This window comes from Schistocerca cancellata, chromosome 6 (assembly GCF_023864275.1).
Source record: "Schistocerca cancellata isolate TAMUIC-IGC-003103 chromosome 6, iqSchCanc2.1, whole genome shotgun sequence".
NCBI classification, from domain to species: domain Eukaryota; kingdom Metazoa; phylum Arthropoda; class Insecta; order Orthoptera; family Acrididae; genus Schistocerca; species Schistocerca cancellata.
In genome coordinates this window covers 270,234,516-270,522,873 of record NC_064631.1, presented here as the reverse complement: position 1 = coordinate 270,522,873, position 288,358 = coordinate 270,234,516, and the positions used below count along the sequence as shown (strand labels likewise).

The 288,358-nt window shown below is 42.1% G+C and overlaps 1 protein-coding gene across 1 annotated transcript; it reads right to left on the bottom strand.

The window, feature by feature from the left end:
• Positions 1–53,069: 53,069 nt before the first annotated feature.
• LOC126190964 (probable cytochrome P450 304a1) lies at positions 53,070–187,568 on the bottom strand. Its single transcript, XM_049931626.1, has 8 exons — positions 187,450–187,568; positions 178,140–178,391; positions 173,672–173,835; positions 96,846–96,963; positions 87,318–87,498; positions 70,982–71,099; positions 60,037–60,178; positions 53,070–54,496 (listed from the first exon to the last, which is right to left on the bottom strand). Exons 1-8 carry the CDS (start codon positions 187,544–187,546, stop codon positions 54,324–54,326), a joined length of 1,245 nt encoding a protein of 414 aa, XP_049787583.1. The 5' UTR covers positions 187,547–187,568; the 3' UTR covers positions 53,070–54,323.
• Between the last annotated feature and the right edge of the window lie 100,790 nt (positions 187,569–288,358).

Below are 288,358 nucleotides of genomic sequence, written 5' to 3'. Positions count from 1 at the left end.
ATTTATACTGACTTTTTGATTGCCCGGTAGTCCGAGTCCTATCGTCCTCAGTTGCATGTTTTAACTACTACTATAGAGTCGTCTAATCACAACTGAACAAAACAATTTTTTCTTTCTATGCGCGTTTCTCTGTGCTAGTTGAAAGGCATTTCCAGTGGCCTGGAAAACATACAAATTTGCGTTTAAACTGTATTGCTTTACATTTTGGTCACGGTATATTGGCTTTATAAACAGTTCAAACACTTTCTGCTTATCTATAATGTAGTGATAGAATATATTTCTAGTTACAAATTTCACAGATGCTGTTCTGCATGTGTTTGTCCTCTTTCCTGTTTTACAGCTGCTCTTCTCCTACTTTCTGCATACGAAATTTCCTTTCCACGGCTATAGGAAATGAAATATTTGTACCTGGTATTACGTTTTGGATGGTGTCGCCAACTGTTTAATGTTATTACCAACTGTTCAGTTTATCTTTGTGATATCATTGATCTGTCCCTGTGTATATATATATATATATATATATATATATATATATATATATATATATATATATGTGTGTGTGTGTATGTGTGTGTGTGTGTGTGTGTGTTTGTGTTTGTGTTTGTGTTTGTGTGCGTGTGCGTGTGTGTGTGTGAGGTTGTTGCAGTAAATTTAGGTGATTATGCAAATCTTTTTTTTTTCCATTTCAGTCGGCAAGTTATCACCCATCTTATCATGGTTTCACTGAAACTTAACAGACTATTATTCTGTCTGGTTCTAGCGACATGGACAGAATGGCAGTATGACTGGATGTGTCCTTGAGCTCCACAAGTCATTTAAAGGGCCGGGCCAGCGACTATGACGCAAAAAAAAAGTGTTCAGATTTGTGTGAATTCCTAACGACCAAACTGCTGAGGTCATCGGTCCCTAGACTTACACACTAGTTAAACTAACTTATGCTAAGAACGACATACACACACACACACCCATGCCCAATGGAGGACTCGAACCTACGGCGGGAGGGGCCTCGTAATCCGTGACATGCGCCCCTAACCGCGCGACAACTTCAAGCGACGCCTATGACGCAGTGGCTTTGTGTATATGAACGCATTTTCCCTCTTGTATCGGTCCTATCAGCGCTCTATGCCTCGTTGTGGTAATTCAATAATTATTGTGCATCACCGACCTTGTACCTTTATGCCTACTGGTGCTCTGGTGCTCAAGTTACAAAGTGTTACTTCTCACGACCTTGTTAGCACTGCGACGTTTGTGTTCCTGCTTTCCCCGTTCAGAGGTTATATAGCAATCCACGCTTGACGCCCTGACGTTCGTTGCATCAGCGATATTCCTTGTTGACTCTTCTCCTCTGTTATAAGTTCGCCTGGTAGAACTTTAAAAATTTTAAACATTAACAATAAAATTATTTTGCTGCACCACATTCCGTCCCTGTTTCAAATGATTCGTTCCGAATTTTGCCACTGATTATCCTGTGCAACAGAGTCATAGACTTACCTACATAACAGTACATCACGCCCACTGCACCAACTATTTCTGCTCGTGAGAGCCAGCTGACATGGACTTCCTCTTTGTTTCCTAACTCCGTGTCATTAATCTCAAGTTTCGGTTCGCTGAACCCTTTCCCAGTTAAACTACATTATCCTCATTTTCATCTTTACAGGTTATAATAATTTTGCTGTTTTCTCAGACAACTTTTCTTGGGTTATTTTAGTCAGCCGCTTGACAAATATCTCATTTGTTGGTTGGTCAGGAGAAGCAATACTTCTAAGCCTGAGACAAAAGTAAAGTACACACTTAGCTATCAAAAACATGGCAAGTCCGGTGGTCGTAATTCCTATGGTTACCGTATTTCTGCGCTCTTTTCTTGATACTGCTGAATATGATACAACATTTGTCTCATGGAGATTCTGCCTTGCTGAGATGTTATTAGTGTGTTTAAAGAGTGCATGAGATCAGTATTCAGGGTGTTGCTAAGGCCAGTTAGATTTTGCTTTGTCAGTATTTCCAACTATTTCTCTGCCCAACACAGTGCAGACGTGGCTAGTAGGAATACAGTCATACTCTTGACTGTAACTGGGAGGCGGATGTTCATTCCCCTTATCTCACAAGTTGCTCCGTTCACCAAAATACCACTCCACGTAATTAGACTCTTGCCATGCCTTGGGGTTTCCCAGTCTTGTAGCAATTCATACGGTACAAAAACTAAGTAGATCCTATTTGCTCCTACCTTCTGAAATAGGTGCCAATATTTATTTCTCACATTCCGTTGCCTCTGCTTTCCCCAGAAACAATTGCATTTCACAAGTCTATACGTCAGTCTACCATTCCTTCGCTAGACAATTGGTGATATTTTATCGGTTATATTTTCTTTCAAACACTCTTGTAGATATCTTAGTGACATAAGACCACTTGCTCCTCCATGCTCAGAAATTATTAAAACCTTTCGCGTTCTTACCCGTACCCACACAGTCGATAAAGGTGAACCATATAACACCGATAACGCCTACCACTGTTGGTCAGACCAGTATGTACTACTGCGGTCTATATTCACTTCCACGGTTGCTATGTGGTGAAATATTGCCAAGTTCTCTTTCGACACCTCTGCCCAACGTCTTAGCTCCATATGAAACTCTCTTCCTACTAGGTGCAGCCCTGTCATGAATTACTGTGGTGGTAGTAATACAGGACCCCACTGTCTATTTCCTGTAATGACCTCACTTCAATTCGTGCATTTTTGAGTCTATCTCCTAATGAGCGAAGTAGTCTGGTTATTACTAGGTTGCTATCCAGTAAGGTCAGTCGTTTTTGTATTCATCCGAAATCATTGTTCGCAGTTTCCATTGTACCCCAGGTGTACTGAGCTAACTCCACAATTAACTTGCATACCATTTTGCTATTATTCAGGAACTCCTTGCTCTAAATTCGACAATTCCTAAGTGTGCCATCCTATTATGGTTTTGATAGCGTGTGCCATCGTTTTGCACTTGCCTAGTCGTGTTATTTAGCTCCTGGATAGCTTAGTTATTCGTTTTTTATATAGATCCTCCTGCTACAAGCCACCCTTTCTTGCTACGAACTGGCGTCCATGGCACAATGTCAGTGACCTGCGTCACTTGAACTCTCAGTTTGTCACACGATAGCCACAATTCCTCGTATTCACTCTGCACCACGGTGAGACTGTTACGCTGCGCTTCCCAGTGCGATTCTATGAAAGCATCCTGAAATCTGTGAACTTCATGATTTTTACAAACCATCCGGTTATCTGCTCACAATCCATCCGCCACCTGATGGAAAAAGCTTTCAGCATCCCCGCCTCCCCCCCCCCTCCTTCAAAAGCGTGTCTAAAACAGCTGAGAAATAAAACGTGACCAATATACAGCTGTAATGGCCTATCCTAACTAGAACTGATTCACAATACATTTGAACTAGTAGACAATAACACATGCATTAAACAGCTCTTACAGATAACACAACTAAGCTAAAATATTATTACTTTCTGCATGATCTCAATGCATAGGATACACTATTTCCATTATGCTTGTCCACTGGTATAAGCTTTCTCACGTTTTTAATCGTTTACATATGCCGTAACTCCTTCATCAAGATTTGAGCCATTCCTCTAGATCGTTTTACACTCCTTACATGGACAATAGACATTTTATTCGTCTCAATGACCTAATAAGGACCTAAAATTTAGTCAAGAACTTCCTTGTCTTTCCCATAGGCGTATTTGGTTTGAGACTAATATCTGTTGATCTGCTCGATATTGTGGCAATTTTTCCAAACGTTGGGTCGACTTTCGTTACCATTCCAAAGCTTTAGTATCGGCTCGCTTCACTTCCTCCCAAATACCCGTACTACTCGTATTTTTTAACAGATTTGCATTTAAGTCCTAATTTAGGAATCATGGCGTCAAAGGAGGATGGAATTTTCCTGCTGTACACTACCTAAAAAGGTGGGAGACATGTACAGGTATGTGCTTCAGAGTTACGTGCGCAAACTACGTGACGTAGATATGTATCCCATTCAATATTCTGGCGATTAACATAATAACGAAACATTTTAGGGATCGTCTTATGACTACTAAAGTAGTAGGGAGCAGTTCCTTCTCTAAATCCTCGCACAAACGAAAAAATGGCTGACATCGAAATAAGTGTCCAAGGAATAGAAAAGCAACTGGAATCACTCAACAGAGGAAAGTCCACTGGACCTGACGGGATACCAATTGGATCCTACACAGAGTACGCGAAAGAACTTGCCCCCCATCTAACAGCCGTGTACCGCAAGTCTCTAGAGGAACGGAAGGTTCCAAATGATTGGAAAAGAGCACAGGTAGTCCCAGTCTTCAAGAAGGGTCGTCGAGCAGATGCGCAAAACTATAGACCTATATCTCTGACGTCGATCTGTTGTAGAATTTTAGAACATGTTTTTTGCTCGCGTATCATGTCGTTTTTGGAAACCCAGAATCTACTCTGTAGGAATCAACATGGATTCCGGAAACAGTGATCGTGTGAGACCCAACTCGCTTTATTTGTTCATGAGACCCAGAAAATATTAGATACAGGCTCCCAGGTAGATGCTATTTTCCTTGACTTCCGGAAGGCGTTCGATACAGTTCCGCACTGTCGCCTGATAAAGTAAGAGACTACGGAATATCAGACCAGCTGTGTGGCTGGATTGAAGAGTTTTTAGCAAACAGAAAACAGCATGTTGTTATCAATGGGGAGACGTCTACAGACGTTGAAGTAACCTCTGGCGTGCCACAGGGGAGTGTTATGGGACCATTGCTTTTCACAATATATATAAATGACCTAGTAGATAGTGTCGGAAGTTCCATGCGGCTTTTCGCGGATGATGCTGTAGTATACAGAGAAGTTGCAGCGTTAGAAAACTGTAGCGAAATGCAGGAAGATCTGCAGCGGATAGGCACTTGGTACAGGGAGTGGCAACTGACCCTTAACATAGACAAATGTAATGTATTGCGAATACATAGAAAGAAGGATCCTTTATTGTATGATTATATGATAGCGCAACAAACACTGGTAGCAGTTACTTCTGTAAAATATCTGGGAGTATGCGTGCGGAACGATTTGAAGTGGAATGATCATATAAAATTAATTGTTGGTAAGGCAGGTGCCAGGTTGAGATTCATTGGGAGAGTCCTTAGAAAATGTAGTCCATCAACAAAGGAGGTGGCTTACAAAACACTCGTTCGACCTATACTTGAGTATTGCTCATCAGTGTGGGATCCGTACCAGATCGGGTTGACGGAGGAGATAGAGAAGATCCAAAGAAGAGCGGCGCGTTTCGTCACAGGGTTATTTGGTAACCGTGATAGCGTTACGAAGATGTTTAGCAAACGCAAGTCGCAGACTCTGCAAGAGAGGCGCTCTGCATCGCGGTGTAGCTTGTTTGCCAGGTTTCGAGAGGGTGCGTTTCTGGATGAGGTATCGAATATATTGCGTCCTCCTACTTATACCTCCCGAGGAGATCACGAATGTAAAATTAGAGAGATTCGAGCGCGTACGGAGGCTTTCAGACAGTCGTTCTTCCCACGAACCATACGCGACTGGAACAGAAAAGGGAGGTAATGACCGTGGCACGTAAAGTGCCCTCCGCCACACACCGTTGGGCGGCTTGGGGAGTATAAATGTAGATGCAGATGTAGATGTTGGGTAGTGGTAAGGTACTCAGACCACTAAATACAGTATACTTGAAGAGCAATTTATTATCAGAAACAATTACACTCTCTACAATGGAAGAAGACTCAATTAAAAACAATCCTTGAAAGACATGGCAATAAGATGATAATTAAAAACAAACAAGTAAACAAATATCAGCCCCAAATTGTTGTACCAAATGAAATTATCAAAATAATCCAAAGTGACAAGCAGCTGCAACCAAATTATTAATTGGCATATGGCGTTGCTCGTTATTGGGCAATTATAGGTCAAGAACATCAACTGATCAGTCACATCACTATACTTGACACCTGCCCAAACGGCTTAAGACTCAATGATAAATGTCTATCACAGTGAAGACATTATAAGCAATGCAATTTTACACGCATATTTCATTAAAGAACACGATGCCTTGGATATAAAAACCAGTTTACGGCAATAATGACCAATCTCAAGTAAACAGAATTTCACTACAGGAAATTTAACAGCATTAAAGATAGATACGGAATAAGTGAATTAACGGCCGGCGGCCATGCAAACGAACATTACGACTGCAGGATGCGCTTCACGATTTGCATGCAAGAAATATATTGGCAACTACTTTGAAGAATCTTAAGCTTATGTTTGAACATGCCCACCCCCCCCCCCCCCTACTAGGCATGTTACCTTACTCATAAGCACAGAGAGCACAGTGGCTGACCAAAACATCAAGTTAAACTTATACTAGAGGACGCCTCTAGACGATGTTACTTAGATTTAATTAATCGGGATTTAGAAGAAATATAAAACATCAAAACAAGGCGAACACTTAATTCCAGAGTTTACAGGAAAGAAACAGGCGGCAATTGCCGGCCAAATACAAAGATGTAACCAGGGCAGAAACGGCAAATAAAAAATCACAAGATAATTATTAAGCAGGTGGCAAGTTCAGAAAATAGGTAATGAAAAGTGACACAGACTTACTAGAATTAGCTGGTCAGGTATCTTACCAAAAAAGTCCGAACTCCACATACACTCCTGGAAATTGAAATAAGAACACCGTGAATTCATTGTCCCAGGAAGGGGAAACTTTATTGACACTTTCCTGGGGTCAGATACATCACATGATCACAATGACAGAACCACAGGCACATAGACACAGGCAACAGAGCATGCACAATGTCGGCACTAGTACAGTGTATATCCACCTTTCGCAGCAATGCAGGCTGCTATTCTCCCATGGAGACGATCGTAGAGATGCTGGATGTAGTCCTGTGGAACGGCATGCCATGCCATTCCCACCTGGCGCCTCAGTTGGACCAGCGTTCGTGCTGGACGTGCAGACCGCGTGAGACGACGCTTCATCCAGTCCCAAACATGCTCAATGGGGGACAGATCCGGAGATCTTGCTGGCCAGGGTAGTTGACTTACACCTTCTAGAGCACGTTGGGTGGCACGGGATACATGCGGACGTGCATTGTCCTGTTGGAACAGCAAGTTCCCTTGCCGCTCTAGGAATGGTAGAACGATGGGTTCGATGACGGTTTGGATGTACCGTGCACTATTCAGTGTCCCCTCGACGATCACCAGTTGTGTACGGCCAGTGTAGGAGATCGCTCCCCACACCATGATGCCGGGTGTTGGCCCTGTGTGCCTCGGTCGTATGCAGTCCTGATTGTGGCGCTCACCTGCACGGCGCCAAACACGCATACGACCATCATTGGCACCAAGGCAGAAGCGACTCTCATCGCTGAAGACGACACGTCTCCATTCGTCCCTCCATTCACGCCTGTCGCGACACCATTGGAGGCGGGCTGCACGATGTTGGGGCGTGAGCGGAAGACGGCCTAACGGTGTGCGGGACCGTAGCCCAGCTTCATGGAGACGGTTGCGAATGGTCCTCGCCGATACCCCAGGAGCAACAGTGTCCCTAATTTGCTGGGAAGTGGCGGTGCGGTCCCCTACGGCACTGCGTAAGATCCTACGGTCTTGGCGTGCATCCGTGCGTCGCTGCGGTCCGGTCCCAGGTCGACGGGCACGTGCACCTTCCGCCGACCACTGGCGACAACATCGATGTACTGTGGAGACCTCACGCCCCACGTGTTGAGCAATTCGGCGGTACGTCCACCCGGCCTCCCGCATGCCCACTGTACGCCCTCGCTCAAAGTCCGTCAACTGCACATACGGTTCACGTCCACGCTGTCGCGGCATGCTACCAGTGTTAAAGACTGCGAAGGAGCTCCGTATGCCACGGCAAACTGGCTGACACTGACGGCGGCGGTGCACAAATGCTGCGCAGCTAGCGCCATTCGACGGCCAACACCGCGGTTCCTGGTGTGTCCGCTGTGCCGTGCGTGTGATCATTGCTTGTACAGCCCTCTCGCAGTGTCCGGAGCAAGTATGGTGGGTCTGACACACCGGTGTCAATGTGTTCTTTTTTCCATTTCCAGGAGTGTATGTATGAAGAATTTGCACTACTATTTGGTGAACGGTACAAGGCAAATCAAAGCATACAAAGAGGCCCCTCTCTGGGCTTGCCCCTGAATTTGATAAATAAGGATTTAAATAATGGCTAATTTGTCCTGTAACACACTTATGTAAGTAGAATTAAACACTATTCTAATAATATATAAAACAACAATGCCTAAAACAATGTCGACAAGCACCAAAGCGTTAAACAGTATTCCACTAAAACAGAAAAGTTTAATGAATTAAACCAGTTTGGTAAGCACTGAAAGCGTTAAGCACTATTCTAATAAGATATCAAGATCACCAATGGATTAAGAAAGGCTGTTGAGCATTGAATAAATAATATGCCAGACAGATAGCTTAGCGTTAAATTTGTGGCAGCTGTGTTAAACACTTTTCTAATAAAATGTAACACACCAATGAATTAAAGAGGGTTGGCAAATACTAAATAGGTAATGCACCAGTCAGGTAACTTACAGAATGATTTGACAGACATCATTGGCTAATGTACCCAAACAACCTAGCCACACTATTCACTAACATGGCACATAGACAAAAAAATTAAATTATAATCCACATTCGCCACAAATAGTGGATACATGTCCAGAAAATAGGCTAAAGACAGCATAGTAGCAAATAAACAAATGTGTATGTTTGGCTTGTAACAGCGAAGTGGAGGAGCGACCAAAAATACCAGTTACACCCACAGAACTATGGTTCAGTGGCTCATCACATCAATTAAGAACAAAGTTACTGCCTATTACAAAAGGCCACACCATATTGTTGACAATAAGGGAATGCAATGGTTCCCTGAGTAGACTGCTTCCTCCTATGGTCGAGTGCTGCCATTTAAACTCCAACTGTTGTGATAACACCAATAACACTTCACAGACCAGGCCACCCACACCCCTGCCAACAAGTAACCTCCCTATCGATATCAAGTATGCCCCTATATCCCCATCTACTACTCCTTACACGCCCTCTTATGGGCAGGCATCCTCTGGTATCCCAGAAATGGCCCACATGTAATCGATACTTGAGTGCTAAGGATGTTATGCAAGCACAGCACAAACTTGTTCCATTCTGTCATTAGTCTGTGGATGGAAGAGGTTTGTCTGTAATTTTCACATATGAAGTATGTGACATAACTGCTTCGTCAAATCTGATAGAAAATTGGTATCCTGGTCTGTAACTAATGTGTGAGGCACACCAAAATCCAGCTGTTAAGTAAAGCCTGGGCTGCTGTAGTAGCCTACTGATCAGGAATAGACACCATTGCAAAGAATCTTGAAAAATATTTATTTTCAGTGGGCCTCCTATTAAATGGTCCTAAGATATCAAGACCAATCATTTGAAAGGATTTAGACACCTCTTTGCAAAGGGTGTTTCTAATGACTACTTTCAGCTCTTTTTCACCAAAGTACACAGTCCTTTAGATACTGTTCAACATCATGTCTTCTTGTTCTCCATAATGAAACCATAACCTTCCTGCTACTCGCCTGTACATTTTTCAGCATCGTCCATGACTTGACAACACTTGGTCATGTATGAGAAAAAATACTGCCACAGCTGTGTCTAGAATTTTTTTTTTCCATCATACGACTAGTTTTGGGGGCATATTACTGCCATCCTCAGGCCCCACCACTGCCAAAAGAGTATTTGATTTCGTTGATGCATTTACTGTGAAAGCCTTGTTACTAGCACATGTGGGATAGCGTTCATCAGGAATGTATACTCGACGCCATGTTGTCTCCAATGCATTGGACACCATTGGACACATTTGGTATCGAATATAGACACCTGATGAAAGATAGTTCATATGTGCTAATGACAAGGATCCCACAGTAAATGTGTGAAGGAAATCAAATACTCTTTTAACAGTGGTTGGGCCTGAGGATGGTGGTAATATGCCACCGAAACTAGTTGTGTCATAAAATAAAGATATTGTCAACATACAGTTGTGTTGGTACTTTTTCTCATATATATCATCAGCATAAATTGAACATGGTCATGTGCTTGACACAATACATCATCCTTGACTACTGCCAGAACAACTATGCAAGGTCTGCATTTCATTATACTGCAGAGCAAGCCCATAAGTTTCATGAATTGTAATTGTTGCCTGACTGCCTGGCAGTCTTTGTTGGCCATTTGTGCTCTCTTCTACAGTGTTACACCTTTCCTAAATGCATTTAGCACTGCAAGTTTCTTACTCAATGTATTTATTTTGTGTTCTTCCTACCAGTCTATATATTACCTCACAATAAAACTTATGGAGTTTGAGTTTTTCCCATCTCATCAACCTACTCAATGGGCCTTTCACCTTCAATAGCTATTTTAATGATACGTGGCCAGTGACTACATTAAACTTCAATTCATATAAATAACAATTGAGTTGCCTTGGTCCATATCTTGCGGATATTCTGCTATCGACATTCTAGTTCAGGGTAAGCCCACTGCACTATTGTTGGTGTCACATGAGAGGATAAATACCTTCTGAAAATCTGACCAGTACTGTATAAGAAACCAGTGCTCCCCTTAATGCTTGAAAACTGTTTGACATTCTTCTAACCATTCCTAGACAATACATTCAAAGATACTGCAATCTGCATAAAATTCTTTATGAATCTGCAATAATAATTGCATAAACCTAGGAAGGGCTCTACTTGTTTTGTGGTTTATGGCACTGCCATGTTCTGGATTGCCTATTTAGGTGAGAATCGGTTTCAACGCCTTTCCTGCTAATCATATGCCTCAGGTAGTTCACCTGCATTTCCACAGAATGGCACTTGTCTATACTAAGAATCAAATGTGCTGATCATAACTTGCTGAACACATCTTCCAAGCATCTCACATGCTTTGGTATTTCCTTCAAGAATACAATGGTATTGTCCAAATATACCATGGAAGTTTAAGGCTTTATACCTTGTAAGATCCATTCTAATAACTTGTGGAATATAATTGGTGTACTTGTAGAGTACACATGGGATACTGAAAGCGGCCTTTGGTCTATTTCCAGGACTACCTCTTGCTAGTGACATCTGCTCCTTTCATCCATTGTCATAAAGTACTGACACTGTTCTAGATTTTCTAATGTTTCTTTAATACTGGGGATCGTGTACACATCAGTCACAGTTCTCACATTAAGGTTGCAGTCATTGCAATAGAATCTATTCCTCGTAGTACCATCTGATGACTTTTTCAGCTTGATGTCAACACTTACATACCATGAGCTGTCAGTGTACTCTATTATGCCTATCGCTAACTGTTGACTATAAACTCCTCTGATTGGGTTGGAGATCCTTCTCTATGCAGTACAGCTTTCTGCAGACTGACACGTTATTACGTGTAGATATTCAATGCTAAGCAACAGGTGTCGTCGACAAATAACCTTTCAAGTTATACTATATTGGCACTGGTGCCACCTGAGTTCATGGGTTTGCACCACCTAATGACACAACGAGGGCTCATGGAACCAGTGTGTAGTAGCGAGTTTGGTGATTGGTGGAGCGGGGAATGACAGCCAGGACGTACGTGGACAGTTACAATGTGACACAAAGTTGGTTGGACTAAGTATTGTGAAGTGTGCCCATACTGCTGGTCTTTGGAAGCATGTGCCCAAAGTGTCTATAAGTCCTGCTGACATGGCAGAACAGAACCGAGAACTGTGTGTAATGGTTGTACTCAGAGGCATGCATTAGTCCTTGCTGAACTGATATCGTTTATCTGGTGGGACACTGTACTGCCCTTCAGACTTGTAAATGGTAGACACACATCACAGTGTAAATGTAAGACATGTCAGAACTTGTGTAATTTCTGTGACACGCAACTAGTGGGGACATGTGATTGTGAGAGGGAACTTGGGCTCTTGTCACCACATGGAGAATAAGGGAAGATACGTTTTATCTTTTAAACCTTAGGCTGCTGTTTTCGTTACTGCTTGTTCTGCAAAGCCTAAGATATGAAGCATTCGAGGTGATGTATTACACAGAATATTTTTAAGCACCCATGTTATTTACCTCTCATGGATCATTGAACGCAGTACATTTCAAGGTGTTGGTCTAATGTATGATTATTTGGCTAAGACTAATTCGCTGAGTACTTGACAAGATGATTTTCCTAATGAGTCTTTCTAATGCTCTGGTTTTAATTATTAGTTTTCCTTTTTGAGAATTGCTACATTTCAAGAGGTTTCATTAAATCCATTTCTCTTGCTTATGAGATTAATGCTGATATGAGGAGTGAATAATTTTGTCGCCTGTTCGTTAGTTTCTTGTTAATCCCATTTAATGATTAATTTTCTGCTGCATGTGGGTTTCTTCAGTTATTTATACAATACTGAGAAAGATTATAATTGATACCTTGGCAGATCTTTTGGATCTGCTATATCAGTGACTATTAGTTTATGTGTTTTTCTAGCATCTCGGGTATTAATTCTGATGCATCAGTTTGAGTGTATTCTGTATTCACAAACGTGGTCTTTTAATGGCTCTTTTCTTAAGACTCTCTCACCTTGGTTTATTTTAATAGAAGCATTGCACAGTTGTATCCCAACTCATGCTGAATCAATTGCTCTGCCCCTTTATATCTACCTTCCTGCTAAAAATTTGGTAGCAGAGCAAACTCATTTGATTCAGTGCTGGTAGGGTCTGATATTAAGTTGTGGGAACTCATTATATTTATTTTTCAGAATTCCTGGCATTGTTAAGGAGCCAGCATGTCGGAGACAAATTGAGCTTGTCTACGAACTGGAACTACAACTGCTTGAACCCAAGGGTGTGATGCACAAATTGATCGAACAAGTATGTCGGTACAGTCATTCCCAGTGATACATAAAGGACCACACACAATGAGGTAAGCTTGGCTGCTGCAGCTAATTTGTAACACATTGGCAGAGTTCATAGAAATTAGCCAGGACTCAGAAGGTAATACAGCTAGTGAGATTCGTAGGCTATAGGCCCGATTCGATCGTTATCCCGATAGAATGAAGGACTTGGTTGATGTTGATCCGGGACAGGTCAAGGAGCTACAGAATTATGGTGAGAATTTTCAGGATGTGGTTGTGTGGGAATGATAGGGACATGGATGTTCCGGATGCACAATCTGTCAATAACTTGGGCAGGCACAGTGTGGACACGAAGGGAACGGTCCTGAATAGTGTGTTAACCAAGCTGCAAAATCTGTTGCAAGATATTTTAAAGCACTACACTGGTATGTCGTTAGAGTCAGTGGATTGAATTGTGAAGATTTTGTATTTGCATTAGAGTCTCAACAGAAGGGTTTGGCCAAGGAAATAAGTGACATTGATGCCTTAAGATTACTTGCCGTAACAGTGAAAGATAGGTAGGGTGCAGAGATTTTGCAAGCCATACAACATAAAGAGATTTGGCTGGAGTGAGCAAGCTGAATGATTAGGCTCATTCCTCCACAAGCTTTGAGGCAAATAGTTTATTGGCCATATGAAAAGAAGCAGGGTTGTGATGAACCATTAGTGGGATATGTTGCCCGACTGAGAAAGTGTATTGGCACTGGTTCTGGGTCACACTGAGGTACAGGTCGTAACATACTTATTAGAAGGGTTGAATACTGGAAGTAGGCAGAGAGCAGTATTCTGTCAGGTATCTTGGACACTTTTACAATTAAAGGATTTGATCAGACAGATTCAAACCAGCGAGTACCTTGGCTGCTGCAGGGAGAAACAGGAGAGAAGAATTTTGTGAGCATGAAAGTGAATGTGGAGGGGAATACCGTTCACGTTAGGATTCAATCAATAGGTGCTCAGAAACGAAATTGCTTGAGAGCGAAAACTCATAATGAAAATGTTGGAATTACAGCAGGTCAGGTCATATGAAGAAGCACTGCATAGGGAAGACTTGCAACCTGACTTACGAAAATTATTATATCACAACAGGATAAACTAATATGTATGATTAGTGATACAGCGGATAAACAGGTGCCCTCTATATGTATTTCTGTAAACAACAAGCCAGTTTGTGTGCTCCTGGATTTAGGGAATACCATTTTGACACCTGATTACACAGGCCAACGATGGAAAACTTTTTTGCTGAAAATACCTTATTCATATGTTTTTTTAGGGTGGGAAATCCAAATATGATACTTAAAAACTGTATCACCCATCATTTCTTCACGTTTTACAGTTAAATTTATTAAATTGAGCGATTTTTAAAGAATTTAACAGCTTTTATATAGTTAAAATAACTTAAAAATGAGGTGTAATGAATGTAGATGACATTGGTAGCACTGCTGAGAAACATTTGCTGGTAAAAAACGTCAATTCCATTTTTGTGTCAACAGATGGTGTTTTCTTTACTGTCAACTTAACCTCACTTTCCTGTTTCCTGTACTATGTCTAATCGTGGTTGTAAAAACTCTGTTGACAGTTTTTGTTATATTTGTGGTGAATTTGTGATTAAAAACACCCTATAAACTTTACAGACTTTGTGGAAAAGGTTTATCTATCATACTTTAGATCTAAACTTGGTGATCAAGATAAATCTTAGGCGCCATTTAAGGTATGTTATGTGTGTGTTGAAGATCTGAGAAAATGGTCCAAAAAGGAGGAAAAAGCCTTCAGATTTGCTGTATCTATGATATACAGGGAGCCAAGAAATCATTCCGATGATTGCTAGTTTTTCAGTGTTTATATTACTGGTCATAATTCGAAAAACAAGAAGGTAATAAGCTACCCTAACCTTCCGTCCGCCATCCGACCAGTAGGGTATGGTGTAGATTTGCCAGTTTCTAAACCACCAGATGATTTAAATTCTATTGCAACAGAAGTATTTTCTGATGTACAATGTGATGTAGATGAACAATGATGATGACTTCCATTGTAAAACAGAAAGTCTAGAGCCCAAATTGTTTACTCAGACCGAGCTTAACGATTTGGTTAGGGATCTGGGCTTAACGAAACAAAAAGCTGAATTGCTTGGCTCTAGATTAAAAGAAAAGAACTTACTGGCAGTTGGAACCAGCATATACATGCACAGAAAGAGACAGTAGCAATGTTCCAAGTTTTTTCAACAAGAAGGTGATTTAATGTACTGCTCAGATGTTCCAGGTCTGGTGAATGAGTTTGGTATTGAATACAAAAAGGAAGACTGGAGGCTATGTTTTGCTATGAAAACCTAGAAGTAGTGCTAAATAAAATAGGCTATTCTGCTCGTGGTTGGATGATACGTGGCAATCTAAAAGTAACAAGCATGATCCTTGGTCAGCAAGGTGGCTTTACCAAATTTCCATGTTTGTTGTGTGAATGCGACAGTAGGGATAGGGATCAACACTGATGCAGAAAGAACTGGCCTCTGAGGGAGTCTTTAAAACCTGGCGAGAAGAACATTCTATGCAGAAACCTTATAGATCCAAAAAAACGTATTCCTACCACCTCTACATATAAAGTTAGGCCTAATGAAACAGTTTGTAAAGGCTTTGCCTAAAGATGGACCATGTTTTAAGTATCTCTGCCAAAAGTTTCCACACCTTTCTGAAGCTAAACTAAAAGAAGGCGTCCTTGTCAGACCTGACATTAGAAAAATGGTGTTTGATGTTAACTTTGAATCTACAATTACCTTAAATGAGAAAGGAGTCATTACAAAGTTCTTAGGACATGAAAAAAAACAGAATATGTTTCTATTATAGCTACAATGTTAAAGAAGTTTAAAACTTTAGGCTGTTTAATGAATCTGAAAGTTCACTTTTTGAACAGTCATCTTGATTACGTCCCGGACAATATGGGAGACGTTAGTGAGGAGCAAGGAGAGCGTTTCCACCAGGACATTACAGTGATGGAAAAACGCTACCAAGGCCGCTGGAACACCAAAATGATGGGGGACTAGTGTTGATCACTTCACTGAGAAGTTTAGCAAGCGATTCATTAAAGAAAAAGCTACACAAGAAGCTTCAAAGACAAAAGAGAAAGAAAATACAAACCAATTCCAACAGACAAGTGAAACCTCTATTAACACCTATCATCGTTTTAAGTAGCTTACTGTAAATACAAACCACGCCTATGTTGTAAGAAAACGTTTCATTGATTTCCCCATTTACTGCATAGCATAGGATTTTATACTACATAATAAAAAGCATTTGCTCTAAAACTATGGGTGATACAAAAAGCTAATGCTAGATTTGGATTCAACTCATAAAAACCTGTAAAGATCAGCTATCAAAGTAAAAAAAGTTTTTAAAAAAATTTTTCGTTGGCCTGTGTTCTGAATGTTTCACGCAACATCAGGGTAATTGTAATTGGGAAGGACTGTCATCGGAAAATGGGCAATTTACGATGGCGTATAAACCAAGTTTAATTGTGAAAGGTTTGTTGGTTAAGGTGGCCTTGGCAGATTTTTCGTGGAAAATTAGTATAACGAGTGTTAAAAATCTGGCCCCATCATGCATACTGGGAACTGACTTCATTGGGAAGGTGAGCTTAGTTCCAGATTTGGCTGGGAGGAGCTGCTATTTGAAATTATACCCAGAACTCTGTTTAAGTCCTGCAGGCATCGTGGGGGCGTTGCCATGGTAGTCGGGAAGCAGCAATCCCAGGAAAGCAAGACAGTTAAGTGGAGTCAAGTACACGTAATGATCGGTTAAACCAACTGAATGTGTTTGTTAAGAACTAAATCGAAGCTCTTTGTTCTCAATTTCCTGACGTAATAACAAAGAAACTGTTAGTCACCCACATGCCCGAGTGGCATTTAGCTATTAGACCAGGTAACGAGTAGGGCGGCACTGTATAGGTTACCTCTACCAGTGAGGAAGATATTAAAATAAAAAATTAAGAAAATGTTGGATCAAGGTGCCATACGTCCCTCTAAGTCACCCTAGGTGGCACCAATATTTCACTTGTATAAATAGAGTGGGCAATATCGACCAGTAGTGGATTATCAGGAATTAAACAAAAAGGTGTGTTTTAGATCGGTACCTCTACCCCCCCCCCCCCCCCCCCACGAGCCATGGACCTTGCCGTTGGTGGGGAGGCTTGCGTGCCTCAGCGATACAGATAGGCGTACCGTAGGTACAACCACAATGGAGGGGTAACTGTTGAGAGGCCAGACAAATGTGTGATTCCTGAAGAGGGGCAGCAGCCTTTTCAGTAGTTGCAAGGGCAACAGTCTGGATCATTGACTGATCTCGCCTTGCAACACTAACCAAAACGGCCTTGCTGTGCTGGTACTGCGAACCGCTGAAATCAAGGGGAAACTACGGCCGTAATTTTTCCCGAGGGCATGCAGCTTTACTGTATGATCAAATGATGATGGCGTCCTCTTGGGTAAAATATTCCGGAGGTAAAATAGTCCCCCATTCGGATCTCCGGGTGGGGACTACTCAAGAGGACGTCGTTATCAGGAGAAAGAAAACGGGCGTTCTACGGATCGGAGCGTGATATGTCAGAACCCTTAATCGGGCAGGTAGGTTAGAAAATTTAAAAAGGGAAATGGATAGGTTAAAGTTAGATATAGTGGGAATTAGTGAAGTTCGGTGGCAGGAGGAAAAAGACTTTTGGTCAGGTGACCACAGGGTTATAAACACAAAGGCAAATAGGGGTAATGCAGGAGTAGGTTTAATAATGAATAGGAAAATAGGAATGCGGGTAAGCTACTACAAACAGCATAGTGAACGCATTATTGTGGCCAAGATAGATACGAAGCCCACACCTACTACAGTAGTACAAGTTTATATGCCAACTAGCTCTGCAGATGACGAAGAAATTGAAGAAATGTATGATGAAATAAAAGAAATTATTCAGATTGTGAAGGGAGACGAAAATTTAATAGTCATGGGTGACTGGAATTCGAGTGTAGGAAAAGGGAGAGAAGGAAACGAGAGTAGGTGAATATGGATTGGGGCTAAGAAATGAAAGAGGAAGCCGCCTGGTAGAATTTTGCACAGAGCACAACTTAATCATAGCTAACACTTGGTTTAAGAATCATGATAGAAGGTTGTATACATAGAAGAACCCTGGAGATACTAAAAGGTATCAGATAGATTATGTAATGGTAAGACAGAGATTTAGGAACCAGGTTTTAAATTGTAAGACATTTCCAGGGGCAGATGTGGACTCTGACCACAATCTATTGGTTATGACCTGTAGATTAAAACTGAAGAAACTCCAAAAAGGTGGGAATTTAAGGAGATGGGACCTGGATAAACTGACTAAACCAGAGGTTGTAGAGAGTTTCAGGGAGAGCATAAGGGAACAATTGACAGGAATGGGGGAAAAATACAGTAGAAGAAGAATGGGTAGCTTTGAGGGATGAAGTAGTGAAGGCAGCAGAGGATCAAGTAGGTAAAAAGACGAGGGCTAGTAGATATCCTTGGGTAACGGAAGAAATATTGAATTTAATTGATGAAAGGAGAAAGTATAAAAATGCAGTAAATGAAGCAGGCAAAAAGGATTACAAACGTCTCAAAAATGAGATCGACAGGAAGTGCAAAATGGCTAAGCAGGGATGGCTAGAGGACAAATGTAAGGATGTAGAAGCTTATCTCACTAGGGGTAAGATACGTACTGCCCACAGGAAAATTAAAGAGACCTTTGGAGATAAGAGAACCACTTGTATGAACATAAAGGGATCAGATGGAAACCCAGTTCTAAGCAAAGAAGGGAAAGCAGAAAGGTGGAAGGAGTATATAGAGGGTCTATACAAGGGCGATGTACTTGACGACAATATTATGGAAATGGAAGAAGATGTAGATGAAGACGAAATGGGAGATACGATACTGCGTGAAGAGTTTGTCAGAGCATTGAAAGACCTGAGTCGAAACAAGGCCCCTGGAGTAGACAACATTCCATTGGAACTACTGTCGGCCTTGGGAGAGCCAGTCCTGACAAAACTCTACCATCTGGTGAGCAAGATGTATGCAACAGGCGAAATACCCTCAGACTTCAAGAAGAATATAATTATTCCAATCCCAAAGAAAGCAGGTGTTGACAGATGTGAAAATTACCGAACAATCAGTTTAATAAGCCACAGCTGCAAAATACGAATTCTTTACAGACGAATGGAAAAACTAGTAGAAGCCAACCTCGGGGAAGATCAGTTTGGATTCCGTAGAAATACTGGAACACGTGAGGCAATACTGGCCCTACGACGTATCTTAGAAGAAAGATTAAGGAAAGGCAAATGTACATTTCTAGCATTTGTAGACTTAGAGAAAGCTTTTGACAATGTTGACAGGAATACTCTCTTTCAAATTCTAAAGGTGGCAGGGGTAAAATACAGGGAGCGAAAGGCTATTTACAACTTGTACAGAAACCAGATGGCAGTTATAAGAGTCGAGGGACATGAAAGGGAAGCAGTTGTTGGGAAAGGAGTAAGGCAGGGTTGCAGCCTCTCCCCGATGTTATTCAATCTGTATATTGAGCAAGCAGGAAAGGAAACAAAAGAAAAATTCGGAGTAGATATTAAAATCCATGGAGAAGAAATAAAAACTTTGAGGTTCGCCGATGACATTGTAATTCTGTCAGAGACAGCAAAGGACTTGGAAGAGCAGTTGAACGGAATGGATGGTGTCTTGAAGGGAGGATATAAGATGAACATCAACAAAAGCAAAACGAGGATAATGGAATGTAGTCGAATTAAGTCGGGTGATGTTGAGGGTATTAGATTAGGAAATGAGACACTTAGAGTAGTAAAGGAGTTTTGCTATTTGGGGAGCAAAATAACTGATGATGGTCGAAGTAGAGAGGATATAAAATGTAGACTGGCAATGGCAAGGAAAGCGTTTCTGAAGAAGAGAAATTTGTTAACATCGAGTACAGATTTAAGTGTCAGGAAGTCATTTCTGAAAGTGTTTGTATGGAGTGTAGCCATGTATGGATGTGAAACATGGACGGTAAATAGTTTGGACAAGAAGAGAATAGAAGCTTTCGAAATGTGGTGCTACAGAAGAATGCTGAAGATTAGATGGGTAGATCACATAACTAATGAGGAAGTAGTGAATAGGATTGGGGAGAAGAGAAGTTTGTGGCACAACTTGACCAGAAGGAGGGATCGGTTGGTAGGACATGTTCTGAGGCATCAAGGGATCACCAATTTAGTATTGGAGGGCAGCGTGGAGGGTAAAAATCGTAGGGGGAGAACAAGAGATGAATACACTAAGCAGATTCAGAAGGATGTAGGTTGCAGTAGGTACTGGGAGATGAAGAAGCTTGCACAGGATAGAGTAGCATGGAGAGCTGCATCAAACCAGTCTCAGGACTGAAGACCACAACAACAACAACAACAACAACCTCTACAGGACCTGCACTCGTGCTTGGGTGATTCCTAGGGGCCCAGGTTTTTTACAGCATTAGATCTTAATCGAGCTTGCAACCAGATACCGTTAGATGAAGAATCCAAGACAGACACTACATTCGCCACTGACTGGAATTCATTTGAATTTAATAAAGTTCCCCTTTGGGCTGGTGACAGTGTCTGCAGTCCTATCAAGATTTACACATGTTGTATTTTCTAATGTGAAGTTGAAATTCGTGAACCACTATTTAGACGACTTCGTGGTATACAGTAACTCGATTCAGAAGGACATTGCATATTCGGAGGAAGTGTTTGGGCGGTTACGAACGGCAGGCCTCGTGGTAAATCCTTAGAAGGTGGTTTTTGCCTCTCCTTCAGTAAAACTCGTTTGACATATTGTTTCCAGAGAGCTGATCCACATCGATCCTGACCGAGTGGAGGTTATAAATCAAATGCCTCGTCCAAGTAATGTTAAACATGTTGCCCAATTTTAGAGGATGATGGATTTCTTCCGGAAGTTCGTTGAAGGGTTTGCTGAGAAAATGGCTCCTGTGAATGAACTGCCCCGGAATGGATAGAAATTTACTTGGAATCCTTCTCAGGTGGCGGCATTCTTAGCGCTTAAACAAGCATTACAATCTGCCCCTATGTTAGCTCAGAGCTAGCCTTCTCTTTCCTAAGCTCATATGGTAGAACTTGAAAGAAAGTAAAAATGAACAATAAAATTTTACTGTTGTGCAACAATATGAATAGTATGTACCTAAAAGAGACTTTACGTTACATCCTGATGACAATGATCTAAGGGCATAACATGCTGATGAGACTGCAGTATTTGAAAGGTGACAGTTCATTAGCAGTCTACCATCACAATTGCAGCTCACACTGACCATTTTTTTGCCATCAGTCTTCTGGTCGGTGTCATACAGCCCGCAGCAAATTCTTCCTGCATCAACCTCTCTTTATCTCCCAAGGAGAGGCAATACCATTATTTGGTTATGGTTCATTTAAATTTTTATAATTTTTTGCTTTAAAATTTTCGCATATTAGTACTATATTTTCTGTATATGTAAAGTAAAGTGTACTATACTGGAGGTTCAAGATCTTTGTATTTTAGTGAATAAAGTATGTAAAATACTATGTAAATTGTTATTACGTTAAATATTTTTCTGATGACGTTTTCTATTTAAAAATATTGGTGTATATAAACTGTTCATGTTGAAGTAAATTTGACAGTTGTGAAAAATGGTCACACTTAGGAACAATGTAAGAAATAGGTGTTATGTAAAAGCCATTGTGCTTTTGTTTGGAATGAATGTGGCTCTAGGGAGTGGAAAACGTGGCAAGGGCGATTTGGCGCGCTACTTAGAGCAAGCGCGGGAAGTACAGTCTGTAGGCAGCAATGACAGAGGCAACACCTTTGTGGAGCAGGAGGAGCTTTGCCTGAAAATTTGCACACAATTGCCTCGGATTAAGACTACAAACTACTTACGTCATACCTGTGAGTTGTTGGGCTACTGTATGTAAAACTGAACGTCGTCAAGAAGAGAAATAGAGCCCTTACAGCAAGATACCTGCAGGCCATATTGTGTGTAGTGTAGCCGTCATAATTGTTCACCACACCGAAGCCTACAGCCATAAGGTATTATTTATTTGTATTTTCCTTTTGTACAGCGTGAACCATTAATTTAAACTGTGTTTTAATAATAATTCTGGAATTTTAAAAGAACTAGTTCACCCTGTTATTTCAACCTAATCATAAACCTCTATAGGGTTCCTTCCTGGTGTTTGATTAATCTGAGCATCCTGTTTTACAGACTTATGAAGCGCCAAGTTAATATAAAGAGGCACCATTTTAGTGTTTTTTTTTGTAAATAGTGAGAAAGTTTCTTTAACTACTGCAAAGTGTTATGGTAACAGTTTGCTTACGAAAAATTCAATCAGACTGAAGCCAAGTTACTAGATCTGTTAAATGACTATACAGAGTTAGTTCAAAGAATAATAGTTTGGAAGTAAATTCCAGTAACAAAGAGGTTTTCTTGAAGTGAATTGTTCAATACAAAAAGTGTGTGCTTCAGTATCTAAGTATTTTAGTACTTAATCTTGTTGATTATGGAAAGTGCTTTCTAAAGGTCCCTGTGGCCAAATTTTTTAGCTTCCTTGGAGTTATCTACTGGGCTTTTTCTCTTTTAAAAACGTAATGTATAAGGGTGTAGTCCAACATTGTTTACGTGGAGTATTATTTATTTGAAGAAAAGACTTAAATAGTAGCAAGAAAATAGGTAAAATTCATACTTCTACTTTTTCAATACTTCAGTGTTTCATTGCCTGGATAGGCTGGCTACCGTTAGTATATATTTTAAACCACTAAATGAACTTGGAACTGAGTTGTCCTAGATTCAATATAATACTATTCATACTGTGTTTCTTTCTAAATGCTTGGTAATATCTTAGGAAAAAATACTGAATAGTCTGATTTACTTTTCCATTAGACACAACACACGGTCAAACCCTGATAAAGGGTAACTCTATAGATTAGCTTTTCCTGTTAACAGAATTATCCTCCTATAGCGTACCTTATTTGTAAACTAAACTAAATTTAGTAGGAGGGCTATACATGGAAACACAGAGACAGGGTTTTCTGTTGTTTAGGTAAAAGAGTACTAAATTACAATAGTAGTGGTAGGGTTATAAGGTGTCCAGCAGTGGAATCAACTTTTTGGAACTACCTATATGGTGATGTAGGTTAAGGTCCAATGTATCTCATCCTGAAGCCGTTTTCCATGGTGGGCCTCGTTTGCGACTAATCGACGAAAAAAGTATTTTGAATTTTGTGTGACCCTCAATAACGTTGGAAAACAAACAACATCTAGACTATTTGAGTGATGTAATGGGTCAGGTTAGGGCTTCGCATGCAGAAAGTTGTGGGTTCGAATCTTGTCAAGTGCTTTAGTTTCTTTTTTAATCGTTATTGAAATTACTTTGATTATTATTTGTATTCAGTTAACTGGTTTAAACGTAATTCCTAATTTCTATTCATTTGTCACTTCATTTTATTCAGTGTATCAACTTTTTCATTTTTTCTTTATATCATTCATTTTCAGTTTAGAATTTTTGAGAACGTTATTTTAATTACATTTATCAATTATAATATTTAAATGTGAGAAAATATCGATACACTGGTTCAAAAACAAAAGCCAAAATGCTCTATGTGTATTCACTGTGCAACTGTGTCAAAAACGTATTTCTCGTTACAAGGAGTGCATCTTTCAGATGGTAATCATACCACAAACATTCAAAAGATGTTCCGCATTCCTGGTGCACCATGGACAAAGTAACACAAATTAAGATTTAAACGAAAGAAGGGTTATAAGTAAATCGAAATGCTAGCAAAATTAGGAAAAGAAATAATGAATGCAATAACATGGACTAAAAATAGGATGATAAATGAAAGAAATTAAATCGAAATTAACACATAAAAGTAATAAAATCACATGAACAAAGATTTTAAGTGGACAAAGAGTGATAGAAAGAAGAACTAGAGCAAATGAAGAAGTTGACATAACGATTAAAATGATGTGACACAGGAATAGAAATAAAAAACTACATTCAAACCATATATGAAGTCTTCATGGGTTGTCAGCCGAGTAGCGTCGTCGTCTCGTAGCAACGTTTCGATGGAATGCGTCACCATCATCTTCGCCTGAACATTGCTACGAAACAACGACGCTACTCGCCTGACAACCCGTGAAGACTTCATATGTGAAATACGCCTAGAAAGCCTGCACTCACATATAACATTCAAACCAATTAATTGAATACAAATAATGATCAGAGCATTTCGGTAAAGTTTTAAAAACAAAAAGTTAAAGCACCAGATAAAATTCGACCCCAGAACTTTTCAGCTGTGAAGTCCCTACCCTGTCCGTTAGACCATGCGAGCTGTCTAGATACGACTCCTTTTTTAAAACTATTGCGGGTCACCCAAAATTCTGAAATTTTGTCCTCAGTTACTCGCGCACTAGGGTCCACAAGGCATTATGGTTGCAGCGTGTGATGCGTATAAATGGTTGCAAAAAGTTTATCCCACCGCTGGTGACCTCCCCTCGTCAGTGTAGCTCTTGCACTACAGAAGATACTGGGTCAGTAAGACAACTACTACTTCCACCATGTAGCCCCATGCCCCTGCCGGGAAGTGGCTTGAATAACTTTTCAGTGGATCCTAAGTTTGTGTCATGAGAAAATACAACATCTTCACTATCCTGTTAAAACGAGAGAGATGTATGCGTGGTAGATGCAAGTGCTAATCATACAGGAGAACGAAAATATTGCATTTTCTCGTGACACGAACTTATATGTATGTGAATAAAATCCACTGAAACGTATGAAACCAACTAGGATGGAACCAGTGAAAGGAAGTGCATGAAATGACATCAGTAAGAATTTTTTGGAAATATTAAATGTGCAAAGTAATGAATGTGTATTTGTAAAACAAAAAATTTATATCAGTGTTCTAATCTAGATCTTCTCATTTTATCAAAAGTTTAATTCATCTAAAAAAACAATATGGAAATGTTTATAGGTGGTGGATGACATTAACATACATAAAAATCTGGCATTAACCAACGTCAGTATAATTGTTGCAATAATTTGTCCTTACAACAGGTCAGCAGAAAATTTGTAAGAAGACATAAGAAGATAGAAGAGCCTGGAAGTAGGGCACCTGCAATTCAACATTTGCAATATACTTCCAAGATGGAAACTATCACCCTACCACAACAGAAACAGACATTAAAATAATCAGAACAGTAACAAAAACATCTAATACTACAAGTAAACTTCCAAATACAAAGGGCAACCTGGCCAAAGAAACACATAATGGAAAATGGAAGGAACACTAGCAACCAAACAGTGTTTAAACTAAGAAAATATCAGTAAATAAATAACAATCCCTCTTGCCTCCAAAATCACAGTGTCTCATAAAACAAGCAATGTACTCACTCATGATTAACCACCACATACCAAAATAAAACAGCACACAAACACACACACAGGTTAGGATATATCACCTAGTCTCTATCATCTATACTTTTTTTTAAATGGTATACTTATATACATACATACACACAAGCCAGACTAAAAATATAAACACACACTCAGAGTGAGAGGGGAATAGCAGACGCTTCCACAACTACAAAACAAAACAGAAGACAATCGAATTTTGCAACATCAAAACAAAGCATATGAAGTGTAAGTGAATCTACATAATTTGAAAGTGAAATACATTTTAATAAAAATAGTATTCCACATTACAAAACCCTTTTTATTTTTAATTCTGGTTATCGGTTTCAGTCCTTAAGGGCATCTCAGACAAGGCTTCATATGACGCAAGGAACCAGTAACGGTGTCACTATATAGTATCGACTGGTACTTGTCACGAACTGGAGCATTTCGTGGCTTGTAGGAATCGTTACTATACAGTGGCTCCGTGCACTCGTTCGACGCGTCATCTGCCTTGGTCTGTAATGGTCTTTAAATGTTAAATCGCTAATCAGAATTTTCTTGTTTCTGGGATTGCTACCTTCATTACAATACCAACTATGATCGTTGTGTTCTGTAATGACATAAAAAATTATTAGGAAATTTATTCCGTGACAATGAAGTGCAGTGCACCAGAATCTAACGCCTATGTGTAGAACAAAGTTAGGAATGAAGTGGGCACTCCATCTTCAGGCCACAAGTGGCCCATCGGGACCATCCGACCGCCGTGTCATCCTCAGATGAGGATGCGGATAGGAGGGGCGTATGGTCAGCACACAACTCTCCCAGACGTCATGATGGTTGTCTTTGATCGAGCCGCTACTGTTCGGTCGAGTAGCTCCTCAATTGGCATCACGAGGCTGAGTTCACCCCGCAAAATGGCAACTGCGCATGGCGGTCCGGATGGTCACCCATCCAACTGCCGGCCACACCCGACAGTGCTTAACTTCAGTGATCTGATGGGAACCGGTGTATCCATTGCGGGAAGGCCGTTGTCATTTAGGGATGAAGTAGGAAACAAAAAATCGTGAGTAATAAAGGTACTTTAATACTGTTTAACAGCAGTAATTTAAAACATGAGAACAACGTACGAATTTGGTAAACAGATTTGTGAGGAAATCTATATTGTTACAGTGGCTACTGAATGTGTTTCAAAATAAAGCGAAACGCGTATGGTTTGAATACGACATTTATTACAGTCTCAAGAGAAGGTACATAACCTATATTACTTGAAGTTTAAGTAGCTTAATGTATGTCTATAGGGCAGAAATTGTCAACAATAATGTGTTGAGCTCTGCTTACTAGGAAGTCCTGAGTTGAGACACAAAGATAGTCGGATATGACTTATTCCTGTATTTTGTTCATTTAGCGGTAGTGTCGAACTTTATCGAAAGCCTCTTGAAAGTCAAAGAATTCGCGATATAAGATTTGTTCGACACAGTTATGTGACTGGTGTGCTTTCGCTTGCCGTCAGGCGATTGAATTCTTCTTTTTTAGTGACACCTTCACAGTAGCCTTATTCTAATCAATCCTTGGTCTCCCTCTATAAATCCATCCTCTCTTCTCTCTATTACCAAATTTACTATTACTTGCTATCTCAAGAAGTAATCCATCAACCGTTTCTTTTGTAGTCAGTTTGTGTTCCAAGTTTGTTTCTTCGTCGATTAGATTCAGTGTAAAACAGACAGTCATTCTTTTCCTCCCTCAGTACGTGATTAGAATTGGAAAGAAAACTGATAATACAGGAACGAAGCAAAAGAGAAATTGGATATTCACCAAACCACTTTCGTATTTTGAATCGTCATGTCATAAGATATCAAACCATCTATTTTTAAGCCTTATATAGTGTTCACTTTTCCCTGCCTTAGGGGACTGTGAGGCCAATGCCGGGACACTTTTCCTTATAGGTTGTTAGTACAAAAAAGACGTAGCATTTTGTTCCGCTCTGGAATGCTAATCGTGATAGGTCGTTCACTGTAAATCCGTAAAATCACATTTCATTTCAAAACTACTATCAAGGATTTCTTGTCCTTGTTTAGCATTGAACACATTCCTTAAGCTTCATTTAATCTTTTAACCACCTACTGAATCTCTGTTTCTTTTTACAACTCTTCTTTTCAGCGTGTTTTGTATATCATTAAATCACATGCTCTTGAAGAAAGAAGCATCTTATCATTGCCCATCACTGCAATCGATTTTTCCATCGGATCAAATGTTTATCTCTTGATTTCCAGCCTATGTTCCTGGCATACATAATCTCTAGATCTGGAAAAGGTCAAAACGGCTTCAGTGGACTGTTTTCAACCCGATATTTGTATTAGATGAAATAGAACACTGATGATTTTAAATATTGTTGATTAATTAATTCAAAAGCGTCAGAAATGGGGAGAATAACGTATGGTAGCTTCGTATGCAAAAAAATTTACAAGTCAGTACGTAGTATTATGTATGATATATGAATGAAACTGATTCTCAATGGCATAAACAGATTAAAGATGATCTGTTGAGAAGTAACAGCCTAGGACACTTTTCCCAACGAGTAGTGTGGTCACTTTACCCGATCGAACGCTATGTCGCCTTATTAGTTTCCCAGATAAACTATCAAACCAAAAGAACATACATTTGTAATCCAAAAGATTTTTAAACGGTGGTATTGTAAAAAGCTATTACCCCCTGTATAAGCGAGGCAACAGGAAAAATGTAAATATCTTACATCAGACAGCTGACAGTCAGAGAAGTTTTTACAAAAAAGTGATGGAACAAGCTTTCTGGCAGAACTTAGGAGGGACAGCGGACCATTGTAAAATGCATTAATCAGACCCACCTGACTATAACTGGTAGTACGCTTATTTTAATTTCAAAATCTAAATTTAGACGTGATTGAATCGTATCGGTTGGAGGTCAGTGACCGGCTACTTGAGTGCAAATGTGCCAGTCTCTCCATTTACCAGAACTGGCAGCATGCTGACGGCCATCTCACCGTTGTGAACTACCGCAAACGTCACAAAGCAAGATATTTCACGAAATTATATTGAGGTGGCCTGGGAAGTAAGATGGTTAGCCATGAATAGAATTAACAGTTCTGCAGTAACCTCCAAACATAGTTGAGAGGTGCATTGTCTTCTAATGAGCAGCAGTTACTATAGCAAGGGACTGATAGCTACAGTTGGCGTCTATGGTTTAAGACAAAAGCACATGAAAGACAGTGGTGTCAGGCGAACTTCTCCCCTTCCTTGCCTTTTATGATACTGCCATCAGTGATCTAAATATAAGTCTCCTTACAGATCAAGTGATCTAAATATAAATCTCCTTACAGATCAAGTAAACCGTTGCGCAATCGACAGCTCGCGCGTCCCGGGTTCGATTCCCGGCGGGGTCAGGGATTTTCACCTGCCTCGAGATGACTGGGTGTTTGTGTTGTCCTCATCATTTCATCATCATCCAGGAAAGTGGCGAAATTGGACTGAGCAAAGATTGGGTAATTGTACGGGCGCTGATAACCACGCAGTTGAGCGCCCCACAAACCAAACATCATCATCACATCAGCTCGCGCGAAGGCTCGTGGAACACAATCTTTGGCGTGAAGGGCGTGGCCAGACAGTGCAGGTGTGTAGGGCAAGGGACCGGCTGTTTGTTCTGTCACCTGTGCGACTTCCAAGTTGGTGTGCCTGAGCATCTTCAGGACATGAGGGATGTTCACTGGAAAAAGGAATGGACACTTTATTCTTTTGGCTTACCAGGTCTGGAGGCAAACCGTGGGTCGTTGTTATCAGCATATATCCTGGCGGCTACAAGTTTTTCCACTGTTTGTCATCCCACAGTGGCTTTTTATGGTCGGTGATCTAGTTTTAGTTAGTTGCTTTGGTTCCGAGACAACACGGCGTTCATAAAGACTCATCTTCCTCCCTCCTGTATGACTGGTTCGCTTCCTGAACGTGTTTGTGCCCTGTTGCTTCTACATCGGATTTGGTTCAGCCTCCTGTTGTTGTTGTTCCCTGATCCTGTATCTGGCCAGACGATTTGACGAGCGTATCTCTTGTATCAAAACATAACTTCAATTGGTAATTGTTGTAGACTTATAATTTGATTATGTGATTTAAATTGTTGGTGTTTTGTAAATTTCCTTTGTAGTACCTTGTGTACTAAATCATCAAGTCGCTTTCTTTAGTTGTTTGGAGCGCGTAAGGTTAGGTGCCTCACGAGGCCAAATCTTGTTTCTTCAGGACCAGTGGTTTTGGTGGGTTAGACTTCCAAGCCAAATTTGTCTTTATTTTTTTAGGTGAGGTTCATCAAGCTACCGTTAGCATCATACTTCCACCTATGTTTCCCATCCCGTACGTTGGTTAAGTGTTTACCGTTTCCGTCTCGTAGCATGATTTGAAGTTGAATCTCGGTTGGCTGTTGAACTTCTTTACTATCAGATATAAGTACGTTGGTTTCCTAGACCAATTACCTTTTTATATTTCAGCGACTTTCCACAAATGTTTTGTGTATATTGCGAGCATGTAATCTGAGGACTTAAAGTTTCACTCATTTTACTTCAAAATTACATCTGTTCGTCAGGTTATCATTGTACGTTTGTGCCCTGGGCTGTGTTCCCACTGGCTGCTTAGAACAGGAGTGTGGTGAACTGCGTATCGGGCCTTCCCTAAGTAATTTAGGGTCCGTTTGTATGGACCACGTCAGCCGATGCGTGGTGGTTTCATATCACAGTTTTAATGTTTTGTTTCCTTTTAATTAATTTCTTTTTAGGTAAACCTGTTTTATATGTTGTATATTAAGTTGAAGGCATTGGTTGAGTTGGTAGGTAAAATGCTCACTGAGGGGTGATAAGACCGTCCACCTCGCCGTATGCATCTCCGATATTTCTGGTGCCTAAGAATAATTGGGGAGGGGGGGGGTTGTTTTCAGACTCGTTGTGGACTATCGTGTAATGTTGAAGTCTGTCCCATTTCCTGATTTACGCGGTTGTTTTCCCTGTTTTTCTGGCTCCCACTATTTTTCCGTTTTAGATATTAACCAGGCGTATTACCAGATTCCCCTTGCCAAAGAATCCAAGGCGACCGCTCAATTTGCACTGACTGGAACTTATATGAATTCTGCAGGGTGCCTTTCGGCTTGTTAACTGGGGCGACTGTTCTTTCTAGGTTACTCGGTTCCGTGCTCAGAGATAACAACTTGGACGATGTTGTCATTTACAGTGCCACTTTCTCCGAGAATTTGGAGTACTTGAAACAGGATTTGGAGCGTCTGAGGAAAGCGGGACTAAATGTTAAAGCTTCTAAAGATACCATAGCTCGTCGTGAGATATCATTTCTCGGGCATCTAGTCTCAGTCGAGGGAGTCACGACTGACCAGTCGAGAACTTCAGCTATTTACAGTTTCTGTCCTCGTAAGACTCCGAAAAGAGGAGTCTTTTTTTATTGTAATGTCTAATTTCCATTGAAAATTCGTTCCTATGCCGAGTTAGCTGCTCTTTTAAACCTGTTGCAAAGGAAGGTCAAGCCATTTGTCTGGGCAGGCAGCTCGCAGATGCATTTTGAGTAATGCCCCTGATCTGGCCATTCCTGACTTCAGTCAGCCCATCGTGGTCCAAACCGACCTCTCCAACTTCAGGGTTGCATCTATGTTGCTTCAGGAGCAAGCTGATGAGTGGAGGCCCTTAGCCTACACCTCTAGGTGCCGGTCTCGAGCTGAGAAGAAATACTGTACTTATGACATGGAAGTAATGGATGTCCTCTTCAGGCTAAAGATACTTAAATATTACTTCAAACATTGGGAATTCTCACTGTAGACGAAGAACCAAGCCCTTAGTTGAGTTCTGGCTAGCTGGCATAAAGCTGGGCGTATCATGAAGTGGACCGTCATAATTTCTGCGTTCTGAGTTGCGGATGCACCTTAATCAAGTTAAGAGAGGTTGTATTAATTAAGTTTCCTTTCTTAGCCGTGCCCTACATCACGGGTTTTCTGTTTTTTTTGGAGGGGCTATTTAACCATTTTGTGATCGATAGTTCACGCCATGTCTCCTGGAACACAATCTTTGGCGTGAAGAAGGGGTGGCATGTTTGCTGCAAGTGCCATTGAGGCCGTTTTCTGGAGAGAGGCAGTCAGTGAAGCAGCACGGACAGGGCAGTTCGGTGGGGCAATGGGTCGGCTGTTTATTCTGCCACCCGTGCGACTTCCAAATTGGTCTGGTTGATCAACTTCTGGACATGAGGGATGTTCACTGGAATAAGGAGTGCAAACTTTATTTCTTTGGCTGACCAGGTCTGGAGGCAAGCGAAGGGTCGTCGTTATCCACACATATCCTGGCGGCTACAAGTTTTTCCAGTGTTTGTCATACCACAGTCGCTTCGCATGCTCGGTGAGCTACTTTCAGTTAGCTGCTGTGGTATGAGACCACGTGGACTACATAAAGACTGATCTTCCTCCCCACTATAAGCATTTTTATAGCGACTGATGCACCTCCTGCACGTGTTTGTGCCCTACTGCTTCTATATTGGACTCCGTTCAGCCTCTTGTGCTCCCTGTTTCTCTGTCTGGCCCGGTGATTTGAAGAGCGTGTCTCTTGTGTCAAAACATAATAAGTTCCAACTGGTACTTGTTGTAGAATTAATATTTGATTGTCTATTTCAGATTGTTGGGGTTTTGTAAATTGCGTTCACCTTAACTGTTAAGTATTTGTATGGAGTGTAGCCATGTATGGAAGTGAAACATGGACGATAAATAGTTTGGGTAAGAAGAGAATAGAAGCTTTCGAAATGTGATGCTACAGAAGAATGCTGAAGATTAGATGGGTAGATCACATAACTAATGAGGAGGTATTGAATAGAATTGGGGAGAAGAGGAGTTTGTGGCACAACTTGACAAGAAGAAGGGATCGGTTGGTAGGACATGTTCTGAGGCATCAAGGGATCACCAATTTAGTATTGGAAGGCAGCGTGGATGGTAAAAATCGTAGAGGGAGACCAAGAGATGAATACCCCAAGCAGATTCAGAAGAATGTAGGTTGCAGTAAGTACTGGGAGATGAAGATGCTTGCACAGGGTAGAGTAGCATGGAGAGCTGCATCAAACCAGTCTCAGGACTGATGACCACATCAACAACAACATAACTGTTGTGACTCTTCAGCCACAGAACACTGTCTGAACACAGGACATCACACGATTTATGAAAAGACGGAAGTTTTATCACCAACATCCTCTTTCTGGGGTTGCCTCATTAAGGAAGCAATACATATCCGTACATCTGATAACCTTATCAACAGGGATGTGGGATTTCAGTTGAGTACAGCCTGGAACCCTGCATTGGCTGCTATTAAATCACGACGAGAAAGCAAAGAGCTTTCGATAATAGACCCGTCATAACTTTGGCAGCATGTTAGTAAACACAGCGTCAGCGTACGCGCAGAACGGCCATTCTGCGTTTCCCGGCAGAGGGCGTTTGAGTCTGGCGCCATCTATCCGCAAATTTTTGCGCATGCGTGGTTCCCGCGCCTTGGCAATCTTCACGCGCGTGCTCTATATACAGCGGCGTCGACATGCGGATCTTGTCAGTCGTACCTAGCCACCAGCGAGGTTCAACCACCTAATGATGTTGGACAGTTGCTCCGAGGAAATATCGTGGGATTTGCACGTCATCCGGCGGCACACCCGTGAAGACTATTTACAACATAACTGTTATTAATCATGACATCCAAATCATTTTTCTTACCTAGTACCTTGTGCACTAAGTCACCAAGTCGCTTTCTGTAGTTATTTGGAGTGCGTAAGCTTATGTGCCTCACCGGGACAAATTTTGTTACTTATATTTTAGTGGATTATTCTTCCAAGCCAAACTTTTGTTCGGTGAGTGAAGTTCATCAGCCAACCATTAGCGTCTTACTTCCACCTTTGTTTTCCATCCCATGCGGCAGTTAAGTATTTACCATTTCTTCCTCGTGGTGTGATTGGAAGCTGAATCTCAGTTGGATCTTGAACTTCTTTACTATCACGTATATGTAGGGGTGGTCATTTCGGCCAGTTACATTATTATCTTTCAGCGACTTTCCGCAAATGTTTTTTCTACGCTGCCAGAGAGTAATGATGACTTAAAGTCTTAGATACTTTTCTTAAAAATTAATTCAGTGTTCATCAGGTTATCCTTGTATGCTTGTGCCTTGGAGTGTATTCCCACTGGTTGCTTGGAAAAGGAGGAGTGTGGCGAGCAGTGTATCGGGCCTTCCCTAAGTAATTTCGGGTCCGTCTGTCCAGACCACATTGCACGATGCATGATCGTTTCATATCAAATAGCTTTAATTGTTTTTTGTTTCCTTTTAATTATTTCCTTTTTAGGTAATCCTGATTTATTTGTTGTATTTTAGACAGACACATTCTAAAGATGTATGGGGCTTACCTATTTGAAGAATATTTTCTTAGAACCTTTGATGAGACTGTAACATTACTTCAATTGGTGAGATATTGCCTTGCTCCTGTTATTAAAATTTTCTGTGAATATTTTAGCAACAGTAACTGGTAAAACACAATATTTGTATATTTTTGGAAAGAGAAAACATTTGGTTATTTGAACTCACTGAAATATTTGATGACATTGTTGAACGATTATCAGCAATTGCACTTAAATAATTTTGTGTAATTAAACATTTTTTCTTGATATGTCAAGGTCATGTTTGCCTAATTGACAGATCCATTTTGCTAAGGAGTGTTAATAAAAATCTTGACACGAATCATGTTTTACCCTTATTTGGCCTGGACCTACCACTCCCAGACAAGCTCACACTAGTAGTGCGTACTATAAAGTACCCATTAAGAAGAGCATCTTTAATCATGTTAGTCATTTTCAGTATTTCAGAAATCTGTCTCAAGCACTTGGTAGCTTAACACAGTTATAACACGGAAAATTAACATGTAAAAAACTTTCTGTTGCATTAACCAATTTTTCACTGGCACGCATATCTCACAATAATGATTCCTTGCTCGTCTAGGCGTAATACATGGAGTAATGGGTCGGGATCAATACTTTCATCGTGTGAGCAGTCGGCCCTCTTCGTGATTAAACCTTGAAGACACAACCATCAGAAGTTTCGCAAGGACCAAGCCATGCGCCGAAGTCACTCACTCATCTGGTTGAGTTAGCTTAATGGCTTCAGGACCCTGCCCTATCGTCTTTCTAATAATCGTACACGTTACTTTGTGTAATATGTGCTTAATAACCTGTCGCTACTCAAATGCTACTTTGGACACTCGGAGCAGTGACAGCAAAGCGATAAAAGTCTGAATGTAGTATACTAGACCAGAAAATTTAAATTTTTTCCGAGAGTTCATCTGCATGAGCTGTCTGTCAGGCAGCGCAGTAGCGACAATCTTCCGGCCACATCAACACCTTAACTGGTGTTCCCTCCACGAAGAAATGCTTCCGCGCTCGTAAGTCACAATAGATGTAGGCGCTTTTGAAAATGATTGAAAATATACGAGTTGAACCAGAAGAATCAGACCTTCTTGGCATTGTTCTTAATTACCTCATTTAGATCACTGTTAAAATAAATAGTTTTAAACTGAAGGGTTAGACCAGTTAGGGGATTCCCCTTCAGCATACCAGTTACGCGAGCTTTTAAGCTGATGGAATGGTCTACCTACGAACAGGTTCTTCTAGAACAATCGAGACGCTTTCTGTGTTCCCACGGAAACTTCCTTGTACTTCACTCTCGGCTTCCAACTCTAAACAACTCACCACCTTCCATACGTAACGTTTAATCGTCCTGCTGCCTAGTGTCCTCTGAAGAGCTCCCTCTTACTTTAACGAGAGTACAAAGCAAATAGTTTATTTCAAGTCCACTTGGATGGTGTGAAAGTCTTCTCTTTACATTTAGTTATTACTATTATTACCCAATGCAAGCAAAAAGAAAATAGAAGATACATTTATACATTACTACGTAACATACGTGCTACGTTGCACTCTGTCAAACTCCTGGCAACAATGATGGTGTGTGGTAGAATTAGTTTGCCCAATTCTTGGCGGGCATCCTGCCCTGACCACATTATCCCACCTTCACCTATTAATGCGATGCTCCGCCATGCACTGTACAGTAGCCCCGGGAGTTTTATGTATATGTAGAGGCTACTCTTCTTTAGTTATTCGATCTACTCAGTTAATCATCAGCACTCTTGTGTAGCACCACATTTCAAAAAGTTTCTCTCTTCTTGTCCGAAATTATTGTCATCCATGTCTGACTTCCGCACAAGGCTAGGCTCCAGATACCTGCAAAAAACACTTCCTAGTACTTAAAATTAAATTAGATGTTAGCAACACAGCTTTTGCAATTGTCACTGCGTATTTTATATCCTCTCTAACTCGGACATCGTCCGTTACTTTGCTGCCCACGTAGCAAAACACATCTACTACTTTTAGTGCCTCTTCCCTAACGTAATACCCTCCACATCTCCAGGTTTAATTCGGCAATTTCTATTGCCTTTGTTTTACTTATTTTGATCTCTATCTCTGACCTCTTTTCAAGACACTGTAGTCTAGCTTTTAATTTGTAGATTCTTAGTTCGTCCACACTTAGTAGTCTATCACAGTTTTAACATGAAAACATGACACAAGTAAATCAGTTTCAACAGTTTTGTTGCGGTAGGGGTCAATTTCATCCTGACTTGAGCATAAAAAATGATTCTTCCGGTACACCGTCTGGAACCGAGTGGCGTTATGTCTAGTAGCGTACAGTGGACTAAGGAAAGCAATTTTGAATGCGAGAATCACGGTATGCGCCGAGCGGCGCCGCTGGCGAGGATGGCTGTGCGTTCCCCCTTGCCTCCCCTTAGCCGGGGTGCCGACGCTGACGTCACTACGAGAAGCAGGTCACCGTGGGGTGACCGCCTGACCCAGACGTGGGGCCCACCAGCAGTCGGAAGGGGGCGGGGGGGGAGGGGGGGCGGGAATGCTGGGCACGCCATGGCTTCAAGCTGACGCAGGAACCGCAGCGAGGCAGACTCACACAAGTATGCTGGCTCGGCCCTGCTTCACTTTCTCACCACCCATTTAGGGAATCACAGTTCCCTTAGATGCCTGAAAAGCCTAATAGGTGCACCTGCAACGCTGAGCATAACTTTTGCAATAAATTTCTGTCTGCGCATACAGTACGGGGAAAAACATGGAAAGAAGGAGAATTGGGTTTAACATCGCGTCGACATCGACGTCATTAGAGACGGAGCACAAGCTCGGATTGGGTCAAAGATGAGGGAGTAAATCGGCCGTACCCTGCCGAAGGAACCATCCCAGCATTTGCGCGAAGCGATTTAGGGAAATCACGGAAAACCTAGATCTGGCTGTCCAGAATCGAGTTTGAAGCGTTGTCCTTCCGAATGCGGAGAATGTGGGGAAAAACAACCCGATAAAGTAACTCTATGATATAGGTCGTCAAATTAAGAGAGTTTTCTGTATTCCCATCTGTCTGTAATGTTTCGTTTTGGAGTTACGGACCTAAAGCGTTAGCCAAACACAGAAGAGCACGCGGTAGTCCGTTGAGCGAACAATTTCCGGTGCGTCTAGTGGTTCGGTTCTGTTAAACTAATCTGCTGCCTTTGTCTGCTGTGGATGCCACACTTGTTGGAATAAATGGTCATTCCTCCTCTCTGTACTTTACCAGAAATTAAAACATGTGGGTTTTAGATTGCACTGTTGTTATTACTGCACTTTTTGACTGCTGTGGTGTTTCTGAAGTTCAACTTATTACCATAACAAATTATTGGCGTTACAGTGCTTCAGTTGGTGTGAGAAGTGACGCCACTAGGTAGTGCATGTCTACACAATAGTGGTTCGAAGTGATGTATCATGCTGTACCCTGTGGTCATCCAATGGAAGGTCTTGTTTTCGGGGATTACTTGAAGAATTTTACCTATCATCAAGCATAGTGCCAACAGTAAAGTACAGTCCAGGTAACGTCATACCATGGGGGTGTTTCCTGTGGTCCCCTTATAGCGCTTAAGATGACGTAAATGCGGAACAATATGAACACATTTCACAGCATTGTATGCTGCATATAGAATAGGAATAGTCTGGACTCGATGACTGTTTGTATGAGCACGACAGTAAACCCTGTCAAAATGCAACATCCCTGAGAAAATAGTTTATCGACTACTTTTCTGAAATGATCTGGCTCGCCGTAAGTCCCAACCTGTACTCAGTGTAAAATCTTTGGGAAGAGTAAGAACTTAACTTCACTCAAGCCCCAGTGCCAAACAACCTTCTCTGCTTTCGTGTCTTGAGAACGAATTGGCGGCCATTCCTCCACATACATTCAGACGTCTCATTGAAATTGTCCCCAGCAGAGTTCAAGCCATCTCATAGACGTAGGATGGACATACGCCATATTAAAGGTCACTGATGCTCTGAAACGTGGCTTTTGAGCGACCTCTTAAGCGGAACAGACAGTGTCTTCATATATTTAGGAATAACAGACTTATTTTGCAGCTTCACACAGACTTATTTTCTCATGTAATGTAGAGCAGTCGCTCCATCAGTCTCTCCTTTTAACTTATTGGTGTATAGGTCTATCACATCCCAACAAGCCACAACACTTTTGCTAAAATGAATGATGTGCAGCTCCATTACGATTGGTTCCTCCCCAAGCCATTTCACGTTCTGCAACAGTGTTCCTTGGCGTTTAATAACAGTTACTACTAGTAGCCAGTGTACAATTTCGGAGGCATTTCATCGAGTACAGGGTTACTGCTATACTGTAAAAAGCCTTTGAACATCAAAAGGTGATCACATCTCCAGGAGGTGCCACAAAGGAGTGAAAGACTGCTTACAAAAGGAAGGAGAAGTCTCGATCAAGGTGGAGATGAAGAGATGTTGTTAAGACAGAACATGATGGACAGGTTTGTGTTCCAAACAGACCTGGCCATTGGATGGAAAATGAGCCAGATGACGACAAGCAGGTGAAACACACTGTACTGAAATCCACTATACCTTTTATTGGGTTTTTGTGTAATTATGTGTGTGTCTGCCACATATATTAATCGTTGTTTAACACCATTTGAAATAATTTAATGTCCTGCAGTAGAAAAGTTCATCGTCTAATTTATTTGAAAAAAATATGATAAGGTAAAAACTGACAATTTGTGCATCAGGGTTCCTATTCTGTCATGTCAATAGTTCCAAATATGGAAAGATAAAAATCTATTCATATAATGCAATTTTTGTTTAAAATGCATAGAATGTTTTAATGGAAGTTACTAGAAACTACTGTGAAATGACATTGTCCGATATTCATACCATAAACTTTTAGCATATTATCAACTTTTGTGATGTAACAGACTGAAATTGTGCTATAGCGGTACACAACACATATATCTACTAAACATCTTAATACATCGTAATTTTTTATGTAATTACATTTTTATGACCATGTTTTGGTTTTCAAATATACAAATTGCTTAACAAGTTTTGAAGTAACTGTAATCTACAGCAGATAATACATTAATAGAATTTACAACCAAGTCTTAGACAGTGTTGCAATTAGGTGCTGAAAACATAAATAAGTATCATGTTACTTGCCTGCAGTACAACTTGAAATACTGTTTTCTGTGTAACATGGTAAAACTTTAGCACTAAAGTTGCTACAAGTATAGATAACTTCAATACCCATTTATTTTTAATTAATTGTACATGTTTCAACAGTAGTTCATTTTACAAAATTTTGCACAGGAAAGCTAACAATTTATTTGAAATAAATTTTTATTTATGCTGAGTATTTTTATCACAGGTAAATCAATTTGCACTATTTCTCCTCACTGTAATTTGCACTAAGCTAAGTTACTACAATATCATAAAAAGTATGCATTGTCATTAATCTGTGTAAGAGTTGGAGTTGGGCCAAAGGGGTGTAGAGTTGGTTAAGCTGTTGAGTTGGTAAGGAAGTTTTTACAATGCAGCTGGAAGCGAAAATTATTAACAAATGGGAAAAATTTGATAATTATGTATCACAAACATTTTTGAAAAGCATAAATTTCGCAGTCACGTAAAGTATACAAATCGGTCCAAATAGTAATCCTAGGACTTCTGTAATGAACAAGAATGATGCACAGTTGTGATCAAGATTCAACACCCCCTCCCACTAATTCTTTAATTGATGTGTACTAAATTAAAGTGTCGTTTCCTACTCTAAAACTTAATGAGTTGAAGAAAACCCCATTTATTTATGGAGAAGTTTGAAAATTATAACTAGAGCTTTTAGTCAATATTCGTCTTTATAAATCACAATGTTAAACACCATAGGTGTATTCCATGAGAGTTTTAATATTAATATGATCCACCTACTTTATTACATTTACAAAGCGATTGGTCACCCTAAGGACATACAGTGCAGCCTATGGTGGCATCTCCTTGTTCTTGTGTGGTGGCATGGCGCCTCCTGGCAAGAGACTGCACACCCCTGTCCCCCTACCTCCTGGTTAGCTATCTCTGGCAGATCTGTATCGATACCCCTGCTGGACACTAAATGTGCAGATAGTGGAGTCACAGAAATTGAACTGTCTGACATTTGAATTTAAGTTCTATGTGACTCCATAGGAACAGTGAACCATTCTTTATATTCTGTTACTCAAGAGTTTTCTCTATGTAGCTTGTGACAGGAACAGCAACAATCAAATAATGACATATTACACTCCTGGAAATTGAAATAAGAACACCGTGAATTCATTGTCCCAGGAAGGGGAAACTTTATTGACACATTCCTGGGGTCAGATACATCACATGATCACACTGACAGAACCACAGGCACATAGACACAGGCAACAGAGCAAGCACAATGTCGGCACTAGTACAGTGTATATCCACCTTTCGCAGCAATGCAGGCTGCTATTCTCCCATGGAGACGATCGTAGAGATGCTGGATGTAGTCCTGTGGAACGGCTTGCCATGCCATTTCCACCTGGCGCCTCAGTTGGACCAGCGTTCGTGCTGGACGTGCAGACCGCGTGAGACGACGCTTCATCCAGTCCCAAACATGCTCAATGGGGGACAGATCCGGAGATCTTGCTGGCCAGGGTAGTTGACTTACACCTTCTAGAGCACGTTGGGTGGCACGGGATACATGCGGACGTGCATTGTCCTGTTGGAACAGCAAATTCCCTTGCCGGTCTAGGAATGGTAGAACGATGGGTTCGATGACGGTTTGGATGTACCGTGCACTATTCAGTGTCCCCTCGACGATCACCAGTGGTGTACGGCCAGTGTAGGAGATCGCTCCCCACACCATGATGCCGGGTGTTGGCCCTGTGTGCCTCGGTCGTATGCAGTCCTGATTGTGGCGCTCACCTGCACGGCGCCAAACACGCATACGACCATCATTGGCACCAAGGCAGAAGCGACTCTCATCGCTGAAGACGACACGTCTCCATTCGTCCCTCCATTCACGCCTGTCGCGACACCACTGGAGGCGGGCTGCATGATGTTGGGGCGTGAGCGGAAGACGGCCTAACGGTGTGCGGGACCGTAGCCCAGCTTCATGGAGACGGTTGTGAATGGTCCTCGCCGATACCCCAGGAGCAACAGTGTCCCTAATTTGCTGGGAAGTGGCGGTGCGGTCCCCTACGGCACTGCGTAGGATCCTACGGTCTTGTCGTGCATCCGTGCGTCGCTGCGGTCCGGTCCCAGGTCGACGGGCACGTGCACCTTCCACCGACCACTGGCGACAACATCGATGTACTGTGGAGACCTCACGCCCCACGTGTTGAGCAATTCGGCGGTACGTCCACCCGGCCTCCCGCATGCCCACTATACGCCCTCGCTCAAAGTCCATCAACTGCACATACGGTTCACGTCCACGCTGTCGCGGCATGCTACCAGTGTTAAAGACTGCGATGGAGCTCCGTATGCCACGGCAAACTGGCTGACACTGACGGCGGCGGTGCACAAATGCTGCGCAGCTAGCGCCATTCGACGGCCAACACCGCGTTTCCTGGTGTGTCCGCTGTGCCGTGCGTGTGATCATTGCTTGTACAGCCCTCTCGCAGTGTCCGGAGCAAGTATGGTGGGTCTGACACACCGGTGTCAATGTGTTCTTTTTTCCATTTCCAGGAATATATATATATATATATATATATATATATATATATATATATATATATAACAGTACTTAAAAATTGTTTCTTAATTACAGTTACAATTATTGTGGGACTAATCTTACTAATATCTTTATTACATTGGATTGTTACATGGTGGTTTTTTGTACAAAAGATATCATGATTTTGATATTTAAACAGAAAATACTAATATATTTCATTACATTTAACATTAATTTTTATGTTTTCAATGAAACTTATATGAATTGTACTAATCTGAAGCACTCTCATAAGTAATCAACATATGCCGTGAGATGAAAGATAGACTGAATTATTTGTTGCAAATCAATATGTGAACAGTGTAGTTTCATTATTGTGAGTCTTTATCTGCTACATTACAATGGTCTGAAATCCCATTGGATAAATTTCGAATACACAATACTCATATAGAGAAATATTTAAAAAATCTGGCATTTATTTCTCACTGATTGGCATTCTGTAATTTTAAATTAATATTTGTTAGAAAATTAATGAAAACAGCTCTTTTAGATTGACAAGTTATGGTCTTCAGTTACTATCGACATATTACTGTCTTCTGTTGGTACTGAGAATTCACCAACTTCTGTTACTACTGAAAATTTATTTATTATTTTATCACTAAGAAGATACTGCTGAAAATTGAGTACCTGTAGTTATTAACAATATCTTATGTTACTGTTGTACAAGAAGAGCTTGGAACCTCATTAACTTTGTAGAGCAATATATCTACTATACAAGATTCACATATTAATAATTACTTACACTTAGAATATATTACATGTGAGTTGACTATAGTCTACATTTAGCTGATATGTTTTTCAGTCCAAAGAAGTGTGTACTATGGCAGAATAAATATTATTACTTCTAGATAATGTTTAGCATTGTAAAGAAGACAGTGGGAACGTATATCATATGTCAAGAAGTGAGAGTAGATACAAGAGCTGTACATAATATTCTATATATAGTAATACCAGAAGCTCTTTGGCCATTTCTCTTGCTGTGTACCATGCTAGTTTCCTGCCTCATGTCCATGGTAAATGCAAGCACTTCCTCTGGTGTGCATTTTTGTGATGTATACACAGTTAGCGACAAGAATTATTAAAAGACCTGACATGCCAATAATGATAATAAATGTATTATAGAAAGGGACACTGATATGAAGAAAGGCTTATCAAGAGGCCTTTGTATTTAGTTTCAAAATTTTAAGTATTGTAGTATCTCCATGTTCTTCGAAATATGGTTCACCACTCAGGGGCGAATAAAAATTTGGCAATCTGATGATTAAAGAAGGTACTCCTCAGAAGGTCTCAGAGACAATAACATTTTTTTCTGTTAACTGTAGGGGATTGCTATGGAATAAAGAACTGTTTGGGTAATCATAGTGTGAAGAGTAGGCAGGCTGATTAGTAGAAAATGAATTAGCGGCTGGTTTCTTTTACATGCAAGTATTTTGGGTATAGTTATGAATATGCCATTTTTTGTATAAGTACACTTTTTTACCCTTGGAATGAGTTGGCAGCTATTCTGGTGTATTGTGATAGATTATGTTACATGAAAGCTCATGAAGTGTTGTAGTATTAATTAATGTTGAGGTCAAGGAACCATTTCCTTTCCCTTTAATTGGTGGGCTCCTTTGTGTTACATATTGTAATGTGAAGGAGTGGGGACTCTTGGTGAGCCTACCAATAGTTTCCATGGTCTTAGCATCCACAGTCCTCTGTGCAATGAAATACCTTTTCTTTCTTTACTATAGGGAAGCATCAATTTAATAGTAATTAATGTGGTGTTTATGTCCTTTGCCCTCTGTGTGGAGAAGCCATAACATTTTTCTTGCTGATGGGAAGTTCCATTTCTAGTTGGCATTTCGCTCAGATTGGAGACTCTTCCAGAAATAGAAATGCCAGAATTTGCAGTGTTGGAGGAAACAGTACAAGAATCTCCCACTATAAGAGACGTGCTCTAATTAAATGAAGGTATCAGTCCCCTGACACATTCTTAGGTTATGATTAATGTATTAAAGTAAAGAGTGTTTCAATCTAATGGTAATTTCTGTATCAGGATTTTGGAATATAATTTTGGGTATTCTATAAGAGGTTTTGTAGGTTTAAGTTATTCAATATGAAGATCTGGTAAGGGTTTGTACAATTTTATACAGGGTAGTAATATTAATCAATGTTGGTTTCAAACAAAGGTATTTTTACCATTTTGTATTTACTGAATGATAATGTGGATGAGTTTAGAAACTTATATAAAAATAATAACTGAATTTGAAAGAAAAATAAGAATAATAGTACCTATGAAAAATACAAGTTTTCGTTGTTACTTCATGTTTTTTAAAGCAGAACCAAGAATGGTATGAATGTGTGAAGTAAAATAACAATTAAGTAATTAAAAATAGTCATATATGACTTGTAACTGTTGCATAATTATGAAAAATGAGTATAGTTAGGATGTTTAATATTTGACTCAAATTATGTGGAAAATAATAACACAACTACGCACACAACTACGCATTTATATAGGGTGCTGTATGCAAGAGTACAGAATTTTTGCAGAATTAAATTCCAATAAGTGTTAGAGGTGCGAAATTTTCTGTATCTGGATCATCGATAAATGAGCAAGCATATCTGTAATTAATATTGTTACAATGGTGGTGAGGTTTAAAGAATATGCTCACATGTCATTTCAGTATATAGGATATTCTGTATTAGTGGAAATATTTGTTTTGTATTGTATCATTTGTTCAGGGTTCTTCTTGGGCAGCATGGAGCGGCTGGAGTTCCTCAGCATCATTACACCACAGCAAGTGCAGCATGGAGCTATCAACACCACATGGACCATTCAGGGCAGCCTCAGAATATTGTAGGACAAGAGTCACCAAACAAAATGCAAATTAATAGTGGATAAACATTGCTGTTTAAGACTTTTGTTTATTTGAATGTGTGAATTTAAGATCCACTCAATTCAGTTGTAAGTAACGCAGTCTGTAATAAAGTGAATCATCATCTTTAAGGGATGAATATAGCTCCAGAGAAGTGGAAACAAAAAATAATTATTTTTCCACCCTGGACTTTCTTAGTCCCCAGCATTATCACCATCACTAAAAGCCACAATAGTTCAGTTTTTTTTTTTTTTTTTTTTTTTTTTTTTTTTTTTTTTTTTTTTTGCTTTTCAAACTTAATCCCATCTGCAGTTATTAGTGTGCCCAGCATTATCAGTATCACTAAAAGCTACAAAAGTTCAGTCTTCTCTCTTCTCAGACTTAATTGCAGCTGGGATTCTTAATGTCATGTATGTAAGTATTCGTTTTAGCAATGTAAAATGTAGCTGCATCAGCGAAACTTTAAAACCAAAATTCCAACAATTTATCAATGTGTTCTTCATACCAGGCACCACAGCCATATATTGATTGATTGAAGTTAATATTTTTTTTCATTTAGGGTCTATATTTCTTATTACCTCTTCTTAGTTACACAACTAGTTTCATTTTAAAAAGACTTTTTGAGTGTTTACCCAGGTGCCATACACATGAAAATGGCAGCCAAATTATACAAAAGGCTCTATGCTACCATTCATGGTGGTTTGCAAATTATAGTTTTCTTGTTGGTGTGGAGATAGTTGGTACACTTAAAGCTGACAAAAAATGTGCAAAAATATAATTATTTCTTAATATCATTCAGCAATATGACAAGTATGTGATTCACTTGCTATCCATTCTGACTCAGTTGGTAAAGAAAATGCTTTGGCATCCGATATGACACATTAATGTAAAATCTCTTTCTCATAGACAGTTATTTATTTCAAAACAGTTGGTGAATTTATTAATTTATAATTGCAGGTAGTAATCAACATCATCAACATGATCTGTAAACTATTAGCCAACTATTCGGTTAGTTTACTAACAGGTTCAGTAGAGTTCATCATCAGTTGACTATCAACATGAAAAAGCAGTGCCATCTGTTCAATGTAGAAGAACTGGATCAGCACAACTATCCCATAAATTATATTCACAGATAAACTTAACAATTATGCCATCATCATGATGCTTATTTCAAGCCATGACCTGTAGCTTCATCATAGCACTCTGATTGTGGATGTAGATTTTCTTCTTCAAATTAACACTGAGAAGTGCAGTGTTTACATGAAACTATTTCACACACCTGTCACATGGAACTGAAATACTCAAAACAGTTCTCATTGTCTTACAGTTTGCTACAGGTACACTATTTAAATTAACATTGTATATTCTTCTGCCAACAATTGAGACTTGTATCAAACCACTTGACTATTGGTAGTTAATTTCACAGCAAAAACTCACCTATCTACTGTCTCAATTCTTATAGGTTATTAACTAATTCTAATAGTTAACTGTACTGTGGAGATAACATTTCGTCCTCTGACGCCCTTTCCCAATTTTTACCATATTGACTGTATTTCTGCTACGTAATTCCTTGCTGCTTCATGTGGGAATATAATTCTTTTGTTGATGAGCTGAATCTTCACTGCACTGTAACATTAACATAATGATTTCTTCAATCTTCATCAGTCATGTAAATTATAGGTTCCACTCCTTAATTTCTTGCTTCTTAAGTCCTTTCAATGTGTTCTACAGTATCATTGATGGTATCTTTGATAGTACAATACTGTTGACTCATTTCTTCAAAATCGACAATTTCACTTCCCACCTTCTGTAGCTGACATATTAACAACAATTTTAAAAACAATATTAGGTGGCAACTGTAATCTTTTGGAGTTAAATTTTAGATTTCTACATTCACAGACACACCATTTTTCAGGAAAATAAACACTATATCCACAATCGTAATAACCAACTACGACTTCTGGTTGGAACCCAAGCATTAAACTATGCTCTAAATACCACCAAATTAGAGAAATAACCTTCTTTCTTCAAGAATATTTCAACTGTACTTCCACCTTCTGTTTCCCTAGACCTATACTGATTCAGAATATAGGTTGTAGCAAATTTGCTTCAACTCACAGTGTTTATGGTAGATATTCAGAAGAGCAGTGGCAAGAATGTACCATCCCACAAGGGGATTCTTGGCTAGTGCATCATACTGGGAAGTATTTGGTGCTGTGACAGAATGTTTTAGTCCAGTCGAGTCAGCAAACCGATGTGTAGGTTTGATAAAAAGAAATTATTGCAGTCATCTGTGCATATTCCTTTCACAGTAATATCGGCTAGTGTCTTTATCATTTTAGTAAACAGAAGTAATTTTATTTATTTTCATCGTTGAACTGCAAGTGATAAGTGACCATGTAACGGAAAATCACTTTACCTACAGCAAAGTACTGATGGCCTTGAAAATCACTATTTCTTCAGTTCGCATACATCTGCATAGACCTCTTTCCCAGGTTTGTCTACTTCCTCACCAAAAAGCAGCTTACGTTGTTTGCCACTGAAACACTCTTACCAGAGGCTGCTACCAGTTATTGTTTCTATACCAGTCTTTTAAGAACTGTTCACACAAAATTTACGTTGATGGCCAAATTTTTCATGCCATCTTCATAGCCTGCCACAGGTTTCAGTAACAATACAGGACTATTATTGGCGAACCGCTTTCACAGTTGAACGGTGAATTAATTGCTGAAGACCTCAACAGCAATTACGGCTTTGTTCTTTAAAAATACTCATGATTCACCATCATCTTCAGTTATTTGCTCTCAATTGGCTTTTGCCGAGCTTTCTTCGTAGGAAATAAGTTATATGTCCCATCAAGATAAAATTCCATGTCTTCGAAATATCGTTGCATATGTCAAATAACGGCACATCGGCAAGACCAATCATAAACTGCCAAATGCTTCAATTTGTATACTATGTTTGGCACTATTCAATTTCATTGGAGCTTCAAATGGTGGTAAGTAGTGTACTAATTTCGTCAATTTATAGTGTAATGTATTCTACCACTAGCAATGTACCACTCTGTATTTTGCTTACATCTATAAAATAATTGTAGTCATAGTCTCTCATCCTGAAAAATCTCTATTATCAGTGAATATGTAGATATTCTGGCAGCGTGAGCTAAATGAAAGAGTTCTACTATTATCAGACAGGTGGGAAGTTACTAAGTATCCTGTTGCTGTTACATTCTACTAACGAATCAATACAAGGGTCATCAAATGCCTGAGCATCAATCATTCATTCGAAATGAAGGAGTATATCACATTTTCCGTAAGTTGATCGTAAACTTTCAGTTATTTAAAAGAAGATTTGCATCACGGAATTATCATAGGAAACAATACCCCTCAAATATAAACATTGCTTTGGTAATGTATATCCAAATGACATAGGATCCATTCACTATCAAAATAATGTCAAGAAGAATTCAATTTCCACATATTTATTTAACAAGGACCGACACGCATGGGAAAAGCTGAACATTGCGGACGTCTTTTTTAAAAACAACTAGAAATACATGAAGTATGAAACTATCTCAGTCATAAGAAATGCACGTCTGGTGGGACCGCAGGGTGTTGAAAAACACACTGTAAAAGAGACGTTATTTCCAGAATCGCGACTGAATAGACTTTAAATTATATGGCAGAAATAGCTGCGTTGCAGGTGGTATTGAAGAGAGGTTAGACGTGCTCCAGAGAGGCAGTTCAGACGTTGCGGTTGATAATGGAATTAAGACTGAAGAAAAATCAAAACACGTTCATAGGATTTTTCGACCTGGAAAATGTGTTCGACAGTGTCAAACGGTGCAAGATTTCCGAAATCCCGAGAAGATTTGGTGTAAGCAAGAGGTAAAGACTGGTAATGCACAATGTGTACAAGAACTAAGAGAGAACAATGATACTGGAAGACCAAGAACGAAGTTCATGGAATATAGAGGGTGTAACACAGGGATGCAGTGTTTCGCTGCTACTATTTGATCTACGCTTAGAAGAAGCAGCGACAGAAATAAAGGAAAGGTTCAAGACTGGGATTAAAATTCAGAGTGAAGGATATCAGTAACAAGATTCGCTGATGACATTTTTATCCTCAGCGTATGTGAAGAAGAGTTACGGGATCTTTTGAATGGAATGGTCTAATGAGTGTAGAATATAGATTAACAGTAAATCAAAGAAAGACGAAGGTAATGGGAAGTAGCAGAAATGAGAACAGCGAGACTCTTAATATCAGGCTTGGTGATCATGAAGTAGATGAAGTTTAGGATTTCTGCTATCCAAGTAGCAAAATAACCCATGACGGACCGAGCAAGATGGACATAAAAAGTAGACTAGCACTGGCAAAAAGGGCATTCCTGGCCAAGAGAAGTCTGCTGGTATCAAACATAGGTCTTAATTCGAGGATGAAATTTCTGAGAACGTTATGAGCACAGCATCGTATGACAGTGAGATATGGACTGCGGGAAAATCGAAACAGAAGAGAATCGAAGCTTTTGAGACGTGGTGCTTCAGAAGAATATTGAACATTAGGTGCCCTGTGTAACACTCCCTTTAAGTTTTACGTTCCCGCTCGATCGGGATCTGATAGCAGCCCAGATAATAATTAATTAATGTGACCGTGTACCTAATGGGGCTGGCAATCGGAATGGACTGCTACGGAGTTGTTACATTCCATTCTGTCCTTCTCAATGCTGTAATAATGTACTGTTTGGTGGCAAGAAGAACAACAAACACAGTTTCACTAAACAAACCTATATTCTTACCAAAAACCACAAAGATAAGGAGACACCCACTGCCTTCGTCAATACACTGTTAATAACGGCTAATCTCAGCACAGGCTTCATCGTGATTCATTATCGTCACACGCTAATCCAAATCACTGCAATCCAACACTGCAATCCAACACTGCAATCCAAATGATGCCGGCGCGGTAGACGCGAAATCTCAAATATCGGCACAGAAATATCACTGATCACTCTGTTAAGTATACTTTCTCACTTTCCCGTATAATACTAACACAAGGGGGTTGAACCGCGGCGATGGCCACTCCCTTTGTCGGTAATTTCTATCAAGTGCTGGCTTCTGCTCAGCTCAGTCCGCCTCGCGGGAACCTTCAACACGCACACTGACTCAACTCTCGCTCTCGCGACCCGACACACTAATCGATAGTTGCCCTGTCGACCTGTGTGAGTGCAAACCTAGTAGTAAGGGCCTGCGGACCCCTTACACCTGGTAAGTTAGGGAATTAGGAGGTTCTCCGCAGAATCGGCGAGGAAAGGAATATATGGAGAACACAAACAAGAAAAAGAGACAGGATAACAGGACATTTGTTATGACATCAGGGACTGACTTCCATGATACTAGAGGGAGGTGTAGAAGGGAAGAAAAAGAAAGACATGGACCAAAAGTAATACGTGCAACATGCGAGTTCACATCAATGGTAACTCAAGATTCGCTATAACAAATGTTGCTACCAAAACGCGAAAGAACTGACATGGAATGTTAAAAATCATGACTACGGCTGTAAACCGATTCTAAATTGGTCGCATGGTTTCTAAACTTCACACCAACTTTGGTTAAATCCAATCTTCGCAGCGAGAATACTCAGTACTCTGGCTGCCGCCTTGGGTGTCGAATTAAGCCACCTGCTCTCCGCCAATCTCCGTTGCCAAAACCCGCTGTTCTCCACAACCCTCCGAAACAGAATCTTTTCTCCACAGCTCTCTGGAATAGAATTTTCTTCTGCTTTTCGTGTCTCTAACTCAGGTGTCTCAAGAAAAACAATTCTGAAAAAAACTCGCTTCGACCAACCAGGGCTCGTGACAATTTGTTTGACCTATCGAAACAGAGAAAACTTTCCACTCGAGACCCCGCCTCTCATCTTATGAGCTCCAGAAAAAACTGTGCATCATATTAGGGGCCAATGAGAGCTCTAGTCCTGGCGTTAGCCTACAAGAAATGATCAAATTCTCGTTTCTCCCCCCACCATCCTGAATTTTTTCGAAAGCGTCTTTACTCTTCCAACAGTTTTGGTGAACACTGTTGGCAGCGGCACGTCTGCTGTGGGAGTAACTTCCTAGGTAATCTGCAGGTTGTCGACTTTCTACTGGCGTCATCATGTTGCCTGGAGGTATATGGTCATCAGTTTCTGAGTTGTCTTTTCGGCGCTGGAGCCTTCACGTCTGCAAATGGCGTGTCAATCAGTGAAATGTCCACCTCGGTGCGTACCTCTGACAAAGGACCAAGATGAACCCATACCGTGCATTTAAAGTGACCGCCTCGGGCAGCGCCTCATCTGAATGTGTTACGCGAAGGTTTTGCATTGTCTGACCGCACAAGGAAGACTGCTTTGCCGGAAAGGAGAGTGGAGCTCGGCCATCATAACCTTATCTCATACAAATGAAAAACTATTATTTCAGTGATATCTGACTTGCTTGTTCCTTGACCTATTACGAGGAGTGTCAACTCGTTTGTCTAGATTCTATTAAAGGATCTAATTATAAGGTACATTGCAACTGTTTCTGCTCTATCGACACTGAAATTTCTGGTGGAAATCAATCTTAACCGACACCTAATGACAGCAGACAGGTATCTCGGTCAAAATGCAAGTAGTGAGACAAACGTCAGCATCTTCCCATGTTCCTCTTTGTCATTTGCTGTCAGACTAGATTTTCACATTAGCTGGATTAATAAGGAAGTCAGGAGTTCGGACCCATATCGTGATTTATCAAACTTGCAAACCTAAAGAAAGCAATGGCGCAATGGCACACTTCTTTCCAAAAGGTTGGTTATTTTTGCGAACATTTATCAAGTGTCAAGACTCAATGAACAATTTGCAAAAGCAAGAATATGTGAGAGGGGTCTGCAGATCTCTCTCAACCTTCGTTCCACTTATACATATTTGTTTATTATTTCGAGAACGTTCCATGTATTTCTCACAATTTGACAACATTGCACATCCTTCTCTTTTGTGTGTGTTAGAAGATCCATTTGACCGATGACCTTTTCAATTTCAAAACGAACCAGTTTTACAATGCTTTGAAACATGACCTACATTGCAACAAGAAAAGCGTCCTAAAATTTATCTTTCTGGAAGGTCAGTCACAAATATATGTTGATTGCATTTTCTTTGTTACTTATTTTGAAAATCATATTACGTCAAAATTCTAATTACAGGATGACCCAAAAGTCCTTAACATTTGAAAATGCACAATTTCACGGAATAATGTAGGTAGAGAGTAAAATTTGACACACGTGCCTTCAATCACATGAAGTGTTCTCGAAACCGAAAACGAGTGCAAAAAACGGCCAACAGATTGCGCTGGACAGATACACGTCAGTGACGACGAATGAGAACACACACAGCTGCAGAATCTGGGTACCAAATATCCTAGAGCTGTCGTGAAATCCCTATTGCATGATACGATCACGGCGTGGTGTGGATTTATCACATCAATTGCGATCGAACCCTTTTTTTCTTCGAGGATATGTTGGATGCTGTTTTTCAAACTGTCGGCGAGACGGGATTGAGGTACGCCGACATGTTACATAATCCCATCATCCCTAGCTTGGCTGATAAATACTTGCTGGAAGTTATGACTTTTATGCAGGATGGCGCCTTACCCCATATTGGTACGCGTGTAAAAGATCTCTTGAACACGTCGTTTGGTGGCGATCGTGTACTGAGTCATGCTTGGCCTCCTAGCTTCCCAGACCTCAATCCGTATGATTACTGGTTGCGAGGTTGTCTGAAGTCCCAAGTCTACCGCGATCATCTCACAGCAATTTCTCACCATACGTCCTGATATGCAGTACAGTGCTGTTCACAACATTGTCCCTCGACTACATGTATTCTTCATGAATGACTGCCGATACATTGAGCATTGATTATAATGAACATTATCATTGCGAAAACCCAATTGTTATGCTAATTATTGCTTTTGTATCAAACGTAGCGCACCATTTTTGTCATTTTATGCACTTTTTTGGTTTCAATAAAACCTCATGTCATTTCTAGCATGTGTGTCAATTTTAAGTTCTCTACGTATATTATTCTGTGAATTATTAAATTTTCCAGTTTTTACATACATTTGGGTCACCTGTATTTGCAAAGACAACGTTGTTTGCATTAAACTAAAGATAAGGAAGGAGTTTAACATTTTTTTGGTGATGGGGTCCTGCGGTCAGGAATATGAGTTGGGATAGCACAAGAACAAGGCACGAAGTTGCTATGGTTTATTCAAACTAATGACTCTGATTTTCCCTTAAGTGATAGGCTGTGAGTATAGGTACAGATCTGTACTACCTGTGATAGTAGTGGATGTTATGCTTAAGCCTGAAAGAATACTGACTACTCTGAGAAGCTAGTAACTTTTGTGACATCAGTGGGTATTCTTCAGGCGAATTTCATATAGCTCATACTCAAGTGAAATGTAAACACACAGAGCTCCTTTTACATAGAAAATAACTCACTGGATAGAGGTGGTGGAGGGCTAGAGGTCTGAGTTTAGCTGTGGGATGTTATTTTATGTGTTTTTTAGAGAACTGATTTCGAAAGGCAAAGACCCTGAGCTAAAACTGACAGAGTTTATCAAAAGAGTCATTTATTGCATTACTTTATACATAGACAACTCAGTAAAGTTACGCCTTACAATGCAATTTGTAATACAATCAAATGGCACACTTTATGATTAGGATGAACTGGTTTTATTTCATCATATGACAAGAATCCCAATAATACAAACAATTGTCTACATATACAAAGAAGGACTGCGATAATCTTTCAGTAAGAGATAGACAACACAGTGCACTGTGCTCCACAGAAGGTACAGAACCTGTAGAACAATGAATGCTACACAAAGATATGTAAAGAAGAAAAGGACCCTGTTAAGAGATTAATCACTGATTTTGAATACAAATATATGAGAACATAACACAAAAATATCGAGTAGAATCAGGAGTGTACGACACTCGACATTTTGTTGAAATCTTCTGAATTTTATCGCAATCTGGGAATTTAGATGGCATAAAAACAGTACTACTGCTCTTCATGCTTACTGGTTTCAAAAGTTAAGAACGGCGTCCAGATATATTTTATGTTAAAGAATTTGAAATTGTCTTATAAACAGGCAGACATAAACTATGGCATATATTACTATAATGAAAATATAAATTTCATAAAAATAATTTATGATAAAATCAAATGGGAAATTTATTGAATAGAATGAATGTGCTGTGTTTCATCATTTTGAGTATGACAAGAATCTTGACTTCTCCTTCCATTCTTTTATACGCCATCTACACACGATTCCTTTTCCTGTCACTGAGTAGTCGTTAATCAGCAGAAGTTAAAAGACTTCCGGAAAATACTTCAATTCACTAGTAGGCACAGTGCCACATTAAACCTCTCTGTCTGTGTTTGCTTACTTTTGGGAGAATTTATATCCGTATTTTAGTAATACACGCTGTTATTGGTATCTGTCAGTTTATAAGAGAAATTAAAATTCAATAACGTTGAATATATCTGCACGCTAGTCTCGACTTTTGAAGCTGATAAGCGTGAAGCGAAGAATAACATTCTCACTTTCGTGACTGACAGTTATGAGTAAGAACGGTGACAAAGGAAATGTATTGAAATCAAGTGTCACTTGATAAAATTCTCCAGTCCATTCATTGTTTTAGCCAGTTCCACAAGAGTCTACAGCAATTTCTGAAATCATGTGTGTAATTAAATACCTCTACATTTGTGATAAGTTTAAGGAAATAGTACAGTGATTGTTGGTATTTAATAACCACCTTTCCATGAGACTGTTGGAAGGTGTCTCAAGGTAAGCAAATACAGTTTGGTTGTCAGCAATCATTCTTTTCCATTTCACATCCTGCCCTCATCAACGAGGAGTGAACCTGGCCCAGAAGGACGGCTGAGTCTCAACGAAGCCAGGTATGTTGGAATCTAATGGCGGTACGCCATCTGGCTCGATTGTGAAGTTCTGCAGAAGAGCGCCACACAAGAGGTAGAAGTTCTGGCGGGAAAATGTCTCTCCAGGGCACAGCCGTTTGCCTGTAATATACAATGATCTTTTATGTTGATTATCACTTTACTACATTCAATAGATGTCAGACATTAGTCATAGCACACAGTTAAATTAGACTTTGTACTTCAATGTCTGAATACTGTAAGTATACAGAGAACTTGATCTTACAAAAGTAGTAGCAATGTTCTAAAGAAAAGTCAATTTCCATGTGAGCAGAATGACAAGTACATGCAAATTGCCAGCCGGAGTGGCCGTGCGGTTCTAGGCGCTACAGTCTGGAGCCGAGTGACCGCTACGGTCGCAGGTTTGAATCCTGCCTCGGGCATGGATGTGTGTGAAGTCCTTAGGTTAGTTAGGTTTAATTAGTTCTAAGTTCTAGGCGACTGATGACCTCAGAAGTTAAGTCGCATAGTACTCAGAGCCATTTGAACATGCAAATTAAGTCAAAGTTTTTTGCTTAGGCTACTATAGTGTTTTTCTTGTTTCGTGTCTGTATGGAGACCAAGGGAACTTTTATACAAAACTCATTTAATACGTAACAATTTGCACATAATTATGGGCTATTGCAGTCATTGTTACTTTTTAAATGGGACAATCTGAAATCAGAGGGGAAAGAGTTTCTATAAATCGCTTATAAATTGGTGCAGTTATTACCTTAGATGAATATTATGGCTTGCATGATGTTTGATTCTTCATCAACGTTATGATAACACTCAATCAGTTTAATTAAGTTTACCATTACAAGTAAAATTTAATGACAGTGTAATTCTTAGATAACTGAATATACCTCATTTCATGCCCTCGTCCTTCTTATCGTATTCTCACGGTTACTATATGAATTTACAACAGAATCAGGAGGACAGTTCTACACCAGTTTTCAAAGACTACTTGTCTAAAATAACCCAAAAGGGAATACTGACAAGGAAGTCACTGTTCTTCCAGTGACTTCCATCAAAACTTCCTAAGCACTTTTGTTTGACTTTCACATGGGCAATGCTGACCAATTATAATTTTAGCTACACATCTTTGAATCTCATCAAAATCCGTTGTTAAACGTGCTTGATAATGATTCCATAATCCGGAGCACCGTTGAAGAACAGGTCACGCTTGCTTGCATTCTGTAGGCGTCTTCTATCAGAGAGCGTTTACGCTGCCACCTCGATGTTCGCATAGATGGCCCGGCGATAGTGAATCAAGTCCACTGGTCCATTTAACCTGCACCATCACTGCTCACCACTCTGCTCACTAAGATTCTCGCCAGGCGACGATAAACAATTTTGTGGTTTGCTCGCGCGACAATCGCCGCATGTCCTTAAATTTCAACCGTGGTTGGCTGCTTCAAGGTCACGCTGATAAGTGCCGTGCTTGGCTGGGCTAGCTACGTGAACAAGTGTAGCGTAATTGACTCCCGATGAGGAGAGAACAAAAGGGCTGCAGCGTTAATGTAATAAGGCCCCCTGCGAGCAGTCGTGTGCGACGCGCCAGCAGCTAGTAGAGATCTGCCAGCAATGAGGCTGCAGGGTAAATGTGCCCTCACATACAGGCACTATACTCTTCTAGAATCTTTCCGTCTCGCATAAGGCTTGACTTTGTCTTCTCTACTACTGATTTCACATTTTTCTTCTATTTTATGTTTCTTTGTAATATTACCCCGAGATATTCAAGCTCTGTAAGAGACTCCAGAAAACTACCACTTACTATTGACTTCTTTCTCATTGTGACAGGAATTATGATGCTTTTATTCATATTTAATTAGAGCTGCCTCCCAGAACACTAAATGAACATCCTCTCTAAGTCATCCTGCATTTTCTTGCTACATTCAAGTGATGATTCATTCCTGTAGACATTAATATCGATGGCAAACTGTCCGAGAGAGCCGTTAAATGCATATTTAACCTATGCGGAGAACACTGGCTACTCTATTAGACTTACATGGGGAACATCGAATATTAGTTTCTCTTCTCTTCACTGTCTGCTCTTCCCTTATAGTACACACGGTTCTATCAGTTAAAACTTGTTCTCGCTTGGCAAATATTTATATAAATATTCTTTACAATCAGACCCTGTCAATGAAATGGTACACAGCTGAATGCCTTTCAGAAATATAGGAAGGTGGACTCTACTTGTCACCTTCTTCTAAACCACTGGCCGTTTAAGAGTACAAAACAAAACAAAAAATATGGCAAATAAGGAAGTTTTATTTATTTTTCTTGCACAGTATAGCATAGATGATTTTGTGTTTACGTGATGTTTTGAGGGGTAGGGGAGTGGAGTATACAGGGTATGAGATGCCGCCTCTAGCAATTAAACTGGCTCTAATCCAGCTGGAACCTAAGTTGCCCTGAGCTTGAGTGACACAGTGGGAAGTATTACTATTGTGACTGCTTTGACATGGCCGCAATTTTTCCTTTCGCATAAATCCTAGAGCCACTAGCGTCCATTCAAAACCAATCGCCGAATTTTCGAATTTTCAACGTGATACGAAGCAGCAAAGGGTGCTTACGGATTTTCAGTCTTCCTGTTTGTCGTCCCCCCCCCCCCCCCTCCCGGGACTTGATCTTCATCGAGGCTTAATTACGGACGGTGGGGAAGGGGGGGGGGGGGTGACTGACACACGGGTGGTAAAGCAGCAAAGAGTTCCCCTCTAAGACCCCCAATTCGGCACAGGTCCACATTTATGGAGAATTTTAAAATTGTGCCTTTACAAAAACAACCTCGAAGAAGTCCTAGACGCCTGCAAGCAGACGTCTAGAATTGTAGGGGTGTCGAGGCATTGTGTGAGAATCAACGCCCCAAAGGAAGGAGTGTTTCCACTGAAGCCTTTTAGGCCCCTAGGGGTGTTTTCGAGTAGATACTGAGCGGTGATGCGCCTGGAATGCTTTCCTCGTCCACCGTTAAAAAAATCCCGTGATTTCAACGCCGCCCGTTGCGGTTCTGATTTCCATGGCAGAGGAGTCAGAACAAGGGGTTAAATGTGGGTAAAAGGGGGTCGAACGACTATCCACAGCGTGACGTCTCCACGGTACTGCTGGCCAAAGCTGCAGGGAAATTTGGTGGTAACGTGACATCATTAAGCCATCTTGCACATCACATAAACTTCTGAGCTCTGGCCTTTTCTCACATATGTTGACGCGTTGCTGTTTGAGGCGTCGTCGAGGCGACAGTGACGTTACGGGGCTGCAAGCCTTTGCACCAAGACAGAGAGAGGGTTGTATACGCGTTTGAGGAAATTTTCAAACTCCTGTGTTTGCCTGAGAGAAATTTACGGAGTTTCAAAAAAGTGAACCTTTAATTGTGTTACGCAGTGTACTAAGGTGTCCCCCAACTCCAACTATTATGCTGTAATCACTGTAACCCAATGTTCATGCGTATATGTGAGGTAGGTAACGCTTTTATAAATATGTCTGGTAATTCCGATAGCAATCTAGGCAGACGTTTCTCTTTTATATGCATTTCAAAACACAGGAAAGGTTCATAATGGACGACCAAAAGGTTTCGGTTCGGAGGCCACGCTGATCTCAAATGGTTGAAATGGCTCTGAGCACTATGGGACTTAACATCTATGGTCATCAGTCCCTTAGAACTTAGAACTACTTAAACCTAACTAACCTAAGGACAGCACACAACACCCAGCCATCACGAGGCAGAGAAAATCCCTGACCGCGCCGGGAATCGAACCCGGGAACCCGTGCGTGGGAAGCGAGAACGCTACCGCACGACCACGAGATGCAGGCCCACGCTGATCTGTTAAGTCCATGTGGGTGCTTATATACCCGCATCGGAGTCATGCTGGGTTGCATATACGCTGCAGCAACGCCCTCAAACGGAAATTTTAGATCGCCCCTTATCATACAAGCCAAACGGGAAAAGGGTTATGGGAAGATGTTATTGTGAGGTACAAAGCATTGAAGAACTCCCTCGTAATGATCGGCCACGACGACTGACACCAGCAGATGATCGCTGCCTATAAATTACCGTTCGCATGTACTCCGAGGACACTGCAACACAAACGCACGCTTTGGTGTTGCAGAACGCTGGCAGAGCTGTGTTGTGCTCCACAATGCCCAACCCTGTCTTCCCCGATGAGTGCAGGATCTGTCCCACACCTCATCATCACCGTAAGTATTGAGCAGGTGGCCTAATATCAACGGAGATCTAAGGCCTGCTGGCAGACGAGTTGAGCAAGGAAATGAAAGGATTATACACACATCAAAAAAAGTTTTGCATCACCTCGGTTTCGAGAGTTCCAGAACCTCTACAGAAAACTGGAATAGCGATCAACATAAACATCATTTCCGCCCTTTTTATTGCTCATGAAAACCACACATTTCATGTTGTACCATCATACAGCGACACTTTCAGAGGTGTTAGTCAAGATTGCTGTACACACCGGTACCTCTAATATCCAGTAGCACGTCCTCTTCCATTGATGCATGCCTGTGTTCGTCGTGGCATACTATCCACGAGTTCATCAAGGCACTGTTGATCCATATCGTCCCGCTCCTCGATGGCGATTCGGCGTAGATCCCTCAGAGTGGTTGGTTGGCCACATCGACCATAAACAACCCTCTTCAATCTATCCCAGGCATGAAACTTCCTGGCACTTTCCTTTGCACTTTATACAGTTAGTTTTCCTTCGGTATAACAGTAAATTTGTCATTGGGTGACAAAGTCAGTAACAAATGCGAGTTGACACAAAAACAAATGATAGTGCAGTCTCACTTACTTCACAGTTTTAAAAAACTGCTTCACAACCATATATGACGTTTTCCCTAAACTGATATCTCCAAATGCGCTCAAGTTTGTCATTAATAATATTACATAATCTGAGACACAAAAAGTATTGTATCTCACAGGGCAGCCGATATAAACATAATTTGATTGTCAGTGTTTAGGACACTAAATTCTAAAACCTTTTCATTTGCGATGCTCCAAACTGTAGAGGGACAAATTAATGGTTAAAATCTATAAATCACTTACGCTAATTTTAATGTTTAAGATATTCAGTAAGGGAAGCACTGTACCAATTCTAAAACCATTTCATTTGCGATGCTCCAAACTGTAGAGGGACAAATTAATGGTTAAAATCTATAAATCGCTTACGCTAATTTTAATGTTTAAGATATTCAGTAAGGGAAGCACTGTAGCATTTCCAAACAGTTATCTGAGGGGAAAAGTAATTGAAGACGGCTGGCTCTGCAGCGATTTTGATCCAGCTCTTCTCAAATAGGAGCATCTCTTTGCCACCTCGACTAAATTCTACATTCTTGTCGCCTTTCAACTGAACAATGTAAATTGTAAAATTTGCTTGATTTTATGTTTATTAGTTTTTTCAGTTTGATACACCATTGGTAAAACAAAAAACTGCTAAAAACTAATAACTTGGAAGTGCAAGGCGATAAGCGAATTGCGACTGTAAAGTAATGCACATGATGTTTGTATCAGATGGACAAAGTGCTGGTTGATGTACATTATATTATCTAATATTAACAGACACAACTTTATTACAATGGACATATTTTTAAAAATTGAGTAAATAAATAGTATAGCGTTATCACTAACATACCTGCACCAAAGGGCAGAGTGTAGTCCTTCTTAGTAAGCGTGCCGTCACTCTCCAGAAATCTTTCTGGTCGGTAATTTTTCGGATCACCCCACAGATTTTCATCCATATGTACGCTCCACAGATTCGTTATAACAATGGTATTCTGGAAATCACAGAGAGAAAGTATCATTACAGTATATTCTACAACTGTAATACCTAGACGTTACTCTTGTAGTGGAATTGGAAAACTTCAATTATGTAGAATTTAATTAAATCTTAACAACTATCTTCAGCTTTTCACTGTAATTTTAAATTTAGAACATGTCGAAATATAATTCCTTTTAATGCTAAGGCATGCCAGTACCTTCAACGTATCAAATTGTGAAGCTTTTATAGTAATGTCACGCCCATTTTTCCTGTTATATTGTGAGGAACATAATTTTTACATGTACCCGACGGTAACTTTCGTAATTACCTGACTTTGCTTCAGCATAGAACAATGTAAGACGTATTCCTCTTTGTACTGTTCTTATACTGTTTATTTGTAAACATCCAGTTTTTTTTCATGGCGAAACTCCTACATGCCTGTTATTTAAAGTATTCAAATATGCGTCTCCTTATGGTCAAGGTTTGTTTGCATTTACAATGTCAGTTTCAGATTCAACTAGGAAAGGACTTCAGTAAAAATGCCGAAACCGGACATGGACTAAAAGAAATAACTTTTTAATTAACCAGTTCAGTACGCAGTTGCGGAGCAGCAGCGTTCTCCAAAACATGGAGAAATTAATGAAAATTTCTTGTCCTTGAAATAATCTTTATTTTGTCATCATTGCTGATTTTGTAAAAAAGTAAGAGTAAAAAGATGACTACATAGAAACTTTCGTTAGGTAAATGCCGTATTTCATCTGTTAAGGGGGCAGAGAGCATACTAATCATTGAGAAAAAGAAATTTTCCTTCGAACAGTTCAAAGTATCTTTCAATATTTTATAGTGCAAGAGATGAGTTGGAAAAATAGCAAAATTAATGACATTACTCTATTAAGCGAAATGAAATGTATAAAGTCATTAAAAGTGTGAAGTAAGGAAATGCGCCTGGAGATGGTGTTTCAATAGAAATGCTTAAACTCGGTGGCTAATTAATACAAAGAGAAGCTGCAAAATTCATAAAGGAAGTAATTATATCATACCACGCCAAGACCATTGCGCAACAGGGGGGGGGGGGGGTATTGTCGGAAGAGAATACATGCTCTGGATTTACTGTAGACACAGTTCTGCTGGGATACTGATAGCAGATGCAGTACAGACTGGCAGTGAAATGGCTCGGCAACGAGAAACGTACTGGGTGAAACGTTTAAATTGCACAAATATTTACCGTAAATTCTGAGGTATGTGTACCAAACAGTTTGACCAACACTCCACATGCGTGGATGATACTGGTCTGGAAGGACACCCATCGACACAGACCACATACCACCTAAACAACGTCTCTAGGCTAGGTGTGTATGTGCGGGTGCGGGGAGGTGGGAGGGGAGGGGCGTGGCCTGCAAAGACAGTAACATATCAGCTCATTTCTGTAACTCCTCAGGCAATTTCTACCACAGTATTCTCACGTTTCATACGCGACCGGTTGAGGGTGGGGGTTAAAAGGGGCGACATGAAAGCGTAAGTCAGGAGCGATTTCTATCAAATTTGTTATATATCTAATCCAGTTTTTGCATAAAAGTACTTTGGGTCTAAGATACCCATATTACGTCTAGGATAGTGATGGGGATGAGATGGGGGTTGTACGTAAAAATGTTCTAAAGTGATCTGTTGGTATTTATTTCCTGTATTTAGCTGACTTGAAGTATTTAAAAAGTATAAAGTGCAATTGATCTCTTATATGTGTTTTCTGTGTTTCAAGCAGGTCGCAAAAATCAGTGTTGAAGCGAGTCAACAATTTTGTCAGCATGTTTCTGAACCTAAAATCATACCACACGGCTGAATACTACAGATAAATTTAGCTTCATCTCACTACTCGTTTAGTGTAAAACAGTGGAGATGCCGGCGTGTGCACTGTACAGTGTACACGCTGATGTGACCGCCTAACAGCCACATTATGCAGCGCGTACCGTTGCGAGACGTGCAAGAAAAGAGTCAGCGAGTTTCTGGAAGGTACCGACAGAGGTGTGGGGTCATGCTGACTCCAGTGTCGTGGCCAGGTGTGTCAGGTTTCTCGGTTCAGCATCCGTTGGGATACAAAGACAAATCAGTAAAATTGCAGTCATTCTGGAAAGTTATTCGGTATGTTTATTTCCCTGATGAATTACTGTTCTATGTATTCTGAATGTATTATTCAATAAACAAAATGCACATTACGTATTTAAATATCAGAATTATGTTACATAAGGAGCACAACTAAAGTTAATTTGAAAAAGTACTTGAGACCTCCTTTCTTGAAATAACAGGGGGCAACGTCATGTTTTTTCTATAACACTTTTAAGTAATACCATACAATAATTTAATTCAATACTATCTTCAGTAAGAAAACAGTCTTTTGTTATTTGTGAAAATTTACCTCTAGGGACTTATTTTACAAATTCATGAGATATAGAACGCATTCCACACATACTCTGCAACCCGGGTGACCGTTTCTGGAGTTTAGAGCTCACCAACCTATCAAGAGACACGTTACAAATCTTCAGTGTATATCGTAGGTGCACGAATCTACAGCCGATCTCGTCGCTGAACTAATGAAGCCTGTGGTGCAGACCCTCCACTCAGCTCCAGACTAGAGTGTACCGGTCGTTTGTCGGTAAGATGCTACAAATCGTCTGCTGTGCAAAGACTTCACGAGAGAGGCCAACTGCCTTTACTACTTCCGTAGCTCTCCAGAAAGGGCTAAGAAGCGTCTCACAATCCAGGCGACTGACTGCAAATTATGCTGCCAATGACTCGTCTAATGGCCTCTTCAATCTGGTGGAGAATTCCTCCCAGGGTATACGTAAAAAGAAATTAAAAGATAGTTGCATGAAAAGCGTTAAAAGTACATTGAAAATGTTAAAGGAACAAACTGAGCAGATGCAGTACAAAACTAGTTCTCCACTGCCTCTGTTCAATATGTTCCTTTACCACTCATAATGTACTTTTAACACTTTTCATCCAACAATCTTATATGGTTTTCTTCCCCCTTTTGCATGTAAATCACTATTTCAAATTGAGAACCGCCAGGCTAGTTGGTCCCACGCCGTTTTTCCCATCAACAGATGGCAGTACGTTTGCCAGTCTAGTTTACCAGTTTGCTTCCTCCTTCGTAGACACTACACCGTGCTCTGCGGTCGCTGACGATTCACCGCGTCCTATACTCGTCCATCGTGGCACTACGGGTCTCAGCACAAAGAGTAAGTGTCGTGCCGTTCATTGCACGTTTCTTTACAAAAGCATCGTCCCCTGTATTGTCTGGCGTCGCTTCGGTATTGACTTAGATTTTACCGCACCTAGCCCGATCGCTGTTTTGTAAAATGATCTATGGAACTTCTTTTTTGTTTTGTCATATGTACTACTGTTTATAAAGCTTATTATTACCTTTGGTCGCTTGTTCATTTTCAGTGTCACAGCTGATTATGGTCATGAATGAGCTCGAAACCGGTCGTGGTTTAAGCATTTGAAAATAAAAAGAACCTTACAACTGAAGCGTTATTTTCAACCTCTGCTAAAAAATAGTGATAACATCTATCGTTTCAAATATACACTTACCAGCGTTCTAGAGATAGCAACTTTGATTAGTAATCAAAACGTCCTCGTTCCAGGGTTCGACCCCGCCATCACTAAAATTTTAAACAAAATTCATCAGCATTGGTTGTCGAAGACTTCCGGCATAAGAAGTCACCCTGATTCTGCCAACAGCCTTCTCAAAGAGAATGGAGCAGCGGACAGAGGTTTAGGGCACACTCTTGCCCCTGGGGTGGGAAACTACCCCTACAGCCGAAAGAACCAGCAATGACCAACGGCATGTGGACGCAGAAGCCAATGGAAACCACTGCACTGAGGACACATAGCATGTATCCACAGGATATGTGGCCTGTAATTGAAAAAGTGTCATTATGATCTCTTCAAGGGCAAAAAATTCCGGACTCGCCCCCTTTCACAATTCCGCAGTGGACTTCCCAGGGGGGTATGACAATGAGAAAATGAGTAAAAAACCAACGAAAGGATAATGTTCCACGAGTCGGGCATGGAGTGTCAGAAGTTCGAAAGCGGTAGGGAAGTAAGAGAATCTGAAAACGCCCAGTCCATACAGAGTGGGAGTCAGGGAAGTTAGAACGATTTCTGGTCAGATGACACTATGGTAATATCAACAGAGGCGTAAAATGGTATAACAGGAGTAGGACACGTTGTGAATATGAAGGTAGTACAGAGAGTGAGTTACTGTGAACAGTTGAGTGATAGGGTTGGTCTCATCAGAATCGACTGCAAACAAACACCGACAACAATAAGTCAGGTGTACATGTCGACATCGCTAGCAGAGGATGAAGAGATAGGGAGTATATACGGGTATTGAGCGGTTAATTCAATACGTAAAGGGAGATGAAATTCTAATAGTCATGGGGCATCGAAACGCGGTTGTAGGGGAAGGAATAGAAAAAAGGTTTAAGGGATGATATGGGTTTGAGAGTGGGAACGAGAGGGGAGAAGGCTAATCGAGTTCTGCAATAAATTTCAGATGGAAATAGCGAATACTCTCTTTATGAATCACAAGAAAAGGAGGTATATTTTGAAAAGGCATGGAGATACAGGAAGATTTCGGTTAGATTACTTCATGGTCAGGCAGGGAATCTGAAATCAATTACTGGATTGTAAGGCGTACCCAGGGGTGGTTATGGACTCAGATCACAATTTGGTGATGATGAAGAGTAGGTTGAAGTTTAAGAGGCTTTTCAGGAAGAATCAATGCTCAAAGAAGTGGGATACGGAAGAACTGAGAAATGAATAGATTCGTATGAAATTCCCTGAAGCTACAGATGCTGCGATAATGAATAGCTCAGTATGCAGTTCAATTGAAGAGAAATCGACATCTTTAATAAGGGCAATCACAGAGGTTGGAGAGAAAAATCAGGACACGTTCATAGGAATGGTGTTCGACAATGTAAAATGGTGCAAGACGATCGAAATTCTGAGAAAAATAAGAGTAAGCTATAGGTAAAGATGAGTAATATAAAATACGTACAGAAATCAAGAGGGAACAATAAGATTGCAAGACCAAGAAAGAAGCGCTCGAATTAAGTATGGTGTAAGGCAGGAGTGCAGTCTTTCGCCTCTAATGTGAGTCTACACATCGAAGAAGCAATGAGGGAAATAAAAGAAAGAGTTAAGAGTGAGATTAAAGTCTAGAATGAAATGATATCAATGATACGATTCGCAGATGACAATGCTATCCTCAGTGAAAGTGAAAAAAAATTAGAGGATCTCTTGTATGGAATCAGTATTCTTTGAGTACACTAAATGGACTGCGAGTAAATCGAAGAAAGACGAAAGTTACGGTAAGTACCAGATACGAGAACAGCGGGAAACGTAGCATCAGAATTGGGGATGACGAGGCAGACCAAGTTAAAGACTTCTGCTACGTAGACAGCAAAATAACCCATGCCGGACGGAGCAATGAGAGCGTAAAAAGCAGACCAGCACTGCCAAAAAGGGCATTCATGGCCGAGAGAAGTGTTCTAGTGTCAAACATAGGACTTAACTTGAGGAAGAAATTTCTGTGAATGTACGTTTTGTGCACAGCATTGTATGGTAGTGAAACACGCACTGTGGGAAAACCGAACATAAGAGAATCGAAGGATGTGCTACAGAAGAATATTGAAAATTAGGTGGACTGATGAGGAGCTTCTCCGGAGAATCGGTGAGGAAAACAATGACAAGATTGAGAGACAGGTTGCTAGTATACCTGTTAAGACATGGCGGAACAACTTCCATGGTACTAAAGGAAGCTGTAGAGGGTAAAAGCTGTAGATGAACACAGATATTGGAATATATACAGCAGCTAATTGAGAACATAGGTTGCAGGTGCTACCTCTGAGATGAAGAGGTTGGCACAGGAGAGGAATTCGTGGTAGGCTGCACCATACCAATCACAAGACTGATGACTCAAAAACAAAAATAATAAATAAATAAAAATAAAAAAGATATCTTTCTGGACTCAATATCAAAATCGTTATAGAGATACGATGAGGCAGTTTTTTAGGCTAGTAAATCGGAAGCTGCACTACACAAAATGGAAACCAAACATCGTCGCAATGCTCCTGGTATCAGCCCATCATTGACAGTCACATTTTGAAGCGGCGTAGGTTGCGTGTGTAATGTGTACAGTGACTGGGAATGTGAAATGAGTGAACAGTATAGTGCTAGCTTTGTACATCATTAAACAGTTTCTTTGTAAAACAGTATTGTACGCTAGGGACAAACCAAATGAGCCAGCACTGTTTTAAACAGACTGTCATTGCATTCGGTACTGTAGAGGCTTCAATCTTCATTAGGCTACCCTAATTTAGGTTTTCCTCGGTTTCCCTATACTGCGTCAGACAACAGGCCGTTTGGTTCCTGTTACATGCAGGAATTTCATAAACAGCTTTTTGATTGAGCAGTGTTCCTTGCAAAATTAAAGTTTCGCTTGAAAGAATATTCTCAATAAAAGGGGGGTTGTTTATTCACATACATATGAGGTCTGATTATGTATAGTTACCTTTGCCTCGATTTCTCTAATACCACACTTGACCATGTATTGTCGACTTAGATAGCCTTTGCATATAAGGCTAGGTCCTGTTTTGTAATTAAATGCGAGGGGCGTTCAGTAACTAACGTAACACATTTATTCTCTGGCAGTTTCGGTTGAAAAAATGCGGAATCTGTTGTGGGATGTTGTGGAATGTTCCCGCTTCAGCTCCTATAGTTAGCGACGCTATTCGTAGCCTTCAAAATGACGTCTGTAACAGAGGCGCGCTTCAAACAGAGAGCTCTCATCGAGTTTCTTTCGGTGGAAAACCAGAGCGTCTCAGGTATTCATAGGCTCTCGCAGAATAGCTACGTAGACCTGACAATGAACAAAATCACGGTGAGTCGCAACGTGGGCGCGCAAATCTGTCCGGTCTCCTGCGTGTCAGCCGGCCGCATACCAGTTGTGACTCCTGCAATGTTAGAACGTGCGGACACTCTCATTCGAGTTGATCGATGGATCACAAACAAACACCGCGTTATTCAGCTGGACGTTACTTTTGGTATTGCTGATACACTCGTCCACCTGTTGCGATACACAAAGGGGCATGCTTGCTGGGTTCCTCGCCGCCTAACAGAAAAGCATAAAGAGCAACGGAGGAGCATCTGTGATGCTCAAATGGTTCAAATGGCTCTGAGCACTATGGGACTTAACTTCTGAGGTCATAAGTCCCCTAGAACGTAGAACTACTTAAACCTAACTGACCTAAGGACATCACACACATCCATGCCCGAGGTAGGATTCGAACCTGCGACCGTAGTGGTCGCGCGGTTCCCGACTGTAGCGTCTAGAACCGCTCGGCCACCCCGTCCTGCCGTCTGTGTGGAATTGCTTCCGCGTTACAAGGCTGACAGTCACAATTTTTTGTTGAACAACGCCACAGATGATGAAAAATGGGCAACCCATGGAGTGGCGCCACGTCACCTCAACTCCGAAGGAAATGTTCAAAGCCGCATCTTCAGCCGGTGAAGACATGGCGACAGTTTTCTGGGACTCTGAAGGTGTGATTCTGTTTTATGTCCCTCCTCAAGGTGCAACGATCAACAGTTAGATGTATTGTGCTACACCTCGTCGCCACAATAATGCAAATGAAATTCTCCTTGGCTGCGGTCTGAGACGCCTTGCCACGGTTCGCGCGGCTCCACCCGTCGGACGTTTGAGTCCTCTCTCGGGCGTGGGTGTCTAGGTCGTCCATAGCGTAAGTTAGTTTAAGTTAAATGAAGTAGTGTGTAAGTCTAGCCTCAGCAGTTTGGTTCCATAGGAACTTACCACAAATTTTAAAAAAAAGAAACTTCTCCTTTTTCATAACAACGCAAGGCCTCACACAAGTTTTCGCACCCAAGAGGAGCTCACAAACTTCATTGGTCTTTTCCTCCTCATCCACCGTGTAGGCCGGATCTCGCACCTTTCGACGTCCATCTATTTGGCCCAAAGAAAGGATGCACTCCGCGGGAAGCAGTTCATGGATGACTGGGAAGTAGCTGATGCAGCAAGACGTTGACTCCGACATCGACCAGCAGAGTGACGGCATGAGGATGGCGTAACGGCGTCGCATTGAACGGAGATTACATTGAAAAATAGTGTTTTCTCCAAATGAGCGGGAATTAATATGGTCTACTGGAATCCTGAATAAAACCAACCTTTCAGAAAAAAAAGTGTTGAATCACTTACTGAATGAATGTCCCACGTAGTCTTAGCAGTTTGCCGGCCCTTGTGGCCGACCGGCTCTAAGCGCATCAGTCCGGAACCACGCTGCTGCTACGGTCGCAGGTTCCAATCCTATTTCGGGCATGGATGTGTGTGATGTCCTTAGGTTAGTTAGGTTTAAGTACGAGGTGCATTCAAGTTCTAAGGCCTCCGTTTTTTTTTTCTAATTAACTACTCACCCGAAATCGATGAAACTGGCGTTACTTCTCGACGTAATCGCCCTGCAGACGTACACACTTTTCACAACGCTGACGCCATGATTCCACGGCAGCGGCGAAGGCTTCTTTAGGAGTCTGTTTTGACCACTGGAAAATCACTGAGGCAATAGCAGCACGGCTGATGAATGTGCGGCCACGGAGAGTGTCTTACATTGTCGGAAAAAGCCAAAAGTCACTAGGAGTCAGGTCAGGTGAGTAGGGAGCATGAGGAATCACTTCAAAGTTGTTATCACAAAGAAACTGTTGCGTAACGTTAGCTCGATGTGCGGGTGCGTTGTCTTGGTGAAACAGCACACGCGCAGCCCTTCCCGGACGTTTTTGTTGCAGTGCAGCGAGGAATTTGTTCTTCAAAACATTTTCGCAGGATGCACCTGTTACTGTAGTGCCCTTTGGAACGCAATGGGTAAGGATTACGCCCTCGCTGTCCCAGAACATGGACACCATCATTTTTTCAGCACTGGCGGTTACCCGAAATTTTTTTGGTGGCGGTGAATCTGTGTGCTTCCATTGAGCTGACTGGCGCTTTGTTTCTGGATTGAAAAATGGCATCCACGTCTCATCCATTGTCACAACCGACGAAAAGAAAGTCCCATTCATGCTGTCGTTGGGCGTCAACATTGTTTGGCAACATGCCACACGGGCAGCCATGTGGTCGTCCATCAGCATTCGTGGCACCCACCTGGATGACACTTTTCGCATTTTCAGGTCGTCATGCAGGATTGTGTGCACAGAACCCACAGAAATGCGAACTCTGGAGGCGATCTGTTCAACAGTCATTCGGCGATCCCCCAAAACAATTCTCTCCACTTTCTCGATCATGTCGTCAGACCGGCTTGTGCGAGCCCGAGGTTGTTTCGGTTTGTTGTCACACGATGTTCTGCCTTCATTAAACTGTTGCACCCACGAACGCACTTTCGACACATCCATAACTCCACCACCACATGTGTCCATCAACTGTCGATGAATTTCAATTGGTTTCACACCACGCAAATTCAGAAAACGAATGATTGCACGCTGTTCAAGTAAGGAAAACGTCGCATTTTAAGTATTTAAAACAGTTCTCATTCTCGCCACTGGCGGTAAAATTCCATTTGCCATACGGTGCTGCCATCTATGGGACGTATTGACAATGAGCGCGGCCTCATTTTAAAACAATGCGCATGTTTCTATCTCTTTCCAGTCCGGAGAAACAAAATCGGAGGCCTTAGAACTTGAATGCACCTCGTAGTTCTAAGTCTAGGGGACTGTTGACCTCAGACGTTAAGTCCCATAGTGCTCAGAGGCATTTGAACCATCTTAGCAGGTTCTTGATTGTTTTATTTCTGTCGATCACTTAAGCTTCTGTCCGCCCCGATAGCTGAATGGGCAGCGTGACGGACTGGGTTGAATTCCCAGCTGGATCGGGGAATTTCTCCCATCAGGGACTGGGTGTTGTGTTGTCTTCATCCTCATTTCATCCCCATCCAGCGCGCAGGCCGGTCAATGTGGCATCGAATGTAATAAGACCTGCACCAAGGCGGCCGGACCTGCCCCGTAAGGATCCTCCCGGCCAATGACGCCAAACGCTCATTTCATTTCCACTTAAGCTTCTAGTGGCTAACTTGATTTGTTGACCCACCGTGAGTCTCTTACCAGTGGTGATTACAGTAGACCCGCGAACATCGTGATTGCGCAGCGAAATCTCATTTCTGTGTGATGAATCATGTTGTGCTAATTTTACATAGAGGTTCTTGTCGCATTACGTCGAAGGTCTTGTCAGGATATAAATTCTTACAGGTGAGTAAGTGAATCATACGTGCACCAAGAGACGTACACATTCCGATGCTAACGTTATTGCGCTACGATGAGATTCATCTGTGTTTCCTGTGACTCTATTGTTGTTTTGCGAGAATCTAAGCTCTGCTGACCGTTTGCTGACTGTTTACTAGCTGTCGAACATCAAAATTTTACGGAGAATTTGTAGTTTTTACATAATTTGAATCGTGCACTGCTGACTTAAGAAGGATAATGATGAATTCAACTTGATATCATGGTCCACAAAATTTTCCCTAGTATGTCAGTACCTTTGCACATATCTGGACTGCTGTTGAGGCAAGGAGCACACGAACTATCCTCTCTTAAACTCCAGTACTAAGTGCCCCATTCCCACACGGTGCAGTAGCGGACCCAAATCATGCCCAATTATAGCGCTTCAGCGCCTCAGAAGCGGGCAGAGATAGCTAATCATAATATTCCGGATGAAACATTATGCATTTTATAAGCAATTATACGATAAAATGCTATAACTCACCGCGGGAATAAAGTATCCTTTCAACGTAGTGTCCTGCGTCGCTCTGTGAGGAATTGAGATTGGGCTGAGAGTGCAAAGCCTAAGTGACTCTCGTATGCTGGCCTCAAAGTACGGCGTCCTGTGGAGAAAACAACATTAAAAATTAAGTATTTCTATATACGTTACATAACAGTACCTAGAAAGTCATAGGTCATGGTTACAGAACCTAGTAATAGTTAAAATATTTGTATAATGCACATTATAAACGTGTAAATTTTGACTGGCAAATATTATTATTATTATAACGATTGTTCCCCTTTAGGAGAGCGATTGAACTTGAATTCATAACTTCATCTTCGGATGTTTTTCTTCTTTGCTTCCCAAAACCTCCTCATCCTCTCAGAATGCTCCTTCTTCCGTTCCTCTGTCCATTTTTTACCAGGCTGACGCGATGTTCTTTCCCCAAACTTCACACTTGTGATTTTATGCCGGCACTCGGTGCGATCTTCGAGATTTTTTATGTTGATCTGCTGTAGATCCCTCTGGACTTCTTTCAGCCATTCTGTGCCACATTTACTCCTTGTTATAATATTGAATAATTTCTTTGCTGGTCTGGAGTCTTCCATCCTGTAGATGTGTGTATAAAATTTGGCTCGGCGCTTTCTGATTTCATCTGTTACTATGTTGATCTTTCTATAGAGTTCGCTTTGTGGTCTCTTCATCCAAATGCCATTTTTGTTGATTGGACTGTAAATCTTCCTGAGAATTTTTCTTTCCTGCTTTTCTATTTCCTTAATTTTTGAATGACCATCAATGACCATTGTTTCAACTGCATAATTTGCTTCTGGAAGAATCACTGTGGTATAGTGCCTTAATTTTGCGTCTGTCGAAATGCACTTCTTGTTGTAATGCGTCCTTGTTAGCTTGTAGGCCTTCTGGAGCTTGGTGATTCTTTGTTCATTGGCAATTCGGTTTAATCCTGAGGACTGTATAGTTTCACCGAGGTATTTAAAATGGCAAACTTGTGCAATTTTACCATATTTTGTTATTAAAGGGGATTTATTTTCTGGCTGCCTTTCCATATATTGGGTTTTTTCATAAGATATCTGTAGTCTGGTTTTTTGTGAAATTTCATGTAGTTTTTCCACTGCGTGAATCGCTTCTGTTCTGTTATTGGTGATAATTGCAATATCGTCAGCGAAAGCAAGGCACTTGACTTTAATTCGGTTCTCTTTCTTGATACCAATTTGGATACCCTTTACGTGAGGTTCCCATTCCCTGATTATCTTTTCTAGAACAATATTGAAAGGGATTGGGGATAGTCCGTCCCCCTGTCGGACTCCAGATTTGATTTCGAAGGGTTCTGATACTTCGCCCGTGAATTTCACTTTGGCCGTTGTTCCAGTAAGTGTCTGTTCTGTGATGTTTCGTGTCTTTCGGGCGTTCCCAAAATCTTCCATGATTTTAAACAGGGTTCCACGGTCCACTGAATCATATGCTTTCCTGAAGTCGATGAATGTAACTACTGTGTTTCTGAATTTCCTCATTTGTAATATTGTCTTTAAGCACCAGATCTGTTCCGCACATGAGCGTCCTTTTCTGAATCCGGCCTGGTATTCACCAATTAATGTATCTGCTTGGGATTCTATCCTGTTTAAAATCGCTTTGGAAAGGAGTTTGTAAGCGACTGGGAGCAGGGAAATTCCTCTGTAATTGTTCATGTCTGTCTTGTCGCCCTTTTTGTGTAGCGGGTGAATTAGAGTGCATTTCCAGTCCTCTGGTATCTGCTCCGTTATCCATATGTCTGACATTATATGGTGTAATTTCTGCATAAGTGTAGGATCGTTTAGTTTCGAGAACTCAGCAATGATCCCATCTTCTCCTGGTGCTTTGTTATTTTTCAACTGCTTGACTATCTCCATAATTTCTTCAAGATCCGGGGCATGCGAGTCTGGGTGTGTGAATACTGGAGAAGAGAAGACAAGGTTTTTCTTGGGGTGGTTCGCAGTTGAGGAGGGAACTGAAATATTGGGCTAAGATTTTGCAGTTATTTTTCGTGTTGATTTCCAAAGAGCCATCGGGTTTCTTGAAGCACAAGCTAGGCGCTTGGTATCCCTGTAAGTTTTCTCTGAAAGTCTTATAAAAATTTCTTGTATTATCTTTGATGAAATCCTGCTGGATTTCAGAGAGTCTGTTGTTGTCATATCCCCGTTTTTCTTTTCTAATTATTTTTTAGGTCTGTTTTTGAGTTTTAAGAAAGTTCTCCCAGTTTTCTTCAGCTTTGTGACTGCTAAATTTTTTCCATGCAGTTATTCGGTTGTCGACTGCCTCATCACAGGTTGCATTCCACCAGCGATGTTTCCTGTTGTGAGGGGGTTGTCCTAATTTGAGGGCTTCCTGAATTTTCTCTGTTAGTTTCTTCCAGTCTGTTGATTTTTCCTGATTAATTTGCATTATGATTTTTTCTTTGTTGAGTTGCAGATATTCCGGATCTGGTTTGGTACTTTTGGGTGGCCTTTTTAGCATTCCGTTGGGTTGGAATTTTGTTTTTATTTGGAGAGGATGATGATCTGATTCAAAGACACCTTTGCGGGTTCTGATGTTTTGAATTTCTTCTATGTTTTCTTTGGAAATTGCGACATGGTCTATTTGATATTCACCCTGTCTAAGACTGGGTGATCTCCGTGTGGTTAATTTATGTGCAGGTTTTTGAAACTGGATACTCATTATTTTAAGTCCAAAGTTTCTGCAGAAGTAAATTAGTTTTTCACCATTCTTGTTGGTACGTTTGTGTTTGGTGTGGGGTCCAGTGGTATCTCTGAATTTTTTTTCCTTCCCTAATTGTGCGTTAAAATCGCCTACTAAGATTTTCACATGGTGCCTAGGTACTTTATTTGTTGTTTCTTCTAGTGTTTCCCAGAAATTGTCCACTGTTTCAGGGTAGATTTTATTCTGGTGATTTGTGGGGGCGTGCACATTGATCAGAGTGTATGCTTTATTAGCTGATTTTACTGATAACAGGGAGACTCTTTCATTGGGAGACGTGAAGTCAATAACTGAGTTGAGTACGGAAGTGTGTACGGCGAATCCTGTTCCGAAAAGTGGTAGTTTGTCTCTTACTTTTATGGCAGGTTTGCCCTTGTAGATCCTGTAATTCTCTGTGTTAAAGTGTGCTTCATCTGTGAATCTTGTCTCTTGCAGTGCAGTGATTTTCAGGTTAAATTTTCCCATTGCGTTGGTAAGTTGCTTTAATTTGCCTGTTTTAGTGAGGGTGTTCACATTAATTGTACCAATAAAATTTTCCCCCAGAATCCGATGATCAGGTGAATCCAGTCTATCGACTGGTGCCTGGGGTAGTGACTCTGTGGTCGTCTATTCCATCATGCGTTCAAGTTGAATTTTAGTTTTTGTGGTGATCTCTGTTGAGATCACAGGTATACGACTCGATTTTTGAGTTCGAGAAGATTTTGTGCAGCCGCCTCAACTAGAGGAAAAAACTAAAGCTGGTCCTCGAAACGTTGTAAGTCGGCTTTCCTGGGATAGTTTACGTATATTTTCAAAAGTCTGCCATTCAGTTCCTTCAGCGCATCACTGGGTAAACAAACCAATGACCATTCGTGCTGCCCTTCTCCTTATCTTCCCTGTATTCATCCAATTTCACCTGTTAGTCCTGTTTGGTACTGGTCCTGCACACCTGAACAATATTTTAGAACTGGTCGCATGGATGACATGTAGGTAACCTCCTTTGCAGACTGATAGCATTTCGTCAGTACTTTAGCATAAAACTGAAGTCCACCACCTATTTTGCCAACGACTGAGCCTATGTGATCATTCCATTTGATATGCCTACAAAGTGTTACACCCAGGTATTTGTATGAGCTGGACGATTCCAACTGTGACTCTTTTATATTATAGTCATAGGATACTATGGTTTTTCGTTTCGTGAAGGGCACAATTTTACGTTTCTGAACATTTAAATCATGTTGCCAGTTTTTGCACCACTTTGAAATCTTATCAATATCTGCCTAAATATTTATGCAGCTTCTTTCAGACAGTACCGCTTTATAGAGAATTGCACTTCCTACAGATTTCGGTGGTTACTATTAATATTGTCCGCAAGGTCATTAATACTCAGCATGAACAGCAAGGGTCAGCTCATGGTCAACTACTTTTCAAACTTAAGCCATAGATTCTCTATGTGCTCCTGTCCTGTGCAGAAAGTTTCAAGTTCCTCATTAACATATGACACTACTGGTTTTGGTTCATTGGTTGATTCGGAGGAGGGAACCAAACAGCGAGGTCTTCAGACACATCAGATTAGGGAAACATCGGGAAGAGAGTCGGCCATGCCCCTTTTTCAGGAACCATCCCGGCACTTGCCTGAAGCGATTTAGAGAAATCACGGAAACCCTAAATCAGGATGGCCAGACGTAGTTTTGAACCGTAGTCCTCCGGAATGCGAGTCCAGTGTGCTAACCACTGCGCTCTCTTGCCCGGTCTACTGCTTTTCCTATCTAGTTTACTGAACAGAAATATCTTTCTCCATGTTTTAGTTGTCCTTTGTACTTTGGTAATCATTGTTGTAACAACCGCGACATGGTCACTGATACCAATTTTCACGTGAGGTCAGGTCTATTTGTTGCCTTATAATATCTAATATATTTCCATCATGACTGCGCTTTCGAACCAGGTGTTCTAGATAGTTTCACAGGATGTCTTGTCACGCCCACCACTAACAAAACTGTAATTTTCCAATTGATTGTTGGATGATTTAAGTCTGGCCGCGCGGAGTGGCCACCCGGTTTGAGACACCGTGCACGGATTGCGCGGACCCTCCCGCCGGAGGTTCGAGTTCTCCCTCGAGCATGGGTGTGTGTGTTGTTCTTAGCATAAGTTAGTTTAAGTAGTGTGTAAGTCTAGGGACCGATGACCTCAGAAGTTTGGTCCCTTAGGAATTCACACACATTTGAATATTTTTAAGTCTCCACCGAAGATAACAGTATGATTGGGGAACTTACGTAAAAGTGAACTGAGGTTTTCTCTAAAGTTTTCGGTTAGAGATGAGTCTAGTGGGCAATCGAAGGATCTGATTACCATTTCATGCCCATCCCCGCCCAAACAATCTCACATGCAGCTTCAATTTCTATCTCGATGGATCTGAGTTTTCGCACACTGCAAGGAAGACACCACGTCCATTTCCAGTTAGCCTATACTATCCATATACACTTAAATTTTTCGCAAAAATTTGACTGTTTCTAAATTAATGTTTCATCCAGCTTTCTGTACCAAAGCATTCTGTGAGTTTCACTACTTTCTAGGAGTTTTTCAAACTCTGACACTTTGCTTCGGCAGTTAACTATTGAATTTTAATACTCTCACCTGTGCGAGGCATTCATTTTGCATCTTATACTGATACTTGTGTATCCTACAGATGTCGTTACCTGTGATGGATGGATAATCGCCTAGCCTCAACAAGTACACAGTCAGCTACCTGGGTAGCAGCCACTGGCGTATAGGCACACTTCACCGATTTGCCCGTTTAAGTGGACCCACAATTTTCAACCCTATGGCGCAAGTCCAGAAAGTCACAGCCTAGCTTGTCACAAAAAGCTCGAATTTTCTGATTCAGTCCATCCATTCGACTTAGAACCGGGGAGGGGGGGGGGGGGGCACGGTCGGTTCCGATAACTACAAGTTTCATTGAAACTCTGTGCGTAAGGCTGGTCTTCTCAACCTACTCTGTTAATCGCTCCAATGGTCCAAATATGACCTCAGAGCCCAGACGACCGACATTTCTTGTACCAACTTGTGCTAAAATTTGCATTTGACTAAACCCTGTTACCTTTGCCGGAACAGTTTCTGAGACATGAGCATTGAGTGCACCTGTTGTTCTTCCCTGCCCTTTCTGCAATTGCCCTAAGCGGTACCATCATTCGTCACATATCTAAACTGCCGATATTTACTAAATCCCTACACTTTTGTGCTTGCCTCCTCTTGACACAGGACAAAACAGGTTTCTTCAACAGATGAAATGAGTCCCATAGACCCTCTTTCAATTTCAGAGAAAAACAGCATCTCGAACTTTTTGGTTAGGGCGATCAGCAGTCTGAGTCCATCCTTGTCACTGCCTACCCTGTACAGGATACTTAGATCTGATCTGCCACTGACGCGCCACTCGCTGTCAAGTGAACGAGTAATGACAGATCCCATACTTCCTGCAGACGGGAGGATCCAAAGGAAAGGATAGTACTTGAGGTACCCTTGATGGCTCTCAGGAGTTCTTGCGACACACTGATCACAGCAGCTACCAGTCGTTTGACAGAATTCAGAGCGCTTTCCAGCTGCATACGAACGTCAACTTGCTCATCCTGTGTTGGAGAACAGAACTCACAGGGCTGCATTGTGGCCGGTGGGCAGCAAATGTACAAAATGAGATTTCTATTAAGGTAACAGAAAACTCACGATACCAGTGCGATTTTACTGCGGCGCAAATGTTCAAAATTACACAATATATCACAATAAAACGAGTATACAGTCAATGAAAGATTATGCAGAAGCGCCGCTAATAGCAAAGTCTGTAAATATAGACCAGAGATTGAAACTAACGCTACAGTCGTCAAGTTCTTTTATTATCACACGACCTGTTTCGGGCCCTTATAAACCCATTTTCAGGTGTCGTAGCTTGGTGCTGTGACCCCCGAGCGCCGCGGTGGGCGTGTATAAGGCGCTGGGTGCTACATACGAGTGCAGAACAGGGAGACTGGCACACACAGTCTCATACAAAGAAAAGTTCGAAAACCGGCTTTTACACATAAATGAACGTGTGAATTGCACGGATTTTTTGCTTAGCTGATTCCGTCACAACTTCCACAGTGACCTGTGAAAGACGAACACTACAGCGTAATGAGAAATAACAGCCACCAGCGCATCTCCAAATCGTCTGACAGTGAGAAACTTTTACTAATGGTATTAATCGTGACTAAGAAGATATTTAGCAGTGGTAAACCGTCATCGTATGTTGTTACGCGAGTGTTTACCACAAACTCATCTGTATGGGATGTAAACCCCGAATGAAAAAGTCATATCAAATCGGAATAAATCAAAATCTACCGGTAAATAAAATACGCGCCAGGACCAGCGATTGGCAGTACTTAACAACGTAGGTTGCGTTTTCCTATATTGAAGTCCGCAGCTCGTGGTCTCGCGGTCGCGTTCTCGCTGCCCGAGCACGGGGTTCCGGGTTTGATTCCCAGCGGGGTCAGGGATTTTGACCTGCCTCGAGATGACTGACTTGGATAGTGAGCATATGTCCACTATGTGATGAAAAGTATCCGGACATCGCAAAAACATGCGTTTTTCCCGTCTGTACGCGGGATTTCCACACTTCTAAACATTCCTTGGTCCACAGTTTCTGATGTGATAGTGAAGTGGAAACGTGAAGGGTCATGTACAGTACAAAAGGGTACAGGCCGACCTCGTCTGTTTGACTGACAGAGACCGCCGACAGTTGAAGAGGGTCATAATGTATAATAGGCAGACATCTATCCAGACCATCACACAGGAACCCGAAACCGCACCAGGATCCACTGCAAGTTCTATGACAGTTAGACTGGAAGTGCGAAAACTTCGGTTTCATGGTCGAGCGGCTGCTTATAAGCCACACATCACGCCGGTAAATGCCGAATGACGCCTCGCTTGGTGTAAGGAGCGTAAACATTGGACGATTGAACAGTGGAAATATGTTGTGTGATGTGACAAATCACGGTACACAACGTGGCGATCCTATGGCAGGGTGTAGGTGTGGCGAATGCCCGGTGAACGTCATCTGCCATCGTGTGTAGTGCCAACAGTAAAAGTCGGAGGCGGTGGTGTTAGGGTGTGGTCGTGTTTTTCATGGAGGGGGCTAGCACCCCTTCTTGTTTTGCGTGGCACTATCACAGCATAGGCCTACAGTGATATTTTAAGCACCTTCTTGCTTCCCACTATTGAAGAGCAATTCGGGGACGGCGATTGCATCTTTCAACACGATCGAGCACGGCCTGTGGCGGAGTGGTTACACAACAATAACATCCCTTTAATGGACTGTCCTGCCCAGAGTCCTGACCTGAATCCTACAGAACAACTGTGGGAAGTTTCGGAACGCCGACTTCGTGCCAGGCCTCACACACCGACATCGATAACTCTCCTCAGTGCAGCACTCCATGAAGAATGGGCTGCCATTCACCAAGAAACCTTCCAGCACCTGACTGAACGTATGCCTGAGAGAGTGGAAGTTGTCATCAATGCTAAGGGTGGGCCAACACCATACTGAATTCCAGCATTATAGACGGAAGGCGCCACGAACTTGTAAATCATTTTCAGCCAGGTGTCCTGATACTTTTGGTCACATATTGTATATTGTGACATTTATCCATCGTCTTTGTGTGATGCACATATTGACAATTTTAGATGGTTGTCATTAAGATCAGGCACTTTTAGTGCATGTATGTCTTAATCAAACAATTGACTACTATTTCTATTTGTATTCTACTGTATACTCATATCAATTTTTGTTTTATAGCCTCAGTAGGTAAGGCTTGAGTCGCCAAAATAAATATACTGCAACTATGACTGATTTGTAATGACCTGGTTAAAGGCGCTGCAGTCTGGAACCGCAAGACCGCTACGGTCGCAGGTTCGAATCCTGCCTCGGGCATGGATGTTTGTGATGTCCTTAGGTTAGTTAGGTTTAACTAGTTCTAAGTTCTAGGGGACTAATGACCTCAGCAGTTGAGTCCCATAGTGCTCAGAGCCATTTGTAATGACCTCTTCACGAAGAAAGTCAGTTGCTGGTCCGATATTAACGAAATGTTGAAATTGCAAAGAAATATATGGAACTCTTATTTTAAACAGCAGCAACGCAGACTTGACAGCATCAGTATTTGTGTCACTCCCACCAACTGTCTTCATGTAAATAGTGTTGCTCTGAAAAGACTCATAGCAACATCAGAACGACTAATTAGCGGTTGTAGCGTCAACACTAATTTTTGGAGTGACTCGATAAAATAAGGAAGCTGCCAGGCCACAAAAGCACGTCAAACTGGAGCCAGGCAGACGCAGATACATCAGGGGCCGCCTGTGGATGTAATAAGTACTGTATCAAAGGTGTCGAGATGGTTATCACAAGCTACAGCCAAGCAAAGGCATCACTGGGTAATAGGATCAGTATCAATGTCTCTCGCCAACAGCGGAAGGGCAGAGCCGTTGTGGCATGGTGCTCGCGTTGCTACGTGTCTAAGCAACAGTTCTGCAGTAGCTTAATCGGCATAAACCGATGCTCTAGCACGACAAGGACGGGCAAACTCGATGTAAATGTAGCTAAAGGTATAGCAGTCTGACAGCCACCAATCCGAAAGGAGGACCTACGCTAGTCTGCCAGTCTATGAGTCTACACAGATTAAGAAGTCACTACCTGCGGACTAAGCTTCTGCTACCTCAGCACTACTGTGCACGCTCAGGCCAGGCCCTGAGCACTATGGGACTTAACTTCTGAGGTCATCAGTCCCCTAGAACTCAGAACTACTTAAACCCAACTAACATAAGGACATCACACACATCCATGCCCGAGCAGGATTCGAACCTGCGACCGTAGCGGTTCCAGACTGTAGCGCCTAGAACCGCATGGCCACTCCGGCCGGCCTTGCCCAGGCCAATGTTGTGGACTTAGATCTCTCCTACTAGTGGACCATCTGCGAGCCTCTCTCTTCTGCTGCCAGCCTGTTACCTTGGAGGCCTACAGTTCGAGCCCGGGCCCGTGCAGCCACTCAGCCGCCGTCGAATGTGCGAGCAAATTCGTTGCTGCCTCCCTCTGCTCATATGAGCAGAAATTGCAGTTGCTGTGAATAATCACAACCACGCTGGGTCCGCGGAGTGATTCTGCACGCCTCAGCGCGCTGAGTCCAGTGCACTCGGGACTGCCGTCAGTCAGCATTGTGGGCTGCCGCATTTATAACCTGAAAGATTAATTCGGCAGAGTAATGCAGGAAGAGCAAACTTCGGTGTGAAAGTGGAATACAGTTCAATGCTAATAACATCACGTGCGGGTCTCGGCAAAGACAATAAATTAAGTAAAATGAAGTTGGATTGTTATCCTTTGAAAGCAATATTTCTACTTATATATGAAGAACTTTAACATTCGTGCAGTAAAGAGACATGTATTCGTATTGAGCAACATGGTCAAGTTGATTTAGGAACGAAGCACGTTGGCCGTATTAACAAACCCACGCCTATGTCTGACAGCCCCAAAATATAGCCGAATGTCCAGTTACACATTGTAGCAGATTAATTATCTTATAGCAAAATGGTTATGAAGCATTATTCTGTGCTACACTTATAAGTTCCATACAACTGTATTACTGCTCATATAAGAAAACGTGGATCAGATAAATGCTTCATTGTAATCACAGACATAGCTCTCAGCGCTTGCTATACTCGTATGGCCGCTACGATACGGCATAGCGACTATAGTCCGATTAAAATTACTTGACAGTTGACGTTTATAACTTGCCGTCACAATGTTGCCACATCGTCTGCCGCTCATTTAAACGCGACATACAAACTTGCTCAAGTTCTACACATGAAATGAAAAAGAAATGACGTCACTTGATTAGTTTCCGACAGGAACCTTCTGCACATAGGGATTGCACGTTAACCACTGCGCTACAGAACCACTACAATAGCTGGAGTACTATTTATGCTTGTATAAGACGAGTTCGAATGCCAATAAGCTGCCTTCATTCATTTCGCATGAAGCTTTTCTTTAAAGCACTATAGACCAATCACTGCGATGATAATAACTGAATATGAGACGTTGAACAGCGTCTTGCGCGAAAGTAGTATGTGGGTGATGCTGTCTACGAAATGGAGATATTTCTTTATCATCTTTTATATATATATATATATATATATATATATATATATATATATATATATATATATATATATAGAGAGAGAGAGAGAGAGAGAGAGAGAGAGAGAGAGAGAGAGAGAGAGAGAGAGAGAGACTGTTGCTTTGGAGTGGTTAATATATATTGTATCAAAAAGAATCATCCGATTTACCATGTCTATATTTCTGAAACTAATAAACATATGCAATTAATTTTGTTTTTTGATGAACGGGAAACTCAAAAAAAAATTTTCCATACCTTTTCATAGACGTTCAATATGTCTTCCTTGAGATTCGCAACATATGTCAATGCGGTACTCAAATTGTTCCCACACTGCAGAGAGCACGTCTTGAGTTACAGATTCCACAGCTGCTGTTATGCGATGTCTCAGTTCATTCACTGTTATTGGAAACGGAGGCGCATAAACAGAGTCTTTTATAAACTACCACAAGAAGTAATCACATACAGTCAGGTACAGCGACCCTTGAGGCCAGTAATGTAAGGCTGAATCATCTGGTCCAGCGCAACCGATCTATCGTTCAGTAATTCTTTGATTTAAAAATTTCCGCACTTCCATATAAAAGTGTGGCAGTGCCCTATCCTGTTGGTAAATGAAGTCGAACGAATCAGTCTCCAGCAGAGGGAAAAGAAAGTTCTCAAGTATATCGAGATATGTGCTTCCTGTAACACTGGTCTCGGCAAATAAAAATGGACGATATACCTTCTCCCGCGAAACTGCGCAAAACACATTAAATTCTGGAGAGTCCTTCTCATGTTGTACAACTTCATGTGGTTGTTCTATACCCCACATTATCACATTATGACGGTTCAGCTTTCCATTTAAATGGAATGTCGCTTGGTCACTACAAACTAAGTGTCGAAGAAAACTATCGTCCTCCATCTTGCCAAGAACGAAATTACAGAAATCCACACATTGTTGTTTGTCACCTTCAAGAAGAGCCTGCAGTAACTGAATTTTGTTTGGTTTCATGTTTAAACGTCGACGCAACACACGCCAGGAGGACAGCAGGAGAATGTTGAGCTGTCGAGATGCATGGCGAACGGATTTCTGCGGCCTCCTTGTGAAACTACGGTGGATTCGTTCGATGTCTGTGTCAGACACTCATGAACGGCCCGGCGATTAGCCTTTAAACAAACAACAAATTTCTCGGAATGGTTCATGCCATCGTCTAATGCTTTGTGCTGTAGGAGGATCCACACCATACCTAGTACGAAAGTCACGCTGAACAGTTAATACTGACCTGCACTGCGCGAAACGTAGAACACAGCTCTCTGTTATCCCGACATCATTTTTACTAGAATTTCAGTGGGCGTACCCTTTGCTAACTTTGCTATTTAGCGGAAAGCATGTAAAACTCGAGAGAGTTTCCTCTTTCCAACAGTACGTTGTTCAAGCTCATATCTCAAATAACATAATAGTTATGATTTTTTTTAAATCGGATGTATCAAAAAGAATCGGATGATTCATTTTTATATGTATGTACATCTATGTATATATCAAAAAGAATATATATATATATATATATATATATATATATATATATATATATATATCTGTGTGTGTGTGTGTGTGTGTGTGTGTGTGTGTGTGTGTGTGAAAAAGAATTATCCGATTTAAAAAAATCATAACTATTATGTTACTTGAGATATGAGCATGAACACGTACTGCTGGAAAGAGCAAATTCTCGAGCGACAGAGACAGAGAGTGTTGTTTCTGGTGTGGTTATCATGTCTGATGAACTGCGACATGAAAGGGCCAGAGCCAGGATTCAACGCATCAAGGAAGAAAGATAGGCAAAGAATTGGAAATGTCAAGTGCTCTGACTGGAGGAAGACAGCTCGAAATGTCAACTATTAAGAAATTTTAACCAGGCCGCAGCCGAGTGAATAACAGTGATTCCCTATCATGTGGTATCCATTCTGTTTCGTCTCACGAGCTTACATGCGTGCGAGCACTCCCCGATTGAGATGCAAGAGGTGCCTGACCTCATCCTCGAGGCTAAGGAAACATGGCGGTTACCTAAGTCATACCGCAGCGTGACGCGCAAAGAAAGTCATCGAGCCTGCACACACTGCAATATCATTCCGATGTACGAACTTAACTCTCCCTCTCTTTCGCACAGTGCAGCCGAGTGAACATCAAGCGGATCGGAGAGACGTCTGCAGCGCTCTGTTAGCCAGCACACCCTATGAGTTCCGGATTAGCCGACTGAAAGGGACAATCGCAATCTATTACATAGGCTCATGAGTCTGAGGAAGGTTTATGGGCCAGCAAATGACCAGTTCGAATCGACGGGCGATTGGCAGACTGTTGTGAATAGTCCTCTGGCGACGAAAGAGTCCAAAACACAGTGATCCTATAGTCAGCATTCCAGAGTTGCTAAATAACAAGTTTTGGTATTATGTTAAATCAAGAAATGGACCAAAATCATCCGCGCATACACTTAATTTCAGCAGTAGCAATGGAGGATGACAGAAAGAAAGCCGAAACTCTAAATCTGTTTTTTCCGAAATTACTAATCTTCATAAACAGCAGCGTATGGTTTGAGTAGCGTTGTGCCCGAGTATCTGATGGAACTGGCTCGCCCATTTCACGTATCAGTTGCGTTCCTGGAGGGGCGGAACGGATGCTAGTGTGAGTTGACAAGCTTAAATATATGCCAGCTGCCGAGTCCATATCGGTATCACTGTCCATGGGGGGGGGGGGGGGGGGCTCTGTTTTAATAAGGGGCAACTGTCGGCACTTTCAACCAGATCTGTAATACAGGAAAAGGTTATTTACCGTAAAGATTGAATCTGACAGCAGGGATTATATGTGAAAAATGGGATCATTAAGGAATTGCAGTTGAGAGGTACCTGGCCTGCTGGACTCTGCAGATGGAGACACGAAGCTACGAAAGCCTGCTCTTTTAGCGAGAACCTACGTCGGCAAACCACTACAACCCATACATTTAGCAGGCTGGTAAATAGTCGCAGTTTCGCCGCAGTGACAAAGGTATTGTTGTTCTTACATGATCGATCAATATTCACCTCGGCTTTAACGTCAGACCGATGCCCATGAGAAGTGACATAGCGGTAGTCTCAGCGTGACATTTATACCATTTCACATCAGCTGTACAGAATTTACAGCGAATTAGTTATATTTTACCAAGATCTTGTTTTCCATTGTCATCAGTCCTGAAATGATCCGTAGGCATCATGCGATTAAAGCGGTATCGACAGTGTCTTTATCGACCACACACGACGCGTTGCACATCGCTCACATTTCCGTAGGAGAGATACTGAAACCAGCTGCCGAGAGCCGTTGCTACTGACGACTCACCACAAAGTCATCAAGTGGCACTACACTCGCCACCAGAGAACACCGAATTCGTATCACCTCAATGTCTGCAACTGTGACTCGTCCGCCGGCCGCGGTGGTCTAGCGGTTCTAGGCGCTCAGTCCGGAACCGCGTGACTGCTACGGTCGCAGGTTCGAATCCTGCCTCGGGCATGGATGTGTGTGATGTCCTTAGGTTAGTTAGGTTTACGTAGTTCTAAGTTCTAGGGGACTGATGACCACATATGTTAAGTCCCATAGTGCTCAGAGCCATTTGTGACTGGACCGCACGTCATTTCAAGCCCCCGCTTTAGATTATCCTCAGATTTATCTCCTGTCACGCCCAGCTTTCGGAAGACAGTACAATGAGCATTACGTTCGTAGTACCACGTCAGTGAAATATTAAGAATCTAGACTCATAAATTAAGGATAATGCTGATACATGGTGAAACAACGCTCTGGTGGGCGGTTTTCGGGTTTAAATCATCTCGGGGTATGACCATGCGATGCATTTGACCTGCAGTCGTCGCACGGTGGCGCTGGCAGCAGTTCACATATGCAGAGGTGTATTGGCGCATGTCAGAGTACGGTGCAGGGAGTACGTGTGCAGACGTTTTCAGAAGTGCTAATGGGGACTGTGTGTTGAAAATGGCTCGAAAAACACATACTGCTGACATTATGAGGAGTAGAGTACTAGGGCGACTGGAGGCTGGTCAAACACAGCAGGTCTTAGCACGGGCCTTCCGTGTGCCACAAAGTGTGATCTCAAGATTATGGCAACGATTCCAGCAGACATGAAACGTGTCCAGGCGCTACAGTACGGGACGTCCACAGTGTACAACACCACAAGAAGACCGATGTCTCACCATCAGTGCCCGCAGACGGCCACGGAGTACTGCAGGCAGCCTTGCTCAGGACCTTACAGCAGCTACTGGAACAGTTGTCTCCAGACACACAGTCTACAGACGACTGGACAGACATGGTTTATTCCCCAGGAGGCCTGCAAGTTGAATTCCACTGATCCCTGGTTACAGGAGACCCCGTTAAGCCTGGTGCCAAGAACACAGTACATGGTCATTGGAACAGTGGTCCCAGGTTATGTTCACTGACGAGTCCAGGTATAATATGAACAGTGATTCTCGTCGGGGTTTCATCTGGCGTGAACCAGGAACCAGATACCAACCCCTTAACGTCCTTGAAAGAGACCTCTATGGAGGTCGTGGTTTGATGGTGTGTGGTGGGATTATGATTGGTGCACGTACACTCCTGCATGTCTTTGACAGAGGAACTGTAACAGTTCAGGTGTATCGGGACGTCACATTGCACCAGTATGTCCGCCTTTTCAGGGGAGATCCTGATGGATCATAACGCATGGCCCCACCGAACTGCCATCGTGGAGGAGTACCCTGAAACGGAAGATATCAGACGAATGGAGTGGCCTGCCCGTTCTCCAGACCTAAACCCCATCGAGCACGTCTGGATGCTCTCGGTCGACGTATCATTGCACGTCTTCAAACCCCTAGGACACTTCAGAAATTCCGACAGGCACTTGTGCAAGAATGGGAGGCTATACCCCAGCAGCTGCTCGACCACCTGATCCAGAGTATGCCAACCCGTTGTGCGGCTTATGTACGTGTGCATGGTGATCATATCCTATGTTGATGTAAGGGTACTTGCGCAGGAAACAGTGGCGTTTTGTAGCACATGTGTTTCGGACGGCTTTCTCAGCTTATCACCAATACCGTGGACTTACAGATCTGTGTCGTGTGTGTTCCCTATGTGCGTATGCTACTAGCCCCAGTTTTGTGTAGTGCCACGATGTGTGGCACCACATTCTGTAGTTATCCTTAATTTATGAGCATGAGTGTAGGAAGGCGCTATAGCAGTACCGTCTGCTAGTGAATATTATAATGCACTACTAGTGAACGGACAGCGACTTCCGAGAGATTCAGGAATACAGAGTTATGTGTGTTTAATACTGCACATATTTTAAATAAGTACATTTTTATGTCTTAATCATTTCATAATGTTTACTTGTTCTAGAGTGTTCATCGCCCTCGTTACACCGACGGACACGACAATTAGCACTCACCTCGGTCTGTCATCGAGAGAGGGTAGGCGGCCACGGCCGACGACGGCGTCCAGCTCCTGGTGTATGCGCCGCAGGACGCGCGGGTGGTGCGCTACGCACATCAGGTACCAGGTCAGGGCCACGGCCAGCGACGTCGTGGTGGGGATGATGAAGTCCAGCATCGTCACCACCAGCTGCTCAGCTGCCAAACAGTCGAGTGCTTGCTAACATTTTATTCGTTGATATGGCTTATCAGTTCAGATTTGTGCTCAGTTTTTCAAAATCTATTGATCCTTGCCTGTACTTGTAGGTATTTTATTGTTTTTATTTGCTATTCAGTCCGCCAGCAAAAAATAACATTAGTTATGCTGTGTCTTTTCAAATTACCACCAGCAATTCACGATGCATCAGTTAGCGATAAAACATAACCATTCCGTGTCTTTAAGCAAAAAAATTGGACATGACCACCTATTTGTTATGTAAGGTGTAAACGGCAATTGTTTACACGTACCGCAAAGCTGCAGAAGAAGCCCAGAAGAATAATTTGATGCAGGACATTCGCGGTCTTTAAAGTCGGGAAACTACCTCAAATCGTCCACGAAAATCACCTAAGTTGCTGTACACATGCATGCTTTTTTCGCTCTCTTCGTCCTAGAGAATAAATGAATAGGATATTATTTGTAGGAAATATACTACACTTTAATTTTGTAGTGGAATACGTATTCGCAAGAGAACGTGCTTTTAGAGTTATTCAAGAAATCCGTACAAAAGTGATTTTCAAACTCACCCTGACTTCCACACTCACCCTCTCCCCCACCGCACAGGATTTTTAGTATGTTGTTCGTGACACTCCATCCTGCCAATGTACACAAATATGCGACTACACGAATCATTTTCCATATCCGACCTCTTTTGGTATTCCTTCTATTGCGCTATTACATCACTTCTTTGCAGTGAACTTACACATAGTGAAACTAAAATTTTTGTAAAATTTATATCACAATTTTGTGAATTTTGACAGCATGAAATTAAAAATTACATAGTTAGGTTTGTCTGACCTAACTATGAAACTAATGTACTTGTAAGGGTTAAGTATAGATAGATTTGTAAGACTGATTACTTTTTGCAAAATTTTTGCAAATGTCTTTTTTCCTTATTATCCTCACAGGAAAGTTTGAAATAACGATACTGATCAAATAACCGATTAAGCCAATGGCGTAATAGCCAAATCGAAGAAATGTGGAAATTTGTGGTAAGGTCTTATGGGACCAAACTGCTGAGGTCATCGGTCCCTAAGCCAACACACTATTTAATCTCACTTAAACTAACTTACGCTAAGGACAACACACACACTCATGCCCGAGGGAGCACTGGAACCTCCGGCGGGGGGGGGGGGGGGGGGGGGGGGGTGTGAGCCGCGCGGACCAAATCGATGAAAACCAAGAAAGATCGAATATGGCAAATAGTCGGTGCAGCTGCAAATTTTGTGCAATGGTAGCAGGGAGTGTCATGAAGAACATATGAAAAATCCTGACCGGTATGGGATGAGTGTGGATGTTGGAGTGCATTTGGAGGTCAATTTTCTACGTTTTCCTTGAATAACTCGGGAACTGCGCTCTCTAGCGAAAACATAACATCAACAATAAAAGTTTCCTAGTCATTTTTGCTGTACAGCTAATAAACACATCAAAAAAAATTTTGCAACACCTCGGTTCCCAGAACTCCTGAAGATAGACGTTGACTGTGGATATTGTATCACAGACACAGTCCCTTTGACTGTACAGAGGTCACTAAACCCGCCCAAATATGTAGGCAATCATGCATGAGCTGCGCCTATTAGACTGAGGGGGTCCGACAGCCGGTCTGTTCCAGACATTCCACCAGGAAGGAGGTACACGGCTCGTGTTGTCTGTAGTTCAACCATGCCTAGACGGTCAATACCGCGGATCGATAGCGTCCGCATTGTTATTCTCTTTGGGAAGGGCTCTCAACAAGGGAAGTATCCAGACGTCTCGGAGTGAACCAAAGCGATGTTGTTCGGACATGGAGGAGATACACAGAGACAGGAACTGTCGATGACATTCCTCTCTCAGGGCACCCAAGGGCTACTACTGCAGGGGATGACCGCTGCTTACGCATTATGGCTCGGAGGAACACTGAGAGCAACGCCACCTTGTTGAATAATGTTTTTCGCGTAGCCACAGGACGTCGTGTTATGACTCAAACTGTGCGCAATAGGCTGCAAGGTGCGCAACTTCACTCCCGAGGTCCACGGCGAGGTCCATCTTTGCAACCACGACACCATGCAGCGTGGTACAGATGGGCCCAACAACATACCGAATGGAACAACTCAGGAATGGCACCACGTTCTCTTCAACGATGAGTGTCGCATATGCCTTCAACCAGACAATCATCAGAGACGTGTTTGGAGGCAACCGGGTCAGGCTGAACGCCTTAGACACACTATCCAGCATGTGCAGCAAGGTGGAGGTTCCCTGCTGTTTTGGGATGGCATTATGTGGAGCCGACGTACGCCTCTTGTGGTCATGGACGGTGCCGTAACGGCTGTACGATACGTGAATGACATCCTCCGACCGATAGTGCAACGATATCGGCAGCATATTGGCGAGGCATACGTCTTCATGGACTTCATGGACGACAATTGGCGCCCCCATCGTGCACATCTTATGAATGACTTCCTTCAGGATAACGACATTGCTCGACTAGAGTGACCAACATGTTCTCCAGACATGAACCCTATCGAACATGCAAGAGGACGTGCTACTGGGTATTAGGGGTACCGGTCTGTACAGAAATCTGGACCACCACCTCTCAAGGTCTCGCAGTATGGTGATACAGCATGCAATGTGTGGTTTTCATTAGCAATAAAAAGGGCGGAAATGATGTTTATGTTGATCACTATTCCAATTTTTTGTACAGGTTCCGGAACTCTCGGAACCGAGGTGATGAAAAACGTTTTTTGATGTGTGTAGTTTGCGCAAAGTGAGCGAGCGAACATTGAAAATCTCGCACAACCCACGGTAGCTTAGATGGTATTTGTAGGCAAATTTGGGTTATTCTCGGCGCCACAAGTGTCTTATATCAAACTGTTCGTCTCGAGTTCCCTTACGACGCTGCCGTCCGTTGCAAACAGTTATCGTTTACACTCTGTGTACTGTGCGTTACATTGGACCAGCTGACGTTGGAATATACTGCTGTGGGTACAAAGACCCGCAATTGAACACACGCAGTGAGTAAGGCTACTGTAAATACAGTGCTACATGCGTGGAAGATGTTGGAAAAGAGAACTAAATGACTTCAAATACCATGGTAGGCTGAAGAGTACTAAATGACTTGTAAAGGTCCATGGACACCACGGAATGGAACATCAAAACATTCCATAAAGCATTTCCAATGGCGATATTAGATCGCCAGTGGGATGGAATGGAACTGAACGTTAACATCAAGTTTTCTCGGAAAGTAAATTTTGACGTTGTCTGTTATCATCGAAATTTAAGCCATTAGTTCCGCGCTTACAGTATCGGTACAATATCTCATACTGTTATGACGTCATTATCGTTATTGCTTGGTTTGTATGTGCTACGTGTTGCATAGGCTGCATGACGACTACATTTTTCATTCAGTTGTTCTCCCACAAAAGAGATCCAGTGTCTAAGAGCGAAAAATGTGTTGGTTTCATAACATCTGAACAAAGAGAAGCATATACTAACCATAAACAAGCACAGAAATTGATTTTCACAAAAACAGTGAAACATTCATCAGCATTGATGGACAAAAGTCCAGTTCTTTGTCATTATTTGACAGAAAGAAGAGCAAGGTGCTAAGGGTAATGTAAAAAGGGGATATTTATTGTTTGCTAAACATTGATTTTTGGTTGGTATGTAGGTATTTTCTCGTAAAATAATTGTTCTTTTTTTAATATATTTCATTGATGCTTTTCCTATTCTTTCGATGCATTAGCAGTGTGTAGAAATTGTTGTTGCGACAACAACCCTCCGTGCAGTCTTCACAACTTTGGCGAGACAGGCTAGCAGAGACGGTGAGATCCGGCCGCCAGGTCTCGAATATTGCTCGTACAGTATGGCCCATCACAATAACGAGATAAATTACCACAAGTGTGGCCCAGCAGTGCACTGCCTTGGTACCCTATATCTAGTCACTTCATCCACTAGCTGCCGGTCTACTAGCTGTGGGTAGACCTGATGATGTCAGGGCTTGATCTAGAGCAACCAAGAGGGCCACCTCCAGAGTGACTTCACCCAGTCTCTAGGAGTTTTCAATAGGTTTTGTTTTTCGGGCCTGTGCATCAGCACAACACATGCCTGACCAACTGCTGAAGCAGCCACTTGTCCAGGACACATGTGCCAACGCCTCCAAAATGCCTGATTTCAATCTCACATCCGCAAGGCAACACACTTTCGCCGCCGCTGCAGTCATGGACTTTGCGGCTGGTCTCGGCGGAGGTTCGAGTCCTCCCTCGGGCATGGGTGTGTGTGTTTGTCCTTATGATAATTTAGGTTAGGTAGTGTGTAAGCTTAGGGACTGGTGACCTTAGGAGTTAAGTCCCATAAGATTTCACACACATTTGAACACTTTCGCCGCCACCTCTCCTGGCAGGCATCCACCTGCAGCAACAGCAGAACAAGACACGTTATACCAGTACAACACTGAGGCAGTCACAGCTGCCTGGAAGGCAGCACACCATCGAGTCGTCACCATGAACTACTGTATAAGCGTGTTACTGAATAAAGAATGTATTTGATAACTGCGCTCTACTGATGCTACAACTACCGTGCTGCTGGTTCTATGCAACCCATAGACCTGCATACGCCTTTGTGAGCTACAGACAAACATCTTGGTAAGATTACACTGGTGTCAGAAGATGGTCAGTGACAATAAGCTACATCATGGGACAGTGTTCGGCATTGTCAGCTTAGTGTAGTAAATGAGAACAAACCGTTCTTTTGATTGCTTTTCCTTTGAGTGGTTGATGATGGCTGTTTGTTGGACTGAAGGTTCTTCTGGAAAGTTTGGTTCATGAAGCTGGACTCAGGTAGTCATTTTAACGATTTTAGGGGCGTGCACTGAAGAAAACCATTATCAGATTTCCAAAAATTTTGGTGTTGGCAGTCTAATTTAACGGGGCGGAGTGCTTCATGCACCTTACCTATAGCAATGACCTGTTTCATGTAGAAGGCCTGGGCATTATACCAGGGAATGCAGAGAACACACACAGATAGCACACGAGTGTAAGAACCAAGAGTGCTCATTTTTGGGAGTGTGACAGTGATATTAGTATTAAGTTATTTCCTCTGCTACTTTCCCAGTTGTATTTTTGGCCTATTGTTGAAGTTTGAGCAAACAAGGTGAACAAGAGGTTACCACTACAGACAGTGAAGATATTTCTGCACCATGGACCTGAAGAGTGAAATCATCTGCTAGATGTAGCACCAGAGGATGGATACCAGCCAAGTTACAGCTTTGTTAAGTGGAGTACTGCCAGGATTAGAACTGAGACATTGTATGGTATATTTGGACAACATAATCGCCTTTGTGAAGAATATATAAGAACATGCACTCTAACTGAAGGAGTTGTTTAACAGGTAACATGTGGCATATTTAACTATTGGTATAGACAGGTGTCACTTGACAGTACAGGAATATTGATAGTTGGACCATGTGATTAGTTACGATGGAGTTTCAACTGATCCTAGTTTAGTAAAGGTTACAAAATATTTCCTAAAACCTCATCATATGGAGGACGGTTTCAGTCTGTCATGGGTTTAGCAAATTATTATAGAAAGTTTGTCCTGAATTTTGCAGAAATAGTATGATCTCTCATTCACTTATTCAAGGAAGGAGTGAAATTCCATTTGGACGTCAGAGTGTAAAGATGTATTCCAAAGGCTAAAAGAATTATTGACGAATGGGCTGGTATTGATTTTTTAAAATTATGAGATGGAGCTCACATTGTCATGTGATGCAAGCAATCATGCACTTGACTGTGTATTAAGTCAAGAAGTAAATGGAGTGGAGCAGCTGGTAGCCTATGCTTCTTGTAAGTTATTTAAAGCAGAAAGGAATTATTCTACAATGGAGAAGGAAATGCTGAGCTTCATTTACGGCTTAACATACTTACAATATTATTTACATTGTAGAAAATTTAAAGCAATAGCTTATTACACAGCATTAAAGAGGTTACAGTGATTGGAGTATCCATCAAGTAGATTAATGTGCTGGGCATTGAACTATACTTAATTATTTTTTGTGGTAATTCATCAAGCTTGCATGAACCTTGGGAATGCAAGATGGCCTCAGTAGAAAGCTTTGTGTGTTACGAAGAATGGGTCACACCAATAAACTGATGAGGATTGTTAACTATTTACAATGCAGCCATAGTTCATTGTGCATGATGGTCAAAGAACCAGGAATAACTCATTGCCAAGCATTACTGGTGGTGAAAACACAAACACTATGTGGAACAATATATGAACAACTATGTACCAAATGCATAGCAGGCTATATTTAGCCATCAGCATATTTCACTGCAAACGTTATTGGAGGTTAGTAAGCGATTTCAAACGATTGGTGTTGATATCTTAGGTCCTTCTGCACAACCACCGGCTTTGTCACTTATTATACATTTGTAAACTAAGAACAAGTGTATTACTTCTGCAAGTGAGTGGTTGAACAGAGAGAGGTCATTGGATAACAGGGAAGATGTTGAGTCATTATGTAAACAGGCATCGTAATATATATATATATATATATTTATATATATGTGTGTGTGTGTGTGTGTGTGTGTGTGTGTGCACATCTATGCCTGGGTTTCAGGCAGACTACCCCATTTCGTTCAATACTGAGATGCCATTACAATACATTTGGAGAGCCTCTGCAATGATGCTGTTCGAGTTTTAGTGGGATACCAAGATGTGAGGTGTGAATTAGTATTTGTATTGAGGAGGGAGTCATGCCAGGGTAGTCCATGCAGCTGTGCAAAGCCATTGTGACGTAGTGGTTAGCGCATCTGCCCAATGAGCAGGACACGAATCAGGACCACTCTATTTTGAAGGTCCTAAAGTTTCAGTCATCCCCAGGGGCCTTCGGCGTCTGCCCGTTTCACTTCTTGCGGAATATCAGGGTGCTACCATCTTTTACTCTGACGGCTCTGAAACCATGGGTAGGTCGGGATATGTTTTTACGTCTCACGCCGTTCAGGAACACCATTCGTTGCTGGAAACATCTAGCATTTTTCGAGTGGAGCTGATAGCCGTTAAGAAAGCCCTCTATTTTATTAAACGAGCCTCCTTTGTCGCGTTTTAATATGTACTGACTCAATGACAGGACTTCAGGCCGTTTACTGATATTACTCTTGTTACCTTGTGGTAACCGCTATTCATCATCTTCTCTCTGAACTTCGTTATACTGCCTGTTCTGGTCTTAACTCATGCGGGATCCCAGGGAATCAATTGGTTGACCGTTTATCTAGAGAGGCGATTACTATCCCCATATTTGTTTTGACGATGCCAAGTGCGGAAAAATGACGCCTCTGCTCAACCGGAGATGGACCAACAGTTGGTGGGCTACTGCCCTCACAAATAAACTCTGCACTATCAGAGAGGCAACTACTACATGATGCTACTCTTTCCGTCCCTCCCGGAAGGAACCCACAATGGTATTCCACTCCGGATCTGTCGTACCAGACAAACCCATTATTTATTTAGGTAGCGAAACACCCTGTACTGTGGTTGTGGTGCCTTACAGAAAGTTCTTCATATCCAAGTTTATATATATCCGATTCGAGGTCATTTTTCCACATAACTGACTTATTATTTGGCGTCCCGCCCCCCGCCTTCCCCCTTTTCACTCGTATTCTTTCACCTCTGTCACTTCGCTACTTCTCTGTTAGTTTCACGAGAACGGGGACAAGTTGGCTGGCGTTGGGGGCGTCTCCTGCCACAAGCTGGGTCGGGGGACTCTCGACTTTGTTCCTTTGCTAGTTGTATCTATCGTCCCTCCTCACCTCTGTTTTAAATCCTTTTCGATGCGGTCTCCCTCTTTTTCTGGCGCACTCTCTTCTCCGTTTAACTATTGTGGATCGGGGGTGGGATGGCTATTGGAGAGTCTAATGCCTTCTTACGTAGAGCCTTGAGGGACGCCCACTTGCTGCCTTATAATTGACGGTCCAACTGATTTCCGTCACATTTTTAATCTTTTCCGTTTCAGTATTCTGAATCTCTCGACCACAAGGCATTCTTTACTCTGTGCAGACGAGGTTTCTCTCGCCATGGGTGAGCCACGGTGACCACTTGTCTTCTCTGACCTCCGTACTTTTACTTCTCCATAAATCGTTTCTCAGTTCTGCAATCAGTATTGCCTTCAGTGCCTCGATTTTTCCACTCCTATATCTTTCTTCATCTGACTGCATTCCTGGAAGACTATACTAACTCCAGATAAACGATCTCTTGACCAGCGGACTGATAATTTCGCTGTTTATTCCCTTAAATACTAACGACCCAACCAGCCAACCATAAATTCACCATTCCGAGGCTCTGTTCCGTTTCTAACAGTCTCACCGCCAACGGTACGTTATACAATAATATTTCCTACCCGATGTCGCTCATAAAACACTACTAAGATATCGTTGAGCGACTGCTTGTTCGTAACGGCCCTCCAGCTATGACTGAAGATTTTTTTGTAGACTCCTATGTAAATCGGAAGGAGTGAGGCTCAGCAGAAACATATCTGTGTCCTCTTTGAAACCATGGTACGATTTTAGAGGATCTGATTGCAGCAGGGGTGGAATTTACACTAAAATGAATTCTCAGAATCATTGGTCATTCTCTAATTTCTTGTCAAGCATGTTGAACATGGTGATTCATTATATTCGGAATGGTAGTAATTATCTGTAAACAAATTGCAGCATCAGCTGCAATTCTATTTTTCAACATCACGACTGGCTTCAACCTCCAAGGCCATTTTCAGATAGTTATCTGAAAAACATATTTATGTAACTTTATCCAAATGACCACTTCATAAGGGCCTTGGTCGCTCAAAGGGGCTGTGGTGTTAAAAAACAAAACTGAAACTGACGCTGCAATTTGTCTCCAGTGCTAATTATTTGTGTGTTGCCATGTCACTTCTGTGTGGCATGGAGTTCATTTCTGTCACATGTATTCCTATTGTTGCTATAATTCCTGTGAACTCTAGCCTAGCGACAGATAGGCTTCCATATTTCACTCTGACAATTAGCATTACATGTTGTTTCACTTGTAATGTGAAGAAAATAATCTAATTAGGGGCTGCAGCAACATACATGTATGTTTATACATTCGGTCCTTTTCGAACATGTTCATTCGTATCTCAGAATAGTGAGGGATAGCTACGAAGATACCTACATAGAGAGAACAGACAGAGAGAGAGAGACAGAGAGAGAGACAGGGAAACAGACGTTGTTGTAATTGATTACTTTTAAAATAACTTTATGCTATTCATTTCTTCATAGATGTAAGAGAAATGCGTACTTACTTGAAAAGAATGATGGTTCCGCAGTCTTTTGTTTTTTCATCATCTCTTTCAGATAGACATCAATGAAGTCTCTCATGTCATCGTCGCACATTGTATTTTTATGTTCATCAACCATTTGCTGTAAGAGAAAGAACAGAAGGTTAAAAAATAGAGATTTTAGGAGACAGCTCGGATGAAACACACGCTGCGTTTGCAAATGATGGCAAGAAGTACAAATAGTAGCTTTGAAGGTGTCTGTGAAATAAGTACTTTCAGTTTTTCAATGTTTTTCTTACTTTATCTCATGAGCTAGTCATTGCATATACTTTGAGAAGATGTTTCTGTAATATGTATAGACTGCAGTGAGTTACGATCTTTGAGATGTTCTCTCTGTGATGTCTGGCGGGAACTTCGTCGCGCATTTCTGACGTACTGGCTAAATAGCGCTTAGACTGTCTGCAAGGACATGTAACGATACAGGCATCATCAAAACACTAAACAATACCTTAGATAACAGAATTATCAAATTTTGACGAGGAAAATTGTTCATGTTTATTCATCATAACTTTGAAAAGTAACGTTTGGCACTGATGAAGCAGAGGTTCGTTAGCACTGAAATAGGCGTGTATGAGACATGCCCTATGTAAACGCTCATGCCATATAGCGGCTGCCATTACTCAATGTGGCTGTGAAAATGGGTGGGTTACGAATCACCGTAACGTGCAGCAACGTCATGGTGGAAATGGCAAATAACCTAAGTTACACATTTACTAAAGTATATTAAGAAATAATTAAATACATTATGTTCTATTTATTTTATTAAAAAGCTTAGAGTGTTCGAAGGACTGTAAACTCATGTATTGTCCTTTATAGAGAGTCATACCTTTAGAAATATGTAATAATTATTCAGGGAATTTCTTCATATTAATCTGAGCGGTTGTATCCCGCCCTTTTTGAGAAGAGATAGCCCTCGAACAAAGATCGTCTAAGTAGTTAGAAGTAGTATGAGCACAGAGCGCTTGTATGGTGTTTGCGTGATGAAATTCGAGCACTGGTAAAATCAGCCTCGGATGTCTGTTGAATAATGCTACTATTTTATAAAAAGTGCAGCTAAACTTTGTGTTAAGAGAGAAGGGGTTTGCTCTGACTTATTGTGGAATAATATGCCAGTTGTATTGTGGATCGTGTGGATCTGCAAGCTGCGAGAGACATATTGCTGGTTACAGGTACAACTGAAGTTCCTGTAACATCCAGAGCCACACTTAGTAATCTGCCATTTACATTTCAAAAATGGTTAAAATGGCTCTGAGCAATATGGGACTTAACATCTGAGGTCATCAGTCCCCCAGAACTTAGAACTACTTAAACCTAACTAACCTAAGGACATCACACACATCCATGCCCGAGGCAGGATTCGAACCTGCGACCGTAGCAGCAGCGCGGTTCCGGACTGAAGCGCCTAGAACCTAGAACCGCTCGGCCACATCGGCCGGCCATTTACATTTCAGTAACATTTTTTAATAAAGCTTGGAAATAGCTCGCCATCACCTGAAATTCGACAGTTTTATTTGAACCTAGCTACGACATGTAACAGTGTTATTTTGTCTATGCTACAACGTAAAGTGGACTTCAAACATGGAAGCCATATTAGCAAAACGTGTATAAGCCATAACCTAATTATAACTTAAGTTGATTGATAATATACTGGTTATTTATAAAGCAAATGCTTATTTCGTGTTTATATTTATGTATTTAAAAAATCAACATCCTTATAGTTTCAATGTTTTAAACCAAAGATTTTTACAGTGATAAAAGCTGGTTTTTATTTGAATAAAAAATATCGTTCGCCGATTTACACTGAAATTTCATATACAAATTAATGGATGCTGTTTGTTGGTGTTACTGTTGAGAACAAGGCACCGCAAGGTAAAGTGAAACTTCTGCGTCTTTTCTTCTGAAAACTGTGGTGACTGGTGTACTTCGCAAATCTAAACCAGTGGCGTGTGATGAAAACGAACTTGTGTTTGAAAACGATCTTGTATTAATTAAGGTCAGGTATAGGTAGTAATAGGGAACCATTACGTAATTTCTGATTACATATTGCTAAGTGTTTAAACTTTTTCATATCTTGTCTGAGATATTTTTATAATTTAAACGTTAAATATTTACATAAGGATCTTCAATGCTTATCAGGTTACTCATTGAAAGTTTATTACTTTAATTTTGATGAAAAGTACTGTGCTATTTAAAGCAATTACATATTTGTGAATATAGGAACATTAATATTAGACATTCCTGCGCATTTAACACTGGATTCGCATTCGGGAGCACGACAGTTCAAACCCTTGTCCGGCAATCCTGGTTTAGGTTTTCCGTGATTGCCCTAAATTGCTTGAAGCAAATGCCGGGATGGTTCCTTTGAAAGGGGAAGGCTGATTTCCTTCCCTATCCTTCCCTAATCCGAACTTGTGCTCCGTTTCTAATGATCTCGTTGTCGACAGGACGTTATACACTAACCTCCTCCTCATGCGAATTTAAGTGTCCCATGTTAAACTAATATCCTGTACGATTGTCACCTCAGAAGTAGTTAATATTAAAATTACTAGATCTCCTCTACAATCATTTGCTGTTAAAATCTGTTTGCTATCATTGAAACTAACTCGTGTAGTGGACCATAAAATCTCACAGACAAAAGAGGATGATCAGCCATCACATAGCTGAGAATCTATTGCACGCGACTGTCTCCCGTAATTTACGAGTCCGATTGCCACATATGGTTAATAAAGCAATTATTACATCCTAATTAGGATAAAATAAATTGAACCTAACAGGGACATCGCAGACGCCAGATAGCAACTTTAAAAACTGACAATCTGTCCCTGGTGGCTAAATGCGGTTGCTGCGAGTTTTCCTACAGTCTTGCTACATCTGTTTATAATAAATGAATGTTCATGCTTAAGGACGTTCTATTAGATCCGCGGTCGGTAAGCTGCGGGCCGCGCGTGCCCGATGTGTTATCTCCTTGTGGCTCGTGATTGCTTCATAAGCAAAGGTGTTATCATTGGAAATTACTTTAAATTCGTGCCAAAACTGAAAGCCGAGTAACATTGGCGACTGAACGCCGGCCGCGACGACATTTGCCGACCTCGCGCCATCAGTGTCGGCCGAACGAGCGAAACGAGTTACTGTGCATCCACGGCGCTGAGCAAAACTAACAACAATTTTGTTTTGAGTCTTCTGTCTGAAACACTTCACTTTATAAAGCGGATTGCGTGTATGCAGTACACAGCACAATAATACTCCTGTTGTTGCACCTTTCACCCCAAGTTATGGGCTTAATAACTTTCACTCTTGTCTTAATTTTTTTTAAAAAAGGAAATAGAATGTTTAAGGGCGCATGAGCTGATTTACACTTTTTTACCGATTATGAAGGAAAATCACTACGCTTAATATGTCAAAAATATTGCTGCTCATAAAGAATACAATCTGAGACGACAGAGAGCATAATACAAAATTTGAATATCTCATGGATGATTTACGACAAAATAAAATTAACGCACTCAGATCGTCAATAAAGAACGAACAAAGTGTTTTTGGGGCTCAAGTTCAAAGTAAGAAGTCGGGTGTAAGTGTGAGTTCAAGGGAATCCGAAATATTTGCGAAGCCTGCGAGACCATTTACTGATAGTGAACTAGTAAAACAATTTGCTTTAGTTATGGCTGAGCAGCATTGTCTAAATGAAGTTGGAGAGATTTGTCTGTCAGCCAGAACGTGATCGCGGGACACTGAAAATTTGAGGAATGATTGAAGCTAGCAACTTAAGAAACAACTGCAATAATTTGAATGATTCTCTATACGTATCGATGAATGTGATGACGTTTCAGATACCACGCAGCTACTAATATTTCTTCGTGGAATTGGTCACAACTTTACTGTTTTTGAGAAGTTTTAACAGTCATGCAATCTGAAAGGAATGACTGTCGGGGGAGATTTATTTCCCCACTTAGAACAAGCATTAGTGTCAATGCAACTGCCATGGCTGAAATTGGCAACCGTTATAACTAACGGAGACAAGAACATGAGTGGACAAAACAAGGCTCTGCTGGGTAGAACTGAAACTAAACTGACAGAGTTAGATTGTGATAACCCTAAGTTTTCCATTGCATTGTCCACTGAGAAGCGTTACTCTGCAAAGTTCTTGCGTAGAAAGAAGTTATCGATGTCGCGAAATTCACTGCAAACTTCATCAAGAAAAGTGAGTTGATACGTATCCAAATTCAGCAGTTTCTGTCAAATATGGAAACAGATCACCGAGATGTCCTATATTATTCTGAAGTGAGATGGTTAAGTAGAGGTCCAGTACTGAAAAGACTCTTTTGACATCAGTAAAGCAATCAGTGATAGTAGAAAGCAAATATGTTCCAGAACCTATAGGTCCTCAATGGTCAACAGATATTGGATTTTTAACAGATTTAACTAATGAGATAGTATGCTGATACGAAGTTTCAATGAAAAACGAATTAATATCTTGTACGCACAAAGACGTACAGGTATTCCAAAAGAAAACCAAGCACTTCATAAAACATACTGACGAGAAAAAGCTCCACCATTTTCCAAATCCTAAAAAAACAATCGAGGAAGTTGGAACAAATTTTCATAGGAAAAATGATATAATATAATGCATTTTAATGCAGCTACAAAACAAGTTGAACGAAAGAGTTTGTGATTCAGCAAAGGTTTCTCGTAATCTGGAGTTTTTTTTCAAACCCATACTGAGAATGTAACAAGTAATTTAGAAATGAATGTGATTGGTCTTCGGTCTACCGACTCTAAAAATCTCTTTCTATGAAATCAATCATCTTGAAATTTTCTGGCAGTTTGCCATCTAATTTTAAAGAACTGAAAAAGTTTGTTCAGTAAATAATTACATTTTTTGGCAGCACTCACTTGAGCTGTGACGGCTTTAATTTTGGCGGTATGGCACTCCGCTGGCGCCACTAACTCTTGGTTTGCCGATATCGGCCGAATCATATCTCGCGAGCCAGGGTCTTTGGTGGGCCCGGGTACTGACGGGTGCAGGGCACGTGAATAGCAAGTTGTTGCTTTTGGGGGCTCTGGCTGTTCGATACGGGCCTCGAGAAGTCGCGAGTGGTTAAATCAGCCGGCTCATTTAAGGACTGATATCGGCGAACTGCGGGAAGAGCAGTGCATGTCGCGTGCAAACTGATGGGCAAGTTACCAGCCTACTCTGCAAGCTTAAATTTTACAGCACGTCGAGGACCGCCTGTACGAATTGGAGGCAATAACACCCCGGCTTGGAATCCTGGAAGCCACGGCTGCACCACACCTCAATGGAGTTAAGTGTTGCTTTTTTATTTTTTGGGTACCTGTTGTTGTAAGGCCACGTCTGTGTTAATGTAGAATTATATTAACGAGCCTCGGAGTGATCGTGTGTATGACTATCGGTCAGTGTAACTGATGGTAATTTGTTGCTCCAGTCCATATTCCATGCAAGTGAACGAGTATTCTCTGTTATAAATTGACTTGATGAAATTAAATTGTAAGATAAACTGTGTTGTAGGCAGGGCACCCTTTGTAGATGAGTATGCTCTAGTCATTGCATTGGCAGGCGCTGATATTTCGTCTTGTAACTTACAAGTAATTTTAAGGAGTGTTAAGCTTGTAATTTGTATGTGTAGTCGCTTCCATAATAGTTAAATTCCCTTTATCTTGGGTATTCTCGCCTGTAGCCTTATTTGGTCAGGCATTATTGGCAGGTAGATTTGGCACCGGACATCGTTTTCCTTTTCTCTGGGCCTGGAGCAGAGACATGTTTTCTTTCTGCTGCGGCGTCAGTCCAGCCACAAAACGTCTGGATTAGCCTGCAATCTGATGCCTCTAGCAGCCACGTCGTGTTGGTTCAAGTTAAGTAATGTTGATCGTTTGATACGTGCCGTGCTGGGTGTCGCCAATTAATCAGTAACTATTAATTTATGCTATTTCGTGAGTTCAGTAAGTTCATGAGGCTTGAAGCGCGTTCTGCAAGCCCGACGTTCCTCCTCACTACACCTGCTCTCTAACCACACGTTTAAGTCTTGCACCCTTATTGCTACTTCTGGAGCGTGTTAAGTATTAAGGCCTTTTACTTATATGAACTGTTGAGCTTTTCCTTTTATCCACAGTTATTAGCTAACTCCTCATTATGGAACTTCCCTGCCTGTTACCTGTTGACTGTGATAATCGCCTGCTGTATTTGCCTGTTTATTTGTATTTTGGACAACTGTATATTTATTTAAGGGTAATTGTCAATGTTTCTGCTGCTGTGTACCAGTTGGGAGTCACATTTTTATTGTATGTCATCCTAGCTTTGCTTGTATCTTGGGGTACTGTTTATTTTATTACTTAAGCGATTTTTTAAGACTTATACATTGTTAACGGCTTTCCAACAGCCACGATCAGTGGCGCGAGTTGGCATTATCCACTTGTTTAACCGTTATCCGTGCTTGGGAATTGTTAGTACATTCAGTGGCAGCCCCCACGAGTAGTTGGGGACTGTATATTCCTAGTTTCAAGCCCTGATCTTAACGGTATAAGTTGTTAAAGTTTGTTATTAAGGAACTGAGCCTCTTCAGCTTCTTTGATTACTGTGAGCGTTATTATTATTTTAGCAAGCTGTTTAAAATATAATTATAATATTGTTATGTTCCATGAAAGAACAAAAGACGAAATATGCGGAACAGCCTTCCATGTGTTTTTCCTTAAAATTATCTCAATCCTTGTTTGGAGGTAACAACTTATATGAGCACACTTTTTCAATGCTCAATTACAGGAAAAATAAGTATTGTCTCGTCCCACAAATGAGCATTTCAGTCCCATTCTGCAAGTTTCTACGACAAAAATGAAAGAAAAGGTTCCATAAAAAGTCAGTAAAATATAACCTCACAGTAACATTAAACTTTGATTCGACTCACATGCATAATTATTTAGAAGTTCTCATCAAATATTTTTATTTGCTTTTTGTTATTGTTCCTAATCAATAATAAAATGATGATGAATAAAATGTAAAAATAAATACTTGTGTTTTTAGATTTTAATATCACCGATACAGCTATAGGTACACATAATTGTTAGCATGTGTGGTCCACCTTCATTTCATTTGGCCACTATATGGCCCTTGCCTGTTAAAACTTTGCTGGCCACTGTATTAGATCATTCATGAAGTGCTGGCATTCGACGGGTAAGTTTTTCACTGCCGCTAAACTTGCTATGAATTGCGGAAGTAACATATGTGTCAGTACACACGAGACTCGTTACGGAATTGAACTTTTGTCATTTAGTGCGAAACCTTAGCAATCAATTCAGTCATTCATTTCTCCGGTCTAGTGTATTCAACAGTTTGCTTCATGTCGCGCACGGAGTTGAGTTCATCTTACATTGTTAGATCCGACTTGTGTTTCACATCTCTTTGTGAGTGCAAAGATTCATGTATTATTATCTGTTTAATTCGGAGTAGGTATTAAAATCCATGGAGAAGTAATAAAAACTTTGAGGTTCGCCGATGACATTGTAATTCTGTGCGAGACAGCAAAGGACTTGGAAGAGCAGTTGAACGTAATGGATAGTGTCTTGAAAGGAGGATATAAGATGAACATCAACAAAAGCAAAACAAGAATAATGGAATGTAGTCGAATTAAATCGGGTGATGCTGAGGGAATTAGATTAGGAAATGAGACACTTAAAGTAGTAAAGGAGTTTTGCTATTTGGGGAGCAAAATAACTGACGATGGTCGAAGTAGAGAGGATATAAAATGTAGACTGGCAATGGCAAGGAAAGCATTTCTGAAGAAGAGAAATTTGTTAACATCGAGTATAGATTTAAGTGTCAGGAAGTCGTTTCTGAAAGTATTTGTATGGAGTGTAGCCATGTATGGAAGTGAAACATGGACGATAAATAGTTTGGACAAGAAGAGAATAGAAACTTTCGAAATGTGGTGCTACAGAAGAATGCTGAAGATTAGATGGGTAGATCACGTAACTAATGAGGAAGTATTGAATAGGATTGGGGAGAAGAGAAGTTTGTGGCACAACTTGACTAGAAGAAGGGATCGGGTGGCACAACTTGACTAGAAGAAGGGATCGGTTGGTAGGACATGTTCTGAGGCATCAAGGGATCACCAGTTTAGTATTGGAGGGCAGCGTGGAGGGTAAAAATCGTAGAGGGAGACCAAGAGATGAATACACTAAGCAGATTCAGAAGGATGTAGGTTGCAGTAGGTACTGGGAGATGAAGAAGCTTGCACAGGATAGAGTAGCATGGAGAGCTGCATCAAAGCAGTCTCAGGACTGAAGAGCACAACAACAACAACAACATTCAATGATTCACTTTGTATTGTGTATGGAATTGAGTTAAATGATACTGGTACACCCGACTTTTGTGTCATGTGTCTTTGTGATATTAAGTGGGTGTATGCTTTTTTTTATTTTACGCGTCTAGTTCCTTAGGGCCAAATTGAGGAGCAAATCTCCAAGGTCATGGAACGTGTCAGTACATGAAATTACAACATAAAAATAATAACACATAAAATAAAATGCTTTTGAACCCAAAAACTACAATCCATAACTTTATGTAAAGGCAATCAACAAAAGCTCACTTTCTCAAGGATATCCTCGACAGAATAGAAAGATTGACCCGTGAGTAAACTCTTCAGTTTCTATTTGAAAGCGCATGGATTACTGCTAAGAGTTTTGAATTCTTGTGGTAGCTTATTTAAAATGCATTCAGCAGTATACTGCACACTTTTCTAGTCAAGAGTCAAGATAGTGCTATTCAAATGCACATTGGATTTGTGCTTAGTATTAACTGAGTGAAAGCTGCTAATTATTGGCAATAAGCTGATATTGTTAACAAGAAACGACAGTAAAGAATAATACATTGAGAGGGCAATGCCAAAATACCCAGACTACTGAAAAGGGGTCGACAAGAGGTTCACGAACTTCCACCACTTATTGCCTGGACTGTGCGTTTCTGAGCCAAAAATATTCTTTGAGAATCGGAGGAGCTACCCCAAAATATAATACAATACGACATAGGCAAATGAAAATAAACAAAGTAGACTACTTTTCGTGTCCAACTATCACTTAATTCAGATACCGTTCGAATATTAAAAATATCAGCATTAAGTCTTTGAACAAGATCCTGAATGTTGGCTTTCCACGTCAGTTTACTATCTATCTGAACACCTAGAAATATGAACTGTTCAGTTTCACTAATCATATGCCCATTCTGTGAAATTAAAACGTCGGGTTTTGTTGAATTGTATGTTAGAAATTGTAAAAACTGAGTCTTACTGTGATTTAGCACTAGTTTATTTTCTACAAGCCATGAACTTATGTCATGAACTGCATTATTTGAATCAGAGAAATGTTGCACACAACATCCTAGTGTCATTAGCAAACTGAAATATTTTAGTATTTCCTGTAATACTAAAAGGCGTACTATTTACATAAATAACGAACAAGTGTGGCCCCAGCACTGATCCCTACGGCACCCTCACCCTCCCCCATCCCATCCATTTGACTGTATCCCACTCAGACCCCACATCACAGCCATTCCCAACACAGTAAATAATGACCTTTTGCTGTCTGTTGCTAAAGAAAGAGGTGAACCAGTCGTTAGCTACTCTCCGTATTCTGTAATGATGCAACTTCTGGAGGAATATTTTGTTATCAACACAATCAAATGCCTTAGTTAAATAAAAAAAGTTGCCTAGCACTCGAAACGTTTTTGATCCATCCAGTACCCCACAGAGAAAAGAGAACATTGCATTTTCGGTTTTCAAACCACTTCTAAAGCCGAATTTTACATTTGATAGCAAATTACGTGATATAAAATGATCAATTATCCTTACATATACAGCCTTTTCAATAACTTTAGAATAGGTCTAAACCTGTCTACCTTATCTCTTTCTCCTTTTTTTATGAGTACTTTAATCGTCCAGGAAGCTGAAAATAAAAAATTACAAATATGGCTAAGTACAGGGCTAACATGTGCAGCACAGTACTTTACTATTCTGCTACGCATCTATCATATCCATGAGAGTCCTTAGTCTTCAGTGATTTAATTATTGACTCAATCTCCCCCTTGTCAGTATAACAGAGGACTATTTCAGACATCAGTCTCGTGAATGCATTTTCCAAGTGAGTTACATGATTCTCTGTAGAAACTAAGTTTTTATTTAATTCACCAGCAATGCTCGGAAAATGATTGTTAAATACTGTACGTACATCTGACCTATGAGTAACAGAAATATATTAACATGAACTGACTTTATATGGTCGACCTTGTGCTGCTGACCAGACACTTCCTTCACAACTGACCATATGGTTTTAATTTTATCCTGTGAATTAGCTATTCTATTTGCGTACCACATACTCTGTGCCTTCCTAATACCATTTTAATCACCTTACTATCCTTTTTGAGTAACTGAGCCCTTGGTCTAGGGATAGCGTCTTTGATTTGTAATCAAAAATGTCTTCGGTCCCGGGTTCGATCCTCGCCACTGCCTAAATTTTGATAAATAATCAGCATTGACGGCCGAAGACTTCCGGCATAAGAAGTCAGCCTCATTCTGCCAATGGCCTTGTCAAAGAGCGCGGAGGAGCGGATAGAGGTTCAGTGCACTCTAGTGTCCTGCGGGTGGGAAATTGCCCCTAAAGGCGGAAGAATCAGCAATGATCAACGACATGAGGATGCAGAAGGCAATGGAAACCACTGCATTAAAGACACGTAAAGTGTATCCACAGGACATGTGGCCTGTAATTGAAGAAGTGTCATGATGATCTCTCCATTGGCAAAAGATTCCGGAATAGTCCCCCATTCGGATCTCCGGGAGGGGACTGCCAAGGGGGAGGTTACCAAGAGAAAAAGATTGAATAATCTACGAAAGGATAACGTTCTACGAGTCGGGGCGTGGAATGTCAGAAGCTTGAACGTGGTAGGGAAACTAGAAAATCTGAAAAGGGAAATGCAAAGGCTCAATCTAGATATAGTAGGGGTCAGTGAAGTGAAGTGGAAGGAAGACAAGGATTTCTGGTCAGATGAATATCGGGTAATATCAACAGCAGCACAAAATGGTATAACAGGTGTAGGATTCGTTATGAATAGGAAGGTAGGGCAGAGGGTGTGTTACTGTTAACAGTTCAGTGACCGGGTTGTTCTAATCAGAATCGACAGCAGACCAACACCGACAACGATAGTTCAGGTATACATGCCGACGTCGCAAGCTGAAGATGAACAGATAGAGAAAGTGTATGAGAATACTGAAAGGGTAATGCAGTATGTAAAGGGGGACGAAAATCTAATAGTCATGGGCGACTGGAATGCAGTTATAGGGGAAGGAGTAGAAGAAAAGGTTACAGAAGAATATGGGCTTGGGACAAGGAATGAAAGAGGAGAAAGACTAATTGAGTTCTGTGACAAGTTTCAGCTAGTAATAGCGAATACCCCGTTCAAGAATCACAAGAGGAGGAGGTATACTTGGAAAAGGCCAGGAGATACGGGAAGATTTCAATTAGATTACATCATGGTCAGACAGAGATTCCGAAATCAGATACTGGATTGTAAGGCGTACCCAGGAGCAGATATAGACTCAGATATAGTAGTGATGAAGAGTAGGCTGAAGTTCAAGACATTAGTCAGGAAGAAACAATACGCAAAGATGTGGGATACGGAAGTACTAAGGAATGACAAGATACGTTTGAAGTTCTCTAACGCTATAGATACATCAATAAGGAATAGCGCAGTAGGCAGTACAGTTGAAGAGGAATGGACATCTCTAAAAAGGGCCATCAGAAGTTGGGAAGGAAAACATAGGTACAAAGAAGGTAGCTGCGAAGAAACCATGGGTAACAGAAGAAATACTTCAGTTGATTGATGAAAGGAGGAATTACAAACATATGCCGGGAAAATCAGGAATACAGAAATACAACTCGCTGAGGAATGAAATAAATAGGAAGTGCAGGGAAGCTAAGACGAACTGGCTGCAGGCAAAATGTGAAGACATCGAAAAAGGTATGATTGTCGGAAGGACAGACTCAGCATACAGGAAAGTCAAAACAACCTTTGGTGACATTAAAAGCAACGGTGGTAACATTAAGAGTGCAACGGGAATTCCACTGTTAAATGCAGAGGAGAGAGCAGATAGGTGGAAAGAATACATTGAAAGCCTCTATGAGGGTGAAGATTTGTCTGATGTGATAGAAGAAGAAACAGGAGTCGATTTAGAAGAGATAGGGGATCCAGTATTAGAATCGGAATTTAAAAGAGCTTTGGAGGACTTACGGTCAAATAAGGCTGAAGAGATAGATAACATGCCATCAGAATTTCTAAAATCATTGGGGGAAGTGGAAACAAAACGACTATTCACGTTGGTGTGTAGAATATAAGAGTCTGGCGATGTACCATCTGATTTTCCGAAAAGCATCATCCACACAATTCCGAAGACGGCAACAGCTGACAAGTGCGAGAATTATCGCACAATTAGCTTAACAGCTCATGCATCGAAGCTGCTTACAAGAATAATATACAGAAGAATGGAAAAGAAAATTGAGAATGTGCTAGGTTACGATCAGTTTGGCTTTAGGAAAAGTAAAGGGACGAGAGAGGCAATTCTGACGTTACGGCTAATAATGGAAGCAAGGCTAAAGAAAAATCAAGACACTTTCATAGGATTTGTTGACCTGGAAAAAGCGTTCGACAATATAAAATGGTGCAAGCTGTTCGAGATTCTGAAAAAAGTAGGGGTAAGCTATAGGGAGAGACGGGTCATATGCAATATGTACAACAACCAAGAGGGAATAATAAGAGTGGACGATCAAGAAGGGTGTAAGACAAGGCTGTAGCCTTTCGCCCCTACTCTTCAATCTGTACATCGAGGAAGCAATGATGGAAATAAAAGAAAGGTTCAGGAGTGGAATTAAAATACAAGGTGAAAGGATATCAATGATACGATTCGCTGATGACATTGCTATTCTGTGTGAAAGTGAAGAAGATTTAAATGATCTGCTGAACGGAATGAACAGTCTAATGAGTACACAGTATGGTTTGAGAGTAAATCGGAGAAAGACGAAGGTAATGAGAAGTAGTAGAAATGAGAACAGCGAGAAACTTAACATCAGGATTGATGGTCACCAAGTCAATGAAGTTAAGGAATTCTGCTACCTAGGCAAGGAGGACATCAAAAGCAGACTCGCTATGGCAAAAAAGGCATTTCTGGCCAAGAGAAGTCTACTAATATCAAATACTGGCCTTAATTCGAGGAAGAAATTTCTGAGGATGTACGTCTGGAGTACAGCGTTGTATGGTAGTGAAACATGGACTGTGGGAAAACCGGAACAGAAGAGAATCGAAGCATTTGAGATGTGGTGCTATAGACGAATGTTGAAAATTAGGTGGACTGATAAGGTAAGGAATGAGGAGGTTCTACGCAGAATCGGAGAGGAAAGGAATATGTGGAAAACACTGATAAGGAGAAGGGACAGGATGATAGGACATCTGCTAAGACATGAGGGAATGACTTCCATGGTACTAGAGGGAGCTGTAGAGGGCAAAAACTGTAGAGGAAGACAGAGATTGGAATACGTCAAGCAAATAATTGAGGACGTAGGTTGCAAGTGCTAGTCTGAGATGAAGAGGTTAGCACAGGAAATGAATTCGCGGCGGGCCGCATCAAACCAGTCAGTAGACTGATGACCAAATAAAAAAAAATACTTTTTGTACTGGGCTACTGCAGCTTGATTGTGACTACTTCCAACATTCTCATATAATTCTCATTTTATTCTACATAATATACTTATCCCACTACTTCGCCACCCAGTATGGCTTTTACTGCTGGTACCCTCTTTAGAACGTTCTAATGGAAAGCAACTCTCGAAGTGCATAATAAATGTGTTAAGGAAAGCAGTATATTTGTCATCTATGTTATCGGCACTATAAATATCCTAGCACTCTTGTTCCTTAACGAGGTTTAAAAACTCTCTATAGCCATTGGATTAGCTTTTCTGCATAGTTTGTAACTATATACAACATTCATATGAGTACAAAATCCTTTTAGTGTTAAAATTTGTGCATCATTCACCCTTTTACTAACAGAATGCCCATCTAGTAATGAAGAATAACTAAAAATATCATTATGGCTATGCTATTTTTCCCCTGCAACCTGATTGTGTCACTATGTCTTCAAAATACGAACAATCGAGTTGGATCACGATTGAATGTGCCAGAGGTCTTACAGCACGACAGTGTCATCAAGGTCTTCAAGAGGCGAGCGGGGAATCGGCATTGCCGTACAGAACACTGACACATTGGATAAAAGACGGGTCAGTCTTTTTGTGCTAGTATCATGTAGGAGAGCTGGCAATCTCGCGTAGTTACTGAGGACAATTTAAGGGCTGTGCAACAATGGGGCAGTATCCTCCAACACACTGTGCAACCCTATAGTTGCGATGGACTCGTCTTTCAAGATGATAATGCACGAGTTCCCCCTGACACGTGCACACTTTCAGCCGGGAGGCTAGAATCTACTGAACGGAACATCCTGCGGTAGCCTATCTGCTGACCCTACACAACGTTTGGTACCAGGTGAAGCATGCAGTGCGTCGCCAGAGGAGACCCTCCTAACACAGTAAGGTCCTCAGTGAGGTGGATATGGAAGAGTTGGACAAGCTTGAGAGGCAACATCCGTACCACTTTGTGGGCAGCATTTTGAGGGGGATTATGTTGTTGTTGTGGTCTTCAGTCCTGAGACTGCTTTGATGCAGCTCTCCATGCTACTCTATCCTGTGCGAGCTTCTTCATCTCCCAGTACCTACTGCAGCCTACATCCTTCTGAATCTGCTTAGTGTATTCATCTCTTGGTCTCCCTCTACGATTTTTACCCTCCACGCTGCCCTCCAATACTAAATTGGTGATCCCTCGATGTCTAAGAACATGTCCTACCAACCGATCCCTTCTTCTAGTCAAGTTGTGCCACCCGATCCCTTCTTCTAGTCAAGTTGTGCCACAAACTTCTCTTCTCCCCAATCCTATTCAATACTTCCTCATTAGTTACGTGATCTACCCATCTAATCTTCAGCATTCTTCTGTAGCACCACATTTCGAAAGTTTCTATTCTCTTCTTGTCCAAACTATTTATCGTCCATGTTTCACTTCCATACATGGCTACACTCCATACAAATACTTTCAGAAACGACTTCCTGACACTTAAATCTATACTCGAGGTTAACAAATTTCTCTTCTTCAGAAATGCTTTCCTTGCCATTGCCAGTCTACATTTTATATCCTCTCTACTTCGACCATCGTCAGTTATTTTGCTCCCCAAATAGCAAAACTCCTTTACTACTTTAAGTGTCTCATTTCCTACTCTAATTACCGAGCGAGGTGGCGCAGTGGTTAGACACTGGACTCGCTTTCGGGAGGACGACGGTTCAACCCCGCGTCCGGCCATCCTGATTTAGGTTTTCCGCGATTTCCCTAAATCACTCCAGGCAAATGCCGGGATGGTTCCTCTGAAAGGGCACGGCCGTCGTCCTTCCCCATCCTTCCCTAATCCGATGAGACCGATGACCTCGCTTCTGGTCTCCTTCCCCAAAACAACCCCAACCAAACCCCTAATCTAATTCCCTCAGCATCACCCGACTTAATTCGACTACATTCCATTATCCTCGTTTTGCTTTTGTTGATGTTCATCTTACACCCTCCTTTCAAGACACTGTCCATTCCGTTCAGCTGCTCTTCCAAGTCCTTTGCTGTCTCTGACAGAATTACAATGTCATCAGCGAACCTCAAAGTTTTTGTTTCTTTTCCATGGATTTTAATACCTACTGCGAACTTTTCTTTTGTTTCCTTTATTGCTTGCTCAATATACCCATTGAATAACATCGGGGATAGGCTACAACCCTATCTCACTCCCTTCCCAACCACTGCTTCCCTTTCATGCCCCTCGATTCTTATAACTGTCATCTGCTTTCTGTACAAATTGTAAATAGCCTTTCGCTCACTGTATTTTACCCCTGCCACCTTCAGAATTTGAAAGAGAGTATTCCAATCAACATTGTCAAAAGCTTTCTCAAAGTCTTCAAATGCTAGAAACGTAGGTTTGCCTTTCCTTAATCTTTCTTCTAAGATAAGTCGTAGGGTCAGTATTGCCTCACGTGTTCCAACATTTCTACAGAATCCAAACTGATCTTCCCCGAGGTCGGCTTCTACCAGTTTTTCCATTCGTCTGTAAAGAATTCGCGTTAGAATTTTGCAGCTGTGGCTTATTAAACTGATTGTTCGGTAACTTTCACACCTGTCAACACCTGATTTCTGTGGGATTGGAATTATTATATTCTTCTTGAAGTCTGAGGGTATTTCGCCTGTCTCATACATCTTGCTCACCAGATGGTAGAGTTTTGTCAGGACTGGCTCTCCCAAGGCTGTCAGTAGTTCTAATGGAATGTAGTCTACTCTGGGGGCCTTGTTTCGACTCAGGTCTTTCAGTGCTCTGTCAAACTCTTTACGCAGTATCATATCTCCCATTTCATCTTCATCTACATCCGCTTCCATTTCCATAATATTGTCCTCAAGTACATCGCCCTTGTATAGACCCTCTATATACTCCTTCCACCTTTCTGCTTTCCCTTCTTTGCTTAGAACTGGGTTTCCATCAAAGCTCTTGATATTCATGCAAGTGGTTCTCCTTTCTCCAAACGTCTCTTTAATTTGCCTGTAAGCAAATCCTCTGCTGCCTTCACTACTTCATCCCTCAATGCTACCCATTCTTCTTCTACTGTATTTCTTTCCCCCATTCCTGTCAATTGTACCCTTATGCTCTCCCTGAAACTCTGTACAACCTATTGTTCTTTCAGTTTATCTAGGTCCCATCTCCTTAAATTCCCACCTTTTTGCAGTTTCTTCAATTTTAATCTACAGTTCATAACCAATAGATTGTGGTCAGAGTCCACATCTGCCCCTGGAAATGTCTTACAATTTAAAACCTGGTTCCTAAATCTGTGTCTTACCAGTATATAATCTATCTGATACCTTTTAGCATCTCCAGGGTTTTTCCATGTATACAACCTTCTTTCATGATTCTTGAACCAAGTGTTAGCTATGATTAAGTTATGCTCTGCGCAAAATTCTATCAGACGGCTTCCTCTTTCATTTCTTAGCCCCAATCCATATTCACCTACTATGTTTCCTTCTCTCCCTTTTCCTACTGACGAATTCCAGTCACCAACGACTGTTAAATTTTCGTCTCCCTACACTACCTGAATAATTTCTTTTATCTCATCATACATTTCATCAATTTCTTCATCATCTGCAGAGCTAGTAGGCATATAAACTTGTACTACTGTAGTCGTGGGCTTTGTGTCTATCTTGGCCACAATAATGCGTTCACTATGCTGTTTGTAGTAGCTTACCCGCACTTCTATTTTTTTATTCATTATTAAACCTACACCTGCATTACCCCTATTTGCTTTTGTATTTCTAACCCTGTATTCACCTGACTAAAAGTCTTGTTCCTCCTGCCAGTGAACTCTAGTAATTCCCACTATATCTAACTTTAACCTATCCATTTCCCTTTTTAAATTTTCTAACCTACCTGCCCGATTAAGGGATCTGACACTCCACGCTCCGATCCGTAGAACGCCAGTTTTCTTTCTCCTGATAACGACGTCCTCTTGAGTAGTCCCCGCCCGGAGATCCGAATGGGGGACTATTTTACCTCCGGAATATTTTACCCAAGAGGACGCCATCATCATTTAATCATACAGTAAAGCTGCATGCCCTCGGGAAAAATTACGGCTGTAGTTTCCCCTTGCTTTCAGCCGTTCGCAGTACCAGCACAGCAAGGCCGTTTTGATTAGTGTTGCAGAGCCAGATCAGTCAATCATCCAGACTGTTGCCCCTGCAACTACTGAAAAGGCTGCGGCCCCTCTTCAGGAACTACACGTTTGTCTGGCCTCTCAACAGATACGCCTCTGTTGTGGTTGCACCTATGGTACGGCTATCTGTATCGTTGAGGCACGCAAGCCTCCCCACCAACGGCAAGGTCCATGGTGCATGGGGGGAGGTGAGGGGGATTACAGCGTGTTAAATGCATGAGATGGAGTAACACGTTATTAAACATTACTGAGCAGCAGGTTTTGGTTTAACAAGTATACAAAGATAAACACTTTTTCTAATTGACTGGGTTTATTACAGTTGTAGTTTTTTTTTAATTCACAGTATAGAATTCTTTTTTAAAGTTTGATAACGATTCTTTTCCGATTCCCTGTTCCAACTGAACGCTCGGAGATGTATAGGTGGTGCAAAACTTCGTTTGTTCCTTTCAACAATTACTTTTCGCAGCATTGATCTGAAGATGATACTTTTGAAACGGATTATTGATATGGAATGAAAAGGATTGCAACTAAGACATTTCTGTGCATATTTCTGGCCATTTTAATTGCAAACACCTGAAGACAAAATTCAAAAAAAGCCAAATTAGCATGAAGTTTACTACATAGTTGGCTATACACATATTAGCAATTCAATGTAAGTGTGGAAAGTACATAAGAGTAACTCCAGCTACATTATGTATCAGTGGTGATCATAAGGTATCCGTTCGAAGACCACGCGTCCGCAGCTTGTGGTCGTGCGGTAGCGTTCTCGCTTCCCGCGCCCGGGTTCCCAGGTTCGATTCCCGCGGGGTCAGGGATTTTCTCTGCCTCGTGATGACTGGGTGTTGTGTGATGTCCTTAGGTTAGTTAGGTTTAAGTAGTTCTAAGTTCTAGGGGACTGATGACCGTAGATGTTAAGTCCCATAGTGGTCAGAGCCATTTGAAGGCCACGCGAACCCCTTACCTACGTGTTGGTGTTTCTGTACCCGTAACAGACTCGCGCTGGGTTGCATATACGCTGCGGCAACGCCCTCGAGCGGAAACTTCTTGATCGCCTATTTTGCGGGGTATTATAAAGTAATTCTGTCAAGCCTCTGAGGTTTTAGAGTGTGTACCTTGAGGAACAAATTGAGGGTAGGAACCCGTGTGTGGAAACGTCATCAAACGATACTACAGAGCGTCGAAGTTATAGGCAGCAACAAACATGCTTTTCTACACTAGCGGACCATAAGCGGAACATCACTCAGTGTTGTTTGTTATTCAGTGACCGTGGCTGATTGTCACGCCGCCAGTGGGGAAGAGGAGCCAGCTGCTGCGTAGACAGGGCTTGTCCCCTATGAATGCGATGGTCTACAGAGTAGGTGAATAACAGGTTTCCGACATGGATTTCTATCTGGAAATTATTTTGCTTATGTACACGAGAAAACATTGGACATATTAATGAACTGCAGATGGAAATCGGTTTCCGAAACCGTCAGCCACTGAGGCAACAGAACATTGCAATCATAAGAGACAAGACGTTTCTATACAGAAGCTAGCACAATCTTCTCCAATGGCGATCATGGCTATCAAACAACACTGCGAGATGCCCCGGCAATGGTCCGTCAGCGTACAAAGTCACCTTTGATGCCGAAGGGGTGGCATAGTGGATGGCGCCTGCGCCATTAACGTCGACACACTGTAACGTCGCTGGATGACGTTTCCGAACGTGGGTTTGTATCCTCAATTTGTTCCTCAAGGCACCCCCTACCACCCACCGAAATTTGTAGGTATCGTTTTGTGACGCCCTATATACAAGGAATGATAAACCAGCTGCTTTATCGCTGAAAAATTGCATTAGAATGCTGATTGTTTGTGAGAAGATCGTAGCGTAAGAAGGAGAAACGTCTACCAACACGTGTCGGAAATCGACTGAAGTAGGGTCATGGCCTATAGCGAATGCTGTTCTTTGTTCCACGATATTGTTGCTCGCATTATTCAGAATTAGTTTAGTTTAGTTTTAGTTATGTCATGTTCCGTAGATCATTTTCCCGATTATTTTATCGATATGATGTGGAACAAGTCAGATTACAAGAGATATATACACACGTGAATAGTGCTAATATTAATATTACTGAAATTTTTAGTTCTACACATGCAACTACATTTAGAGGTACATTTTTTTTTTTTTAGCATTTCTGAAACAGAAACTCGTCCATGGAGTAGAAGGATTGTCCAAAAGAAACGATTTTAAGCTAGATTTAAAACTTGATCTGCTACCTGCCAGACACTTTATGTTGTTGGGCAAATGAGCGAAGATTTTTGTTGGTGAATAATGTACTCCTTTTTGAGCAACTGACAGCTTCAATAACGGATAGGAAAGGTCATTTTCCCTCTAGTGTTGTACGTATGAACATCACTGTTCTTCGCGAATTGAGATGGAGTATTTGTAACGAATTTCATTAGCGAATATTTGTACGCTGATGGTGCAGTCAAAATACCTAACTTCTTGAAAAGGTGCCTACATGACGTCCTTGGGTGAACACCACTAATTATTCTCATTGCTCTCTTTTGTGCAATCAATACTTTATGCCTAAGTGGTGAGTTAACCCAGAAAACTATTCCATAAGGCATTATTGAGTGGAAATATGCAAAGTACGTTAGGAGGCTGATCTGTTTATTACCAAGACTACCAATTCTACGAAGAGCGAAAGAAGCTGAAATTAGTTGTTTGAGAAGCTCAGTAATATGCTTCTTCCAGTTAAAGTTGTCATCAACGTGAACACCCAAAAATTTGGAGAAATGTACCCTGTTAACTAAGCCCTGTTCATATGCTACATCAACTGTCGGTATGACTCTATTACGTGTACAGAACTGGATATAGTGAGTTTTTTTCAAAATTAAGGGAGAGTCCGTTTTCTGAGAACCACTTAATAATTCTTTGAAAGACATCCTTAACAATATCTTCAGCTGCTTTTTCTGGAATGGGATTTATTATAACACTCGTTTCATCTGCAAAAAGTACTAGTTCCGCTTGCTTAAGGTTAAGTGGGAGGTCATTCACATGAATAAGGAACAGCAGAGGACCTAAAATTGAAGCCTGTGGGACTCCCTTTGTGCTAACTCCCCATTCACTAGAATTCACCACCCTCCTAACCTTATTTCTGCTATTCAGCACAACATTTTGCTTTCTGTTCATTAAGTATGATTCAAACCAGCTGTATGTATAGCCTTCAATTCCACAAAACCTGAGTTTTTCTTAGAGTTTGAGATGATCCACACACAAGAATGTCGTAAGAACATGACATTGATGGGTGCAAGAGGGGCATACACAACGCCACGAAACTAGCGCCCGAGAAGATGCACATACTTATTAGCTCATAGCATCACAATGGGTATTTGCTGTTGTGGAGGTCCCGAGGAGAACAGGCGTTGCCAGATAGCATTTGTCATAATCACGTGGGCCCAGCGTCTGCTCTGTTTGCAAATTATGCCAATAATATTGCAGTCAATCCGGCTCATCTAAATTAAACTTCTTCTTGTCACTGAAACTCACCTTATCCCACTCTGAGGTCCATGACATATTTTTCCCAGCAAACTCCAACCTAGGCTGTTTATGGTAGGCTTCTGCAATCGTTTCTTGACTTGTTATTTAAAAAAATTTGTTGTACACGTCTGCCAGTAACTGGCAGCTGTAAGTCAGCAACAAGTTGAGGAGAGTAACAGTTTGTGGTCCTTGCTGTGGCCAAAAGCAACCGTTTCGAAGCCTCAGATAATTTTCTACTTTACCCGTATTTTTCGTTCTGTCCATATCTTGCGCCCAATCCAATGTAATTATCAGTCACTGTACTTGAACGGTTCAACTTCTTGGTGATTTGAAGATCAGAAAGTCCCATTTCCTTGCAGGCACCGATTTATAGTTTTTCATCACATCATTGGCATTGTCAGAATTATGGTTTATGTATACAATACGTATTCTCACTTAACGGTGTTTGTTCCGTATCTGTAGGAAAGCCACGTCCGTACACACTAACACCGCACAGAGCCGAATGCCTGTATACCGAGTTGCATCCTCTACCACAGGAATCGTTAATCTCTTGTTGTAAACTGTACTACTTACATCATATGCAATCCCATCTGGCAGCATTTGTCGTTATACTGGATCTCACGCTTTGCATATACATTGCACAACAATTCCGACTGAGAATGTTACTTTTCATATGTATGAGGGCTATTCAGAAAGTAAGGAACGATATGTCGCGAAGTGGAAACCATAGTGAAAATCAAAATTGTTTTATTTGGAATGTTTAGCTACACTGTCCAATACTTCTCTACACAGTCGCCGCTCAGACATAGAGATCTGTCGTAGCGTTGTACCAACTTTTCAATTGCCTCGTTATACTAGACAGCAGCCAGTGCATTTCGACAATTTTCTACTCCGGACTGCAGCTCGTTGACTGTATCTTCATAGACAGTGGTTCATTTGAGCAGATATGAACGTAAGGCATAGCCAATTACGGGCTGTATTGTGGGTGATCAAACACTTCCCATTGAAAACGCTGCAGGAGTATCTTCATTGCTCCTGCATAGTACGGCCGAGGATTGTCGTGTAGAACGAACCGCATGACATAAATGTTATGTGGATTGCATAGCTTCAGGCGGAATCTTTCGCCAGGCACTCACACTTGGCGGGAGACGCTAATTTCTAGCCATCTTCAGGTCCTCTCTGTGATCTCAGAACTGAAAAGAGCGACATGATGCGATCGACGGGCGTACTATACACAGTGCCCATCGCATCTGTGCAAAGCTTCATCAGATTTTCAGTGTATTTTCATTTCGCGACTGATCGGTCCTTACTTTCCGAATATCCCTCGTACGAGGGTGGGTCAAATGAAAACCTTAAATATTTTTTTAAATATTATTTATTGTGCAGAAGTGGTACAAAGCTGTATCACTTTTCAACATAGCCTCCCCCACGCTCAATCCGTCCAGCGCTTACAAAGTGCATAAATTCCTTTAGTAAAAAATTCTTTTGGTGGTCCGCGCAACCACTCATGCAGCGAGTGATGTACCTCTTCATCAGAACGGAACTTCTTTCCTCCCATTGCGTCTTTGAGTGGTCCAAACACATGGAAATCATTTGGGGCAAGGTCTGGTGAGTATGGTGGATGAGGAAGACACTCAAAATGCAGGTCTGTGAGTGTTGCAGCTGTAGTACGGGCAGTGTGGGGCCTTGCGTTGTCATGTTGCAAAAGGACATCTGCTGACAGCAATCCACGTCACTTTGATTTGATTGCAGGCCGTAGATGATTTTTTAGGAGATCTGTGTATGATGCACAAGTGACAGTGGTCCCTAAGGCATGTAACGCTCCAAAATGACGCCTTTTTCGTCCCAAAAGAGGGCCAGCATAACCTTCCCTGCTGATGGTTCTGTTCGAGCTTCTTTGGTTTTGGTGCTGAGGAATGGCGCCATTCCTTGATCGCTCTCTTCGTTTACGGGTTGAAGTGAACCTAGACTTCGTCCCCAGTAACGATTCTTGCAAGGAAGCCATCGTCTTCTCGTTCAAAGCGCCGAAGAAGTTTTTCACAAGCATCAACACGTCATTTCAGGAGTCATCTGCAGTGGCACCCATCTTGCAGACACTTTGTGAAACTGGAGCACATCATGCACAACGTGGTGTGGTGACCGATGTCCAATCTGTAAACATGCTGCAATGTCATTCATTGTCACTCGGCAGTTTTCCTTCACTATGGCTTCAACTGTTGCAATGTTCTGTGGAGTCACAACTCGTTGTGCCTGACATGGACGAGGAGCATCTTCCACTGAAGTCAGACCATTTGCGAACTTCCTACTCCATTCGTAGACTTGCTGCTGTGACAAACATGCATCACCGTACTGAACCTTCATTCGTCGATGAATTTCAATAGGTTTCACACCTTCACTACGAAAAAACCGAGTAACAGAACGGTGTTATTCCCTGGTGCAAGTCGCAAGTGGGGCGGCCATTTTTATACTGATACTACGACGGTATGTGTGCATCTGCACTATGCTGCCACCTACAGGCCATTCTGCACGCTGTTTGTAGCACGCTTACCGACTTACAAGATAACGGCGCCAAATTTCGATTTGTTATTACGAATTTAAGGTTTTCATTTGACTCGCCCTCGTATATTTTTATATATCCATGCATTTGTACTGATCCGACTACTGGGTACTTGTAACGCCGGAAATGCATAGCCTCCTATTTCCATCTATTGTACTATTTTTTTCCTTGCTTTGTTACCTCAAGATATGACATTTCTGTCTCTTTGTATATTGTAATTGTTTTACTGTTTGTATATATATATATATTTATACATTTATGTCGATGTATAATTGGTTTGTTTCGTAAATATTATTTGTAATTTTACGCTGGGTCTTGCCTAGGGAAGACTGCTATCGAACGATTACGTCGATAGGTCGTGTGAAGAATCAAAGTGTGTAGGATCTTTGGTAGTGTTAACTCTGCCGCGTGGAGCGCGGGCTGGGCAGAGGGAGTCTGGCTAGAGTAGCGAGTGGAGCAGGTGTGTTGTGTGACGCTCCCGCGAGTTGCCGCGCTTTCGGGGTTTGGCAGCACGTAATTGCGATCGACTTGCGATGATAGTTTCTGACATGGTGTCGCGGACGGGAAACATTAACTAGCGCACATCAAGAGCCCGTTTCGTCTGGTGACCGTGTCGAGAAGAAGGCGCGCCAACATCCAGCTTCTGCAACAGCGACGGCCGACAATGAGTGACTGTCGCCACCTCCTCGACCGACGGCTTCAAACCTTCAATCAACCGACGAGGAAGACTGGACGCACGTAAAGTTTTAGAACTGTATGGCAGACCTCAGCTTTTCGAACTGTTCCATTTTCGTCACTATAATTACAGCAACTTAGCATGAACTTTTGTTGCTCATTGTCCCAATTGCATTAACAAGCAGAGTCCCTTCCTTTTCCGAAATGAACCCGAGTGTCGTTGAAATTCAAACGCCAGCATTAAAGTAATATAGCTAACTCGTTTTCACTGCTTTAATTTCAAAGTTCAATTATGGCATTAATAGCTGGCTACAATATTCAGATTACACAAGCACGAATTAAGAGTGCGAGCTTTGTTACCGTATTTTAACTTACCTGTGACTGCAGCTCAGCTTGGTACGTACTAAATTTTACTATTGTTAATTGTTCAGAATCATTTAATTCAAGTTCAAAGTTAAATCTCTTCTTTCTAAATTGCGTAGATTCAAGTAGTTTTTGAAATGATTGTTGAGGTAGTCCAAGACTAACTGTATTTTACTGAATTTCGATGTGCTTCAGAAAGAAAGCTCACTATTAACTTCAGTCACTAAATTAACTTTCGATTTTCCGGTTTTATTAATTCTTTTGCTAAATTAAGTCAGGGTGTAGCGAAATTTATTACTTTTGACAAACTTTCAGTTTTCACACTACACGTGTCAACCTTCAGTTGCCACGCTTCTAGTGCTAATTATATGTGTAATAACCTTTCTTTTTCAGTTACTATAGTAATTGTCCTTAGGACTGGCGACCGTGATTTCCCCCAAATCTCAAATACTTAATTACCGCTAGTTAATTGTTAACGTAACGGCTGCACATTTACTTTCTTTATTAACTTTACCCCTTTTCAAAATTAATTTCCACCAGTTTCATTAGCACATTTCCTTTCATTTAGATGTAACCCTTTCCTCCCTCTTTACCGACAGGTTAACTTCGGTGACGATTGCTTTTCCAAAACTCCCATTAGGTACACGCAGTTTAATTTTTCACTGTCATTAAGGTCAGTAAGTGAGGGGGAGGTTACACGTGGCGACCGTGACAGGACAATCTTCAGATTTGAGGTTGTTCTGGACACGAATTTTGCATTGTGCAAATCTCGTAACAAAGTACTGGTTACGTACAGGCCGTTACGTCAGCGAGAATAAGTAGTGGGAGTAATCCTAATTATATTTGAGATTTGGCATTTATATTGAAAATTATTAAAATGAGTGAAGGCAACAATTGCCAAAATTTGATAGACTTGGATACGGAACAATCGGTCGAACAGTGGGAAACGCGCATCGCGGTACCCATTGTTCAGGGGCAGGCGGCTAGCATGAAAGACGCGACCGCCGAAACGCAACAAAGAGCAGAAATGGAATTCCAAACTGTAGAAAATGTTTCGGAATCGGAAGTGAAAATCAAATCTGAATCCCTTGATGACGAATACGGGGGGACAATTAAAGAGGAAGCCGCTACGGAAGTAAAACCGGTAGTTTCCGGGAATTTAACTGATTTATTGAATGTTTTGATTAACGAAATCAAGAGTCAATCGGCAGAAATTAAAGCTCTGTCTGCCAAGCAAGAAGCTCAGGCTGCCAAGCAAGAAGCTCAGTCTGAAAAAATTGAACGGATGCTAGACAATCAGAACAAAGCTATTAACGATGTCAACAACAATGTTGGAGTTGTTAACACAAAAGTTGATAAAATCAAAGAAGATATTGTTGTAATTAATACCGAAGTCGGTAATCTTAAACAGGAAATGATAGGCGTTCAGGCGGAAATTGCGAGCATAAATACTCGTTTTGATTCCGAAATTAGCAGAATCGAGAAAAGTGTAGGAGAAGCAGTTGCTCCGATCATCGAGAATAAGGTGACGGAACAAATTCAATTAGTGAAAAAAGAGGATCAACAGAAGGTGGAAACATTAAAGGCTTTAGTGTCCGAAGTAGACACTAAAGTGAGGGAGCAGGCTAATACCTGCGAAGAGAAAAAGAGGGAAGTGAAAACGCTTGCGACAACCACTTGCCAAGTAATTACGAGAGTGTCGGAATTAGAAAAGAAACTTGACGAAAAACAGAGCTATGCGCCAATCTGTGCACATAGTTCGGAATTGTTGACGAAAGAGGAGCGGTTCGACCCCTTGAGAAAAGGCGGTATACACGCGACGGATTTCATTAAAAATTGTGAAAGAGTTTTACCCAGATCATGGACTAATGAGAGAAAAATTAATGCGGTTATTGATGTGCTGGCTGGTGATGCCAAGCGTTGGGGCTTAAACCTCAACATTACGAACCTGACTTTTGACGAGTTTAAACATTTGTTTCTGGCTGAATACTGGTCAGAGCAAAAACAGCAAAGTGTCTGGCGCGAATTTGTCGTATCGAGGCCTTTCGATGCGAATTCGCGCGGTTCGATGAGGGAGTTTTGTGAGGGCTGGATCCGCAAGTTGGAATATTTGCGTGATCGCCGCACGGAATCCGAAATAGTCTGGGAACTCTACAAGAAGCTTCCAGATGATACAAAACGCTACGTAGGAAGCAATTACAGGACAATCAATGACTTCCTGGATAGAGTTGAGGACGAGGACAATTGGCGCAATAATCGCCACAGTGGTAGAGGCCGTGGTAACAACAACGGGTACCACCCCAACCATAACAACGATAACCATGGGAATAATGCATACCGCAGCAATAACAATAATGGTTCGGACCGTAATAACAATCGGTACAATGCAAATAATAACAGGAATGACAGAAACCAGTATCATACTAACGTGATACGGGCTTCACAGAATAGTAATAACGCCAGAGGGTGTGATCAGCCGCCTCAGCAGCATCCTGGGAGCGTATCTGCTGGGACGAGACAGGGAAACAATTAGCCGCGCCGGTGAGGGGCCGAGCGGGCGTGGAGAAATTTTGGCGGCCCAATAACAGGAGAAAACCCAGGTATCGTCATTATGAAAATTCCGTGTGGAATAATCAACGGCGGGAGTGTGTGCCAGTGTTAGGAGAAAGGAGTGCGCCCACAAGTAGTAGATCAGCTGTATACACGGCAGTAGGTAGTACATTCACTGTCAGTGAGAACAATTTAAGTAGTGTTCCGGAAATCGATTATAAAGTGGCAACTGTAATACCCACAGCGGAACTGGAGATTGAGTTTAAGAATGATTCGCAATTGTTGAGAGAAGATCAGATGTCGGATAACACGTCCGTCATCGAGCGAGGGGATGCAGAGAGGGATGAGGTCTGGTTAAGGCAGTTCGGTCGCTTATACGACGAACTAAGAGATTATAGGGGTCTGTATGGGAGAAGTGTTTATGGGGAGCGCGTGCAGGATTTGCCGCGTCTCGACCCGCAGGAAGATAGTGTTTGTGAAGTGATAGAAAGTTCTGGCCCTAACCGGCAGACTTTACCAGAAATAGTTGATGTTAATGGGGAGCACGAGCAAGATTCGTTGTGTTTCGTCCCGCGAGGGTTGGATGTTGAAGTAGTAACGGAAAGTTCTGGCCCTAACCGGCAGGCCTTACCGAAAGTTTCAGTGGTAGAAGTAGCCGACCCATCCGACGCAAACCCCCAGTTTAAACATTGCGAGAGTATTAAGGAGAAAGATTGCGAAAATTTTAGTGATAGCCGGACACGACTGGTAGAAAAGCACATAGATTACAGCGTGTATGAGGTTAGAGCTGACATTATACGGTCAGACGATAGCAGTGTGGGTTGCGCAGATCTAGCGGAAGTAATTGGAGAAACTACTGGGCACATTCCTCCAGGTAGATTGGCGGATGAGATCAATCTGGCCAAAGATGAATCAACGAAGGTGACAATTAGTAAATTGATAGCAAAGCGACACTCAATAGTTGACGAGTTACAGGAAAAGGTTTCGGTATTGGAGGCAAAGCTACAGACTAAGCCTCAGGACAAACGTGTTGAAATTAAAACTGTATGTGAACAGAGGCTGAAAAAGCCGGCAGATAAGCCGGATTTAGGATCAAAGCCGGATGGTTTTTTCTGGAATGACCTGGATATAGACGAGGATTTACTGTGGGAAAATAAAGAAACAGTCGAGGACAAGTGTAGACAGATAGTAGTGTCTGTTAATATACATGACCTACAACTAAATGTGTTGATTGACACCGGTGCAGAATTGAGTGCTGTATCTGGGAAAATATTTGAGTTACTGAAAGACAGACCTGGCATCGTAGTTATGCCAGTAACAGGAGTGAAAATCATCGGTGCTACTGGGAAGGCCAGTAAACCGGTCACAAAACAGATTTTTGTCAACTTCGAGATATGTGGGGCACGATTTCAACAAGAGTTTGTCGTCGTGCCAGACTTGACTACGGAAGTAACTATCGGGTTAGATTGGCTATTAAAGTACCGTGCAGTGATTAACTGCGAAAGCAAAACTTTGACATGTATGTCACTAGATAAAACAGTGGTAGTTGGTTTTGACGAGGCAGAAGACTGTGTGCATAGGCAATACCAGCCTATACACTTTGTTAACTGGGCGGATGACATTGACGTAGGAATGAATTTGAACTGCCGTAACGTGAGGAATTTCGGCATTGACAAAAGTGTAGAAAGTGAATTGGAAGAGATAATCAAATTCCCTCCACGGATTGACATTAGTATTGGTGTGAAAAAAGATCGTTTGCGAGAAGTAATGAAGCTAAAAGCCGATGCTCGCATACGTCGTCATGACGCTAAAGCGCGTTTTGCTAAGTTTGCAATCGGAGACTTGTTTATAATGGACCATATAAAGTCATTGGTATACCTCACACAAATGCTTATTGCTTAGAGTATCCAAGCTCTGGAAAACGATTAGGTATACGGAATATTGTAGACTTGAAATTGTACCAACCTAGGATCGATTAATACAACACAATGGGTAATTTGTACAGTATGTAAATATAGAGTGTAAGATTTAAGGATGTGCCATGTTACGATACTTTTGCCTGACCTAGAGGTCATTAAAGAAGTTGTAATTAATAAGTAATTAATTTTGACTAAATGATTTAAGAGTAACTGATTAGTAATCATCTGAAAAATCCAAGCTGCTAGTTTAAGTTTTCAGCTGAGTCACAGTAGATTAAGGAATGTAAATATGATTTTGTAACTTTCTGTAATATTTCATGAATGTGTGTTTTTATTAGTCATTGCCGATGTACTTAGACGCTGTTTTAAGTTTCAGGCTAGTACATGCGTGTGATGATGGACAGTGTTGAGTTATCCACTGTGATAGTGTTTATGGACTCCTTGAGATTACTCGGGAGTGAGTTTTTCCGAAAGAATTCAGTGAAAAGGACGTTCTGCAAATGCCGTTACACAGGCGAGTGAGATCAAGCGTGCCGCACAGGCGGGCGCAACAATATTGGCGAGGCGGAGCAGCTGTCGGCTCTTGTGTCGCTGTCGGCTTTTGTGCCGCTGTCGGCATTCTTTGTACTCGCGAGTACGGAATGTGGAGTTGCTTTTCTTCACGGACAGCTGATGTGAAAGAATTCTGCTGTCAATATTTATGTTTTTTTCGATCTGCTGTATATTATTTTCTTGTTCAGCGTTAATTGGACATGACGAGAAAATTAATTATGAAAAGGTTACATAAAAATGTGTATTCTATGTAATTAATCATTAGTTTGCGTATTTTGATATACCTGTTTTTTATGACCATGTACTCGGATTAATTTTGCAAATAGTATTCCATTTCTTATAGTGTTACGAATTTTAATGATTTTGGAATAGCTAAACCATTTTCTTTGTTTTCTATGAATTTTGATATGTTGTCAACCTGTTTTATTTTGTGCAAGATGACAGAGTGGAATAAGATTAGGAGTGCCTCCACTCAATTATTATTGTCTAAAAATCGATTTATGGTTAATTAGACGAATGCTAAATTTTGTTGATGTTTTGAGCGTATGCATTTCCGCTGTTTCTTTTTTGGGACATTTTCTGAGTCTGTTTACGTTACACGAACATCCTCAGACAATGTGGGGCACGTGTAACGCCGGAAATGCATAGCCTCCTATTTCCATCTATTGTACTATTTTTTTTCCTTGCTTTGTTACCTCAAGATATGACATTTCTGTCTCTTTGTATATTGTAATTGTTTTATTGTTTGTATATATATATTTATACATTTATGTCGATGTATAATTGGTTTGTTTCGTAAATATTATTTGTATTTTTACGCTGGGTCTTGCCTAGGGAAGACTGCTATCGAACGATTACGTCGATAGGTCGTGTGAAGAATCAAAGTGTGTAGGATCTTTGGTAGTGTTAACTCTGCCGCGTGGAGCGCGGGCTGAGCAGAGGGGGTGTGGCGGGAGTAGCGAGTGGAGCAGGTGTGTTGTGTGACGCTCCCGCGAGTTGCCGCGCTTTCGGGGTTTGGCAGCATGTAATTGCGATCGACTTGCGATGATAGTTTCTGACATGGTGTCGCGGACAGGAAACATTAACTAGCGCACATCAAGAGCCCGTTTCGTCTGGTGACCGTGTCGAGAAGAAGGCGCGCCAACATCCAGCTTCTGCAACAGCAACGGCCGACAATGAGTGACTGTCGCCACCTCCTCGATCGACGGCTTCAAACCTTCAATCAACCGACGAGGAAGACTGGACGCACATAAAGTTTTAGAACTGTATGGCAGACCTCAGCTTTTCGAACTGTTCCATTTTCGTCACTATAATTACAGCAACTTAGCATGAACTTTTGTTGCTCATTGTCCCAATTGCATTACCAAGCAGAGTCCCTTCCTTTTCCGAAATGAACCCGAGTGTCGTTGAAATTCAAACGCCAGCATTAAAGTAATATAGCTAACTCGTTTTCACTGCTTTAATTTCAAAGTTCAATTATGGCATTAATAGCTGGCTACAATATTCAGATTACACAAGCACGAATTAAGAGTGTGAGCTTTGTTACCGTATTTTAACTTACCTGTGACTGCAGCTCAGCTTGGTACGTACTAAATTTTACTATTGTTAATTGTTCAGAATCATTTAATTCAAGTTCAAAGTTAAATCTCTTCTTTCTAAATTGCGTAGATTCAAGTAGTTTTTGAAATGATTGTTGAGGTAGTCCAAGACTAACTGTATTTTACTGAATTTCGATGTGCTTCAGAAAGAAAGCTCACTATTAACTTCAGTCACTAAATTAACTTTCGATTTTCCGGTTTTATTAATTCTTTTGCTAAATTAAGTCAGGGTGTAGCGAAATTTATTACTTCTGACAAACTTTCAGTTTTCACACTACACGTGTCAACCTTCAGTTGCCACGCTTCTAGTGCTAATTATATGTGTAATAACCTTTCTTTTTCAGTTACTATAGTAATTGTCCCTTTCCTCCCTCTTTAGCGACAAATTAACTTCGGTGACGATTGCTTTTCCCAAATTTCCATTAGGTACACGCGGTTTAATTTTTCACTGTCATTAAGGTCGGTAAGTGAGGGGGAGGTTACATACTGTATATGCTGAGTAACTAAAATATCGTTGTATGAAATCTTACGTGTCGTTGCAATTTTAATGACAATGTATTGAGGGATTTGGTAATATTTAGGCCAGGCGCAATGCCCCTGCGCAGCTCACCTCGCAGCGGAAGCGGATGTGGTCGCTGTTGTGCACGGTGTCGAGATATCCGGAGAGTCGGGGGCAGAGCGCGGCCAGCCACGGGTGCAGCGTGACGAAGCCGCCCGTGGCGTCGGTGGAGCGCAAGAAGCCCAGCCCGGCGCGGCCCAGGGCGCGCGTCGCCGCGTCCGCCTCCCGCGGCGCACGGCCGCCGTACAGCGCGGGCAGCAGGCAGTTGCTGGTCGCCGTGAAGAGAGCCTCGGGCAGCAGCAGCCGCCGGCCGCCCGACGAAGGGCACTCGCGCACCACGCCCTGCCGGCACACGGAGTACTGTTAGCCCAGTGTAAGGAACGCAGTTGGTTGGTTGATTGGTTTTGGAGGAAGAGACCAAACAGCGAGGTCATCGGTCTCATCGGATTAGGCAAGGAAGTCGGCCGTGCCCTTTCAGAAGAACCATCCTGACATTTGCCTGGAGCGATTTAGGGAAATCACGGAAAACCTAAATCAGGATGGCCGGACGCGGGATTGAACCGTCGTTCTCCCGAATGCGAGTCAAGTGTGCTAACCACAGCGCCACCTCGCTAGGAACGGAGTTCCCAATCTGGAAGTCCTGCTTCACTGAAGCTACACCTTACCGAGTGTCCCACAAGCCTTTCCCTGATTACACGCATTCATAAGGCATGATTCAAAAAAATGGCTCTAAGCACTATGGGACTTAACATCTGAGGTCATCAGTCCTCAAGACTTAGAACTACTTAAACCTAACTAACCTAAGGACATCATACACATCCAAGACCGAGGCAGGATTCGAACCTGCGACCGCAGCAGCAGCGCGGTTTCCGACTGAAACGCCTAGAACCGCTCGACACATACCCAAACACTTTTATTTTCAATTGAATGTGACATATTCAACTTTTTGTGTGCATAAATACACTACTGGCAATTAAAATTGCTACACCAAGAAGAAATGCAGATGATAAACGGGTATTCATTGGACAAATATATTATACTAGAACTGACATGTGATTACATTTTCACGCAATTTGGGTGCATAGATCCTGAGAAATCAGTACCCAGAACATCCACCTCTGGCCGTAATAACGGCCTTGATACGCCTGGGCATTGAGTCAAACAGAGCTTGGATTGTGTGTACAGGTACAGCGACCCATGCGGCTTCAACACGATACCACAGTTCATCAAGAGTAGTGACTGGCGTTTAGTGACGAGCCAGTTGCTCGGTCACCATTCACCAGACGTTTTCAATTGGTGACAGATCAAGAGAATGTGCTGGCCAGGGCAGCAGTCGAACATTTTCTGTATCCAGAAAGGCCCTTACAGGACCTGCAACATGCGGTCGTGCATTATCCTGCGGAAATGTAGGGTTTCGCAGGAATCGAATGAAGGGTAGAGCCACGGGTCGTAACACATCTGAAATGTAACGTCCACTGTTCAAAGTGCTGTCAATGCGAACAAGAGGTGACCGAGACGTGTAACCAATAGCACTCAATACGATCACGCCGGGTGATACGGCAGTATGGCGACGACCAATACACGCTTCCAATGTGCGTTCACCGCGATGTCGCCAAACACGGATGCGACCATCATGATGCTGTAAACAGAAACTGGATTCATCCGAAAAAATGACGTTTTGCCATTCGTGCACACAGGTTCGTCGTTGAGTACACCATCGCAGCCGCTCTTGTCTGTGATGCAGCGTCAGGGGTAACCGCAGCCATGGCGTCCGAGCTGATAGTCCATGCTGCTGCAAACGTCGTCGAACTGTTCGTGCAGATATTGTTGTCTTACAAACGTCCCCATCTCTTGACTCAGGGATCGAGACGTGGCTGCACGATCCGTTACTGCCATGCGGATAAGATGCCTGTCGTTTCGACTGCTAGTGATACGAGGCCGTTGGGATCCAGAACGGCGTTCCGTATTACCCTCCTGAACCCACAGATTCCATATTCCGCTAACAGTCATTGGATCTCGACCAACGCGAGCAGCAATGTCGCGATACGATAAACAGCAATCGCGATAGGTTACAATCCGACCTTTATCAAAGTCGGAAAAGTGATGGTACGCAGTTCTCCTCCTTACACCAGGCATCACAACAACGTTCCACCAGGCAACGCCGGTCAACTGCTGTTTTTGTATGAGAAATCGGTTGGAAACTTTCCTCATGTCAGCACGTTGTAGGTGCCGCCACCGGCGCCTACCTTGTGTGAATGCTCTGAGAACATAATAATTTGCATATCACAGTATCTTCTTCCTGTCGGTGAAATTTCGCGTTTGTAGCACGTCACCTTCGTGGTGTAGCAATTTTAATGTCCAGTAGTGTAATTACTGTTATTTTGTTTGCCACTGGGACCAGTAACGTCACAACGGTGGATCCGGGTACGATCTGGAAACAAAATCTACATCTATATGTACAGTCGTGGACAAAACGATCGAGACCCCTCGCCTTTTCGTTATGCTGATCCGCACGGCTTTAAAGTCTGCTACACAGCATAATAGGCAAGGCGACGAAGTGCTACCAACATACTGTGCACAGACGTGAAATTGACAAACTATCCGAACTTTTTTAAACTGTTTTCAATAATTTGTAAGACTGTATTAATGCTGATTAATGTGTTAAACACAACACGTATATTTAAGACAGAAGTGAAAGAAGAAACGCAAATTGGTATGAACTGTGCCAATAAAAATGAATTTCAACTTATCGAGATAACATAACTGTTTCAGTAAGACAAAGAACCCCAGATCGTTACGAATTAGCAACATATAATCCGCTTTCGGCCGCGAAACGGTCTCTGTCAACGTTTAGACCAGTCATACTGGATTACCGTTGCTGACCTACCATGAAAGAGTGAAAATTTAGCAATGCGTGAAGATTCATAACGAAATTCAGTTAAAAATAATTCAGTGCCACACTTAAGTCAATTCTGTTATTGACAGAAGCGGAAAAAGTAGGCAGTAACATGTATTAAATTCTACAAGAGTGTCATATTGACATCCACAGGGCGCCAGTACAGAATAAAAGTAGCGATAAAACGTACTGGGGGCGCGAGGATTTCTTAAAATTGCTTTACTGATATTCTACCTGCCTTCATCGAGATTAGAACCGTAAACAAACCAGACCTTCCTTTCACTACACTAGCAGACAACCCAGGCAAACAGCCCTCTATTATTACCCTAGACATGAATAAGCCGGCAATTTCGCAATGAAAATGGCAAAATGATCTGCTGGTTCTGTTGCATAGAGCTTTCTGGATTCAAAAACATAATTTTTTACCTTTATCTCACTGCTTATGTGACAGTCATTCGGGATGTTTATCGAAATAACAAAATACTGTTATTACCGAGTAAATGTAGTAGGATAATTCTGCATCACCCCAGGAAATAAACGGCTACATAGCTGCCAAACGTATTCTACACTGTTTCGAATTCTCCACTAGGCTCGCCACAACCAGAAAACGTTCATTAGCCGAAGTGTTACTTAAGCTAGCTAGCAATGGGAATGTTCGCACTTCTAAAACGCGGTGGCATTAACACAAGGATGTGAATTACCATGTGTATAGGCAAATGGATTCTATTTCCATTCCTGTAAACGTGATTTGGATCGAAAGCGTAGCTACGATTAATATGCTGATATATCGACTGCAACTAGAACATTTCGAATAAAGAGTAGGGGGTGTTATTTATGCGGCCCTCATCTTCAGTAACTGTCGTAGCTGTTTTCAGTGTTAGGATTTCGTCACCTAAACCCGTAAAAACGGAATCCTACTAGTCTCACTTTCTTGACCGTCTATCGGTCTACCCAACCCTTAGAACCCGTTTACCCCGAGAACGGGTAGACATAATAAGCGTAAATGTATCGCACTTCTTGCGGTAACCGGCCCTTGGTGGTGTAAAAAAAGTGAGCTTCTATATCAACGCAATCTAAAGATATGGCCGTTTATGTTAAGAAAATTTACGTGAAAGGTCAAAAAATGGCTCCAAGAACTGTGCGACCAAACTGCTTAGGTCGTCAGTCCCTAGACCTAGAACTACTTAAACCAACCTAACCCAACACACATCCATGCCCGGGGAAGGATTCGAACTGACTTCACAAGCAGCCACGCGGTCCGCGATATTAGCCGCCCGCGGTGGTCTCGCGGTTCTAGGCGCGCAGTCCGGAACCGCGAGACTGCTACGGCCGCAGGTTCGAATCCTGCCTCGGGCATGGATGTGTGTGATGTCCTTAGGTTAGTTAGGTTTAAGTAGTTCTAAGTTCTAGGGGACTGATGACCACAGCTGTTAAGTCCCATAGTGCTCAGAGCCATTTGGTCCGCGATATGACGCAGTTGAAAGCACGGCTAACCCGCGCCGGCAAGCTGTTAATATCATCTGATGTTGCTAAGAAGTTATTTACTTCTGGTGAATGATTTTCCGCGCAGTTCAGTTAAGAGAGAATAACTAAAATATATTTGATGTTACGGAAGACGAAGGACGTCTAATTCATTTCCCTCACTTTATTTATGATTTTAGATTCGCAATCTGAGCATACGTATTATCCATAACCACACTTTAGCGCCACACAGATATGTGAATGCAACACATTGGCGTTACCCATGAAGTGGTGGCAGACGATGCTGTGGCGTCTTCGAAGCGCGAGCTTCGTCAGTGCTAGATATCTCAGCACAGCTGAGCGAACGTTTTCTGCCTACTGCTAGTCTAATGGACAATGGCATTACTGTAGAATACTTTTGACAACTACGTGACCATCGATTTACGTTCGTGAGTGGTTCATAATTATGTAAGTAAATTCACTCGATATTTTTATGTTCTTTAAATTACATTTTCTACATAATTCACGTTGAAGACGTAGGAAATTTATGTTATTTGGTCCAGGAAGCACGTTCCAATAGAAATTAATGCTTACATTGACATTTATGTTGCGAATTAGTCGTCTTATCCGTCACATGGATAACGAGGATGCTCCTTTTGCTACAGTTGTTTCGTAGCAAGGGAACCTCCCTATCGCAGCCTCCCTCAGATTTAGTTATAATTCGGCACAGTGGATAGGCCTTGAAAAACTGAACACAGATCAATTGAGAAAACAGGAAGAAGTTGTGTGGAACTATGAAAAAAATAAGCAAAATATACAAACTGAGTAGTCCATGCGCAAGATAGGCAACATCAAGGACAGTGTAAACTCAAGAGCGCCGTGACCGCGTGTTTAGACTGAGCAGCTGCGGCTCGCTAGGTCTTTGGTTCAAATCTTCCCTCGAGTGAAAAGTTTAATTTTTTATTTTCAGACAATTATTATCTGACCGTCCATCCGTCCGATGCGAGGTAACTGCGCCGTAGTATGGGGACGCTACTCCTAAACAAGCATCGAAACACACGACGTCAGTCGACTACAGCGCACGGAAGAGAGAGTATTCCTGCTAACGCGGCTTCCTGTCTGGCAGTTGACTGTTCGCTACTTTGGACGAGAGTGCTTTAAATACGTGAGATATATTCCGTGGGCAATATGAATCCATCAAATATAGCTCGCGACTTCAATAACAAGGTCAATGAATATTTTCCGAACTGTAAGGAATCGGAAAGTTCCTTGAGGGATCGAACGATTGTCGAACATTTGTATGATTATTTCCTACATTTGTTGATAAACAGCACGTGTGGTGATGATTGACTGAAAATAAAAAATTAAACTATTCACTCGAGAGAAGACTTAAACCAACGATCTCTCGTTTCGCAGCTGCTCACTCTAACCACGCGACCACGGCACTCCTGAGCTCATATTGTCCTTGATGTTGCCTATCTTGCACATGGACTACTCAGTTTGTATATTTTGCTTATTTTTTTCATAGTTCCACACAAAGTTTTTCAAGGCCTATCCACTGTGCCAACTTATAACTAAATCTGAGGGGGGTACGAAAGGGAGGTTCCTTGTTAGTGGTATTGTGTGTTGGTGGCGTTGCCGGTTTACATACTGTGCATCTAACACACAATAAATGCGTTGGATTTCTCCTGTGATCAGTTTACTTGAAAAACGTTTGTTGTCATCGTAATTTATGTAACTGGCTCTTCGACTTCCAGTTTGACAATTTGTGGAAAAATTGTGACTCTTCAGGCTTTGTTTATCTTGTTAGTCCTAGTTTCAAACCTTGTCCGACAGAAAACGTAGGCATGAAGGAGTCAGTAAAAGCAATTATCCGCTATTATAGCGAACTTTTGAATCCACTGGACACCTGAACTCTCTATATTGATAGCGAGAGTTTTGTTATTTCTCTTGTTATTTACTGTCTCAATGTCATCCGTGAGAATAAAATTAAAGGCAGTTGGATTAGGTTCCTGATCTATAAACTATGATTTAATATTCTGCGCTGCTAAATAAATTTTGAAGGTTATATTCTTTACGTAAAACAGAGTATCGGTTTCAGTCCTACGATTCACGATAAACTTCAGAAATACAATTACAGAATAGTTGCATATCGATTATGGCTCCTCACCATCAACAATAGTTGTTACCCATAGTTTCGTATTTGCTATTTGACCGTCGTTACCCTTTAGAGACCAACCTGATCTTTCCACAATGCCATTTCTGACTTGCTTCTTAATATGTCCTGTAACTACAGATTTGTTGAAAATATTAACTGTTAAATACGCTATTCCACAAATTAAAAACTTCCAGTTATTCTTCATATCTTGAAACTTACTACCGTTCATTTTCACTGAAGAAAAGATACATAATAATAAAATGAAATCAAAGATTAGAATGTCAAAGCATAGTGTGAATGGTTAAAATGAAATGAACTAAATATCATCTTCTTGTCTAAAACACGTTACTGTTCCAGAGAACTTCGGCACCTCTCAAAATTTTTTACACCTCTGATGTTAAGCCACATGTGGACAAATAGTGGGTCTCATGATGCAGCACTGTTTAGCCGTAACAAAATAAAGCCTCAAAAATCAGTAAATAAAACTATTCTTCCACTGTTGCTCCGAATCGCATATACCAATCGCCCTCTGCTGCGACAACCACTCAAAGTCTGTTGGGTATTTGATTTTTCTCTGCTTTTTCGGGCCTCCTTGTCTCTCCTTCTAGACCAACCTTTGTTCTCCAATTACGCTTTCATTGGTGAGCTTCTCCTCAATATTTTTCATTTGTGCTGAATTGTTTTGTACCCTTCTTGCATATACACGTGTGTCATGTATTTTTAGAGACTGCATGAATATATAAGGTGAGTATTTCTTCTCTTAGCAAATTAAATATTACATATCTTGCTGTGAATTAATTTGTTTGTCCACATTCCACTTACTGCGTTTCTTTTAAAATTATAAAATATACGTCTGCAAAAAAAAAAACCTTGAAACATCTGTTGCAGCTGATTGGTGAAGGGCCGAAAAAAAACACCTCTGCTGATGCTGCTTAGTATCGCGTATAGCCTCCTTCGGCTTCCACAACAGCTCGAAGTCTGTTGGGCATTGAGCCCACATAACTAGGAGATTCAAGTAACTCATTCCAAGCGTCATGAATCACATCAGAAAGCTGCCGGCGAGTCGACGGTGCCTGCCCCTTTTCTCGTATTACTCTGACCATCTCTGCCCAAATATTCTCAATGGGATTCATGTCAGCTCCTTTAGGTGGCGATTCCATTACAGTAATATTACTATGGTTGTCGAAACACCTCTTAACTACACGTGCCATATGAATAGGCGAGCGATCTTGTTGGAACATGATCTGATCATCGCCAAATCTTGCTGTCACAGAAGGCAACATCATGTTCTCCAGAACTGATATGTAATTGAACGCATCGAATCTTCCTTCCACTTCCCACAGGAGCCCACACCCTTCGGCCGATATCCATTCCCATACCGTTACCGACTCCCTGCCATTCCTTCGGCAACTGTAAATATATTTACGATTATACCTAGCACCTTTAGGTCGGTAAACAAGTACTTTTCCGGTTTATGCCGTAGAGAAAATTTTTTCGTCCGTGAAAATCACTCGCCTCCAAAACTAGAGAGGTTTGTCGGCATATTCAGCAGCACAAGCAAGGCGAGCTTCTCTGTGGGAAACTGTCAATGTCTCTTTCACAGCAGCACTTCTTGCTCTCAGTCCACCTTCCCTTAAACAACAAGTGACGGTCTTACTGCTAACATTGAGACCCAAAGTCTGCTGAATCTGTCGTGCGTTGACAAATGGCTGCCGGCTGGGGTGGCGAGCGGTTAAAGGCGCTACAGTCTGGAACCGCGCGACCGCTACGGTCGCAGGTTCGAATCCTGCCTCGGGCATGGATGTGTGTGATGTCCTTAGGTTAGTTAGGTTCAAGTAGTTCTAACTTCTAGGGGACTGATGACCTCAGAAGTTAAGTCCCATAGTGCTCAGAGCCATTTCAAATGGTTCAAATGGTTCTGAGCACTATGCGACTTAACTTCTGAGGTCATCAGTCGCCTAGAACTTAGAACTTATTAAACCTAACTAACCTAAGGACATCACACACATCCATGTCCGAGGCAGGATTCGAACCTGCGACCGTAGCGGTCGCTCGGCTCCAGACTGCAGCGCCCAGAACCGCACGGCCACTCCGGCCGGCTCAGAGCCATTTGAACCATTTTTGAACAAATGGGTGGTTCTCACTGAAACGGCGTATCTGCTGATCCTGAGCTGCTGTTGTTTTGCGGCGACGGCCATGAGGCCTCCCATTCAGGTTACCACTCTCTTCCTTTCGTATAATCCAAATGGCTACCGTCGACTTGTGAAGACCCATAGTTCTTGCTATATAGCCATTTGAAGATCCCTCTGCATGGAGCGCTATTATAGCGCCCTTGTCTGCCTCAGCCAGATGGGCCTTTTTGCGTTGACTGAATGATTCGTCGCGATTAATATCTGCTGTGGAAACAACGCTAGCAGGAAACAGACTGCCTCCTCCACGACGGCAGCCACAACGCAGTGACCAAGTATGTGTAACAGGGAAATCGATGGCATAAACGAGAAATCGCAAGCCCGTACCCGTGTCATTACATAGTGGAGCAATTTAGAATCTGTAATTTTTCTCAGAAGGGACTGGTCCACTCTTGTCATGTCTTATCCTGATAAATATTACATGAAATGAAATGTTTAGGTTTTGCATATGCGGCAGGCCTAACGCAAGAAACATTTCTGAAATATCTGAGGCAACCTGAAGAACACTTCGTGAATTTTAGCTGTAGAAGGTTGCCTTATAAGAAGGAAAACGTGTTTATCCTCGCTCGCCGTGTTTCCAAGTGGCGCAGTTTACTCTGAGGCATACATAGTTCTCGCCGGGCGTAAGAAGCGACTCGACTAACGAGGGGAACTCGCCAGGTGTCATAGGCTCAGTGAAGGAGAGGACAAAATAAGCGAACCTGTGGTTCGGCTTATACGCAAACACTCGACCGTTTCCGAGAAAGCGACGGTCAAAGTTATCAACGCGCTGTTGCTATAGTGTAGATACCTTCTGCAGCCGAGAACGCAATTGAAGCGGTGGCTCAGTGACTACCGTCGTTCCTTATTAACTTTGACTCCCGTGTTCGAGAGCTTATTGGTTTTTTTCATTATTATATTTTCCTGCCTCTCTATCACAATTATCTAAGAATGTTTTTTTCTAATTTATGCCGAAATAATGTTGTCGTTATTCGCCAATTACCTCTATGTGTAATTAATGAATTAAAAAATAATAATAAACGAATGAGACAAGCTGATCTAAAATCATCTGGTCTACCTCATGTATCGTTATATCCAAATGGTTTGTAAATGTTAACCTACCTTCAGATCCGATGATGGCACCTTTAATGTGTTGAAACCGGCTATCCAGTAAACAGTATTTAAGCGATCTTGGCTTCTGAATTATTTCTACAACAGAGTGATCGCCCCACTACGCACTATGTGTTCCCTTTTTAACTTCTTTCATTACATAGTAAATTAACTGACGAATAACGACAAGATTGTTTCAACATAAATTGGAATAAACAATCGTAGATAATTCAGAGAGTGAGGAGGGAAAAAAGGAAAACCCGGGTTTCGAACTCGTAGCGCAAAGTTCCGAAGTCGTGATGGTAGCCACAGAGCCACCGCTTCAGTTGAATCCTTACCCGCTAAGAGGTATCTACACTATAGCAACAGCGCATTGAAAACTTTGACCGTCGTTTTCTCAGAAGCGGGAGAGTGTAAGCAGATAAGCCGAGACACGTATTCGCTTATTTTTTCCCCTCTTTCACGAAGCGAAGTTTCAGCAAGATCGGGGTATGACACTTGGCGTGTTCCCTCGTAAGTGGCGTGCGTTGCGATTCAGTAGACAGAATGCGTCCACTTTCCTCGATTACTCGTTCACGTGTTTGGAAACTTTCTTTCTTGTAGTGGCACTTTGCATTATGAGGGTTGGTTTTCCTGATAACGATCTACTAATGGACTTTGCTCTTAATTTACGTTATTGTGTAGTAGACCTACTGCAACTACTTGAACCGGAAATGTTTGTTTATTTGGATACTCCGATTCTTAGTTGCTATATTTCGCTATAATATTTTCCTTTGTTTCAAAACGGCAAGTTTAGATGATCACTGAAACTTGGCAACATCAGTAACAATTTAATACTTTGAAACAGTTATGTGTGGTGTACGAGGAGTGTACTATGTTGAATGAGGAATACATTAAACACGAAAGCTGCGTCCTATAACAATAATTAACTTTCAGTTACATGACAAAACACAAGTCTAAGCACTGTCAGTTCATCTCAGTACCCAGTAAAACTTAAACTGGAACGATCGAAAACATACAACTGGGGGGGGGGGGGGGGGAGGCAAACGAAAGATTGCGTTTTATTGGCCGCACACTAAGAATACGCAACAGGCCAACTGAAAACACTGCCTACACTACGTTTTTCCGTCCACTGCTATAATATCCTTGACAGACGTGATTGACTGTGCACGCAAAAACGTCCAAGGAACGGTAGCACGATTTGTAATGTCACAAAACAGGGGAGAGAAAGTCCCAGATTTGATAATCCAGTGGGCGTAACATTCATGAAAACAAAAGTGTTTTTCGTTGCCGCGAGATCTTTTCACGAAATTTCAGTCACCAACATCTGTTCTGAACGCCAAAACATTATTTCCTCGGGAACTTACACAGGAAGAAACCATAGTAATAATGAAATTCATAGCTCGTAAGACAAGATTTAAGTGGTCCTTTTTCCCGCACGCTGTTAATGAGTGGGACGGTAGAGAAATAGTCCGAACCTTCTGCCAGGCACGTAAGTCTGGATCACAAAGAAATCCTGTATATGTAGTCATGTAGATGTAACAACGAAATTATGTTGTAATTGCGACATGTGAGTTACATTTGATTTGAACATCGAGGTTGTTTGCTGTTTATTTACTTTTTGTTTATTATTTTCAGCCATATACAAACACCTAGGCGCGTTAAATTGTTACTGAAATAAAGTGTCAATTCATGGACCAATAACAATAAATTCTTACCTACTTTTTATGGTACTGCAGTATCTGCCACCGTCTTCAGAAGTGGATATCGCATATGACTTTCCTAGGGTGTTTATAAATGGATATTGCAGACGACTTCGAACAAAGTTTGAATGTAGCTTCGTAAAAGTTCCGTGATCAAACGATCTGAGTTGCTGGCGAATACAGTTTATCCTCACTAGACAGTATATATTATCATTATACATGAGGTGAATAGGGTTTCGCCGGGTGCGGTGGACGAGCGGTTCCAGGCGCTTCAGTCACGAACCGCACGGCTGCTTCAGTCGCAGGTTGCAATCCTACCTCGAGCACAGATGTGTGTGATGTCCTTAGGCTAGCTACGTTTAAGTAGTTCTAGGTCTAGGGGACTGATGACCTAAGCAGTTTGGTTGCATAGTTCTTGAAGTCATTTTTTGACCTTTCGCGTAAATTTTCTTAACATGAACAGCCATATCTTTAGACTGCGTTGACATAGAAGCTCACTTTTTTACACTACCAAGGGACCGGTTACCGCAAGAAGTGCGATACATTTACGCTTATTATGTCTACCCGTTCTCAAGGTAAACAGGTTTTAAGGGTTGGGTAGACCGATAGACGGTCAAGAAAGTGAGACTAGTAGCGTTCCGTGTTTACCGGTTTAGGTGACGAAATCCTAACAACGAAAACAGCTACGACAGTTACTGAAGATGAGGGCCGCATAAATAACACCCCCTACTCTTTATTCGAAATGTTCTAGTTGCAGTCGATATATCAGCATATTAATCGTAGCTACGCTTTCGATCCAAATCACGTTTACAGGAATGCAAGTAGAATCCATTTGCCTACACACGTAGTAATTCGCATCCCTGTATTAATGCCACCGCGTTTTAGAAGTGCGAACATTCCCATTGCTAGCTAGCTTAAGAAACACTTCGGCTAATGAACGTTTTCTGGCTGTGGCGAGCCTAGTGAAGAATTCGAAACAGTGTAGAATACGTTTGGCAGCTATGTAACCGTTTATTTCCTGGGGTGGTGCAGAATTATCCTACTACATTTACTCGGTAATAACAGTATTTTGTTATTTCGATAAACATCCCGAATGACTGTCACATAAGCGGTGACATAAAGGTAGAAAATTCATGTTTTTGAGTCCAAAAAGCTCTATGCAACAGAACCTACAGATCATTTTGCCATTTTCATTGCGAAATTGCGGCTTATTCATGTCTAGGGTAATAATAGAGGGCTGTTTGCCTGGGTTGCCTGCCAGCGTAGTGAAAGGAAGGTCTGGTTTGTTTTCGGTTCTAATCTCGATGGAGACAGGTAGAATATCAGTAAAGCAATTTTAAGAAATTCTCGCGCCCCCAATACGTTTTATCGCTACTTTTATTCTGTACTGGCGCCCTGTGGATGTCAATATGACAATCTTGTAGAATTTAATACATGTTACTGCCTACTTTTTCCGTTTCTGTCAATAACGGAATTCACTTAAGTGTGGCACTGAATGATTTTTAACTGAATTTCGTTATGAATCTTCACGCATTGCTAAATTCGCACACATTCATGGTAGGTCAGCAACGGTAAACCAGTATGACTGGTCTGAACGTTGACACAGACCATTTCGCGGCCTAATGCGGATAATATTTTGCTAATTCGTAACGATCTTTGTCTTACTAAAACAGTTATGTTATCTCGATAAGTTGAAATTCATTTTTATTGGTACACTTCATACCAATTAGCGTTTCTTCCTTGATTTCTCTCTTATACACTCCTGGAAATGGAAAAAAGAACACATTGACACCGGTGTGTCAGACCCACCATACTTGCTCCGGACACTTCGAGAGGGCTGTACAAGCAATGATCACACGCACGGCACAGCGGACACACCAGGAACCGCGGTGTTGGCCGTCGAATGGCGCTAGCTGCGCAGCATTTGTGCACCGCCGCCGTCAGTGTCAGCCAGTTTGCCGTGGCATACGGAGCTCCATCGCAGTCTTTAACACTGGTAGCATGCCGCGACAGCGTGGACGTGAACCGTATGTGCAGTTGACGGACTTTGAGCTTGGGCGTATAGTGGGCATACGGGAGGCCGGGTGGACGTACCGCCGAATTGCTCAACACGTGGGGCGTGAGGTCTCCACAGTACATCGATGTTGTCGCCAGTGGTCGGCGGAAGGTGCACGTGCCCGTCGACCTGGAACCGGACCGCAGCGACGCACGGATGCACGCCAAGACCGTAGGATCCTACGCAGTGCCGTAGGGGACCGCACCGCCACTTCCCAGCAAATTAGGGACACTGTTGCTCCTGGGGTATCGGCGAGGACCATTCGCAACCGTCTCCATGAAGCTGGGCTACGGTCCCGCACACCGTTAGGCCGTCTTCCGCTCACGCCCCAACATCGTGCAGCCCGCCTCCAGTGGTGTCGCGACAGGCGTGAATGGAGGGACGAATGGAGACGTGTCGTCTTCAGCGATGAGAGTCGCTTCTGCCTTGGTGCCAATGATGGCCGTATGCGTGTTTGGCGCCGTGCAGGTGAGCGCCACAATCAGGACTGCATACGACCGAGGCACACAGGGCCAACACCCGGCATCATGATGTGGGGAGCGATCTCCTATACTGGCCGTACACCACTGGTGATCGTCGAGGGGACACTGAATAGTGCACGGTACATCCAAACCGTCATCGAACCCATCGTTCTACCATTCCTAGACCGGCAAGGGAACTTGCTGTTCCAACAGGACAATGCACGTCCGCATGTATCCCGTGCCACCCAACGTGCTCTAGAAGGTGTAAGTCAACTATCCTGGTCAGCAAGATCTCCGGATCTGTCCCCCATTGAGCATGTTTGGGACTGGATGAAGCGTCGTCTCACGCGGTCTGCACGTCCAGCACGAACGCTGGTCCAACTGAGGCGCCAGGTGGAAATGGCATGGCAAGCCGTTCCACAGGACTACATCCAGCATCTCTACGATCGTCTCCATGGGAGAATAGCAGCCTGCATTGCTGCGAAAGGTGGATATACACTGTACTAGTGCCGACATTGTGCATGCTCTGTTGCCTGTGTCTATGTGCCTGTGGTTCTGTCAGTGTGATCATGTGATGTATCTGACCCCAGGAATGTGTCAATAAAGTTTCCCCTTCCTGGGACAATGAATTCACGGTGTTCTTATTTCAATTTCCAGGAGTGTATTTACGTGTTGTGTTTAACACATTAATCAGCATTAATACAGTCTTACAAATTATTGAAAACAGTCTAAAAAAGTTCGGATAGTTTGTCAATTTCACGTCTGTGCATAGTATGTTGGTAGCACTTCGTCGCCTTGCCTGTTATGCTGTGTAGCAGACTTTAAAGTCGTGCGGATCGGCATAACGAAAAGGCAAGGGGTCTCGCTCGTTTTGTCCACGACTGTACATGGATACTCTGCAGATGACATTTAAATGTCTGGCAGAGGGTTCATCGAACCACCTTAACAATTCTTTATTATTCCAGTCTCGTATGGCGCGCTGAAAGAACGAACACCAATATCTTTCCGTATGAGTTCTAATTTCCCTTATTTTATGGTGGTCATCGCCTCTCCCTATGTAGGTCGGTGTCATCAAAATATTTTCGCGTTTGGAGGAGAAAGTTGGTGATTGGAATTTCGTGGAAGGTTAGCAACGAAAAACGCGTTTATTTTAATGATGTCCAGCCGAAATCATTTCAGTGACACTCTCTCCCATATTTCGCGGTAATACAAAACGTGCTGCCCTTCTTTGAACTTTTTCGATGTACTCCGTCAGTCCTATCTGGTATGGATCCCTCACCGCGCAGCAGTATTCTAAAAGAGGACGGATAAGCATACCGTAGGCAGTCTCCTTAGTGGATCTGTTATATTTTATAAGTGTCTTTGGTTAGCCTTACCCATAACATTTTCTATGTCTTCCTTCCGATTTAAGTTGTTCGTAATTGTAATACCAAGGTATTTAGGTAAATTTACGGTTTTTAGATTAGATTGGTTTATCGTGTAACCGAAGTTTAACGAGTTCCTTTTAGCACTCGTGTGGATGACCTCACACTTTTTGTTATTTAGGGTCAACTGCCACTTTTTGCAACATTCAGATATCTTTTCTAAATCATTTTGCAGTTTGTTTTGATCTTCTGATGACTTTAATAGTCGATAAACGACAGCGTCATCTGCAAAGAACCGAAGACGGCTGCTCAGACTGTCTCCAAAATCATTTATATAAGGAACAGCAAAGGACCTACAACACCACCTTGGGGAACGCCAGAAATCACTTTTGTTTTACTCGATGACTTTCCATTAGTTACTACAAACCTTGACCTCTCTGACACGAAATCACAAATCCAGTCATATAACTGAGACGATATTCCATAACCACGCAATTTCACTACAAGCCGCTTGTGTGGTACAGTGTCAAAAGCCTTCCGGAAATCCAGAAATACGGAATCGATCTGAAATCCCTTGTCAATAACACTCAACACTTCATCCGAGTAAAGAGCTAGTTGTGTTTCACGAGAAAGATGTTTTCTAATCCCATGTTGACTGTGTGGCAGTAGACCGTTTTCTTCGAGATAATTCATAATATTCGAACACAACATGTGTTCGAAAATCCTGCTGCATATCGACGTTAATGATATGGGCCTGTAATTAAATGGATTACCCCTACTACCTTTCTTGAATATTGGTGTGACCTGTCAACTTTTCACTCTTTGGGTGCGGATCTTTCGTCGAGCGGACGGTTGTATGTGATTGTTAAGTATGGAGATAAAGGTATTCAAACTAGGAGGAAGCTCGTTGTGTCTTCTGGTATCACGAGACACAGTCACCAGACACAGTCCAGAGAAAATTCCAGACGACATACTATAGAGAGCCACCAGATTTTAAAAGCATATACATGTAGTATGCGAAGTTTAAGGAATCAGAGAGCGTCTGTAATTTCCCTAGAACAGGTAGGCCTGGAAACGACAATCATAGCCAATGCCCGTTTTGATATGTTGCAGTTATTTGTCGTGCTGCATATTCAGGACATGTCAGTCTTAATTCTCCAACTAGATGTTGTGCATTTCATTGCGGGTTAGGTGTTCACGCCTGTTTGGACAGAACATTTGTAGGAAGATGGATCAGGTGAGGTGGCCCCATCAACTGGCCTCCACGATCACTGGACTTAACGCCCCTCGATTTCTTCGTTTGGGGTTATGTCAAGGACCAGCTTTACGAAACACCAGTGAACGACATCGCAGCATTACAGTGCAGAATTGCTCATGTCATAACACCCATCGCTCAAAAAATGTTGACCATGATATAGGTGGAATTGGAATATCGTCCGGATACCCTTCAGACAATGAAAGAAGTATAGGTTGACCTCTATTAATTGTGTGTGTGTGTGTTTGTGTGGTGTTTTTGTGTGTGCGTGTGTGTGTACAAAAATATTGTTAGCCACACTTGAAGATAAAAGATATGTGTGTATGTCTCATTTTCAGCCTCATGTGTGTTTGTGATCTTGGAAAGACTTCTTAGGCACCTTGTATTTCTGAAGGTTAATAAAATTAATAATATTTTTTTTTAAATGAGAAAAACTTGTTTTATACTGTGATTACTTCAATTTTAAACTATAAGTAATAATATAGAAATCAGAACAAATAATAAAAAACAAGAAAAAGTTTGAGAAAACAGCCCTCACGTTGTTTGCCATTTTTCGCAGAGCACTTACTCATTTCCCACAGAATACCAGTGTTCCGGAGAACACAGTTTGGGAAGCCATGGTCGAAGCGTACGTTTAAGCTGTAGCCTCACTGCTGGCACTCCACAGGTCGCTGCTGGCAAATCGCATCTCACTGCTCGCCGGCAGCCTCGTTACATTAATGTGCTCACTCAGCTGTTCATGTACCAAGCAGGGGCTCGCACAGTCACTCTCAGAACAGCTGGAATGACCACGAATCAGCCAATCAAGGCTGATGTTTCAGGACATGCGGCGACAGTCACGGCACGAAACAAAAACCAAAGTGATGTCATCGCAGGATTGTAGCGAGCAGCGGGGCGCACACTAGTGGAGCACGTTAAATAACCCAGTAAGACTCACTGGATTTGACATATCATCCCTGGGCCATGCTGGTGAACAGCGAGTGGTGAGGTGGCAGCGTAAATGACCTAGAGGACGTACCTTCATTGGCACATCGCATCTCGCTGCCTGCAGGGAGCCTTGTTACATTAACGCTGCAGCCTCAATGGTAGCACACCACTGCTCACTGGCCTCTCAGGCATCTTGCTTCTCCCCGGGAACCTTTACCCCGCATCTGTTCATAGTACTAACTGAAACCTTTACTAGTGGCGTGTCAAACAAAAACCATGTTGTATGCTTCGTATAACGGTAATAACATTGGTTTGTAGAGGCTATAAATGTAATTCTTGACATCGATAAAGAAAAGGTATAGGTACTAAATGTGATCAAAAGTATCCGGACACTCCCAAAAACATACGCGTTTCATATTAAGTGCATTGTGCTGCCACCTACTGCCAGGTACTCCATATTAGTGACTTCAGTAGTCATTAGACATTGTGAGAGAGCAGAATGGGGCGCTCCGTGGAACTCACGGACTTCGATGATTGAGTGTCACTGGTTTCATACGTCTGTACGCGAGACTTCCAAACTCCTAAACATCCCCAGGTCCACTGTTTCCAACGTGATAATCAAGTGGAAACGCGAAGGGACACGTACAGCACTAAAGCGTACAGGCCGACCTCGTCTGTTGACTGAGAAAGACCGCCGGCCGTTAGAGTTGTAATGTGTAATAGGTAGAGTTCTATCCAGACCATCACAAGAAATTCCAAACTGCATCGGGATCCACTGCAAGTACTATGACATTTAGGCGGAAGATGAGACAACTTGGATTTCGTGGTCGAGCGGATGCTTATAATCCACACACCACGCCGATAAATGCCAAACGACGCCTCGCTTGGTGTAAGGAGCGTTAACATTGGACGATTGAACTGGGGAAAGACGTTGTGTGGTGCGGCAAATCACGGTACACATTGTAGCCATACGATGGGCGGGTGTGGGTATGCGAATGCCCGGTGAACGTCATCTGTCAGCGTGTGTAGTGACAACAGTAAAATTCGGAGGCCGTGGTGTTATGGTGAGGTCGTCTTGCTCGTTGACGGGGCTTGCACCCCTTGTTGTTTTGCGTGGCACTATCACAGCACAGGCCTACACTGATGTTTAAAGCACCTTCTTTGCTTCCCACTGTTGAACAGTGATTCGGGGATGGCCATTGAATCTTTGAACACGATCGAGCACCTGTTCGTAATGCAAGACCTGTGGCAGAGTGGTTACACGACAATAACGTCCCTGTAATGGACTGTCCTGCACAGAGCCCTGACCTGAATCCTACAGAACGCATTTGGGATGTTTTGGAACGCCGACTTCGTGCCAGGCCTCTCCTCATTACAGCACTCCGTGAAGAATGGGCCGCCACTCCCCAAGAAATCTTCCAGCATCTGATTGAAGGTATACCTGCGAGAGTGGAAGCTGTCAATAAGGCTAAGGGTGGGCCAACACCATACTGAATTCCAGCATTACAGATGGAGGGTGCCACGAACTTGTAAGTCATTTTCAGCCAGGTGTCCGGATACTTTTATCACATAGTGTACATACTTGGAATCTACACTTTCCTTGCTGCACATTGTGTCACCAATTCTTGAGGATGCTCGAAAATATCGAGACCATTTTTTTCAGACACTTACAACTGACGCAACATACTTTCCAGTTGATTCTAAATATTATCGAACCACAATAGTTCAAAAATGTTCGACGCACAATTATTAACGCAATTTATGTTGAAGATCACTCCATAAGCCTACTCACTCTGAGGAAATATATCGTCAGTTGTTATCTACATTTACTTCATATACTAATTTTGCCACTTACAGATTTTCATGCTGATATTGTAGTGATGAAGAAGAAAACAATTAATTAGGTGAAACAGAATAACTAATTTCCAAAATTATTCACCTAATATCATATCCTCCATGAACCTATTGTGATGATCTGTATGCCTCTGGTGCCAGATAGCTTTGCACCCAAAAACGGCTGAAATAAGTAACTTTTTAAACCTGTGACTTGCGTGTTTTGTCAACACAGTCCGCTTATTGTGGTTTTCAGTGGTGGCATACTGAGAAAACGTAATCAGTCTACAAAGAAAATTGCTTAGAAACAACTTGTGCATAAATCCTAGTACATTGCTCAACTTTGTGGCAGCCATATCAAATACAACTATCAGCAGGCATTGAAAGTAAACAAAGATGGGCATTGTCAGTGGTCACATGTTTGTTCGGTCCATGTTAGAGCGTGACGGAAATGCAGAGAAATCTGACATGGCAAGTTCTTGAAGTTAGACGTGATCTATCTGTCGAAAGACTACTTAGAAATCTTCAAGTATCAGTACTGTGTAACGTAGGAACATACTGCTGCTCCATACGTATCGCTCTTGTAGAGATTGGGAAGATAAGATCAGTCTACACTACTGGCCATTAAAATTGCTACACCAAGAAGAAATGCAGATGATAAACGGGTATTCATTGGACAAATATATTATACTATAACTGGCATGTGATTACATTTTCACGCAATTTGGGTGCATAGATCCTGAGAAATCGGTACCAAGAACAACCACCTCTGGCCGTAATAACGCCCTTCATACGTCTGGGCATTGAGTCAAACAGAGCTTGGATTGTGTGTACAGGTACAGCTGCCCATGCAGCTTCAACACGACACAACAGTTCATCAAGAGTAGTGACTGGCGTATTGTGAAGAGCCAGTTGTTTGGTCACCGTTGACCAGACGTTTTAAATTGGTGAGAGATTCGGAGAATATGCTGCCCAGGGCAGCAGTCGAACATTTTCTGTGTCCAGAAAGGTTCGTACAGGACCTGCAACATGCGGTCGTGCATTACCCTGCTGAAATGTACGGTTTCGCAGGGATCGAATGAAGGGTGGAGCCACGGGTCGTAACACATCTGAAATGTAACGTTCACTGTTCAAAGTGCCGTCAACGCGAACAAGAGGTGACCGAGACCTGTAACCAATGGCACCTCATACCATCACGCCGGGTGATACGCCAGTATGGCGATGAGGAATACACGCTTCCAGTGTGCGTTCTCCGCCGGCCGCGGTGGTCACGCAGTCCGCCTTTAGCCGCGGAGCAGCTCGGACTTGTTTACGTCCCGGCTGCGAACGTTCGCGGAAGAAGCGGTGTTTACACCGTCGTCACTCGCGTGTGTTATTGTTTGAATCGAACGCAATGGCACACAATTTCCGAAAAACCACGATACAGTTCACGTTCTGTAACGAGTACGCACGACCGAAGGCTTTCGAAATCGAACGTTTCTTGAGGGACGAAGTGCAACTTAATTACACGGAGATTATTGGAATTCATTTATCAATCGTGAGCAGCACTCTTTACGTAAAGATGATTGACGACGCAGCATGCGATAGGATCATTGAAGCCGCCAAACGAGGATTTCAGTTCCGACACTCCGATGGTCATATTGGCGAAGTTTTAGTCGCTCATTCTGGCCTGGGCGTGCGTACGATTCGAGTCTTCGAGCTGCCTTTCGAGGTATCAGAATCCTTGGTCACTGAAGCGCTCCAGCTATATGGCAGAGTTATCAGTCATACGGCCGAACGTTGGGCAAGTTTTAGCACGTATCCAGTGCTCAATGGTGTCCGACAGGTGCGAATTGCGCTCACGAAACATGTGCCATCGTACATCAACATTGGCGGCTGTCGAGCTATTGTCATCTATGATGGACAGCCCCGGACATGCTCCAGGTGTGGTGGTGAAGGACATCTTCGATCTGCGTGTATGCAGAGGAGACTCGTGCAACTCCCCAGCGGAGACCTCCAGAATCCGACTACACCAACGTCACTGCCGATGACTTACGTGGCGGCGCTTCGCGGGGAGGTGACGCCGAGATCGGAGTGCACTATCGAACCGACGCCGCAGTTGATTGAGGCGCCTTCGGACCCCACTGAAGAAGGAATGGCTCAGACCAACCTCCAATCCCAGACATTACAGGTGGTGCAGAAAGAGGATGACAGCATCACAACAGTCATGGAAGCTGAAGTGGAACGGCCCCAGGGCGTTGTGGCGGCGGCGAGAGCGCAGGTGATGCAAGATTCGCCAACACCAGAAGCCGAGGTTAGGGCTCGCAAACAACGCTCGCCAAAGCGCCGCAAGAAGCGCCGACTAAACTGTGCGGAGACGCTCCCTTCTCTTCTTGGGAGCCCAGATGAGTCTAACACAATGGACCTGTCTGACTTGGAACCACAAGCTTCGGATGTCGCAGACCATATGAATTCGGACAGTGAAAAGATGTCATGTCGCTCAGAAGACGCATCCGCTCAGGGGCCTGCTACCCCTTCTGCGGTGGAGTCTCAAGCTGCGAAAGAACAGCAGATGTCACACATCACTGCCGCACAGGAAAATTTGGAGCAGCCCAATAATATCAGCTGGTATGAGCAGGACGACGAAATCACCGATGCGGACCATTCTACTGGTGGGGACTCGCATCCGTCCGCATCTCAAGAAACCTAATGTCACAGGGACACGTCCGTCGGGCGACCCTCTGCGGATGTGCAAAGGGACTATCGATACGGTGAAACTTTGTCATTTTAACATCATGTGTAGATTACGGCTACTCGACCCCAGGCATACAGAATAGGGACAGTGAATGTAAATACCATTAGATCGCCCGTGAAACAGAAGTTGTTTAGGGACATGATATACGCGTCGGATGTGGATATACTGATGGTGCAGGAAATTTACATTCCTGAGTTCCAGGAAGTCCATGGATACATCTCCTACACCTCGCCGCACTCGAACAACGACAGTGGAACGGCAATATTGGTCCGGGACGGGATTCCGGTTCGAGACCTGGCTTATCTACCTTCGGCACGAGGACTGGCGATAACTGTTAATGGAATTCGCATTCTCAATGTTTATGCCCCTTCCGGCACAGACAACAGACGGGCGCGTGCGAGATATTATTCGGAAGAGATTGTGCCCTTATTTACCGGCAGATTCGATCATTTCATTATAGGTGGTGACTTCAATTGTGTTTTAGCCCAAAAAGACCAGACTCCACATTACAATACCTGTCGTGAATTGTATGTGCTCTACCGGGATCTGGAGTTACGCGACACCTGGGACATGATTCATAGGAACCGTGAGGGATATACTTTTTATACCAGTCACTCGGCGAGCAGACTCGATCGCATATATGTTTCGGTTAACCTACAGGATAAGGTGGTCGACGCGGAACGATGGCCTGCGGCATTTACTGATCATCTGGCTTACATTTGTACCATATCACTCCCTAGGCAAAGTGTGTGGAGAAGCCGCGGGACATGGAAGCTCAATTCGTCACTTTTGGCGGACCCCGAATGTCGTCAGAGAGTCGAGGAGGTATGGGCCACATGTCAACGCCGTCTACCAACATATACCTCCGTGCTTCAATGGTGGCTCGAATGTACTAAGCCGGCAATAAGAAGAGCTCTCATACAGTATGGTCGCGATAAAACGAGATGCCAAAGAGACACTCTTGATTATTATTACACAATGCTTCGTGAGCTGTCCTTCCAGTTGCCGTCGGCAGAACATCATGCGGCAGTTCATCGTGTCAAGGCACAAATCCTATCGATCACGCGACGACGACTGGATGGCATCCCAATACGGGAAAGATGTCTCGACACCATCACTGGGGAACGTACCTCGATGCACCATGTGTCGCGGGAACATAAACGTTACCGCCGGACATTGGTAACAGTGCTCCACGGTTTAGATGGCCGTCAACTGACAACACAACAGGACATTGCAAATGAATTTTTAGAGCACTTCCGCCGCCTCTATGCCGGTACACCGATGGACCGTCTGGTGGGGGAAGAGATACTGCAACATCTGCAAACGACACTGACAGAGACGGATAAGGCAGCGCTTATGGAGCCACTCACAGAAGACGATATAAAAGTGGCACTCACAAAAGGAGCGGCCCATAAATCACCAGGGCCAGATGGGATTACGCTAGAGTTTTATCGAGAATTCGTGGACATGATGATGCCACAGTTGGTGTCGATGTACAATGAGGCGATGTGTCCGGACATGCGCCTACCGTCGGATTTTGTGACGGGCTTTCTTCTTCCCATCCCGAAGATGGCGGGGAGTCTCAGTGTTAATCAATATCGGCCTCTCACTATGCTAAACACCGACTATAAAATCTTTGCACGACTACTAGCGTCTCGTCTCAAGCTGGCGATATCCAGGACAATATCCCCTGATCAGGCTTGCCTAGGGGTGCGAAGCAACATCTCCTCGGCGTTAAGTGAATACCGTGACGTTATCGCCCTAGCGGAAACGTGTAAAATGCGAGCAGCGATGATATCTGTGGACTTCGATCGTGCGTTCGACAGGATAAACCATGACTTCTTGGCGTCAGTCATGAGCCGAATGGCGATTCCACCTGTTTTCATCTCCATCGTTATGAGGCTAATACGAGGGGCTACATCGAAGGTGATTGTAAACGGTCGGGAAGCGGGCTCGATTCCTATTAACAGCTCAGTCCGACAAGGGTGCCCACTCTCCATGATGCTGTTTGCGATAGCGCTTGAGCCGCTGATGTGTGTTATGAGGCGCTCACTTACTGGGATAGCGCTTAATGAGAACTCTTTCGTTTGTCGCGCATATGCGGACGACCTGATCCTTCTTGTCAGATCAGGACATGAAGTGCGTCAGGCTGTTGAACATCTAGACTCTTACGGGACGGCGGCAGGCAGTGTCGTTAACATGACGAAATCCAAAATTATGCACATTGGACGGGGTCTGGAAGACGTACCGGGACCTTTTCAGACGGTGGAATCGCTGAGATGTCTGGGGATTACATTTACCCGTTCACTACGGCGGTCAGCGGCGGCGAGTTCTCGGCGGCTTCTGCAGAATGTTCGTCTGACGATACGGAACAACTCACTGAGAGCCTTTGACATGATCCAACGTGTGGCATACACCAACGTTCACATAGCGTCACGACTGCCCCATTTAGCGCAGATCCTACCAATACCGAAGGGTATCGCAGACCGCCTCATGGCTGCCTTTGGTTACTATGTTAGTACTGGGATGTTATTTAAGATCAAATATGATACGTTAACGCTACAGTTCCGGAACGGTGGCCTCAACCTCACAAACGTGCGAAACAAAGCTATGGCGCTTTACATGCGAGCGATGATACGAAATTGGCAACAAAGAAAGCATACCATAACGTCAGCTCTGATAGAAGTACTTGTTCCGCCTTCGTACGAACCCCCTATTGCGGTGGGCAATATTTCGCCTTCTCTTGCACACATTGCCTCATTTCTTGTTGATTACAGTTATGTTCGTCTGAAAGTACCTTCGACGAGACTACCCACGACTCGGGAGATCTATAGATGCTTGATGGATCACCATGGCCGCAACATAATGGAATTCAAATACCCGTCGAGAACGTGGAACCACATTTGGTGTGCAGTGCATACTCCATTACTGTCAACAGCAGCGAGATCGATGTGGTATATTCTTATAAACCGTAAACTTGTGACCAGGAGTCGATTACATACAATTCATATGGTCGATTCTCCTCTTTGCACAAACTGTGGACTGTTAGCAACGGAAGAACATGGTTTAGTGTGTGGCGCAGCGAGGGACGTCTGGATGCTGACGCGTCGAATACTGGCCTTCCTTCGGCGCACTAACTACACAGAAATCACATCGGATGTACTTTTTCTACCGGACAAGACCTTTTTTCCCAAACAAAAGACGTATGCGGTCAATTGGATCGCTGGACATGCGACGAAATATTTGTATTCGTACGATATTAAGTCCGTGATGGATTATTGGATGTATTTACAAGAACAACACGAGCTCATACGGCGTCATACGAAATACAGGACTTACTTTTCCAATTTTTTAGGAAGTGTTTTTCACAATCCACCCGACAGCTGGGGTGTCCCAGAACTGGGAAGACTCCTGCAGCAGAACGACTAGACACAGTACTGCGCGGTTCAATTATATTGGCATATAGCACACTGAGAAGAAAACTGGCCCCTACCTGTTGGCGCCAGTTATGACTGCATTATGTTAACGCGGAAAAAAAACCACACACAACCTCAGATAATGGTCCTTCGAATGGTCGACGCAGGAGAAATAAATACCGCCCACACTGGCAGAAATGGTCAAGATTATATGGCTTTCTGCCAGGTTTATGATGCGACACCGCGTGCTGCAGGGATTGTGATGCAGATGATAACTTCATTTTCACTCCCGCCCGTGACTAGGATTGTCATTTACTTTAATTCCTGTTACAAAAAAAAAAAGAAAAAAAAAGAGGGCGGCCTTTGCGTTCATTTTATGGTTTCCAAATTGTTTTTGCTGTCTCGATACTTTTCTTATCCCTAGGACAGCACAATTGCACGAATAAAGATTGTTTGTTTACCCTGCCTTCTTGATCCCAAAAAAAAAAAAAAAAAAAAAAAGAGAGAGAGAAGTGGTCGCATTGTTGGACCATAAAGCGGAGGAACCGCGTTTTTATTTTTATTTTATTTTTTTTAGAAAAAAATAAACTTTACAAAAAAAACCTTGTTCAGTGCTTAATATTTTGTTTATTTAAAAACAATATTGAAGTGTCTTACTTCATGAATTTTATTTGTTTGAAAAAAAGAATTCATAAAAAAAGGACAAAAAAATAAAAAAAAGCGGTTCTGGCGCTGCAGTCCGGAACCGCGGGACTGCTACGGTCGCAGGTTCGAATCCTGCCTCGGGCATAGGGGACTTATGACCTAAGATGTTAAGTGTCATAGTGCTCAGAGCCATTTGAACCATTTTTTGTGCGTTCTCCGCGATGTCGCCAAACACGGATGCGACCATCATGATGCTGTAAACAGAACCTGGATTCATCTGAAAAAATGAAGTTTTGTCATTCGTGCACCCACGTTCGTCGTTGAGTACACCATCGCAGGCGCTCCTGTCTGTGATGCAGCGTCAAGGGTAACCGCAGCCATGGTCTCCGCGCTGATAGTCCATGCTGCTGCAAACGTCGTCGAACTGTTCGTGCAAACGTCCCCATCTGTTGACTCAGGGATCGAGACGTGGCTGCACGATCTGTTACAGCCATGCAGATAAGATGCCCGTCATCTCGACTGCTAGTGATACGAGGCCGTTGGGATCTAGCATGACGTTCCGTATTACCCTCCTGAACCCACCGATTCCATATTCTGCTAACAGTCATTGGATCTCGACCAACGGGAGCAGCAATGTCACGATACGATAAACCGCAATCGCGATAGGCTACAATCCGACCTTTATCAAAGTCGGAAACGTGATGGTACGCATTTCTCCTCTTTACACGAGGTATCACAACAACGTTTCACCAGGTAATGCCGGTCAACTGCTGTTTGTGTACGAGAAATCCGTTGGAAACATTCCACATGTCAGAACGTTGTAGGTGTCTCCACCGGGGCCAACCTTGTGTGAATGCTCTGAAAAGCTAATCATTTGCATATCACAACAACTTCTTCGTGTCGGATAAATTTCGCGTCTGTAGCACGTCATCTTCGTGGTGTAGCAATTGTAATGGCCAGTAGTGTAATTGAAGTTTGCACAGAGGTTTTAAGAAGTCACTTTCCCACTCTCATTACGCCAATGCAACAGGAAGAAAACGTAATCTGTAGTAAAATGCAATGCAATACAATGCATTGCTATTCACAATAGTTCACGTGGTTCAAATGGCGCTGAGCACTATGGGACTTAACTGCTGTGGTCTTCAGTCCCCTAGAACTTAGAACTACTTAAACCTAACTAACCTAAGGACATCACACACATCCATTCCCGAGGCAGGATTCGAACCTGCGACCGTAGCAGCCCCGCGGTTCCGGACTGCGCGCCTAGAACCACTAGACCACCACGGCCGGCTTCACAATAGTTTGCAGAACATGGAAGAAGATGGAAATGTAGAAGAAGATCTACGGTGTGCGAGAAATTGCGCAACAAAGAACAGCCCTCGAAGGAATGGGCCAGCTAGAGTTGCCCTGAAGCAGCCAATCATGGCACAAGTTTCAGGGTCGACGGCGATGGTCACTTCTCGTAACACAAACTCTGTTGAATTCCACCTGTGGAGAGGATCACAGCGAATGTGTTGCGCTGAGACTCAGTGGGCTTGTTTTATCATCGGCGGGCCATCGATGCATACGAGCGGCTTATTATCTTGAGTTTCCTTACACGTTTAGCAGTAAACGTGAAACATTACAGCGACACACACTGTGGCAGTAAAGCTGGCAACTCATGACGAGACGGTATTATAAGCTCACCAAACACTACTGCTTCACAGTAATTTCGTCCATCACCGTGAAGCAACTGTTGTTTGGCAAGAATTGGACAGTGCACATTTATTTGCAACCCTAGAAATAGCTGACGCCGGCTTGCCGTCTATGCGGCCAGTTTGAGCATAGAACTGTTTATTGAACAAATCATCCTTCATCCTTATATCATACTTTATTAAAGAGTATGACATATGGAGGTTTGGATCGATCCAGAGAGCGTGCACGGATAGCCGAAGTGGTTAAGGTGATCGCTCGCGACAAGCGGGAAATTCGCTTTCGAGTCCCGGTCCGGCAAAAACATCTGTAAGTCACTATTGAGTAGTAGATCTATCTATACCTAACACAGCTGAGGTCATGGAATTCAAAGATGGCGAATTAACTTCGAAATGGTTTGATAAAGTAACAGAGCAGAAAATTATTCTCGTCTGTCAACGACCCCTTCCAATAAAATCCTGGGAGCATTAAGTCGCGTCATCTGTCGAGCGCGCCGCACACAGTCAAGAGTGCGTAGATTCTGGCCGCTGCTGCGATTTCGCAAAGCACCATGGAAGCTCCGAAGTACGGACGAAATAAAACGTTTCAGCTAATCGCATTAATCGGGCACCGTATTCAACAGTGTACACTATCATGTCCATTATAATTATCCGGGCTGTTATGCCGTGGTCGGTTGATGAATGCTGTGGTGATTCCCAACGTTTCGTCTCCGACTGCGGGAGACATCTTCAAGGGGGTCCGTAGCTTGATGGAAGATCCAACACACACACTGGCTCGCTACTGACAGTCAGTAGCGAGCCAGTGTGTGTGTTGGATCTTCCATCAAGCTACGGACCCCCTTGAAGATGTCTCCCGCAGTCGGAGACGAAACGTTGGGAATCACCACAGCATTCATCAACCGACCACGGCATAACAGCCCGGATAATTATAATGGACATGATATTTCCGGCCGTGAAAGTTTACATTATAGTGTACACTATGTCACCAAAAGTGTCCGTACACCCCTAAAAACATACTTTTTTCATATTACGTTCATTGTGCTGCCACCTACTTCCAGGTACTCCATATCAGCGACCTCAGTAGTCATTACACATCGTGAGTGAGCAGAATGGGGCGCTCCGCGGAACTCATGGACTTCGAACGTGGTCAGGTGCCGGGGATGTCACTTGTGTCACGCGTCTGTACACGATATTTCCACACTCCTAAACATCTCTAGGTCCACCGTTTCCAACGTAATAGTCGAGTGCAAACGTGAAGGGACACGGACAGCACAAAAGCGTACAGGCCGACCTCGGCTGTTGACTGACAGATAACGCCAACAGTTGAAGAGGGTCGTAATGTGTAATAGGCAGACAACTACCCAGGCTATCACAAGGAATTCCAAACCGCATCAGGCTCCACTGAAAGTACCAAGACACTTAGCTGGGAGGTCAGAAAACTTGGATTTCGTGATCAAGCGGCTGCTCATAAGCCACGCACCACGCCTGTAAACGCCAAACGACGCCTCGCTTTGTGTAATCGGCATAAACATTGGAAGATTTAACAGTGGGAAAACGTTATGTGGAGTGACGAATCACGGTACACAATGTGGCGGTACGATAGCAGAGTGTGGATAGGGCGAATTCACGGTGAACATCATCTACCAGCGTGTGTAGTGCCCAGTAAAATTCGGAGGCGGTGGAGTTATGATGTGATCGTGTTTTTCATGGGGAGGGCTTTCACCACTTGTTGTTTTGCGTGGCACTATCACAGCACAGGCCTACATTGATGTATTAAGCACCTTCTTGCTTCCCACTGTTGAAGAGCAATTCGGGGATGGCGATTGCATCTTTCAATACGATCGAGCACCTGTTCATAATACACGGCCTGTGTAGAAGTGATTACACGACAATAACATCCCTGTAATAGACTGAGCTGCACAGATTTCTGACCTGAATCCTATAGAACACCTTTGTGATGATTTGGAACGCCGACTTCGTGCCAGACCTCGTCGACCGACATCGCTTCCTCCCCTCAGTGCAGCCACCGTAAAAGAATGGGCTGCCATTCCCCAAGCAACCTTCCAGCACCTGATTGAAGGTATGTCTGCGAGAGTGGAAGCTGTCATCAAAGCTAAGGGTGGGCCAACACCATACTGAAGTTCAGCATTACTGATGGAGGGAGCCACGAACTTTTGACCACATAGTGTATCTTGCTTGCGGTTTGGCTTGTTGCTGTCCATGTGTATAATAATAATGAGTAATATTGTCGCGACTACAGACTGTTCCATGAGTTGTCTTCTGTCAAGTGCGAGGAACATAGGGAAACTGCCATGTGTGCATACGAAATATGAGTATCCAAGTCTTAGCGGCAAATGTTGGCAGTCAGAGTGTCAGACGATAAGTAGCACTACGTCAGTAAATTAATAAAATGTCAAATAGTGATAGTTCAGGCTGTACAATCGGCACCAAATGACGTACAAAGTAGCTGCTGATACTTCTCCCGGCATGGGGTCAACGATTTTGGGTTCAAATGGCTCTGAGCACTATGGGACTTAACTTCTGAGGTCATCAGTCCCCTAGAACTTAGAACTACTTAAACCTAGCTCACCTAAGGACATCACACACACCCATGCCCGAGGCAGGATTCGAAACTGCGACCGCTCGGCCACCCCGGCCGGCCGACGATTTTAGGATCAGGAATGGAAAGACGGGGCGTGGAGGGTCGTGCGTACCGTCAATTTCTCGCGGGTCATTTTCACGCAGCAGCTAATGGCCTTTCTCAATAGGAATCAACATGGATTCCATAAACATAAAACAATAATACGCTACATGAGAGGACATGGTATAACGTGACATGTCAACATCAAATTAAATGTAGGAAAGGCAGATCCCAGCCTAAGATTCAGTGAGAGAATCTTAACGAAATATAGTTCATTAGCCACAGGACTGGCTTACAAAACACTCGTGACGCCGATTGTGGAGCATGGCTAATCTATATGGGATCTTACCAGGTTCTATTAGTGTAAGAGATACAGAAAATTCAACGAAGAATGGTAAACTTGACTACAGGTTTGTTTAGTAAACGAAGATATAGTCGATTAACTGTAGTGTCATACGATGCAAAAGTGGCGTATTGCTTCACGGGAAACATAACAGGAAAAATTCCTAGAGCGCACATCGAAGAGGAGTTGGGCGTCTAATGACTTGCTCCCATTTATGTTTTGTGAAATGACCAAGACGACATAATCAGAGAAATTAGAGCTCATACGAAGGTTTATCGACTGTCCTTCTTCCCAACTATCATTCATGAATGGCACAGGTAAGGGATACTGTTACCAGAAGTACCTTCCACCATACAACGTAAGGAACGTGCGGAAATAGATGCAGATGAGACCAAGAAGAAAGTATTCACCGGCGCTCAGATTGACGTCTCAATCTCTGACTGCTGGAAAGCGTTCGACATACCTAAAAACTATCAAGAAATGAACAGAATATGACCGAATATGTGATTGGATTGAGGTACTCCTAGCAAACAGCACGGGGCATGTCCTAACAGAGAACTTCAAAATATCATTGAGCGCAATCCATGGGAGTGATATAGGCTCATTACTGTTCCCAGTATCTAGAACTGATCTGGTGAATAACGTCGCAAGCTTCTTGAGGCTGTCCACGGATCAAGTTGTTATGTAAAGAGAAGTCGCAAAGCTAGATGACTCTAACGAAGAAATCTTCTCCAGAAAGACTTACAGAGGTTCTACGCTTGGTGAACGGCTTAACATTTGACTCTTAACATAAACAAATGTAACTTATTACATGTAAATAGACAGAAAGAACGATTATCGTTTCATTACGCGATTGGAGAAAAATTACTGGAAATAGTCGTATCCGTTAAATATCTGGGAGGGAGCAAACGCAACGATTTTAAGTGAACCTAACCCTAGGAAAGGATTATGCCAAACTTAAATTCATTGTTAGAAAATCGCACAAACCACATTTCACCAGCGAAGGATGTACCTTACAGAACCATTGTTTGACACATATTTGACTATTACTACTCGTTAGGTTCCTTACCATGTAGTGTTGACGAAGGAAACTGAAAGATTGAAAGAACAGATCTGCGTTTCTTCATTGGTGCCTTTTTGAAGGAAAGCGCCACGGAAGTGCTAATGTCACTCCAGTGGCAAAAGCTACAAGAGGAACATTCAGCATTCCTGTGACAATCGTAGAAAAATCAACATGCCACATCCTTCTACACACAACTCGCGAAAAGACTGTGAATGTAAAACTAAGATTCGAACTCGTACGGAGGCTTGTCAACACTCATTCTTCCCGCACCTGATTCGTTGCTGGAACAGGAAGAAAGAGGACAAGTATCAGCGGTGCACGAAGTAACCTCCACCGCACACCATATAATGATTTGCGAGGCATAGATGTAGATGAAAGTAGCTATCACGCTTCTTGCCGTCACTTCCCTACGTGAGCATCCCGCGCAAGGACGCTGTCATGAGGGACGTCATCGGCTAATTTGGCTGTGTGAATTTTGTGTTGTACTTGGTGTCGCACGAGGAACGCTCAATATGCACGGATACGACAGTAACGATCGCCTGAAGCAAAGAAGTTTAGTAAACACGTACTCTAAAATACATATCTGAAGAGCTATCATCACTACTTCATCTTCAATACTGTCAAGTAAATTTCTTCCAGTGCAAAATCTTTGCTTTCAATATTTTAAGAGGTGGAAGTATTGGCCAAAACAAGGAAAAAAGTTCACTAAACATGGGTTGTAATGCGCATATTTTAAGAGCAGTGAGCACTTGCTCATCTTCGCTACGGTAAACACATCTCTTCTGCTGAACAAATGCCCGTGGCTCCTAAGGTATCATTTTAGAGTCCATTTTTGTTATACACTTTTTTCTTGTCTTGGTCATTGCTGTCTCCTCCCATAGTAAGGAAAGCAAAGAGGATGCAGCAGTAGGTATTTATGTAGAAGTGTGGAAAATGAGGAAGTTCAAATGGCTCTGCGCACTATACGACTTAACTTCTGAGGTCATCAGTCGCCTAGAACTTAGAACTAATTAAACCTAACTAACCTAAGGACATCACACACATCCATGCCCGAGTCAGGATTCGAACCTCCGACCGTAGCGATCGCTCGGTTCCAAAAGTGTAGCGCCTAGAACCGCACGGTCACTCCAGCCGGCGAAAATGAGGAAGTGCTCATAACTGTTAAGGTATGCATTTTAGAGCCCATATTCACGAGAGGTTTTTTCTTTACAGTAATCGTTGGTGTCATACCCCGGAATATTGGCCAGTGTGCCTGGGACACCTTGTATTGTGAACTGAACACGGAAGGCCGGCCAGAGTGGCCGAGCGGTTAAAGGCGCTACAGTCTGGAACCGCACGACCACTACGGTCGCAGGTTCGAATCCTGCCTCGGGCATGGATGTGTGTGTTGTCCTTAGGTTAGTTAGGTTTAAGTAGTTCTAAGTTCTAGGGGACTTATGACCACAGCAGTTGAGTCCCATAGTGCTCAGAGCCATTTGAACCATTTTGAACTGAACACGGAATATATTGAAACAATCAACAATCAGTTGCTTAAAAGAAATTTAATTTCATTTGCCGGTTTCGGGCACTTAGTGCCCTTCTTCAGAAGGTCATAATCATCGCATTATTTGCTAGTTAACAATAAGATGCATGCAGAATACAGTTGCGGTCTTGTGGTTCACAGTGCCTGTACAAAAATGGTATAAAAATACCAAACAGTCCGCAGCTCGTGGTCGTGCGATAGCGGTCTCGCTTCCCGCACCCGGGTTCCCGGGTTCGATTCCCGGCGGGGTCAGGGATTTTCTCTGACTCGTGATGACTGGGTGTTGTGTGCTGTCCTTAGGTTAGTTAGGTTTAAGTAGTTTTAAGTTCTAGGGGACTGATGAGCATAGATGTTAAGTCCCATAGTGCTCAGAGCCGAGCCAAAAGCAAACAAGTGCCGACAGTATACCAGACTTGCACGATGTCTGAACTTGTTATCTGACTTATTTATACCATTTTTGTAGAGCCTCTATGAACCACATGAGCATAGCAATATGCTGCATGCATCTTATTGTTGACAGTTGACAGTTGAAGTGCCAGAAACAGGTTAAGGACAGTGAATTTCTTTTATACAGCTGATTGCTAATTATTTTGATATATTCAAGTAAAGTTGCTAAAGATGGATAAAATACTGAACACCCAATAGCTTAGCTTTGAGTTTCTTCGGTTAGTTTGAAAGTGAAACTTCCTGCCCAGATTAAAACTTTGTGCCGGATCGGGACTCGAACCAGCGACCTACACCTTTCGTGAGCAAGTGTGCTGCCTACTGAGATATCTGAGCACGACTTATAATCCCTCACAGATTTACCTCTACTTATATCTGTGATTACTTTCCATGTACTACGAACCCAGGTTAATAGTACATAGGGACAATTTAAATTGAGAAATTTCAGTTCACTGTAGATATATGGAAAAAGAAATTCGGGAATCTGTTGATATCTCACTTAAGATAATGGTATGGTTTGTTCTAATATTTGCATATTAACTTCCGGATGTATTGTTACGTATAATTTGAATTGTACAGCTAATGCTTTAATATCGTTCTTTGTGCATAATTTCTCAGTCATTATGAGATTATTAAATGAAATATTTGTTCTTCCAACGATGTTTTTATTGTAAAACTTCTCATATCCCACAAATGACCAGCTTCATGAAAGTTTTACTTTCATTTTCAAATACACCATCACCCGCGCGATTATAAGGTCAATCATGTTTTTTTGACAGTGTTTGTAAGACGCTCAAGGTGGGACGTGACCGCTGCAGCAGCACATAGTAGCTAAGTGAAATCAAGATGATTGTTGTTGTATTTTTGAGCCGCGCGGAGTGGCCGCGCGGTTTTGAGGCGCCATGTCATGAACAGAGCGGCCGCTCCCGCCGGAGGCTCGAGACCTCCTCGGGCATGGGTGTGTGTGTGTTGTTCTTAGCATACGTTCGTTTAAGTACGTTTAATTCTAGGGACCGATGACCTCAGCAGTTTGGCCTCTTAGGAATTCACACACATTTGAACATTTTGAACATTTTTGAAACTCAGTAATCTGGAAATGTTACTAAAAGCGTCTGATGTTTCTGTCGGAGGGGTCCACAAGCCACTTTGAATCTCAGCCATGGAAAGTGGAGAGTGGTACTGATTCGGACAAAGACACTACAGGCACCTTCCGGAAAGCCATTGCAAATTCAGGGCTGAGGAAGCCGACTCAAGGCTTGTTATTGCTCTATAACCCACATTATGCGATATGTGCAGTACATGGTCAGCAATTTTTAATAGATCAGCTTGTGTTCGAGTATAATGACTTTTCTGGAGACTAGAAATCTACTCTGTAGGAATCAGCATGGGTTTAGAAAAAGACGGTCATGTGAAACCCAGCTCGCGCTATTCGTCCACGAGACTCAGAGGGCCATAGACACGGGTTCACAGGTAGATGCCGTGTTTCTTGACTTCCGCAAGGCGTTCGATACAGTTCCCCACAGTCGTTTAATAAACAAAGTAAGAGCATATGGACTATCAGACCAATTGTGTGATTGGATTGAAGAGTTCCTAGATAACAGGACGCAGCATGTTATTCTCAATGGAGAGAAGTCTTCCGAAGTAAGAGTGATTTCAGGTGTGCCGCAGGGGAGTGTCATAGGACCGTTGCTATTCACAATATACATAAATGACCTGGTGGATGACTTCGGAAGTTCACTGAGGCTTTTTGCAGATGATGCTGTGGTGTATCGAGAGGTTGTAACAATGGAAAATTGTACTGAAATGCAGGAGGATCTGCAGCGAATTGACGCATGGTGCAGGGAATGGCAATTGAATCTCAATGTAGACAAGTGTAATGTGCTGCGAATACACAGAAAGATAGATCCTTTATCATTTAGCTACAAAATAGCAGGTCAGCAACTGGAAGCAGTTAATACCATAAATTATCTGGGAGTACGCATTAGGAGTGATTTAAAATGGAATGATCATATAATGTTGATTGTCGGTAAAGCAGATGCCAGACTGAGATTCATTGGAAGAATCCTAAGGAAATGCAATCCGAAAACAAAGGAAGTAGGTTACAGTACGCTTGTTCGCCCACTGCTTGAATACTGCTCAGCAGTGTGGGATCCGTACCAGATAGGGTTGATACAAGACATAGAGAAGATCCAACGGAGAGCAGCGCGCTTCGTTACAGGATCATTTAGTAATCGCGAAAGCGTTACGGAGATGATAGATAAACTCCAGTGGAAGACTCTGCAGGAGAGACGCTCAGTAGCTCGGTACGGGCTTTTGTCAAAGTTTCGAGAACATACCTTCACCGAAGAGTCAAGCAGTATATTGCTCCCTCCTACGTATATCTCGCGAAGAGACCATGAGTATAAAATCAGAGAGATTAGAGCCCACACAGAGGCATACCGACAATCCTTCTTTCCACGAACAATACGAGACTGGAATAGAAGGGAGAACCGATAGAGGTACTGAAGGTACCCTCCGCCACACACCGTCAGGTGGCTTGCGGAGTATGGATGTAGATGTAGATGTAGATGTTGATAACAAGAAAATTTATGACTCAACAGAGAAGAAATGTGCAGTTCTAAGCGAAACTAAACGTTACTTAAGATTACACGGGAATGCTTTTGGAAAGGAACATTCTTGAGAAGAGTGTGTTTCTTTCAGTGTAGTAGAAAAGAGCATATTATATAAAGGAAACGAAAACTGCTAACAAACAACCCAACTGTCAAGATAAAGAGTGAATTATCCGACGTATATATACACTCATAGTAAATGTTGTGTAACGCTGGTGGAAGGTAATGCTTCTAGTGATGAGAATTAAGGTGAAGTACTGCCCACAGGCTGATCAACACTCCGGTCCAGAACACAATAACTTTCGGCTGGTAGCGTCAGCACATGTCGGCCCAAGTCTAGCTCGGGCTACCTTCTTTGATACATTAACTACTACTCTAGGTGTGCCTACCTGCTACTCAGGCACAACCACACGGCACCTGCACACTGCCGGTTAAAGGCAAAGTACTCTCTGCTAATGGCTTATACTGAAGCAGTTCGATGAAATTCTGCCTACCAATGATTCGTTTGTGTCAACGCCATCAGCAGAACTTAGGAACGCGACTATGAGATTTTTATTAATTTAATTCATATAGTAATGCTTTTTAGTTGTAATATATGATGGAAGTACTCTCTAAGACAAAAAAACCACGCGCCACAAAGAAAAAATCGATAATTTTGATGTACATTTACCGAAAAACAAATAAGTACAATTTCAGAAAAATTGGACGATTTCTCCATACGAAAGAGCTTCACAAATTGTACAAGTAAATCATGCGTTGGTCTCCCTCTGGCCGTTATGCGTGCAGTTATTCGGCTTTGCATTGATTGATAGAGTCGTTGGATGTCCCTCTGAGGGACATAGTCCCAAATTCTGTCCAATTGGAGCGTTAGATCTTCAAATTCCCGAGGTTCCTGCATATAATGCTCCAAATATTCTCAATCTGGTAGAGATCCAGCGAGCCGGCCGCTGTGAACGAGCGGTTCTAGGCGCTTCAGTCCGGAACTGCGCTGCTGCTACGGTCGCAGGTTCGAATCCTGCCTCGGGCATGGATGTGTGTGATGTCCTTAGGTTAGTTAGGTTTAAGTAGTTCTAAGTCTAAGGAACTGATGACCTCAGATGTTAAGTCCCATAGTGCTTAGAGCCATTTGAACCATTTTGTAAGCTCCGGCGATCCTGCTGGCCAATATAGGGTTTGGCAACGATGAAGATAAGCAGTAGAAAGCTTCGCCGTGTGCAGGTGGGCATTATCTTGCTGAAATGTAAGCCCAGGGTGGCTCACCATGAAGGTCAATAAAACGGGACCTATAATTTGGTCGGCACACCGCCGCGCTGTAAGCACGTCGCAGATGACAACCAAAGGTATCCTGCTATGAAATGAAATGGCACCTCGTCACTCCTGGCTGTCGTGCCGTATGGCGATAGTTAGGCTGGTATCTCTTGGTATCCCACCGCTGTCTGGGCATCTCAAGACACTCCTTCGCTGGTCATCGGAGCTCAGTTCAAAGTGGGACTCATTACTGAAGACAATTCTACTCCATCCAGTGTGATTCCAGGTCGAATGAGCACGCCACCACTGCAAACGGCTTGTTGGTGTGCAGAAGTCAATCGTAGTCGTCGCAAGTGGCTCAGCCCCCTTTCTGTGAGGTGCCTATTAATAGTCGTTGCTGTCACTGAAGCTCCAGTCGGATCAGTAATAATGATGAGTCTGGGACTGTGAGTGCCTCTCACGCGATTACTCGGCCCTCACGTTCTGTCGTCTCTCTAGGCCGACCGATTTCTTCCTGATGCTGTCTTCGGCCGTCGTTCACCCATTCCCATCGTCTGTAATGGCATTGTTCCCATTCAACCGTCGAGCGATTCGCCAATTACTTCAACCGGCTTCTTTCAGCCCAACTGCACGTTTTCTCTCAAGTGCTGACATCTGCATATATTGTTCACGCGGCTGTCTGCGAGGCTTAGTTACTGTCCTACTCAGGACACGGAATGAATCTCGTAAAAACTTCATGCTCTGGTATCGACATACCCTCTGTTTACTGTCCCTGTTAGCTGCGCTGTGAAATTGCGCTGCAGCGTCAAACACTCATCCAACGGCCGCCAAAGTTAACGATTTCGCATTTTCCGTCTGTACCGGTTTGGGCATCATTTTATGACGAATTTGCATAACTTCTTCGTACTGGAGATGTTGTATTTTCACATCGCCACATCTCGTCACATAAAACACTGATTTGAGTAATGAAAGAGACGAAGAACCATTTATTTGCCAATGTATAACATTTAACCACGCATTGTAATGATGTATTTTGTCGATTTACAGGGAGAAATGAATCCAGCGCTACTGACGCGCCAAAGAAACTATAGACTAATTCAGCGCGCATGTAAATACATCGATATTAAAGACAGACTCTGAAGACATTTGAATATTACAAAAAACAAGCGCGCAACCCATCGTCCACCGCCGGACGGTATCAGTCTCTTTTTATCTTCTGTGTAATATGGACGCACCATTACATAGGCGTCATTATAAGATTTGTAATTGGTTTGAATCTATTGAGAAATGCTGTCATTTTGTTGTATGTGAGACTCCTATGTGTGAAAAACACGGAGTGGTTAATGAATGGATATTTCTACGTGAATTATAAACTTTTATGCATAATGACAGGTTACAGATAGATTATGGTAAGGCAGAGATTTAGGAACCAGGTTTTAAATTGTAAGACATTTCCAGGAGCAGATGTGAACTCTGGCCACAATCTATTAGTTATGAACTGTAGATTAAAACTGAAGAAACTGCAAAAAGGTGGGAATTTGAGGAGATGGGACCTGGATAAACTGACTAAACCAGAGGTTGTACAGAGTTTCAGGGAGAGTATAAGGGAACAATTGACAGGTATGGGGGAGAGAAATACAGTAGAAGAAGAATGGGTAGCTTTGAGGGATGAAGTAGTGAAGGCAGTACAGGATAAAGTAGGTAAAAAGAAGAGGGCTACTAGAAATCCTTGGGTAACAGAGGAAATATTGAACTTCATTGATGAAAGGAGAAAATATAAAAATACAGTAAATGAAGCAGGCAAAAAGGAATACAAACGTCTAAAAATGAGATCGACAGGAAGTGCAAAATGGCTAAGCAGGGATGGCTAGAGGACAAATGTAAGGATGTAGAGGGTTATCTCACCAGGGGTAAGATAGATACTGCCTACAGGAAAATTAGAGAGACCTTTGGAGAAAAGAGAACCACTTGTATGACCCAGTTCTAAGCAAAGAAGGGAAAGCAGAAAGGTGGAAGGAGTATATAGAGGGTCTATACAAGAGCGATGTACTTGAGGACAATACTATGGAAATGGAAGAGGATGTAGATGAAGATGAAATGGAAGATATGATACTGCGTGAAGAGTTTGACAGAGCACTGAAAGAGCTGAGTCGAAACAAGGCCCCGGGAGTAGACAACATTCCATTACAACTACTGACAGCCTTGGAAAGTGAGTCCTGACAAAACTCTACTATCTGGTGAGCAAAGTATATGAGAGAGGCGGAATACCTCAGACTTCAAGAAGAATATAATAATTCCAATCCCAAAGAAAGTAGGTGTTGACAGATGCGAAAATTACCGAACTATCAGTTTAATAAGTCACGGCTGCAAAATACTAACGCGAATTCTTTACAGACGAATGGAAAAACTAGTAGAAACCAACCTCGGGGAAGATCAGTTTGGATTTCGTAGAAATATTGGAACACGTGAGGCAATACTGATCCTACGACTTATCTCAGAAGAAAGATTAAGGAAAGGCAAACCTACGTTTCTAGCAGTTGTAGATTTAGAGAAAGCTTTTGACAATGTTGACTGAAATACTCTCTTTCAAATTCAGGAGGTGGCAGGGGTAAAATACAGGGAGCGAAAGGCTATTTACAATTGGTACAGAAACCAGATGGCAGTTATAAGAGTCGAGGGACACGAGAGGGAAGCAGTGGTTGGGAAGGGAGTGAGACAGGGCTGTAGCCTCTCCCCGGTGTTATTCAATCTGTGTACTGAGCAAGCAGTGAAGAAAACAAAAGAAAAATTCGGAGTAGGTATTAAAATCCATGGAGAAGAAATAAAAACTTTGAGGTTCGCCGATGACATTGTAATTCTGTCAGAGACAGCAAAGGACTTGGAAGAGCAGTTGAACGGAATGGATAGATTCTTGAAAGTAGGATATAAGATGAACATCAACGAAATCAAAACGAGGATAATGGAATGTAGTCGAATTAAGCCTGGTAATGCTGAGGGAATTAGAGTAGGAAATGAGACACTTAAAGTAGTAAAGGAGTTTTGCTATTTGGGGAGCAAAATAACTGATGATTGTCGAAGTAGAGAGGATATAAAATGTAGACTGGCAATGGCAAGGAAAGCGTTTCTGAAGAAGAGAAATTTGTTAACATCGAGTATAGATTTAAGTGTCAGGAAGTCGTTTCTGAAAGTATTTGTATGGAGTGTAGCCATGTATGGAAGTGAAATATGGACGATAAATAGTTTGGACAAGAAGAGAATAGAAGCTTTTGAAATGTGGTGCTACAGAAGAATGCTGAAGATTAGATTGGTACATCACATAGCTAATGAGGAGGTATTGAATAGAATTGGGGAGAAGAGATGTTTGTGGCACAACTTATCAAGAAGAAGGTATCGGTTGGTAGGACATGTTCTGAGGCATCAAGGGATCACCAGTTTAGTATTGGAGGGCAGCGTTGAGGGTAAAAGTCGTAGAGGGAGACCAAGAGATGAATACACTAAGCAGATTCAGAAGGATGTAGGTTGCAGTAGTTACTGGGAGATGAAGAAGCTTGCACAGGATAGAGTAGCATGGAGTGCTGCATCAAACCAGTCACAGGGCTGAAGACCACAACGACAACGTGGATATAACAAACCACTCAGGCTCTGTCATTGTTACTGACGCAAGTGTCAACGTGTTATATGCGTTTTAAATCCAGGCTCCTAATTATAGTGTCAATTACTCTAAATTTGTGTTTGCTTTGGTAGTTGTACCACCTTAATCTCCGACGTGTCATTGTGTGGACAGAACAGTCGAGGCCTACGTTAACATATTAGCTATATTCCCCCCTTGTAATATTCAAACTCAGTTTTAAACTAGCCCTTGGTACATTTTCAGTGCGATTGACGTCCGGAAATATCTTAGCAAACTTCACCTCTCAAATCACACATCGCTCGCACAAAGCTTCGTTGTTCCGCAATGGTCCGCGGCACTTTCTACACGGGAAAGGGAGCCACGCAAGTATATGTTGCTTCCCCTTACCAATCTGATGTTTGATAATTTTTATGTGTGCAAGAGCGAACGTCGTGAGCCAACCACATCTGACTTTTAAACAATCTGCATTACAACACCAAATTGCAATCAATCATGATATTTTAATAACAAATGTCTAATAATATTTTCTAACATCAGATAGCGCATGGTTTTTTATCTATTCGTGTGCATTTCAACTGAGGTGGAATCTTGGAACTAGCCCAAAATTTGCCTAAACGCGGGCAGAAAACCATCTAAAACCCACATTCATGCTGGCCGGTGTACCAGCCTATGGTTGTTAATCCGCTGCACGCATTCGATTCGGATCTGACGCATTTCTCTGTCTTGCAAGCTAGCACGCTGCGTGTTACGCTATACGAGAAGGTCATTACACATAGTTAACACATATAATTAATATTTTTTCAATTGGAGTCTACATCTACATCTACATTTATACTCCGCAAGCCACCCAACAGTGTGTGGCGGAGAGCACTTTACGTGCCACTGTCATTACCTCCCTTTCCTGTTCCAGTCCCATATGGTTCGCGGGAAGAACGACTGCCGGAAAGCCTCCGTGCGCGCTCGAGTCTCTCTAATTTTACATTCGTGATCTCTTCGGCAGGTATAAGTAGGGGGAAGCAATATATTCGATACCTCATCCAGAAACGCACCCTCTCAAAACCTGGACAGCAAGCTACACCGCGATGCAGAGCGCCTCTCTTGCAGAGTCTGCCACTTGAGTTTGCTAAACATCTCCGTAACGCTATTACGCTTACCAAATAACCCTGTGACGAAACGCGCCGCTCTTCTTTGGATCTTCTCTGTCTCCTCCGTCAACCCGATCTGGTACGGATCCCGCACTGATGAGCAATACTCAAGTATAGGTCGAACGAGTGTTTTGTAAGCCACCTCCTTTGTTGATGGACTACATTTTCTAAGGACATTTTCTAAGGACTCTCCCAATGAATCTTAACCTGGTACCCGCCTTACCAACAATTAATTTTATATGATTATTCCACTTCAAATAGTTCCGCACGCACACTCCCAGATAATTTACAGAAGTAACTGCTATCAGTGTTTCTTCCGCTATCATATAATCATACAATAAAGGATCCTTCTTTCTAAGTACTCGCAATACATTACAATTGTCTTTGTTAAGGGTCAGTTGCCACTCCCTGCACCAAGTGCCTATCCGCTGCAGCCCTTCCTGCATTTCGCTGCAATTTTCTAATGCTGCAACTTCCCTGTATACTACAGCGTCATCCGCGAAAAGCCGCATGGAACTTCCGACACTATCTACTAGGTCATTTATATATATATTGTGAAAAGCAATGGTCCCATAACACTCCCCTGTGGCACGCCAGAGGTTACTTTAACGTCTGTAGACGTCTCTCCATTGAGAACAACATGCTGTGTTCTGTTTGCTAAAAACTCTTCAATCCAGCCACACAGCTGGTCTCATATTCCGTAGGCTCTTACTTCGTTTATCAGGCGACAGTGCGGAACTGTATCGAACGCCTTCCGGAAGTCAAGGAAAATGGCATCTACCTGGGAGCCTGTATCTAATATTTTCTGGGTCTCATGAACAAGTAAAGCGAGTTGGGTTTCACACGATCGCTGTTTCCGGAATCCATGTTGATTCCTACAGAGTAGATTCTGGGTTTCCAGAAACGACATGATACGCGAGCAAAAAACATGTTCTAAAATTGTACAACAGATCGACGTCAGAGATATAGGTCTATAGTTTTGCGCATCTGCTCGACGACCCTTCTTGAATACTGGGACTACCTGCGCTCTTTTCCAATCATTTGGAACCTTCCGTTCCTCTAGAGACTTGCGGTACACGGCTGTTAGAAGGGGGGCAAGTTCTTTCGCGTACTCTGTGTAGAATCGAATTGGTATCCCGTTAGGTCCATCACCATTTGCATAAGCTCATCAAAACGTGGGACTTAACAATAAAATTCTTCATTACAGGCTCTTCTCCTTTTTTGTAATTAAATCTCGCAAACTGTTACTTGGCCGACTTCTGATCCATAACAGTTGTTGCATTATCCGCCAAGCGCTGGAGGGCAGAGAATAAGACGGAGCGACGGGATGGGTGGAGAGCGGTAGATACATCACTCAGTCAAAATATGAGGATGCTGACCACCGACCTCAAGGAATCTCTCTGTACATGCGGACACAACGACGCGTACCACAGCCAGCGGTCAGTACTCACAGATACGTTACAACAGTGAAACGACCGAACTGCTGCGCTCCTTAGTACTCATCGTTATCATCTTCATCGTTATTATCATAGCTCTGCCCTAAAGTAGGTCTTCACTTGCAGCTGTCAATGCAGACCCATCATTTGCTACCCCCTTCGTTTTGTCATAATTTTTTTTTCTATCATTATGCTATCCATCAATTGGTATCTTCTGCAATATCTTTCTTCTTCCTCCATTCACCGTTCCTTCCGTAGCGTCCATCAGTAAACAGTCTCTTCACATCCAATGTCGAAGCCAAATGTTCCAATGTGTGTGAAATCTTATGGGACTTAACCGCTAAGGTCATCAGTCCCTAAGCTTACACACTACTTAACCTAAATTATCCTAAGGACAAACACACACACCCATGCCCGAGGGAGGACTCGAACCTCCGCCGGGACCAGCAGCACAGTCCATGACTGCAGCGCCTGAGACCGCTCGGCTAATCCCGCGCAGTGCCGAAGCCAACTGTGTTTCCTCTTCCTGATTACCTAAGTAATAAGGATTAGCAATTTATCTCCCGGTTATCACACAAGATCTCTCATTAACTGTCGTTCAACAAATTATAAATCGGAGACATTAAGTCTGTTTACGGAATTTATTTGTCCTCGAAATCTTACCTCACCCTCTCGTTCACCGCGGATCATTTCAAGCAAATCCTTCACTTCAGCTTCTATTTCAGCTTCCAGTTGTTTAGAACGACGTCCAAAGCCGAAATCGCGCAGATACCGAAGGCTAAAGCGGCGTTGTTCCTTCCACAGTTCTCCATCTACGAAGAACACTCCTGTAAAAGTACAGACGAGACTATTTTCACACTTTTTTGTAACTACATTAACAACCAAAACATTATGACCACAGTCCACCGCGAAACTGAATGTCAGTTAGTTAGCTAGTTACGTGTTTCATTCATCAGTCTCACGGAAACCGTTATGATGTGGGACGTATCAAGTGCATTTTTTTTTACCTACCCCATTCCCTTAAATGGCACAAAATGCCTATATCATACCTATAGATTTATTTATTCTTATTCAAGAATTCATCTATGGTATAGAAGGAGTTGTCAAGGAGATATGATTTCAATTTATTTTTGAAACTATTATTGCTGTCTGTCAGACATTTTATTTCATCTGGTAATTTATCGAAAAGTTTTACAGCAGCAGCATAAAGATAGGTTAAGTAGAGGATAGTGTACGTCTTTCTTTCTTCTGGCATTATAACCATGAATGTCACTGTTGTTTTTAAACTGTTGTTGAGAATAAATTACATTGCTGAGTAAACGTACTATGAGGTTGTTGTAAGTATTCCTAACCATTTCAGCAAATGCCTACAAGATGTGTGACTATGAGGCCCACACATTATTCAAATCACTTTCTTTTGAGCAGTGATTACTTTGTGCCTAAGCGTTGAGTTAAATCAAAACATTATTCTGCATGACATCAGAGAGTGAAAGTATGCAAAGTATGTTAGCTTGCTAATTTCTATATCCTCAAAATTAGAAATTATTCTGATTGCAAAAGTTACTGAACCTAGTCGCTTTAGGATATCCAAAATATGAATTTTCCGATTAAGATTCTCATCTATATGTACACCCAAAAACTTAGTGTGCTCTATCCTGGCTACTGACTTCTGTTGAAGTGTTAGATTTATTGAAGGAACAATACTCCTTGCAGTTGAAAACTGTTTGGTGATACATTTAATAATTTTTTTGGGGTAACAATGTTCAAAAAGGGATATAAATTTATCAAGAAATGTGTTCAAAAAATGGTTCAAATGGCTCTGAGCACTATGGTACTTAACATCTATGGTCATCAGTCCCCTAGAACTTAGAACTACTTAAACCTAACTAACCTAAGGACGTCACACAACACCCAGTCATCACGAGGCAGAGAAAATCCCTGACCCCGCTGGGAATCGAACCGGGGAACCCGGGCGCGGGAAGCGAGAACGCTACCGCACGACCACGAGCTGCGGACAAGAAATGTGTTACATTTATCATTAGCATTTGGCCTATTATATACAGCTCCCCAATTAACATTCCTTGAACTTTCTCTGAAGTGCTTTGTAGATACAGGGTTGATCAGCCTTACACGTTTACTTAAAGGTTTCTGAACTGCACACCCTGCTAGGTTTTGTAGGTTAATCAATTGTACACCATGGTCTGCTAGTCCATTTATCACAGGGAAGGCATGTGTTAGCTTTACATCCTCTTGCTGTACAAATGCGTTATCTATCAGAGTACTACTGTCTTGACCTATACATGTAGGGAAGTTGATCACTGATTCTAAGTTACACATCTAGTTCACTTTTACTGTCAGAATTGCTTAGAAAGTTTACGTTGAAATCACCACAGATTAATAACTTCTTCTTTTTGTCTGACAGACAGCATAATAGGGAATCAAACTATTTTATAGATAGCACCCAATCTCCTAATGGGGATCTGTACACTGCTGCTAATATCAACACTGCATTATCCAGCTGTAGTCCACATGCACAAACTTAAAAATGCTGATCGACACAAAATTTACTTACTTCTACAGTTTTGTATTTATACAATTGTTTTGTGTAAATGGTAACTCGCTAGATCTGCAAGTGTAAGATGCTAAATTATACCCATTTATACTGTCACTTTCAATCCCCACAGTTACATAGTGTTCAGACAGACAAATTATGTCAATCCAATTCTTATTTTTTAAATAATCGAAACACATCTTCTTTCTTTTGTATTCTCTCTGATATTTTGATGAAGTAAATTGATACTACCCTTAGCTTTATCCCTGTTTAGTACATATGAAGCTTCTTTTATTCCATTTTTCTTTATTGTTGTCTGTCTGGACTTTGGCTTTAACCTAAAAGCCTGTCTTCCTGGTTCCATTAACCACAGGGATCATCTCTTGTGTGACTGTGGCCCCTCCTTACATTATCTGTGGCATGGTGGCGTCGCGGCTACGTGACGCGGCAAGGAAAATATATTTAACGGAGCAGAGGCGAATGGGGATCATTCTAGTAACCATATGGACCTCAGGAGGGGAAATCCACTGACATGAGGGACTTTGACAAACGGGAGTATGTTATGATCCGGCCCCTGAGAAAGAGCACCTAGGGAACAGCAAAGATAGTAGGCTGTTCACAAGCTACTGTTGTGAGTGTCTGTGGAAAGTGGATGAAGGACTCGTGCTGTTCTACCGATGTACAGCCGAGGAAGCTAACCGCGAGTAAGTGACAAGATTTTGGGTGTCCACACATCATCAGAGATCGTGGAGCATAGAGGCTTCCTCGCTCTGTAAAGCTGGACAGGCAGCTATCTGAGGAAAATCTGACGGCAAACTACAGTACTAGCGCACGCCCCAGTGTTTCAGCTCACACCGTTCATTGTACACTGTTGAACATGGAGCTCCACATCAGACGACTCATATGTGTTCCCAAAACGACCCAACGACATCGTCGATTGCAGTTCCATTGGACACGGGATCGTCGAAATTGGACAGTCGATCAATGCAAACGTTCTGCCTGGCCTGACGAGGCACGTTTCTTGTCATTCCAGGTCGAAAGTGGTGTTCGGATTCGCCATCATTCAGGCGAACGGCTGTTCTAAACATAAACCCATTCATGGGCGTGGCCAGATGGGGCAATATTACGCGTATTCTTTGCTGGACGTTCGCCTGCGCTAGTAATCGAAGGCACCATGAAAGGTGTGGACTACGAGAAAATTATTGCGGATCACCTTTATGCCTTTCTGCTTGTCTTCCTCAGCGGTGGTAGTACCCTATTGCAGGATAACAAGCCGTAACCCTGCAACAGTGACTTCAGAAGCATGATAAGGAACTCACGTAGAGGTTTGGCCACCAAAATTGTCTGATCTCAACCCGATATAACACATCTGACACGCTTGGCTGTAATTATGGTACGGTAGAGAAAAATGGTTAGATTTTCGAATGCGAAAAAATTAATGGAAAACAGATCTATGGTGGAAAACACTAGTTCCAATTTTTGCCACCAGATGCAAATCTGGCGCTGTACAGCATCCCTTCTACTTTTCTGGTGCTCCTACTGAACAAACTGTGTACGCGGCGGTTAATAAGAAAATCAGCATTATGACTTTCTCATTTGTTTGACCTTTTCTGCCCATGTGCTACTCCTAATCCATTTTACTATGAAAACATTGGTATACATCTTTCTTGCATTCACAGCACCAGATTTGCACCTGGTGAAAAAAATAGGAATTATTTTTTTAGAGTAAATAGATTCTACATTAATGCATTAGAATATATACCAAGTTTTTCTGCCATCCGATAATTACACCCCACATTGGATCGCTCCAAGTAGCTGCACTTTAATTACAACCACCCGAAACCTTCGGGAACCAAATGGCTCTGAGCACTATGGGACTTAACATCTATGATCATCAGTCCCCTAGAACTTAGAACTACTTAAACCTAACTAACCTAAGGACATCACACAATACCCAGTCATCACGAGGCAGAGAAAATCTCTGACCCCGCCGGGAATCGAACCCGGGCGTGGGAAGCGAGAACGCTACCGCACGACCACGAGCTGCGGACTTCGGGAACCTACCAAGGAGTTGTCGAATGCGTGCCACGTAGAATCGCTGCTGTATTTTGATCCAAAGGTGAGCCAGCTGACGGACTAAAATGCTGTTAAGCACGTGGTTATAATTTTTTGACATCAGTGTACAAATTAAAATGTAAAAGTTCAAAAAATGTTCAAATCTGTGTGAAATCTTATGGGACTTAACTGCTAAGGTCATCATTCCCTAAGCTTACACGCTACTTAAGCTAAATTATCCTAAGGACAAACACACACACCCATGCCCGAGGGAGGACACGAACCTCCGCCGGGACCAGCCGCACAGCCCATGACTGCAGCCCCTTAGACCGCTCGGCTAATCCTGCGTGGCGATGTACAAGTGCAACCAATAAGTTCCGACACGTGATTCGATGTAACAATTAATTTAGGGTGAATGTCTTGCAGAAATTAATTTATAAACGTAATCGTTTCACCCACTGTTCGTTTCGTATTCTCTGTGAATCACTTTGATTTATACGCAGTGTAGAGGGCAGCGAAACCTACCGAGATCCTTGCCGTAGGCCCGGTCCCTGATGGCGACGTTGCTGGCGCGCCCCTGTAAGTGTGGGTTGGCCAGCACCTCCTTGACCGCGTCGTAGTCGCAAGCCACCACGGTCGGGTACGGCCCGAAGTAGAAGCCGAGCAGCTTGGTGTGGTAGCGCCGCGCCATGGCGTCCAGCGCCCGATACGGGAACTTGAAGTTTTCCAGACGAAGCTGCAGGTAATTTCCCCATACTGGTAGTCGCCACGCTGGACCTGAAGAAGAAGATATCAGTGAGTGTTGTTAGCCTTAATTGTCATTTCCTAACACAGGACTGAGGGAAGACAGGTGGTTGTACGTCAGTCTGCAATTTCCGAGCGGTTAAGAGAAAATGCAGAAACACAACCTTCCAGTGAAGGTGGGTTGATTGCTTGTATCAGCGCCAACCTCCGTCACAGAGCAGCTACGAGAGGCCCGGATTTTGGGATTCGTTAGGATGCTCGCAGCAGGATACTCAAGGATGTCAGAGGTCTGATTAACGCTATTAATTGCTATCAGACTAACTACTGCACTGATGGCTAATTTAAACATTAGAAAAAGCAAAAGATACAACTGATTGCACAACGAAAGTCTGTCTTAGTGGTGAGAGCTAACAGAAATAGTAGTCACTAACTGTTCTGTAAAGTACGAACCATGAGAGTGGCTCTCCAAGTGAGAAAAACAGACTTATCGGGGCTTAATCGAGGCTGTCGGTGAGCGACACGAGTTGGCTCACCAATCCACGGGCACTTTACAGGCTTCATCCAATCTAATGACTGGCCTCTGGCCAACCATATTCAGATTCCTCCCCTTCTCCTGAACGGTAGGTAGGGATATTTCCGCTGTTTACATTAACAAACTGCAAGTTTGGCACGTGTGACGCAATGAAGCTAAACCACTGGGGAGGGGAAGTCACAACAGCGTCAGTAACGGCTCAAATGTTAAGAGGGCAGCTCGGACGTCGGAAGGGTTGGGCGTGATTGTAAAGAGAGCGAATGATATAAGAGCGCTGCAGAAATATTGAGACACGTAACACTTTTAGACAGAATAGGCTACTGAAAGCATGAAGTAGGAGTTGCTGTTAAATAAGGAAATTCTCGAACAAGTTTTGTGGTATAAAAGTGGTGCACAGAGCGAAATAATGTGGTGCATATAGTGGTACGGAGGTATGATAGCAGTTGGTGCGATAAACAACAAATTGGAGACTATAAGTGATAACCCAAAATAAATAATTATAGGCCTATTATTTCTTTTAATCAGCTGCACTCGAAATAACTTCGAGGAAAAGTAGATGTACTCAAACTGACCTCGCTATCATCGTAAAGGTAACACAGAGCATATTATGTGCATTTGTTGAGGAGTATACCTTTAAAATACTCGGAATTTCAGTGACCAGAATTGTGTACACGTAGCAGATTCTTTCAATAGCACTGCATAACGAACAGGTGACGTCATATGAGCAAAAGATACAAAAATCTGTTCCTCAAATAAACGGTTACAATTAACATTTAAAAAGTCATAGTCAGATTAATAAAGTAACCTCACGTTGTAACTGGCACCCGATGACAGGACAAATAAATCCCAGGACATTATAAATCTTTCAGAACAAAATTTTCACTTTGCAGTGGAGTGTGCACTGTTTTGAAACTTTCCGGCAGATTGTGAAATGTTCCTTTCGTCTGCCTTCGAAGCTTCCGTGGCGCCCAGGAAATCACTCTTAGGTTTGCACTCTTGGCTACGCGTGGCACGTGAGTTAAATTACGCTATTTACTACACCACTGATTTAGTCTTAAACTTCATTGCAGACCCAGATTAGTCATGTGCTCTGGTAGACTACGAAATCAATCAAAAGAAGGGTCGCTAGCATCCATTTGACCTACGAAACAAGGTCACTCTTCTCATTACTCCAATATCCATGATCAAAGTCCTCTAGCAATACAACTACATTGAAAGACTCCATGGTTCTACTACTGTATTGGATTATGTTCACCGAATAAAGTCCCTGTATTGGCTCCAAACAACCTCCACCAATAACCTCTACATAAAAAGGCAAGAATATACTTAACTGCCAATAACGGGAAAAAACACAGAAATCCTTCACTCTCAAATTTCCAGGGAAACGTGTATAATTTACTAGATGTATCTAGCCATCCATGAATCACTGTGGCTCAGTCTGGTTAAATGTATCTCCTCTCCACAGCCTCTGTTCATCTCCGCCTCCATCTCTCTTTGTCCATCTCACCTCTCTTGGTACTTTTGGTACTTCACCTCCTCCTCCCCTCCCACCTCCCCCTCTCTCTGTCCATCTTCTCTTCCCCCTCTCTCTGTCCATCTCCTCCAGTCAGCTCCTCCTTCCCGCTTTCTGTGTCAGTTTCTTCCCACCCCCCTCTCCATCCCCTCTTCCCCCTCTCTCTCTGACCTTGAGCCTTGTTTATTGTTATAGCAAATTCAGTTTCTGAGTCCGAATGCGTAATACAGTACTGTTTAAAATTTGAAGTAAACCGGCCAAGAACTTTTCGATGATTTTTGCAAAACGTTTAATAGAGTACCGAGTAAAATTTTTTAATAAATCGGTCAAGCAGTTTTCGAGATTTTTGGCAACAAATCATCCCCTTTATATACTACATGCATATTTATATATTATTAAATACATAGCCTATTGTCTGTCTTAAAGTTCGTTAGGGTATCGTGTAAAATTTTTGTATATCTGTCAAGAACGTTTCGAGATTTCGTACTATATACTATATGTTTGTTTACGTATTATATATATTTATAAAATAGGTGTATAAAAACACGCACGTATCTGAAAGCAGCGTTTTATCAAAATTTCACGTCAATCGACCGACTGATTTTCGGGTTTCGCGACCACAAACATACGCAGGCTGAATTTTTAAATATAGAGATTGACTTTTATTAAGCCTTGCAAAGTCTGGCTCATTCACTGAAACACTATAATTCAGCTAGCTTGCTGGCTCTGCCTACCTGGCACATGCACGCTGACTTGAAGACAACACCCACCAAGAAAACCGGAGTATACCCAAACAGAATTCCATGCTGATACATGTGAACACACTTTCATTAATGTAGAATATCCGTACTGGAAAAATCAAGTTCCTTGACCACCAACTACTGATATCAGAAAAGTACATTAGAACACTTCCTTCATCCCAGAGCACACGGCACCAGCTACACCCACGAGGCACGTCAGCCGACTCCTCGACTGCAAGAAGTCTCAACCGCACCAAGAAATGGTTTAACATTTAGGCCTTCTAGCCAGTCATAGTGAGGAGAAAAATCTATGCTTTTTTGTTGACCATTTCCTGCTGCCGCTCATAGTTCTACTGTAAGGTGCTGCTTCCTGCCAGGCCTTTCAGAACTTCCTCTACAGAGAGATTGGAAAACACCGGCCACCATGAGTAGCTTACTTGCCCTTAAAATCAGCCTAGCTGCCCGGACCACTACCCAGTTAGGAGGATTAGCGAAGACTAGGCCGTTATCTCCAGTTAGGAAAAAACCTCCTTCCCTCTGCAACCAGAAACTGGCCGTGGCGAGCACAATAGCGCGAATACTAGCTCAGGCGTGGTCAGCAAATGATGCGTAATAACATCAAACAGTAAGTTAAACATTATTATGTCAGGCCACGTAACTTTTATTGAATGCTACACTACACTTCTAAGTGACACACGTACATGAGACTATTTCTCAACATAGTCGCCAAGTCTCTGAAGACAACGGTCGGAAGGTTCTGCCAATCATTCAGTTCCTCGACAACAGAAATCCGCTCCCCGATCACGGAGCCATTCGAGAACCACTTTGTGAACATCCTCATCTTCGGAAAATCCGCGACTGCTGCGAATGAGTTCCTCGATTGCCTGGGCCTTGTCGCCTGTGGTCAATGTCGTCTGTGACCTAGCTCCAAACACATGTGTGCCGTCTCGCTCAAATTGTTGACACCTTTTTACTACGACTAAATGCGATATTGCATTTAGTCTATTTCTCGCCAGTTCCTCACCGCATTTCAGTATGCAATTTAGACGTTTTGCCCACAAGAATAGTACTGTACCGCGTACTTAAACTATGGAATATGATTCGAGTTGCCACACGACTTCAGTCCCACGCTGTGATGCATCTTATAACTGAAACCTAGCAGAACCGTGTCCTCAGGAAACCCAAAACACACACTCTCTTGTTACTACGCGCCACTTTTGTTGTGTGATAGTCTTAGTTTGGGAGGACATCCGTAATTCACTTTCTGAAGTCCCCTCGTACCAGTCGGACTGTGATTAGACTTCGGAACCATGTCTTTTGTAAACAATTCTCGTACTATCTGAGCTACCCAGATTGTCATAACTTTACTACTGCCTTCCAACCACACCGCAGGTCTCCTGCATGCCTTGCTGCACAAGCGCTCATGGGAGAAAGGATACCAGCGAAACCCCTAGGCTACGGCAAAGTCTGCTGTTTTCTTTTCTCAAAGTGTTGTTAGTGTAGCAAGGTGTGCATGAAAGCTCTGAGGAATTTTGAAACTACGGAAGAGTTTCTAGCAAAACCAGAAGCTTAGTAGCCCGGCAATGAGTCAGACTCAGTCGGTAACAGATCTGTCCCGCGAGAGACACGGCTCTGAGTTTGAGACCCAGTGTAGGACAACGTCATAAGGTGTCAAGAACTTTGTGAGTAAAATCTTATTTAACTTTAATGTGGTCTTATTAAAAGAACAGTCATTGAACTTGAATCAGTTTTAAAATGTATCTATGTAGTACTGGGGACTAGTTATAAGAACAGGCTACCTGAACGGTTAGTAGCATTAGAACTGTGGAGGATAGGTGTAGAGAATGGTTAAAAGAGCCAGGAAACGGCTGTGAGGTGTACCTAACGCTCAGAGTGCATTTATTCTTTCAAAAATATTATCACTGTTAAGTCACAGCACGTAAGCAGCTGTAGTATTCAGAAATAGAGCGCAAGGATTGAAACTGTCCACTGTCCACAATGTAAGCTTGCTGTGTCATAGAGAGGTACGCATTTTATAAAAATATGTTCCGCCTGTCCGTGAATCTAAAGAAGCTATTAAACAATACAGGGCCGGTCGCGGTGGTCTCGCGTTTCTAGGCGCAAAGTCCGGAACCGCGCGACTGCTACGATCGCAGGTTCGAATCCTGCCTCTGGCATGGATGTGTATGATGTCCTTAGGTTAGTTAGGTTTAAGTAGTTCTAAGTTCTAGGGGACTGATGACCACAGATGTTAAGTCCCATAGTGCTCAGAGCCATTTGAACCATTTTTGAAACAATACAGGAATATTGGAAACATGCAAAGTATGTGTCACTGTTGACTGTTTCATTGGTTTCATACAGAATGGAAAATTCCAAAATGTATGTGTGCATATTGTTTCAATCTGAATATAAGTTACATATACAGGACATCCCTTCTAAGAGTCGTTAGGCGCATTTTCTCTGCAGTTTCAGCAGCTTTTTGCAATTTCATTTTTGCAGTGCTTAACTGGAGTCAGTGTTATTGACAAGGGATTTCAGATCGATTCCGTATTTCTGGATTTCCGGAAGGCTTTTGACACTGTACCACACAAGCGACTCGTAGTGAAATTGCGTGCTTATGGAATATCGTCTCAGTTATGTGACTGGATTTGTGATTTCCTGTCAGAGATGTCACAGTTCGTAGTAATTGACGGAAAGTCATAGATTGTCACAGAAGTGATTTCTGGCGTTCCCCAAGGTAGTGTTATAGGCCCTTTGCTGTTCCTTATTTATATAAACGATTTGGGAGACAATCTGAGTAGACGTCTTCAGTTGTTTGCAGATGACGCTGTCGTTTGTCGACTACTAAAGTCATCAGAAGATCAAAACAAACTACAAAACGATTTAGAAGAAATATCGGAATGATGCCAAAAGTGGCAGTTGACCCTAAACAACGAAAAGTGTGAGGTCATCCACATGATTGCTAAAAGGAACTCGTTAAACTTCGGTTACACGATAGATCAGTCTAATCTAAAAGCCGTAACTTCAACTAAATACTTAGTTATTACAAATACGAACAACTTAAATTGCAAGGAACACATAGCAAATATTGTGGGGAAGGCTAACCAAAGACTGCGTTTTATTGGCAAGACACTTAGAAAATGTAACAGACCTACTAAGGAGACTGCCTACACTACGCTTCTCCGTCCTCTTTTAGAATACTGCTGCGCGGTGTGGGATCTTTACCAGATAGGACTGACGGCGTATATCGAAAAAGTTCAAAGAAAGGCAGCACGTTTTGTATTACCGCGAAATATGGGAGAGAGTGTCACTGAAATGATACAGGATTTCGGCTGGACATCATTAAAATAAAAGCGTTTTTCGTTACTAATCTTCCACGAAATTCCAATCACCAACTTTCTTCTCCGAATGCGAAAATATTTTGTTGACACCGACGCACATAGGGAGAAACGGTCACCACGATAAAATAAGGGAAATCAGGGATCGTACGGAAAGACATAGATGTTCATTCTTTCTGCTCGATATACGAGATTGGAATAATAGAGAATTGTGAAGGTGGTTCGATTAACCCTCTGCCAGACACTTAAATGTGATTTGCAGACTATCCATGTAAATGTAGATGTAGAAGTATTGCTAATGTGACGCCTAACGCCGACGAAAAGTGTGGGTCTGCATCCCGTTACAAACAAATTCAGTTTTAAAGCGGAACTTTACGTGTCCATTCCATTGAGTGGTTCCAAATTAGTCTAGTGCGCTATTCGTTTTCTCGTTATGTGTCAACGGGGACAGTAAAACACGAAGCATAGCCAGTATTCCAGCACCGCCCTGGCCCGCGCTTACTGCTACCGCCTTGCAGCAGCGCTGCACAGTCGCAAGATTATGCGACGAGCAGTATTTCTCTGGTCAGACTCCAGCTACTCGTTGCAGGAACGAAACTGCAAATATCGGCCAAAGCATCAGATAAAATGCAGCTGATTGCTCGTAGCAGGGACACTTGGTATATATAAGATAACAGTATAGGATGTTTTGAAATTCCCGTTGCACACTTCTGGGACGTAATATCTTAAATGGGAACCCGTGTGCGGAAACGTACAGTTCCCGTTTTACAACGGTTTCAATTCAGATCTGTAACTCATCCGCTTCTGCTTAAAGATTTGTTCAGATGTTGTTCAGTTGTGTGTGAAATCTTATGGGACTTAACTGCTAAGGTCATCAGTCCCTAAGCTTACACACTACTTAACCTAAATTATCCTAAGGACAAACACACACACCCATGCCCGAGGGAGGACACGAACCTCCACCGGGACCAGAAGCACAGTCCTTGACTGCAGCGCCTGAGACCGCTCGGCTAATCCCGCGCGGCTAAAAATTTGTATTAGGTTCAAATGGTTCAAATGGCTCTGATCACTATGGGACTTAACATCTGAACATCAGTCCCCTAGAACTTAGAACTACTTAAACCTAACTAACCTAAAGACATCACACACATCCATGCCCGAGGCAGGATTCGAACCTGCGACCGTAGCAGCCCCGCGGTTCCGGACTGAAGCGCCTAGAACCGCACGGTCACTACGGCCGGCCTACCTTGTTACATTGTATCTACAAAACATGTTCTGGTATGCACTCTCCATCCCACCTGGTGCCTCTTCAGTTCCTAGTGCAGTGGCCAGAACACGTTCCAGCAGATCTCCCACTGTCTCCACAGGAGTCTCTAAATTAAACTTCGCCTACAACCCGACAATAAGCAGTCCTTAGGACGTATTACACGTCATCCTATCTACCCTATTGCATACCAGGATAAACAACTCAAACTTTCCACTTTCCCTCAGCAGACGTGGACGCGTTAAACATCTGAACTGAAACAATGTAACAATGGAAACGCCACGTTTCTGGACAAGGGCTCCTGTTCAAAATACCATGCTCTCACTCCCCTCTACAAGCCCTGAAAAACTGTAACGGGCCGGCCACTGGGGACGAGCGGTTCTAGGCACTTCAGTCCGGAACCGCGCTGCTGCTACGGTCGCAGGTTTGAATCCTGCCTCGGGCATGGATGTGTGTGATGTCCTTAGGTTAGTTAGGTTTAAGTAGTTCTAAGTTGTAGGGGACTGATGACCTCACATGTTAAGTCCCATATTGCTCAGAGCCATTTGAACCATTTCTGATTGTAAAGGGAATTTCCAAACGCCTTGCATAATTGCCAACATGTAAACGTACCGTCACTAAGGAAATGTGTTGCTTCTCCGAAAATTCCACTCTACAACAATATATGTCGAACATGTTCAATAGAATCTGTAATTAATTAATTATCTGACACAAACGGTAGAAAACTCGCTATATGAAATTTCTTGAATCATGTTCTTCTGCATCTGTACCACACTTCACAAGCCACCATACCGTGCATCTCGGAGAGTACCTTGTACAAATCATAGGTATTTCCATTCCTGTTCCACTCTCAAACAGAACGAAGAAAGACGACTATATGCTTCCGTACGAGTCCTGCCTGCTCGTCGCATATACTGGTTCTGTAGACTCTCTCTGCAGTATTTCGAGGAAAAAATGTCGTCTTCCCTCCAGGAATTCTCATCTGAGTTTCCGTAGTATTCCAGTAATATTCACGACTTTATTAAACCTATCTGTAATAAATTTAGCCCACATGCTTCTGAATTTGTTCAAGGTTTTTCTTTAACCCGACCTGGTGGGGATTTCAGTCACTCTAGCGGTATTGAAGAATGGACCATACTAGTATTCCGTAGGCGGTCTCCTTTTAGATCAGCTACACTTACATAAAATCCTCCCAGTAAACCGAAGTCGATATTTCGCCTTTCCTATTATCACCCTTACATGCTCATCCCATTCCATGTCGCTTTTCAGCGTTACGCCTAGATATTTAATCTATGAGAGTGTGTCAAGCAGCACACCACGAACATTGCTCTCGAACATTACAGGGATACTTTGCCTATTCATCTACATTAACCTACATTTTTCCAGAGTTAGAGGAAGCTGACGTTAATCACACCAAAGAGAAATTAACAAAAAGCTGCAGATTGATTCTCACCCTATGCGACAAATCGTTTATGTATGGTATATGAAGAACAACAGAGATAGGATGTCGCCAATTACGTATTTGGGAACCAGTCATACTCGTGTTATTTCGATTTTCAGGTCTTCACGCATGGCGAACCGTTGAACGAGTGACAGCATGAGCCAATTCGTGAGAGAATTGTAAAAGGTTATCTTTTCAACAGATTCCTTGAGATTGCAGAGAAACATTGCACTTGGGTGCGTTCTCCTCTTGCATTCACTCACCTGGCGGAAAGTTGGCAGGCTTGGAGTACTCGGCCCACAAGAGGCTCAGGAAAAGTCCCAGCGCCAGCGCTGCCAACACCAAGGCGAAGAGTACCATTTTGACTCTCCAGCTTGTAGCGGCGATGTGCTCTTATTGAGAGTAGTCGCGCGCGAGATAGCTCCCCACCATCTCGCTTACATACGTAACGCACAGCAACCGCGCCCTCCACAACTGACTCGTGACGTATGTGCAGAACCTCTTAAATACGAGAGGTGTACCACTTTGACTAATGCAGAACTTTTCACAAGCCATGAAACTGGGTAAGTTCTTCAGAAACTGGATGCGCCCCCTTTTTCGCCATTTTGTGGGCGGAGACGTAGTCGGGGTCGGCTTGTGAAGTCTCATCGAAATTAAATTTCGACTGCGTAGCTTCACAATTTAGAAGAAATTAAAAGTATTTCGCCGGGAACGGACGTCCTGTTCTTGTTGCTGTAAGCCGTTTTCTACAGAACACTTGAAGCGTAGTTTTGGAGGACAGTATACACTGAGGTACCGGGAGTCTGAAAATTCTGTGGATATCTGGAGGAGGAGGAAACTAGTGTTTAACGTCCCGTCGACAACGAGGTCATTAGAGACGGTGTCGATATCTGGAGTGTTGTTGTTTCTGAAATCTGCTCGATATGTGCCAGTTTGTTCTATCAAAGGTAGGCTTTGTTCCGTGACTGACTTTTGTTGCATGATTTCTCTCTCTAATGTAAGGAAGCTCTTTCTACTAACTTTGCTTTTAACTGTTTGTGATTCCCTGTGACATATTACACCTCCTATGCCGGCAACGTAAATCAATCTATTTGGTTTAGAGATTTACTGTAGAGTTGGTATTTTTTGCCTTTGCGTGTTTTACGATCGATTAAAACTTCACTTGAACAGTTATCTCTCTGGTGGGACCTTAGTTTCATTTGTCATCAAACGCCGGAGAAGAAGACATACTAAAGAGGTCGGTACACTTACGTATTACCATCCATAGAGTGCAGCGAGATTCAGCTTGCACTCTATCGACACCTGATTCATTGTATCTCTCTCTCGAAAATGAAGTCTGGTTGGTAAATACACAGAAAAGCTATAGAAATATAGACGAAAAATCGAAATACAGGGCCTACTATAACACCGCTGAAAAATGGAGTGAAACACGAAATAAATTACGCTGTTTACAAGAAGAAGTCCTTCGCAACTAAGTATTAGTAACAGTTCACAAATTTTACCCGAAAATTATTTAATACAACACTTCTGAGGGTACTCATTGTAAAAAGCTAGTTCTCTGCTTGCATTAAAAGAAAAGAGTTTAATGAAATATTACTTATTCAGCATCGTCATTCAAGAAAAATGTTTCGCTTGCCACACGGAGCATGACAGGTGGAACGTAATAAAGACAAGAATTCTTAATTCTCTGATACGTATTGTGAAACAAGGAAAGCATATATTCTCAGCACCTTGTCACTAGTGGAAATTTTGAGACCATTGCGGCTTAATCTCATGTGACATTAGAGGCGGCACTTTAAGAGCACTTGCGTAATAAACAAAGTTCAACACAGATATCGTAGAGAAAGTCTAGTGCTGCTATGATTATAATCCAGCTCCGATACCCTATCGACACAGACTCCGTCACCAGACAATGATAGACTGCTTGCTGGCCTCCCTATCCTGTTTGGGTATATGTAAATGATCTGGTCGTCAGTTAAAACCTGTAGCAAAGGTAAATGTCAAACTGAGGTTCATCTGATGAATTTTTTTTTTAAATAATCGTAATTTATGCACGAAGGCAGTAACTTGCAGAATCCATGTTCGTTTTAGCACTCCTCGTCATCTCGGATTCTTAGCAATTAGGTTTAACAGAAAAAACAGAGAAGATGCAAGAGAAGAGAGGCGCGTTTCGTGACGGATTTTCTCAATAAGCACGTGTGTTGTCATCAAACTCCAGTGGCAGACGCTACAAGAGAGGCGTTGTACATCACAAAGAGGTTTATTTTTAAAACTCAGAGAGCGTACGTTCCAAGTAGAGTCAGACAACTTATTACTTCCTTACATATGTGTTTAGCAAAATGACCACGATAAGTAAGTCGGAAAAATTTGACGCTCATATAGAGATTTAACGACTGTCGTTCATTGTGTGCGTTGCCTAGAACTGAACAGAAACGTGGGAATTCAAAGATATAGCTTCAAGAGAGGTTTCAAAGTTCAAGTCCAAGGGGTATCAATGATAAGATTCGCTGATAACATTGCTATCCACGGTGAAAGTGAATAAGAATTACTGGATGTGTTGAATGGAATGAACAGTCTAACGAGTGCAGAAAATGAACTGCGAGTAAATCGAAGAAAGACGAAAGTAACGAAAAGTAGCAGAAATGAGAAGAGCGAGAAACTTAACCTCAGAATTTGGGATCAAGAAGCAGACGAAGTTAAGAAATTCTGCTACCTAGATAGTAAAATGATCCATGATGGACGGAGCAAGGAGGACAGAAAAAGCGTATTAGCGCTAGCAAAAAGGCATTCCTGGCCTGCTAGTAAAAAACATAGGCCTTCATTTGGGGAAGAAATTTCTGAGGATGTACATGTGGAGCACAGCATTGCATGCTAGTAAAACTTGAACTGTGGAGAAACAAGAACAGAAGAGAATCGAAGCATTTGAGGTGTGATGCTAAAGAAGAATGTTGAAAATTAGGTGGAATGATAACGTAAGAAATGAGGAGGTTCTCCACAGAATCGGCTAGGAAAGAAATACATGGAAAACATTGACAAGAAGAAGGGACAGGTTGATAGGACATCTGTTAAGATCTCACGTAATAACTTCCGTGTTACTTGAGGAAGATGCAGAGGGTAAAAACTGTAGAGCAAGACAGAGATTGGAATACATCCAGCAAATAATTGAGAACACATGTCGCAAGTGCAACTCCGAGATGATAAGTTTGGCACAAAAGAGGAATTATTGGGGGACGCATCAAATCCGTCAGAAGACTGAAGGCTCAGAAATGTGAAAGGCACGGTACAGCGGCGCGTGGAGCATATACACTCCTGGAAATGGAAAAAAGAACACATTGACACCGGTGTGTCAGACCCACCATACTTGCTCCGGACACTGCGAGAGGGCTGTACAAGCAATGATCACACGCACGGCACAGCGGACACACCAGGAACCGCGGTGTTGGCCGTCGAATGGCGCTAGCTGCGCAGCATTTGTGCACCGCCGCCGTCAGTGTCAGCCAGTTTGCCGTGGCATACGGAGCTCCATCGCAGTCTTCAACACTGGTAGCATGCCGCGACAGCGTGGACGTGAACCGTATGTGCAGTTGACGGACTTTGAGCGAGGGCGTATAGTGGGCATGCGGGAGGTCGGGTGGACGTACCGCCGAATTGCTCAACACGTGGGGCGTGAGGTCTCCACAGTACATCGATGTTGTCGCCAGTGGTCGGCGGAAGGTGCACGTGCCCGTCGACCTGGGACCGGACCGCAGCGACGCACGGATGCACGCCAAGACCGTAGGATCCTACGCAGTGCCGTAGGGGACCGCACCGCCACTTCCCAGCAAATTAGGGACACTGTTTTCTCCTGGGGTATCGGCGAGGACCATTCGCAACCGTCTCCATGAAGCTGGACTACGGTCCCGCACACCGTTAGGCCGTCTTCCGCTCACGCCCCAACATCGTGCAGCCCGCCTCCAGTGGTGTCGCGACAGGCGTGAATGGAGGGACGAATGGAGACGTGTCGTCTTCACCGATGAGAGTCGCTTCTGCCTTGGTGCCAATGATGGTCGTATGCGTGTTTGGCGCCGTGCAGGTGAGCGCCACAATCAGGACTGCATACGACCGAGGCACACAGGGCCAACACCCGGCATCATGGTGTGGGGAGCGATCTCCTACACTGGCCGTACACCACTGGTGATCGTCGAGGGGACACTGAATAGTGCACGGTACATCCAAACCGTCATCGAACCCATCGTTCTACCATTCCTAGACCGGCAAGGGAATTTGCTGTTCCAACAGGACAATGCACGTCCGCATGTATCCCGTGCCACCCAACGTGCTCTAGAAGGTGTAAGTCAACTACCCTGGCCAGCAAGATCTCCGGATCTGTCCCCCATTGAGCATGTTTGGGACTGGATGAAGCGTCGTCTCACGCGGTCTGCACGTCCAGCACGAACGCTGGTCCAACTGAGGCGCCAGGTGGAAATGGCATGGCAAGCCGTTCCACAGGACTACATCCAGCATCTCTATGATCGTCTCCATGGGAGAATAGCAGCCTGCATTGCTGCGAAAGGTGGATATACACTGTACTAGTGCCGACATTGTGCATGCTCTGTTGCCTGTGTCTATGTGCCTGTGGTTCTGTCAGTGTGATCATGTGATGTATCTGACCCCAGGAATGTGTCAATAAAGTTTCCCCTTCCTGGGACAATGAATTCACGGTGTTCTTATTTCAATTTCCAGGAGTGTATGTAGATCTAATGTTCTGTATTACCCTTTCTGAATAGATAATCTTCCCAGTAAAGTCGGAGTTGGCTTCAGAACTCTAGCTAGAATAATATGAAAAACCATCGGGTTACTCTGAGAAATACCTTGTAAAATATCGAAAGATGTCTACTGTGATGTTAGTATTTTTAGTATACTTAATGTTTACTAGACGAAACATGAAAAACTGCAACAACTTCAATAACATCTGAAATGTGAATAGCAATCAAATTAGATTTTCAGGGCAGACTTTTCTCCTGAAATGATAATTGAATACAAAATTCCACATTTGTATTATAGATACACCACTGAGCGCCTGTAAAATATCTCTAAACTGATATTTCTTTTCTTTTTTTTTTTTCGTCATCAGTCTACTGACTGGTTTTTTGCAGCCCGCCACGAATTCCTAACCTCTTCATCTCAGAGTAGCACTTGCAACCTACGTCCTCAATTATTTGCTTGACGTATTCCAATCTCTGTCTTCCTCTACAGTTTTTGCCCTCTACAGCTCCCTCTAGTACCATGGAAGTCATTCCCTGATGTCTTAGCAGATGTCCTATCATCCTGTCCCTTCTCCTTATCAGTGTTTTCCACATATTCCTTTCCTCTCCGATTCTGCGTAGAACCTCCTCATTCCTTACCTTATCAGTCCACCTAATTTTCAACATTCGTCTATAGCACCACATCTCAAATGCTTCGATTCTCTTCTGTTCCGGTTTTCCCTCAGTCCATGTTTCACTACCATACAATGCTGTACTCCAGACGTACATCCTCAGAAATTTCTTCCTCAAATTAAGGCCGGTATTTGATATTAGTAGACTTCTCTTGGCCAGAAATGCCTTTTTTGCCATAGTGAGTCTGCTTTTGATGCCCTCCTTGCTCCGTCCGTCATTGGTTATTTTACTGCCTAGGTAGCAGAATTCTTTAACTTCATTGACTTCGTGACCATCAATCCTGATGTTAAGTTTCTCGCTGTTCTCATTTCTACTACTTCATTACCTTCGTCTTTCTCCGATTTACTCTCAAACCATACTGTGTACTCATTAGACTGTTCATTCCGTTCAGCAGATCATTTAATTCTTGTTCACTTTCACTCAGGATAGCAATGTCATCAGCGAATCGTATCATTGATATCCTTTCATCTTGTATTTTAATTCCACTCCTGAACCTTTCTTCTATTTCCATCATTACTTCCTCGATGTACAGATTGAAGAGTAGGGGCGAAAGGCTACAGCCTTGTCTTACACACTTCTTAATACGAGCACTTCGTTCTTGATCGTCCACTCTTATTATTCCCTCTTGGTTGTTGTACATATTGTATATGACCCGTCTCTCCCTATAGCTTACCCCTACTTTTTTCAGGATCTCGAACAGCTTGTACCATTTTATATTGTTGAACGCTTTTTCCAGGTCAACAAATCCTATGAAAGTGTCTTGATTTTTCTTTAGCCTTGCTTCCATTATTAGCCGTAACGTCAGAATTGCCTCCCACGTCCCTTTACTTTTCCTAAAGCCAAACTGATCGTCACCTAGCGCATTCTCAATTTTCTTTTCCATTCTTCTGTATATTATTCTTGTAAGCAGCTTCGATGCATGAGCTGTTAAGCTGATTGTGCGATAATTCTCGAACTTGTCAGCTCTTGCCGTCTTCGGAATTGTGTGGATGATGCTTTTCCGAAAGTCAGATGGTATATCGCCAGACTCATATATTCTACACACCAACGTGAATAGTCGTATTGTTGCCACTTCCCCCAATGATTTTAGAAATTCTGATGGAATGTTATCTATCCCTTCTGCCTTATTTGACCGTCAGTCCTCCAAAGCTCTTTTAAATTCCGATTCTAATACTGGGTCCCCTATCTCTTCTAAATCGACTCCTGTTTCTTCTTCTATCACATCAGACAAATCTTCACCCTCATAGAGGCTTTCAATGTATTCTTTCCACCTATCTGCTCTCTCCTCTGCATTTAACAGTGGAATTCCCGTTGCACTCTTAATGTTACCACCGTTGCTTTTAATGTCACCAAAGGTTGTTTTGACTTTCCTGTATGCTGAGTCTGTCCTTTTTTCCTGCAGCCATTTCGTCTTAGCTTCCCTGCACTTCCTATTTATTTCATTCCTCAGCGACTTGTATTTCTGTATTCCTGATTTTCCCGGAACATGTTTGTACTTCCTCCTTTCATCAATCAACTGAAGTATTTCTTCTGCTACCCATGGTTTCTTCGCAGCTACTTTCTTTGTACCTACGTTTTTCTTCCCAACTTCTGTGATGGCCCTTTTTAGAGATGTCCATTCCTCTTCAACTGTACTGCCTACTGAGCTATTCCTTATTGCTGTATCTATAGCGTTAGAGAACTTCAAACGCATCTCGTCGTTCCTTTGTACTTCCGTATCCCACTCCTTTGCATATTGATTCTTCCTGGCTAATGTCTTGAAGTTCAGCCTACTCTTCATCACTACTATATTGTGATCTGAGTCTATATCTGCTCATGGGTACGCCTTGCAATCCAGTATCTGATTTCAGAATCTCTGTCTGACCATGATGTAATCTAATTGAAATCTTCCCGTATCTCCCGGCCTTTTCCAAGTATACCTCCTCCTCTTGTGATTCTTGAACAGGGTATTCGCTATTACTAGCTGAAACTTGTTACAGAACTCAATTAGTCTTTCTCCTCTTTCATTCCTTGTCCCAAGCCCATATTCTCCTGTAACCTTTTCTTCTACTCCTTCCCCTACAACTGCATTCCAGTCGCCCATGACTATTAGATTTTCGTCCCCCTTTACATACTGCATTACCCTTTCAATATCCTCATACACTTTCTCTATCTGTTCATCTTCAGCTTGCGACGTCGGCATCTATACCTGAACTATCGTTGTCGGTGTTGGTCTGCTGTCGATTCTGATTAGAACAACCCGGTCACTGAACTGTTCACAGTAACACACCCTCTGCCCTACCTTCCTATTCATAACGAATCCTACACCTGTTATACCATTTTGTGCTGCTGTTGATATTACCCGATATTCATCTGACCAGAAATCCTTGTCTTCCTTCCACTTCACTTCACTGACCCCTACTATATCTAGATGGAGCCTTTGCATTTCCCTTTTCAGATTTTCTAGTTTCCCTACCACGTTCAAGCTTCTGACATTCCACGCCCCGACTCGTAGAACGTTATCCTTTCGTTGATTATTCAATCTTTTTCTCATGGTAACCTCCCCCTTGGCAGTCCCCTCCCGGAGATCCGAATGGGGGACTATTCCGGAATCTTTTGCCAATGGAGAGATCATCACAACACTTCTTCAATTACAGGCCACATGTCATGTGGATACACGTTACGTGTCTTTAATGCAGTGGTTTCCATTGCCTTCTGCATCCTCATGTCGTTGATCATTGCTGATTCTTCCGCCTTTAGGGACAATTTCCCACCCCTAGGACAAGAGAGTGCCCTGAACCTCTATCCGCTCCTCCGCCCTCTTTGACAAGGCCGTTGGCAGAATGAGGCTGACTTCTTATGCCGGAAGTCTTCGGCCACCAATGCTGTTTATTTATCAAAATTTAGGCAGTGGCGGGGATCGAACCCGGGACCGAAGATGTTTTGATTATGAATCAAAGACGCTACCCCTAGACCACGGGGTATACAAAACTACTTTGCCAAATGCTATGAAACTCCGTATTTGTATTAGGAAATGTACACAAAAAATATGTTCCCTGTCATTCATCTTATATGAAACAACTGCATAACATTCTGGCGAGTTGCGCAAATGCGACTCCATTTGTCTGTAGAAACTTGTTGAGCAGGGTATTACATACGCAGGATCAACACACCTGCGACTTCTCAATTCATAGTGCCTGTTTCGATTTCAAGTAAACAGTCATGATGTATATACGCAGACGATTGAAAACTTGTACCAAGGCCTGCATCCGAATTTTCATTCGTCGCTTCAGTCTACATATATACATTATAGTTCTTTGAGACTTGAACATGTCTCTGGACCCATATAGTTTCATTTTATTAAAAAAGCTCATGACTGAAATGTTGATTCATGGCACCCGTTGTCTGCAGTCAACTTTGGTACTCCTGCGTTCTCTTCGTCCCTAGACTTTAATGCTGTGCTGCCCAGTTCCGTCTAATGTTTCTGACAATGATGATCATTTCGTCAGCTGGACGTCAACATATGAAGAGTCGAAATGAAAAACATTCTAGGTGTTATTTTTCCATACAATGCTTTTTTAGTGCTAATGTGTTCCAAGTACTCTGTTGCATGGCCTTAGACTTGATCCATACCATGGAGAAAGTCTTTCAAACATGTGTTAGTTGAAGGTACGTGTATGGTCTTGGTGTCAAGCTGAGCTTCGCTCTGTAGTTCCAAAATTTAAAATGTGGGAGAACTGTTTTTTGTTGACTGCAGTTCTATTAACTGTTGGTCGACTCCACCTTTATTGCAAGTGAGTGGCTGTGCCTCGGTCGGTTTACCGGGAATCCGCGTGTCATTCAGGGCGTGGAAGCGTGGTAGAACTACAATTATGCAATGAAAACTGCGTTACAATTGGTGATAAGAGTTATGAAGTACATGGCCCATCTCGCAAGGGGTAGATGCCATGTACTTCGTTTGCTGTATTTGTTGCAGAGGCATCTGTTCCAGTTTCATCTGCTGTGTCGCTTTTCATTTCAATGCCATCGTCATGTTCTACATATTCATCATCACTCTTCAGATCAACATACCAAATTACTTCTTCCACTAACGCATCCTGCGCCAATATCCATTAGCAAATTGCTTTTACATGTTAGAAAGATTCCAACCACTCATGTTCGGTAATCTTAGATAAAGACTCCATCCATGGTGCTTTGTTTTACGGAAGTTAAATTAATGGAAGAAATATTTTTCTGCAATTTTTTGTTTCATTGTATTCCAAGTTAGCTCTATTGCTTTCAGATCACAGTGGTATGGTGGGTGCCTCTGAACAGTTTATCCCTTACGCTTTAAAACTGTACGTATATGCTTTGAAAACAGGTTTTGGCTTATTACAACGCACAATTTTTAACAGCTCATTTCTTGTTAAGTTCGGTTTAAAACTGTTTTCGTTCTGAATCAGTCATTCAGCTATGTCCTTTTTGCGAGTTGCAGTAATGGGAAATTTATTTGTCTGAACCGTTTTACTAAGAAAAACAGTACTACCAGTTGGGATGTTAGGAATCACTTTCCCTTCTAACCATTTGTGATAATTATCCCCATTCGTGTCGTCGTGATAATCTTGTGACTTGGATTTCGAATCACAAACTAACTCAGTTCTCTTTATCAGAGCTCTTTGTCTGCATTAGTACCAGCATTACTTCAGGAACTTCTTCATGCTGCCAATATAACGCGCATGCACCAACGCTTTGCCCGTGAACGCCACAAGTTTATTTGGTCCCTTTTCATTATTTGTAATTACTTTTAAGTGTTCGGCACGCTTTAGAACAATGTAAGAACGTTCTGTTAGGATAGCTCTCTTACTTTTACATGTTTTAAACGAAATCTCATCTCTTTCAAAATTTTCTGAAATGTTTCCCTTCTCACCTGAACATTGATCTCAGTTTTTTTTTTTTTAATATAAGCAGCTTTCTCAACGGTGAGATATTCTTTTTCTGCTCATAGTATTGCAAAAATTATGTTCCAGTAAGAGTTTTATCGAAGTCACTATGAGAAAGTACTTGCCTAGAACGCTTTTGTATTCTAGGAGTTTTAATTTTGTCCCCGGTTTCTTCAGCTTTCTTAGATTCTTCCAAAACGTATTTTACTCTTCTTACTGATTATCATACTACTATTTCCGCCCGAAATATTGCTTTCTGCATTTTTTTCCTGTCAAAATGTACAATATATGTAAATTGAAGGCGATCACTGGTGTCAGCTGCAGTGGGGTATTACGCGGAATCAGCGGCGACGAGCAAGACTGTGTATCGGAATGAGATTCGAACAGGGGATGTCCTGCTCACTAGGCAGGTGTGTTAACCATTGCGACATCTGGAACAGAGGGTTATCACAACTGCGCGGACTATCTCAGCACGCCTCACGACCGATCCACATTCCCACTGAGCGCCACCTACCTGCAGACCCGCAGTCCCTGTCCGTTTTACTCACTGTTCGCTACTCTGAGATTCCCACAGCTGGTCGGACGTATTTGTACATCCGTACTGAAGAAAGTGTATTCGAAAGTGGGCATGTCCTAAAGAGCAGACATCACATATTCACGTATAATTGACATGCCTAGCTGGGAAATGGATCCACTTTCTTCAGTGCGGATGCACAAATACGTCCGATATCCTGCGGGAATCTCAGAGTAGCGAACAGTGAGTAAAATGGTTCTCTGTAGGAATATGGATCGGCCGTGACGCGTGCAGAGATAGTCCGCGCAGTTGCGGTAGCTCTGTGTCCAAGATGGCGTAGTGGTTAACGCGCCTGCATACTGAGCAAGATATCCCGGAAGACAGGTCCAGTACACTCTTTCGCTGATTCCGCGTAACGTGTTGCTGCAGCTTACAGCAGTGATCCTCTTCAATTTACGTATAATGTTTCACAGCTGTGGATTCTGTGTGGTGCCTGTTCTTTCGGGTAACTTTGACTATGCGCTCTTTTTCACCCCAATTTGTCCACTTTCTCTACATCTTCCTCTGTTTTCCACTTCCAGGGTGGTTTATGATTACGGATAACAAGGTACTGCACTGCTGACGATATTTCACGAGGACACGTTGAACCACATAGTTGTACACGCACAACCGACTATGACACGTTTACAGTCGACGTTTTTTCTTTATTCACCACCGTATCTGTTTGCTGTAGCGTTACTGCCTGTTTCCTATAACGGTGACGGGAGATCAAGAGCAAGTAAAACCTTAACGCCGTATTTTGTATTGTATTATCACAAATGGTTCAAATGGCTCTGACCACTATGGAACTTAAAATCTAAAGTCATCAGTCCCCTAGACTTACAATTACTTAAACCTAATTAACCTAAGGATATCACACACATCCTTGCCCGAGACAGGATTCGAACCTGCGACGGTAACAGCAGCGCGGTTCCGGACTTGAGCCCCTAGAACCGCTCGGTCACAACGGCCGGCTGTATATCACACACAAAATGTAATGCCTCAGTATTACCGGCACTTTCTTCCTGGCGGTGAGTCGAAAACTGACATTTTAGAGACCATGACTGTGTAAAAAAAGCAAGCTGATACTTGCGAAGAAGGAAACAGCAACCAGCCACTGTTAATAATAATATTTATTTACACAAATAGTGCTGTTACTGGTTTCGAATCGACAGGTTAATCTTCAGGTCGCTGTTCACGTTTGTATTACATTTATTGTTGTTTTCATTAGTTGTTCGAAAAACAGTCAATGGCTAATTTAAACAACACTAAATTCATAGAATTATAAAAATGGATGTAATTATGTATATTTGTATGTTTGTATGTTTCACCTCTCCCAAGCCACTGCACCGTCTTCAACCAAAGTTGATACAAATATTGTTACTGTCTGTAAAGGATCGCTGTGGGGGTAAGAATCGTCCACCTATGGAAGGGGCTGGAGTGGGTGTGTAAAAACATTGTTGCCCACGACTCGAGACTATCCGTACTTTTATCATCCATTATTTGAGTATGAGGGTACTTAGAGACTTGCAACAAACTTTCACGAAAGATTTCTCGCTGACAATCCCCACAAAATTATCTTTTCGTTCCTCATAGAGTAAAACTGCCACATGAAGCATGATTCTTAATATATTATTTCCTTATTATTAATTACATTAGTGACAATTTTGCAGACAGTACTCACACACCACTGAATGTACCAAATAATTAATTATTTCAGGACATATGACCTCATAAACACTATGATCGGTAAAAACTGCCGCTTAATACAAGACGTTTAAATTTATTACTTCGTTGCTCCTAACTCTATTCGCAACACTTTTCGCAGACAGAATCCATATCTATCGTTAAATGTACCTACAAGAACATATCATTTTACGACGCATAGTTCAGGAGATATGACGGACGTCATAAACACAAATGTTCAAATGTGTGTGAGTTCCTAAGGGACCAAATTGCTGAGGTCATCGGTCACTAGACTTAAAAACTTCTTAAACTAACTGAAACTACCTTACGCTGAGAACAACACACACACACACACGCCCGAGGGAGAGGCCGCGCAATCCGTGACATGGCGCCTCAAACCTCACTGCGACACCGCGCGGCATCATAAACACAAAGTGCGTCCGCAACTACCGCATCATCCATAACGTTTTAATTTATTACTTATCTATTACTACGTATATTCACAACACGCTTTACAGGCAGTAGGGTCTTGTAACACAGGACGTAGCTGCAAAATGATATCATTCTACAGCATATACACTATGAGATCGAAAGTATCCGGACATCCCCAAAAACATACGTTTTTCATGTTAGGTGCATTTTGCTGCCACCTAGTGCCAGGTGCTCCGTATCAGCGACCTCAGTAGTCTTTAGACATCGTGAGCGAGCAGAATGGGGCGCTCCGCGGAACTCACGGACTTCGAACGTGGTCAGGCGACTGGGTGTCACTTGCATCATACGCCTCAACGTGGCATTTCCACACTCCTAAACATCCCTAGGCCCACTGTTCCCGATGTGCCAGTGAAGTAGAAACGTGAAGGGACACGTACAGTACAAAAGCGTACAGGCCGACCTCGTGGCCGTGCGGTTTTAGGCGCTTCAGTCTGGAACCGCGTGACCGCTAGGTTAGTTAGGTTTAAGTAGTTCTAAGTTCTAGGGGACTGATGACCTCAGATATTGTGTCCCATAGTGCTCAGAGCCTTTTTTTATTTTATTTTTTTTTTTTTTTTTTATATACTGACAGACCACCGAAAATTGAAGAGGGTCGTAATGTGTAATAGGCTGACATGTATCCAGACCATCACTCAGGAATTCCAAACTGCATCAGTATACACTTCAAGTACTATGACAGTTAGGCGGGAGGTGAGAAAACTTGGATTTCATAGTCGAGCGGCTGCTCATAATCCAGACATCGCGCTGGTAAATGCCAAATGACGCCTCGCTTGGTGTAAGGAGCGTAAACATTGGACGACTGAACAGTGGAAAAATGTTGTGTGGAGTGACGAATCACGGTACACAATTTGGCGATCCGATGGCAGTGTGTGGGTATGGCGAATTCCCGGTGAACGTTATCTGCCAGCGCGTGTAGTGCCAACAGTAAAATTCGGAGACGGTGGTGTTATGGTGTGGTCGTGTTTCTCGACTGCAGAGTGAAAATCTCATTCTGGAAACATCGCTCAGGCTATGGCAAAGCCATATCTCCGCAATATCCTTATTTCGAGGGGTGTTAGTTCTGCAAGGTTCGCAGAAGAGCTTCTGTGAATTTTGGAAGGCAGGAGACGGGCTACTGGCAGAATTGAAGCTATGAGGACGGGTCTTGAGTCGTGCTTGGGTGGCTCAGTTGGTAGAGCACTTGTCCCGGAAAAGCAAAAGTCCCGAGTTCGAGTCTTGGTCCCGCACACAGTTTTAATCTGTCAGGACGTTTCATATTTGCTTAATGTTTCGACACGAACGTCAGCGACCTATATATCACTGTAATCGTGTTTAAAATAGTTTTTAATGCCAATAAAAAGTGTATCTTTCCATTTAAAAAAAGAAACGTACTGGATTCAGTTGAGTCGAGAGTAAAACAAAATAGCTTGCCCCTCTGGCTACGAACATTGCCGAAAACGTTGTTTAGTTTTCTTGAACCGTTCGCCAAGTAAAAGATGTGTGGTTCCTCTGCACAGTTTCTTCTATTCCATAGACTAATTTTCGTTTGAAAATTCGTAGCCTGAAAAAAATGGTTTTAATTGTAGTTGCCTCAATATAACTGAAATATGTTTATTAATGTTAAATTTAACGAAGTGTGTCATTTAGAAACTTGTAAATGGCCAGCATGTAATCGTCCACTGAAACTAATCGCATTTACACAGCCTGATTCGTTCCACATCATTGCGATAAAAATATCGTTCAAATACTCGATGGAACATTAAACTAACCAACAAACTATGGAGGACGTTCAGTAGGTACTGCAACACATATTTTTTCTCAACAGATTTCATTTGAACAAAACACGTGGAATTTGTTGTGAGACGTCGTGGAATATACCCGCTTCAGGCCCTATTGTTTCATGGAGTTCCAATATGTGGCGCGCTATATGTAGCCTTTAAAATGGCGTCTGAATGGTGCGTTCTAGGAAGAGAGCTGTAATTGACTTTCTTTTGGCGGAAAACCAGAGCATCACAGATATTCATAGGTATTTGCAAAATGTCTGCCGAGACCTGGAAGTGAACAACAGCACGGTGAGTCGTTGGGTGAGACGCCTGTCGTGCTCGCAAGAAGGTCGCGCAAGCCTGTCCGACCTCCCGCGAGCCGGCCGGCCGCACGCAGCTGTGACTCCTGCAATGCTGGAACGTCTCTCATTCGAGGTGATCGACGGATCACAATCAAACACCCGAGAGGAGCTCACAAAACTTCACTGGACTGGTCTTCCTCACCCACCCTACAGCCCAAATCTCGTACGCTCCGACTTGCATCTATTTCGTCCAGTGATGGATACATCCCGCGGGAAGCAGTATGTGGATGATGTCGACGTTACTGATGCAGCAAGACATTCGCTCCGGCGTCGTGCAATTGAGTGGTACCATACTGGCACACAAGCCCTCCCAGTAAGGTGATAAGGTCACTTAAGGACGTCGCATTGAACGGAGATCTACATCTACATCCATACTCTGCAAGCCACCTGACGGTGTGTGGCGGAGGGTACCTTGAGTACCTCTATCGGTTCTCCTTTCTATACCACTCTCGTATTGTTCGTGGAAAGAAAGATTGTCGGTATGCCTCTGTGTGGGCTCTAATCTCTCTGATTTTATCCTCATGGTCTCTTCGCGAGATATACGTAGGAGGGAGCAATATGCTGCTTGACTCCTCGGTAAAGGTATGTTCTCGAAACTTCAATAAAAGCCCGTACCGAGCTATTGAGCGTCTCTCTTGCAGAGTCTTCCACTGGAGTTTATCTATCATCTCCGTAACGCTTTCGCGATTACTAAATGATCCTGAAACGAAGCGCGCTGCTCTCCGTTGGATCTTCTCTAGTTCTTCTATCAACCCTATCTGGTACGGATCCCACACCGGTGAGCAGTATTCAAGCAGTGGGGGAACAAGTGTACTGTAACCTACTTCCTTTGTTTTCGGACTGCATTTCCTTAGGATTCTTCCAATGAATATCAGTCTAGCATCTGCTTTACCGACGATTAATTTTATATGGTCATTCCATTTTAAATCACTCCCAGATAATTTATGGAATTAACTGCTTCCAGTTGCTGAACTGCTATATCGTAGCTAAATGATACAGGATCTTTCTTTCTATGTATTCGCAGCACATTACTCTTGTCTACATTGAGATTCAGTTCCCGTTTTTGCATCATGTGTCAATTCGTTGCAGATCCTCCTGCATTTCAGTACAATTTTCCGTTGTTACAACCTCTCGATATACTACAGCATCATCCGCAAAAAGCCTCAGTGAACTTTCGATGTTATCCACAAGGTCATTTATATATATTGTGAATAGAAACGGTCCTACGACACTCCTCTGCGGCACACCTGAAATCACTCTTACTTCGGAAGGCTTCTTTCCGTTGAGAATGACATGCTGCGTTCTGTTATCTAGGACTTCTTCAATCCAATCACACAATTGGTCTGATAGTCCATATGCTCTTACTTTGTTCATTAAACGACTGTGGGGAACTGTATCAAACGCCTTGTGGAAGTCAAGAAACACGGCATCTACCTGGGAACCCGTGTATGGCCATCTGAGTCTCGTAAACGAGTAGCACGAACTGGGTTTCATACGATCGTCTTTTTCGAAACCCATGCTGATTCCTACAGAGTAGATTTCTAGTCTCCAGAAAAGTCATTATACTCGAACATAATACGTGTTCCAAAATTCTACTACTGATCGACGTTAGAGATATAGGTCTATAGTTCTGCACATCTGTTCGACGTCCCTTCTTGAAAACGGGGCTGACCTGTTCCAATCTTTTGGAACGCTACGCTCTTCTAGAGACCTACGGTACACCGCTGCAAGAAGGGGGGCAAGTTCCTTCGCGTACTCTGTGTAAAATCGAACTGGTATCCCATCAGGTCCAGCAGCCTTTCCTCTTTTGAGCGATTTTAATTGTTTTTCTATCCCTCTGTCATCTATTTCGGTATCTACCATTTTGTCATCAGTGTGACAATCTAGAGAAGGAACTACAGTGCAGTCTTCCTCTGTGAGATTATGTTGAAACAAGGGTTTCGGAGCCAAAAGAGTGGGGAATACTATGGTGTATTGGGATCCTGAACAAAATCAACCTGCATTCAGAAAAAAAATTGTGTTTTTTAACGCCACTCGTAGATTACTAATGCTGTGTGACATGGGAGACGAGAACATGCGAATACTGGTTACATTTGTTGCTAAATACCTGCAAAAATTTTACCAAGCAGTGGTTCCACCAGCTCGGTTTCCGTCCGCGGAACGGGAACGACCTTTCCCTCCATCTCCGATGCTCACTGTTTCTTATCAACGACTCCTCCACGAAACAGCAAGGCTGTCTCTTGTGCCTGTTCTGCGTTGCCCTGACCCGTTGTTCATCGTAGAGGTGTTTGCACCAGCAGGAACTTTGGAAAACATAAGAAACAGAAACATAAATATAGAATGCGTAGTTTCGAAACGAAACCTGAGCAGACATGGAAATTAAGACACCAATGTAACAGAAGGACGAACATCAAACACGAATTGTTTTCGACCTACTGTTGGCGTGACCTGATAGGTAAAATTACAATATAGACAGCCAGTTGGAGGAAATACAGATCTATCAAAAGATAGGTTCGCTTGTCTACAAAGGATAAACGAAGATCACTTCTCGTGGTAAGGTAGCAGTTCAAAGGAAAATGAAATGCTGGTCGATCGAATGAAGATGGAATCAACAACTCTGCTAGTTTTGCCCTGTGCGATAAAAGAACATTAACCATTTTTCTGCCGAAGGCAATACTCACTTCATGTTCCTCCATTTATAATTAAATTCTGATAATTAAGTTTCATTTCACGAAGACAGAGGAGCTAAAAAAAGCATACTTAAGCGGACGATCAATGAAACTTGCTTGTTGTCTTCTGCCAAACATGGCGTGATGTCTCCTAGCGTTCTATGGAAAATGTCACCAAACATCTGCACAAGTAGGATTTTGATTCCAGTGTTCTGTTACAGCAAACTTAATAAATCTTGCATTAAAGCGATATATAATTAATTTTGTAAGCTAATTTATTGTAATTTCTTGACGCAACGATATTTTTAGTCAGCCATTTGATTGTCGCACTGCATAATTTTTTTTAAACTTGTCTGCATATTTTTATACATCCCTCCTGAAGCACAACGTGTAGTTGATTGGGTCCCACGCAGTAAGCAATGGGGAACTACTGTCTATAAGGAAATGAATAAAACGATGATCTGATTTAAAAATGCAAGAAACATTTCTTGTGTAACGTTTCAAAATGGCTCTGCAATTACGCAGAAGTGTTTGCATAGTAAACAATAAGGCTTAAGACAGTGGATAACGGGTAGACAGTGGCAAACGATCAGAAAAAAAATTACCTCATAGACCGAAGAAATGACGAAATACATGACTATTCATAAAGTTGCCACTGGTATCACAATATGGGACCTAGTTTCTCGCAATTTCTGATTACGACTCCCAAGTGGAAAGAGCCGGTAAGCTAGCCGACACATACACAATTTTTCATCTGAGATAGCCCGGGCGTAAGTATAATTCACTTTCTCTTTCATTGCCGCGTACCTTTAGTTCAGTCATGAGGTATGATAATTAGTGCATAAATAAATAACGAAATACAATACTGTCTTTTCCGTATTTTGTAAACATATTTCCCCATTCCATTTAAGCTCTCTCTGAGCTCTCATTTGGGAGGAGGATACGTGACGGGCTGTCTATCTGCTGCGGAATTTTCCTCTTTGCAGGTCAGGCGGTCTGAAGAAATTGATAATCTCTAGCTGCGTAGTTAAAGTCATAAAGAAGCATTCCTTGCATCATCACGACTGTTGTTTTGTAAACAAAAGAGTGTAATTCTCTTGTAGGTGCCTCTCTTTCCGAGTATTAAATCTTTGTGTAATTGCACAAATAAATGTTGAAGCTAGTGTGTACTCTATTCAGAGTGCGTAAATTTATTTGTACGAAAAGATTAATTAACTATTAACGACTCTCCAGTTTAAGGGTAAAGAAATCCTGTTTTGTAGCAGGGACCCAGTTCGATCGAAAATTAGAATAAACAGTATGATTTTGGAAAAAATATCTCCAACAACTACGAGGGTTGCCCATAAAGTAATGCACCGCATTGTTTTTCTTCAACAGTTCTTTATTGAACATAAAGAGAACTACACACACGAAAAAATGGTGTTTTACCTACACACCCTATTTTTCCACGTATTCTCCATCCAGTTCTATGGCCTTCCTCCAGCGCGAAACAAGGGCGTGTATGCCCTGTCGGTACCAATCCTTGTCCTGGGGGCGGAGCTAGAGCTTCACTGCGAGAACAGAAGCGAGACGGAACAGTTCAAATTCCTAGGCGTTCGGATAGATAGTAAGCTGTTGTGGAAAGCCCATGTCCAGGATCTTGTTCAGAAGCTAAATGCTGCTTTATTTACCATTAGAACAGTATCTGAAATAAGTGACACTTCAACATGAAAAGTAGTCTACTTCGCATATTTTCATACGCTTATGTCGTATGGTATTATTTTTTGGGGTAATTCTTCGGATTCAAAAAGGGTATTTTTGGCACAAAAACGGGCTGTTCGAGCTATATGTGGTGTAAGTTCGAGAACCTCTTGTCGACGCCTATTCAAAAATCTGGGAATTCTGACATTGCCCTCACAGTATATATTTTCTTTAATGTCGTTTGTTGTTAGCAATATTAGCCTATTCGCAAGAGTTAGCAGCTTTCACTCAGTTAATACTAGGCAGAAATCAAATCTGCGTGTAGAATGCACTTCCTTGACTCTTGTGCAGAAAGGAGTGCAGTATTCTGCTGCATCCATTTTCAATAAGCTACCACAAGAACTCAAAAATCTTAGCAGTAGCCCAAACACTTTTAAGTCTAAACTGAAGAGTTTCCTCATGGCTCACTCCTTCTATTCTGTCGAGGAGCTCCTGGAAGAGCTAAAAAATTAAGCAAATTCCAGTGTTGCATTGTTGATTTTCTTCATTTAAACTTACGACTTGTCACCTGAATATGTTTTTTTTTATATTTCATTTTATCTGTTTCTAATATCGTGTTATAATTTCATGTATTGACTCGTTCCATGACCATGGAGACTTCTCCTTAATTTGGTCCCACGGAACAATAAATAAATAAATAAAAATAAATAAAATAAAAATCACCTCCTCGTCGTCCTCAAAATGTTTTCATAAATGGCCCAAACAAGCGGATGTCCGAGGGGGTGAGGCCTGGTGTGTCAGGTGTGACAGCCGTGGATGGTCTCCCCGACCGCTGCAAATAGTGGAGCTCCGCCGAACCGCCTTCTGATGACGCCACCCTCCGTGCCCAGCGAATAACTCTAATTCTTTCGACATCAGATGCTCCAAAGACTTTGAAAAACCGTTTGTGAATATTCCCCACAGTTTCTTTCTCTGCAGTGAGAAATTCAATGGCGCCACGTTGCTTGTAACGTACATTACCTACAGATGCCGTTTTGAAACTGTCCTGCAGCTACGCTGTGTGTTGGAAGTGACTGAAACTTTGTGCGCGCACACAGGAGACTTCAAGTAATACGTACGTAAGTTTCGCATTGTTGGCATTGTTTTCAGCTGGGGAAAAAATGCGGTGTATTACTTTCTCGGCAATCCTCGGCTGTCAATGTGGTTTACAAAGAAATGAAAATCTAGATATAAACCTGGCTACGGTAGGAAATGTAGTTTAACATACGAAAAAATAAGTCCAAATGGGATACAAGAGCTAAATCCTACAAATCTTAGTTTCTTCTTACGATTCGTCATGGCTTTACACAAAGATAAAAGTTTAGTAATTAAGTTTATCATAAGAACCATAGCTTACAGAAGAGCTGGCCATACAAGAAAGTAAACGACACACTAAGAGTTGAAAGTAGAATCAAATGAAGGCAATACAATTAACTAACGTCATATATTGTATGAATACATACAGCTACTAGACAAAACAAGGAACCACATAATAAGACAAGCGTGCAAATTCGCAGATGGAAGATATGGAAGGAGATTCAATAAGAGACCTTTAGACAATTTGTTATATCAAACGAGTTATATTTTCTAAGCAATGTACTGAAGAAGATGAACGTTCAAATCCTAAAAAAATTATCTGCATAAATACTGATTTAAGGTAGATCTGCACTTCTATTTTGCCGCCATTTACACGTTCAGGTACACTCTTTGACATAAAACTCGACCGGCGGCCGGCCGCTTCAGAGGCTAAGTCCGCGCCGATCGCGACATGGGACAAAAAAACTGGCCAACTCGCTAATTCTCTAAGTCCGGTCATCTGCACAATCTGGCAACACTGTAGACTGCGGCACTTCCTGGAGGAAAACTTGTCCCAAGATAGAGAGACTCTAGGCTGATTACGCCTGTGGTCTAGCGGTAGCGTGCGTTGTTTCTGTTCATAATGTCAGTGGATTGAGAGCAGCTGGCATAAAATATTTTTATAGCCTCTTCTGTCTGAATGCTGAAGACGTGAATGTAATGGTAGCGCAGATTCAATCTATTTCGCTTTGTGACACACCGATATCAAAATTTTATCTAGTAACGATTTTGCGGCAGATTTCCTGCAGACTGTCCTCCTCTGGACGCCGTATGCGGCAAAGCTCCGGGATCCATTTGCTGGCTACTGGCAGCGGCCGTGGCGACAGCAGCGGCGCTGCACTTCCCCGTTCTTTATCAAAAGCCCCTGCTACCGCTCATCGCTTTTGATGATTTAAAACGCTTTATTATTAAATGTTGCTCCACAGAAAATTTCTACAATTTCCATTCACGCTCAAAAGCAACGGAGACAGACGCCCTGATTAGTAGGCGGGTAATCGGCAAGAGCTGAGTATGGCCCGAAATTAATTTTATAGACTGGGACGAAATTAAACCACCTCACTACATTCGATGAATTTATAAATGCTTCATACCTCGTTTCTTTTCCTTTCAAACTTAATTATTTGTGCAACTTTTGGTCAATGTTTGGATGTTTTCGTCAAGCCAGAGTGAGCGTCTGTGGTGTAAAGTGTATTACAGTTCTTGTTTCATTCCTTATGGTAAGTCTATGCGATAAACTGTGTGAATACCTTGCAATGCATGCTCTGTAGCAGTGCAGGCACACTGCACATTTGGAGTTCCATGTATGGGTTCATGAAGTATTTATTGTTGATCGGAAGTGATAGTTAAGGTCATCAGATTTAAACCAGAAAAATTTGTCGTTTTGAAGGTTTCAGAGAACGGAAAGGAATTGCTAACGCCGGTGTTAGAAAACATCTACAGTTAAATGCTATTGCAAAAATTTAGAAGATGGGAACTATATTAATGAACATGTGCACTTCATAAACAACCTTCCGACATGTTAGACCTATATGACGAACAAAGCTCAAATTTATATCGTTGACAGTCGGTTTGAATCTTTTCAGGACCTATTTTACAGTGAAGCACCTTGGAATTTGCAAAGCAGAAATCCATGATATTAACTTAATTTACTAAGTCGAAATCGGACGAAAATTGATGTTTAAAGGCATTCTTCAGATTTCGCATAAGAAATTTTTACTAGCAGTTTGCAACTCCATTAATTAAAATGGAAAATAAAAGGTTGTAGTCAGCGGCTTCTACCGTGATTCGAACTTATAGTACAAGCACTGCAACGCACAAGGGAACCTCTGAGCTAACGACACACTGGCGGCCAGAGGCGGACTATAGTCACTGCGATGTTGCCTGAGCCTCAAAACGCAACCTTAAACACACAAACAGAGGAGGTGGAGATTACTGTTTTAACGTCCCGTCGACAACGATGTCATTAGAGACGGAGCACAAGCTTGGATTAGGGAAGGATGGGGAAGGAAATCGGCCGTGCCCTTCCTAAGGAACCATCCCGGCATTTGCCTGAAGCGATTTAGGGAAATCATTGAAAACCTAAATCAGGATGGCCGGGCGCGGGATTGCACCGTCGTCCTCCAGAATGCACACACAAACAGGTGTTACTTATGTGAAGAACGCCGTTCTTGGAGTCCAGAAATTAAATACACTTTCTAATTGTGTCATCTTGCAGTGGATTATATCGTACGAGTCTACGATGTGGAAAACGAATGTCAAGTGAATTTAGCGAGGTAAAGCCGACCTACACCCGGAAGTAAATGCACTACCAGAGTGTTGACAAATACTTGCTACGACGCTGCCATTTCTCGGCTCTCTGACGAGGCAGCTCTTCAGCGAAATGCTTGCCGTGATTCTCCGATACGGTTCTTCAGAGTGGAGACGCGCGCGCACGTTTGGTTTTTATGCGGCGTTCTCCCCTGATGGTTTCTGACGTCGCCTTGTGGGCTATGTATACATATGAGACATTCAATTATCATTAATCCAGAATGATACAAGTTTCAGCTTCCGGCGTGGAAGAAGGCTGTTGACGCCGACATTATATCATTTCAACGTAGGGAAAGCAAAACGGATCATTCAATGTTTCTCATTCAACATAAAGCATGTGAGATAAATTTCCGTAACGTTCATAATCATCTAAAGATACAAACGAAGTAAAAATACACCGGAAGCTTATTCGAATTGAATATAATGTAAGATACCAAACGCTTTGCACCTCGATGTCGAATTTGTCCACTTGCAATCGTTTGCAGCATGCACATAGAATGTCATGATTACCACGAGAATGAAGAAATATGTTGGTAAGGATGGAAGCAAGAAGAGACGCAGTCAACAAATATTCTATTCCTCATGGCATTCATTTCATTTGACACGTAAGAAGAGGTAAAGCGGGAATTTACTTTCGTTAACACGAAAGATATGCCGCACATATTGATAACGAGGAAGTCTGCGTCTTCATACGTTTCCTCCTTGAAATCTGTATGCTCTATTATATACTAAGTAGCCCGATCATTGTTTCAGTAATGTTACCCTCTTGATTGACCCCGTAACGATGAACAGATTCCAAATGCATGTCTCTGCGTGAAAGTAGCTGTTCGAACGCTTCCTGGGTTGTTTTTTGTGTTTTATTGCTTGGAATTCCTGAAGCAGACCACTGTGCCTTCCCCCCTCGTGGGTTAGGTCTCAAAACTAAACCGCTTTGTATCCAATGGCATAATTTATTGATACAGCATCAGCATAAGACTCTTGCGAGTGAGAGAATGACAATAACAATCGTAACAAGAACAAGCAAATAATGAATGATGTTTATTCCAACGCAGAACGAGAATGGCTTTAAATATAAAAATCTATATCTATATCCATATCTATTGATCTTTGAGTTGGCACAATGCAAATATATTCTTAGCATTTAGTTACTGAATTTAGTTCTGGATGTTTGCAGAGAAAAGGAAAAGACGGTACTTCTCGCTAGTGTAATATAATGTGAACCAGCAACTACCCTTTCCTTAGAACACGACTCAAGCAGGTCCTCAAGTAGGCACTGCTGCATTCTGTTCCCTGACATTGCTCTGATGACGGTTAATGCAGATAGTTCCGATTATGAAATACAAAACGTATTGCAGGTTAGTTCCTAGGATAGTAACATTAAATTTGCGTTGTAGACGGCACATGAACGTGACGACTATCCATATTACTCATCAATATAAAAAGACAATATTTTGGGAATTTAGCAGGATTACTCAAAATGAATTCTGAAATTGGGTGACTGACCGCACAGGTGCTAAACGTCGTCAAGAGTATACGATGTCCTAATCGCATTAGGAATATGAAGATCGTCTTCGAGAGCTCGCAACTTTCACATTGCTATCTCCACCCTACTCCAGACAGCTCTCGGTGGAGTTGCACTACGTTGCCGATGTTATGGAAGGCCTTCAAACCGACAACAGACCACATATTGAAAAATACAAGCGAATTCTCTTGCAGTGTAAGCTTATTGTAACTAATCTAAAAATTACTGGAGAGGAACATTGTCCTATTCAAAAAAGTAAAATGTTACACACTGTTGACGTCAAACGGACATTATCTATGTCCTGTCTTGTGTCCTACTCATCTATAATATCAAGTGTACTATGAAATGATTATATATAATGGATTATAAGGTAATGCATTGATACCAGATGGTGGGGGCCGGCCGATGTGGCCGTGCGGTTCTAGGCGCTTCAGTCTGGAACCGCGTGACCGCTACGGTCGCAGGTTCGAATCCTGCCTCGGGCATGGATGTGTGTGATGTCCTTAGGTTAGTTAGGTATAAGTAGTTCTAAGTTCTATGGGACTGATGACCTTAGAAGTTAAGTCCCATAGTGCTCAGAGCCATTTCAACTATTTAACACAAAATGACATTAAAAATTTAAGTTACTCACGAGCAGCTAGTTGAGAATATGTATGAACATTAAATGACACGACGAACCGTCTTGTTCTGCATATGGATTCAAACCCAGCTCATGCAGACTAAGCAAAGATTTCGTGACTGACGGAAACTAACAGTCATTCCTGATTAGGCATACAGAGAGTGATATACCTCGATTTTAGACAGTATCAGTTAGCAAATATCAACTTTAAATTGCATAACGCAAACATTTTTAACAGACGCGAATTCCTACCCAGCATCTATTGTCCCTGTTAACGAACTACGAGAGATGTTAAATATTGCTTCTTCACAAGTAACTTACTTGAAATGCCGTGAGGTAAAGCTGTGTGTTGGACACGGATTCGAACCCGGAACCTAATCGGATTGCTATCGAAGCACAGTCAAATGTGACATATCGGAATTTCGCGGCAGTAACTAGATGTTTTAATTGAAATGACGAGACGAAACATTAATTTTTTCCTTCCCAGGACTCCAACCCGGCACCTATCGTTTTATATTCTAGAGAAAACTAACGTTAAATATGGGTTTGTTGCACCAGCAGTGACATGTGAGCATGTTTGAACTGAAATAATATGACGAAGAGTTCAGCGCTCACTGGGAATAGAGCCCCACACATATCGTTGTTGACTACACACAAAGAGACGTCAGCTACCGAAGTTTTCTCCACCAGCTGCTCAGAATAGCATCTTGAACTTACAGTCATCTCGCAAATAGTTCTGTGTCTCACTGGGAGTTAAAAACGTCGGATATCGTTAGTGTTGACAGCGAATGGAAATACATTAAAAATCAAAATTGCCGGCCGGGGTGGCCAAGCGGTTAAAGGCGCTACAGTCTGGAACCGCGTGACCGCTACGGTCGCAGGTTCGAATCCTGCCTCGGGCATGGATGTGTGTGATGTCCTTAGGTTAGTTAGGTTTAAGTAGTTCTAAGTTCTAGGGGACTGATGACCTTAGAAGTTAAGTCCCATAGTGCTCAGGGCCATTTGAACCAAAAATCAAAATTATTATCCACCAGCAGATAGGTGTTCTCATGCTAGAGCTTGATAATACATAATTAAATGTTTAGTGCCGGGCCAGGATTCGATCCCATTCACGCATAATATGTGAAGGTGTTGAGGAATCTGCAGTTTTGAACAAACAACAAATTGTAGCCGAGCTGTATTGCCACGAAGGGATCAAATTCCGCGTTAAGGGCGGTCTGAGTTGCATTCCCAGTTCAGAACCAATTTTATCGACATACAGAAGCTCAAATAAAAGATGGAATAAGTGTCCTGTGACCATACATAGCGTTTGTGTCGTCACTTGAAATAAATAACTAGTATAAGAAAGGTTACTGGTGATAGAGTTTCTACATGTCGCCACTCCAGACTTTATTGTGGTTCAACCTACCGTCTACTTGGTAAAGAAGGAATATCATCTTAAATGTGAATTTTCAGACCACGCAGCCATTATATCTTCTTCACTTGCTGCAGCCGGGAGAGAGTGGAATCTGTCTCTCCCTATCTAAAATCATGGACAGAAGTGGGAATCGAACCCAGACCATAGGTATAACAACCTACCATCCGTCCAACAGACCACGAAATCCTCTTCTCTGCGAGTCATTTTTCTATCGTAACGCAGTTGCGCCACACTGGATGAGAATTCTGACACACAGGCTCCCTGTAGTAATTTGCAGCATGTTCAGTAAATTCATTTACTTGGTTGACCGAATCACCATGAACTAGCTGCCTCGGCTACCCAGTGCATACATTCGACTATTTTGTAATCACAAATAAAATCACGTTATTGCCACCTACACACAACTGCCAACATTGTAGGATGCAGAAGTTTAAATAGGAAGTGTTCCTTTCCACTTGAGCTATTCTATTGCGCTATCTGTTACTAGAAAACGTCGTTCAGTCCAAAAGAAAATCTGTAACTGTTTGTCTCTCAGAAGTCAAGACCTGGCCATATGCATAATCTCACAGTGCTGTGGAATCCAAAAGTTCTGGAGGAGTAGTTGCCGAGCTCTGGAGCTGTTGTAGCTACGTGTCAGCTTGTAGCATAGATAAGATGTCGCGAGTTCGAATACATTCAGTGCTACATTTTTTAAAACACAATTCTGCTCTCTGCTGAAGTTATCAATCTAATGGAACTTTGAACATAATTCCCTTCACTTCTCAACCCAAAGTAGTCGCATGTGGAAAAAGGACTAACTACTGTGACATTTTTTGTTCTATTCAGGTTTAATAGACAGCAGGCAGCAGATGCATCTCGAAGATGTGCAGGGAGAGCGCATCGTGCCATACTATGTCAGAAAAGTGTTTTCTACATTAGCCGTCGTGTGGTAGTGATATTTTATTCTTCTTCAAACTTTGATTGACAGCTTTAACTCAGAACAAATTTTCTACATGCATGTAATCAATAAACTGCATGTGCATTGTCAGACTGTCATAGGTAACATCAGAGAATTCGCATATATCGTTGATGATTAATTTCTCTCTCATGTTTACTATTGTTTTAACAACACTAAAGGAAACCTTACGAAAATTGTGCACTGTATTATAAGAAATGAAATAAAACTAACCATGATAACCTTACGACGAAAGTATCTGTACACAAGCATGCCTCTATCGACACGTATTAGTAAAATACTACTCACTTAGATTTTGATTGGGTCTGTGTTTAATTGGTATGCTGTGTCATACTCAAGAGGTATGCAAATGTGGCATTTCATAAATATAGTTACGTATTCCTAGAAACCCAAAATTCGCTTGTCAGCAGCGGAAACAGGCGTTACCTGTTGTGCAGCATTGCACTATGTTTTTCAACATTGCACTATGAGCTGAAAGCATTTTCTTGCGATTTCCTTATTGATGTTTGATCTGACTGCTTGTAGCTCTTTCACAGAAGGGATAAAAACGTTTCACTCAGTGAGACTGGAACTGCGAACCGTAACAGACGCTGTTTCCAGGTCTGCACGTTACCACAGAGCTGGCGAGAAAGTATGGGTCTCAGCTTCCTATTACGACGGTAATCGTAACTAGAACTCGTAAACCGCTATTTAAAGGTCGAGATTAGTTGCGATTTCCACCTGCAACGACTTTCCTGGGCTGAAAACCGTAAATTTTCAATCTTTTGTTACCCTTCAAGCTATAATAACTCAGATTATTCAATGGAAATGACAGGTAAAATCAAGTGAACTTTGAGGCTTAATTCCGTGCACACCAGGAAGTAACTCGTCGATCACAGAGTTGCCAAACATACGTTGCCTTGTTGCCAAATCTCAGTTACAGTACCAGCAGGAAGAAGACGAACTGATGTGATCCTACAGCGGTCTGGGAAGTGACCATAGCTGGTGTCTCCAAGTCGCGGCTGCTACGGCCTGGAATACGTAATGCGTCTGATTCGCTTTCTGTAACTAGGTTTAGGGACTGGAGCGTAGTTACTAATAATACTCAGAACTGACTGCAAACTGAGCATCATAAATCAGTAACTCTCATTGTTGTTTTTATATTTCTTTCGTAAGTGCACTCAAAACTAAGAAACTCATTCACAGGCGTTTTCGTGCCTCGCCGATAGTCGAGCACAACATACAAATAAAAATAAAAAAGAATGTGTGTTTGTGTGTGTGTGTGTGTGAGAGAGAGAGAGAGAGAGAGAGAGAGAGAAATAAAAAGCAATGAGAGAGAGTGTAAAAAATTGTTGTAAAGAAATTGAATCATGGTATTTAAAGAAATCTTTCATTAAAATGACACATTCCACATCATTACGAAATGTCGTATTCATGATCTATGGAAAAAGAGTTAATCTAATGTAATCTAATCTAATCTAATCACATCATATTGATGATTAGCCATGAAGAGTCATGAATTACCGAAAGTTTTGCCAATACCAGTAACCAAATCTAAACTTGAAAATAAAAGACGACAATTTTTGTAATAAACCGTGACTCCTATCAAGACCCTTTCATCCCTGTTATCTAACCACGAAAGATGTCTGATATACCTCCATTCTGAAGTAACAAAGTGTGCATGCATTTAAAGATGAAGTGCATGATGTGAAGTTCTGTGACGGAGATACGAACCCAACACGTAATCCGATTGTTAACTAAGAAAAATCAAATGTTACGTATCGGTTTTTCTTACGAGCCGCTAGGTGTCTGAATCTAAAATAAGGATACAAACTTTTGTGCCTAAGCGACAATCGAACTACACACCTACCGTGCTTCCACGAATATAGCTTAAGTATCAGTTGCTTACTCATGAACAGTAAGATGTGTGCGTGTTTGACCAGAAATAACGACACCTGTTGCGATTGTTGGCAACACATGAACAGACTTTGAAATTGCGCGTTAATTTTCACTAGCAGGTGGGTGTGCACTTGATAAAGCTAGAAATGAAATTATGAATATTTTTGTACTGGATCAGGTTTCAGACCCACATACTTACCTTTGGAGGAGACCTAGAGAAGATTGCAGTCTTGGGAAAAGGAACGAAATGACTGAACTATACTGTTCCGAGAGATTCAGATCCTCGAAAGAGGAGATACGAAGTCGAATCACAGTCCAGCACCAAATTTTTAAACGTCTCTAGTTCAATCAAGTACAAGTTAAATAAGAGCCCTGTCCCTTTAAATGGCTATCGGTTCATCAAATAAAATAAAATTTTCTAATGTAAGTAAGCTTACTGGCGACTGTATTTCTTTTTACCATGACTTCCGCTGTGTCATTTCCCAACGTAAACCGGCTCTGCCCAGTTGGTAATGAAGGAACGTGATGTTTAATGCGGATTCTGGATTATAACGTCTTTCTCTTGAGGTTACCGAAGGTAAAATAAATCTGTTTGTGCCTCTTAAAAGTAAATGCCTGAACCCACGCATTGCACCTATGATAGCTCGTTCCACCAGACCATTGTGGCCACATTACCCAGCCCCAGGAGTGTGCTGTAACGGATGATGTGCTTAGCTTACAAAATTAGTCACGGTGGAAAAAATGCGAGTCTATTAAATGGTCAAGTAGAAGCAAGCTTCTGAAGCAGAGATTATGCTATTCTCATGTCAGCAGGATGTAAAGACTCTTCTAGGCATCATAGGCTGGATGTGAAGCCATTTTGATTTTTCACAAATTCAGCTAATTTCTTAGTTCGAGAAAATCCACTGTGAAGTGTGAAGTTGCCGGATAATTCGATTATTACTGTTATTATTAGTATCATTTTATTCATACTGCTGCTGTAACACAAGTGCTTGAACATCATTTAGTCCCTTTTGATCACTATAGACGCAGTTTCCCAACTGAGATTTGGCAACAAGGCAACGTATGTTTGGCAACTCTGTGATCGACGAGTTACTTCCTGGTGTGCACGGAATTAAGCCTCAAAGTTCACTTGATTTTACCTGTCATTTCCATTGAATAATCTGAGTTATTATAGCTTGAAGGGTAACAAAAGATTGAAAATTTACGGTTTTCAGCCCAGGAAAGTCGTTGCAGGTGGAAATCGCAACTAATCTCGACCTTTAAATAGCGGTTTACGAGTTCTAGTTACGATTACCGTCGTAATAGGAAGCTGAGACCCATACCTTCTCGCCAGCTCTGTGGTAACGTGCAGACCTGGAAACAGCGTCTGTTACGGTTCGCAGTTCCAGTCTCACTGAGTGAAACGTTTTTATCCCTTCTGTGAAAGAGCTACAAGCAGTCAGATCAAACATCAATAAGGAAATCGCAAGAAAATGCTTTCAGCTCATAGTGCAATGTTGAAAAACATAGTGCAATGCTGCACAACAGGTAACGCCTGTTTCCGCTGCTGACAAGCGAATTTTGGGTTTCTAGGAATACGTAACTATATTTATGAAATGCCACATTTGCATACCTCTTGAGTATGACACAGCATACCAATTAAACACAGACCCAATCAAAATCTAAGTGAGTAGTATTTTACTAATACGTGTCGATAGAGGCATGCTTGTGTACAGATACTTTCGTCGTAAGGTTATCATGGTTAGTTTTATTTCATTTCTTATAATACAGTGCACAATTTTCGTAAGGTTTCCTTTAGTGTTGTTAAAACAATAGTAAACATGAGAGAGAAATTAATCATCAACGATATATGCGAATTCTCTGATGTTACCTATGACAGTCTGACAATGCACATGCAGTTTATTGATTACATGCATGTAGAAAATTTGTTCTGAGTTAAAGCTGTCAATCAAAGTTTGAAGAAGAATAAAATATCACTACCACACGACGGCTAATGTAGAAAACACTTTTCTGACATAGTATGGCACGATGCGCTCTCCCTGCACATCTTCGAGATGCATCTGCTGCCTGCTGTCTATTAAACCTGAATAGAACAAAAAATGTCACAGTAGTTAGTCCTTTTTCCACATGCGACTACTTTGGGTTGAGAAGTGAAGGGAATTATGTTCAAAGTTCCATTAGATTGATAACTTCAGCAGAGAGCAGAATTGCGTTTTAAAAAATGTAGCACTGAATGTATTCGAACTCGCGACATCTTATCTATGCTACAAGCTGACACGTAGCTACAACAGCTCCAGAGCTCGGCAACTACTCCTCCAGAACTTTTGGATTCCACAGCACTGTGAGATTATGCATATGGCCAGGTCTTGACTTCTGAGAGACAAACAGTTACAGATTTTCTTTTGGACTGAACGACGTTTTCTAGTAACAGATAGCGCAATAGAATAGCTCAAGTGGAAAGGAACACTTCCTATTTAAACTTCTGCATCCTACAATGTTGGCAGTTGTGTGTAGGTGGCAGTAACGTGATTTTATTTGTGATTACAAAATAGTCGAATGTATGCACTGGGTAGCCGAGGCAGCTAGTTCATGGTGATTCGGTCAACCAAGTAAATGAATTTACTGAACATGCTGCAAATTACTACATGGAGCCTGTGTGTCAGAATTCTCATCCAGTGTGGCGCAACTGCGTTACGATAGAAAAATGACTCGCAGAGAAGAGGATTTCGTGGTCTGTTGGACGGATGGTAGGTTGTTATACCTATGGTCTGGGTTCGATTCCCACTTCTGTCAATGATTTTAGATAGGGAGAGACAGATTCCATTCTCTCCTGGCTGCAGCAAGTGAAGAAGATATAATGGCTGCGTGGTCTGAAAATTCACATTAAAGATGATATTCCTTCTTTACCAAGTAGACGGTAGGTTGAACCACAATAAAGTCTGGAGTGGCGACATGTAGAAACTCTATCACCAGTAACCTTTCTTATACTAGTTATTTATTTCAAGTGACGACACAAACGCTATGTATGGTCACAGGACACTTATTCCATCTTTTATTTGAGCTTCTGTATGTCGATAAAATTGGTTCTGAACTGGGAATGCAACTCAGACCGCCCTTAACGCGGAATTTGATCCCTTCGTGGCAATACAGCTCGGCTACAATTTGTTGTTTGTTCAAAACTGCAGATTCCTCAACACCTTCACATATTATGCGTGAATGGGATCGAATCCTGGCCCGGCACTAAACATTTAATTATGTATTATCAAGCTCTAGCATGAGAACACCTATCTGCTGGTGGATAATAATTTTGATTTTTGGTTCAAATGGCCCTGAGCACTATGGGACTTAACTTCTAAGGTCATCAGTCCCCTAGAACTTAGAACTACTTAAACCTAACTAACCTAAGGACATCACACACATCCATGCCCGAGGCAGGATTCGAACCTGCGACCGTAGCGGTCACGCGGTTCCAGACTGTAGCGCCTTTAACCGCTTGGCCACCCCGGCCGGCAATTTTGATTTTTAATGTATTTCCATTCGCTGTCAACACTAACGATATCCGACGTTTTTAACTCCCAGTGAGACACAGAACTATTTGCGAGATGACTGTAAGTTCAAGATGCTATTCTGAGCAGCTGGTGGAGAAAACTTCGGTAGCTGACGTCTCTTTGTGTGTAGTCAACAACGATATGTGTGGGGCTCTATTCCCAGTGAGCGCTGAACTCTTCGTCATATTATTTCAGTTCAAACATGCTCACATGTCACTGCTGGTGCAACAAACCCATATTTAACGTTAGTTTTCTCTAGAATATAAAACGATAGGTGCCGGGTTGGAGTCCTGGGAAGGAAAAAATTAATGTTTCGTCTCGTCATTTCAATTAAAACATCTAGTTACTGCCGCGAAATTCCGATATGTCACATTTGACTGTGCTTCGATAGCAATCCGATTAGGTTCCGGGTTCGAATCCGTGTCCAACACACAGCTTTACCTCACGGCATTTCAAGTAAGTTACTTGTGAAGAAGCAATATTTAACATCTCTCGTAGTTCGTTAACAGGGACAATAGATGCTGGGTAGGAATTCGCGTCTGTTAAAAATGTTTGCGTTATGCAATTTAAAGTTGATATTTGCTAACTGATACTGTCTAAAATCGAGGTATATCACTCTCTGTATGCCTAATCAGGAATGACTGTTAGTTTCCGTCAGTCACGAAATCTTTGCTTAGTCTGCATGAGCTGGGTTTGAATCCATATGCAGAACAAGACGGTTCGTCGTGTCATTTAATGTTCATACATATTCTCAACTAGCTGCTCGTGAGTAACTTAAATTTTTAATGTCATTTTGTGTTAAATAGTTGAAATGGCTCTGAGCACTATGGGACTTAACTTCTAAGGTCATCAGTCCCATAGAACTTAGAACTACTTATACCTAACTAACCTAAGGACATCACACACATCCATGCCCGAGGCAGGATTCGAACCTGCGACCGTAGCGGTCACGCGGTTCCAGACTGAAGCGCCTAGAACCGCACGGCCACATCGGCCGGCCCCCACCATCTGGTATCAATGCATTACCTTATAATCCATTATATATAATCATTTCATAGTACACTTGATATTATAGATGAGTAGGACACAAGACAGGACATAGATAATGTCCGTTTGACGTCAACAGTGTGTAACATTTTACTTTTTTGAATAGGACAATGTTCCTCTCCAGTAATTTTTAGATTAGTTACAATAAGCTTACACTGCAAGAGAATTCGCTTGTATTTTTCAATATGTGGTCTGTTGTCGGTTTGAAGGCCTTCCATAACATCGGCAACGTAGTGCAACTCCACCGAGAGCTGTCTGGAGTAGGGTGGAGATAGCAATGTGAAAGTTGCGAGCTGTCGAAGACGATCTTCATATTCCTAATGCGATTAGGACATCGTATACTCTTGACGACGTTTAGCACCTGTGCGGTCAGTCACCCAATTTCAGAATTCATTTTGAGTAATCCTGCTAAATTCCCAAAATATTGTCTTTTTATATTGATGAGTAATATGGATAGTCGTCACGTTCATGTGCCGTCTACAACGCAAATTTAATGTTACTATCCTAGGAACTAACCTGCAATACGTTTTGTATTTCATAATCGGAACTATCTGCATTAACCGTCATCAGAGCAATGTCAGGGAACAGAATGCAGCAGTGCCTACTTGAGGACCTGCTTGAGTCGTGTTCTAAGGAAAGGGTAGTTGCTGGTTCACATTATATTACACTAGCGAGAAGTACCGTCTTTTCCTTTTCTCTGCAAACATCCAGAACTAAATTCAGTAACTAAATGCTAAGAATATATTTGCATTGTGCCAACTCAAAGATCAATAGATATGGATATAGATATAGATTTTTATATTTAAAGCCATTCTCGTTCTGCGTTGGAATAAACATCATTCATTATTTGCTTGTTCTTGTTACGATTGTTATTGTCATTCTCTCACTCGCAAGAGTCTTATGCTGATGCTGTATCAATAAATTATGCCATTGGATACAAAGCGGTTTAGTTTTGAGACCTAACCCACGAGGGGGGAAGGCACAGTGGTCTGCTTCAGGAATTCCAAGCAATAAAACACAAAAAACAACCCAGGAAGCGTTCGAACAGCTACTTTCACGCAGAGACATGCATTTGGAATCTGTTCATCGTTACGGGGTCAATCAAGAGGGTAACATTACTGAAACAATGATCGGGCTACTTAGTATATAATAGAGCATACAGATTTCAAGGAGGAAACGTATGAAGACGCAGACTTCCTCGTTATCAATATGTGCGGCATATCTTTCGTGTTAACGAAAGTAAATTCCCGCTTTACCTCTTCTTACGTGTCAAATGAAATGAATGCCATGAGGAATAGAATATTTGTTGACTGCGTCTCTTCTTGCTTCCATCCTTACCAACATATTTCTTCATTCTCGTGGTAATCATGACATTCTATGTGCATGCTGCAAACGATTGCAAGTGGACAAATTCGACATCGAGGTGCAAAGCGTTTGGTATCTTACATTATATTCAATTCGAATAAGCTTCCGGTGTATTTTTACTTCGTTTGTATCTTTAGATGATTATGAACGTTACGGAAATTTATCTCACATGCTTTATGTTGAATGAGAAACATTGAATGATCCGTTTTGCTTTCCCTACGTTGAAATGATATAATGTCGGCGTCAACAGCCTTCTTCCACGCCGGAAGCTGAAACTTGTATCATTCTGGATTAATGATAATTGAATGTCTCATATGTATACATAGCCCACAAGGCGACGTCAGAAACCATCAGGGGAGAACGCCGCATAAAAACCAAACGTGCGCGCGCGTCTCCACTCTGAAGAACCGTATCGGAGAATCACGGCAAGCATTTCGCTGAAGAGCTGCCTCGTCAGAGAGCCGAGAAATGGCAGCGTCGTAGCAAGTATTTGTCAACACTCTGGTAGTGCATTTACTTCCGGGTGTAGGTCGGCTTTACCTCGCTAAATTCACTTGACATTCGTTTTCCACATCGTAGACTCGTACGATATAATCCACTGCAAGATGACACAATTAGAAAGTGTATTTAATTTCTGGACTCCAAGAACGGCGTTCTTCACATAAGTAACACCTGTTTGTGTGTGCATTCTGGAGGACGACGGTGCAATCCCGCGCCCGGCCATCCTGATTTAGGTTTTCAATGATTTCCCTAAATCGCTTCAGGCAAATGCCGGGATGGTTCCTTAGGAAGGGCACGGCCGATTTCCTTCCCCATCCTTCCCTAATCCGAGCTTGTGCTCCGTCTCTAATGACATCGTTGTCGACGGGACGTTAAAACAGTAATCTCCACCTCCTCTGTTTGTGTGTTTAAGGTTGCGTTTTGAGGCTCAGGCAACATCGCAGTGACTATAGTACTATAAGTTCGAATCACGGTAGAAGCCGCTGACTACAACCTTTTATTTTCCATTTTAATTAATGGAGTTGCAAACTGCTAGTAAAAATTTCTTATGCGAAATCTGAAGAATGCCTTTAAACATCAATTTTCGTCCGATTTCGACTTAGTAAATTAAGTTAATATCATGGATTTCTGCTTTGCAAATTCCAAGGTGCTTCACTGTAAAATAGGTCCTGAAAAGATTCAAACCGACTGTCAACGATATAAATTTGAGCTTTGTTCGTCATATAGGTCTAACATGTCAGAAGGTTGTTTATGAAGTGCACATGTTCATTAATATAGTTCCCATCTTCTAAATTTTTGCAATAGCATTTAACTGTAGATGTTTTCTAACACCGGCGTTAGCAATTCCTTTCCGTTCTCTGAAACCTTCAAAACGACAAATTTTTCTGGTTTAAATCTGATGACCTTAACTATCGCTTCCGATCAACAATAAATACTTCATGAACCCATACATGGAACTCCAAATGTGCAGTGTGCCTGCACTGCTACAGAGCATGCATTGCAAGGTATTCACACAGTTTATCGCATAGACTTACCATAAGGAATGAAACAAGAACTGTAATACACTTTACACCACAGACGCTCACTCTGGCTTGACGAAAACATCCAAACATTGACCAAAAGTTGCACAAATAATTAAGTTTGAAAGGAAAAGAAACGAGGTATGAAGCATTTATAAATTCATCGAATGTAGTGAGGTGGTTTAATTTCGTCCCAGTCTATAAAATTAATTTCGGGCCATACTCAGCTCTTGCCGATTACCCGCCTACTAATCAGGGCGTCTGTCTCCGTTGCTTTTGAGCGTGAATGGAAATTGTAGAAATTTTCTGTGGAGCAACATTTAATAATAAAGCGTTTTAAATCATCAAAAGCGATGAGCGGTAGCAGAGGCTTTTGATAAAGAACGGGGAAGTGCAGCGCCGCTGCTGTCGCCACGGCCGCTGCCAGTAGCCAGCAAATGGATCCCGGAGCTTTGCCGCATACGGCGTCCAGAGGAGGACAGTCTGCAGGAAATCTGCCGCAAAATCGTTACTAGATAAAATTTTGATATCGGTGTGTCACAAAGCGAAATAGATTGAATCTGCGCTACCATTACATTCACGTCTTCAGCATTCAGACAGAAGAGGCTATAAAAATATTTTATGCCAGCTGCTCTCGATCCACTGACATTATGAACAGAAACAACGCACGCTACCGCTAGACCACAGGCGTAATCAGCCTAGAGTCTCTCTATCTTGGGACAAGTTTTCCTCCAGGAAGTGCTGCAGTCTACAGTGTTGCCAGATTGTGCAGGTAACTGGACTTAAAGGATTAGCGAGTTGGCCAGTTTTTTTGTCCCATGTCGCGATCGGCGCGGACTTAGCCTCCGAAGCGGCCGGCCGCCGGTCGAGTTTTATGTCAAAGAGTGTACGTTTAAAACGTGTGACATTTCATATTAACTGTGAATTTATGTCTGAGATCTGAAATGATATGAAATATATGTGGTCTGAGGAAACAGAAGTATGCACTGACAAGTCAGTAGAAATGAATGTTCCGTTGAGTAGTTACATGCTCTCACTGTTGCGTTTTTATTGTGTGTTTCTTTCACATGCAACATGGTCAGAAACAGTCCGAAAAGCTTGTAACGGTGTTTCAGGGGAGGTTGTGCTGAGAAATAAATGTTCCGAAAAAATTTCGAAGCTTTGCGTTGTTTCCGAATCATTTAGCATTGAAGTTAGCCAGTTAGGTCACGCATCCGCAAATTCAAGAGGCAGTGGCTCGAAACTTGTTCTTAGTTTGGTTTCCTCAAACCGAACAAATGTATCTTTTGCTCACCTAGTTTAAATTCATCACTTCCGAGAATATGCACATTTTAACTGGTAATAAGCATTTGAACGACTGGTAACTCCTGGGTGCACAGATGTCTGTGCATTTTAGAGCGTGCAGGTGCTTGTAATTGGGAGAGCAATGACCTGATTGGACAGCTTCAATGCTAAATAACTCGGAAATGGTGCAGCGTATCGAATTTTTTTCTAAACAATTATTGCTCAGCACAACCTCCCCTGCAACACTTTTAAAAGAATTGTCAGACTGTTTCTGACCATCTTGTAAAAATTGAACACTAATCACACTGCATATGGATTGTTGATTCCACGCACTATCAGACCAACTTTTATATTTTTCTGTGTTGTCAGTACTGTTTGATGCCGGATAAATTCGATCCTGTCTTTGTCTTTATGACTGTAGAGAATTTTCTATATTAATAACAGTCTACATCGTTTCTGAAGGTATACATATACACAGCTCATGACAAAACAACTATTATTCGTGCTTGAACGGTACACGGCGAAGTTTTGTGTGATATACAGTCATCATCATCATCATCATTTAAGACTGATTATGCCTTTCAGCGTTCTGTCTGAAGCATAGCCCCCCTTACACAGTTCCTCCATGATCCCCTATTCTGTGCTAACATTGGTGCCTCTTCTGATGTTAAACCTATTACTTCAAAATCATTCTTAACCGAATCCAGGTACCTTCTCCTCGGTCTGCCCCGACTCCTCCTACCCTCTACTGCTGAATCCATGAGTCTCTTGGGTAACCTTGCTTCTCCCATGCGTGTAACATGACCCCACCATCCAAGCCTGTTCGCCCTGACTGCTACATCTATAGAGTTCATTCCCAGTTTTTCTTTGATTTCCTCATTGTGGACACCCTCCTGCCATTGTTGCCATCTACTAGTACCTGCAATCATCCTAGCTACTTTCATATCCGTAACCTCAACCTTGTTGATAAGGTAACCTGAATCCACCCAGCTTTCGCTCCCATACAACAAAGTTGGTCGAAAGATTGAACGGTGCACAGATAACTTAGTCTTGGTACTGACTTCCTTCTTGCAGAAGAGAGTAGTTCGTAGCTGAGCGCTCACTGCATTAGCTTTGCTACACCTCGCTTCCAGTTCTTTCACTATGTTGCCATCCTGTGAGAATATGCATCCTAAGTACTTGAAACCGTCCACCTGTTCTAACTTTGTTCCTCCTATTTGGCACTCAATCCGTTTATATTTCTTTCCCACTGACATTACTTTCGTTTTGGAGATGCTAATCTTCATACCATAGTCCTTACATTTCTGATCTAGCTCTGAAATATTACACTGCAAACTTTCAATCGAATCTGCCATCACAACTAAGTCATCCGCATATGCAAGACTGCTTATTTTGTGTTCACATATCTTAATCTCACCCAGCCAGTCTACTGTTTTCAACATATGATCCATAAATAATATGAACAACAGTGGAGACAGGTTGCAGCTTTGTCTTACCCCTGAAACTACTCTGAACCATGAACTCAATTTACCGTCAACTCTAACTGCTGCCTGACTATCCATGTAAAGACCTTTAATTGCTTGCAAAAGTTTGCCTCCTATTCCATAATCCCGTAGAACAGACAATAACTTCCTCCTAGGAACCCGGTCATATGTCTTTTCTAGATCTATAAAACATAGATACAATTCCCTGTTCCACTCATAACACTTCTCCATTATTTGCCGTAAGCTAAAGATCTGGTCCTGACAACCTCTAAGAGGCCTAAACCCACAATGATTCTCATCCAATTGGTCCTCAACTAATACTCGCACTTTCCTTTCAACAATACCTGAGAAGATTTTACCCACAACGCTGATTAAAGAGATACCTCTGTAGTTGTTACAATCTTTTCTGTTTCCATGTTTAAAGATTGGTGTGATTACTGCTTTTGTCCAGTCTGATGGAACCTGTCCCGACTTCCAGGCCATTTCAATTATCCTGTGTAGCCTTTTAAGACCTGACATTCCACTGTATTTGATGAGTTCCGACTTAATTTCATCCACCCCAGCCGCTTTATTGCACTGCAATCTATTGACCATTTTTTCCACTTCCTCAAATGTGATCCTATTTCCATCATCATTCTTATCCCATTCTACCTCGAAGTCTGAAACATTACTGACCGTATTTTCACCTACATTGAGCAACTCTTCAAAATATTCCCTCCATCTGCCCAAGGCATCCTGCATCACCAGCAGTTTTCCTGACCCGTCCAAAATGCTTGTCATTTCCTTCTTGCCTCCCTTTCGAAGACTGCTAATTACACTCCAGAATGGTTTTCCAGCAGCTTGACCCATAGTCTCCAACCTGTTTCCAAAGTCTTCCCACGATTTCTTCTTGGATGCTGCAATTATCTGTTTGGCTTTGTTTCTTTCTTCAACATAACTTTCTCTGTCTACCTGGGTTCTGGTATGTAGCCATTTCTGATGTGCCTTCTTTTTCCTTTTACAGGCTGCCTTGACTGTATCATTCCACCAAGCTGTTTGCTTCATCCTACTTTTACACACTACTGTTCCAAGACATTCTTTAGCCACTTCTAGTACTGTGTCCCTGTACCTTGTCCATTCCTTTTCCAATGACTGTAATTGACTACATTCAACTAACTGGTACCTTTCTGAGATCGCTGTTATGTACTTGTGCCTGATTTCCTTATCCTGAAGTTTCTCCACTCTTATCCTCCTACATATGGACCTGACCTCCTGCACTTTCGGCCTCCCAATCCCAATTTCACTGCAGATTAAATAATGATCAGTGTCATCAAAGAATCCCCTGAATACACGTGTGTCCCTCACAGCCTTCCTGAATTCCTGATCTGTTATTATATAGTCAATGACAGATCTGGTTCCCCTGCCTTCCCAAGTATACCGGTGACCGTTCTTATGTTTAAAAAAGGAGTTTGTGATTACTAAGGCCATACTGGCACAGAAATCCAAGAGTTGTTTCCCGTTCCTGTTGGCCTCCATATCCTCTCCAAATTTACCCATAACCTTTTCATACCCTTCTGTTTGATTTCCAATCCTTGGCGTTAAAGTCACCCATGAGCAGAACACTGTCCTTGTCCTTTACTCTAACAACAACATCACTGAGTGCCTCATAAAAACTATCCATCTTATCTTGATCTGTCCCTTCACAATGCGAATATACTGACAGAATCCTAATTTTCTTGCTAGACACTGTCAAATCTATCCACATCAGTCGTTCGTTTACATACCTTATTGCAACTACGCTGGGTCCCATTGTGCTATTCCTGCTTTGACTCCTGACACGTAGACCTTGTATTCTCCCACTTCCTCTTCTTTCTCACCCCTTACCCGAATGTCACTAGCAGCTAACTGGAAGCACAACAAAAATTTGAAACGTTTTCGTTTTCATCTCAATCAAGCTCTTTCCATAGCATATCTGTGAAAGTAAACTGACAGCCGAAAAATGCGGATTTAGAGGATTTGAGGTATAAGTATCTACTCTACCTTCAACTTTCCATCGGTTTCGTCAGAACAGATATTCTATTTCGTCATGCAAAAGCTTTACTTTAAATGTTAATAGCGCACTCTCCCCAAAAGTATTATCATCAAGGCCGTTAAGTGAGAAATAGTATGTCAGAAAATATACAAAATGAGATGGGCCTAGCCGGCCGGAGTGGCCGTGCGGTTCTAGGCGTTACAGTCTGCAACCGGGCGACCGCTACGGTCGCAGGTTCGAATCCTGCCTCGGGCATGGATGTGTGATATCCTTAGGTTATTTAAGGTTTCAGTAGTTCTTAGCCTAGGGGACTGACAACCTCATATGTTAAGTCTCATTGTTCTTAGAGCCATTTGAACCATTTTGAACTCCACTGTTAACGCATTCATGGAGTAAACAGCGTATTAAGTAATTCTATATTTATCAATTGAAGACATTGCGTATGTTAACGAGTCCGCGGTCATGTTTGGCAGCTTATTCATAAATGTCCGTATTGATCGCATTCGATAACTGTGTAACTCACGATGACCGGTTTTTGCTTACTGTCTTCAAGAGATCTGTTTACGTTTAGCTGAACTTGTATAAATGTCTATTTATTAGCATACACTCTTGCGCTAAATAAAATAATCTTTGTTTGAAACTATTATGGTACCGTACAATCGAATTATCGCGTCAGAAGATACAAAGCACAATGTTTACATGTTTCCTTCTGTCGTTGACCAACCCTGCCTAGCCACTCCGATATACACTCCTGGAAATGGAAAAAAGAACACATTGACACCGGTGTGTCAGACCCACCATACTTGCTCCGGACACTGCGAGAGGGCTGTACAAGCACTGATCACACGCACGGCACAGCGGACACACCAGGAACCGCGGTGTTGGCCGTCGAATGGCGCTAGCTGCGCAGCATTTGTGCACCGCCGCCGTCAGTGTCAGCCAGTTTGCCGTGGCATACGGAGCTCCATCGCAGTCTTTAACACTGGTAGCATGCCGCGACAGCGTGGACGTGAACCGTATGTGCAGTTGACGGACTTTGAGCGAGGGCGTATAGTGGGCATGCGGGAGGCCGGGTGGACGTACCGCCGAATTGCTCAACACGTGGGGCGTGAGGTCTCCACAGTACATCGATGTTGTCGCCAGTGGTCGGCGGAAGGTGCACGTGCCCGTCGACCTGGGACCGGACCGCAGCGACGCACGGATGCACGCCAAGACCGTAGGATCCTACGCAGTGTCGTAGGGGACCGCACCGCCACTTCCCAGCAAATTAGGGACACTGTTGCTCCTGGGGTATAGGCGAGGACCATTCGCAACCGTCTCCATGAAGCTGGGCTACGGACCCGCACACCGTTAGGCCGTCTTCCGCTCACGCCCCAACATCGTGCAGCCCGCCTCCAGTAGTGTCGCGACAGGCGTGAATGGAGGGACGAATGGAGACGTGTCGTCTTCAGCGATGAGAGTCGCTTCTGCCTTGGTGCCAATGATGGTCGTATGCGTGTTTGGCGCCGTGCAGGTGAGCGCCACAATCAGGACTGCATACGACCGAGGCACACAGGGCCAACACCCGGCATCATGGTGTGGGGAGCGATCTCCTACACTGGCCGTACACCACTGGTGATCGTCGAGGGGACACTGAATAGTGCACGGTACATCCAAACCGTCATCGAACCCATCGTTCTACCATTCCTAGACCGGCAAGGGAACTTGCTGTTCCAACAGGACAATGCACGTCCGCATGTATCCCGTGCCACCCAACGTGCTCTAGAAGGTGTAAGTCAACTACCCTGGCCAGCAAGATCTCCGGATCTGTCCCCCATTGAGCATGTTTGGGACTGGATGAATCGTCGTCTCACGCGGTCTGCACGTCCAGCACGAACGCTGGTCCAACTGAGGCGCCAGGTGGAAATGGCATGGCCAGCCGTTCCACAGGACTACATCCAGCATCTCTACGAACGTCTCCATGGGAGAATAGCAGCCTGCATTGCTGCGAAAGGTGGATATACACTGTACTAGTGCCGACATTCTGCATGCTCTGTTGCCTGTGTCCATGTGCCTGTGGTTCTGTCAGTGTGATCATGTGATGTATCTGACCCCAGGAATGTGTCAATAAAGTTTCCCCTTCCTGGGACAATGAATTCACGGTGTTCTTTTTCCAATTTCCAGGAGTGTAGTACGTTGCTTTGCGACGTTCCCTGGACGTACTGTGCTGGCTGTGCTAGCGCCAAGCTGTCGGCGAAGTGTCCCATTCTGCTCGTAGTGTTCCAAAATGTAGCTTTTAAAGTTAGATATGGCGTTTAGACATTTTAAGTCATGACCCCACCTCATTTTTGCCACTTTGTGAGAATTAGTTACGAAGACTGTTAGCGAATTTTCGACGTGAGTTACATGACATATGCAGGGATTATGTACATGTTTTAGTAGTCTTTTGCCTAGTATGTCTCTTACTTAACTTTCAGTCATAAGAAGACGATCATTTAGAACTAAATCACATGTGGCGCGATAAACGGACCTCGAATACAGCTGTGATAGTTTTCATTAGCGCTGTAATTGGAACCAGGCAAGTTATACATCTACCTGGGTGTATACTTTGTGGAAATAAGAAATGAAATAATCACATAGACTCAGTCATAGGTGAAGAAGACGGAAAACTTCGATTCGTTGGTAGGATACAGGAAAAAGCAGTTAGTCTATAAATTAGACTGGTTGGGAGACATTTTGAGGTTCCATCTTAGGATACTCCTCACGTGTATGGGACCCGTGCCAAATAGAACTAACAGATGATATTAAACATTTTTATTGAAGGGTAATACGGTTGAACACAGGATTGTTTTACTCATGGGATAACGTCACGAAAATATTGAGAAACCTAAATTGCTAGTCACTTGAAAATAGACACTAAATACCCCGTGAAACCTAATTACAAACTTTCAAGAAACCTCATTACAGGAAGACAGTAGAAATATATTTCAGCCTGCTACGTAGAAATCGTGAAGACAATATTAGATTTGGTGCAGCCAAGTATAAATTTAGACACCTTCCCAGGCAACGCAAGAAGCAGATAAAATCAGATGTAGCCATAACAGCCTGGCAGAATTTCAACAAGTGGAATCCACTGTATTGCAAGTATTGCGGGCCCACCACGAGCTGGTTACCTTATAGTTTGGCCAGGCAGGACAGTCTGAGTGCAAAATTACGGACGCAGAAAAAGACAGAGCTTATACACCTCGCTTGGCTCGATTTCCCCATTTCCAGGACGCAGCGACGTTATGACGACTCCTCTTACTTCACACAGAGCCGCCGACTGGCTGCTGCTGACAGCACAGCTGACGTCCAGAGTCCTCTCACAGCCTCGGGTTCCTTGTGCCGTCCCTCTCATCACTGCAACGGTGCACTGGTGTCGGTGCACTCCTGCGGGGCGTACGCTGTTTCTGCCCTACTGCGGCGGGCAGCCTGGAACGTCATAGTAACATTTCTGTGTAGTTGAGCAGTAAATACTGTATTACTAATGCCCGCCAGCCATCAGAGAGGCATCCACTCACCGAGCTGCTATTCTCCCAGGTCCTGATACGGTGGTCCTCAGCACGCTGACCTCGACCTGCCCTCAGCACGCAACGTAACGTCCGATTCCTGGGTGTTACATCTGAAATCAGAAATGAAACCTGGTCGTGGTCCAAATCGCAACTTCATCCACAGTTTGCAGTCCGGCACTACGGGTCCACAAGGTTCGGCGCTTGTTTTCCTGTGTTACGGCCGTGATTAGTAAACAAAATGTTCAAAGGAATTTAAAAGTGACACAAAGCCGAAAGAGTCTGTGGTTCTCTCGCAGTTCAAGAGTAATTGTGCACTGAGGTGTTTGCGACCATTGATATACTACTACTGTAACTTAGCTGGTCATGAGCTGCCATGTATGAAGGCAGTGAGTGCCACTTACGTGTAGGTTTGGCCACAAAGCACATCAGCTCTCTGAATCACATTGGACCATGATACGTGGTAGAGACTAGTATAATCGTCTTTCTTCACGTATGATTAGAGTGGTTGTCCACCATATTTTTTTGTATTGTTAGATGGAGGTGGTAAAAACGATGCAGCAAGTGATTGAAGCTTTAATGGGACAAGTATTCAAGTTGCCAGAAGGCAATGCACCGTTGCAAAGACGAGTAGGCACTCTACAAACCACTGATGAGCGTGCACAAGCCAAATCGTTGAAGAAAAAACCTTTGGTTAATGTACCTATCCGTTCTATAGATACAACTAATCCGGTAATCCGTTTTCCGGGTAAATAGACGGAGTATTTGTCATTGTTGGTTATTGATCTGAAAGCTGTCGCTTGTGCTTGCGTTTGGACAAGTTATGAATAGTTGGAAACGAGAAATTGTACTTGTGTTATGGTGGATTAAATAAAGACAAACATTTGAAGAGCTTATAAAGGGGTTACCGCAATGAGAACAGCACTCGGTTTTTTTAGAGAATTGTTTAATGGTATGTTGAAGATGTGGAATAAGTCAGTAGAAGTATTTCTAGACAGAACTAAGAACATCAATGTGCAAAGCTATGAGATATTGGCTCTGAGCACTATGGGACTTAACATCTATGGTCATCAGTCGCTATGAGATATTGCAAAACGCAGAAACAGGTGAATTCTTCTGCAGGAGGCAGAGAAAAGACGCTACATACACTATGTGATCAAAAGTATCCGGACATCTAGCTGAAAATGACTTAGAAGTTCGTGGCGCCCTCCATCAGTAATGCTGGAATTCAATATGGTGCTGGCCCATCCTTAGCCTTGATGACAGCTTGCACTCTCGCAAGCAGACGTTCAATCAGGTGCTGGAAGGTTTCTTGGGGAACGGCAGCCCATTCTTCACGGAGTGCTGCACTGAGGAGAGGTACTGATCTCTGTCGGTGAGACCTGACACGAAGTCGGCGTTCCAAAACATCCCAAAGGTGTTCTATAGGATTCAGGTCAGGACTCTGTGTAGGCCAGTCCATTACAGGGATGTTATTGTCGTGTAACCAATCCGCCACAGGCCGTGCATTATGAACAGGTGCTCGATCGTGTTGAAAGATGCAGTTCTCCATCCCCGAATTGCTCTTCAACAGTGGGAAGCAAGAAGGTGCTTAAAACATCGATGTAGACCAGTGCTGTGATAGTGTCACGCAAAACAACAAGGGGTCCAAGCCCCTCCATAAAAAACAAGACCACACCGTAACAACACCTCCTCCGAATTTTACTGTTGGCACTACAGACGCTGGTAGATGACGTTCACCGGGACGTTCGCCATACCCACACCCTGCCATCGGTTCGCCACACTGTGTACCGTGTTCCGTCACTCCACACGACGTTTTTCCTCTGTTCAATCGTCCAATGTTTACGCTCCTTACACCAAGCGAGGCGTTGTTTCGCATTTACTGGCGTGATGTGTGGCTCATGAGCAGCCACTCGACCATGAAATCCAAGTTTTCTCACCTCCCGCTTAACTGTCACAGTACTTGCAGTGTATCATGATGCAGTTTGGAATTCCTGTGTGAGGGTCTGGATAGTTGTAACGACCCTCTTCAACTGTCGGCGGCCTCTGTCAGTCAACAGACGAGGTCGGCCTGTACGCTTTTGTGCTGTACGTGTCCCTTCACTTTTCCACTTCACTGTCACATCGCAAACAGTGGACCGATGGATGTTTATGAGTGCGGAAATCTCGTGTACAGACGTTTGACACAAGTGCCACCCAATCACCTGATCACATTCGAAGTCCGTGGAGTTCCGCGGAGCGCCCCATTCTGCTCTCTCACGATGCCTAATGACTACTGAAGTCGCTAATATGGAGTACCTGGCAGTAGGTGGCAGCACAATGCACCTAATAAGGTGGGCGTGTCCGGATGCTTTTGATCACATTACGTATATTTTTAAGGAGACCTCCAGTGAATATGTCGAAGGGTAAGAATGGGGAAAGTGAGGGACTTAGACGCCGCTATTATTGTTGCTACGCAACTGAAACAAGACGACATTGCGACCCGGGGGAAATATAATTGAACTGAGCTTTTCTCTGAGTCGAAATTCTATAGGTGGGGGCGTAAAGGCCACCTTAGAAAGTAATGCAGTCAACCTCAGTGTTATGAAAGTGGAGACGTGGGGCACTGGATTCGTGACTGTTGGTATAAGAAGGAGAATGGGCAGTATCGGGATAAGCGCTTGTCATTAGGGTCACGTTGGGCAGTTCCAGTGTTTGGGCAAGAAGTTTTCAGGAACACATGGAAGTATTGCCCCATGTTGATGCAGGATACTGCGTGATCATTAGGCTTGACTTTCTGAATAAGCATCAAGCAAAAATTGACGTTTCACAGCATACTGTCGAACTAAGTGGGACTGTATTTCAATTGGGAACGACCACTGCAAGTGTTACATCGCCACGAGACTTACCAGTAATGAAGATGGAACCAAGTAAACCTGCAGTCACGTGCAATAAACCTCAATTGATATGGTGAAGCAGGAGAGTTACAAGAAAGTTACCCTGAGTGAGTGTTGGTACTGACCTACCAAGTGAGACTTCATGTATTGTAGAGCCAATTTAATGCAATGATTAATTAGATACGTCACATTGTTTTGTGCGTAAAAGTATAATATGCGCGAGAGAAATGGATGGGATTTATGTAGTTCTGGTAAGTGTAGATAAGTCTGTTGCAGACGAGGTGAGTGTGACAAAAGGTTTACTGATTGCCAACTTTATTAGGATGATTTGGATAGATCGATTGGAGGCCTTTGCGACAAGCAAACTGTAAATGCATCTGCATTACGTGAAAATGTGAAGCATTTACAGGGAAAAGATAATATGGCGATGGAAGCTTTGTTACTACAGTCCACAGATCTGTTCAATTCTGGTGGACCATTACAAGCAACTCCAGTAGTGCAACATAGTATACAATGGCTAATAACGCTCTAGTATACAAGAAGCTGTACAGAATTCCTAAGTACCTATAACTAGTAATGGTAGAATTTATCGATTAGTAGTTGGCTGAAGGCATTCCGAAAAAGCCATTGGATTGTACAAAAAAGTGTAGCATTTCTCGTGACTATAGATACCTGAACACAAGAACTATTACCGATGCACATCCTGTACCAAATATAACAGACTCTGGGCAACATGATTCAGTACAAATATTTTTATACAATCGATTTAAATAGTGGTAATCACCGGTTAGAAGTGGTTCTGGAAGACCAGATGAAGACCGTGTTTTCTATTCCCTGAGGTCGCTGTCAATATTATTGGGCGCTATTTGGTCTCAAGAATGTACCAGCTGCTTTTCAAAGGCTGCCACATGGAGAGCGCAGAAAATTGAAGACGAAACAGTGTATGATTTATCTAGATGGTACAATGTGTTTTCTAAACGCATGGATGAGCATGTAGAACTACTGTCAGATGTGTTCAAGAGGCTAAATACAGAACATTTAACACTGAGTGTTGATAAACGTCTCTTTGCTGCAACAGAATTGAATTATCTGGGTCATGTAATTAGTCAGAAGGGTGTAAAAATGATCGATGTTAGATTTCTGCAGTACACGATTTCTTACCGCTACAAACAGAAAATCTGCTTCAGTGACTCCTAGGGTTCTTTAATCATTTCAGGAAATTCGTTAAAAGTTTTGCTTAATTGCTGAGCAGTTACACAGTTTGCTAAGGAAAACGACGAAATTTCTATGGTCTAGTGACTGTCAGTCTGTGTTTGAGGATTTAAAGTAAGCAACGACGAATCTGGGATCGGTGTTTCCAGATCCTGATGAAGAGTTTAGTTTACTGTGTAATGCAATCAGCCTGGCGATCAGGTGTATTCTGAGTCATAATATACATAGCAAGAGACACCGAGTGGCATATCCAACGAGACGATTAAATAAAGGAGGGCGGAAATATTTCGACAGAAAAGGAGATATTGGCTGTCATCTATGGTATTACGTATTTTTGTTGTTACCGTTGGAGGAGAAAAATTGAAGTTGTAAGAGACAATGGTGCACTGAAGTGGTTGTTAGGACTAAAGGATCCTTTAAGTAGGATAATGTGGTGGGGTCTGAAATCAAATGAATTTCTTAACAATAAAGAACAACCGACTTCAGCCACAAATCATGATTTTATTAAAATGTACGATGTACTTCGAGCCCTGGGTCTTATCTTCAGCTGCTTTGACAGTCTGCATCAACTTTAAATTTTGTTTAATTCTGGGCTTGTTAAGATCACATTATTATATTACAAACTGCCACATTATGAAACATAAGTTTATAAATCTACTATAAATCGAAAAGTAACTTATTGTTTCTAGTAGTAGGTGTATGATTCTGGAAAATGTTTACCCACTTTCTGTTAAACAACACATTTGCAGAAACATTTTGACGCAGAACATTTTCGTACACAGTTCAAAACAAGTCAAAGAATTTCGACCATATGATACGCGAGCTGGGGTGGCAGACACTGAAACAAAGGCGGTTCTCTTTGCGGCGAGATCTATTTACGAAATTTCAATCACCAACTTTCTCTTCCGAATGCGTAAATATTTTTTTGACACTCACCTACGTAGGGAGAAATGATCAGCATATTAAAATAAGAGAAATCAGAGCTAGAACGGAAAGATTTAGGTGTTCCTTTTTCCCACACGCCATTCGAGAGTGGAATGGTAGAGAATTAGTATGAAAATGGTTCGATGAACCCTCTCCAGGCATTTTAGTGTGAATTGCCGAGTAACCATGTAGATTTAGATGTAGATGTACAGCATTTTTATTTAGAAGGTGTTACATTATTATTTACACAGATGTCCTTAATAATACAAATATTTGTGAAAGTGGTAAATGTGCCTATCTTTTATGAAATGGTTACTTTGTTAAATACTTGTTTCTGTAGGAAAAAATGAACTTTTAAAATTATTGGAAAAATTGTACAGCTAAACTCTATTTGTTGATTCAACAAGTTTTCGGAAGTTATTTCTATGTGTAACATTATTTCTAATTGTTCTAGCACATCAAGTTTTTTACAATTGTTTTCTGTATGGGGTACAGTTAAGCTGTTATGGACGTCACTTAGTCTATGTTTGTTAAGGTTAGCTATTGCAAATTTGTGAAAGTAGTCAGGTCTAAAAGCTTCAGTGTGTTCTTCATAACGTTTATGGAAAGTTCTTCCTGTTTTGCCTATGTAAAATGCAGGGCAGTTGTCACACTGTAATTTATACATTCCACTTTGTCCGAAATGCTTGTGAATATTTGTGCAGCATCAGATGTTTTTCCTGTAATGCTTCTATTACAGATGTTGGCCTGTATTTTGTTCTGTCAGTTGATTTTTCAGAATACCCATTATTTCTTGCATTGTTATGATGATATTAATTTCTTGTGTTAGCCTTTGGATTTTAATGGTAATTTGTGTGCCCTATTCAGCATGGATCTAAATGCAGCACACTTGTGTGTGTTTGGATGGTGTGATGATTCATGTATTGTGATATCAATGAAAGGTGTGATTATGAAGTAGTAAATTAAGCAAAAACTACAGCAATGCCTGGTTTGAGTAGGAAGACTGGAGTCTTGCAAGTGCTGGGTAAGCACTTAGCACTGCTAAGTGGCAAACAGCACAGGCTGCTGATGCTGACTGCCAAGTATTTAGAGGACAACCACAGTTTAAGAAACATGATGACTTGTTTGTAGAATGACAATGTGCAGGCCATATATGGTGGTACCTGAAGCTTGCAAGGGTGCAGTGTTAAGGTATGCACATGACCACATTTAATAAAGTTGAAGAAATCGGAGAACAACTGAGCGATGGGTAGCCAGAAAGTTTTGTTGGAGAACAACTTGACAGGAGGTTGAGCAATATGTCTAAAATTGTAAACTGTGCACAAAACTTGCTGACCTAAGTCAACAACGAGTCTCATTGTAAAGGCTTCCAGAAGTATATAAAATGTTCGGAAGGGATGTTCTTGGGCCATTCAATCAAAAAGAGTATGTAACCATTACATACTGACTATGATACATAATTTTTGATGCTTTCTCACAAAGGTTGCAATCCAGGATCAACAAGTGAATATAGTGGCTTGGCCGTAAGAACCAGTATCACCACCAATATGGGTTGTTAAATTTGGGAGAGAGAGGAAGCGAGGGGAAGTTGGTGATCAAGGTATACAAGAAGCGCCTTATGTGTTTATATCTAGTCAGTAAATAACGACATGGCATGATTTTTGAAGTGTTTTTCGGATACTGCGTGGGGTAGTTCTTTCATTTTTTGATATATTTTGGGTATATTACAAGTTTGTTTTTGTTATTACTAAGTGTAGTTGCTTTTTCGGGGTTTCTGATAACGTCTGTATAGATTGTAAGGATAGGGTATGGGGTATTGTCCAGCCATATGAACGGATTTGTCAAGTGTACACACATTTTTTGAAATGAGAAGGGAAAGTGACATAAATTCCGTTCTCCCAGATGGAGTAACTTCGAGAGCATTAAGGATGAGTGTCGTAATCCTGGTGGTTCTGCACATCTTCAGGGGAGAAGTAGTGGACGCACTGCAAAACCAGCCATTCGAAAGAGTAATGTTGTTTTCGAGACATGGTTTAAAAATGGTTCAAATGGCTCTGAGCACTATGCGACTTAACTTCTGAGGTCATCAGTCGCCTAGAACTTAGAACTAATTAAACCTAACTAACCTAAGGACATCACACACATCCATGCCCGAGGCAGGATTCGAACCTGCGATCGCAGCGGTCGCTCGGCTCCAGACTGTAGCGCCTAGAACCGCACGGCCACTCCGGCCGGCCGAGAGACATGTAGATGTCATACTAACTAGTCACCAGTGGACATTAAGGTTGACTATAATATGTGGGGAGTAAGAAATGAGATAAAAAGATTTCAGAAAATGTAAGGAAGCAGAGAAATTGTGAGTGTTAACAGATGTGTAAGACATTTCCAGAGGCAGATGTGCACTCTGACCACAATCTATTGGTTATGAACTGTAGATTAGAACTGAAGAAACTGCAAAAAGGTGGGAATTTAAGGAGATGGGACCTGGATAAACTGAAAGAACCAGAGGTGTACAGAGTTTCAGGGAGAGCATAAGGGAACAATTGACAGGAATGGGGGAAAGAAATACAGTAGAAGAAGAATGGCGAGCTTTGAGGGATGAAGTAGTGAAGGCAGCAGAGGATCAAGTAGGTAAAAAGACGAGGGCTAGTAGAAATCCTTGGGCAACAGAAGAAATATTGAATTTAATTGATGAAAGGAGAAAATATAAAAATGCAGTAAATGAAGCAGGCAAAAAGGAATACAAACGTCTCAAAAATGAGATCGACAGGAAGTGCAAAATGGCTAAGCAGGGATGGCTAGAGCACAAATGTAAGGATGTAGAGGCTTATCTCGTGAGGGGTAAGATAGATACTGCCTACAGGAAAATTAAAGAGACCTTTGGAGAAAAGAGAACCACTTGTATGAATATTAAGAGCTCAGATGGAAACCTACTTCTAAGCAAAGAAGGGAAAGCAGAAAGGTGGAAGGAGTATATAGAGGGTCTATACAAGGGCGATGTACTTGAGGACAATACTATGGAAATGGAAGAGGATGTAGATGAAGATGAAATAAGAGATACGATACTGCGTGAAGAGTTTGACAGAGCACTGAAAGACCTGAGTCGAAACAAGGCCCCCGGAGTAGACAACATTCCATTAGAACTACTGACAGCCTTGGGAGAGCCAGTCCTGACAAAACACTACCATCTGGTGAGCAAGATGTATGAAACAGGCGAAATGCCCTCAGACTTCAAGAAGAATATAATAATTCCAATCCCTAAAGAAAGCAGGTGTTGACAGATGTGAAAATTACCGAACAATCAGTTTAATAAGCCACAGCTGAAAAATAATAACACGAATTCTTTACAGACGAATGGAAAAACTAGTAGAAGCCGACCTCGGGGAAGATCAGTTTGGATTCTGTAGAAATACTGGAATACGTGAGGCAATACTGACCTTACGACTTATCTTAGAAGAAAGATTAAGGAAAGACAAACATACGTTTCTAGCATTTGTAGACTTAGAGAAAGCTTTTGACAATGTTGACTGGAATACTCTCTTTCAAATTCTAAAGGTGGCAGGGGTAAAATACAGGGAGCGAAAGGCTATTTACAATTTGTACAGAAACCAGAAACTAAGACAGGGTTGTAGCCTCTCCCCGATGTTATTCAATCTGTATATTGAGCAAGCAGTAAAGGAAACAAAAGAAAAATTCGGAGTAGGTATTAAAATCCAGGGAGAAGAAATAAAAATTTGAGGTTCGCCGATGACATTGTAATTCTGTCAGAGACAGCAAAGGACTTGGAAGAGCAGTTGAATGGAATGGACAGTGTCTTGAAAGGAGGATATAAGATGAACATCAACAAAAGCAAAACGAGGATAATGGAATTTAGTCGAATTAAGTCGGGTGATGTTGAGGATATTAGATTAGGAAATGAGACACTTAAAGTAGTAAAGGAGTTTTGCTATTTGGGGAGCAAAATAACTGATGATGGTCGAAGTAGAGAGGATATAAAATGTAGACTGGCAATGGCAACGAAAGCGTTTCTGAAGAAGAGAAATTTGTTAACATCGAGTATAGATTTAAGTGTCAGGAAGTCATTTCTGAAAGTATTTGTATGGAGTGTAGCCATGTATGGAAGTGAAGCATGGACGATAAATAGTTTGGACAAGAAGAGATTATAAGCTTTCGCAATGTGGTGCTACAGAAGAATGCTGAAGATTAGATGGGTAGATCACATAACTAATGAGGAAGTATTGAATAGGATTGGGGAGAAGAGAAGTTTGTGGCACAACTTGACCAGAAGAAAGGGTCGGTTGGTAGGACATGTTCTGAGGCATCAAGGGATCACCAATTTAGTATTGGAGGGCGGCATGGAGGGTAAAAATCGTAGAGGGAGACCGAGAGATGAATACAGTAGGCAGATTCAGAAGAATGTAGGTTGCAGTAGGTACTGGGAGATGAAGAAGCTTGCACAGGATAGAGTAGCATAGAGAGCTGCATCAAACCAGTCTCAGGACTGAAGACCACAACAACAACGACGACAGATGTGTAAGGTAAGTATCAGGGATTACAACTTTTGGACAAGAAGTTGAGAAAGCATTTGCGTCAAGTAGTGGAGCTGGAAGAAAATTGGATGGTTAGATAGAAGAGCTATGATGGTTCCAGAAAGAGATAGAGAGAGAGAATTATAGTGTGTCCAACTAAGATCGTTCAGATTAGTGCACAGGCATGTGAAGTATAGCTGTTTCAGAGTAAGATGAATATCAAAGGGAAAAGCTGTCCACATACCACAATTTTCAGAAATCAGGCATGCAATGGGTTTCTTCGTTATTTTCTCAAGAAGTAGTAATGGAAAATTGTTAAGAGCAACGAAATCCGAAGGGCATGACGGAAATGAAACTTCAGGATAGTGGAATGCTTATCAATGATATACCTGTGACTTAGTTTGCACGACATTTCATTTTCCGGATACTGTCATAGGGATTTATTTATTTATTTTTTGTTCAGCTAAATCAATCTATACAAGATGGAGCCTCTTTAAGTTATTAAATACATTTTTAAGAGGAGTTTCCATGCATCTCTGTCCACTACTGTCTTCTACCAGATGAAGCCCGCAACTTTCCTGAGTTCCTTATCCCAGCACTCATGTGGTCTCCCTGGTGGTCTTCGTTTTTCTCTGGGACTCCACTCTAAAACTGATTTTGTCCATCCTCCATCCTTCGTTCGTGCAATATGTCCTGCCCACTGCCATTTTAGAGTCCTAACCCGTCCTATAATATGTTTTATTCCTGTTATTGCTCGTATATCTTCACTTTTCTGTCGGTCTTTCTTAGTGAGATCTAACATTGACCTTTTCGTAGCTCTCTAAGCAGTTCTAAGTTTGCTTTTGAAAAATTCATTTTAAGTCCAAGTTTCACACATGTACGTTAAAATCGGTAGCACACACTGATCAAAAACTGTCTTTTTTAAGTAGGCTGGCATGTTAGATTTGAAAACTGTTGCATTCCTTCCGTAAGCCCTCCAACCAAGTTTAATTCGGCGAAAAATTTCAGATTCCAAATCCCCTTTTGCGTCAATTAATTGCCTCAGATAAACGTATTCTGTAACATTGTTTAGGATGTTGCCGTTCAGTGTTACATGTCCTGCAGCTACCCACTTACTATGCATAACCTTAGTTTTAGAGTGGTTTATTTTAAGTCCAACTTCCTGACAACGATCTGTTAAGTTTTTTATAGAGGACTGCATTTCCATCCTACATTTAGATAGGACCTCTATATCATCAGCAAATCTCAGGTTGGTGAACCTTTTACCATTTATCCATATTCCTCTGTTGTTCCAAATAATTTTGGACATAGCCATCTTGAGAACAGCTATAAATAGCTTCGGGGATATAAGATCGCCCTGCTTTACTCCTTTTCCAATGGGAAATTTGCACTTGTTTTTCCTATGTTGATAGATGCTATAGACGTGTCATAAATGTTGCACACTGGAATATCTGCCATTAATCTGACACAACCTTTGTTGTATTGGCTGGAAAAACTGATAGAGGTGTTGCCAACCCAGAAACTAACCTTTCTAAATAATAGCCTGAAACTTGATTTAGTGCATTTGTTAGACAAATTCACAGTGTCACAAAAGCGAAAGGGTCAAATGTTTCAATGCATAGAGCATTACAACGAAAAGCAACACCACAACGTTATGACAGTAGGTGTCACTGTTTCCAATGGTGTGTTGGTTCTGATTACATTCTGTGTAACCTACATTAATCATAAATAGAGAGCTGTACCCTTCGATCCCCCACACCCCACCCTGAGCGGCCAGTACACCTGATACCAATCAACTTAACACCCAGTAGTAAGTAAGGATTAATTAAGTGAGGCCTGGAATAATAGACTACTTGATAAGTGAAGAGGAGTGAGTGTAATTGCAAATTATAGAGTTTCTCTGAATTGTGTTGCGGAAAACATGGAAAATATGTTCTGCAGGAATACGTGTCCATTTGACTGAATGGAGAAAATAATTGTTGGATGTGAGGTCCACCAGTTACGCAAAACACCGTTTTTCTTAGTACCCAAACATGTTTCGGCACCACTGTGCCATCATCAGTGGCTTTTCGTTTTTATTTATTCTGGAACGTGAACATTTTTGTAAAATAATTATAAAATTATGTGCAGTTTTATTTCAAAGAACAGATTGTTTCTTTTTGTAAATACCTTTACATCTGGTGTGCATAAATTTTCTGGATCACTTTTATGTTAATTACTACAAGTAGCTTGTCATCTGCAACCAAACAATGTTGATGAGAAAGTTTTTTTGCTGGGAGTTAACCTATCTTCTAGAATGTAATTTAGTTTTTCGCGATATTTTCGCGCCTATTTTTGTATTTACTTACGTTTTCGTGTGGCAAGCACTTCCATTCTCCGCATCATGCTGAGATGTTGTGATGCACACGTAACTATAACAAGTGCTTTCCAAAAAAAAAAAAGTAGTAAAACAATGTTCACTGCACCAGAACACAGTGTGATTGTGGTTTCTTATGTGTCCCAGCCCAGTCAGTGTTCATTTGTTCACCAGAGAGTTCGGCGCCAAATTTGGATTTTGTTTGCATTTTATCCGTGTGTGTGTGTGTGTGTGTGTGTGTGTGCACGCGCCTGCGTGCGTGCGTGTGTGTGCATGTGTGTTAAGACTTTATCTGTTTGTGCTGTTTTTATTTGTAAAGTTCCTTTAATGTGTTAAATAGTGTTCCCTTGCAGAGTGTAGTGTATTCGTTTAATACCTGTTTTTCCTCTGCTATTGCCTTCTGTATATGGAAGTTTTCCACAATGGTTCAGTTTGTGTATTGGCTGTGGCTGGGTTTTAGTATTCTTAAGTCTGTTTCTATTGTGGTTGGGTGGTGATTGCTGGCTACAACGTGGTCAGCAAATGTGCTATGGGAGCTGTTGCTTTTTAAAGCTCTGAGATGTTCTGAAGATATGGTTTTGAAATTTCTGCATGTTTGTCCTATGTAAAGTGACTGGCAAGTGTTGCATGTGAGTTCATATATTCCTGATCTGTTAAATTTATCCATGGGTGTTTCTTGTGTTCTGATCTTTCTCTGTGTTGTGTTCTCTGTCCTGTATCCGATTTGGAGTCCCTGTTTCTTTAATATGTTGCCTATTCTATGAACAATCTTGTTATTGTAGGTGAGTATGTGCCATTTCGTTTTGTGTGTGTGTTGTTGCTCTGTTGTGTCTTGTGTGTGGTCATTGTTTGTGATTTGTGTTGTTTGGTGTTGGGTGAGGATTTGTGTGTGTGTGGTGTGTTCATGTTTGTACTGTTTGCATATTTTTTTATTTAACTTGTCTACCATATGGGTTGTATAACCATTTTCTACTGCTATTTGTTTTATTGTGTTTAGTTCTTGAGTGTAGTTCTGTTTGTTCATGGGTGTTCTGTTTAATCTGTGGAGCATGAATCTGAAGTTTGCATGCTTATGTGTCAAAGGGTGGTTTGATAGGTGGTGAATGGTGGTGCTTGTGGTTGTAGGTTTCCTGAATATTGTGAATTTGTGTGTGTTGTTTGTTTTTTGTATGGTGAGATCTAGAAAGTGTAGTGTGTTGTTAGTTTCTGTTTCTAATGTGAAATTAATTTTTGGGTATAAGTTATTTATTTCATTGTGTAGCTGTTCTAGGTGTGTATGTGGTTCATCAATCAGGCATATTATGTCATGGTAGTCATGTAGTTCTTTCGTTTTATTATGTATCTGAAGATCATATTCTCCAGGTTGTTCATGAATATGTTAGCTAGGAGGCCACTGATTGGTAGTCCCAATGGCAGTCCTTCGTGTTAAGAATAAAATTCTTTGTTGAATACAAAATAATTTTGTGATGTTATGGTCTTGAGTATGTTTGTTATTTCATTGATTTGTGTGTCTAGTATGTTTCCTTGTTGTTTTAATCTTTGTGTGATGATTTTGATTGTTTCATTTATGGGAATGCAAGTGTACATTGATGTGATGTCAAATGGTATGAGGGTTGCTGTGTCCAGTATGTGTATGTTCTTGATTCTGTTTATTAACTCCTTTGAGTTTTCAGATTCCTGTTGTTATCAAACGTGTACAGTTCTCTTTTTTTCAGTAGTGTGTGTTTTTCTTGGGCTAGGTGGTAGGATGGAGCATTTCGGAATTTAATGACGGGTCTTAATGGGATATTATTCTTGTGAACCTTTGGTAGGGCATTTAGGGTGGGTGAGTTTCGATTTTTCTGTGTCATCCTCTTTACCTGGCCTTTTGAGTATGTGTTATTGATGTTTCTCAGTGTCTGTTGAATTTTTTTCCGGTATCTAGCTGTTGGGTCATTGATCAGTTTTGTGATGTTGTTGTCTTTGAGGAAATCTAGTGTTTTCTCTATGTATTCCTTTTCATCCATAATTATAGTAATATTCCCTTTGTCTGCTCTTGTTACTATGACAGTGTTCTGCTGTAATGTTTGTTTAATTTTGCAGGCTGTGATTTCCTCTGATGTTTTATGATTAGAAATAATTGCAGATTTGTGTGTTCTATTATCTGTGTTATTTCTGCAGCTACTAATTTTGTTGTCAAGTTTGCATTAAAATTTGGTGTGCTCAGTTTTTCTTGTTCCTGTATAATGTGCTCTGATTACGTTCTGGGGTTTTCTATTGTCTTGTGTGATATGTTTGTGTTAATGTTGTGTTCTGGCCCCTTTTCTAGTAGGCTCTTTTCTTGTTTGGTAAGATTTATTTCAGTTAGGTAAACGATGCTGTCATGGAAGTTATATTGTTGGTTGAGATTGTTTTTAGTGGGTGTGTTTATGCTGTTGATTATTCTGTTGAGTTTTCTGTCTTGTTTCTCTCGTTTTTCTTGCATTGCTTTCTGAATATATGACTTTTCTCTCTCTGTTACTTCCTCAAAGTGAACTGGTATTGTAAATTTGTTGGCCAGATCTAAATGTGTTTGGTAACGTTCAGTGTTGAGCGACTGCTTTTAGCATATAATTCCCTAATTTCTTGGTTTAGCCACAAAATCTCCACTTTTTTTCACTTTCTTTGGTGCAGATGACATGCTATTCACAGAATTTTTGATGTAATCTGGAATTACATTATTAGCTAGGCAATTTTTATTAAACTGTATATTGAGAGTTGTCTTCTGAAGCTTCATTAAGGTGTTCCTGTATTTGTTGAACAGCTTGTTGGGGAATATCCGTCTTGTGATTTGCAGCTCCTCGTATTGGCCGTGTTTGCAGTTAAAATTGTTATATGTGAGGTACGCCAGTTATGCAAAACACCGTTTTTCTAAGAACTCAAATATGTTTCGGCACCACTGTGCCATGATGAATGGGTTTTAGTTTTGTAAGGTGTCAGGCAAATCGAACACCTTCCTTGAAAACCCTAACATGATAAGCAAATCCAGTAGTATGTCACATAGCTCCAAATAAATCGTGACATTAAATTAACCAAAGTAGTACGAGTAACAAGTGAGCAAATGGAATACCACAGACTAACACAAGAATGCCTAAATGCATGTCATACCTCCACACCGTGAGACAGACGCAGTTCCGAGGGGAGAAACGAGAACAGAAACCGAGTGCAGAACCATGTTAAGTTAGAAGGCCCTACGATAAGGGACGGACACCCACGTCACCAGCTAACCGTTCCAGCCCATGTTAAAAGCTAGAGCCTTAGCGTGAGACTTTTACGCGTCTCTGTTACGTCAGGACCACCCCCCAGCCCATGCTAAAAGCTAGAGCCCTCCAGAAGAACAGTATAGATCTTACCATAACACAAAAAGGACCACACCAGCTGCAAGTTTTAGCGTGAGACTTTTTCGCGTCTCTGTTACGTTGCAAACTTTAAAAGCATTGCCCCACCACGAAAAGTATAACTTTTCTCATTGGATAGACAGAATTTTTGTAGGTGGAGCTTAAGGTTAACATTGAGACACTGATTGGTCAGATGAAAACACAGCCAGATAGTTTTTTTAAACCAACTTTGGTAAATTGTAGTAAGGAGAAGTTAGGAGAGAGTTGCTTCCGAGACGGCGAGCTGTAGGGAGGTGCGCCGGCCGCCGCCCCCTGACGAACACCGACAAGGTATTGAATGCACACGATACCGCATTTTTGAGCGCATAAGGCTTCACTCAGAACTGCAGAAGTCTCATCTGTTACATCCCCTTTTTACGTAATACTAGTTTCGATCGTCAATTGAAGCTCATGGTATTCACATTTGCTACGTAAGTTAAAATCTGAAACGCGATGATTTTTCTGTTATATAATTATTGAGAAGCCACATCAGCCACTGTAATTTACGACAAGTTAGATAAGTAATTAAAGATAATTGAGGGTCACTGTAGACCATTTTGATAGTTTTCTCTTTTGTGAAACTTAATTTAAACCTAGATTATAGATGTGATATGGCAGAGGTCATCCTTCGATCCATTGTAGATCTTGGAAACCCATTCAGGGAATATTCGTTCACATTTCTGTTGAACGTAGTTGGTTTTTACCATCCTGTATTAAAACATTACCTTTTATCAATAGTGCAATTTATAAACAATGTTTTGTGAGTAGAATAAAATTTCCAATGGTAAACTTAACTGATTTTTCGACGTTATTTTTACCAGCTAACTAAAAATAGGAAAGCCTTGAACCCCTTCCACTAAATTTAGTTAGCATTAAGATTCTTTTACAGGGAGTACAGTGGAGCTGACGCTGAAATCATTAAGTATTTGGTTATATCATCGCTAGTTTCACTGAACTCTTCTGAATTCTACATGTCATGTGTGGTCTGGCGTCTCCTTACCAGCAACAGGTCCCAGGTTCAAATTAGTCAATTCCCTAAAAAACACGCTCAGAGCGTCGTTGCGCGAAAGTGGTAGGGAGACACGATATAGAACAGACAGACACTACGCAGAATGTTAGAGTTTTTATTTATCCTTTACATTTGGTGTGCATGAATTTTCTGGATCACTTTTGTGTTAATTACTACAGGTAGCCTGTCATGTTTTCGTGTGGCAAGCACTTCCATTCTCCGCATCATGCTGAGATGTGATGCACGCGTAACTATAACAAGTATTTTCCACAAATAACGTAGTAAACTGCTTTTCACTACACCAGAACCTTCCTTGGGAACTTACACACTGTTAACAGCAGCACAGCCATCCTGCCGAGTCCATGGGAAGGAGTGGGGCACCTTCGATCAGCAGGTCACTTGGTGGCCTGCCTCACGTCCCGGATACTCTGCTGCCTGTCTCCTATTCCTGTGGGCAGTGTCAACTGCTCCAGGCCGCTCTCCTGAACGCAGGCTGCAGCACGACACAACACGATCAACACGAGTTCACACACTTTAGTCAGGGCTGCCAGCTGCTGCTGTTAGCGTAGCTGGTGTTCGTAGCCGTTTCCTCACCTTGGCAGCCTTGTACGAACCCTGTCGTCACTGCAGTATCGACGCAGACCGTGTGCTGGAATAGGTGTTTTTGTGGCAGGGTGTGCATTGCTTCTGCCCTGCTGCCGCGGGCAGCCTGGGAAGTCACCGCAACACTTTTGTATTGTTGAACAATACATGTTTGGTTCTTAAATGCTGTTGTACTTGCGCCCACCGGGCATCAGACAGGTATCCACTCACCAAGCCGCTGTTCCCTCCTGTGGTGGCGCTCAGCAAACTGACATAGACCTGCCCTCAACCACCACCCAACGCAACGTTCGGCCCCTGTGCGTTACAGACTAATTACAAGAGGCAGAGGAGCCTTTAAGTAGTCGTTCTTCCCGCGCTGTTGCCGTTGTAATGAGAAGAGATCCTAATATGTGATACAATGTTAAGTAATCTGTATTCTGCACTTCAGTGGTTTGAAAAGTTGGTGTGTAGATGTAGGTATGTAGATGTAGATGTATACATAAACCAGGAGAAATTTGCTATCTGTTCATTTAATTTGAGAGCAAAGCGAGAGAATTTTTATGTATAATATCCACAACGAGTTTCAGAAGCTTGTAACAAACACTCTCATTAACAGAGGTGTTAATAAATCTATAACAAAAGATGATAATGGGGAAAAGATCCTCCGACACAATCTCGTTTCCAGACGAATAATCAAACACGAGCACCATAAAATGAATTATCGATCTGACTAAGGTTGAAGTGTGACCAAAACGTGACGTTTCACATCCCAGAAAATGTTAACAGACATGACTGAGAGCAATGCAGAGTAACTGACAAGGAGTGACTATCTGAGTAAAAGTATCCGGACGTCTACTAGAGGACATTAATATGCAGCAGTGAGATTTCTTAATTTCTGTCGAATGATGGGGATTTTCCTCAAGAGCCGAAACCAGACGAGGTAATTGCGCTCTGGAGCCACTGAGTTAGTAGACTTCTGTCTGGCACCGCTTGCTTAGGTATAGTATCTGTAGGGAAGCAGCCTATTCACGCCATATAAAATTCACATCAGTCTTTCCATTGTGTGCCAGCCTAGTCCGCTGTAACTACCTCTGACGTCATAAATGTTGCGCAATACTTTAAAAATCAAATAAATAACCTGAAACGTTTCTAGCATGTCAGGAGTAATACTAAATCAATATGTGTTGAATATCAGTTCAATAACTTTAACCATTTTCGAAATTTGGACGTTTTTCTGTAAAAATCATTGGCGCAACAGAAAAGAGCTAGAAACTTAAAAATTTATATTTGGATTCCTTTTGCATAATAATTTAGTAGAAACAGTATTCTGGATCTCACAAATTAACATTTTTGTTGAAATTCATGATTTTCCGGGTTTTGTCTTAGAAATTAAGGAAGCAAGATAGATTAAGTAGGCTAATAAATAAAGCTAGGATGTTTAAATTTAAGTAGAAGGGAGATCCGCTATAATCATAAAGATGTGAGAAGTTTCAACAGAACAACTATAAAACTATAGCTATAGCGTATCTCCAAAGAGCAAGTTCAGAGCTCGTCTACTGCATGTAGTGTAATTAAATTAATTCTCTCGCCCAAAATATTTGACTTAGCCACGTCAGACTTTTATTATGATTACTTACCTGTGTGCTGAATACACATTTAAATTGAGAGCTTCATCGACCATCAGCAAAGGAAGCAATGATTTATTCGATAACTTAAAGTGGTGCATTACCAGCCCAGCGGCTAGTCGGGAGAGCGGAATTGATCAGGCGTTCCCTTAGCCGTCCGCACCGCGACTTTATATATAAGAACGCTGCGCGAGAGAGAAAAGGCCCCAGTTCTCTCCAGACGCTGAATAGCACACCACCTGTGCCGGGAGTCGCGTCGCGTTGGTATCATTGCTATAAACAGCCTCGGATGCCATAATAACTTACTCGGGATACGCGTAACCATGAAATCGTTTTCGAGTGAAGTGTTAATTCTGGGATGACTTTAATGATCTATCTTCAGTTTGCGTATGTCGTATTTTCACATGCCGCCGCGGGACAGACATTCTACCATTATTTAGCGTAGCGTTTGATGAACATTATCATCAAATTATGGCGAGCATTCACTTAAACATTTAATTTGAACAGTTATAGTTGCATCAGCGCATTAGACTGAACTGCTCTGTTAGTTGGATTGTGTGGATTATTTTTGGTCTGTGACGTTCAGAATATAGTGAACATTTTTAGAGAATCGTTTTTGATTATGAATCCCAGACAATCCCCTAATTCCTCAGAGCTATAAGCTGTAGCTATAAATGTATTTCTCAGATGAAGTGGGCACTAGGAATTCTAATTACAGGTTTCACGTTTTGTTAATCACTTTCTGGTTGCCAATATTGTAGTTAGAGAGCCAGTGTTGAGTATGGCAAAAGACTGCATAAATAATAGGAACATTCATTTATAAACAAAATATCCACCCGCCGCCCCACATATGGTTAATCGGCCAGGAAATGCATCTTTTCTACATAACATTCTACATACATAAACAATTAAATTCCACCCGCCGCTCCACATATGGTGCACCGGCCGGGAAATGCATCTTTTCTACTTTACATTCTACATTATATATTAACAATAAATTCCACCCGCCGCCCCACAGTATCGACTGTCCCTCTTGCGGTCCATTGCCAATGTCTATGAGGAAGAGTTGTATCTGTGAGTTGTGTCCTTATAAGGTCTTTGCTTTCCAATCTATACATATACGGGGTTCGCTGGCCCGGGAGGAAGGCAAGGAGGGCCCGCGCAGAGCGAAGATACCGGGGGACTTCACCGGGCTCAGCTTCGGCTACAAGCAGCAGGTCGACATCCCGTCGGCTGGTTGACAACATTCGTGTCGGACGACCGCTCGTGGCCTGGCTGCCCTCTTCTACCTGGCTTTCATCGGCTCCACTCAGTAACCGCTGTGACGCATCGTGGATCGATGGAACTGCTTGCTGATAAAGCGGAGTAACATTCTGTAATCCTCGTGGTGATTTGTTTCATTGTCTACCTGCCCTCATAATTTTCTGGTTTGTACCTGACCCTCACAGTATTACTCGGTCGGCTCTTTGGTCGTAAATATAGGCAGTAGTATTGTACTAAGACAGTAGTTGTCGTTTGAAAATTTGTCCGCTATTATATTGCCTTTCCTTTCTCGTTTGTGCCCGATCATTAATGTTCTAATTAATCAGCTCTTGGTCGTAAATACAGCCGGAACAATTGTTCTGAGGCACAGGTTGCCGTTAAACAAAAGAGGGATGTTGTGGTTAGATTTAGCTGTTATCAGGTTCAGTTCTTTGACTGTAAATGCATTTCTCAGTCATTAGTTATAACTTGAACAACCTGTTGAACTAAGCTGTTCGTTTCTGTGTTTGAACGACCGAGTCATTGTTGGTGTATTTTAGCTGGATCTTGTGGTTCCGCTGAGTGAGTTTTTTTGTAATAAGTGTTCACACGTAATGTTTTAAGACGTGCCTTCAGAGCGGTCTTAATAACTGATAATCAGTTTAACTTTGAAAATATTAACAGCCAACTGTCACCAGGGCTGTAGTCAGAATAAAATTGTCAGAAGGGACGTGTTGGGATCCAGTCGCGCCTTGGTTGCAGATTGAAATTAAGAGGTTGGTTGCTTTGAAGAAAGCCTTATCATGGTCATATTGTTTCCTCATCTGTTTAACCTTTAAGGACAGGTGCGCATCGTAATCCCGAACGTCTTGACATACAGCTTTCAAATTAAAAGTTACGTCGTATGTCTTGAATAATTGAATCACTCTTGTCATTAACGGTGCTTACATAGTTTTCATGTGTTGCAGAAGCGCATTTAATAAGAGAAATTGTGTCCAGCGCGGTAGTAAACACCGCTGTATCACCCGATAACAGGCAGGCTGCAGGTCTGGCCGTCTTATAATTACTGTCACATTGTTTGCTGTTTTGCAATACAGCACTTCAGATTTCTTTTGCAAAGATTAAAAGCTTATTCAACTTAAGGTTTAACGTCAAAAGCCCGCATCTCGTGGTCGTGCGGAGCGTTCTCGCTTCCCACGCCCGGGTTCCCGGGTTCGATTCCCGGCGGGGTCAGGGATTTTCTCTGCCTCGTGATGGCTGGGTGTTGTGTGCTGTCCTTAGGTTAGTTAGGTTTAAGTAGTTCTAAGTTCTAGGGGACTGATGACCATAGATGTTAAGTCCTATAGTGCTCAGAGCCATTTTTTAACGTCAAAAGAATTTTGCAAATTTGTTCATTTTGTTAAAGAAAATTTTATGGTTTAATGCTTCGATTATCTGTAAAAGACAGTTTACATATTGTTAAATAAACAGGTTGTGTGAAAAGAAAGTTATATTGGTGGGTCCTCCCTTCCACGTTTTCCTTCATTCCAGTAAGTGCTACGTATCAGTAATAACATTGGACACCGGGGTCAGGAGAGAAGTCGTCGTTCTCACTGATCCCAAAGGTATTCTGCTGGGTTCGTATCGGGACTCTGGGAAGGTCAATGGATTACAGAGATGTTATTGTCCACAAACCATTGCCTCATACATCCTGTTCTAAGACATGGTGCTTTGTTAATGTGATACAAACATCGCCTCCGAACTATTCCTCTGCTGTACGCAGTACACAGTTCTGTAAAACTTGTTCACATTCTTCCACATTTAGCGTTTTCTTAGGCACCTACCCACGAAAAACACCTTCGTACAATGACACAGGCTCCAGCGTCCTTCACTTCACGGGTGGCTTACGAAGAGCAGCTCAGCCATTGTTTCTCATTCTCTTAAACTCTATATGAACATTCGTTATGCTAGCTCTGATGATGATAAAACTCTGTAACTCACGAGTGATTGCTCCAGCAGATTTCATGCGATTTCTTACAATTGCCCTGCGAAATGCTCGACGGTCCATGTCCATGTCTCTTTAACATCGGTTTGTTGCAGGATTCTCGAACATATTCTCAGTTCGAATATAATGAATTTCCTTGAGACAGAAGTTGCTGTCCATGCATCAGCACGGCTTTATAAAGCATCGCTCCTGCGAAACGCAACTCGCCCTTTTTTTCACATGACATCTTGCGAGCCATGGATGAAGGGTATCAGACGGATGCCATATTCCTTGACTTCCGGAAAGCGTTTGACTCGGTACCCCACTGCAGACTCCTAACTAAGGTACGAGCATATGGGATTGGTTCCCAAATATGTGAGTGGCTCGAAGACTTCTTAAGTAATAGAACCCAGTACGTTGTCCTCGATGGTGAGTGTTCATCGGAGGTGAGGGTATCATCTGGAGTGCCCCAGGGAAGTGTGGTAGGTCCGCTGTTGTTTTCTATCTACATAAATGATCTTTTGGATAGGGTGGATAGCAATGTGCGGCTGTTTGCTGATGGTGCTGTGGTGTACGGGGAGGTGTCGTCGTTGAGTGACTGTAGGAGGATACAAGATGACTTGGACAGGATTTGTGATTGGTGTAAAGAATGGCAGCTAACTCTAAATATAGATAAATGTAAATTAATGCAGATTAATTGGAAAAATAATCCCGTAATGTTTGAATACTCCATTAGTAGTGTAGCTCTTGACACAGTCACGTCGATTAAATATTTGGGCGTAACATTTCAGAGCGATATGAAGTGGGACAAGCATGTAATGGCAGTTGTGGGGAAGGCGGACAGTCGTCTTCGGTTCATTGGAAGAATTTTGGGAAGATGTGGTTCATCTGTAAAAGAGACCGCTTATAGGGCGCTAGTGCGACCTATTCTTGAGTACTGCTCGAGCGTTTGGGATCCCTATCAGGTCGGATTGAGGGAGGACATAGAAGCAATTCAGAGGCGGGCTGCTAGATTTGTTACTGGTAGGTTTGATCATCACGCGTGTGTTACGGAAATGCTTCAGGAATTCGGGTGGGAGTCTCTGGAGGAAAGGAGGCGTTCTTTCGGTGAATCACTACTGAGGAAATTTAGAGAACCAGCATTTGAGGCTGACTGCAGTACAATTTTACTGCCGCCAACTTATATTTCGCGGAAAGACCACGAAGATAAGATAAGAGAGATTACGGCTCGCACAGAGGCATATAGGCAGTCATTTTTCCCTCGTTCTGTTTGGGAGCGAAACAAAGAGAGAAGATGCTAGTTGTGGTACGAGGTAGCCTCCGCCACACACCGTTTGGTGGATTGCGGAATATGTATGTAGATGTAGATGTAGAAGGTGAATGCATTACACAGATGTTATTGACCACAAACCATTGCCTATAGAACCTGCTCTATGACAGAATGCTTTGTTAAGCTGATACAATCATCGTCTCCGAACTATTCCTCTGCTGTACGCAATACACAGTACTGTAAAATGTGTTCGCATCCTCCCACATTCAGTGTTTTCTTAGGCAGCTACCCACGGGAAACAACCCCGTAAACAGACACAACCTCCAGCGTCCTTCACTTTTGGCGCTACATATGACGACAGGTCACGTTCTACGGGCATTCGCCAAACTCAAACAGATTCATCTGACTGCCACAGTATACAGCGTGATTCATCTATCCAAATGACTCGTTTTCTAGTCATCAGCTGACCAGTGGTGTTGCTCTTTACACCACCTCAAGGATCACTTAGTACTGACTGCAGGGCGGGGTGGCTTACGTGGAGCTGCTAGACCACTGTACCTCATCCTCTTAAAATCCATGTGAACATTCTGTACAGGATGGGCGTATGGACAGGCTGTGGGCGTTATGAAATGAATAGGACAAAATTTAGGCAAAGGCCATTTATTGGCGAAAGCATATTAAAAAGGGGTCACTTAGCCTAGGGAGGTGAGGTTGAGCCAGAGCGTAGAGTTTGGCGAAACATAGTTCGCGAAGCTACCGGAAGTTGTTGTCTGCCAAAACTATGTCCACAGTGCCGCAGCACCGGGAGAAGCGGGAGATGTTCAATGCTACAGGGCGCGCATCCGACTCGCGGGTGAGCGAGAATACAAGAGAGCGGGCCCGGCGATGGGCGGCCGGGTATATTCGACGCACCACGCGCCTTCCCCCGCCCTGATTGGTCGGGGCCGAGAAAACCGTGCGGGCGGCATGGAATTTTCCAGAGCGTCGCCTGCTATGCGACGCCTGGGGCGGCGTTACCTCCTCAGCAAGTGAGGGAGGCGCGTGGCCAAGGTGCCCTTCCTCGGTACTGACTTCCTGTTACTAAACCGTGGGACGAAAGAATTTATAGGCAGCTCACACTGCCGGCCGTGGCTTGGCCGCAATGGAAAAATGAAGTTACCGTTTGGAAGCTCATATATTAAAGTAAAATCCCCTACTATCTGGCTCATCCTTTACAATTCGTTATGCTAGCTGTAATGGTGATAAAACTCTGGAACTCACGAATGATTGCTTCAGCAGATTTCATGCGATTTCTTGCAATCGCCCTGCGAAATGCTCGACGGTCTATGTCCATCAGTACATGAGGTCTCCCAGGTGTTGATTGAGCTGTGGTTGTTCCTTCGCGTTTCCACTTCACATTCACGTCACCAACAGTCAACATGGGCAGCCTTAGGAGAGTTGAAGTGTCCCTGATGGATGTGTTACTTAGCCAACTAGTATAAGTTCGAAGTCACAGAGTTGTCCTGAGCAGCCCATTCTGCTGTTACCGCTTCTTTGCTGACAATCCACTCCGCCTCATTTTATATTTTCGGGTCCGTCCCTCGTGACGTCTAGTGCTCAGTTCCATATTACAAATAGATGTCAGGATACTTTCCACCAGGCTGTGTATGGTTCAAATGGCTCTGACACTATGGGACTCAGCATCTGAGGTCAACAGTCCCCTAGCTATTAGAACTACTTAAACCTAACTAACCTAAGGACATCACACATATCCATGCCCTAGGCAGGATTTGAACCTGCGACCGTAGCGGTAGCGCGGTTCCAGACTGAAGCGCCTAGAACCGTTCGGTCACAGCGGACGGCTCAAATTGTGTAGTTCCTAGTCATAAACAAGCTCATTATTAGTAAACTGAAAAAGAATGAAGACAAAAAATATATCAGTGCAACTGAAGATAGTTGTATGTGACACAATGTCTCTCGATCTCGTTCCCAACCGCTTTTAGGAAACCGGTTTTATGAAACGTAACTAACGATGACCGCATACTTTCAAATGGGTTATGATTGGGCTTACTACAGTAATGTTACATGTTATAAGCTGGGCAAGGCTGAAGGAGCTCAAGTTGAAAATCAGATTTCCAAACATGATCCTGAGAAACATCTTCAGATGTGGAACAAGTGATTTTATATACAGGCTCATGTGTGGAAAGGAAGAACAGCTCCCACATAACCACTTTTCTTATGAGGAAGTTTTGACTATTATTGAATATAAATTTTTGTCAGTAGTCACTAACGCTGAATGCAACCGTGAAACGGAAGAAAATCAGATACGTGATTCGGTGACTCGAGGAAACTACTGACATCTATCCATAAGTTAAGGGCGGGAAATGAACTTAAAGCATTCATACAAATTACATTCAGGATAACTCTGGTGTTCGCCTTGAATTTGCGAATTTATATTATTCTAAGGAGAAGGAAGAAGACCATATGGATCTCTTGCCACTTGTAGCACCTACATTCCTAGCCTTAACAACGAAATTTAAAAGCACACGTTGATCAGAATGAAAATAACCTTGACAGAGTATTCCCCGGTTATTAAAATGACCATTTGCTTTCCTATGTCACATGATACCTCACTTTTTAATAGCCATTCACACATTTAATAGAAAATGAGGAACACATTCATAGGTTCTGCAGCCGTATGAGTGCATGTGTGGCTTACATCGTGAATGAAATTGTATAAAAATGTTTTTACAAAAAGTTATATAAGGAGAGCGTAGTCTGTTTCAACAGTTCCATGAAAAACTAACAATCATATTATCAAACCACGGAATGTACTTTAGTCCGTATTTCTACAAGGAGGAATTAATGTCGGAAGATGAAAAATTTTGAAAGAAAGACTCTTCTTCTTTCCACATGATTTAATTGTCGTCATCAGCAAAGGTCACTCAGGATACCACACACTATAAAGAGGGCTGATTCATTAAAGAAATTAGCGCTTGACGACCTTGCTGCTGCCAGCTTAAGAGATAGCAGCACTCGGTCCAGTTCCCACTGCTTGGAGCAGGGTGCAGTCATGTGGACCGCTATCAGAGGACAACAGCGTGCCAAAGGTCATGAATGTCAGAGATAAAGAAATGTCAGTAATTAAATTCTTAATTAATCATGTTCACAGTAGAATGAAAAAGCCGTCACTTTTGTCCATATAGACTACAGAGTCCTGCAGAAAGAGGCCTGTTTTCTGATTACTGCCACCAACAACTGTTATTACAAATCTATTCCAAATCCGAAATTTTTAGGTCTATAACCTTTTTAAATTGGTGTTGTATCTTCTTTGTATCTGAAACATACATATAATTGTGTTACAATATTTAGCATTTCATTCTTCTTCTATACCGCACTACTTGCACTCAAGCATTTTCTTCTATAATTCTGTAGTTTCTCAGCTTCGTTTTTGTATCTTTACTACTGCCGACAGCTCACCGGTCTTTGCGTTACAAGGCTGATGTTACCTTAGGCTGGATCTCTCTTTTGGAAATTTGTGGTAAGTCCACATGGGACCAAACTGAGAGGTCATCGGTCCCTAAGCTTACACACTACTTGATCTAACTTAAACTAACTTACGCTAAGGACAACACACACACCCACGCCCGACGGACGACTCGAACCTCCGACTAGGGGAGCCGCGCGAACCGTGGCAAGACGCCCTACATCGCGCGGCTACCCCGCGCGGCGGGATCTCTCTCATGACAGAAAAAAGAATAGAGATGATAAAAATCAAGGAACACTTTCTAATATCGTGTCGGACCTCCTTTTGCACGGCGTATTGCAGCAACTTGACGTAGAATGACTCAACAAGTCGATGGAAGTCTCCTGCAGAAATATTGAGCCGTGCTGCCTCTATAGATGCCCACAATCGCGAAAATGTTGCCGATGCAGAATTTTGTGCACGGAATTATCTCTCGATTTTGTCCCACAAATGTTCTATGGAGTTCTTGTTTGGGGATATGGGTGGCCAAACCATTCGCTCGAATTATCCAGAATGTTCTTCAAATCAATCGCGAACAGTTGTGCCCTGGTCACATGGCGCATTGTTATCCATAAAAAATCCAGCGTTGTTTGGGAACATGAAGTATCCGTACATCCAGAGGACGCAGTCCATTCCACGTAAACACTGTCCACCCCATTAAGGATCCACCAGCAGCTTGCACAGTGCCTGGTTGACTGTTTTGGTCCATGGCTTAGTGTGATATGCGCCATACTCGAACCCTACTACCAACTGTGGTGTCACCGCCCCAGACACCACACTTGCTAGGTGGTAGCCTTTAAATCGGCCACGGTCCGTTAGTATACGTCCGACCCGCGTGTCGCCACTATCAGTGATTGCAGACCGTGCGCCGCCACACGGCAGGTCTAGAGACACTTCCTAGCACTCGCCCCAGTTGTACAACCGACTTTGCTAGCGATGGTTCACTGACAAAATACGCTCTCATTTGCCGAGACGATAGATAGCATAGCCTTCAGCCACGTCATTTGCTACGACCTAGCAAGGCGCCATTACCAGTGCTATTGATACTGAGTCATGTACAGTCAAGAGCGACGCTCATCATTAATGGATTAAAGTTAAATATTCCACCAGCTACGTCCGTTTTTTCTAAATTCTAATTTCCTTGTCCTGTTCCAGACTTAACGCCAGCCTGCGTGAGCTAAAACGCGTGCCTTTCGACTTCCTCTGGTACCCGGTGTTGGCTCTCCTGTCAACCCACAACACCAACTCTTGCCGACTGAAATCGGGACTCACCTGATTAGTCCACGGTTTTCCAGTCGTCTTGGGTCCAAGCGATATGGTTACGAGACCAGGAGACGCGCTGCAGGCGATATCGCGCTCTTAACAAAGGCACTCTCATTGTTCGTCTGCTGCCATAGCCCACTAACGACCAATTTCGAAGCACTGTCGTAACGGATACGTTCGTCGCACGTCCCACATTGATTTCTGCGGTTGTTTCACGCAGTGTCGTTTGTCTGTTAACACTAATAACTCTACGCAAACGCCGAAGCTGTCGATCGTTAAGTGAAGGCCGTTGGCCACTACGTTGTCCGTGGTGAGATGTAATGACTGAAATTTGGTATTCTCGGTATTTTCTTGACATTGTGGGTATCGGAATATTGAATTCCATAACTATTTCCGAAATGGAATGTTCCTCGGGTCTACCTCCAACTATCAGACAGCGTTCCAAGTTTCTTAATTCCCGCCGTGCGCCTATATATAACCAAGACGGAAACCTTTTCACACGACAGCTCCGCCAATGCACTGTACTTTTATACCTTGTGTATGCGATACTACCACCATCTGTATATGTTCATATCGCTGTCCCATGACTTTTGTTACCTCAGTGTATTATCTTGGCAAATGGTTCAAATGGCTCTGAGCACTATGGGACTCAACTGCTGTGGTCATAAGTCCCCTAGAACTTAGAACTACTTAAACCTAACTAACCTAAGGACAGCACACAACACCCAGCCATCACGAGGCAGAGAAAATCCCTGACCCCGCCGGGAATCGAACCCGGGAACCCGGGCGTGGGAAGCGAGAACGCTACCGCACGACCACGAGATGCGGGCGTATTATCTTGTTTAGGCCTCTTCAAAAATCTGTGAACTCTTGTACTGGCTTCCTATTTTATTTAGTTCTCATTGCTGTGAGTTGATAACAATAAAAATTGTCAGATGTACTGCAATTTACACGGAAAAATAATATCAACGTAAACCTTTAATCTTCTCTCAATTTCGGAGTGGGTTTCTATAATATGGTGTAACAGGCCTTAGGAAGCTGTCCTCAAACGTATTCAAGACGGTGGGAACCCTGAAAAATTATCAGAAAATTAATAGCATATTTCATTAACCACTCGTTCTATGACCCTGTTTAGCATTTACATTTTGGGTTGGATATCCCGGTTGTAAAGTGATAATTGGCAATGCTCATTACATATTGGCTGCACGTGGTAAGACGATTAGTATGATGATTTCTCTGTAAAGGCCGCATCCGATTTCTCCACAATTATTTAAACAGAACGCTCTAATGATCTCGTCGTCGACGGGCCAATAAACCATAATATCCGTAATTATTATTGAAGAAATGTCTGAAAAAATACAAGGAACCATATTTTAACTGATAATTTCAGAATACCGGTTCCCGCCAAAATCGGCCGTCAACAGATATGGCGTTATATCAAAATCACAAAATGATTCATAACAAACGCAAATGATACTTTCCATATACAAGTATCACACATCAATACGCGCAACAGTAGAAAATTTTGGAGCTTTCAAATACATTCACAATAGTGATCCAGGGGGTCCAGGCAACATTCAAGAAATACACACTTGCGCACACACACATACACACACACACACACACACACACACACACACACATACACACACACACTTTCTTACACTCTCGCGCGCACACAATCGCACACACGCGCGTCACTGAGTAATAAGCTGCAGGAGTATTGGCCAGGGAGGCGTTGTTCAAAATGGTTCAAATGGCTCTGAGCACTATGGGACTTAACATCTGAGGTCATCAGTCCCCTAGAACTTAGAACTACTTAAACCTAACTAAGCTAAGGACATCACACACATTCATGCCCGAGGCAGGATTCGAACCTGCGACTGTAGCGGTCACGCGGTTCTAGACTGTAGCGCCTACAACCGCTCGGCCACCTGGCCGGCGGAAGGGTTGTGATGAAGACAGGGCCGCGAGTTATCTTACAGTTGTTCCTTGGCTGTTGGTGTGCGAATACCACAACTGAAGTAATCTGTTAATAGTTTTGTGTTAAGCAAGTCAAGTAAAAACAATGTTTCTTGTTAGTTGTAGTGGTTATTCCTCGTAAACCGAGACACTGAAATAAATGGAAAGCTTAGTAGTAAAGTCCATCTACTGTCTTTATGCATTTTCAGTGGCAGGGCACCATAGGCTTAAGTGGCTCCAGTCGCATCATCTCCTATAGTGGCACCATCGCCAACAGTGGCACCATTGCCGGAAACAGACCCTACATGCTCTCGCAGGCCATCCACCACAGGTTATGCGTTCTCAACTATCATTCCACAATCTGTAATATTCCACAGGATCATCCTGCTCTCCTTCCTCCCAGACAGGCCACATTCCTCATGCTTTTGCACTGTTTCCAGATGAGCAACACCACAAGACACATCATGCTTTCCGATGACCCAGGCACTGCAGTGTCCCTACTCGGTCGCCTCTCCTGGACTCCACACGCTCACAGGATCCTCTTGTACCGTACAGGGCTGAAGCTGTTCCTTATCTGGGCTCCGCACTCACGCCATCAGCAGGACTTGGCCCTCCAGTCATGCACTCCTGAAAAAGTTCAGCATAAACCTGGACGATGACGTGTCCCATCTTAGTCGCTGCTTCGGCATCCGGATCTACCATCATCATTTACATCTAACTGCCTGGCAGGGGGTTCATCGAACTACCTTCACAGTTCTCTATTATTCCAATCTTATATAGAGCTCGGAAAGAATGAACACCTGTATCTTTCCGTACGAGCTCTGATTTCCCTTACTTTATCGTGGTGATCGTTCCTCCCTGTGTAGGTCAGTGTCAATAAAATATTTTCGCGTTCGGAGGAGAAAGTTGGTGATTGGAATTCCGTGAGAAGATTCCGTCCCAACGGAAAACGCCTTTCTTTTAATGATGTCCAGCTCAAATCTAGTATGATTTCTGTGACAGTCTCTCCCATATTTCGCGATAATACAAAACGTGATGGCTTTCTTTGAACTTTTTCGATGTACTCCGTCAGTGCTATCTGGTAAGGATCCCACACCGCGCTTGCCACTTTTCGCACCATTCAGATATCTTTTCTAAATCGTTTTGCAGTTTTTTGATCTTCTGATGACTTTATGAGTCGATAAACGACAGCGTCATCTACAAACAACCGAAGACGGCTACTCAGATTGCCTCCCAAATCGTTTATATAGATAAGGAACAGCAAAGGACCTATAACAGTACCTTGAGGAACGCCAGAAATCACTTCCAAGGCAATGAGACTATACGTCTCTCTTTCTCAGGTCTGCTCCTAGAACCTCTTGTCCAAGACTGATCCATCTGTAGAGGCCAGGTTCAAGCCACCTGTCTTCTGCCGATGTTCCCTGGTTCCAGGCATCCACTATCACGGGTACCGTTCCAGGGACCGCCTCCCCGACTTCAGGATGCCTCCTCCTCCTGGTGGCCATGACTTTTTCAAGATGGCTATGCCATCACTCCCCTCACTGGGGAAGGGTCGCTATATCACCTGACGACAAAGCCACCAACCGTATAGTTATGTACCATGGGTTGCCGCAGCTCTGGTCTGCTAATGACCGTTCCTCTAGAGTTCAAGCGAAAACAATCCGCACTAACACACATATATGGTGGCTTGTTTACAACCAAACCTCTATCAGTCACCACAGCACCGTATGGTGCTAGCCTCGCCACATCAAATACAAAAATGTGGCACTTCCTCGCTTCTGCGAGTCACGCGCCTCTGCCAGTATCCCTGCGTTGAACAAGTATCTAGGTCGCTGCTCGACTGCTCTGCAGTCAGTTCACACTCTGGGTTTAACACCCACTACACATAGTGCTTCCTCAATCAGAGTTCGTCCGCCGAGCACACTGGTAGCTCCGGTTTATGAGGGCTGCACCTAGCTGTCCATCAGTCGAGTTTCTTTCACCATCTCAGTCTATGCTGCATGCTCTTTGAGGGCTATGCCAATTGGTCCATCCATCGGAGTCCATCGCAGCTCACTGTTTTGTGGGACTTTGTACTTGACTTACTTCAAAACTCACGACCTCACGGAACGCTATCACCATGGACTTCGTCCACATAGGAACATCCCCGTGCAGTGTCAGTGATTACGCACTAGGAAATTACAATGCAACGTCAGTACTCACTTGCTAGGACATTCCATTGCCTCAGTGATTAACTATGAGGCTGAACTGAGAAATGCCGCCGGCCGTGGTGGCCGTGCGGTTCTAGGCGCTTCAGTTCGGAACCGCGTGACTGCTACGGTGGCAGGTTCGAATCCTGCCTCTGGCATAGGTGTGTGTGATGTCCTTAGGTTAGTTAGGTATAAGTAGTTCTAACTTCTAGAGGACTGATGACCTCAGATGATAAGTCCCATAGTGCTCAGAGCCATTTGAACAATTTTTTTGAAAAATACCGACTCACGTTCCACGAAACTATTATTGTATTGAGCCGCGCGGAGTGGCCGCGTGGTTTGAGGCGCCATGTCACGGACTGCGCGGCCCCTCCCGCCGGAAGTTCGAGTCCTCCCTCGGGCATGGGTGTGAGTGTTGTCCTTAGCATAAGTTAGTTTAAGTTGTGTGTAAGTCTACGGATCGATGACTTCAGCAGTTTGGTTCCTTAGAAAATCACACACACACACACATACACACACACATATACAGGGTGTTACAAAAAGGTACGGCCAAACTTTCAGGAAACATTCCTCACACACAAATAAAGAAAAGATGTTATGTGGACATGTGTCCGGAAATGCTTAATTTCCATGTTAGAGCTCATTTTAGTTTCGTCAGTATGTACTCCAACGTGATCAAATTGTAAATTTTCACAATCAACGTGTGTGGGCTGACGAGAATCCGCACGCAATTGTGCAATCACGTCATCAACACAGATATTCTGTGAACGTTTAGGCAGGCATTGTTGGCGATGTCTTGATTGGGCCCCATGTTCTTCCACCTACGCTCAATGTAGCACGTTATCATGATTTCATACGGGATACTCTACCTGTGCTGCTAGAACATGTTCCTTTACAAGTACGATATAACATGTGGTTCATGCACGATGGAGCTCCTGCACATTTCAGTCGAAGTGTTCGTACGCTTCTCAACAACAGATTCGGTGACCGATGGATTGGTAGAGGCGGACCAATTCCATGGCCTCCATGCTCTCCTGACCTCAACCTTCTTGACTTTCATTTATGGGGGCATTTGAAAGCTACCTGTGCATATCAACCATAGTGTATTGTTGCACTAGGTCCACGAACATTGCACGAAATGTATAGCTCACTTGATTGAGAACTTACACATTCCTGAAATGCTACTAATCCTTGATTTCATTTTGTCAGTTTTAAAATATTGTCTCAGAAATTTGTTAGTCGTTATAACTCGAACTGACGAAAAGTGTAACGACTGTGCTGTACGAGTATCTCGCATATTAGATTCTTTTTCGATATATTCAGTGTCGAAGTATGGTGCCATCTTACGGCACATGATCTGAGTGACCCTCTGTTGTCCTTCTGGTGTCCATATAAAGTAAAATTTTAGCACGTTTGATCATGGGCGGAGACAGTGGGGAAGTCTTTTCAGATTTTAAAATATTGTTAAATGTAAATTGAGAAAGTAAAGGAATCAGTAAATTCTAAATTCAATAACGAAATTATAAGGATAATAAATAATTGTTTTGTAATAATGAACACCATGAAACTTCAACATAATGATTACTGAATCAAGTCCATGAGAGCCAATGAGGGATGACAAATGGCGCAGCCAATGTCGTGCTGTCTTCACAGGGAGAAGCCGCTTGTTCTGCGTAGCGAGAGAGAATACAGTTAGCAAAAGTCTATTGTGTGTGGCAGCAGCCTCATGTATGAACTGCGGACATGAAGACCCGACTTTTTGACTGTCGAAATCTAAGAGACCTTTTGACAAAATTGTAAATTTAGTTCTGTGCACTTTACATTAACAAGAATAGAACTAGTCATTTCCCCGCCGAAAGACAGGTGAAAAATTGTTGGAAATGACTACGATGCACTTAGGTATGCAGACTAAGCAGGAAGGCGGTCATGGCACTAAAATAATTGTTACGAAGCCTATTAACCAGACAAAATTTTCCGTATGTTGAAAGCGGCTTCTGAATCAAGAAACTCGATCGGAAGATATGTAACGAAGACTTTCACTATGTATTACATATTAAACCAATATAATAACAGTCGGACTGAATATTCCAGGACGCTGCTGAATACAACGAGGCAGCGCAGCAGTTTCAACAACATCTTCAGGAAGAAAGTACTGTGACAGTACCATAATAAGACCTCAGATAAGTCCCAGTACGTTGTTAGTTTGGTTTTCGAAAGCACGAAGCATTATTTGACTCGAGATACATTTTTTGCCACACTGGCACCAGCATCTTAAGAAGTATGCTTGCTCGCTGATTTCAGTAATCGTTTCGGGTAACATTTTACAGTCAACTTCTTAATATCTGTGAGATGAAAATTGTTGAGCAGGTCAAGTGCTAAAGAAGTGTTACCCTAAGACCATCACTGAAATATTTCTATCTTCAGTCTTTTGTATAACTGTGCTAATCTTAAGTCGGTAACTGGCATTCTGAAGTTTAGTGATCGCGTTTCTAGCGTCATAGTCGCTGTTGTTTGTCAGGGTACGTTAGTGTATATGATGGTGCTGCGCTTTTGAAATTTCGTTTAAAGAGATCAGCTTCGAAAACGAACGCAGTTCGTGCGAAGCCAGCGGAGGGTTCGAAAGCCATACTCGAGGGGGAAAGACCCCGTCAGCCAACACATTCCTTAAATGGCGGGCGGGCAAACGCTGCACGCGGCTCATGAGCGCACAGCGCTGCACGTGTGCTACTCGCGTGCAATCGTCGACTGGGGCAGTGGCGACAGCCGGCAGGTTGCGGCAGTGCAGTACCGGGCTTACTGCGGGCGTTGATGCAAGGCGACCACTACGTAGTGAACGTTGTATTTCAAGAACCGGAAAATGCAGAGTGAAACAAGGAAACGGAGAAGTGGAGATTTGCTATCTTTTAAAAAGTAATGGGAGAATCATTTTTCCTTGGTGCAAAAACGTGAAAATTCGAAATGTTTAATATGTGTCAGTATTCTCGATGGTCAGCGGAAGTTTAGTATTGAAGGCCATATAACAAATTTCACAATGACGAGTACAATTTATTGTCGGATTCTGAGCGGATGGGGAAATTTACTGAGAAGAGGGATCGGACCATACTAGATGAATCTGTCGTAGTTGCTGTGGTCACGAGAGATCTGCGACTTTCTTTCGTCATGTCTCTCATCTAACTGCTTTAACATTTTATGGAGCACTGTTTTCAATTTTTCAGGACGACAACAATAATAGCCCAGCGGTACGTGCAAGTTATAAGATTGCGCTTAATATAGCGAGAGCTGGAAAACCATTTGCTTAATTAGTACGTCTCGGTTAAGAGCAAACATCAGTGATGAAAATTTAAATAACTGTTTGCGTTTTTCTGTATGTAGAAATTTTGTTCCACTCCACCTGTGATAATTAAATAAAATGTATCGTAGGTAATAGGTACTCTTTCAAACCACAATATCTTTCAAGAACTCCTACTAACCTTATTTTGTTCCACTCCACCTGTGATAATTAAATAAAACGTATCGTAGGTAATAGTTACTCTTTCAAACCACGATATCTTCCAAGCACTCCTGCTAACCTTATTCCTTCATTCAATAAAGCAAGCTAGGAAACAAAACGCATTGCAAAGGAAGAAGTGGACAGAAGGTATGGTGGGGAGGGGAGAGAAGCGGGTGGCCAACTTGCCCCTGTGTGCACGCAGAACACCTGTTAACCGCACGCGTGCAAGTGCACCGCACACGTGCAGGATTCCTGCCCGCCCCCAGCTTAAGCGGTCATAAGTTAAGCTTAAAGCTATGAAGAGACAAATGGAAGGTCACTTTGCTTATTTTCGGCAGCTGTCACAACTCTGATGTCGCTATCTTCTCTTATAAGGAAAGAAGAGATAGGCTCCGCTATTTTTTGCCTATTTTTAACTGCACTTTACAAGTTTTAATTGATTATGCTGTGGCGGGAGGTATTGCTAAATGGCTGCCTACTACGCCGAAGTGACTGTATTCTGAGAAACACCGAGTTTGGAACTGATTAGAGATTAGAAACTTATTCTTGTTTACCATTTTAATGATTTTTCTTTATTAATTTTTCTAATAAATGTTATGCTGACAATAATATTTTATATATGGCAAGTTTTGTGTACAAATGCTCACCACATTACAAAAAATTTCAAAGGGTTGAATAAATGTACAATAAAACGCACTAATTCCTACAAACACACACACACACACGCCATGTAAACTTCAATAAAATCGTTTTTCTGTAAAACATTTTATTAAAGTTCTAAACATGTTACTGTATGAAATATTCCATTTTTATTTACTAGTGCTGCATTTTTTAAATCTCCATTCGTTCTTATGGAAACTTAAGTGATGATGACACGTAATCATTCTCCAATTTGTAGATATTAGTGGTACAGCTTCAATTAGCAACTACTTTAGAATACAATGCATTGGGGAAATTCTGTATAAGACGGAGGAACCCCTTGAGTGCAAGATCGCTAGTTCATTCTTTACTATGGCTAATTTTAAAGTGTCCGGGAGGTGCAAAGATCAACCTTCAATGGGATGTATGTATTGCACTTCACAAAGTGGACATCGTCGACAGTCAATAAATATTCGAAACAAACCATTAACTTGCACTATTAACTCTGAATAAAAATGGGTCGCTACAGTGATCAAAGGGGTTCGCACCATCAAGATCGAAGGCGAACTCCTTGGGAGTTAAAAACGGTGCAGGACATTCAGCTACGTATCCACTCTTTAAAAAAAAACAGCACTCCATCTTCAGGCCACAAGTGGCCCATCGGGACCATCCGACCGCCGTGTCATCCTCTGATGAGTGTGAGAATAGGAGGGGCGTGTGGTCAGCACACCGCTCTCCCAGTCGTTATGATGGTTTTCTTTGACCGGAGCCGCTACTATTTGGTCGAGTAGTTCCTCAATTGGCATCACGAGGCTGAGTGCGCCCCGAAAAATGGCAACAGTGCATGGCGGCCTGGATGGTCACCCATCCAAGTGCCGGCCACTCCCGACAGCGCTTAACTTCGGTGATCTGACGGGAACGGGTTATCCACCGCGGCAAGAGTGCATATAGAATCATGTTGGTGTAACGGGGTGATGAGAACTGATGGAATGTGATGGCACTCAACTAAATGCGAAAGAGACTGCTGTGGAGCTTGTGAAACTGGCTATCCCTTATGGTGTAGTTGCAGACAGTGCGATAATATGCTTTACAGGCACGGAAAACACAAAAATCCAGAGGCTGAAATTGTCCAATGGTGCCCAGTGGAATGAGCTGCAATGTCACCCATTTTCAGGAGGGATAGTTAGCTTTAAAGGAGTACGATTTTCATACACAGACCAGGAAGCGAGCAAAAGCAAGTTATTTGACTAGCTATTGGCCAACTGCCGTGCTCATACCATAGTTGTAATTCGCTTATGCCCATTTTCCCACTCTTACTTGCTGTGACTTAAATATTCCTTATTGCCCTTGTAAGATCACGCACACAAGGAAGAATCGTAAGGGACACAGCACCTCCAACTTCTCGCAGCACAATAAACATCTTTCCAGCTAATTTACCACGTAGATTACGATATGGTACATTTGTACACTAGTGCGTCAAGACACTGATATTGGTTGATCTTGATACAACTCTCTTGGTACCTCTAATTGCCTTTCATATGAATTTCCTCTTCAGATCTCTCTTGGACGGAGTTGAAGACAAATTCCTTACTGAACGCGAGATAAGTCTGTTTATCTTGTCTATAAATCTTCGTGTCGATTCTGCAGTTCATCACGTTGACGCTTTGCTTGAAATTTCATTGTCTTACGTCTTCCCATTCTGTTGCACTGTTTGAAATTATTCAACCATTCACCGCTTTCCTTGAAATCACTGTAGTCCACGTCGCGCGCAATTTGATGTGCATAACGTAATAGGACATTATCATGCATTATCTGTAATTTGATCGAGCATTCTTGAAACGCGAAAACATCACTTTTTGTAACAAGTGTGCCTTGTCATTCTTGAGTAAGCGTAGTTTTTCTTGTAGACTACACGCTCGTCTTACTGTGGACTTCTTCGAAATCCGTTCATAATTGTTTTTTTACTATGCTTCGGATGATCGTCCGTGTACGAAATTATGTTTAGTACACGCTTCTTGTACATCGATTGGCCTTTACTACGCTTCACTGGAGACGGGTTTTGTGGCTCCCTATCCGACAAGGATGATGAACTACATCGCTCCACAGCTGTTTCAAGATCTCTTTCACTTGTTAAGCACATACCCTCATCATTGTACACCTCAAGTACGCTGTCCTCACAGTCGAGCGTATACGAGACCACACATTCTACTGATTCGTGTTGCAGAAACGCTAATATTTCAACTATCACTTCATTCTCACTCTATGAAATTCCTTAGGTTACTTACTGGCGAAATGGTAATTTCAAGTAACTGTTGCTGTAGATATAATGCAAAGGTCGCTTTCTTTATCGTTGCCATTGTTCTGCTTTGTATCAACACCAGCAGCACTGTAGCACTATTTTACGAGTTACTCATAGACTAAGCAGTTCAGCTATGCTACCCACCGTATCCTTATGTTTTGCTCACCACTGGGTACTTCCAGTCTCGCCGCCTGTTGCCATTAGCAATCAATATTGTGGTTGCGTGGTAGACAGCAAAAAATGTTCAAATGTGTGTGAAATCTTATGGGACTTAACTGCTAAGGTCATCAGTCCCTAAGCTTACACACTACTTAACCTAAATTATCGTATGGACAAACACACACACACATGCCCGAGGGAGGACTCGAACCTCCCCCGGGACCAGCCGCACAGTCCATAACTGCAGCGCCTGAGACCGCTTGGCTAATCCCGCGCGGCGGCAGACAATATGTGGGTCGTCGAATTCCGTAAACATCAGTGGACTTTTGCCACCTTATCAGACTATAGTATGTACACCATGTGATCAAAAGTACCTGGACACCACCAAAAACATACGTTTTTCATATTGTGTACATTGTGCTGCCAGCTACTGCCAGGTACTATATATCAGTCACCTCGATAGTCATTAGACATCGTGAGAGATCAGAATGGGGCTCTCCGCAGAACTCACGGACTTCGAACATGGTCAGGTGATTGGGTGTTGCCTGTGTCACACGTTTGTACGCAAGGTTTCCACACTTCTAAACACCCCTAGGTCCCCCGTTTCCGATGTGATAGTAAATTATAAACGTGAAGGGACACATACAGCACAGACGCGCAGAGGCCAACCTCGTCTGTTGACTGACAGAGGCCGCCGACATTTGAAGAGGGCAATAATGTGTAATAGGCAGACATCTATTCAGACCATCACACAGGAAAGTAGGAAAGCCAAAGAGAATATTATCAGATAATGGTGTTCAGTTTTGCTCAAAAATTTGGAAGGATGGGATAACTGAGAAACAGGTAGAAGTGGTACATATCCCAGCTTATCATCCATCAAGCAATCCGGCAGAAAGATATATGCGTGAGATAGGTCGGTTATTTAGGACGTACTGCCATAGTAACCACAAGAAGTGGGGCATGTATGTGAGTAAATTCGAAGAAATCATGAATTCATTAACAAACGAGAGCACTGGATTTACTCCAGAAGAAATCCTGAAAAAGACAAGAAGTAAAAGTCTAGTAGGAGACCTACTAGAATTTCCAGATAGAGTTGAATTAGATTATGATAGTAAAAAGAACTTAGTAAAAGACAAGATGAGAAAACAAGCAGATGCGAGAGTTCGTCGTCACGACGAAAAAGTAAGGAATCCTAAATTCAAAATAGGTGATCTCGTTCTTGTAAAAACACATGAAAAGTCAAGTGAAATTAATAACGAGATCAGCAAATTTAAATATATATATAATGGACCATTTAAAATAGTGTCCATACCCAATGTGAATGCTTATTATTTAGAGTACCCAATAACAGGCAAACGCCTGGGAGTAAGAAACATAGTGGATCTCAAAAGGTATGAACCACGAATTCTACCAGATTGAAAATAAATATATAAATAAATATTAAAGTAAACCAATATGTAAATAGTTTTGTTTCTTTTGTTCTATGTGAAAGGTAAATGCTCACTAAAATATATTGCAGTATTCTAGTGAAACTTCTAGTTTAAGTAGAGACTAAACAGACTGGGAAAGACTGAGCTTCTAAGAAAGCCTTAATAGATGTGTAAATAAGTGTTGTGGAAGAGGTAGAAAAGTGAGGAGGTAAAGTGAAAAGGACGGGCTACAAAGAAATAGTGGCATAACGTGTGTTTTACTTGCCTGAGATAAAAGAAGTGTATTTAAAACTTTGTAAAAAAGATGTTTAAAGTGTACTGTGTTTAAAAGTAAGAAAATTGGAAAGAATGTATGTAAATCATTTATGTAATGTTTAGCAGGAAAGAGAGAAAGAATTGGTGTTTAATTTTAAATATGTAATATAAGTATCGAGGTGTATCAGTAAGAAAGGGAAAACCCTTGGTAAAAAGCTTAACGAACATTTCAGATTCATTATAGGAGAGACTACTTATTGAATTATAACTGTAAGATACTTCAATAAGAAGTGGGGCATGTGTAACGGAACTGAAATGATGGTGGGCTGACAGTAATTTGGAGCCCACGCGTCGGAAACAGGCGCGCTTGTGTGAGACTGCCAGGGAGTGCACCCTGATGCCATCTATTGGCGAAACTGGGAATTAGCGCTGCCTGTCAGACAATGCACTAAGCTCTCGGAGTCAAATGTATTCTTTTTCTTGGTAATTATAAGTTATTACTGTATAATTTAATGTTGTAAAGCGCTAGTAGTAAATCATTATGACTGGTATGAACTCCAGGGTAATAAATATAAATATTCTTAAATACTAAATGATTTCGGTAAAAAGGTGGTAGGGGAACGCCCCCACTCTTGGTGATACGTGCGTAGCTAGAGGTTGCTGGAGACACAAAGACTGAACAATGGAATGGCCTGGGGAGTGTTGACGTGATCGGACGTGCGTAACTGTGCTCACGCAAAAGTGATTGTGCAACAGAGAAGAGGCGAATATCGTCGCCGTTTTTGGAGTGAAACGCGATGAATGGTTGTTGAAGCCGCCTCTATGCCACTGGGGCTGATTGTAAGAGTTCCTGCGCCCAGATTTTATGGCGGACGTGCAGTAGTTTATACGAGTGCTACGGCTCGTAGTTCCAGCCGCCATTAAGGGCTTGAGGCGTGAAGAGCTGCGTTAGCCACATGCATCTCACCACCAGCACCGACCCGTCTACCCAAGGCAAGACTGCTTGCAATTGTTAAGTCGAACTTTGTATACATGTAAAAGGAGAATACCAGTTTTCTTTTATGCAAGTGCAGAGGACAGAATATAGTAATGAGTAAAATTACGACACATGTTGTTCATTATAAAGTGTAGTAACCTCAAACATAGTATAGTGAAATCAGACTGAGGCCACCATCGCCTCTTTCATTTACAATTCTTTTGGTTGTAGAATACTTAAGCGTATAAGAATGTTGAAAAGAGCAATGGTCACGCCAGAATGAGTCGCCTATTTATAGTTACTTAAATTTTTCTGAGTAACCTTTCAAGTAAAGTCACTTAACTAATTCTGTATCAATTGTCCAAAGAGTAATATCCAAAATCATTAAATAAGTTGAAGGATAGAATTTTGTTAACCCAAGTTGCACAAACTGTCTTGGTAGTAATTACCAAGCCAATTCACAGAAATTGAGAGAGTATTTGCTTTGTAGAATCATCTAGAATGATCCGAAATAGTAATATTCAGAATTAAGTTTAAATTCAACTCAAGCCATCTCACTTTGAAATGAGACAAAAATTGATTTATTCTTTTGCTCCTTCAGAGCTGGCGACCGTAGTTATAAGTATTTTCAGGAGGATTCGACGGTAAGTCTGCTGCTCTCGTCGTGCTGATAGGATTATCCACTGCTGCTAGCAGTGGTGATTGGATACATAAGCTCACTACCAAGTTAAGTGGGTCAGGTAGGCAGTGTTACCGTGTGAACTGTAGGGCACTGTAGGCCGTGGATCGAACCCGTTCAATCATCACAGCTCTTAGGGAAATAGTCCGGTTAGGAGTGTACTAATCATTAGGTAAATACTGGCGAGTAACGGTCAAAAATGTATACGCAAGTGAATTTAGCAAGGTCCACGTAGCACCTAGTTAATGTGGTGCAATGGCGAGGGTAGGAGTGGAGTAAAAGTGAGCTGAGCTTGTGGCAGCTGTGCTGTATTCAAATATTAACAACGTGAATTCACTACTACCTCTTACCATTAGGACTGAGCTATTTACAGTTAAAATACGTAGCAGTAAGCGCAAAGGCGTGACAGCTACAAGTCTGTATTGGTTTTATACATACGGAATTAGGAAGCGGATCATTCCGTCAGTGAAGGGGGTTAAAGCAACCGAGTCAGTTGAGAACATACCCCATTTACTGATGGAAAGATTCGGCGGTTTGGTTGCATGTGGCGACCGTGACAGGACTTACGAAGTTTGTAGAATAATGGCTGCAATAAAAGTGTTTTATATAAACTTGTAGTTTCAAGAAAATTTTAAATTTAAAATTCTGTTGTAGACAAATATACCACAATTGGTAAGTTCAAGACGACAACCTGCAAAGCAGCAAAAGAAAGTCCAATAGTAGGAGTTAAACAAGTAATACTTGGTTTAATAAACATTTCTATTAGGCACGAAATACAGCAGCATAAGATGGAGTCGAATAGTAACAAGCAAGACGAAAACATTACAAGGTCAGACCCAGAATTAGGGACCATAGATACTGTTGTAGGGTTGGAAAATCTTATACATGAATCCACACCCATAAGACAGGAGGAACGGGAAGTGAAACCAAAAGTAGTGAAAAGTGAACCCAATGTATCTGTGGATGCAAGTCACAAGGGAGAGGATATGGAATTAACAAGTTTGTTAAATAGGATGATGGCGCAAATTCGAGAAGGGAATGCTAGTTTGAAAGCAGAAATGGCTAGTCATATATCCCAATTGGATGAAAACCTATCTGGTAAAATAAAAGCCAATTTATATATTTTGAATACGCAAAGCCAACGTATTACAGAGGTAAACAAATCAGTAAATAGCATTAGGGCTGAAATAACAAATGTTCAGAGAAAAGTCACAGAAATAGAGAAAAGATTTGATACCGAAATTCAGAGAATAGAGAAATCAGTGGAACCTTTGGTTAGTGAAAAATTGGAACCGATAATTGAAGTAAATTACAGGTGATAGTACCAGTTGTAAAGAAAGAGATTGTTAAAGAAACGGCAGCTGATATTGAAACACTGCGCAATACCATGTTGAGTTTTGATGCATGTGTGCAGGAGCAGGAAAATACACTGCGTAATGAGATAAAATTGTTAAGTCAGCAAGTTCAGAATCAGACGTTTCTTAACTGTAGTGGTATCCCATTGGTAATGCAAAAATCGGAAATACTGAGTAGGGAGGAAAAATACGATCCTCAAAAGAAACAAGGTGGATGGCATCCAATGGATTTTATAAAAAATTGTGAACGTGTCTTACCAACAGACATGTCGGATAAAGAAAAAATTAATTTAGTAATAGACGCTTTAGCAGGTCATGCTAAACGTTGGGGATTGAATTTGGATATCGACAATTTGAAGTTTACAGACTTCAAAGAAAAGTTCCTTGAGGAATTCTGGAGCACAAAACAGAGAGATAGGTTGTGGAGAGAATTCGTTGCCGCCAGAATGCCAGAACATGGCCGTGGGCTCATGAAAGAATACTGTGAAGGATGGTTCAAGCGTTTGGAGTATCTTAAAGATCGTAGATCAGAATCGGAGATAGTGTGGGAATTGTGGAAAAAGCTACCTGACGATTCAAAGCGTTATGTAGGAGGCACTCATCGAACATTCGATGAATTTTTAGAGAAAATCGAGAATGAAGATAGGTGGCGTGAAACTAGAGAGTTTCGAGGTTTCAGAAATCAGAATGGAATAGTAAAAGGTGGTAGGAATGAACCGCAAATTAACATGATGAGAGGAAGAGGTCAAGGAGGTAACTCTCAGCGAGGGAGAGGACACTATCAGGGAAACAGGATGCATTATCAAAATCATGAAAACTAAATACCGCGCAGGTCAAGGGCCTAACGCGCGCGGAAAGAAAGAAATGGCCCAAATATAGGGAAGATCGGAGTAGTCAGTACTATAGTAGGATAGTGCGTCGTTCGCCTGGAGAGCAGTTACATAAACGAAACTTTGCGAAGTATAATGCAGGGATACAAACAGAGGAGAGAGAGCAGGGAGGAATTATTAAGGGAAATGAAGTAGGAAAAGAATATCGGTCGGATGTGAAGGCTCGCGTGAATGAAATAAGTACAATTCGAGGTCAGAGTAACGAATTGATGAAGGAAGAGTCAGAGAAGGCGTTGTTTGTCGGTAGGGATGGCAACTGTGCAGAAAGGCAGGGGCAAGGGAGGAGTGATGTGACTTATGGTAAAAGGTTCGTACGAATAGTCGACGAATCGCATCGAGAAGTAATTAAAGAGGAAAGGGTGGATAAGAAAAAGGGGCATAGTGCAGAGACGCATGCCGATTCAGAAATTACCTCATATGCAGAATATGTACATCAGCTCAAAAGCCAGCCAGCACAATTAGAAAGATCTTCCACTCAAGTGATTAATTTGGACCCGATTATGATGTGTACCTAGTGACAGCAAGAGTACATGACTGTGATGAAGATTCTTTTAAAGAAATTAGAGAAAGTGTATCTAACCAAGAGAAAGAGTGTTGTGATCCCTGTAGTACTGAAGCAAATGAGTTGAGTGATGATGATGATGATGTTTGGTTTGTGGGGCGCTCAACAGCGCGGTTATCAGCGCCCGTACAATTTCCCAACCTTTGCTCAGTCCAATTTCGCCACTTTCCTGGATGATGATGAAATGATGAGGACAACACAAACACCCAGTCATCTCGAGGCAGGTGAGTTGAGTGAGACTGGAATTCCATTAGTAGGGGAAAATAATGAAAGTAAGAGTGGCGAATGCACTATCCAACAAAGGGAAAGTAGAGAAATGGATTATAATTTGCGAGAATTATTTGAACCCGAAGAAGGTCATATTTCTAAGGAGGAGGAATTATCGTCAGAATCATCAGAATGCATCCAGGGAGAAAAAGAAGTAGAGGAAGTTTCCGATTCCGCAACCGAGAGTTCAGGCATGACAGATTCGAATGAGAACGAGATGGCATTAAAGAGCCTAGACGAAGGACTATTGGAAAAAGTGGTGAAAGAATTTAGGATGAAAAGGAGAAAGAAACCTCCAGATGGAATGATCAGTATAAAAACCGTAAAAATAATATGGCAAGACTTGGCGGTGGAAAAGGATTTACTATGGGAAGATAAAGAAAGAATGAAAGAGGACAATAGGATGCAAACAATCCTACCCATTAATGTATGTGGGTACGATTTATATGTATTGTTGGATACGGGTGCTCAAGTAAGTGCTATTTCGCATGCATTTTTTGAGATGATCAAAGAGCAACGAGGAGTAGTCATGATGCCAGTAACAGGTGTTAAAGTGATAGGGGCGATAGGGAAATGCAGTAAACCTGTTAAACATCAAGTGATGATGGAATTTAAGATAAAAAACAAGCTATTTTCGAATGCATTTTTAGTAGTTCCAGAGCTCAGTGCCGAGATCATTTTAGGCATTCACTGGTTAATAAAACAGAAAGTAATTATAGATTGTGACAAAGGGATAATAGTTTGTAAAGTTCATAGTGCGGTATTAGAAATACCATTTGAATCATCTAGAGTAATGGAAGAGAACCAGCTGAGATGGGTAGAATTTAGAGATGATCATGATTCAGGAATAGGTCAAAAATTCGATTGGTTTCTGGTGAGGCAGATAGTTGAAGATGGAAATAAGGAGACACTCCTTCGAAATGTAGTGGATAAAACGGAAGGACTATCTGATGCCCAAAGGGAGGATCTATGGCAAATTCTGAAAGAAAATCAGGAGGTATTTTCGGACAAACCAGGACGAGTGATAAATTATGAGTACTGCATGGAGGTAGAGGAGCATGAACCTTTCTTTAAACCACCATATAATGTACCCTTGTCTAAGAAAGAAGCAGTTCAAAAAGAAATAGATAAAATGGTTTCATGTGGGGTCATTGAACGGAGTTCTAGCCCATATAATAACCCGTTGGTGATAGTAGGTAAGAAGGATGGAAGTGTACGAATAGTTATAGATGCTCGTACTCTGAATAAAGTAGTGAAGAGGGAGTTGCATCGTCCAGAGAACATAGATAATTTATTGCAGAAGTTTAATGGTGTAAAGTACATGACTAGTTTAGACCTAACTGCAGGATACTGGCAAATCCCATTAAGTGAGGAGTCTAGGAAGTACACGGCATTTTTATTCAATGGCAAATGCTACCATTACACAGTGGTACCATTTGGCCTAAATACTTCCGTTTCAGTGTTCATTCGGGCTTTAGACAAAATTTTAGGGAGTGAACTTAGTTCGCTAATCACGGTTTATGTAGATGATCTGTTAATTGCTACAAGGACATGGGAAGAGCACATGGAGTTATGTGACAGGGTGTTCTAAGCTTTAATTAAAGGAGGAATGACCCTGAACCTGAAAAAATGCGAGTTTGTGAAGAAAGAAATAAAGTTTTTAGGTCACATAGTAACACCAGAGGGAATTGAAAAGGATCCCAATAAAGTCAAAGCAATAAGAAATTGTCCGGCTCCCAAGAATAAAAAACAACTAAAGTCGTTTATAGGAATTTATTCCTTTTATCGTAAGTATGTGGATGATCAGGTGTTCAATAACCCACATCTGAACAACCTACTTAAGAATAACAGTGTGTATATATGGACTGAGGAATGTGAAACAGCATTCAACCAGCTAAAAGACAATTTGGCTAAAAACAGAAAGTTATGGCACCCTGACCTGTGTGAACCATTCCACATGGCAACAGATAGTTCAGATTATGGATTGGGAGTATCCATATTTCAGGAGGTAATGATAGATGGGGAAAAAACTCATATACAAATAGCATTTGCGAGTAGAACCATGTCTAAGTATGAAAGAAACTACACAGTTTCAGAGAAGGAGGCTTTAACTATAGTATGGGGTTTTAGGAAATTTCAACTTTTCTTATGGGGACATAAGACTGGGGTCCATACAGACCACAAAGCTTTAATATTTTTGAAGGACTGCAGATTGTTACATAACAGGTTGAGCAGATGGGCGCTGTTTTTACAACAATTTGATATAGAGATCAAGTATGTTAAAGGGAAAGAACATGCAGTACCAGATGCTTTCTCGAGATTACCGGAAGGATGTGAGACACTAGAAAGTGTACAGAATAGGGAAGATGTTTTTGAGGTGAATTACTTCAAAAAAGCGGAAGGAAAAGAAAAAATTAGGGAAATATGTCGGAATATGCGAAGATATCAAAGTGATGATGATGCACTCAAGTCGGTAAAGGTCAAGTTTGACAATCCGGACGCAACTAACATAAGGGCTTCGTATAAAATACAGAAAGGTGTACTGTATCTTCAAAGATTAAATAATCCAGGGAACTGGAGAGTATGTTGGCAGGAACAACACACTGAAGTGCTGATAGATTATGTTCACTTGGCATATGGCCATTGTGGTGCAAGGAAGTGTACCGATAAGTTAGATGAATGCATTACCTTTAACAACATGGCATGAAGGGTAGCACCGAGGATAAGATCTTGTGATCTATGCCAAAAGGCGAAAGTAACAAATGCAACTAGACAAGGGCCCATGCAATCAATAAAACCTGATGAAGTATTAGAAATAGTAGCAGTAGATATCTTTGGACCATTACCGAAAACCATGGGGGGTTTTGTGTACATATTTGTAGCAGTTGAACTTTTCTCAAAGTATATAAAGCTATATCCCTTGAGAAAAGCTACTGCCAGAGCTGTGTATGATAAAATGGTGTGTGATTATTTTGTGAAAGTAGGGAAGCCAAAGAGAATACTATCAGACAATGGTGTTCAGTTTTGCTCAAAAATGTGGAAGGATGGGATAACTGAGAAACAGGTAGAAGTGGTACATATCCCAGCTTATCACCCATCAAGCAATCCGGCAGAAAGATATATGCGTGAGATAGGTCGGTTATTTAGGACGTACTGTCGTAGTAACCACAAGAAGTGGGGCATGTATGTGAGTGAATTCGAAGAAATCATGAATTCATTAACAAACGAGAGCACTGGTTCTTGTAAAAACACATGAAAAGTCAAGTGAAATTAATAACGAGATCAGCAAATTTAAATATATATATAATGGACCATTTAAAATAGTGTCCATACCCAATGTGAATGCTTATTATTTAGAGTACCCAATAACAGGCAAATGCCTGGGAGTAAGAAACAAAGTGGATCTCAAAAGGTATGAACCACGAATTCTACCAGATTGAAAATAAATATATAAATAAATATTAAAGTAAACCAATATGTAATTAGTTTTGTTTCTTTTGTTCTATGTGAAAGGTAAATGCTCATTAAAATATATTGCAGTATTCTAGTGAAACTTCTAGTTTAAGTAGAGACTAAACAGACTGGGAAAGACTGAGCTTCTAAGAAAGCCTTAATAGATGTGTAAATAAGTGTTGTGGAAGAGGTAGAAAAGTGAGGAGGTAAAGTGAAAAGGACGGGCTACAAAGTAATAGGGGCATAACGTGTGTTTTACTTGCCTGAGATAAAAGAAGTGTATTTAAAACTTTGTAAAAAAGATGTTTAAAGTGTACTGTGTTTAAAAGTAAGAAAATTGGAAAGAATGTATGTAAATCATTTATGTAATGTTTAGCAGGAAAGAGAGAAAGAATTGGTGTTTAATTTTAAATATGTAATATAAGTATCGAGGTGTATCAGTAAGAAAGGGAAAACCCTTGGTAAAAAGCTTAACGAACATTTCAGATTCATTATAGGAGAGACTTCTTATTGAATTATCACTGTAAGATACTTCAATAAGAAGTGGGGCATGTGTAACGGAACTGAAATGATGGTGGGCTGACAGTAATTTGGAGCCCGCGCGTCGGAAACGGGCGCGCTTGTGTGAGACTGCCAGGGAGTGCACCCTGATGCCATCTATTGGCGAAACTGGGAATTAGCGCTGCCTGTCAGACAATGCACTAAGCTCTCGGAGTCAAATGTATTCTTTTTCTTGGTAATTATAAGTTATTACTGTATAATTTAATGTTGTAAAGCGCTAGTAGTAAATCATTATGACTGGTATGAACTCCAGGGTAATAAATATAAATATTCTTAAATACTAAATGATTTCGGTAAAAAGGTGGTAGGGGAACGCCCCCACTCTTGGTGATACGAGCGTAGCTAGAGGTTGCTGGAGACACAGGGACTGAACAATGGAATGGTCTGGGGAGTGTTGACGTGATCGGATGTGCGTAACTGTGCTCACGCAAAAGTGATTGTGCAACAGAGAAGAGGCGAATATCGTCGCCGTTTTTGGAGTGAAACGCGACGAATGGTTGTTGAAGCCGCCTCTATGCCACTGGGGCTGATTGTAAGAGTTCCTGCGCCCAGATTTTATGGCGGACGTGCAGTAGTTTATACGAGTGCTACGGCTCGTAGTTCCAGCCGCCATTAAGGGCTTGAGGCGTGAAGAGCTGCGTTAGCCACATGCATCTCACCACCAGCACCGACCCGTCTACCCAAGGCAAGACTGCTTGCAATTGTTAAGTCGAACTTTGTATACATGTAAAAGGAGAATACCAGTTTTCTTTTATGCAAGTGCAGAGGACAGAATATAGTAATGAGTAAAATTACGACGCATGTTGTTCATTATAAAGTGTAGTAACCTCAAACATAGTATAGTGAAATCAGACTGAGGCCACCATCGCCTCTTTCATTTACAATTCTTTTGGTTGTAGAATACTTAAGCGTATAAGAATGTTGAAAAGAGCAATGGTCACACCAGAATGAGTCGCCTATTTATAGTTACTTAAATTTTTCTGAGTAACCTTTCAAGTAAAGTCACTTAACTAATTCTGTATCAATTGTCCAAAGAGTAATATCCAAAATCATTAAATAAGTTGAAGGATAGAATTTTGTTAACCCAAATTGCACAAACTGTCTTGGTAGTAATTACCAAGCCAATTCACAGAAATTGAGAGAGTATTTGCTTTGTAGAATCATCTAGAATGATCCGAAATAGTAATATTCAGAATTAAGTTTAAATTCAACTCAAGCCATCTCACTTTGAAATGAGACAAAAATTGATTTATTCTTTTGCTCCTTCAGAGCTGGCGACCGTAGTTATAAGTATTTTCAGGAGGATTCGACGGTAAGTCTGCTGCTCTCGTCGTGCTGATAGGATTATCCACTGCTGCTAGCAGTGGTGATTGGATACATAAGCTCACTACCAAGTTAAGTGGGTCAGGTAGGCAGTGTTACCGTGTGAACTGTAGGGCACTGTAGGCTGTGGATCGAACCCGTTCAATCATCACAGCTCTTAGGGAAATAGTCCGGTTAGGAGTGTACTAATCATTAGGTAAATACTGGCGAGTAACGGTCAAAAATGTATACGCAAGTGAATTTAGCAAGGTCCACGTAGCACCTAGTTAATGTGGTGCAATGGCGAGGGTAGGAGTGGAGTAAAAGTGAGCTGAGCTTGTGGCAGCTGTGCTGTATTCAAATATTAACAACGTGAATTCACTACTACCTCTTACCATTAGGACTGAGCTATTTACAGTTAAAATACGTAGCAGTAAGCGCAAAGGCGTGACAGCTACAAGTCCGTATTGGTTTTATACAAACGGAATTAGGAAGCGGATCATTCCGTCAGTGAAGGGGGTTAAAACAACCGAGTCAGTTGAGAACATACCCCATTTACTGATGGAATGATTCGGCGGTTCGGTCGCAATTTCCACAACTACCCTTATCCCAACGACTACACATATTCCAAATACTGTCATTTTAAAAACTATTACCGAAGTGACCCAGTGGTTAAGGCAATGGGCTCGTATTCGGGAGGACAACGGCTCAAACGCGCGTCCGGCCATCCAGATTTAGTTTTCCGTGATTTTCCTAAATCAGTCCAACCAAGTGCCGGCCTTCCTTTAATTTAAAAATATGAAAGTGCGGAAGTTTCTCACGGATCCCTCTGGTTAAGCCTGTAATGCTTTTTGTAAGAACTAACACCCGGCACTAATTTACGAACGCCTTTCTATTCATATCATTCAGTCCGAGTCATTTACATATCTGAGTTCGTGGGAAGCGATCTGTCTCTCTGTCGGTTCAGCCGATGTTTACCAATTTTACGGCCAAGAAGCCTGCTGGCTTGGTTAGTTGTCTTCCACACTTACCTATGAAAAGTAACATTTTATCCTTTCATGTGTTTCAATTTGCATCTGTAGCAGCAAACATTGAACATCATTTCCGTTACTGATGAGTAAAGGTGTAAAAACAGGACAGAAAAGTGTAATACTAGAGTTTCAGTCCAAGCTCAAAATGTGAACTACAGCATATGCTCACCCCACAGATGTTGCCACTTGACGGTAATGGCTCTTAGCTTACATTTGGGTAGGCGCACGGTTTAAACACAATTCTGCCATCGATATTTGGATATTTGGATTATCTATCGTTTCCCTATGTCAGTTTAGGCAAGATGCGAAACGGCAACTTTGGAATGGACACTGATGATTATCTCTGCCACCCTTATACACGGGACTGTGTTTCATCTCTAATGAGCTTTTCATCGTCGGGACATTGAAATCAAATCCTTCTTCTTCCTTCGAATAGCACCAAGGGCTGCACCTAGATTATTGTCCCCATCCGACAGACGGACTACATTCAAAAGCGGCAAAAGCCCTCACCCGATGAGACACTGAAGAAAGGGAAAGAAGGAAACAAGATTAAAGTCTAACGATCGGTTGACATCGGTGTGGTTAGAGACGGAGAACCAGCTCGGAGTGGTGAAAGACTGGGAAGAAAATGGCTGCATCAATTTCAAAAGATAACATAAAGGATTGTGAGCTTAACGCACGACACTGCTGCAAGGCGTGGGGTCATGATCTTTACATCACCTCTCTCTGTCTATTTCTCTCTCTCTCTCTCTCTCTCTCTCTCTTTCTCTTTCTTTTTCTCTTTCTTCTTGCAGACCGAGTACTGCAGGGTTCAAACTAGCTACCTACAGTTATACAGAAGTGGCTCTTGCGTTTGGCTGATTTGTAAAACTATCCATGAAGAGCTATATTTGAAATTGTCATGTGAATTGAACACATAATGCTTATTAATCTTTTTTTCGAACAAATTAAGTAATAGTTATGTTCTTTTTTGCTATCTCGAGGCTGATAGTTTACAGAAATACAAAAAAGGAGATTGATTCACCATTGAATGGTTCTTCACATTAATTTTCGACAGCTATAACCGGGCTGCCGAGTTTAAACGTAGTCCCAAAACAGCCCCCTTCATTGTATTCCAGTACTCTTCGTTACCACTCATCCCAATCTCAATTCATTCCAATGATCCCTACAACTCCATCTCAACAATTTCACCTCCCAGTATAATCAATGCTAACATTCCACCAGCTCTACAAAAGCACAGTCGATGATTAAAGGAAAAAAAAAAAAAGAAAAGCCGGCCCTGGTGGCCGAGCGGTTCTAGGCGCTTCAGTCTGGAACCGCACGACCGCTACGGTCGCAGGTTCTAATCCTGCCTCGGGCTTGGCTGTGTGTGATGTCCTTAGATTAGTTACGTTGAAGTAGTTCTAAGTTCTAGGGACTGATGACCTCAGATATTAAGTCCCATAGTGCTCAGAGCCATTTGAACAATTTTCAAAGAAAAAAAAAAACAACCTACGCGTTCCAGACCCAATTTTCCGAGTAGTCTATAAATGTCAATGCTACTTAAATAAAAAAAAAATATCTATGACCAACATTTGATCAAAACGTAATTTGTGATCTGCACTTACTGACTGTTCAAAGGAAGGCCTACAACACGGTACTAAAGCTGCTAACTGTCCACAAGTATCAGCTAAAGGGCTAAAGCCCATTACTTTTTTCTGATTCATAAAAGACCCATCTTTGCACCATCCTTCTATGAAAATGTAGCATGGACCTCCGTTCTGCGAATCTTCTACCATTCCCTCCGAATACTTCAATTATATGAACTACTCCGCGCTTTCGGTACCTTTCTCCCACTAGCATCACGAACCAGATCATAAGGTCCCCGTATCTTCTCAATATCTTCAACATCTTAGCCTGTCCTATTTCTCATACAAAGGTGAGTCTCGATACCCTACTACCGCATCTACTAAACTCAACCTATATTTTCGTCTCCATTCCAGCCTGCTGTTGCCGTGAGGTATCGAGGTCCTCACAAAAAAATATGAAATAAATATGACATTATCATGCTGGAAAGTCATCAGTATATTGTTAAACATTTATTTTTGTGTTACTTTGCTTTCGTGACCAGAACTGAAGAGCTGCAACGTAGGCGCTACCAGTCCACCCTCTATGGAGAGAGTGTAAATAACGAATATAGAAAAAGAGAGAATAAAGCATGATCGTGGAATCATTGAACATAATGAGTGATCAGGAAATCAAAACACCAATATTACTATACTACTCAGGAGATGGCAGAAATAATTGAGAAGGGGTACATCATGAGTGTAAACTAATCATACGGGACTTCGATCAAATTGAAAATACGTGATGTGCCGTGTCCGGGAAAATTAGGATAGAATAAAACTTTTCGCCTTATGTGTACCAGGTCTGCCGACCATTAATGAAGAACACATGCAATTAGGTGTTGATCAAGAGCGTTTACACTTGTTTAAATGCAGTTCTTAAAAGATTAACCAACGTTTGGAAACATTAGATAAAGAACGATTCGACATTAATAGCTAGAGACGAAGCGGTAGTCTAAACGCTGCCAAAATGCACAAAAATGTGGTCCCTATTGCAGGATAGGTCGCAATTAGTCTTCTCTGAAACACTGACGTTTATGTGCTCACAGACTATTTCACATTAGCAGATCATCTGAAGGGGCCATACTGAGACGGATGCTTTTCGGAGTAAAAGTCTACATCTTGTAAAGAAGAAAGTTCCTTACCACGACTGCATCGCGTCCTCTAACACGTTTCAAATCTTTGCCGCAAAATTGCTGGATCCTCGCTCTGGGACAGTTCCACAGCCGCCTTTATCGCCGAAATTTCTTCAGTTGTTTTTGGTATTTGAAACAGACGTCTATTTTCAGTCGAGTAAAACGTATTTCGATTACATTTTTTAAAAATGGAAATTAGTGGGCTAAATTTATTGTTTTACTATGTGAGCAGGCTGAAATACAAAAGAAGTTTTATGTCTTAAAACTCGTATTTTCTGCACAATCTCTGAAAATCCTTCGTAATCACACTTCTCTAAAAACTAATTTTAATTTTTCTAGAAGTTTTTCACAGAATATTGAGTAGATACGGGGCAGCTAAATTTTGTGTAACACGTTGTGCCATCGTAAAGTGTTTTAGAAATGCTGTATGGCGTCTTCGTCACGCTATTGGTCTGATCCACAGAAACACGTCAAAGGAAGTCAGTTTGGCGTTGATACTGAAGAAGGCAGTCGAGCTTCATGGTAGGTAAGCGTTGGCGCAGATGAATACTATTTGTATCTGTGGATTTCCAGAAGCCGCGAATTTATACAAAAATAAGAAGCCGGTGAGACCACAAAAGCTGTTATGATTTTAGAAATCAGGAGATAATTGTGTAGTAGATGCAACTGCTGTGAATACCTGATTTCTCTGAAACTACGGAAAAGGGTATGTTTGAACATTACAGCTAGTGGAAGAGCCAATAGGTACATTACTTCAGAGGGCACATCGTGGACCATTTGATGATGCTTTTTCTTCATTACAAATTCAATAAGAAATTCTTCCGCGTCAGTACTCCTCAGTATAACAAAGAACTCCCTGATATGCACCCTGTCTGGTCACTTATATCCCCGTGTTTCGCTTGAACCGATTCAGATGGATGTCGTGATGTCTTCATATTTTCTATAATTAATTTGATCATATCTGGGTAACTCATTCTCCTGAGACTGTTGTACATACATTAATTAATAATGAAAATGGACGAGATACGCATGTTAATCGTAAGGCAGAGTGTTTCTTTCCGATTATGAACAGACACTTCCCGTTTGTGAGGGTGTTCAAAAATGGTATTAATCACAACTATAAAAAAGCGAAAAGTTAGATTTCCTTGGATCTTTAATCTCAAAGACCGGTTAAACATCTGCTTCTGTGAGTTCTGAATCAGGTTGGTGGTATGTATTTCAAACGTCATTTAACATTTCTTTTTTTTTATCTGATTGCAGTACTTGAAGAACACTTACCGGTTCAGTTGGAAACATGTCATCATCAGACCTGAAGACTATTTTCTAATGACTGCTTCAGGTTGTAAAATAAATTGTGGAAAATTCAGACTCCTATTTACTTAATTTAATATTAACGTGACATAAAGTCATTAAGGAGGCAGGCGACCATTATTATAACCAGTAGTTCTGCATTCAGGCTCGCAGGATCGCAATGGTAGAAGTCCCATCAGGCAAGGAATGAGTCTATTGTTAATACGAAGCGTTCCAGAAATTATCCATCATCAAAAACCTACAAAAATTCCGATACAAAAGTATTTTATAAAACATAGTAAAAGGTAACTATAGCATTCCGCTTTGATTGAAATCCTCTGGCACAAAATGTACCACACCTACCCAGGAGCGATTGCTACAAGTAGATACGGCGTTTCAAGCTATATGTGAAACAAATATTTTCAGAATACACACACAATTCTGCAGAGTGCGGGCCAAGAAGATATCTTTTGCCACCAGGTGGCGTTACAAAATGCATAGTAACGCCAAG

Excerpts from the sequence above, each read along its gene's own strand:
- LOC126190964 (XM_049931626.1), bottom strand. The coding sequence starts at position 187,546 with ATGGTACTCTTCGCCTTGGTGTTGGCAGCGCTGGCGCTGGGACTTTTC. Across the intron at positions 96,964-173,671 it reads GCGGTGAACGAGAGGGTGAG|CAAATGGTTGATGAACATAA; the intron begins GTAAGATTTCGA and ends TTTCTCTTACAG. Across the intron at positions 54,497-60,036 it reads CACTCTGCCCTTTGGTGCAG|GCAAACGGCTGTGCCCTGGA; the intron begins GTATGTTAGTGA and ends TGTATATTACAG.